The sequence below is a fragment of the Diadema setosum genome, chromosome 5 (genome assembly GCF_964275005.1).
Source record: "Diadema setosum chromosome 5, eeDiaSeto1, whole genome shotgun sequence".
In the NCBI taxonomy this organism is placed as follows: Eukaryota; Metazoa; Echinodermata; class Echinoidea; order Diadematoida; family Diadematidae; genus Diadema; species Diadema setosum.
The window spans coordinates 22,593,963-22,882,320 of record NC_092689.1 but is presented as its reverse complement, the minus strand read 5'-3'; the positions used below and the strand labels follow the sequence as shown (position 1 = coordinate 22,882,320).

General features: G+C 39.0%; 3 protein-coding genes, 1 long non-coding RNA gene and 1 other non-coding gene across 5 annotated transcripts; 2 read left to right on the top strand and 3 right to left on the bottom strand.

Annotated features, from left to right (window-relative positions):
• Positions 1-26,832: 26,832 nt before the first annotated feature.
• LOC140228746 (uncharacterized) lies at positions 26,833-27,750 on the bottom strand. The gene has a single exon (XM_072309025.1). It carries the CDS (start codon positions 27,748-27,750, stop codon positions 27,070-27,072), a length of 681 nt encoding a protein of 226 aa, XP_072165126.1. The 3' UTR covers positions 26,833-27,069.
• A 17,785-nt stretch (positions 27,751-45,535) lies between these two features.
• Positions 45,536-262,756, top strand: LOC140228789 (tryptophan 5-hydroxylase 1-like). Its single transcript, XM_072309063.1, has 15 exons — positions 45,536-45,619; positions 101,117-101,233; positions 162,703-162,889; positions 174,627-174,634; positions 178,583-178,681; positions 180,003-180,070; positions 181,065-181,115; positions 232,461-232,559; positions 233,718-233,764; positions 252,507-252,642; positions 253,190-253,259; positions 256,336-256,392; positions 257,163-257,258; positions 261,516-261,649; positions 262,582-262,756. Exons 1-15 carry the CDS (start codon positions 45,536-45,538, stop codon positions 262,754-262,756), a joined length of 1,428 nt encoding a protein of 475 aa, XP_072165164.1.
• Positions 65,234-69,636, bottom strand: LOC140229205 (uncharacterized). The gene is made up of 6 exons (XM_072309474.1): positions 69,520-69,636; positions 68,959-69,071; positions 68,103-68,219; positions 67,523-67,636; positions 66,666-66,778; positions 65,234-66,163 (listed from the first exon to the last, which is right to left on the bottom strand). Exons 3-6 carry the CDS (start codon positions 68,176-68,178, stop codon positions 66,092-66,094), a joined length of 375 nt encoding a protein of 124 aa, XP_072165575.1. The 5' UTR covers positions 68,179-68,219; positions 68,959-69,071; positions 69,520-69,636; the 3' UTR covers positions 65,234-66,091.
• On the bottom strand, positions 89,945-92,859 carry LOC140228384 (uncharacterized). The gene is made up of 4 exons (XR_011901238.1): positions 92,522-92,859; positions 91,553-91,693; positions 90,985-91,090; positions 89,945-90,067 (listed from the first exon to the last, which is right to left on the bottom strand). It is a non-coding gene; the product is annotated as an uncharacterized lncRNA (long non-coding RNA).
• On the top strand, positions 242,029-242,101 carry Trnas-gga (transfer RNA serine (anticodon GGA)). The gene has a single exon. It is a non-coding gene; the product is annotated as a tRNA-Ser (tRNA).
• Positions 262,757-288,358: the final 25,602 nt, after the last annotated feature.

Sequence of the window (288,358 nt, the reverse complement as noted above, 5' to 3'; positions counted from 1 at the left end):
AAGAGTTCTGTGGGTTACTTGTACTTGTACAGTGCCTCCGCTCGCGCCGATTCGATTCGTACACGTGTGCATCAGTGAGTGATTTGCTTGCCGTGGTAGACCTGCATCCAACAAGTCCATGTACGTACATTGTACTATGTAAACGAGTGAGAGTGCGAAAAACGAGACAATACAAAACAAAAATTTGAAAGTTATGGAATAGGCTGGTACATGTGCATGTACATGTATCAGAGAGTTCTGAAATAACATGATCGCATAATCTAATGACACCTGAATGGAATGAAATACATTGGAAAATCATGCTTGCCATTTTTCTCATTTTAAAATTAATACATTGTATCAAAAGTAATGTATTTGTCTTTCAGACCCCCCTCACTCTCTTATTTCCAAAACGTCTCTCTTCTCCCGTCTCTCCATACATCATAGTATTTGTTCCAAATACAAGCTCTCTCCATCTCTCTTGACTCCCTCTAATATCACATGATTTCTGTTTCTAAGACCCCTTCTATATATAAATATACATTGTATGTACATGTATTAATGTTATTTCTCAGACCCCAACCCCCCTCTGTTATATCTGTTGCTATAATAAAGGCCCTACATCTATCTTCATACTGATGGTATATTATTTTGTTTCTCAAACCTGCCCCGCTCTTTTCTTCATACTAGTTTCAAAGACTCACTCTGCATATTCATTTTCCGACCTCTCTCGACCCCTTCCTTTTTCAAATTCATAACTCGTGTATTCCTTGCTGAGGCTTGCCCGATCACTGCTTGAATTAGCCTATATATATCATACAATTTATTTGTTTCTCATACTCTCTCTGTCCCTCCCCCTTCTCTCTTTCTGATTCTTAAACTTTACAATGTTTGTTTACAAGACCACTTTCTACTCTCTATATACATTGATCAGTTTGTCTAGAAACATGTACGGTCACATGTATGAAGGAAAATTACACCACTATTGCATGAAGTCATTATGCACTTTATTCACTTCTTTATATTCAAGCACTTTTTTTTCATGAAGGTACAGATGTAATCTGATCCTCCAATATCCAAGAAGTACTGTAATACAAACTAGAAGTATCACCTAATGTGATTAATATATACCCCCAACTAGATACTGAGGCAGTTAGCTCAACTAGCAATGATTACTTTGTATGCTTTTCCTGGAAAAAAAATACCATGACAATGTATTATCGAATAAAATTAACAGTACAGTAATGTGTTATTTTGCTCACTCACAATAATGTGCCATATCTCAAGTCATGTGCTCAAAACATGAGTGAGTAAAGTAAATAAATCAGCAATTTCTATGATTTTCATGAAAATAATATTACCATGGCAACACAATGTTTGACATTAAGAAAAAATGAAGTTTGCAAAACTAAAGCTGTCACATGTGCCAAATTTCAAGTCAGATGCTCAAAAGCTGAGGGAGTTAGGTGAATTCACAATATCATTGTATGATTTTCTTTCAAAATAATATATATGCTGTCACCATGTTAGAGCTCACTAATGTCAACAATAATCGACCGCTAATGTCATAACAACCACTAATGTGGTTGTCGCATCTTCAAGCTATATGCTTATTTGACGATCCCAGTCTTCTGAATTTACACTCCCAATACATGTGCCATAATTCAGTCAGATCATTTGATTTTCTTTATTCCGAGTGGTTCCCAATCGATGTGTTCTCTTAGTCTTTTCTTTCATGTGTACACGTATATCTCAGTTTTATATTCGGATGTCTGCATGTTCCATTGTCTCTAAACAAAAAGAAATGACTGTATTTCATTTTTATAATATCATGATCGATGCAGAAGATCTCACAATAAACTCATTTGAATTTGGATCGTGCAATATCATAACAACCTCTAATGTCATAACACGTCGACGACAAAATGTCGTAATGACCACTAATGTCATAACATGTCGACGACAAATGTCAAAATCGGATTAACAACAAATGTCATAGCTAACACGTCGACGACTAATGTCAAAATTCCCATTTTTGCTGCAAATGTCACAACACGTGGACCACAAATGTCAACATTTCAAAATTTACTGCAAATGTCTTAACGCGTCACAGGGGAGAATCCAGGAATTCCGTAAAGGGGAGGCGCCTTTACAAAAGTAACCCCTCCTTCGTTTTCTTTCTCTTTTTTTTTTCTTTTAAACAAAAGAAATAAAACGAAAACAAAAATAAGGGGGATGGGGTTGCGCCAGCCTTTTATTTTGAAAGGTGTCTCCCCTTTACGGAATTCCTGGATCCGCCCCTGAAATGCAAGCAATGAGTTTTGACAATATTGTGGATGATGCAATCGCGAATCGAGAGGGAGCGCATCCCCCTCTGGTGCCCCTTTCTATTCTTGTTAAAACAACAGAAGTAAAAACAAAACAAAAAATGGGGGCGGGGGAGGGGGGGGTGCGCCAGCTTGTACTTTTGTAGAGGGGCGGCGCGGCGCCCCCCTCCGTCTCTTATATTTTTGTTATAACAAAAAGAAATAAAATGAAATAAAATGAAGCTGGTTGCGCCAGCTTTTGATTTTGTATAAGGCGCCTCCCCTTTATGGAATTCCTGGATCTTCCCCTGTGACACGTTATGACATTTGCAGTAATTTTGGAAATTTTGATATTACTGGTCGAGGTGTTATGACATTTGTGGTTAATCCGATTTTGACATTTGTGGTTAACGCAATCGCGGATCGAGAGGGGGTGCTTCCCTCTCTTGTGCCCCCTCTCTATATTTGTTAAAACAACAGAAATAAAAAGAAGAAAAGGGGGGGTTCACGCCAGTCTTTGATTTTGTAAAGGCGGCACGCCGCCTTTACGGAATTCCTGGATCCTCCCCTATGACGCGTTATGACATTTGCAGTAAATTTGAACAATTTGACATTTGTGGTCGACGAGTTATGACATTTTGTGATTAATTCGATTTTAAATTTTGTCGTCAACGTGTTATGATGATATTATAGTGGTTGTTATGACATTACACGATCCAGATTCAAATGAATTTATTAAAATTTTCTGCATCGATCATGATATCAAAAAAATGAAATACAGTCATTTCTTTTTGTTTACAAGAGAATGAAACATGCAGTGTGTACATCCGAATCTAGTCTTAAAGTTATTAAATGTGGCGTCCCTCAGGGTAGTATATTAGGACCTTTACTTTTCATCATATTACATAAATGATTTTTGTAGATCATCCGACATACTTTCTTTTATACGTTTTGCCGATGATTCAAATATTTTCTTCTCCCACCAAAATCCAATCACTCTATAATTCCGAATTAAAAAAAGTGACTCAATGGATAAGAGCCAACAAATTATTACTGAATCTTCAGAAAACTATAACTATATGTTATTCAGTAAGTCTATAGAAGTTTTACCCACAGATATCATCTTTTATGACGTTCACTTAGAGCATGTATCTCATATAAAGTTTCTCGGTATTACAGTGGACGATAAACTTTCGTGGAAGCCTCATATTATTAATATTAGTAAAATAATTTCGCGTAATATTGGTATTATTAATAGACTTAAATCTCATATCCCGTTGTCTTCTTTGCTGACGTTGTATTTTTCATTAATATTACCTTATTTAAATTATGGAATCTTAGCATGGGGTATAGTGCCCATCAAACTTTATTAGATAGATTATTGTTATTACAAAAAAAGGCACTTCGTATTATTTGTGGCGTTTCTCCACGTTCCCATGCAGATCCATTATTTGTTAGATATAAGATGTAAAAAATCAAAGATTTGTTTTTCTTACAGCTGGGTCAGTTTACGTTTAATTATAACACAAATGCACTTTCCAGCATTTTTGATTCAATGTTTCCCCGAAATCAACATTTTCATAATTATCCCACCAGGCGATCAAATGAGTTTCATTTACCCCTTCTGAGAACATTATTGGCTCAAAATACATTTATATACACTGGCCCTAGATTTTGGAATTCTTTAAGTTGTGATATAAAAAATTCTTTATCTTTGAATTCGTTTCAGCGTAAGTTAAAATATTTTTTGTTGAACTCATATTAAGATATACACGATTCATTACTTAGCTGGTCTTTACAGCCTAGGGGTTCATCGTCAATCATTGATTTCATCATTGTGTATTTTTTATATTATCTTATTTGTATACACTTTGCTCGGCTGACTGAGCTGAAACACCTCAATTCCCTCTTACGATCCCGATGTTTAGCGTGTTGGCTTTTCCTTTCATTTCCTTTTTCTTTCTCTCCTCCGTTTCCATTATTCTTTTGTGTTTTATTACTGTCATGGTATACCCTACTGTATAAAGTCATGTAATGTCGTTGTGTTTCTATTGTCTTGTCTATTGTCCTGTCTTGTTCTCTCCTGTCTTTGTAAAAAAAAAAAAAAAAAAAAAAAAAAAAAAAAAAAAAAGTTTAATGTATTGACAAGAATCCTTTGAGTGGTTCACAATTTACAAGCATGCTTTTCAGTGAACCTCTCAGTTCTTTCTTTTTTCCCCTCCAAACATAACTTTGTATTTTGCCGGTGTGCATGTATAATTTCCTATTTGTTAACCATTATCTACCATGTAAAGTCGAATACATGCCTATGTTATATCTTCTGATTCATTTCGTGTTATGTTTGACGAAAAAGAAAGAAGGAATGAAATAAATGAAATGAAATGAAAATGAAATGAAATGAATATAAAATTGAGATATACGTGTATCGACAGATTAAAGAAAAGAGTATGAGAGAACGCGTCGATAGGGAACCACTCGGAATAAAGAAAATCACTGGCTGAATTAACGGAGTGTACGAAATGCAGAAGACTGTCGTCAAGTAAGCATATAGCTTGAAGATACGGCAGTCACATTAGTGGTTGTTATGACTCTACTGGTCGATTATTGTTGACATTAGTGGGCTCTACACATGGTGACAGCATATTTTGGATGAAAATCTTATGCAATGATATTGTGAACTCACAACTCCCTCGGATTTGGAGCATTTGACTTGAAATTTGGCACATGTGACAGCTATGACATATAGTTGTGCAAACTTCATTTTTTCTTAATGTCAAACATTGTGTTGACATGGTAACAGTATGCTTAATGAAAATCATAGAAATTGCTGATTTACTGACTTTACTCACTCAAGTTTTGAGCACTTGACTTGAGATATGGAACATTTGACTATCAGTGAGCATAGTATAACACATTATTGTTAATTTTATTCAACGTTGAACAATACATTGTCATAGTATTTTTTTTAAAGAAAAGCATATATACAAAGTGATCATTGCCTGTTGAGCTAACTGCCTCAGTGTTTAATTTTGGGGATATTAATCACATTGAGTGATAGTTCTAGTTTGTATCACAATACTTCTTGGATATTGGAGGATCCGATTACATCTGTAGTATACCTTAATGGAAAAAAGTGCTTGAACATAAAGAAGTGAATAAAGTGCATAATGACTTCATGCAACAGTGGTGTAATTTTCCTAGATAACATGTGACTGTACATGTTTCTAGACAAACTGATCAATGTAAGAGAGTAGAAAGTGGTCTTGTAAACAAACATTGTAAAGTTTAAGAATCAGAAAGAGAGAATGGGAGAGACAGAGAGAGTATGAGAAACAAATAAATTGTATGATATATATAGGCTAATTCAAGCAGTGATCGAGCAAGGAATACACGAGTCATGCATTTGAAAAAGGAGGGGGTCCGAGAGAGGTCGGAAAATGAATATGCAGAGTGAGTCTTTGAAACTAGTATGAAGAAAAGAGGGACAGGTTTGAGAAACAAAATAATATACCATTAGTATGAAGATAGATTTGGGGGCCTTTAATAGCAACAGATATAACAGGGGGTTGGGGTCTGAGAAATAAAGTTAATACATGTACATACAATGTATATATAGAGGGGTCTTAGAAACAGATATCATGTGATATGAGAGGGAGTCAAGAGAGATGGAGAGAGCTTGTATTTGGAACAAATACTATGATGTATGGAGAGACGGGAGATGAGAGACGTTTTGGAAAGAAGAGAGTGAGGGGGGTCTGAAAGACAAATACAGTATACTTTTGATACAATGTATTAATTTTAAAATGAGAAAAAGGCAAACATTTTCCAATGTATGATGTTTGCTCCATTCAGGTGTCATTAGATTTAAGCGATCATGTTATTTCACAACTCTCTGATACATGTACATGCATATGTACCAGCTGTAGCCTATTCCATAACTTTCAACTACTCTCCCTTCAAGCTTTCCATCCATGCTCTTCTTCTCCACTCCTTTTCCCTTCAATCTTTCCTGTCAATATCTAAATTATCAATCAACGGAGATGGAAAAGTGTTACATTATATACTTACATTCTGTTAGATTACTCGTCATGTGTAGGCCTATTGTGTCGTTATGCGTTTCAATATCGGGGGGGGGGTAGGATTGGCTTCACCTTCAGTCCCCCCCCCCCCACATAATATTATCAGTAAACGCAAACGTGTAGGCCTACAATTTACAAAGGCGAAAAATGACCATCTAAATGTAATTCTTTGGGAGTATGCTCAGCGCCCCTATACCATCCCTTTAAAAATCACTCCAACCTGTATATGTATGTGAATATAAATGAATATATATATATATATATATATATATATATATATATATATATATATATAAAATATTCGGTCAGTGTAGCCCATTATATACACCCCTATCATACACCAATAATTGGTCTTCCATGGAATGTACCCTCATTTGATGAGATATCACAGAATATTCATTGCTTTTTTATCTCTTTCCTTAATATGATTCTCTCTCTCTCCCCCTCTCCTCCTGGTCGGATTTTTTGCTTTGTATTGTTTTCTTTTTCGCACTCTCACTCGTTTACATACGTACATGTACTACAATTTGTACTTGGATGCAGGTCTACCACGGCGAGCAAAACTTTCACAGCGCGTACACACACGCACTGATGAACGTGTACGAATCGCGAGCGGAGGGTTCAGTGCTCACAGAACTCAACCAACAACCCTAGTGGAGTAAGCATAGACGCATCACGAGCGGTTTCATTGAATTAGATTGCGAAAAGCCACAGGCTTGCGTGTAAATAAAAAATACGCCGCCCGCACGCAAGCTCCACTCCGAATTCATATACAAATCTGCCAAACAAACTCATCAAATTCAAAGCTGCTGATAAAATCAATATCAATGTTTATGCCAGCAACAGCTTACTAGGTATCCCTCCCCACGCGCAGCTAAAAAACACATACGCAAAAAGCTGACACATTCTTCCATCACACACACACACACACACACGCACACGCACAAACGGACACTAAATCATCATGTGCACGCGAACATACACACTTCCTTGAAACCTCACCATGACTTTTTACGTGGCATGTTTGCATGGATGTAGCCATGTAAGTTATGTGTTAGTATTTCAATGATTATGTCCAGAACGATATTACCCAGCAAAATGTGCTTCGAGGGCGGGCGACAATCCGTGTAGGGGGCGACAATCCGTGCCGTCAACGCCCGTCACGGATTGTCGCCCCGAGCAGGAGGCGACAATCCGTGTAGGGGCGACAATCCGTGTCGCAATAACCCCTTTGACTTGGCCACTCAGCTAGACGCTACCCTATCGGCGGTCCTCTCAGCTCCTCGGCCTTCACTAGTCCCTGCTACCGCGCAGACTCCTGCCTTGACCCGTGATGCCCGAGCTCAAGCGACGGCGAGCATCAAATGGAGATTGAGCTCCGTACCAAAATTCGGATAATAACTGTCAAAGTTCAGTTTATATCGACAGCTGGAGCTCGCATCTCACCGACGTGGAAAACCCCCAGAAGAACGACTGCTGCCTAAGCGGAGATCTATGCTGGATGTCTGATTAAAGTGTTTCTCCCCGATCCTCCACATTACTCAGCTTTTTAATAACTCCCCTAGCCATAGAGATTAACACTAAAGTCCCTTACACTCCCATACACTTGCTTTTTCATGCCTTTCCTACACTAAAGAAATCATCCAATCAGCATGCTTAAACATAACCCTATTGAAACTCTACGCAATACGTCTAGCCATCGTCTAGACTGCTGTTACAAAACATCTCTACTCATGAACTTGTGGACAATAATACTACAACCAGCACCCTAGTGACACTGACATAGCTGAGTCTCGACTGAGCTCGAGAACATTCCTAGCCACCACCTGGATGGGAGCTATTACATAACACCTCTATTCACTCAATTTCTATAGTCTGAGTTAATACATAATATCACAAACCGGGCATGCTGTTGCCATGCTATTTCTTTAACTTTGGCTTTGTCTCATTTCATGTGACTGCCCTGTCTGAATTCGACTGATCTAGACATGATGTTACTATGCCAGTTTATTCTTTTACTTTTACTTTGTCTCATTTAATGTAAATTTCCAGACAGTCAGTCTCTTGCAGTTTGACCTAGTGGCTTCCTAGGACAACTTTAAAACTCTAAATCTTTACAAATTCAAACAAATTCGCTTTCACTTCACTGGCAAAATCAAAGATAAATTTCTCTCCTGACACAACCCAAAGTGGAATTAAAAAGCACATTATGACTTCGACCAACATTTTCATTTTGAAAAGGCCTATTGTTTAAAAAGTATGCATAACATCTGTTTAATAGGGAAGCACATTGTACCTGAAGAAATTCCTGGGAATTACATAACAATTTAAAAAGGTCATTTGCTAACTTGCATAGGAAATGTACACAATATACTTTGTATAACCTTAAGCGCAACTTTTTTTCTCATGCATTTTGGCATAAAATGCATTTTCCACACCAATAATGATATCTGGTGGCAATGATATCCCATTCATGTTATGAGTAATAAAATTCTCTATCCATTCCCGTTTGAATTATGAAAATCGGTAAAATACTTTTTGAGATGTATCCAAAAGTGCTAGGGGGAACTTACTTTTTTTGTTGAGTGTAGATATATATATATATATATTGTATTTGTAATGCTTCTTCATTTATATGGAAAAAATCACGCACTGACTTTCCTGTAATGTTTTTATTGAGTTTTTTTTTTAAATTAAAATGCATCGAATTAAATAGAATTGAATTGAATTGAACCGAGAAAGATAAAGCTAAGTTATTATTATAAAGACATTATTGAATGAAATTTCATGTTTGACTGTGGCGGATCCAGGGATGCCCTGATCGGGGGGGGGGGTGAGGGAGAGGAAGGGGGATTTGAAGTCTCAGAGTCCCGAAACTCTGGAATCTTTTATCTTTTCCTGCTGAACCGAAAAAAAGGATAGACGTAAGTTAGTGCTATAAAGACATTAATGAATGAAATTTTATGTTCGTTTGTCGGATCCAGGGGTGTCCTGATCGGGGGGAAGAGGGGGAGAAGGGGGAGGATTTCCCCACTTTCAGCATCTTCTTGAAAAATCTATGACGGATTTTCACTACACTTGACGGATAGCATGCTTATGGTGATAGTTATGATCTTAAGTTGTTAAAATGAGCCTCCCCCCCCCCCCAACAAAAAAAAAAAGAAAAAGAAAAAAAGTTGAAGTTTGACGGTCCCTAACTTGGGATTTTTCTAATCTTTTTCTGTCGAACCTAAAAAGATTGAGCTAAGTTAGAAATATGGAGACATATTTACATAAAATGTGGCAGCAAGCATCCCTAGAGTTATAGAATCCCATTTCATCAAAAAATACCAATGGATGGTTCCCGAAGCAGTATAACTGTAGATTAAATAAGTAACAGCGTACGTGCATGGCGCGTGCGTTGTGTGTGCGTGCGTGTGTGTGTGTGTGTGTGTGCGTGTATATCCGTTTGTGAGTTGTTGGTTTTTTTTTTTTTCCTGTAAACAAGCTCTTGAATTTGGTTCCTTAACCCCTCCCCTTTCCCGCTCCTCTTCACACCCCCTGGACTTAGTGACCCTTCGAACAAAATAGGATTGTATTACCCTAAGGATGCTATCTGTCATGTTTATCAAATATGAAATTTCAGTCAGTAATGTCTTCAAAGAACTAGCTTAGCTCTATCCTTTTCGGTTATACAAAAATCCAGAGTTTACGGACGGAGAGGTTTCCACTCCTCTCCCCCCCCCCCCTCCCCTTCGGCGGTTGAGGAAGGGGAGCCATTTTAAGAAATTAAGATTATATCACCATAAAGATGTTTTTTGCCAAGTTTGGTGAAAATCCGTCATAAATTTTTCAAGAAGATGCAGAAAATGTGGGAAATTCTCCTTCCTCTCACTCCCCCTCCCCCACCCCCCCCCCCCCGCGATCAGGGAATCCCTGGATCCGCCAAAATCAAGCATTCAATTTCAGTCATTAGTGTCTTCATAGCACTAACTTAGCCCTATCCTCTTAGGTTCGACAAAAGAAAATTTAAAAAAAATCCAGAATGTAGGGGCTCTAAGGCTTCATCCCCCCCCCCCCCCTTCGTCGGTTTGGGAGGGACTTATTTACTCAAATTAAGATAATGTCACCATAATGATGCTATTTCTATATGCCAAGTTTCTTGAAAATCTGTTGTGGGGTTTACATAAAAATGAAAACGGTGATAGTCCGTGGGCCGAGCCTCTTTTTCGTTCAGGTACGTTGACATGTTCACATTATACAGGGTGGCCCACAAAGAACGGAAAACTAAGATCTTTAATTCCAGCAATATTGTTGCAAATATGTCATTATTTTGCATACTATTAGAAAGGCCATACTTTTTGCAATAGAATGACACAAAGTTCTTTAATTTTGGTTAATGCGTTATGATTTTAGGACCATTTTTGTAAACCCTTGCAATTTTCAAAATGTGATCATTATGAACTCTCAGAGACACCGAAACCAGCGAGAAATCGGCCAAAACCAGTAGCGTTCACAATGTGCGGAATGTGGGACAGACGGTTTGATTCTCATTGTCCATTACCATTATGAATGAGACGACCTGTTGGGCTCATAGAGATGCTAACTTTAGCTGGAAAATAGCGAAGTTTATTCAAAGGCATGACTGGCAGTTACCTGAGTTCGTGAGTGGCTTACAGGTCACGGGTAATCGTTCTGTAATTACAGCACATATTTTCTTATGTGTAGACCTATATGTAATGAAAATTTTTGACATTGTACAATACCGTGTAAAGCCATGTATTTGTATATATACAATGTTGAGGGTTGCTGAAAAGCAATGCCATACAGAGAATAAACAAATCAAATCAAATCAAACATGTATAACACCCATTTCGTTTTGCAGTGCATGTGGTTAGTGATGCTGAAAAGTCCGATAAAACACAAAATATCACAATTTCAAGAAATCTTATTTCCGACAGTAACCAGTAGTAACGATATGCAGTATGCTTTGTCATATCGTCCATTCGAAAAGGGAATGGATCAAAGTAAACTACAGCTGTTTATTATGAAGCATAAATTGTAAAGATTATTGACAGAGGATATAACAGTATAAGGGGAGGAAAGGTGGAAGATGAGATGAAAGAAAACTATAACATGACAAGGGGAGGCAAAGTGGGAGAGTGTGACTAGATAAAATGAAAAATAATTAGAGACAGAGAGACATAACTGAAAGGATGAAAATCAGCAATATCACAACTCTGTGTAGACTTTCTGTTTATCTCACTTAGCTCTTTGATCTTCATGTGTGGCATGACACATCTTTTCCCGTATTGTGGACCACAATCTTAATTGCGATCTTTATCTGATAATCTAAATGCTAATGAATTTAGTATTCGTGAATAAGGCTCTCATTGAGAGGGGGGGGGGGCGATAGTGTACCTTTCTTTCGAATTTCCGATTTCTTTTGTTTAATCCCTAAACCACTATTCTTTGAAAGGCTAAAATCATCTTTCACCAAAAGTGTATTGCCCAAGCAATCTCTTGAGAAATGGCGTACGTTCGTTGCAGGCCCGGTAATGGATGTTGACGCTGTTTTCGACGTGTCTTCTTGCATTCACTATTCAGCATTTTGGGGCTTTTTTTTTCGCCCCAGCGAGCCGTGCCGCGCCGGGCCCGCGACACGACTGTTTTCTTGATGTATAAGCGCTTGTATTCACTCAGTGTGTGGAAATGTGCTTATCGAGTCTTACAATATGAAGACTCCACCCACACCCCACATACACTTTTATTTTCTCTTTCTATCCCCCTCTCTTCCTCTCTCCTTCTTCCTCTCTCTCCCTCTCTCTCTCTCTTTCTCTTATTGTCTGTCTTTCAGTCGCTTGCTCTCGACAGACACACAAAGACGATATCTGTACTCCAGTGAGGGGAAATTATATGAAAAAAAAATAGATTTACGTTTTTCTTCTTTTCCCTTCCCATTTTCAAGTCATCGTTTGACGCCGTTTTCATTAGTGTGTGACACTAATGAAGCATAATATTCGAGCTTTACAGACGCCAAGCACAGATTCGCAGAAACGAGTGGTTGATGATTGGTAATATGCGACAATCATGACAATACACGCGGATTAAACTTCAGTGGAAATCTTCAGGGGAAAAAAAAAGCAGGCATAAATTGCTTGATTCCCTGTAGATCCCTTAAATCCAGCTCTCCCCCAGTGGAGCTTGGGCAACTCCGAGAGTGTGACTTCATCTAATCAATGGCGATTCAACAATCTGCCTTTATCCTCGCCCACATGCGGAGACGTACCAAAGTGTGTTTGTCCGCCTTCTGAATTAACGAACTAATGGTGTCCATTTTGAGATGTGCCTGGGGTATAAAGGACGAAACAAATTATCTAGCGTCGCTACTTAGATGATCGGAATAGTACCCGCTCGGAACGGCTACAGTGGCAACAGCTACACTCGCTGAAACTCGCAGCGTCTCGGTAAGTTTAACTATTATGGTCAACATTTAAGTTATCACAGGTAAAACAGGAAAGCATTTACCATTTTCGAAGCTCTCCCTGTCCGCATGGGTAATTACAGGCTCAATTTAGCGGATGTTTGAAGACTACAGCCCGATTAAAATAAAACAAGATTTCGTCTTTCCCTTTTTTGACAATTACAAGTTTCTGTCAGATACTGTTACACTGTTGGGCGTTGATAGCCAAATCTACAAGTGATCCAATCTTTCTCATAAGATCATATTTATGTGAAGGACTCTATAATTGAATACATTTTGTGCAACATGTCTCATCGCAAGGCTGTAGAGGCCCGAGTTTCATTGTATATGTTTAATTGTACTAAGACTCTGCTTCACGGGTACTATTCATTTACATGTTCACATACATTTGCAATCACATCAAAAGGATGCAAACACTTCTGATAGAAGACTTGAGACTTGTTTTTGAAATAATCGTGACTGGATGGGTTTAAACCATTTGATACTTTGTCATCCCAGATGTGACTTCTTTGATGATAATGAAATCAACAACTGTCGAGTGCGACCAAGATTTAATGAGATGACTGAATGTGCAATGATTCCTGTGTCCGTTTTTTTTTTTTTTTTAATAAACCGTCACTTTTTGATTAAAAGGATTCGTATAAATTTGGTTGAGACCTAATTTCAGGTTTCTAACATTCTTTGGTGAGATAATGAGAAACCTCTTATAAAATATGAAAGAGCATGTAATTCAATGAGGAATTCAACGTTTATTTGATGAAAATTGGTTTTGAAATGGCTGAGATATCCAAAACAGAGCGATTTTCATAAAATATGGGATCCACCTTTTATTACGATCGCTTTGTTTTACTTTGTTCCTTTATTTATGTTTCAGTCATTCCAAACCCAATTTTCATCAAATAAACTTTGAATTCGTCTTAAAATGGTATGCTCTGTACTATTTCATCAGTGTTTTCTTAGTATCTCGCAAAAAGTTAAAAACCCAATGTTCATCTCCACCAATACTGTACCATCCCTTTAAGGTATGGCAATGTCAGCCCACAGTTCCAGTGTATGTAAATTATTATGTACGTCATCAGCTACAAAACTTTGTTGCTTTGTGCAATTATTTGACTTGGTTGACTATTGAGGAGACAGTGCAAGTCCACGTGACTTATCGATAAGATCTCACACCTTCTTTCCTCATTGCAATCGAGTCATCTCTCACAGTTACAACAAACAGAGCAAAACACAGCAGCTTGGATTATCATAAATTATATTGTTGCTTTTATTAGTATTTCATATCATGCCGGTTTGAAGTCAAATTATATTTGCAACTGTGCTGGATACTTTTTAATGTTTTAAAAAAATGTTTCTGTCATGTCTGTGATACTGTGATAAAAACAGTGATTAAAAGAGCTTAAGTTGCAATTTCAGCTATTTTATAGTGAAAATCGCTAAATTACTTCAGGCATATGATATAGGTTTTCCCGGTCAATTGCATACTTGTGTCACTCCAATTCATGGATGTGCATTCAAATTCACACAGCGCACGCACTTCGGGTATTCAAATTCAGAATTCGAGCGACCAATTTCATTTATGGGAGCTATATTTCGTTTCCGTCAAATCAAATTCACGCATGGGCGTTCAATTTCCAAATGCGAGCTTTGCATTTCCTACACGTGTATTCAAATTCACGCGATAGTCCCGTTGAGCTTGTTTGGGGCGTTCAACTTCATTTTCAGGTGATCAGTTTCCTACTTCTTCCAATCAATTTAGTGACGAAAATGGAATCGATTTTTGAAGAAGGGGTAATTGGGTGAGGATGGGGAAAGAAAGGAGTATACACAACCAAGAAAGGCTTGCATATAATTATGATTGTTTAAAGGCTCTATATTGTTCTGTGTCCATACATTCTTTGTTTTTCATATCAAGAAATTTTAAATTGTAAGGTAATCAGCAGTGCATCCAAAGAACACAACGACAATTTTAACATATCCTCGATGCGTTCTCTGCATGCACTAAAAAAGTAAAATAAAAGATAAACAACACGAAAGACGTATACGATGTTCATGTTATCAGCTTCAATAGGCGAAATTGTTTCTCTCGAAGTTGTCAATCTGCATGCCTTGCCTATACTCGTTTGTATACAGTGCCTAATGTGACTTTATCGAGAGCGCGGTGGTTTTAGAGCATATCAAAGTCGGCTCACGAGCATATTCGCAGCTCTGACGTGGTAGCAACGCGTAAAGCGTAACTCAAGCGGACCCATCGCCCATGTAAATGTCCACTTTTACAGTATTACGCAACAGAATCGACGATGTACGAAAGAAATAATGTACTACAGACTACAGGGAGGTGAAAAAATGGGAAAAGCGTATACAATAATTATTTCCTTTCTCAATCAGCAGTATGAATATTCTCTGTTTATTAAACTATTTGTGCTTTATTTACCATTGCTCCTCAATGCAAATAGTATAAGTAGCAATCATGCCAAATATCTTCATAAAATTGGCTCATTGTCCGGTACTTAAGTATACAGCATTTTGCCCTTTAAATTTAATGGATGACTGAACCAACAGTGGAATTTCACATCAGTTCTATTAAAATGGTGTTGTTCTAGAATGATAAGATGTAGGGGTGAAATCATATTCTGCACAACCATGTTGGTTTGACACTGGCTGCTGACTGAAAAAATTCAATCATCTAACCCAATTTATGTCCTGATCACTTGAGATCGTAGCATAAGCTCGGTATTAACGTATCACAGTCGCTCCGATCGTATCACTATTTTGCAAGGTCTTGATAAGCGTACGAATATTTCTATACGGTCGGTTTGATCACAGAAGCAGCACTTCTCGTCGGCTTGGAAAATCGGCAAAAACGCAGAGTCGTACTATCATCGGAGCACTATCGCGTAGGTTGAGCGTAGAGAAGCCGTAGTGTAATCGCCTTGCAGGCCAAAAATGGAGATGGAGATGGATTGTGCCACGATTTGTGAATTTTTCACAGATTGCCATCGTCGCCATGATCGCTTTACTAGTGAGATGGTGTACCGTATATGCCTGACACAGAACCTGTTTGAGCTTTGTTATGTTAAAAAGAAAACGTATCCATGACAATAATGTTGTTGGATTTACACACATAGTTTACAGCTTTCTTCGATGAGTGTGTATATTTCCTTCACTTTTAATTCTGAGGAGAAATCAGCAAACATAACTCGCATACATGCTGATACAATCAATATGCTGCTGAATGAGATGTCCAAGCGACAAAACAACGTCACCCAATAACTGTTAGGCAAACTGTAGTGTGTCCAAGCTTTGTGAAATTAGTTCCATGAGGAGCTTCGAAATAATTCTTTTATCGTTAATGGACGGACATAATTTCACTCTTTCAATCGTGGTTTTTAGCGACAATGGCTGTCTTTCATCAAAGTGGATCTAACAGTGTGAGAGGCCATACGTACTCCTGGAAAAGTTGGCGGAAAGGAAGTGCCAACTAATGAGCACATTCCCTCAGGAGCTTACCGCTGATTTTGTCGGGCCCATTGCTTTCCTTGCATGGTTTCATCCATGTTTCATCTGAAGAGCTTTACGACGCCTTCCTTAACGATCACAACAGGGTGACTATCGGCCTGGAGGAGTGTATCAAGTTGCTGACACAAGTCATCATCACAATCATTCTCAAGGCGACAAAAGAAATATCATTTAGCTCATATGCTAACTTACAGCGGTTAGCTGACGTGTAGGAAAAGCAGCTCCATTTTTTTTTTTAGGTAACAAGTAATCTTCTGCGTATAATTCCAAACATCCGTGGGGTTATTTGTTTTAAAAACAACTTTGCAGCTTTTCTCTTTATGTAAATGTACCTCTAGCTATTTCCTTTTTCACTTCAATCTTTGTAAATCTTTATCGTTCAGGGGCCGCGGAACGTTTTTCAGTTTGGGGGGGCTGTGAGACCGGGGGGGGGGGGGAGGGTGTCAAGGTCAAGCCCCAAGCGCCCGCCCCCCCCCCCCCCCCCCCCCCCCCGCTTAGAAGAATCTAAGGGCGGAATCTTTGGAAATTGAAATTCATGGGTGATTTTTTTTTTCGATTTTTTTTTTTTACGATTTTTTTTTTTAAGAGCCAAAAATGTGGGGGGGCTGCAGCCCCCCAGCCCCCCCCCCCCCCCCCGCTTCCGCGGCCCCTGTCGTTATATGTTTTTTGTTTTGTTTTAACTCATTTGTTTACCATGGTTTGATATTACAGTAGATTTGGATGCCACGATGAAGCTTTTCACAGAAAAGAATGTAATAGTGTATAATATCAGTGACCTCATTCATATCATCGGACCTTTTTAAAAGACTATATCCCGGACAGTGGGATCAAAACAGACTTGGAAATTTTGGATTGCTGTGTCACTCCAGATTTTGATTTCTTTCATGTCAACTTTCATTCTCTTCATTTTTTAAGGAGGTATTTTGACCTAAATGAATAACATTGTGATCTGAATTTCCGATTCAATTTTGGATGACAGATTTATAAGAATCTGGGACTGAGCAGAGGCATTGATGGAGATTATTATTCAGTTGTGTAGGTTTATTAATGCACTTTTCAAAGTTTGTTAAGGTATGCTCCAGCTTGCAATGATTGATAATACGAATTTGGGCTAGTCTGGGGAAGCTGTATCTGTCATGAACAACACTCTGCACAGTATCTGCTGCTGCACTTGCATCAACATCAAGAGCTAGGCCTACACGTTATGTGGCATGCAACTGGTTAAATTCTCTCGGCAAGTGAGAAGGTCTTAAGGATTCATAGAGAAGCTCAAGTAGATCGTATAAATCCACACTCATACTGTCATTTGATCTGGACAACACAAGGAGCAATGCTACTGAAAGCAATAAGCCTAAAGTAAAGGCGGACTACATCCGCTCGGTGTTTGCATGTTCGGTGCGTTACAAATGAAAGGCTTGCAACGAACAGTCACGTATCACGTTCACATGTCACGTTTTGTGACTGTTCGTGAAAAAGGTCATCCAAATCTACGAAGTGTTTGGTTACAAGACGTAACAATTCGTAAACATACTATACGCGATCCACGAAGGATCACGTATGTTGGCGCTAGCGTTCAATTCAATTCAATTCAATTCTTATTTCCGCTTACTGGATGGAACACCTTGTGGAGCCGGGAAATGTGCAAACGCCGGGAAATGTGCAAACACCAGGAAATGTGCAAACGTCTCGCCGGGAATTGTGCAAACGCCGGGAAATGTGCAAACGCCGGGAAATGTGCAAATGTCTCGCCGGGAAATGTGCAAATTTCATCAACGGGATATGTGCAAACATGACGCCGGGAAATGTGCAAAAGTTCAATTTTGCCAGGAAATGTGCAAACGTCGCCGGGAAATGTGCAAACCATTTACTTTATTAATACTGTGTATAAAAATGGTAGATAAACACCACGTCAGAACTGCGCATGAACCTCCACCTTTAATATTTTCTTAATAAGATCCTTGACTGATTTTCAACAAAATTGGCAGGTAGCACCATTGTGGCAATGGGATCTCAGTTTGTTTAGATTAGTCATACCCCCCCCCAAAAAAAAAAAGGGGGGGGGGGACCTCAACGTTCCAAACTACGGTTTTATCAAAATTTTCTTATAGTATATAACCAAATAAAACAGAGTTTGGTTGGTGCTATAAAGACATTGATGACAGTAGTTCAAGTTTAATGGCAAATTCAGGGATGCAGGGCATGAGGCCATGGGAGGGGGAGGCTTCAACTCCCCTCCCTAGTCCCCTTTCGTGGAGGGGGGGGGGAGTTGAAGCTTAAGATTCCTAATCTCTGGAATTTTTAATCTTCTTCTGTCAAACCGAAAAAGATAGAACTATGTTAATGCTATGCAGACAGTATTCGTATTATGCAGACAGATCCAGGGGTGCCCTGATAGGGGGGTGTGAGGGGGAGGAGGGGGATCTTCCACATTTTCTGTATGTTCTTGAAAAATCTTAACGGGTTTTCACCTAACTTGATTTTGATTTGTTAAAATGATCCCCCCCCCCCCCCCCCCGCCGAAGAGGAGGGGTGGGGGGGGGGGGAGGGGGAAGTTAAAGCCTCAGAGTCCCTAAACTCTGATTTTTTTTTTTTGAATCTCCTGTAGAACCGAAAAAATAGATTTAAGTTAGTGCTATGAAGACATTAATGACTGAAATCTCATGTTTGATTATGGCGGGTGCAGGCTGGGATACCCAGATAGGGGGTGGGTCGGTTGAGGGGGAGGAGGGAGATTTTCCAAATTTTCTCCATCTTCTTAAGAAAAAGAATATCTATGACGAATTTTCACCGCCCCAACCCCAAAGGTGGAAGGAGGTGAACCCCCCCCCCCAACCATCTCAGCCCCTCGAAAACGGCCGAGACGAGGGGGTGGGGTCGTTCGGATGGAATTCAGAATTTCAGGTATTTCTTGGAAACCCTACGCATGACAAAAGGAATATGCCTACATATTTGAAGAAATTTTCTGTACAACTAAGAGTAATAGAACACAATTTTATCACATTTTTTGGGAGGTTGGCCTACTTTGATGAAATTTCACGCCTGCTTATAACGTGGTGGCTACCCTCGTCTTAGCCCTCGCTTTGGGGAAAGGGAACAAATTGGACTTGTTGCCCCTTCGAACAAAGTAGGATTCTATTACCCTGGAGATGCTAACTCCGACAATTGGTGAAAATCCGTCGAAGATTTCTCAAACAGATGCGGAAAATGTGGAAAATCCCCCTCCTTCCCCTCACTCTAAACCCCCCCCCCCCCATAAGGATAACCCTCGATCCGCCACAATTAAACATGAAATTTCAGTTATCAATTTCTTCTTAGAACTAACTTAGCTCTATCTTTTTTTTTTTGTTCCACAGAAGAAGATAAAATTCCACAATTTAGGGACTCTGAGGCTTCATCCCCCCCCCCCTTCAGCGGTGTATGTGTGTGTGGGGGGGGGGGAGCTCATTCCCCCCCCCCCCCGTATCACCGTAAAGATGCTCTCTGCCAAGTTTGGTGATAATCTGTCATGAGATTTATCGAGAAGATGCTGAAAATGTGGACAATCTCCCTCCTCTGCGTCACACCCCCCCCCCAAAAAAAAAATAAAAAAAAAATCAGGGCACCCCTGGATCCGCTAAGATTTGCGAAGAACAGGAAAAAAAAGGTTTAAACACCATGATTAGCTTGTTTTAGACACAAAAGAAGTAATAAGAAAGGAAAAAATAACAACAAGGCCTTAAATAACGACATGAAGAGAAACAAGGGCATGTGAGAGTGAACTTGAAATACGTATGAAAATCGGTATTGCTGATATATTTTGACTGTGGATTGATGAGTGAAAAAAGGGTTAGTATACTCTATCCGGTTACGATTCATACATTCAAAATTATTTTGAATATTCATGTAGTTTTTTTTTAATGTATCAAGGGGAATATATAAAGAAACCTGTCGAACTACATTGTTCCACAGAGAAGCACCTTTATATATACAAAAAATATTTTGCCAATATGTTTTATTGCGTATAATGTTTAATTGCATGTCACCCGATCGCTTTGATCTGCGAATTTGCAAACGAGCTAATTTCAATGAGGAGTGTGTTTTATGTTGATTGTTTTGTATCTGATATGTAACATTTTATTTTTGTTGTCATCAGGGTTTTCCTAGACAATTCTGGTGCATCCTTGGTGTACGATTTGTTATAATTATTTTCTCGTATTTTATTTCAATGCTGTTCTACTACCCTGTGCCACCATTATGTACACGGGTGCAGGCACCTATTCTACATGCTTTACTTTAGTGGAGACTGATCCCTGTGTAGATAGGCTCTTGTATTAAGTGCTTAATTTGACTCTTATATTTGTGCCATCATCAATGGAGGTGATTACCAAGCAGCTTTTCATCCATTCCTGTGAGCCGACACAAATTCCTGTGTAGACAGACTCATGTATTCAGTGTGTACTGACTCTTATACTTGAGCAATCAATGGAGGAGATTACCAAGCTGCTTTACATCCTTCCCTGTGAGCCGACACAAATTCCTGTGTAGACAGACTCTTGTATTCAGTACACACTTGCACTTGAGCAATCATCAATGGAGGGGGTTTGCAGGTGGCTTTTCATCTGTTGTGCAGTTCTGTCACAATTCATTTCATCCGCAGAGGATCAGTTCATTCAGCCCCTGGACCTCTTCAAATGCCTGAATACCACCAAACAGGACTCGTGGAAATACCATGGTTATCCAATCGCGTACTGATACAGTAACCACCATGCATGTTTCCAGCTTTCTATCTTGATATGTGGGGACATACAGCTGAATCCTGGCCCTACTCAGCCGGACTATCACCAACGTGACAATGTAAGCCTATAAGTGTGCATCATGAGCCTGATCCACCCCATCATGTAAGATATGATGTTCGCGCACTACGCGACCTTAACAAAGGTACCGACCAATTTCTTCATCAAGATGTCTGGCAAAGGGTCTGTGAGCTCGGCATCAGACGACGTTGTCGTACACATCGTGGTCGCAGAGCTCACAAACCACATTTTTCATCTCGTGTTGTAACAGACCATCGGACAAGATCTACAGTAAGTGACAAATCCTCTGTAACTCCTATTGGTATTTGGAATGCTCGCCTCCTGAGCAACAAGTCTGCATACATATGTGATCTAGTGGTAGATGTCAAGCTCGATATTCTCGTTATAACTGAGACTTGGTTAACTGGCACACAAAGAGAGTGCAGAGCGCCGATTGATTAAGTCTGGTCTTTGCATTGACAGAGAGCTGTATCGGCGAGAGTGTGAGTCCTACTACAGCCATCTTGCCGACGCCAAGTCAAGGCACCTACGACGGGAGATTGCTGCCGCGGACACCAAATAACTTTTCAACATCATCAAGAGATTCACAATTGCACATCCGGATTCTGCTCTTCCTGATCATACTTCAAATCCTGTACTGGCTAATCGGTTTGCTGAGTTTTTCGACAAGATTAGTACCATTGCATCTTCGTTCCCAGTGTCTGATGAAATCCCTTTCTCTAATTCCTCTCACGTAAATGTAAACACTGAGTGTGTATTTTCTGAGTTTGTCTTAATCACCGAGTCGCAAATGAAACGTCTCATCAATTCTCTTCCGTCCAAGTCATGTTCTCTAGATCCTCTTCCCAAATGGCTACTAAAAGAGTGTCTAGATGAATTTCTTCCTGCAATAACTCACATTCTGAACCTCTCGTTTGTCATCAGGCGTAGTTCTTGAACACTCAAAAGGTTGCTCATATTGCCCTTTTTGAAGAAACCTAGTTTAGACCGTAATGATTTGAATAATTTTCGCCCCATTGCTAATATTTCTTTTCTTTTGAGAAAGTGGTTGATCATCTTGATAAACACGTACCAATTGTTTCCTAGTAATCAGTCTGAATACAGGCACTTCCACTCCACGGAAACCGCCTTATGGAAGATACCCAATGACCTCCTCTTAGCAGTAGAAAAAGGCCACGAAGCTGCTCTCCTGCTTTTAGATTATTTTGCTGCGTTTGACACTATTAATCATGTGATTCTCCTTAACAGATTAGAGACTAACTTTGGTATTACGGGAACAGTATTGAAATAGATTGCATCTTACTTACACGACCGCCACCAGATGATAACTGTTAACGGCGCATTTTCCCAGTCGTTCCCTCTCACACATGGTGTCTCCCAGGGGTCTGCGGTTGGTCTTTTACTATTTCTTCTATACACAGCCCCTCTGTCTTCGGTAATCAACTCTCATGAAGATATTCTGCATGTTATGTATGTCGACGATACTCAAATTTACATAATCATACAACCAAATGGCTGCTGTTCGTTATTCTGAAGGTTCGCTATTCCGAAGGTTCGTTATTCCGAAGGTTCGTTAATCCGAAACACACAAATTCCCTATACCTAGGGGTTTGTTAATCCGAAAATGAAAAAGGGTTCGTGAATCCGAACATTTGTGGCGTTATTCCGAAGGTTCGGTATTCCAAAGGTTCGGTATTCCGAAGGTTCGTTAATCCAAAAATGAAATAGGATTCGCTATTCCGAAGGCTCGATAATCCGAAAATGAAATAGGGTTCGTTATTCCGAAGGTTCGTTGATCCGAAAATGAAATGGGGTCCGTTATTCCGAAGGTTCGTTATTCCGAAGATTTTTTTTTAATCCGAAAATGAAGTAAGGTTCGTTATTCCGAAGGTTCGTTATTCCGAGGATTCGTTATTCCGAAGATTTTTTTTAATCCGAAAATGAAGTAAGGTTCGTTATTCCGAAGGTTTGTTAATCCGAAAATGAAATAAGGTCCGTTATGCCGAAGGTTCGTTATTAATCCGAAAATAAAATAAGGCTCATTAATCAGAAAATGAGGTACGTAACTCCGAAAATGGAATAAACTCATTGTAATGACAAAAAACGTTGTCGCGATTTAAAAAAAAAAAAAAAATGCTATGATATTACGCAATGAAAACTGATATTGTCTCTGGGGAGGATGATACGCGTGTTTATTTTCAGGTAAAGCACGTCGTATTGCGTGAAGAAGTGGTGTAGATGAATAATCTTGATTTTAATTCAATCTGAACAAATATTTACCCGAGCGATTGAACTTAGAGCGTAGGGGACCGTGTGGTTTTTCTATAGCTTACCTTCAGACACCCTCACAATTTTAATGATATTAACAGTAACGACAATGAGATCAATACAGAGAATGATTAATACGTATGGACAAGACTAAAAGTAACATTGATAGTAGTAATGGCAATAAGAATCGATGGTAACAATGGTGATAACGCATAGCGACTGTAATTATTACTAGATTCATAGCGAAAAGTGTCGTATACCGGTATCAGCATTTCATATTAACCTGATAATGAAACGACCTGCGGCAGAAACAGGAAGAACTGGCAGGGGAAAAGGGGGCGATGAAGCATTCTTTTCAATGAAAGAAAGAAACACATTCCTTTGGAACGCTAAAACAGGAGAACCTTATTTAACTTCTCATTGAATTCATGCAAAAATAATTTCTGACAAAGAGTGTGATCGGCAGAACAAGTTCCATTGAATTCCACTCTTCATAAGAGATTCAGAGTTTTTGATGGCTGTAATAACAAAAGAGCGTAGATAGCAGTTAGTATCCTGGGCTTAAACCGAATGCAAACATGGCTCTGTAACTTTTTTAGAATCCTGCGAAAGTAATATGACTATTGTGTCATGGCAAAGGTTGTCATAATGGAGTGCTAACGCAATTTTCTTTACTTCATGACAGCCAGAAATGATACATAACACTGGCTTACATTTTGTCAGTTACCATAACGACATGAATTCCATGTGTTACCATGTCACACACAAAAAAAAGTGGATAACTGCATTTAACTTCTTGAATTCATGCAAAAATAATTTCTTACCCAGTGTGTGATCGGTAGGACAATTTCGATAACATTTAACTCTTCACAGTGAAGCTTATTAAAAGAGATGTTACGTTTGAAATCTGCTTGTTGAGTATATTTAATTGTTTATTTCCTTGAAAGCTTTTATTTTTCATTCCACGCATATGTGTGATTTTTTTTTCTGCTTGAGACATGTTAAAATTGCCGAATATGATAATCATTTCAAATTATTAATGTATTATCCTGACGATGAAGAGGAGAAGAAGGAGGGGGAGGGGGCAAGCTCATCCTCCGGAGGAGAAGATACCTCTACTTTCATCAATAGTATACATGTACAATGAAATTACAAATTACGACGGCATTTTACGTTGCTGATAGAAGTTTATGTGGAATTGCATGTGTTTGTGTGTGCCTGTTTACATGTGTGTTTGTATGTGTGTGTGTGCGTGTGTGTTTGTCTGTCCAAAGATAGTATGAGCATGTAGGCATCCCCTTTCAAAGTGAACATGCCTCTCCTGAATTGTTATGATGATGATGAATTCTAGACTACTGATAAACGTAAGGCTATAAGACGCAGATAATGGGCGTGATGACGGATGAGATGGGAATTAAATAATGATTCCAATATGCACTTTACCTCCACACACACACTCACACATAATGCTCACACGTATCAACGCACGCATGAGACAGTATATTAATGACAACGCCGTATTATATCACTACAAGAAATTTACTTTATTTTCGAAATTAAGAGCCTTATTTTATTTTCGGATCTGCGAACCTTATTTCATTTTCGGATTAACGAACATTCGGAATAACGAACCTTATTTATTTTCGGATTAACGAACATTCGGAATAACGAACCTTATTTCATGTTCGGATTAACGAACCTTCGGAATAACGAACCTTATTTCATTTTCGGATTAATGAACGTTCGGAATAACAAACCCTTTTTCATTTTCGGATTAACGAACCTTCGAAATAACGAATCTTCGGAACAACGAACCTTCGGAATAACGAACCTTCGGAATAAAAAAAAAAAAAACCTTTGGAATAACGAGCTGTAACTCAACCAAATATCCAAGTCGAAACCCTCTGCAGACTTAGTAGTTGTGTTGATGATATCAAGCATTGGTCTCGAGATAATTATTTGAAATTGAATTGCGTCAAATCAGAATTTTTATATGTTCATTCTCAGTTCAGGCGGGGTAGTTCTCTCACAGAGTTTTCCCTTGAAGATAGTACTATCCCCATCTCTCAGTCCATCAGAGATCTCGGAGTTATTGTAGATAAGCATCTGAACTTTCAACAACACATTAAGAACTCATGTCATTCTGCTGATTGGGGTATTTGTAAAATTGGCAAAATCCGTAAATTATTTGATCAGTCTTCCACTGAATGTCTCATTCACGCATTTGTTTCTTCTCATCTTGACTACTGCAATTTCCTTCTTGTTGGTCTCCCTGCTTCGAGTATTACACCACTTCAAAGAATTCAAAATACAGCTGCTAGGCTTGTGACCCTTACAAAAAGATCTGACCACATTTCTCCAGTTCTCCAATCCCTCCACTGGCTCCCCATACTTCAGCGTAAACTATCACCTTTAGAATCCTCCTTAATGTTTACAAGATATGTAATAATCTTGCCCCACCTAATCTTAAAGACTTAATTTCCTACCGCTCCTCCACTTCAACCCGTTCTCTCCGTTCTTCCTCCACTCTCCAATTATCACGTACCTGTACCTGCACCTGTACCCGTTATAGTGATGGGGCTTTTTCTGTTATCTCCCCTATCTCTTTGGAATAAACTCCCTCTGTATATTCGTAATGCTAAAAATGTTAATAAGTTTAAGTTATTGTTAAAAACTTATCTGTTTACTCAATCTTATTTTTTTTTTTTGTTGCTGCTGTCGATATAACATATGAACATAATGCTGTACTTTACCTCTATATTATACTTTTTTTTCCGGATTGATGCGCTTAGAAACATCAGTATTAAGCGCTATATAAATGTTATTCATTATCATTATCATGAAAGCCGGACTGGCAGTTGGTGAATATATCATTCTGTATGAAATAATTTTGTACCTGGTTATAAACAATTTTCTCCATTATCTTTCCAATAACGAAGATTACTGACATTGGCCGGTAATTGCCCAAAGTGCTATTGTTACCACCTTTAAATATGGGAGTCACTCGAGCTATTTTCCACTGATCTGGTAAAATGCTTTCATCTAGAAAACGATTTATAACATCGCTAAGAGGTGACGCAATAATATGTGCTATGGAAGGGATAACTTTGGCTGGTACACCATCGGGTCCAGTCGCATTATCACATGGCAGAGCGATCAAATATCTCATGACATCAGTCACTGCCACGGTATTAAAAACCAAATTTGATGTTACTTTTTCAAAATGATCAACTGCATTAGATTCATGACTTTTGTTCTGAACACCAGTACCAATGTTTATGAAGAATTCATTGAAAGCATTGACTCTTTGCTGTGGGTAGGCACATTTATTCTGGATCTGGATGAATATGCTTAAAAACTCTGAATAGAGTATCACTCAGCACTGTGGTGTGATGTGCAGCTAATAACAACGGAGGTGATGCTGGAGCGCTTCTTTAAATGTGTCGAATTTATGAATCCGCTTTATATTACTCGGTAGATTATTCCAATCCTTCGCTGTTCTTCTTCTTCTTCTTCTGATTAAGTCTGCCTCCTTCAATAGACTGAAGATTCTTGCAGACTGGTGCTATTTACATCATAATACAATTTATTTACAGATATTTACAAGCACATAGAAAATTTGACGAAAATAACTAGCCACTGTGATCAACCGTTAGACGGTTTCAAAATGAACCCACAGATGGCGCTGAAACAATTTCTGACGACAGGGAATTCCAGTTCCTTACAGTTCTTGGGAAGAACGAATGGGGATGCGATTCAGTTCTCGAATATGGTACCTGATAGGAGTGTGGTTGCGAGGCTCTCGTCAACTGAGTAGCCTGTTTGATAATATAGTCCTGTGCTGAAAGAGGAGTAAGATTATTGTGTATTTTGTACATCATAATTAGCCTGTCATTTTCTCTGCGCTGTTCCAGAGTAGTCCAATCAAGTTCCTGTAGCATTCTGGTGACACTCGAGGTGTTATGGTAGCGATTTAAAGTGAATCGCGCAGCTCTTCTCTGGACCATTTCCACTTGGTGGATTAGGTTCTTGGTAGATGGGTCCCAAACTGTGGAAGCATACTCAATAACTGGTCGAACCAACGTTTTGTAAGCTGTGGCTTTAATATCAGAAGATTTTATGCGAAGATTGCGTCTTAGAAACGAAAGCACGTTATTGGCTTCATTGACAGTATTGTTGATGTGTTGGGTCCACTTCAAATCAGAAGTGGTGGTTACACCTAAGTACTTCATGGATTCAACAGATTCAAGAGGGGCGTTATGTAGATGATACACGTGTTGCACCTTTCTTCTTTTCCTGGATATTGTCAAAACCTTACACTTATCTGTGTTCAAATCCATCATCCATTTTTTCGCCCAGTTACCAATTTTGTTTAAGTCCTCTTGAAGATTTTGCGTATGATTTTGATTGTCGATGGTCATATAGGAAATTGCATCATCGGCAAAAAGGTGAACCTTTGACGCGAGACCATCAGTCAAGTCATTGATGTAAAGCAGAAAGAGGCAAGGCCCAAGAACCGACCTTTGAGGCACTCCAGATCCTACCGCTATTGGAGAAGATTTAATACCATCCAAAACGACCCTCTGACTTCTTCCATTAAGAAAACTTTGAATCCATTTCAGATTTTTTCCCCTGATACCGTAGTAGTCCAGTTCACGTAAAAGCCGCTCATGTCCAACCTTGTCAAAAGCTTTTAAGAAATCCATGATTATAACATCTGTTTGACGCCCTGCATCCAAGTTCCTGTGTAAGTCGCTTGTGAAACCAAGTAATTGTTGTTCACATGACATGTTCTTACGGAAGCCACAATGGAAGCCTATTATGGAAGAAGGAGTTGGCGAGAGCAGTTGAAGAACCGTGTGAAGTAGAATAATTATCAGGATGATAACTTCGGGTTGTCATAACTCTCGGTGCTTGAGCGGGGCTGATATAATCCTCGAGCTTTAAATCAATGTTACCGTGCTTTATTTTATGAAATATTGATAGCTTTAAAAGCTTGCGTCGTTCTGGGAGTGAATGAAGTTTGAGATCCTTTATCATTCCGGAGACAGAAGACTGCCACTTGTAATCATTACAGATGAATCTGGCTGCTCTATTTTGTACTGCTTGAATCTTAGAGATGTTACGTTGAATGAAGGGGTCCCACACTGTACAGCAATACTCCAAGTGGGGACGCACTAGACTTTTATATGCTTGTAGTTTAACATTTCTCGGTGCATTATGTAGATTACGACGAAGAAAGCCAATCTTGCTGCTTGCTCTGGCTGTGGTTGTATCAATATGTCTACTTAGTATTCCATTTTAAGTTGTCTGATAAGACAACTCCTAGGTATTTGTGACTGGACACTGATTCTAACTGGTGACCGGATAATGTGTACGTGTGATGAATGGGTCGAGACTTCCTTGTGAAGCGCATAACGTTGCATTTGTCCGGCTTGTATTTCATTTGCCATCTTTTTCCCCAAGTCTCTAAGGTACATAGATCTTGTTGAAGTATGACACAATCTTTATGTGTCTTAATGGGACGGTAAACTACACGATCGTCTGCGAATAAGCAGACGTTGGATGAAACTTGATCAGGGAGATTATTGATATATGATAAGAAAAGCAATGGACCCAGAACAGTGCCTTGGGGCACTCCTGAAGAAACATGAACAGGTCTTGAGGATGACCCTTGGACTACGACTGTTTGTTCCCTTTCTGTGAGAAAGTGTGAAATTCATGAAAGTAGTGAGCCCTGGATTCCAAGATGCTTGAGGCGATGAAGGAGCCTCTGATGTGGTACAGTATCAAACGCTTTCGCAAAGTCTAACACAACAGCGTCAACTTGCTTAATGGTTTCGACAGAGGAGAAAATATGAATTGTTGTGATCAGTTGGGACTCACACGACCGTCTGGATCTGAATCCATGTTGTGTGTTACTGAGGATATTGTTATCCTTTAGATGGTTCATAATGTGGCGATAAATAGTATGTTCCAAGACTTTGCAGCAGATGGATGTGAGGGATACCGGCCTGTAGTTGGCTGGGTCGGATCTGCTGCCCTTCTTATACAGAGCATTTATGTTGGCTTGTCTCCAATCTCGGGGTAGTGTGCCAGTCCGAAGACTTTGTGTAAATATGACTTGCAATATAGGTGCTACTTGTACAGCACATGACTTGAGGAATTTAGGAGAAATGCCGTCTGGGCCTGAGGCTTTATTTACATCTAAATTCTTGAGAAGTTTTATAATACCTTCTGTAGAAATAATCAAATCTGATATTATTGGAATTTGTCTCTGTCCCATAAGAGGAACATTGGTCAAATCTTCTTTAGTGAAAACTGATTGATATTGATCACTTAAGGCTTCAGCTTTTTCACGAGCTGTATGGATTAATTTTCCCTTGGAATATAGAGCCGATATACCATTTGTGTCACGCCTCTTTTGCTCAATAAATGACCAAAATTTCTTGGGGCTGGAAGTGAGTGAGTCAAAAACTGTTGTTCCTAAATAGTATTGTTCAGCTCTTCGAAGTTTTTTTTTTTTTTTGGACTCGCTTACGAAGCTGCCTATAACGGCACCAGTTCCGTTGAGATCCATCCGTTTTGGCACTATAAAATGCCCTATTTCTCTTTCTAATTAATCGCTTGAGGGTTCCATTTATCCAAGGAAGATTAAATCGAGTACTCTTATACCTTGAAGGAACATTTGAATCGACACTGCTATGAATAGCTTCCTTAAACACGTTCCAATTCTCCTCTACTGTCTTATGTGAATGATTAGCCTGGAAAACTTTGTAGAAATTTTCCATATCCTTTTGGAGGTTAGATGTATCTGCTTTGTGCCATAGATAAATCTTTCTACGTTTTGCTTTATAGAGAACTGGGCGTAAAGAAACTTCTGCTATCATATTAAAATGATCAGATATTCCTGCTTTTGTTACGATTGGTGCAAAACAGCCAGGGTTTGTTACGAGAAGTAGGTCCAAGATATTTCTGAAATTGCCTGATCTCGTCTTCTGGTTATGATTGGGTTCATAAGCCAATTGAGTGAATGAAAAATCGTGGATTAAATCGAGAAGCTCTGTGGTGAGTTCCTGGGAGTACACGCAGTGGTGTTCAGGCTTTCTACACAGATTGGACCAATCAATGTCTGGGACATTAAAATCACCTCCTACCCATACTATGGAGTCTTTACTGAAATCAAACCTAGACAAAGATTCCCTGAGTTTCTTAATAGGATCTGAACCCTTACTCGGTGGGCGATAAAAACACCCGATGTGGATTTGTTTGGAGTTCACCATCTGCAGTGAAATTCATATCAGTTCACAATCTACATCCAATAACATGATACTATTTATAGGCCGACTATTCTTCTTATTTGGCCTTAGATACTTCAGCGAGTTCCATATTTCTTTGAAACTGAGTTAATCTTCTTTTAATATTCTTTTGTTCTGACCCTCCGCTAATGCGCACCTGTACCCGTTACAGTGATGGGGCTTTTTCTGTTATCTCCCCCATCTCTTTGGTATAATCTCCATCTCAATATTCGTAATGCTGAAAATGTTAATAAGTTTAAGTTATTGTTGAAAACTTATCTGTTTACTCAATCTTATTTTTTTTTTCTGTTGCTGCTGTCGTTATAACATATGAACATAATGCTGTACTTTACCTTTACCTTTTTTTTCCGGATTGATGCGCTTAGAAACATCAGTATAAGCGCTATATAAATGTTATTCATTGTCGTTATCATGAAATCCGGACTGGCAGTTGGTGAATATATCATTCTGTATTAAATAATTTTGTACCTGGTTATAAACAATTTTCTCCATTATCTTTCCAATAACGAAGATTACCGACATTGGCCGGTAATTACCCAAAATGGTATTGTCACCACCTTTAAATATGGGAGTCACTCGAGCTATTTTCCACTGATCTGGTAAAATGCCTTCATCAAGAAAATATACTAATGATGCACAGGATAGAGTGTGTTAGTGAAGGTGCGGCGCGCTCGAGAGTATTGACAATGGTGCGACATGCACGAGGCGCAGCCGAGTGCATGTTTGCAACCGTTGTCAATACTCGAGAGTGCGCCGCACCTTCACTAACGCCACGAAATAATCCTGTGCATCATTTGTTTTATAAAATGGGTCGAAAACTAACAGCATTATTCACGTACCTTTGTGGGTCAATACCAGTCAGCTACATGTAGCACTCGCTCAAAAGTCAAGATGTCCGAAGATGTTCGTCCCAAACATTTACGCACGTCGCACTCGGAAATCCCGCACATAAGTACTGTACGTACGTATAAGAGTATACGTACGCCACGTACTGTTAAGCACAAGAAAGGCCGCCGGCTGTTGTGGCAGCCCGCGGCCCGAACTAGAAGTTGTTTACAGGATTGACAGCGCGTATAGTAGCGCGTGACGCACTTGTAACAACTGATTGAGTGCGCATTGCTAGTGTAAACATTGTGACGTGCGTCAGGCCACGGAGGTGGAAGAGAGACTCTTCTTAGTGCATACCTGAAGAAATTAATGCACGCACACGTGACTCATTTCAGCGCTTCCAATTGGCTACATTCTTGAACCCATTTTATAACGATTTATAACATCACTAAGAGGGGATGCAATAATATGTGCTATGGAAGGGATAACTTTAGCTGGTACACCATCGGGTCCAGTCGCATTATCACATGGCAGAGCGATCAAATATCTCATGACATCAGTCACTGCCACGGTATTAAAAACCAAATTTGATGTTACTTTTTCAAAATGATCAACTGCATTAGATTCATGACTTTTGTTCTGAACACCAGTACCAATGTTTATGAAGAATTCATTGAAAGCACTGACTCTTTGCTGTGGGTAGGCACATTTATTAACATGATACTATTTACAGGCCGACTATTCTTCTTATTTGGCCTTAAATACTTCAGCGAGTTCCATATTTCTTTGAAACTGAGTTAACCTTCTTTTAATATTCTTTTGTTCTGACCCTCCTCTAATGCGCGGGTGCATGCTTATCAATGAATTCTGTCAATGCCATTTGCTTCCTGTGGGCAATTACTTTCATGCACAGAGTTCCAACAAATATCACCTACATCACTTATGAATGTTTAAGGCCTAACCAATCTAAAATCTCGATTAATTTTATATCGATGATTGTCTTGGGAAACGCTGGTTGTTTTACAAATAATACCATATAATATTGTGTAATCGTCTGACAGTGATATTTCAATGACTCCGCTAGAAGAGCATTTATCCGGAAAATTAGTAAATATCAAATTTACTGCAGTAACGGTGGTCGTAGTCACCCTGGTATGTTGCGAAATTAACTGTGAACATTAAAAGAATCCATTATATCAAATAATCTGGTAGTTTGCCATGACTTTGTAATACTCAATGCATCACAATTCATATCTCGAAATAGAAAATAATCTACATTCAAATTATCTATGCTGTTAATAACAACTTCAAAATCATTGAATACCTCGGCGTTAAAATTGGGAGGGCCGTACCAATTGATGACAAAAATAGGTTTGTTCTTACTTTGCTTAATTTCGATAATAATCATTTCCAGGTCTGTATTATGCTGAATAAGATCTCGCTTAATGACAAAATTGATCTTTATGTAAGTAGCTACATCCCGCCATGGCGATTTCTATCAAGCCTCAGTAGACAATAACCGGGGACAATACTTTCAGTAAGTTCACCATCATCTATGTCCGCGGACAGATGAGTCTCGCTGAGGGTCAGTATATCAATATTTGTTTGTAATATGAAATTTCATCAAAATACTTCAAAAGTGACACAGGGTTTAGGAGGGCTATCGCGAAACACTTCATATCTTTAAATTTACATTCATTTTTTTTTTCTATCCCATAGGTCTACTTATGAAAGAATCAATGTTTACCCCTTTAGGTCTGGAGTGCACTGGTGAACTGTGTGTGTCATGGGCCGATGCGCACCCTCTGGTTTTTGTAATGTTGGGTACATCAAGAGATTCAAGAGGCGGTAATTGATCCCACAAGCAGTTGCCACATATCCAATCAGCATTTGATGCGAAAAAAAAAAATCTGATGACATGTTAGGACATTTTAGATGGCCCAAGTTATCACAGTACACGCGTCTCATAACGTGTTGATTATTATTTTATCGATTTTCTACAAAACACACATGGAAATTTTACGGGCATGCCTTTTAAAACAAACGAATACAATAACTACAAAATAACCATTCAAATGTGAAAAAAAAGACAGATTATATGATAATTTTACTAGGCAATCAGACTTTTTTGGAGGCGAAAATCAAAGGTACGAAATCAGCACATGGATACAAATCATGAAAGTTTTAGACATGAAAGGTCAGATGCGTTACGAATCATTCTGTTTATAGTTCTATGGTATGTCGCCTTAACCTTCGCAATCACTCTACCACCGCTTGTCCAAGCAGTTTCCACTTTCGGGTGTTTTTGTACATTGCTAAGGCATGGACCTACTACACATGGACTAGAAACGAAGGTCTTTCTTTGATCCCATCATCACCACCGCTACCTGATTATGTGCATCTTGATGAGACGTTTATGGAAACGTGCATCGCACTGACAAAAACCGTTTCTCATTGCAGTCTTATTTTGATGAGGTGCCTTTTCAGACTCAACTGCCTTTGTATAAACACCAATGAAAGGGAGCAGCAAACCCGAAACATGACAGTTTTCCTGTTACAAAATTAAGATGACTGAAGTGGACACTTGTGGACAAGCCTGTAACATGGCTTAGTGATAGGACATATATTGTACATGTCATCTACGGTTACTGTCCATGTGTACTCCGGAACAATGTGCGAAAAATGGGAAAAAATTAGATTACAAATCACAACCAACCTGCCAAAATAATTGAATACCTGAATATAAGAACAACCCAAGTCCATTAGAGAAAATTTAGAAAAAAATAGAAATAAATAAATAACTTCCTACTGCTTTTAGTGTTTTCAGTTATTGGGAGATTACTCATACAAATTTGAATGTAAAACAGTCACTTGAATGAACAATAGCCAAATTTGGACTTGAGTCGTTCTTATATTCAGGTATTCAATTGCTTTCTCTTGTAAAGTACGCGCATTTCGCAAATGAAAATAACTTGAGCGATAATTTCCCAATGTACACTGCAATGTACAATGTCACAGACAATGTCGTCTGTGTATTCCTTCGTACTTTCGGCGATACCGAAGAATTGAAGACAATTTCTTCTCGAGTATTTCTCGAGCTCATCCGAGGAGTGATGAAGATTGCCGAGTTCGCTCTGTTGCCTGTCAACAATACTCATCAAATTCGTTATCTCCTGCGCCATAGATTTGTTCTCGCGTTCTAAATCCATGAGCTTGCATTGCTGCTCATCTCATTTGAGAATTCCTTTTGGCCTGTGTCTTCAATGGTTGCATGAATAGAATGAAGCAAATCCTTCGTCTCTGCCTTAAAGCGCGCAAACATCTCCTCTATCAGCCTTTTGGTTGATTCGTCCGTCGCCATTTTGGAATTGGAGTTCCCGAAAGTATAGTATCATGCAAATACAGAACTTTGTGAAGCAGTACAGGATACAGCTACACCACAGTGCTAATAAAAACTGAGTTTTCAAATGGATCATGCAGTAGATACTCAAACTAGTGCTGAAAGTATAACTTTATTCAGGAATTTGTCTTCGGGGGTCGGCAGTTTACAAAAGGAGCATCAGTTTCCAAAATTACCAGATAGTTGGGATGTAGCAAAATTGCAGATAAAGTATATGTGTATAACATATACAGATTTCAGTATGAGGTGGCAAATTATGACATGTCTCTCAGAAGCAGGAGCAGAAGGCTGATGTCGCAATAAAGCCGGAACGCCAATGTCAAAGTTTCACATGTAGTACATTATACTCACAATGTCACTGCGTTTTTGGAGCTATGACCTTGTAAGTGCATGTGTGACCAGCGGGACTCCTCAGCAGGCGATGGCACATTCATTCGTGTTGCCCTCCTTGACAAAAACGTCGCAAACTTCACGTTATTTGCAACTCTAAGTTCTTCATGACTTCACATTTGTTCTTTCCTGGCAAAATAGTTATCACATATTTGGGTCGTGATTTCTATGTAGAGCCGACATTTTTCTTAGCAGAGAAACTTAGGACGTCCCCTCCATGACCTCATGTGTGTCATGATATGTTATATCGTTAAAAACGATATTGTGAATTGTCATTGAGAAGAGACTAAGGGAAAAAAGTGGTTCCAGCAATATTTGACTTACGGATCAGGCACAGTAACGCACATCTAGTGCACATTATGCTCGTATTTCAGTAGCAGCGTTGACAGTGGCAGACGGAGTGAACTAGAAATGGCGACTGGTATGCCTCCGCCATAATACATGAATCTCCTAATAGGTCTATAGTACGCTTTAAAATGTGTGATGACAGTTTAACATAATTGGTAAAATATTGAAATGACGAATTTGTCACAAATGTGTTGAATGTTCACTTTCCTTGAACTAGATTTAATTGGATGAATGGCTATATTGTCTACGAGTGCAGGTAATTGGGGATTTGAGGACTTTTAACCTGACTACTGACCCTTTAAAAAGTTAATGCATTGAGTAATTTTCAATTTATGGAGAAAAAAGTGTAATTTAAGTATCTAATAGTAAAATGGTAGCATTTTGACCTGGCTTTGACCCTTGACCTTTGACCCTATGACCCTAAAATTCCCAAAAGAATTACTGTCAGGTAGAACATGCATAAATATGTACTAAGTTTCATGATGATACCTTGAGTCACTTTCGAGATATGGAGGAAGAAGGGAAATTAAGCACTTTCACTTGACCTTTTTACCTTTGACCTTTCGGCAAGAAACTTCGCAGAAAATCTCTGTTGGGTAATACATGTATATATTAAGCTTGAACAAAAATGCTGCAGGCATTGCATAAATATGAGGGAAAATACTGAAATTTTGAGTTGACCTTTGACCTTTGACCCATGACCCCAAATACCCTAGATAACCACTGCCAGTCAGTACATGCATATGTACTAAGTTGCATGAAGATACATTGAACCATTTGCAAGATATGGAGAAATTTAACAATAATATCTTAATATTTTCACTGGACCTTTGACCTTTAACGTTATGACCCGGAAATCTCTCTGGAGAATCTTTATTTTGTAGTACATGTACACACTTAGTTTTAAGAAAATACCTTAAAGACAGCCAATCCCTTTTGCATGCAAATTTTTGAAAAATTGGTGAGAACACTTAGGTATTGAAGAAAACACTATTTGGAAACCTGTAAATTTTGAACTCAATTGGGTCTTTATTTGTTTAGTTAAATTGACCGTTAAGATTTGAATAATTTTTGCGAACTTCGCAAAAAGTACAAATCTAAATACTAGTTTAGTTTTACAGACCTGTGTGATGCACTTAGTTGTACATGTAGTTCATGTAAGTGGTGTGTTATTTGCCATTGATAATAAAGTAAGAGAAGCTAGTGAATTCAAATGACCTCCAAACATGCGCAAACTCACCTTAGTTATTCAGTAACCTGAATACTTGCATCTGAGCGAGATTCAAGTCCAGTAGAAATGGAATTTTCACCATTTTGTCATTTATCTACTTCTAGGAATAATCTCGATCGCAGCTACTCGTTCAGCGATAACTGCGTTGCACAGGAGCAGACAGCGCAGCACGATATACAAAACACACGACAGCACAGCAGCGAGCACCGCGATTGATCTGAATGTAGCTATCTCACAGTGACCACGGCAAGTTCTTCTATGGTGTCTTTAAAATGAAAATACCATTTCCACCTTGGCTGATTACAAGGAAAAAACAAATTTTAGCTTTTCAACGACATCATCGAAAAAGCCGCTGTCTCACTACATTTAGACCAATTCGTAATTGTGCTTGTGCACCGAGCAGCAATTCCAGCGATAGCAATCAAGATTTTCCAACGATTTTCTGACACTTGTAACCGCTAAAAGTGGACTTGGATTTGGAGACTCAGATGGAAGTATTTTAGGTTACTGAAAAACCAGGGTGAGTTTGTGGTTGTTTGGAGGTCGTTTGACAAACAGGTGCGAAAGTACACTAGCGCCGTGTACAACCACAGGTCACTGTGAGATAGCTACATTCAGATCAACCGCGGTGCTCGCTGCTGTGCAGCCGTGTGTTTTGTACATCGTGCTGCAGCTGTGCCTAGTACACAGAATACGTTACGGTGAGCGTTTGGTGCAACGGCTAACAACCTTCAAATATCACAGAAATGTTATAGATTTACAATAGTCTTGTCATTCTGGTGGAATATATCACGTTCTGTGCTATTTGGGAAGGAATGCAAAAGGGACGGGCTATCTTTAATGCATTGCAGATATTTGGGGGAAATAGTGAAAATTTTGAGCATTTGAGCTTGACCTTTTGACCTTTGACAATTTGTGCCGTCAGCCCTCTGCACAAATTGTCACCAGACGACAAATTGTGCAGGGGCGACAATTTGTGCCGTCAGCTCCATGCACAATTTGACGCCTGTTTCAGGGGGTGACAATTTGTGCCGGGGCGACAATTTGTGTTGCAACATGGGGGATAGTGACACAAATACTGCTACCAATACTTACTTCTTCTGCTGCTGCTGCTGTGGTGCCTGTTTATGGGGGGGGGGGGTATGGTATGACACAATCTACACTGACATGTACATACTAGTGAGGTCTGAGTCTAACACCTCCCTGCACATAATAATAGACATATCTTGACAAGCGTTTACACTGTCAGACACAACGGTAGGTTAAACACACTCTCATAAACGCAATTACAAACACATACATCAAAAAAAACATGTGTTATGAAGAAATATCTCGGTCATCATGGCCCACGGTTTACTTTCGTCCTAGCATACCCATCTGGGTGGCTAGGGGGTTAGCGGAACACGGAACTTGCCATCACCAGACTTTTATATCTTGGTCACCAAGAGGGGGTTGCAAAGTGTCATCTGAGTGTTACTAATTATATAATATTGGATGGCCTTGAGATTAATACAAGGAAATATTGGACGAGCTATGCACAAATATTGGACGAGTCGAAGACGAGTCCAATATTTTGCTTAGCGAGTCCTATATTTCCTTGTATTAATCGAAAATAGGACATCTAATATTATCATTATTATCCTACGGAAGATTTTAGCAAAGAATATTTTCACTTACCCTTTCTGTTTCAGAGTGCTGTATGGTCTCCTACTTAGCTACTGTACTTGATCCTGACATGGGGTATGGTACACTCTTCAGTGTTAGTTAATCTACTTCATTCCCTGATAAAACAGTGATCTATGTATCCATGGTAGCAGTCATGTTACTGTTAGGCCGAGATCTAGCTAATTTACACCAGAATTAGATGTTCTTGTATCCGAGATCTGAGACACAATTCACGCCACATCTTCCGTAGATCGTGAAGGATCGAATTACTCGTACACTGTACTGTAGTCCTATGGCCTACTGTACTTTATAGTATACACATAACGTAACATGCATGCAAATGCAAGCGGCGGTGGCCGGCTACATGTATTTGTATATCGCGCGCGGGCTATCTAGCAGTAGCGCTGAGCTGATCAATCGTCGTCTTTGTTTTCATCAAACCTAAATTTAATTTCCTGGTATGAAAGTGATATTTTGAAAAATTGTATGCAAAACAATTTCAACTAATTGATATATGAAATTTGTTTGTATAAACACAGAATTTTAGAAAAAAGATGTTTTAGTTAACTCGTGATTGACCAATCACAGACGTTTTTACTTCATATTTCATGTCATCTCGTATATATCTCAGCCAATCACGGTGCAGTTTATAAAAAACTGTGGGGAATCCCCAAAGAGATTTTCCCCAGTGGGGAGGAGAAAAATCTCTTTGGGAATCCCCCTCTTGCCGTCCAATATTTTAAATATTGGTCACCTCGGCAAAAAAATATTGGTCGAGTTCAACCAACTTTCTAAGTGGGTCGGAAGTTATGATGTTCGTCGACAAAATAACACTTGTATTTGGCCTCTAAAAATCATCTGTATGGATAATAATTCTGAATGTCTTTAAGGGTCACATGATATTGTGTATGGTATGCTTTTTTTTTCAAAAGTAGTGTTAATTGTAAATAGGGCCTACACTTATTGGAGTACAATGTGCCTCTCTTTGATAATTGGCCATGCTTGTTTATAGTAGACTGTCAGCTATCTTATGATAACGATAATAACAGAATTCTAAATATACCAAACTAGTATAGACTCTATAGTATACCCGTACTCGCATTCTCACTTCAAATCCCAGTCAATATTCAATATTCAATATTCAATATTCAACTTTATTTTCACTTCCATCAAATAAACAAAGAAATTATATACATTGCCTATGTACAGGATAATTGTAATACTTGCAGAACATAATTTGACAAGGTACATAAATATGAAAATGAGAAGTAGATGCGATTACATCTTTGTTAATATATACATAAAGCGTATAATACAAGTCAACTAAGGATGAGGATGGAAGTGGAGGGTCCCACTAAGAAGCAGAGCTTGTACGATATGGGACCCTCAGAAAATACACAAAACAGCAATATAAAACAAAATAAACGAACCGATGTCAACTGACATCAAGATGATTGGGAAGGGAAAAAGAAAGAAAAGGAAAAAGTCTACGCCTGGCACGCTAGGTTTCTGCATACACGCTGCATATCGGTGTAGGTGATCGTGAGCGTGAATCCTTGCCGATAATAATGTCACACACACACACACACATACACTCTGCGTAATGTACGTTCTATTGCGATGACATCATGACTAATCTCTGTAACAAGTACTTGCGATTTTAAAAATCTTTATTACACTTTCTCTTCACGTTTTGGTAAACGCTAATATTCCTGATTTTCCAAAATGGAAAACAACGAAGGGTAGGCCTTAATACCCTTCGTGAATTATGGTTACCTGTTTCACAGAAAAATTGCTAAGCGTGAACGTGACACGTGATACGTCATATGTGACTGTTCTTCGCAAGCCCAAATGAAAAGTGAGGAGGTGCGACGTATGCTACCGCGACACGTCCTGGAGGCTGGAGGGGGCGGAGGAGAACGCAAAATACTGACCACAGGTGTCCCACTGAATAAACGCACTTGTCTCGATCAGATGTTTTCTTCTCACGTGCAGAGATAAAACTACTGATCGGAGGTTTTTCTTTGCTCGTGGAAAGTAAATACTACTGACCAGAGGTTTCTAACTCTACGCGATCAAAGGAAAACCCCTGATCAGAAGTTTTAACTGTGCACGCACAGCTCGATACAGCTGATCAGTAGTTTTATCTCTGCGCGTAGTGGAGGGTAAATAAGGGCATAAAATGGGCTGTTTGTTTCAGATTCTTTTAAAAGCACCAAATTCGGCACGCAGGTCCCTTGTATCATACTTTTTCGATTTTTGGTGGGCGCCAAGACTTAAAACCCCTGGGGCGGCCATATTGGTGAAATCCAATATGGCCGCCATCCAGGTTAAAGGTCAACTGCAGTAGAAAATTGAAACTGCTTATAATAATAATAATAATAATAGCTGGTTTTTATATAGCGCATTTCACACTTGTTAAGTATCTCAATGCGCTTTACAGACTATTTTAGTAATAATTCCGCTGTGGACGGGTTTTAAAGGTTAGTGAATATTTTTCTAATGATGATATCGTTTCTGCAATTCAAGTGACCTCTCAACGTCACTTTCAAGGTCAATTTAGGGTCAAATCAGGCATTTGGGTCATACCATTTTGCCCTATTTGTCTTCTAAACATTGAAGAAGCTATCTTGGATAAATAAAACGATCAGGTTTGAGTTTCTTCAGTTTGTCTCCCTCTACAAATGAAAATTTGTTAAGATCGCAACTGCTGATCTGTAAATTAACAAACATGCCGGGAAAAAGGAACCAGTGGGACTCGAACCTGTCATCTACTGCTTTCCGGGCAGCGACACTACCACCAGGCTGTCCCTGGTTGCCGGCAGTGACACGATGAACATGGAACAAATACCCAAGCTCCGAGATTCCGACATTGTTATGTTAAGTAATCCAAGGCGGACAAGGCATAGGATAAATGAAAGAAAGATATTATTCAGAGGGGTGAAGGCTCAGGTTTGAGTTTCTTCTTCTTCTAAAACGATGTTATCATTATCACTGTCCATAATGTCTTCCCGAAATGTATGATGCTGTACACCAACAGTTCGTTTTCATAATAAACTGTTGGTGTACAGTATGATAAGTTTTGGGAGGAATTTTTCTGTTCTTCCGCTCTTGATATTGTTTGACCAAGGCGTGGGCTACGAATTGCCTCATATAATCCTGTATGTATATACGTACACTATGTTTGTCTCTTCATTTCTTTGAATTGTGTGTAGAAAGTTAAAGGGAAGCAGTCCCGAGATTTTCACTGTAATGGTAATTAAGAAGAGTAAAAAACATAACCTTTCACCAGTTTATATGCGTAGAAATGAAAAACTGTCTCCGTACGCGAATTTTGAAAAATAATTCCTGCAAGCGATCGTGTAAGAGCCGGCAAAAAGATGGTACGTCATGCATGCCCTACTCACCAAGTTGACAGCCGTGCCTCTAAAAACCAATTTAAGTGTTGAAATGATTAGTTGCAATTTTATCATATAATATGAAAGTTTGTGGTTTTATTATTTCAAACAAAATATTTCAAGCTTAGATATGTATAATTCATGAAAAATTAATATTGTTAACATAAATTTATATGTATTTTTAAACCAAATAAATTATACCATGAACTTGACATCAAATAGGCACGGTCCTTTTCTAGCTTCCGTCCGTGTTGCATACTTCTTAGCGTAGAAACCACTCTCGCGCGCGAATTCTTACAATACTATTAATGTACACAGTACTCCGTCTAGCTGATTTTGCCGAAGATAACCTGTGTATGAGAGAGTCGAATTCTTCAAAGAAAATATTGTTTGTATCTCAGTATTTCTGTAAGTAGTCAGATATCGCCTTTCCTCGAAAAAAAAAAAAAAAAAACTTTGACGTGAGCCGGGAAGGGTAAACACAGGGGGTCATAGGGATATGATTTCGCTCCACTTTGCCGTGCATGTCCAGTCGGCACTGGCAGCAGCTAGCTCAGTGGCACTGTACTGCAGTCCAACCCCGGCTGCAGCCCCACGGTAAATGAAACATAGCTAGCCACTTTTCTTACCTCTCTACGCTTTTTTCCCTCGGTTCTCTTCGAAATCGATGCTCGAGGTGTTTCTGTTTTATAACTCACGTGAGCAAATGGTCGGGATTGCATCTGGCTTCAGGAGTTTTCTCGGTTTATAACCGAGGGCCACACAGCCTGCCGGTCCACGTAAAAACATCGCTTCTTAAATGGTCCACGCACAGGTAGGTCACAACACGATATCGAGATTTTGTAGGCCCTAAGTTTCTTATGTTCTGCATCGTTGTACCAAGATTTCCCATCTATACAGCTCACCTTTCACGATACTTTTGTGGGTCTGGGACGGAAAAAAGGATTTTCCTGGGAAATTTTCTGCACGATTCGAGCAAAACTACTGATGTAAGATAGCCTGACCAGATGGCGCTGAATGCGGTCGCCCCTATAGTGTACTAGCAGGCCTGTAGCTGTGTAGAATCGTTTCTACCTACAATCTGTACGTACTAGAACATGCATGAGCGGCGACAGGGCTGCAGCTGCGCTTGTGATAGACTGGAAAAGTGTGAAGGGCAAACCGCGTACGGGGTATCTACCGTAGATCTAGTTGTACCGTCCACACGTGTACTGTGCGAATATAATACACAATACATACACACACACACACACACACACACACACAACGTAGAAACAATGTCAAATACTACTAGTAGTAGCCACCGACGTCTTCATGCATCCGGTTAACTAGGGAGCGTACGGATAACGAGCAGAACACGGCTGGGAAGAGTTGTGCCTCGGTGACGTCTGACTCTCCGCCAGGACTTGCTCATTAGCATATTCACCATGCTGATTCACACTTTTTCAACCAAAATTTACGAGCTTATTTGGTGATTTGAAAGTTTGTTTTCGGTGAAAGTAGTTCATTGGAGGTACCAACAACAACATATTTTTTTTAAATTTCGTGAGGACTGCCTCCTTTTAATTTGAGGTGGGTACCATAATAACTGGATTTTATGTACAGAATATATTTAAGTGATAGCTATGAACAAACTACACATCGCCAGCAACTGAGGCAATATCCGTGGACATCCCAGAGTCATCGTTAAGAAAATTCACTGATGAATTGGATAAAATGAATCTGGGAGTTAAATCCTCAGGTATGTTGAGTTACAAGAGGGACAAGGAAATTAAAGTGGTCCTGCTGAACATCGATAAGCTTTTCATTTTCTCTCAGTGATTGCACATGAGTGTGTTAAGCAACATTCAACGGCGTCTTCATGAGGACATTTCAGAACATGATTTAATTTATCGCTGTTTACAATATGTGCAGTATGACGTCACATCCACATACGTCCTTAAAAAAGATGTTTTATCGACGTTGCCTCTCTTGATACAGAGGCACTAATGAGTCCAAGACGGTGTTGGAATAATATCGACAAGACCGTCTTTAAAATTTTTTAAGGTTACTGTGGACAAGTAAGACCTACAATGCGAGTTCTAGATCATCCACTATTTATAATATTATTTCGCTATTGACAGCAAATTGTCCAACGAATGCCAATGTAATGAAATTACTTTCTAAAGTCAAATTAAATTAAGATGGAAGTAAGGATATACGATTTGAGAGGCTTCATACGAGATTCCTTAAGCCCATATCTTGCAGTTGAATGCCAGATATGTTTGCTAACAACAATCATCAATCATCTCTCGCGGGGGCAGTATTGGTAAATTCTTCTATGGAATTAGGCATGCCTCATTTAATTTCTGTCATGGCGCGAGTTTGATCTCGATGGTCCACATGACGGTACTCTCTGCAATCAAACTTTGTCCTTCCAAACTCATTGTTGATTCCCGACTATAGGGAAAAGAGCATAAGAAAAAAAAAATAAATCATTGTATTTTTTGTGACTACCCGTGTTTTGGGTTTTTTTTTTTTTTGTTTCAAATATACAGTATAATCCGTTGGATAGAGTTTGTAAAGGATTGACGAAAAGTGCTCGATGATATAAAGCAGAGTCTGAAGATCACATCAACGTGCAACCACCGGTAGCAGACAAGGCACTCAACCACAGGTACGACTATATGTGACCGTGCACCTCAAAACGAACATAAAGTCGCACACACTGATTTTGCGTGAGGACTGAAAATAAGTGAAATGGGTCAACCTAGCCGAACTTGACTTTTTCATATTTTCTGAAAGAGCGGGTCTTCTTTTACATTATGCTAAATTTTTTCATCATAAAACGGGCAGGAAAGCGTGTTTTTTTAGCAGTTTATTTCGAACAGTTTTGGTAGAATAGTGTGATTAGGTGTGTCTTTAGAATCCCTTTTTCATTTCTGAAAAACCTTGTCCACACTCTTCAATTTCAACTCTAATAACTTTTGAAAGGATAGTGCTACTGCTTTGAAAGTTTGCATTGATTATTGACAGAATGTGTTAGTGAGGCATGCTCAATTTCATTTTAATCTGATAATCCCTTCATTGTTGTTACCCTGGTGGTTTACTTGCTGTTTTTGTCCCATTCATCGCATAGCAAGCACGGTTTGGTAAAGATTAAGCGCTTGAATACACACTGTACTTCAGAGCCTCTTTTCTCAGTTCACACTTTTCCTGAGTTTGTGCTTTCTTTGCAATATTTAGATAGGTTAGGAGAGTCCATTTGATTTGAGTTATACATCATTTTAAAGCTTAAAGTCTGCTCTTTCAGAATATGGTCTTAACTAAAAATTCATGTCTGGCGACTTTTTGTTTGTTTTGAGGTGCAGTGTCACATATATATATGAGAGTACAATGTCTGGAGTTTTCTTGCAGTTTCATCATATACTATTTGAAAATTCTCGTCTTTATATTTCTTTTTCTTTCAGGGAAGCTGCAAAGCAACTTGACTTCTTTGTCTTCGTGAAAATTCACTGCGAAGAAAAAGCAGCCTTTTAAAGAAGCCCCGATCCAATGTGTGATTCGAAAATGTCCTTCCGCAGGAAAGAAATCAGGAAGGAAGAGCAGAAGCGTTTACTAAAGATGAATAGAGCAAATAGCTTCGACGTGTTGGTAAGGAAGATATTTTTTCTCCTTTTAATTATTTCATTGTGAAAGATCAATGAGGAGAAAGTGATAAAAAAGAAAATGAAATCAGACATTGAACTGCTATTATACGCAAGTTAGATAAGTAACACATCAGCAAAACAATTTAGATGGAAAACCTATAATTTCGGATGAATAGATACAATGTAAGTTTTTGAGCTACTATTTCACAGATCTTAGAATATATTTTCACATCGTATGTGACTGCACAAATAACATTTGATCTGTGGTCAAAACAGGCAATGTCGTAGAATGAATAATAATGCAGTAATTCGATGGCGTTCTATGAAAGAATGTTTTTGTGACGCTTTGAGGTAGTCATTTGGAAAAAAAATGTCATGTGTTGTTTTTAGTGCTACGGTTACACTTTGTGACAGTCAAGGCATAGGAAAAAGTAATCTTAGCCTTAAAAATATATAATATGCAATATTAAAATGACTGTGATTTAGCCTTTAACTTGAAGTTCTTAAACTAGGCATCAGATACATATAAACGTAATAGGGAGCACAGTGTAATAAGATAACTATACCGTTAGAGTAATAACACAGTCATTATGTTCAACGGAAGTCACGCAACAGCTATGAAGCAAATTTTTTTCAGGGTAAATGTTGTTGATGAATTTGGAGATTTCAACATTATCCTCTTCTAAATTCAATTTAAACATTCTAGCGGCCAAATGAGGGTCTGATCCAAAAATTCAAGCGACCGCGACGGGACCAAATTTGATACAGTTTTTTTGCTCACAATAAGAAATGTTAACATGTTAACAGCAGCCATATATCCATACATATGTGTCAAGCTTACATGAAAGCATGAAAGTGCACTATAAACAAGGCAGACATTTGTTTTGTTTCCTTGGCAACAACAAATTTCACTGGCGCGACGGGACGGAATGAAAAAATCACTGGTTTTTATGAAAACAATTCAAAGGAGAATTCTATCAAAGTTGATGAGCCTGACTTACCACGCCATGTGGTGTTTGTTTGCTCCTGTTCCCTACATTACTCCAACAAAAGAGCTAACATATAAATATAATATATTCTGTTTTTAAGTAACTTCCTCAAAAGGTGTCGAACGATATGCACCATGTACAAAACCAATGGGAAATTCTCAACATGGACTTAGTTACCCACTTTTCGACCACTTAAACTGCGGAAGCAAAATAGCGTGCATGATTCGAACGCCTGCGCTGCGATCATCGTTCGAACGCCTGTGCTCATTGTTCGACCACATCCGTGCTTCGACATTCGCGACGTACCGCGCCGTGCGCTCGCCCTGCCTATGAATGGAGTAGCGCGCGTGCCACGCACGGGCGAAACTGTATACATCGCACTATGAGAGCGCGGTACTCCCATGTACAGTGCTCTACGCTGTGCGAGAGATTGAACGCATACATAACACGTTGCGATCGAACCATAGCGATACCGCAAATTCTGGCATGGTTGGCATGCAAAATATCAATATCGCGTAAACGCTTAAGTTATCTCAGAAACTGCTGCCATCGTGGCTGTAGGTGTACGCGCTGTACAGATTCAATGCAGATAAACGACTAGTAACTTCACTGTTCGAAAGTTGGAATGAATCAAGTCCATATGTGTTGCTATACAACTTTACTTACCCGTTACTTAGCCGTTGAACTGCTTATGCGAGCTGACCCGGCAGGGTCGCGACAATGATTTCGGGGGTCCGGCGACGTGGCCCACTGTTGTGCTCTTCGGAATACGTGTGGAGGTAGTTGCGTAGTTTGAATTTCGCACTTGATTTGCGCCATTTTTTTATTCATGAATTTCAGTGGATTTTTATTCGTAAGAGTGGTCTATTCATGGAAACGTTCGAATCAAGCGTAACTTGCTTTACTTCCTATATACGAACATGTTCAGAAAATGCTCACACTGATTTGTAAGTTTTAGCAAGCTTTTGGATTCAGTTGTCGCATGATCTGTTATTTCACATACAGGGCAAGCCACCATGTGACAGTGTGCCAGCATTGTATGATTTACAAATACAACGAACTATGAGATAAGTGCAATGTTTCCCACACAGAAATATACAAATTTCGGCTAACTCGCTCGTACTAATTTAGAGTATTTTTTCAAGTCCTCAGTTTGTTGGTATAAGGCCGTCACTATATCTTGATTAGAATTGTAAGATTTAATAACCAAAAAATGACAAGAATTCCATGTTTTGTAAGCTGAAATGCACAAAATTTTCGGCTCGCTCGCTGCGCTCGCTCGCCCAAATTTATTACATTTAAATCACCATCAAAAGACCCCTTTTAAGTGCTTGAAAAAGCAAATCATGTGGACTTTTTTTTAAGTCCCTACCGAGATGGGGTTGGGGTTGAACGATTTTTCAACAATTAGGGGCGCAATTGTCGCGCTTGCCCCGTGCGCCGTTTTCCCTAGATACGCCAGTGCTTCCATTGCTGACGTACGAACGGAAAATAGCGAGTCTCTACGACGTAACATTCTAGAAAAGGTGTCGATGCTTAATGGTATGTGCAAAAAGAAATAATGATAATAAAAATGATGTTATCTCCGAAAAAGTCACGAAGATAGAGGGAAACTTTGAAAGCCTAGACACTAGAATATCTGACCTTGAACATGGAGTGTCATATATGGAGACAGAAATGGGAGAAATCAAGCAAGATCTTAGGGAACTTCACAAAGTAAAGGTCGACCTTGAGTATGTAAATGAGTTACGCAGGAGTGCTGTTGACCTTGTCAACCGCAGCAAGCAAAACAACGTCATAATACACGGGATTTCAGAAGGGGGAGAATCTTCGCACGGATCGCAGGATTAAGTAACCCATGCCCGCGACTTCTTAGCCACTCATCTGAAAAAAAAAAAATGCATTAGGTGGAGATTGAGCGCGCCCATCGCACACCACGTGTACAACGCCCTAATGGGAACAAAGGTAGCCCGCTCGAGACCACACCCCATCCACATCAAGCTGCTGCGTTTCACTGATCGCGAAGCGATTCTGAAGCGATGTTCTGTTCTGAAAGGTGTCACCATTCGCGGATCCAAAGTGGGCATGAGCGACGATGGGCGGTGAGTTGGGCGGATGGCGGATGGCGGATGGCGGATGACGATGGGCGGATGGGACGATGGGCGGTGAGTTGGCTCAGTCGGTAGCGCGTCTGCCTCACGATCACGCGGCCCGGGTTCGAACCCGAGTCTGGACTGAGCAATGTTGTGTGTAAACATACCGTCCCCTCTAGCAAGAGGCAAAACACTCTGTCCCTCGGATAGGACATAAAATGGAGGTCCCGTGTATGAGAGAGTCACAGCTCATGCACGTAAAAGATCCCGCTTCATTCATTCATCGCAAAGAGCAGGGTGTCTAACCCGGTGAAGTGGTCCCACCCCACATCCAACTGGACCCCATGGAAGACCAGCTTATTGTAGCTGAATATGGGCTATCCAGCCATCTTCACAGATGGAAAATGAACAACAACAACAACAACAACAACGATGTACACAAAGACACACGAATGGAACACAAGCAGCTCATGGTCAGTCAAAGTGAAAAAGCTCACGGAGAAAAACAAGTTCGCTTTCATCCCGAACTCGGTACCAAGACTTATAAAGTACAAAGATGGCCCTAAAGACTCCCCCGATTCTCTGAAAACACTGAGATTGTCTGATCTTCATAAAGTGTAGGTCGTTAAGTGCATAGAATGATTTTCTTTGGAGGTAGCTACTCTGTCCATACGTCTATTATAGTGTATGTTTGAAATTGAAGATAAAATGGCTATCATAGGGATGTTACTATCATATACGACACATTATATAGATCTTTTACCCGAGGTAACAGAGTCAAATAATGTGAGTTATCATATTTCAAGCTGTTTTAGAAGGCCAAAATACTCAAATAACGAGCTCCTTTTCGCACGCCATGGAAATGTATGCTGGCGGAAAAACGAAAATCGTAAATCAGCAAATCAGCAATTAGCAACGAAGTGTCGCCGGAGGCATTATGTTTTCGGGTTTTCCGTCCGTCCTTCCGTCCGTAATCAATTTTGTGGACAGCGTATGTAAAAAACCGTTAAAGTTATCATAATGAAACTTGGCGTGTATATGTATGAGTGGGCGAAGTTGTGCCTATAAACTTTTGGGCGCACATGCTCAAGATCAAAGGTCAAAAGGTCAAGGTCAAATGCTCAAAATTTCACTATTTCCCCTATATCTATGCAATGCCTGGAGGTATTTTCTTGAAACCTGGTGTATACATGAACTACCAAATAAAGATTCCCCAGAGAGAGTTTTGGGTCATGAAGTCAAAGGTCAAGGGTAAAAGGTCAAGTGAAAATGTTAACATATTATACCATACCTGATAAATGTAAAACTTAGCATTACACTGATGAAAGGAGTTTTTGAGCTATTGAATTTGTGAGACCAGCTGCGTCAAGTAGAACAGATTTCATGCACCTGCCTGTTTATAAAATGTCTAATTCAACGTATCTATGCAGATCTTAAACAAGCTTCTTACATTTTCAGTATTCTGTGTCAGAGATTCACATTTATAATACTTGGAAGATCAATGTGAACTAAGCTTCCATACGTACAAATGTAGTTTAAAGATATTCGTCATTGTATCTTTTCAGAATGGGGTGGAGGCTGTATTATGAGCGCACTACATTTATCACAAGTGTATGCATATTCCATATATTCGATTATTGAGTGATACGGTCACAGCAGCAGTCTTACCATGACGCTCGTTTATAGTGGATTAAAGTTGTTGCAAATCTGTCGTTAAAACAACTGTCTGTTTATCGTTTGAGTCCGGTCCACTATTACTACAACTTACACAATGCAAAAGAGGGTCACGAGCGACAGTGTTACCAACTATTTATTTATTTTTTTTCTTCATGATAACATTGTACTCTTAATGGAACTCCCTCCCGCCATGAAGCAAAAACAAAACAAGAACGATTTATGGTTTCAAGTTTAGGCCTTTCATAATGACATCGTGCTAAGTTTCATATCATTTTCCCACTTCTAGGGAGAACATGATACTGAACAAATCTCGACATATCTCGTATCGAAAGATAAGACGAATGAAACGATAACGTATTCAAACTAATTGTCACAAAATGCATGCAGTTTAACACCAGCATATTTACAATTAATTTCACGTACATCTTTGTGATATCTTTAAGAATATGAGACAGGAACAATTAAATACGGTATATATATATATATATATATTATACATATATCCTGATAGCAGGCCCATAGTTTGGGATTAATGACCTCAGATCATACTAGGTCTTATCAATGAGCATCCTGGTTACAAGGTCTACATCTACCTCAGATCTGGTATAGATCTAGACACAGTTTTTTGTGGTCAGAATCTTTATGTTTATCTATCTACTGTAGATTTTATAAATAAATTCTTGCATAGTTTAGAGAAGTACACTGGTAGGTACACGTAACTATTAGTTTTACAGTGGTAGGATCTAGACCAAGTGGTATCTATTATTCATACACACGTTGGAAGTATTGAGAAGAACTTGGATGACCACCTACACTAGCTTTGTCTTTGACTGCCATAGGGCCTACACTTTGTCAAATGCCTACAACATATTTCTGGATATGTCTAAAGTTAAGGATTACCGGTACCAAGAAGAAATCCTAAAGCTACACTATCCGCACCAGTTTTGTTAAATGATCAATATGCTGGTACCAACAATCCCCAGACCTGAGTTACACTGTCTGAGGAACCATTTGTACCATTATTATCCAGGGTACAGTTATTTTGGCCTACTGTGGCTTTCCAGTGGGGCTGGACACGGTTAGGTCAGGGCCTGAAGTGCAGCCACAGTCAGACTCTGATCACTGACTGTTGTCATGTCATCATGAAATTGATTTGCTAAGATTTGTTGCCTGTTGTCTCCTAACACTAGTGTTAATAGTAATACTTCTAGTTCTACTACCGGTACTACTCCTATACCAGCATTGAAGTACGGGCCTATAGATAGGCCCAGATTTGATAGTGTAGGCATAATTAAAGACTCTTATTCTTAAATTTCTACTACACCCAACCGTTATACCGTTATACCATTGGCATTTAACTGGAAGTTAAACTAGATTCGTTGATCTAGAACCCCTAGGTAGGCCTGGAATTAAAGACTCTTATTCTTAAATGGTAAAACGGTTAGGTGTAGTAGAAATTTCTACTACAGTCCCTACACCTAACCGTTATACCATTTAAGAATAAGAGTCTCTAATTCTCCCTCTAGGCCTAACGTTACACATTCTATATTCTATCCTAGACCGCCAGGCCTAGGGGTTCTACACTTCTAGATCAACGAATCTAGCTTAACTTAAAGTTTCTCAGTCCCTGCTCTAAACCACGATTTCAGACATTCTATAGATTTATTCTAGACTCTCTAGATAGTACTAGTACTTGACAAATATTGGTTGTCGAACTGTAACTCTCATTTCAAATGTAAAACAGTGTCTGACAGTGACACGCAGATTTTCCGTGACATGCTAGGGTCAACAAGCAGATTTATGTATGTGTGGGACTAAGATGCCTAGTCCTTAAACAACGATCATAAACATAGCGATTGAGGACAAAATGAATATTTGTACCTTTTCTGAATACTATCAGGGTACATTATATAAGTCCTAAAGGCATTTACAAACAAATTTATGAGAGGAAAAACTACGAAATCTACATTTTCCTTCGATTACTTACGGAAGGGACTTGATTTCGTCAGTTCGTCAACTTCTTACATGCAATTCACTCCATGCATAAACAAAAGCCGGCGAAGCGACGAACACGCTTTTCGTCAGTTCGTCAACTCTCGATATGCCAAGGTCAGGATTTTTTACATTTACATTTTCTCATTTTTCTCAAAAAATATGAGTTTTCATGGCACGAAATTTTGATAGTTGTTAGAGTACCTCAAAAGCAATCTTTTAATGACAAAAACTCAAAATCGAAAATCTGACCAAAATTTGGGTTTTTGTCACTTCGCCGTATTAGCGACGTTATAATACAATGTTAAGATTCAATGGTATTGAAAACGAAAGAGAAGAGTTTATCCACATTAATAACCATGATATTTATCATAGCCAGGAAGCAGACGCAGTTGCTGAAAGGCTAAATTCTACCACAATGTCACTTGAATACTGTATCGATGAAGCTTTTGAAACAATTTTACCACCTTCTTTTTACCAAACTGAAAAACACGTTTGTGAAAATCAAAATGCGAATGATGATTTTTCCCCTTTTCACTTAAATATCCGTAGCATTAACAAAAATTTTGATCAGTTGAATTTACTCTAAAATAACATAAACAAAAAATTTTCTGTTGTCGGACTTACTGAGACATGGACCTCTCACGATTGCAACGGCATGTTTGTTCTTCCTGGCTATCATAGTCCAATTACAAATAGCAGGCTGAATAGGACAGGTGGCGGTGTATATATCTCCTCTAATTTTGAATATAAGCTTAAACCAGAGCTTACTGTTATGAGTGAAGCTTTAGAGACTCTATTCGCTGAATTGGTTATTCCCGGCCACAAAAATATTGTAATTTGAATTATATATAGACCTTCACTGAAGTCTGTATTAATGAATTACAGGATATTCTCTCGAGCCCTTTATGGAATAACAAAACGTTGTTTCTAATGGGAGATTTTAACGTAAACCTCCTACAATTTGGAGAAACTTTTCATGTGAATACTTTCTTGAATACTTGTATCTCATTTGCTTTGTTCCCACTCATTAATAAGCCAACCAGAATAACTGATACCACCTCAACCTTGATAGATAATATCTTTACAAATTTACAGCTGCTTCCAGCGGCAGGGATTCTAGTAAATGACATATCAAATCACTTTCCTATATTTGCTAGTTTATCTCTAAAGATTAAACGGTATGAATATTATGCAAAGAATATGTACGAAGTTTCAGCCCTGAGAATGAACAGAAATTTATGGAGAATGGAGAATTATTTCTGGTGCAACATCACGTTCTCACACTAATGAATTCTTCTTTGAAAATAAATTTCTAAAAGTACAGGATATATATCTTATGAATCTAGCATCCATTATTATACAGCTCGAAGAATTCTGAATTTGTTATGAATGAACAAGTGTACAATTACTACACTCGGCAGTCTTCTTCTTACCACCTGCCATCCATTAGAACCAACTTTAAACACAATACACTTGCTTTCGCTGGACCAAAATATTGGAATTCTCTAGCCTATTCTCTTCAACAAACCACAAACCTCAAAACATTCAAATACAAATTAAAACTAAGTCTTCTGAGTAAATATGTTACGATGTAACTAGTTTTTATAATCCTATACCACATATCTGGACACTTTTACCCTATAAGGTAATCTTATATCAATTTTTACATTTTATATTATTCATGTGGAATTCCTATTCTTTTTAATTCCACTGATTATTTTTTTTCTCTCTCTTTCTTTCTTTCTTACTTTCTTTTCTTCCCCCTCTCTCCCCCCTTCGGTTCTCACTTTATTTCCTCTATTTCTCTCGTTCTCTCCTTCTCTCCCTCTCTTTCTCATTCATGTTTACTAACTTTAAGATGTAGATATGTACAAGTTATGTAAATATGTTTCAGGAGTGTGTATATATGTTATATTCTCAATTACTCTGTACATAATTATGAATATTACTCGTCATGGTGACCTGCAAATTTTACAAGCAATGCTTTAGTTGGGTCACCTCATTTCCATTTGTATAAGCACCCTATATTCTGTCAATACATGCTGATATACTGTAATATTATGTGTCAATATGTAAACAACAATGCAATGTAAAAATGGAAATGAAACGAATAAATTCAATTCAATTCATACTCCACATCGTGACAAGTTAGATCTAACATTAGTGGACTTTGCTAAAACTGTATACTAGTAGCTTGGCCAACTTGTACACAATGAACGGACTCGACTCGCACAGGCCTACTCTCTGTGTACACATGGAACGTATGTTATGCGATCGAGAACTGTCAATTGTCATCATGATTTCTAAGTGCGGGCTGTGTGAGCCTGATGTTGACTGTTTCGGTACTTTAGAGGTAAGTTGCAATGTAGTAGACTTTGAGAACATTGAGATGACTTAGATCTATGAATGACTCCAAAATATAGTCAGATCATCGTCTCTAAATTAGCAAATATATGAGCAAAGTCTGATTAAGTTTATCCAATTATACAAACTGTTCTCAAGTTATGAGCACAGATTGCATTTCTTTGATTGCTATTTAAAAAGAGACAAAAATGTAATTTAATCTAACAAATCCACTATTTCTCAGGCTATTTGTGTTAGGCTCTAGAGGTCTAGTTCTTCAAAACGTCTATTTATCTAGACTATCATTATCTACGGTCTTGGTCATGGAAATTACATTGATGTAAGCCTAAAAGTAACACAATTATTTAGCCACACGTGCAATGATATTGATGGAAATGGGCAAGTTTGCTACGGGCTTTGAGCTTGATGATTCTCTATTCGAAGCTGATCCGAAGTAAAGTGAAAGTTGGAGATCAGGCCGGCTTTGAAGAGCGAAACCAGAAGTAGGCCTGTATGCAAGTCGAGTCCGTTCATTGTGTACAAGTTGGCCAAGCTATACAGATTTAGCAAAGTCCACTAACGTTAGATCTAACTTGTCATAATGTGGAGTATTCTAGATCTAGCGTAGTAACAGGTATAGGATTGACAAATAAGTCATTCATAGATCTAAGTCATCTCTACCAAAGCAGTCAACATCAGGTTCTCACAGCCCGCATTTAGAAATCATGATGACAATTGACACTTCTCGATCGCATAATATACGTTCCATGTGTACACAGAGAGTATGCCTGAGCGAGTCGAGTCCGTTCATTGTGTACAAGTTGGCCAAGCTACTAGTATACGGTTTTAGCAAAGTCCACTAACGTTAGATCTAACTTGTCACAATGTTGAGTATTGAATTGAATTGAATTTATTCGTTTCATTTCCATTTTTACATTGCATTGTTGTTTACATATTGACACATAATATTACAGTATATCAGCATGTATTGACAAGTTGGCCAAGCTATACAGTTTTAGCGAAGGCCACGCGCTTCCGCACTTCAGTCTTTCAGCTCAACTTATGAACAATTCATGTCCCATAGCGTTTCCATGTACGGAAAAAATATTCGCACGGCGGCCACACCACAGCGGTCGATTCGAAGAGTTTTGAACAGCACTGTGTTTTGGAAGGAAGATGTGAGATGTGTGCAAGAAAAGAAAACATGATATTTCTCGGATTAATTCATAAAATCGGTGAGGTAAACCTGGATTAGGGATAAATTAGGCTTGGACATTCCACAAGAGTTGATTCAGTGAGGATGAAATGCCCTCTTAAGGCTGCCTAATCTTCTGGTTGATTTCTGCGCAAACATCAACATTCACGCACGGCTTGCAAAATACTGTATTTCGCAGCAAAGATGGTTTAGAGCGGATTGCCACTGGGTTGTCAGTCGTACTTCGTTCAACGACTGACGCCATCTAAAAGGGAGCCGAAATCGTAGCTGTTTCTCGGTCAGGAAAGCCAAAAGAATACAGCTTTTTTGTTCTTTTTTGTACCTTCGATTATCTAAAATGCCATATTGACATAGTTCATGCTCTTAGCTTTCTATTGATGTATGATTTGCCGTATTTCAGAAATTTTAACATGTAGTCGGTTTACCATGGCCTTACGCAAAAGTTCTGGTCAAAAAGTTTAGTGAATTTTATCAATCTTTGCACAAACACTCACACACGCACGCACTAATAAAGGTCTTATAAATTTCAGGGAATGAGGGAGGGCAACTGACGTGGTAGCCTTAGCAATACCCTTTCCCATTACTTATATCTTCATCATGCCACTATCAGGATACCCTGAACAATAACACACTTTTATTGGTTTATAGATGGTAGTGTTAATCTTGTCAGTCTCGATAGCCTTCTTTGACTAGTGTCGGTCTGGTGAGCCTTTTTTTGCTTAGTATCGAACTCCTGGGCTGTATAACTCGTGGGAGTGTCGAAATCGTGGGCTGTATGACTTAGTGAGTGTATGACAATGTGGGCTGTAAAACTTGCGGGCACTGTATGACTAGTTTGTGCCGGTCTCGTGACGTACACCTGTTTAAATAGCACAACTACAATCTACGACACGGGGGCAGACCAAAAAAAAAAAAAAATGTAAAGTGAAATCCCCAAATATCAATTTGGAAAGGGAGACGAGAATGCAAGAGCAAATCAAGATTTCATTTCTCAGTGACGCTTGAAAAATTCGTTACATTTACAATAATAGAATAGGTGACTGAGTATAACATGAATGACGAGCAGTCATGAATGACTGGACAGATGGAATTTAGGCATAGCTACAATAATAGGCTAATGGGGTGCAAATATTTTACTTGCAGAGAACTAGGATTAGGTACCTAGAAGTAAAAAATAAATAAACGACATTACTAAATTACTGACATATTTGTCCTTGAGCTCTCTAGAAGTGCTCGAACTGTGCCTCAAGTTTTTCACAATATTCACGGGACATACAGCACCACTGATGTGATCATTTTTCGACATGGAAAAGTCGAAGCTCGGGCTCTGCAAAATGTTCGTAATTCCTACTTTGAAGGTTACAATGCTCCACATCATCACCGCAGGCTTGGCCACAGGTTGACGATGTGGTTCATCACTTGTTTTAAAGCTGTAGAATTGATGACCTTCTTTCGGGGAAAATATCCAGAGACCTTTTCGAAATCAAGGCAAGCATCATTGAGTAGCACACTTAGCTGCCTGCCATGTCATGTGTCTGCTAGGTCATTGCTGCCAGTGAAATGTGCAGCCTGTGACCAATGTCTACTTGTGAGCTATTATTATTGAATCTTTCGTGGATATTTGACAATCATCTTGTGATTTCTCTGTCCCCCCCCCCCCCCCCAGGTCAGGTGGTCATCCATAACGCATGCGCGTTCCCGATTTTTCGGGAAAGGGGTATTTTTTCGTGGCTCAGCTCGGGGAAAATGTCCCAAAATTTCTTAAAATAGGGGGTATTTATCATTTCCCCCCCCCCCGAAATATTTCTAATTAGGGGTAGTTTAAAAATCTTTTCCATACAATCCTGAAATAGCTAGCTCCCCCCCCCCCAAAAAAAAAAAAAAAAAAAAAAGTCTGAAACGGGGGTTCAGGTTTTGCTGTAAAGCATGCCGGGCTGTTGAACCCACAAATGTAGAAAGCGCCCACTAATCAAGCAACAAATTCTTACATCAACCACAAATGTAGAAAATTTCTTAGACAAATTTTGCATTAGTGGTTGATGGATGTATTTCTACATTTGAATATTAGGCGTTTATGTTGACCCTTATTTCGGCTGAAGTACCCCCTGTATAGATGCGGCCAGTTCATTTTTTTTTTCTGAAGAGTTTTTTTTTTCTACTTTTTTTAACTTTGGGTGCGACGCCGTTCCTTGCCTGTAAAACACCTGTATTTTACTCGTAGAATTCCCGTAGATGACACACGCTTCCGACGCATAGGCATAGATCCACGGGCAAACTACGTACTTCAAGCGGGTCAACTGCTGTGACTTGCGGCACCTGCGGACCTCCTAATGGTGTTCTGCGTGCGCACCTCCGGGCTACTACGGGCGAGATACGTTCTCGGTATGTACTGTCAGGTGCGGGCCAACTGCGGGGAGCTCCGGGCAGCAAAAAATTTTCCCCGCAAGTCAACCCAGAAGGCTTTCCCGGACACGTATGGTTGGCCATCGCCGCAAAAACGCGTGCCAACATCATACGCGTGCATGTCAGAACGCACGCATGGTTAATTCGTAACGTGTGTTGCGACACGGATTGTCGCCCCTACACGGATTGTCGCCCCCGGCTCGGGGTGACAATCCTTGACGGAGCTGGCGTCACGGATTGTCGCCCCTGTCACGGATTGTCGTCTGGCGACAATCCGTGACGAGGGCTTGCGGCAAGAATTGTCGTCCGCCCTCGAAGCACATTTTGCTGGGTATAATATCGTTCTGGACATAACACATAACACATAACTACAGCCATGCAAACATGCCATGTAAAAAGTCATGGTGAGGTTTCAAGGAAGTGTGTATGTGCGCGCTCACATGATAATTTAGTGTCCGTTTGTGCGTGTGTGTCTGTGTGTGGGTGTGTGTGTGGGTGTGATGGAAGAATGTGTTTATTATGTCAGCTTTTTGCGTATGTGTTTTTTAGCTGCGCGTGGGGAGGGATACCTAGTAAGCTGTTGCTGGCATAAACGTTGATATTGATTTTATCAGCAGCTTTGACTTTGATGAGTTTGTTTGGCGGATTTGTATATGAATTCGGAGAGGTGCTTGCGTGAGGGCGGATGCTGCTTTTCTGCATACGGTCCATTATGTCTTATGTTTCAACATTGGGAAGTCGTTTTATCAGGAAGGAAGGTGGTATCGGTTCGGCTGTGTGTGTGTGTATGTGGGGAGGGGGTTACATTTCGTTATTGCAAAAGTTCGTTATTCTGAAGGCTCTTTAGTCCGAAGGTTCTTTATTCCGAAGGTTTGTTATTCCGAATTTCATTTTTGGATCAACGAACCTTCGGAATAACGCCACAAACGTTCGGATTAACGAACCCTTTTTCATTTATGGATTAACGAACCTCTAGGTATAGGAAATTGTGTGTTTCGGATTAATGAACCTTCGGAAAAAAACGAACCTTCGGAATAACGAACCTTCTTGTGTGCGTGTGTGTGTGTGGGTGGGTGTGTGTATGTATGTGGGTTGGTGAATGTGGGTGTGGGATGATTTAGGTTTTGGTTAATCAGGGGTTGGTGGGTTGGGGATTGGATTTGAAGAAGTTATAGTTATAGTTATAAATGGTATGACAGATATTGGTAGGATTTAATATTTAGGATAGATGTAGGCCCTAGATTTGTTTCGGTTGGGGGGGGGGGTGGTCGGGTTTTTTTATGACTGATTTCATTCTAGATTTGTATAATGTATTTGGGTTTTTTTTATGTATATGCCCTTGTAAGTAAGAAGGTTTTACATGATCCAAACCAATATGTTCAAGGGATATAGGTTTGGTAGGGCCCTACATGTCAAAACTTTCTCGTGAAGAAATTGTTAGTAGGGTTGGTCTATAATCGAGTTATCTATGTTGAAGTGAGATTATTTGTAGTATAGATTGACAAATGGAATTGTAACTTTTTTGTTCATGTTACACCCAGAATGGGTGGATTTATGAATGATTTGAATGAATGATTTATTTGCATTATGAGGATTCGTTTGAGTGTTTGTTGGTGTTTGTTTGTATTACGTATGTATTAGCGGTGTCCATATGGCAGTTCGTTTGTGCTAAAATCAACTAACGATTGACAAATTATTTACGGCGTGTAGAAATTATTCGCTCATGCATAAAGCATGCCAAACTTATTCTGGGACAAAGAATAGTGGTATGGACGTTGTAGTTAAGACTGATGGAAGAATATGACTGCAGTGAAAAAATGAACAAAGACAGATAACATTTACGAAGGGTACCTCCCTCGTATGTATTTTCTCTCGGTCTCTCTCTCGTCTAGCCCGCGTCACCGCTGAAATTGACACACCCATACTATTTTTAGATCAACGCTGGTGTGACCTCTTTAAAGTTTGAACACGTGCTCATACACGCTGAAGGCATTTTCATTGCCACAGTAGCGCCTGCAGCAGTTTCAGATTAACGAACCTTCGGAATAACTAACCTTCGAAATAACGAACAGCACCCGAATAGAACACCCCTCCATTTCCAAAATACAAAATAAAAAAATGTAATACACATTCCATGGAGTGTAAAGTGGTTAAGACTTTATAGAAATACAGTCTTTCTCATTTTATATAGTTTATCGCTGCCCCACATCGTCCCCGGCCAGAAAAGTAAATGAAATGATGTAACCCCAATCCCTACCCAAAATGTGATTCGAATAACATACATTCAGAGAGTGCAAGAAAAATAAGTTCAGCACCATAGGTCAACGATGTCATCTGTATATGGGTACCACGTAAAATGACCATTTTGTGGGAGAAATTTCATAACTCGACCATGCATCGGTTCTGCCACTCCATCACTCTGACTGTGTTGCAGTATTCCTTCAGATACAATGCGCTGCAGCTTAGCAACACGGGTGGTGTAGTTTACCATTAGTCTCTATTCCTATGGGAGATGAAAATGGAAAACGCCAAAGGACGCACTTGTCCGCAGCATCCGTAACTCCCCGTATATGTCCGTAAGCGATCGTAAGTGTTGTGATACGTTAACTTGCGGATAATTTCGGATACTTACAGTGGACGGGAATAAACGCAAATGGACGGGAGGTAAACTTATTTGCGGATAGTCTGCGTCCAAGCTACGGATCGTTACGTTCAGTTACGGATAGTTACGTTTAATTACGTTTGATTACGGTTATTTGCGTAAGTCTGCCTCCATGGAGTTCCTCTGCGAAATTTTGAACATTTCAAAAATTTCGCAGGCTTGGCGGCGTCATTTTGCGTTTCTTTACGGATTAGTTACGGACAGTTACGCCTACATACGACCCTGCGGATGCCTGCGTCCACGCTGCGTCCCCCTGCGTCCACTTATCCGTATCTATACAGCGGCGGATGTAACCCATCGTAAGGCACTGTGTGACTGGGGCATTACGTAGACACACGAACGCGCTCACACACAACACACATGTACGTAGGGCCTACGTAGCCCACGAACACCAAACCCCTCAGATACTCATGCAGGCACAAAACTGCGCCCACAAACACGCACCATCACATACCATTTGATATACACATACGCCACTATATAATACCACATACACACGTACGCATACAGGCACACGTATATACACAGACAAACAAACCACTACCACTATACAACCACCACAATGCACAGTTTCTACATATTGTATCATTATACTCCAAACACACACACACACACACACAACTATACGGAAACTCATACACAAGTCAAATCATACACAGCACATACCATGCAGCTCACAACAAACACGCACGCACACACACACACACATACGCATAACTTACCAGTCATACCCATCCCATCAAAGCTTAACACCGGAGCAACCACCCCGAGCCCGGGGAGACAATCTTTGTCGGGGCGACAATCCTTGTCGCAACAAATTTTTTGCCATCATAGATTGTCGCCATCGAGGTCAAAAATTGGGAACTGCTCAAGCGTCACGGATTGTCGCCAGACGACAAACCGTGACGGGGGCGACAATCCGTGACGCCAACTCCGTCAAGGATTGTCGCCCCGAGCCGGGGGCGACAATCCGTGTCGCAACAAACGTGGGCATGGTTTTGTCATGTAACGTATGCATGGATATTTGCTATTGTACTTCTATAAAATTCTTAACGTATGCATGCGTTTGTCAGGATCTGCCCCCCCCCCCCCAAGGAAAAACGCAGTATCTACATCCAGCTCTATTTCTAAACAACCGAGATATTCACCATTTTATATTTTTGCCAAAGCCCCTGGAAAATATACTCTTTTGAAAAATTCCTTCATTGTGGAATTTTAGTCTATCTAGCTACCAATTTTCCTGGAAAATATCATTTTGTGTTTTTGTTTTGTTTTTAAGTTATTGATGAAAATGTAGATACTTTGGGGAAACCCCACGCAATTGACTGATTTCCCCAAGGAAAAACGCAGTATCTACAATGGAACGAATTTCCCCAAGGAAAAACGCAGTATCTACAGCGGAATGACTAGGATTAATCTTCTGCCATAATTATGTATGCATGTATACATCATTGTTCAAGTATTCATGATGCACCATCCTCAACCTCTGGCCCTGGGGGATGCATCCTCCTCCCCCCCCCCCCCCCCCATTTATGCCCTGATTACAGAGCAGGCTTCATAAGATTATTAAATAACTGATCGTTCTTGGAACGTTTTGCTTACATTCCCAGACCGATCTTGCTGTAACATTAGGCCTACGTGTTTAATATGAAGCTTGCCAGGGCTGTAATGTGATGCTACATGGCCTAGCCGCTAACTAGCATCTAGAATACTAGATCTAGATCTGTACAGTCTAGGCTACAGTCTGTCTAGACCAAAATAAATCTAAATCGGATGTCTGGACCTAGTTTTTATATCGTTTATTCTAGGATGGATACGTAGCAGGCTACACGAGTCTACCGCCTCAGGCTATACATGCACGATACTCACAGAAAAAAAAAAAATAGCCTAACGTTAGAACTGCAGAAGGTTTAGTCTAAGCCCTACAAGAGCCAGGACTCTCCACGTACGGGCCTCTGTGTAATCTGTAAAATCGTGCCTGCCTAGTAAGTTGGCCATGAACTTGGGCGCGATCTTCCCTACGGCGCGATCTACACGCGAAGAGCATTCATACGTCATTGAAAAACTGCCTGTGTCATTCCCACTAGGCAGGAGGGATGATGCGTGTACACTCGTGCTAATATGCACTTACTTGACTCAATGCAGCACTAGTTTATGTGAATTTCATGAAAAGAAATAATAAACTGAGCAGGAATTATGAAAAAAAATATTGTTTCTGTGTATTTCATCCATAAATCCTCTTCATTTCAAGCCATCTGTAATCACATCTTACCCACTTGCGAATAGACGTGTCCACAGTGTCCTCGAGCCCCCAGAGATAGCTCTGGAACATTCCATTCAATGACGGGGTTTTTACTTTGCAACGTTACCTAATAACGCTCATGTAAGCAAGTTCTTGCTATGGCTAATCTATTTTGTAATGTATCATAATCTATCTATGCTGAGATAACCTAATTCAAATTTGCAGAGACATAGAAAAAGATTTGTTTTACAATCGTGATACGTTCAACTACTCATTTACCCTGTGCTGAAATCCGCATGTCTGCTCCGCACATGTTATCGCTATCGCTCAAACTTCGATCGCGATGGCTTGTGTGTATGTGTGACGACGTGTGTGGAGAAGCATGGGGCTGAAAAAACACGCAGCTAGCTCCACGTGGTGTGGCAAAAAAAAAAAAAAAAAAAAAAAATCGGACGTTCGAAGTCGTACATTCAAGAGCTAAAACAGACAAATCGTCGGCGACCATCCGAACCGTCGTATCTGTCAGCGGTGTGCGAGAACACGTTTTCGAGAAAAACGCGTTTGAAGTTTGGGGGTCCTTTGAAGTCTAGTGTAAAGAAATTTCTTGCTTTTATTCCCGATCTTTTTATATGAAAAGAAAGGCAAATTCCAGACGATTCGTATAATATATGTATTTAAAATCATGTATGAATAAAACTAATGCTACGTTCACAAAAAGAAAGGCATCCGCACAGGAAGAGTCGAAAAACAGGTATACGACGGTTCGGAGATCGCACTCTCAGTACGCGCGGTCATCCGAACTGACGTATCGGGGTGATACGTCAGTTTGCTGAACGCGCGTACCGAAAGTGCGATCTCCGAACCGACGTATCCTATTCTTATAACACGCGCGTCTATGCGATATGCATGGTTACGTGGTATTTATCTGTAAAACGAGTGATTTCGTGCATATTTTTGTGTGAATGCAACTACAACTGTATTCTGTGTCATAATTTCATAAGATGTAGTACAAATACGTCCAAGGTCTAGTTTTGGCATGCATGATGAAACACTGGTAGGGGAGGGGGAGGTTCCTCTGCAGTTTTTTGTTTGTTTGTTTTGTTTTGTTTTGTTTTTTGACATGAATTACGCTTCAGGCGTCAGACGAGAGTTCCTTTGATGTAAAAAACAAACAAACAGATAGACAAACAAACAAACAATCAAAAAACCCACTCCATGTTTAGGACACATTATCTTTGATCAGTTTGTATCTAATTTGTATCACGCAAAAAGTGGTTATACATGTATTGTGAAAGAGGTGGGGCCTATGAAATTATTGCTTTTTCATTGCATCATGCCTCTTCTTTTTCCTCTCATTTCATCTTCTCATTGCTCTCCTCCACCTCTTCTCTTTCCCTTGCAACGCTTTAACCCTCTCTCCTACTCTCCAATACTGTAAACAAAAGCCAAAATCACACATCAAAGCCTTGCTATTCTTTGTGATAATTCATGCCGCAATCATGACTGTAATGACCTAACTTTCATTCTTTCTAAGCTGCCATGATGAATACTGTACATTTTAACCCATGAATAAAGATTTTCTTTTACAGCTCACATGCATGGCAGACATAATTCATGATCATTCAGTTGGGTAAAACTCAATTATCAGCTTGCTCATCAGAAATAACAAGCAAAAAATTTACTTAGCCACACCACTGTCTCACATTATTGTTTTATATACGTTCAGGAATCTGAAACAGATGCAAATTAATTTTCTACGCAGAAACATCCACACACACAAACATGGATTGTACTTGTTCACACAAATAATAAAAGGTGTATTGTCCTGCAGACCCCTACAGACTTAAATGATATTCAAGTACATGTAGTACTATGAATATCATTTCAGTTCCAATTATATATGCTGACATTTTAGTGTGCATGATATTATGATTTCCTCACGATATGAGATCACAGTACATAGAAGAGAAAAACAAAACAAAACAAAGAAAGTGAGTCTTGAGACAAGGCTGCATTAAAATGCAGCAATATTTATTTCAAAATCAATCCATATCTCACATCCAAAAAGAAAAGAAAAGGAATGAACATGTCCTTAACTATAATGGTAAAATTTCATTAAAAATTTTTGAATTTACAGAATGATCAAGATGTCTGTGGTAAAATAAATATTGATTTAAATTCATTGATAATGAACATGTCCTTTAATACAATGGTTACATTTCCTCAAGATTTTTAAATGTACAAATCAAAATGTCTTTGGTTAAAGAGATATTGATCTAAATCAATTGTTAAACCGATTTTAACATGAAAAAAATTGTACACAATACAGTTTATATTGAAAAACATTCTGAAACATTCATCAGATGGAAATGGCTTAAAGCAGAAGGCCAACTTCCTCCTAATATTAGTGAATCTCTAATAACTCAGGTCTTAGGGCTAAAAAAAAAGGACATTGTATGATTTGAGTTGTTATTACGTGCATGTTTGTAATTGTACTTTCATTTCGATATAACAGTAATATCTACGCAACGGTCCTACAGAAATCAAATCACATTTGGAAGGAGGAATAAAGCTGTTACATGTACATCTTTCACATGAAAAAATATGACAATTATTGTTAAAGAAATATCAAAGCTTTTATGATATCATAGAATATTTAATAGCTATAGAATAGACAAATCATAACATGGCGAATTGTGGTGGGGAGATAGTGCGGAGTGATAAATTATCAAAAATTTGAATACATAGACTAAATTGCTTTTGCATGCACAAACAACTGTAGGCACCATAGGCAAGCAATAATTGGTGAGAAGTTGGTCAGAGCTGACATTTTGCTGGGATGGATCTGATGGTGCTTCATTGTTCAATTCTGGTACAAAGTGTGTATTGGTATCTCTTGAATGCGGTCCATGTTCTTGGTGATGCCAACTGGAAATGAAGAAAACAAAAAGGAAAACAAGATACATACGGTGCATAAATATTACATTTGTTTTATCATATTTATTAAAAGACTGAATTTATCATTTCTTTGAAAGGACAAGATGTCATCCAGCTTACAACTCATGGTGGATCCATGCGTGGACATATGGGGTGTAAGATGCCCTCATTGTTTTTGTTTTTTTAAACAAAAAATCAACAGAAAAAACTGGAGGACGTGCATGTCGTCCCCCCCCCCCCCATACACACACACACACTTTACAGAATTCCTGGACCCACCCCTGACAACTGCAAAAAAAAAAAATAATGGTACATTTTAGACAGGATGCTACATTCTATGCTCGTGTATAGTTGATATCATCCTTTTTATTTGTCATTATATGACAGCAATAGCATCATTTATTCCGGATTACTAATGGTTATTCCAACAAGATTGAGTCAGCAATATCTGGTTGGATTTCCCGATTAGATTAAGTGCTTTACAAACACTCACCAGTGAGAAGTTGGTCAGAGATGACATTCTGCCGGATGGATCTGACGGTGCTTCATTGTTCAATGCTAGCATTGGTATCTCTTGAATGCAGTCCATGTCCTTGGTGATGCCAACTGGAAATGAAGAAACAAAAAGAAAAACAAATACACATGGTGCACAAACATTTTATTTGTTTCCATCATATTTATTGAAAGATTGACTTTATAATTTCTTTTACTAAGATTAACCTTTTTATAGCACAATTTTCAGGTAGCCCTTTGTAAATGTCCACAAACAAGAGGTTTTTTTTTTTTGCCCAGCAGAGATTGGACAGATTGTTGATCTGCATCAATGCAAAAGCAGTCAAACGGTACTTGCATCCTCATTTGAAAATTGCTCATAGATTATCACTCTGCTTGGAAGGTCCAGGTACAATTGGCAGACAAGCTACATTCTCCAGTTGTGTGTTAGCCATTTGCTACAATATGACAAGAAGGATAACATGTCATCCAGATTGCAACCAGTGGTTAATTCATGTGGGGCACATCGGGTATAAGATACCCTTTATTTTTGTCTTTTTTTAACAAAAGGAATAAACAGAAAAACTGGAGGACATGCGTGTGGTCCCCCCCCCCCCCAACTTTCACAGAATTCCTGGACCCACCCCTGACAACTGCAAAAAACACTGGTACATGGTAGCCGGGATGCTACATTCTTTGCTTGTGTGTAGTTTATGTCATCCTTTTTAATTGCTATTAAAGTGTATAAGACAGCAATAGCATCATTTAATCTTAATTACTAATGGATATTCCAACAAGATTAATGCAGCAATATCTGGTTGGATTTCCCAACAAGATTAATGCTTTACAAACACTCACCAGTGAGAAGTTGGTAGGGGCTGACATTTTGCTGGGATGGATCTGATGGTGCTTCGTTGTTCAGTTCTGGTATTGGTATCTCGTGAATGCAGTCCATGTCCTTGGTGATGCCAACTGGAAATGAAGGAAACAAAAAGAAAAAGAAAATACACATGGTGCATAAATATTACATTTTTAAAAATCATATTTATTGAAAGATTGACTTTATCATTTCTTTGTCATCCAGATTACAATCTATGGTGGATCAATGCGGGGACACATGGGGTTTAAGATGCCCTTTTTTTTTTAAACAAAAAAATTAACAGAGAAATACTGGAGGACGTGCGTGTGGTCCCCCCCCCCCCCCCCAATTTGCAGAATTCCTGGACCCACCCCTGACAACTGCAAAAATACTGGTACATGGTAGCCAGGATGCTACATTCTATGCTTGTGTATATAGTTGATGTTATTCTTTTTATTTGCTATTGTATGGCAACAATAGCATCATTTAATCCGGATTACTAATTGATATTCCAACAAGATTGATTCAGCAATATCTGGTTGGGTTTTCCAACAAGGTTAAGGCGGTACTAACACTCACCAGTGAGAAGTTGGTCAGAGGTGACATTTTGCTGGGGTGAATCTGACGGTGCTCCTTCATTGTTCAATACCAGCATTGGTATCTCAGGAAGGCAGCTGATGTCTTTTTTGATGCCAACTGTAAAGGAGGAAAACAAAATATACATAGCCTATGTTTATTTTATTGTTTCTATCAGATTTTGTTTTAAAGATTGAATTTATTTTTTTTTTAATATTAAGATTAACCTTTTAATACCACAATTTTCAGAAAGCCCTATTTCAATGTCCACAAACAAGAGGGGTTTTTTTTGCCCATAGGCAGAGATCGGACAGACTGGTGATCTGCATTAATGTGAAAGTAGTCAAACGGCACATGCATCCTCATTTGAGAATTGCTCATAGATTAATTATCACTCTGCTTGGAAGGTCCAGGTACAATTGGCAGACAAGCTACATTCTCCAGTTGTGTGTTAGCCATTTGCTATGACAAGAAGGATAACATGTCATCCAGATTGCAACCAGTGGTTGATTCATGTGGGGCACATCAGGTGTACGATACCCTTTATTTTTGTCTTTTTTTTTAAACAAAAGAAATGAACAGAAACACTGGAGGACATGCGTGTGGTCCCCCCCCCCCCAACTTCACAGAATTCCTGGACCCACCCCTGACAACTGCAAAAAAACACTGGTACATCGTAGCCAGGATACTACACGCTTTGCTTGTGTGTAGTTTATGTCATCCTTTTTAATTGCTACTAAAGTGTATAAGACAGCAATAGCATCATTTAATCTTAATTACTAATGGATATTCCAACAAGATTAATGCAGCTATATCTGGTTGGGTTTCCCAACAAGATTTAGGCTTTACAAACACTCACCAGTGAGAAGTTGGTCAGAGCTGACATTTTGCTGGGATGATCTGTTGGTGCTTCGTTGTTCAATTCTGGTATTGGTATCTCGTGAATGCAGTCCATGTCCTTGGTGATGCCAACTGGAAATGAAGAAAACAAAAAGAAAAAGAAAATACACATGGTGCATAAATATTGTATTTAAAAAAAAAATCATATTTATTGAAAGATTGACTTTATCATTTCTTTGTCATCCAGATTACAACCCATGGTGGATCCGCGCAGGGACACTCTTTTAAAACAAAAAATAAACAGAGAAAAACTGGAGGATGTGTGTGTGGTCCCCCCCACCCCACCCCCCCCCCCCCCAATTTACAGAATTCCTTGACCCACCCCTGACAACTGCAAAAAATACTGGTACATGGTAGCCAGGATGCTACATTCTTTGCTTGTGTATAGTTGATGTCATTTGCTATTATATGACAGCAATAGCATAATTTAATCCGGATTACTAATTGATATTCCAACAAGATTGATTGAACCATATCTGCTTGGGTTTCTGAACAAGATTAAGGCTTTACAAACACTCACCAGTGAGAAGTTGGTCAGAGCTGACATTCTGCTGGGATGGATCTAACGGTGCTCCTTCACTGTTCAATACTAGCATTGCTATCTCTAGAATGCAGCTGATGTCCTTTTTTATGCCAACTGTAAATGAGGAAAACAAAATATACATAGTGCATATATTTTTCACTGTTACTATCATATTTTTTTTAAAGTTGAATTTATTTTTTTTTATTAAGATTAACCTGTTAATACCACATTTTTCAGACAGCCCTATGTAAATGTCCACAAACAAGAGTTTTTATTTTTGCCCATCAGCAGAGATCGAACAGACTGGTGATCTGCATTAAATGCAAAAGCAGTCAAGCGGTACATGCATCCTCTTTCCACAGTCAATTGCATGTGCTTATGAAGAATACAAAAACATCATTGGAAGTGAGGCACAAAAATAGCATTTGCTGATAGGCTTACAAACTCTTTTGTTACGTATAGGGCATCCGAATGGGGTCAGCAAGTCAACATTTTTTAAACTCAGCCTTGCTGGCTACACACATAAATCTTCAGTTTTGAGCAAAACAAGGGCAATATGAAATTGGAAAAAGTAACTAACACAAAATACAAGCAGATGTGACACAGAAAAAGAAAAGATACTGATAGAAGGTCTGATCTGTTCATCAATGTTTTTTTTTTTTTTTTTTGTAGGCATAACACAAATAAACATGAATTAAGGCTACACAAGTACACGCTCATGTCTTTATTTTGAAAACATGGTATACCAGGTTGTGCTGTATGTGAGTTGACACCATGAAAACCTAATATAGCAGGCACTACTTAAATGCATTCATACAGTATGGAGTAAGCTACTTCTAACATTGCAGCACAGTTATGAAGTTATTAGAGGCATTGAATAAACACACACACTGTCTACTGTCCATACCGGTACTTTTTACTACAAGTATGTATTCATTTGTGTGCGCACAATCTTACCTAATTTCGCCAGGTAAATGTTGTCATCATCGTCATAATCAGAAGTATCATCTTCGTCACTGCTGTCTGCGGTGCTTGTGTTTCCATCATCGCTACTGCTTTCAGAATTCTCTCCCCCATACACAGCAGTAACTGTGCCTTTCCACAGTTTCCTGTGCCATCGCATTGACACACGAACTCCAAGTCGTGGGAAGCATGCCCTTCCTGAATTTCAGCTGATCAACAGCTACGGTATTCCTTGTACCATCTTTGTCCCATGGACTTCAACATCTGTTGGTTTCCCTGAGGACAAAGACCTGTAACAAACAAAAACAAAAACATTCACTACAAGTGTATCAAAAAAATATTTTTAATTTTAGCAGAAATGTTTTACCTCAAGCCTATCTAGTGGTCTATTTTTACATTGATCATAAAAATGCAAAAGCACAATTCAACTCATATTATAAACGGATAGAGGGCGAAGATTCCCTGTGCTTATGGTACTGCAAAACTACTCTCTAGAATGTGTGGGCACGTATAGCCTAGCTAGGCTAGATCTGACAATTGGAACATTGCATTTAGATCTCAATTTATATATTTTAATTGTAGTGGAACATCAGCGTATTACTATTAGATATCACAGGAGGGGCTAACTCAAGCACTGCCCTCTGGCCTGTTAACACACTAAAGCCTTCATTGCAGTGATTTCAATATTATGGAGACTTGGCACTCACAGCGACATAAAAATGCATGCAATAAAAATTCATACTCAGTACCCGTACAAAGCATAAATTTGCAGTTGGCTAGATCTCTGAATAACACACATGTATTTTTGGGCCAGCATAATTTAATCCTACTCCTATAGAGTCCTAGGAATCCTAGTATCAGATAAATTTACAGACGTTGGTAAAATCATTCATTTTAATTTTACTATAGCCAGTATAGGCCCTATCACTAGATCCTTGGCTTACATTGGCAAATTCACATGAGATACATTACACTCAGATTTGGGTGTTTTTCTTTGTGTGTGTTTGCAAGCTTGGGGCTCAATCGGCCATAGATATGTAAGTAAGTAGAACCTATCATCAGAACTCTAGGGCCCTACACTCAATGATGAACCAGCGATTAGCGGCTCTAAATTGTTGGCTGTGACTACGTAACTTGTTATGTTAGACTCGTCTTAGTAATCTCGTACTTTTTGTGGTAGGCCTAATTCCCAAACAACTCACCCTGAAGTGTTAACAGTTTGGCATTGCCCACACCCACTACGTATGAGGTCCATATATGGACCATAAGCACATAAAGCCGACTCAACGAGATCATTGTGAACGTTGTTTTCTAGACTATCAAAAGGGTCTATGATTTTTAAAACCCTAGGCCTACTGCTACTAGATTATCCCCTTGTACCCACATATTTATCCATACACAGGACTACACCCAACAACACGACGAAATATTTTGGAAAACCCACGACAATCTGCGTATCTATCTTGACAAGTGACAATTTTACGGATAGAACTTGCTTGGGTCTGTTCATTTTATTTGAAATTGCATGATTTCATAGCTACTCATTATAAAACTCACCGGTCCTGGGGAGGGTCCGTTTGACGCTCCATCGTCTGCTTCTGCCAGTTCTGGCTGACCCCGGCGATACGACACCTTCTCTGAACGCGACTCGAAGTTTCGCGGCCACCCGAACCGACGTATAGCGATACGTCGGTTCGGATGAACGCCTTCAGCCAATTCGCGTTCAGGCAAAATGACGTATATCAAATTTCTCTGTTAAAAACACAAAATCCGGTTTCAAAATTTTGTGAGTAGAAAGAGTGTGTGCTGGGCTTTCTTAAAACGGCAAAATCTGAAATTCGAAAAATTCACCAAATTTTGACATATACGACGGTTCGGATGGTCGTCGACGAAATAGCGAATTCAAAGTCCACTGAAAAGGTCTTGACACTGTAATGCATGTTCCAAAATCATGTCTGGCTTAGTTTTGGGAGAATTTTCTACACGCACGAGATCAGGAATGAGATCGGTGAACTGGCTACAACGTGTGTACTGTGCGCGGTGAACATGCACTGTGACTGGCTTGCACATGGCAGCGCAGCTAGCTAGGTGAGAGTGCGGCAAGAACGCTAGGAATGCACCCGAGATGCGGTGTGCTGCAAATTCTTGGGGTGAAATTAGACTTCCTTGTTCAGCCCGTCTAGTATTTATATTTTTTAAAATAATTCTAATTCTTCATAAAATCACGATAAAAAGACTTCAGATATTCATACATATTTTAGAAGCGTAATATGAAATATTTTGGCCTTTTTTTCAGTCCAAGAAAAAAAATTAATAGTTTGAATAAAAAAATAATAATAAATAATCGTTCTTGACTCAAGTCTAATTTCCTGCGCCTTCTTGCAGTTATCCCGCAGTTGCCCATGGATACGATGTATATATAATCAGTTGTTTACGGAGTCGTACCAGTGTACCACCCTACTGCTCTTGTTCAAATTGAGAGGATTGATATTTTATCGGTGGCATTTATAGTTTTATAACCTCATCCAATAAAAAAAAAGACAAATTCAAACATCAAATGGTGTGACAGTTTATGTTAGAATTCCCTATCAATATCAACTTGTTGCTAGGATAGTTTTCAGATTTCACTTGCTTCATTATCGAAGCTGTTTGACATTTGAAAGATCTGCTCCATAAGAAATCACCTTTCATTTGTTATTTATTTTCACAAACAAGTATTTTGGTCACTTATATATTTGAAGAGTTTGTTTGCAAAAACCGATAAGTCCATATTTGCCAAATGGAGATATTTGCGATTAAAGGTCAAGAAAAATAAAGAGAATAATAAGAAAATTTTTGCTTCTTTTGACCATAACTTCAAAAATATACCTTAATATGTAGTGACCAATACATCATTTAAAAGGTATTATTTTGTACTTTATGACAGAGATCGTACTTCAAAAATGGACTTATCGGTTTTTGCAAACAAACCCTTCATTTTTAATTATTATTTCAATGTCATGATATTTCATGATGGTATGTGTTCTGTCTTTACATGGCAAGATGGGATTTTTTTTTTCCATCCAGGGTCAATGAAGAAAGTGACAGGAAGGAAACCAAAAGGATAGGGAGGAAATGAAAAGGATAGAATAAAACACCTGATCAGCAGGTTCTTTATTACAATGGTGAATGCAGTACATCAGAATTTTAGTACAGTTCTAAATAATTTATCAGTTGAAAAATGAGCAAAGAAAATGAATTTCGTCGAGTTCTAAATGAAAACTAAACTAGCATCGCCATTTTAGGCCTAGAATCTAGATCTAATATTTACTACAGAATAGACCTGATGCAAACTTGTTGTCAAGCTTTTGGTTGAGTTTCTTCAGAGACACGAATTTTGGGTTTGTAGCACTAGATACCCGAGTGAATAAGAAAAAGGAAAAAATTATAAATAATGCAGGTCTCTAGACCACTCCCGTGCACGAGCGAGCATCAGCCCCGTTTCTTGACTCGAAATAAATTGCATCTTGCCATCACCTCCACCACAGCAAAACCGTGAATATCACTCCCATCATAGTCACTCTCAGCTCACAAAACACATCAGCAAACGATACAGACATCGCAGACCCAGCTAACTAGCTCTAAACATAGTTGTAACTACGCTACGTTGGACATAAAAATGAAACGGAGGTGAAAAACTAGTAATGAATACACGAAGATCATCAACGATGGCATTTTACCGTAGAAAAAATACACAGAACATCTTGCACTGCAAAAAGAATCGAGGTAAAAAACTACGATGAGGAAATCTAGGGTGAAAACACGATGCTTGGAAGACGAACGATGAAGACACTTTACGGTAAAAATGCTTACACGGAAACAAACGAGTGGGTATCACACAAACTACGATGTTCTCTCACACACGTAGATAAGCTACATCGTGTTCAATCCAAAAACTCAACAAACACTAGGACAAAAACTCACCTCTAAATTGTTGCAAACGAGATAGTCACTGAGAAAAATGAACAAAACACTCTCAGAAGTACGATTGTACTCTGAGAATAAAAGATATAGAATGATACGAAAGCAAAAGAGAGAAAAGAGAGAGAAATGGACGGGAAACCTAGAGAAGTTACCCACACTCACTAACGTAAATGATGGAATTCAACACACACATACACGTACGTATGTACACACCGTACACACAAATATATCGTCAAGCACTCTATGAGGAGATCGATATCACCGATACCGCGCGTAAGGAATCACTGCAGTTGCTGGGGCAACAAAGATACATGCGCGCTGTAAACATGAATATTGATTAGTTTCTCAGCAGGCTCGAACCCCTGGCAGGTGTTTTGGCCAATAAGAGACATTCTAAAATAGGTTTCTTTGCATAAATTATTTTTCTGAGTCCCAGTAAGGATCTCTGTGATTGGCTAAAATTATTCTACAGCTCCTGGCCAAGCCTGAGGTCTGGGGACGCCCTCTTTTGGTCATAAATAATGCATCCCACGTTTTTTGTGGGATGAGACGTGGATGGGTTAATTAGAAAAAAAAAATACATCTAGAACCAGTCTAGATTGAAGTGACATCCGCTCTTCAGGCCTATTCCTTCTGGATTGAACCTAAGTTTATTATGTCATGTAAATTTGTAATGTAGCCTAACTTTTTTTACTTGTAAGTTATAGCATGCAGCATGGGATCATGCATGCATTTTACGCAACCCAGTCTCACTAGGGTCTAGACACTGTCTAGATCCGATAAGAATTAAAATACCACTTATTCTTAACTGTCTCTATTTTGTTCATTTACCGTGGGTACCTATTTTTCACATAATCTATTGTCAACTATGTAATTTTAAGACAGTAGGCCTATGGTATGGAGTAGATAATTGAACATTGACACTTCACTAGACTTAGGATTCTAAAAAGTGGTTAAGTTTTAACCGTTAGTTTTAGACTTCTTACTACAGGCCTGCCCGAGAGTAGGCCTATTCTAGTCCTACACTAGATCTTTCTTTAGACTTTCGGAATACGGACCCTGAAAGTTCTGATTAATGTTAAGTCTAACGTTAGAAAAGAGACGCAAGACTCAAACGTTACTGTCTAGACAAGTCTAAGACTTAGACTTAGATCTAAGGGAGGGTGTAACATGTTACATAACCTGATGTTTACTCGTAGTATCCGATACAACACAAATAGATCTATTGCTTTTCGACGAAACTTTCGGATTCGGAGCCTGAGGAATTTTGACAAGGGTCTAGGCCTAACAAAGTTACTTCACAACAAGTTAATATTGAAATAGTACGGAAGATGTTCATCATTGAGGTAGAATATGAAAGAATAAAGCTGATCGTTTATCACACGAAGCGAAGTAAACACAAATGTATGCATTTGTGTTTACCTCGCTTTGTGTGACAAACATGCATTTGGGTTTACTTTGCTTTGTGTGACAAACAATCAGCTTTATTCTTTCAATATTGAAATAGTTTTGAATAACTTACTCATTATCTGCAGATAAATTTTTCTTGAGGGCTAGGCTCACGAGTAATTTTCCCCACGACAACATTTTGTTTTATTCCAAGTACACACTCCCACTGTCATGCTGACCAGCCGGGCCCTGTGCTGACTGCTGCACAGCATGCTCAGTGCAGCTAGCTGCAAGCTGTCAGTGTTGTGTTGTATTGTTTAATGTGCACTCGGTTAGTCTTAATCACACACTGTGTTTTATATTATTATCACGATCTCATCAAAATGTTTACTAATCAGTATTGTTTCGGGTAGATATTTTGAACATTATGTCTTATTATTGAGCAAGTATATCTAAAGAAAGTAATTCACGTTCAAATTGCCGAACAACCGGCAAAGTATTCACATATATAAATAACAGTGTCTGGTAATTAAGACTAGCTTTGTAGATACTGCGTTTTTCCTTGGGGAAATATTCATCATGTAGATACTGCGTTTTTCCTTGGGGAAAGTGCAAGTTTAGTGTAAATACTGCGTTTGGCAGTTACGGAAAAGTGGCTTTCTAAACATTTTTTCAAAAATCTGAATATGTCATATGAAGAAGGATTGCCCATTGACTATATTTATGCAAAAAAGTGAAAATCGCCAAAAATGTTAGATACTGCGTTTTTCCTTGGGGGGCAGCATTACGTACGCGTGGTTTTCTCATCACATGTGCATGGATTCGGAGAAAAATGGCATACCCACAGACAGAACCAAGTGTACACGTAATAACTGTACGATGCATACGTAATGACAGAACCACGCGTGTGTTGTGACTGAACCATGCGTACGTAATGACTCAACGATGCGTACTTAGTGATGATATGTGTATTTTCTGTAGCTTTTAGTATCTCGTACAACCAATGAGAATGCAATTTTAAGATAACATATCGGTTCGGTTAAGTTTAAGTATCATTCGGATTTTATTCTGTTTCCTGCGTTGAACGTATTTCAAATGAAGTGCAGTATGTTTTTTATTTTATTTTTCAAGAACAGTAAGGCTTACAATCAGTACATTCAAAAAAGTAAAATTTCATATACAGCATTCTGATGACAGAATGGAAAGGTATGTTGACTTGAACAAGGCAGGATAAAGGAATAAACGGTGATCTAACTGATTTATGGTAGGACGATTTTGGCGGGACTAGAATGCAAGAAGCTGTCGTTAGGCAAATGACTTGAAGAGACGACAACCTGAAGAAAAGGTCAATATGTGCATATATATATATACAGTATGTCCCAAAAAAAAATTACAACGGGGCCCTCCGCAATGATATCTTTAAGAATAGTGAATCAATCTAAATACAAATTCAGGGTATGAAACTATAACTCATTGCCCACATCTTACAGAAAACCCCATTCGATTTGCTTCAGTGGTCAAAGAGAAATACGGAACTTTGTAGAGGATGTCGGGAATCTCTTCTGTCCAAGTTCTGTCTATTGTTCACACACAAGATCATCGAAATGCTAAACTCGGAAGAATCTGATTCATAACATGCTTTACAACAATCCACATTTCTCTGTGACCGCTTAACCAAATCGAATGCGGATTTCTGCGAAATAGAGCTAAAATGTTATATTTCAAGACCCTGAAGTAGCATTTGAAAAATTTAATCATATTGGGCATTATCAATGCGAAAATCGTATTGTAATTTTTTTGGGGACATACTGCAGAAATTCGCCCCAAAAAATTACAATCAGACTTTCGAATTGATAACACCTATTATGATCAACCTGTGTACGTACGTCTACTTCAGAGTCTTAAGGTATAACATCTTAGCTCTATTTTGCAGAAAACCCCATTCAATTTGGTTAAGCGGTCACAGAGAAATGTGGATTGTTGTAAAGCATGTCATGAATCGGATTCTTCCGAGTTTAGCATTTCGATGATCTTGTGTGTGAACAATAGACAGAACTTGGACAGAAGAGATTCCCGATATCCTCCATAAAATTCCGTATTTCTCTTTGACCACTGAAGCAAATCGAATGGGGTTTTCTGTAAGATGTGGGCAATGAGTTAAAGTCTCATACCCTGAATTTTTATTAAGATTGATTCACTATTTTCAAAGATATCATTGCGGAAGGCCGCGTTGTAATTTTTTTGGGACATACTGTATATATATATATATATATATATATATATATATAATTTTATATATATATATAATTATATATATGTAAGTACAAAGCAAAAGGGAAGCCAGGGTATCCGATATTCTGGAGTTGCATTGCAGTGACAATATAAAAAGGGGATGCAGTGAGTGCAGTGAGTGCAGTGAGTGCTGGTGCTGTGTAGGTAAACTTCTTTCTAGAATGTGGAATAAAGAATTGTATGACTGCGTGCGCTTTATATCAAGCGCACATTTCATAGGACATGCCTTTTTCCGTGACTATAGGCGTGAAGTTTGCTGAATGATTTGATGTTGGATAGATTCATTGAATGTTACCCAAAATACCAAATGCATGAAGCATTTGATGAATGAGATAATCAAGAGTTGACTAATCCTTACAGTTTAAAAAGCTTTTTCATGGTGGCTTTGAAAGGGAAAACAGTGTTTGTGTGATTTCATTTGTTCCGGCAGGGATTTCCATAACGGGTGTAGTCACGAGACCGACAACCACGAGTCATACAGCCCACGAGTTATACAGCCCACGAGCCATACAACTCACAAGTCATACAGCACACTAGTTATACAGCCCACGCGTTCGACACTAAGTAAATAAAGCCCACAGTTCGACATCAAGTAAAATAAGCCCACGAGTTATACGTGAGTTCGACAATACGCACAAAAGGCTCATGAGACCGACACTACGCTCACAAAGACCATGAGACTGACACTACGCTTTAAAGACTCACGAGACCAACACTAGGCAAACAAAGCTCAAGAGACCGACACTAGGCAAAGAAGGCCCACGAGACCGACAAGATGAAGAGCGCCACCTATAGACCAATTAATTGTATAGGGTGTCCAGTTAATGCCATTAGGAAGATATGAAACATTGAAGTGGAGAATTACTAGGGTGTTACCCCGTCAGTTGCCCTCCCTCACCCCATTAAATTTTCAAGATCTTTAATTGTGCTTGCGTGTGTGAGTGTTTGTGAAAAAATAAACAACATTCAGTAAAAGTGTGATCAGATCTATCCACATCAATTCAAATAATGCCAACACACTCTCGTTTTCCTAGCCACAAAACACGATACAATTACTTAGAAAAAAATAAAGTGATGTGGACATTCAGGTCAACCTACTAGAAAAATACCCAGCTGTGAAATGAAATTTACAAGGAAATATTTCAGAAAATGGTCAATGCTGCAGCACACACCTGCTTTACATAATCTGGAGGGGGCGTAAAATTCATCTGCGAAGGTGTTAGTTTAGTATAAATTCACAGAAAATAACGTAATCGTCTAAAGATAGCTGGATTCAGAAAAAGAAGATGCATCCATGAAAACAATCGTATTTCATGAAAAATGTACCGTTTTGAGGAAAATAATTTAACAAACACAAGCTACAAATCGAGGTGAATCGCTGCGATATATAATGTTTTCATCCATTGAATGTCACACATTATAATTACAGAGATAAGATAATTGAACTGTAAAACGTCTTAGCAGGCGGGTAGGATATGTATAATAAGGCCTACTTATCTGGTGAAACGAGAAAGAAAAGGAGGAAACAGTATACATCCTGTCTGTCTTCTGGCTGAAAATTGGGAAATCCTATCAAAAATAGAACGATGGCATCATCAAAGATCTAAAATTGAACCATACACAGTTTTTGTCATCTCTTATTTATTTGTTTTTGGGGGGGTGTCCAATGAAGTGTGCAGTTTTATCCATTAAAAAGGGTTTCTGGGAGGACACTAATAGGTCTTACTATAGCTCAGTTGGTAGAGCATCGGGCCAGCAATCCGAAGGTCTCGATTTCGAATTCCGAAGGAATCCCATTTTATTTGCTCAATTTATCACTTAAGCATTTAAAATCCTAAGATATTCAAATAATTTTCTTCATAACAAAGTGTTTATATGTAAGTATTAATTACAGGACATACAAATATGTATGAAAATGTAGAAGAGGAGAATTAAGATATATTCAGGGCATAGATGGGTATAGAATATTCTCCGAAATGTAAGATATCATAACACAATTGACACTGAAAATATTCCAAATAGTAATCTCATTGAAATAGACATTAAGCATCAGAATATCGTTTTGGGTCTACTACTGCATTGTTTTGTGGTGATTTTTGAAGCACTGTAAGTTGTCCTACACAATGAAATACTCACCATAAAACCCTACAGCAGCATCCAGATTGGCGTTGCCTTGTTGAAGTATGTCTTGGTAATGTGTGGACTGACATTGCTCGTCCTACTTCATGTTGATACTCTGGCGGCCCAAGTATATCTATAGGCCTACTTCTAGAGCTAAAAGATTTGACCTTCAACAATGGTTGTAATAAAAATTATGATAAAGGACATCTATATTGCCAGCTGCTACAATAATATACTTTACTACATATACAAAGTAATAATCATGACATGCATAATTATAATTCAAACATATTCAAAAGATGAGTTTTTAACCTGGTCTTTTACTCATTAACTGTAGCTGCCTACTTTACAAACAGAGGGAGATTATTCCATAACTTTAGTGCATCATACAAGATGTCACCAATGGTATACTTTTGATGTCCCTGATTGATATTTCAATAGTGTCTGATCCCGTGAACTTTGGAGATTGTACACAACTCCAGCAGAGTAGCAAATGACAGATCGCAACCCCTCCCCAATCAACAAAAAAAAATGGTGATGAATTATTTGCAGTTGTTGATTTCGTGATAACATCATCCTCGAAACTTTTTTCGTAATTAAGATTTTGCGCTAGTTGATTTTATGACAAAATAACTTGCACTTGCCGATTTCATGACGAAATAATTCGCAGTTGATGTTTTCGGGACGAAATTATTTGCGCTAGCTGATTTCGTGACGAAATGACTTGCGCTAGTTGATTTCCTGACTAAATTGAGTGCACTATTAGTTTATTAATTCAGTGACAAAATGATTTGCAGTATAATATTTAGTGATGTAATAAAGGGCAGCACCTTGTATCATGCCGAAATCACTTGCAGTAGTTAATTTTGTACCGAAATAATTGATTTCGTGATAAAATTTACCTATGGTGGTGCACCTTGCTCCCCATAGATATAGTTTCGCGAGCACCGCAGTCCATATCATCTGCGTATATCAGATAGCATCACGTCAGGCCAGTGACTTATTGCCTGATAGCAGTATTAAATCTTTGTCCAGTCTACAATAATACTGCAATTGATGCCAGTATGATAACAATGGAATTGAGGTGGAGATAGCTACAGCTTGTACAAGTTTAGGACTAGCTGTTTGTCCAAAATCTTAGACTTTTGCATTGTTATTTTCTGGGGCCTCTTACACAAATTCGTCTTTTTGACTGGGCTATTATGGATAACTTGGATCGCCTCCCCCACAGACGAATCAAGAATGACAAAGATTCTAAGAAATATGAGAAAGAGGTTCGATACTCTTCGCATTACAAACTCTATTCAGATATAACTGATCCCAGTTAGGAAGTAACAGCTCATTCAAAACAAAGGTCAAGGCTGAGAAATCCTAATCATATCATAACTCTAATGTAGATTTTTGAGCTGATTTCTTAAGGGACAGTATCCATGAAGTATGCAAAAAATAATAATGCTTTAGCCACTCTATCATAGACTTCAGTCTAACATGAAGTAATAGTTTTAAAGACCGTTTACACTGCCTCTGTGTGCTGTCAACATTTCAAAGGAATCTTAATAAGGAGGAGTTATTTAAGATCTTTGTTTACGTGTGCTTTGTATACATCTGTACCGATGTAATGTGTAGTATGCAAAAACTAATAATGCTTTAGCCACTCTATCATAGACCTCAGTCTAACATGAAGTAATAGTTTTAAAGACCGTTTACTCTGCCTCTGTGTGCTGTCAACATTTCAAAGGAATCTTAACAAGGAGGAGTTATTTAAGATCTTTGTTATACGTGTGCTTTATATACATCTGTACCGATGTAATGTGTAGTATGCAAAAACTAATAATGCTTTAGCCACTCTATCATAGACTTCAGTCTAACATGAAGTAATAGTTTTAAAGACCGTTTACACTACACTGCCTCTGTGTGCTGTCAACATTTCAAAGGAATCTTAATGAGGAGTTATTTAAGATCTTTGTTATACGTGTGCTTTGTATACATCTGTACAGATGTAATGTGTAGTATGCAAAAACTAATAATGCTTTAGCCACTCTATCATAGACTTCAGTCTAACATGAAGTAATAGTTTTAAAGACCGTTTACACTACACTGCCTCTGTGTGCTGTCAACATTTCAAAGGAATCTTAATGAGGAGTTATTTAAGATCTTTGTTATACGTGTGCTTTGTATACATCTGTACCGATGTAATGTGTATGCATGCAAACAAAACAAATTTTCCAGAAATGGACGATAAAATCGAATTGAATTTAATTGAATTGAAGGTGGAAAAATTATCAAAACACATTATGCACTCTTTCATAGTCATTTATTGCGTCTTACAGAAGTTGGTCAACCTATTGATCCATCCATCTTTCAATTCCTTGTGTCTCACTGATTGCACGTGTTGGAAATGATTAATCGTAAATACTTCATTTGCTGACATAATTGAAATAAATTCATAATTCATATACTTTAAGGGGATGACAAGAGAAGAAAAGAGTTTTAAATTTCAGATTATTTTAACTAGCATGTAACGAATGTTTGATGCTTGAGCTGAAAGATAATTCTTTTCACTTGGGGAAAACAAAGCCTTATAACCTAGAGTCATTTCATGTATGACTAAGGAGTAGATGCTGAAAAACTCTCATTCCATTTCTAACAGTGTAATTTATATTGGTTAAGTTTGGTTTCGACTATTCACCAAACAGTTTTGTTTCCATTCTACACTTGGGCGAACCTACTATTTACCAAACAAAAACGACCTTGTGTTTTGCTATTCAATGCATTCCTGAAACTTTAATGCTTTATAGTCACACACACACACACACACACACACAACCTGACTTATATAACTTTCATGAGCCCTTTCATGTGAGATAGAATATCTATTTTGATATAACTTTTACATGAGGCCTTTCATGTGAGATACAATATCTATTTGTGCGAGTTACTAACAAGATAGTGACTACAGCCTCACGCAGGTTGAAACTAACTATACATTTATTCACACTGTTGATTGCCTTTGCAGTTTACTAAATTATTTTTCCAACCTTTGGAGGAGGGGGTTTACTGTAGCCTCTCCCTCTCCCAGTAATTCAAATGAGTGAAAATATTTCATATCATAACACATGTTAAATGATATCTATAGATACCGTGAAATCTAACATATATATGCATATATATATATAATACACTTCCATGCTTCTATTTTACTAGATAAAGTAGACAAGTATACAGAGTTGGGAGATAGCCAGCTCGCAGAATACATCATTTACAAATATCCCATAACTATATAAAAAACAGCACCGCCTTTACAGAGAAGTGGATATAATTCCTATTCCACGCACTTAGCGCTGCTTCTGACGCATGGAGACACGACATCTGCTCCTCCGACAATGTTATTGCTCCGCTCACATTTTCTTCGAAAATACGACATTTGATCCGCCAATGATGAATTCTCAGTTGAATTCCAAGTGCTTTTAAAATCATAATGTTCGCTTTTCATAAAGTCTCCTTAAATCTGTGTTAGTCTGACGACATAAGATATCATTTAGAGATTACTCGAGTCATAAGCCATTGATTCATTTTAATGTTGCATTGGTTATGTTATCCGAAAACGCAGAGATAATGATAAGATGCTGATGTTCAGGTAGGTCCCAAGTAAAAAAATCCATGAAATAAAAAATCCTTAAATCTTCCGATCTCTTTTCTTATTGTATTTGTTTAAGTCTTAAATTTCCTGCCATGATGAATTTCTTATGCCATGGTGAGATGGCCACTGTAATTCAACTGCAATCAGTAAGACCTTTTAGGGTCAAATTCATCTACGTTACTCACCGAGAATTGTTTCTCACGAATCCCAATATTGCAACAACTAAACTTTGCAAAATAATCATTAAAAAATCATTCGTAGAATAGCTTCCTAGACATTTCGTCGCTGCTCCCACACGAAGAGAGTTCATGAAGTAGCCACATGTCTTGTTTATATTCTATTTGGAACACGAGGATCCGCGTGAGGTACATTCTTTTGTTTAACTGACTCCCTCTTGCCCCAAGTTTGGCACTTTGCCGTTTATTGCCATGTTAGCGTTCACTTTCACTAACTATCTGGTTATCAGTTACTAAGACTATGCTACCTTAAGAGAGGTAGATATGTTGGTTGCTACATCAGCACATAGTGCTGGTTTGTTGCAGTATAAGGTGTTTTGTTTCTGCTGTTGTTCTCATTCACGGGGAGGAAAAAGATACCAAAAGAGTGACAGAAGAGAAAAGAAAGGCTGAAACGCGTTTTCAGCAAACCGAATTTGACACTAGCATTGTAGTAATTAGCAATGCTATCGCTAAAAAAAAAAAAAAAAAGAATACGTCCTTTACCAAACATTAAAGGGATTGTATAGTTTTGGTTGAAACTTACCATCCGGTTTCTATTTTTTTTTTTTTTTTTTTTAATGAGATAGTGAGAAACCTCTTATGAAATATGAATTGAAAATGAATTACGAAAAATATGAAAGAGCATGTAATTCTAAGAGGGGCTCAACATTTATTTGATGAAAACTGGTTTTGACATAGCTGAGATATCTAAAACAGAGCGATCCTACTAAAAGGCAGAACCCATCTTTCATTAGGATCGCTTTGTTTTACCTTGTTTTTTGGATGTCACAGCCATTGCAAAACCGATTTTTATCTAATAAACTTCGAATTCGGCTTCGAATGGTATGCTCTGTACTATTTCACAGGTAGTTTGTAGGTATCTGGCAAATAGTTTTTAAAAACCCATCTCCACCAGTATGACCATCCCTTTAACAAGCACTGTAATCAGATCATAATTCGGGCTAAACACCTCAAATTACCAATACTTCGATGATTGCGAGACACAAAAATGATAGCGCAAAGTGAGATGGCAAACCTCCTTCAAAATACTGTAGCAAAACGAGCGAATTGAAGACAGGCCTTTTGAAAAAAAAAAATATCACAACGCAACACTTGAGAGAAAAGCTTTACCTTGAAATGTAAAAGGAGAGGATGAAGTGACGTCAAATGAGATAAATAATTCTACCAAAAGATGTGTAAGAAACGGCATGCACGTAGGGAGACAACATGGGCGTCGTTCCGAGCCAACTAGACAGTACTGGAGTCAATGTAGGGGCCAATATATATTTTTTTTTTTTGGTCATTGCCAGCCTTCGAAAGTCGCACAGGCTTTGAAATAGCTTGTGAGCGGAGGGGCGATGGGGTCCAATAACATGCTGCCCTGCCAGTGGCAGCTTTCCCGGCTGTTTCTCCGCTTTACATACTACTAACCAATATCATTATACATGTAGTACAATAAAAATAAGTATGTCTTACAGTTTCTCTTAAAAGATTTTGTTGATGTACACAGCCGTAAGTGTGCTGGTAAATTATTCAACAGGTTGGGGGCCACAAAAACCAAAACGAGCCTCTGCTCTTTTTGAAACAACTCTTCACAGTGTCTTCACTAGAGGGCAGTCTGTAACGATAATTATAGTAATGATAATTACGATAATTACGATAGCAATGATAATAAAGATCATCATCATATTTATAATTTGATGAAAAGAATTAAATCACAATAATCATAGTTCATTAACATAACAAAAATAGTAATGATGACTACTTTCATAACTAGAATAGAAATTTGTCAAGACTGATAAATTAGGTGATCCGTTCTATCCGTGATTGGAGACGATTAGCCATGCATTTTTTTAGATGTCCATCAAAGAACAGGAAATTGAATATGGTATCTTGCGAACGATAAACTACAGGTTGTGCCTACACAAGAGACGTATTGCAAAAATATATCTGTGTTGACGCTTAAGTTTCAATTTCAATCAAACTTTGGATGTAAGGAAAACAACTACTCAAAGAGCAAAACGGCATATTTATGACAGCTCAAAGTATCAGCTACAACACTTCGAAATCTGGAAGAAATTCACAGAAAGATAAATGAACTACTACTCAATGAACACAGTCATGTTAACTGGCATTGAAAATTGGTTGGTCAAAGAGATAACACGCAAGTTGGTCAAATTTCACAAGGGTAACTTCAAGCAATTTTGTTTTCGCGATGATGTCGCCATATCATCGGATAACAGTGATTACCTTTCGATAGAGAATATAATAAGCTGCAGCATACCGAAATTTGGATACCATTTGATGAAGGATAAGAGAGGTACGCTCGAATGAATTTGAAATCTGCTAACGTCATCTTAAAGATTCAAATTTTTCATTTCATGCAGGAATTTGATTACTTTGAATTATTTTGCAAGACTTATAGACCCATTAGCTGGCATTTCCCACTCATCCGCCTTCAGACTATGTAAAAAATATGTTGGGGTCCTTGTCCATCCTAACGAGCAAAGATGGATATGAAATACTAACTTTTTATCCGGACATTTGGGTTGTCATAAATTATGTTATCCTAGCCCTTGAAGCTGTATGTCCAATGTATCTGCATACATAGTGACATGATTCACGATAAGGAAACTTTACGTAATTGTAGAACTGATTTTTTTTTTCTCCTTTCTTATGTCAGTCTTGTTCTTCAACTAAATACGTGTTTTATAGCACAATTCTGTTTACCAATCACTTAAAAATTATTTTATTGGGTATGTGGGCTAGTTTAAAACTTGGCAATGAATTACGCAATGTAACGTTGCTGTTCATAGAACTAGATGGCTTTTCGCCCCCAAACCGTCGTACATACATTGTATTGGTTTTTCCGACGGTCAATTCTATGAAGTCTTCTATTTAATTGTTTACTTTAAATTCCCGCCACTCATAAGTAACAGCCGTCAAGCTGTTAAAGCTGTTAGCCGTGATCTACACACATTAAAAAAAAAAAAACGATTATTGTAATTTACGAGTTGGCGGGTCATTGCACCACTCCTCTCTGCTTCGCTCCAATGCTGTTTATTCGTTCTGAAACGTGCAACAATTCGTCGGTGATACGGCGAACCGACAAAAACCGACGCGCAGCGCAAAAACACAATTCCGAGATAATCGCATTTGAAAAAAATGGGTAGCATCAATGCACTAATTTCATACCTTCTCCCCATCAAACTGATGAGATGTTTGGAAAGTGGTGAGAGTAAGAGTTGTGCTTTCAGAAAATGTTGTTTTCACAGAGAAACAAAGGCTAATGTTAATGAGAACAATGTGGAAACAAGGAACGTCAGTTCGTCGAATTCCCCCTTTTTGCGATGTCCATAGCACTCCGTGTATTAGGGTGAGTACGACGAAGTGACACAAACCGCATTTCGTCACTTCGCCGAATCTCGGCGCGTAGGCGCAACGCGTGTAAGTCAATGGGAATGATGATATTTGTCACTTATTACATGGTTCGGCCCATGCTCTAAAAATGTAAATGTTCTTTTGTCATGCCTGAAGTTTTAGACCAGGAACCAGGCCAAAACAACAAAATAATATAGACGTAATTTGTTGTTTTTCCCCTCGTTCTGTGGATTTCCATGGTTCATTGACAAATCAACTTGTGTTCATGTTGATATATTATGTACATGTACCTATGTCCTCTCTATTCTTCACCTTTTTCACATCATTTGGTTCTTAAGAAAAAAAAAACTTCAACATGAAAAGTAACAATTAAAAAAAACATTTTAGTGTTCATTAGGTAAGTGTTTTTTCATCATTTCTAGCATTTTCTGGTGTGATTCCGCCTTACACATTGGAGCTCTATGACTTTCGGTCTATTTAATGTTTCAGTATATCTTTTCCTGTATCCTTCTATATCAGATGTGTCGTCTCTATTTAAAAGCGTAAATGGGGGGGGGGACCACCTCACCAGACACTGTCCTTTAGTGAGAACGATACATGAAGGAAATTTAAGGAGGGGCTCCTAGGAAAATACGTACATGCCGCCTTTGTCTCTCTCACACAACTCTCAGCTAGCAAATAAACTTATCATCACCGTTTTGCATCATGTCATATTTAGTTATATTGCAGAATTTATTTTTTTTTGTGATTTTGCAAGTGAACTTTCAAAACAGTAGGAAGTACACTTCTAATCAAAATATAAAACTCAAGGAAACATTCAGACATAGACAAGAACACACACACACACACACACACACATACAATTTCTCCCTCATACATACACAAATACAAAAGAGCATTTTGTCACCCAATAACTTACGAGTTGAAAATCACTTTAGATTTATTATATTACAGGAGTACAGTGATTAGTAAGCTATTCTTAATTCTTCTTTTCAAATCCTACAAGCATTGCTTTTAGTAGGTTCCTCATATTTACACATCATTATAATACATGTCCTTATGCGTTTGTGAAATTATGTCTAAAATTGAATGTTGTGTTATACCTATTTTACTCTGAAATCAAATGGAATATGAAACCTGAATATGGAATGTGGAATATGGAACTTGAATTTAAAAAAAAAAAGCAAATGAAATTGCACAGATAAATAAAATTTACTAACTGGGTTACATAAAGTTTGCTGTCACACGCCTGGAAGTAGAAATATTAAAAATGCATGGCAACATGACAATGGATGGCTAACATATCTTTCATAATCATTAGAAATATTTTTCATAGTGTATCAAGCAAATCAAGAACGCAGCTGAACTGCCAGCAAATCTATCATGGCAGAGATTTACTCGCATATACTGACATGTGTTCCAGTTCACACTCATTGCACTCTGAGGTTCTCTGTATCAATGTAACAATGATGATAATAATAATAGTAATAATGAAAATGATGATGATAATAATAATGATAAACCATAGTAATGATGATATAATGATAAAATCAAGCTCAAAGAGATTTGCATTTGTCCATTTTAAAATGCCTCCTTTCACTTATGAATCTGTTTGACTTTCCTGGTGCTATGATTAACCCCTATACTATTTATTTTTTTCTGTTTTGTTTTTGCTTTATTTTGTTTTGTTTACTTTGCTTTTTTTTCAAAGGGGATTTGTCTTTTTTCTGGTTTGGTTGATATATGGCAGAGCATTTATACCATCGCCTATGGACTCATCTATGACAAAACTCTGAGTGAAGTTCAGGGGTTAGACCGCAACAGTCTGGTTGTAGCTCACTGCCTAACACTGCAATTGTTACCCTACATTAAAAAAAAAATCCTCAAACATGGATTTTTAGTTAAATAGTACATTCTGCATAAGCAGACTCTCAGCCTTTAATGGTCTATAACTCAATTGAAATTGATTCTTCTAACCTATTTGAATGTTGGAAAGAAATACACACTCTGGAAAAGTATACTGAAAAATGGGCTCTAAAGTATCCCGTCTACTTAAGAGATTAAAATTACCAGTACCATGAAAGAGACAAAAGTATAATGGAAAGCTCCATAGCAACAGTAGTGAAGGGATTATCAGATAAAGCTGATAATATTAATGTGAACACAAATTAAAGAATCAGTCAAAAAATAAACAGTCAACATGTTTTATAAATTTAGCATTAAACATGTTATTTGTAGCATACACATGGAATTTGAAATTCATTATTATGTGTTTGAACTACACCACACAACAATAGACTTTTTCTTATTTTTTCACATAATAGCCTAAAAGACTTGATATTGAACTTATTTGAATTTGAACTTACATGTACTTGATAGACATAGTATTTCAGAATTTTTTTTTGTGTTGGAAGATTTTGTCATAATGATCTATTAAGAAATCACTATGAAATCTGCATTCACGACTGTCATCACAGTGCAAGCAAAAAACAAAAAAAAAAATCATGGCAGCCAAAACCATCATATCTTGCACTCAACTTGTCTGCATCACCCTCAGCAAGGTCCATGCCTTGAGAATCTATGTTTAAAAGAAGAGAAAGGAAGAAAGAAAACGAAAGAAAAAAGCGAAATAAGAAAAATACAGAAATGCAATTAACATTGGTGACATCCTGAAATTTTATGACACTCAAATAACATTTACTGTGCCTCATACAGAATGGTAAAAGTAGGTAGGGTTTCGATTGAATGAATACACACACAACTAGCACAGATATGCAGAGCTGCTTTTCAGTGCTCAGTGATATGTAAACAACAGTTATAAATCAAGCAACAACAAAAAAAAAATGTCTAGATTTTCATACACGAGACTTGCAGTTTCATTCTGATAACAAAAAAAAATCTTTCTCTAAAGGCATGACCCACATGCAATCTGGGAATGTGATTACAAATAAAGACACTCCTTTGACAGAAATTTACGTTCATGTCAGCAAACACTAAATCGATTTTTTTGTTGTTGTTGTTTAGCTTTGTAACTTACGTCGTGTAAATTGGAGGTTCCGAGATAAAAATGAAATATGATTCAACAGGTTATGCAACAAGTCAGCTGCATTGCTATGCCAATGCATTTATCAATTCCATTTATTGATAGCAATACTGAAGCCCCAATTACGAACTACACAGACTTCAGCATAAAAACAACATCCAAGTGGGGTCTATAAATGTACTAGTTTCTTCATTACTTCTTTATAGAACAGTCCACATAAGAGGTGAAATAGCTAGAATATGAAAGAATGAATTCCCTGCATCTCATAAGCCATCACCAAAAATTGGTTGATTTCAATCTTTATTGAAGTTGTTTATTTAGGGAAAGTCTTAATACTTTCAGATTTAATTATTTGAGAAAAGCATGCCTTTGTTCTTTTATAGATGGATGTCAATATACAGTTTCTAGTCCATTGCTTGTTTTAAGAGCTAAAAAAAAAAGATTGAACTTACCAAATGAAGACAGTGGAATATCCATGTCTGGGACTTTTCCATTTGCACCTTGACCCTAGTCCTTCACTCTGAAATGGATGAAGTTCACATGTTTTCTGGTCCTTGACTGTTTGGAGTTTATTCAAATACAAGAACAGCTAAGATTATACAAACAAAACACAGAGTGCCTGACATGGCATGATTAGAAAGTATGTTAGAGATGGGTGTATTTCTAGCTTTCACTGTAACTAGCAATAACATTAAACTGAAAAGCCCCACAGGCCACAACTGATGTTGAAAGATTGAATGATTTACTAGTATGAAGTGACAAGCTGTAATAAGGAGTTTTTACAGTTTGAAATGATTAACTCTGCAGAATATTGGGGGTTTTTTTTCAACATTGTAATAGCAGGAAGTTGTTTCGATATAAGAAATGGGGGTTGTAATCACAAACAATCACAGTACATCACATCACAAGTTTGTTTTAGGAGCTATGAAATAATTACTGAACATACCAAATAAAGACAGCATGACGTCCATCCAAAAGTCACTTGACCATTTGATGAACACCTTGCTCTCCTGCCCTTACCTCTGAATTGGATGGAGTGTATCAGTCTGATTCTTGGCTGGGTGAAGTTCAGCTGCAGTCGATGCCATACACCTGGATGAGACTCAGCTGCAGCCTGTCTCTCTACAGCTGAATGAAGTTCTACCATTGTCTGGTCCTTGACTGTTTAAAGTTCATTCAAATGCAAGGAGAGTTATATTTTTGGGTCTATATCATAATACAGATTAAAAGCATACACATGTATTGCAGTTTGCAGGGTGATTGAAGCATGTTGGAGATGCTTTTGGGCAGTCTCCATCAAAGAATCTATTTGCAACCAAAAATGAACTGAGGAAATGCATAGTTGTGAAGAGGAGGTGTACTAGTTTAAAATCATAGATAATGCAGGGTATTCCTGTTTGCAGCCTTGTAAGAGCATGAAAATATTTCAGTACTGAATTAAGGAAATTTAACAGTACACTATTGTGCGTACTTTATAACTCAATTTTGTTTCTAGTACATGTGCTAGGAAACAATCATTGACGATATCAAATGAAAACAGAGAAATACTTGTCAGTGTAATTGTCATCTGATGACTGATTGCTTTCAGCATTTTTTCTTTTTATGACAACTTTCCATCCTGATCCTCTTGACCCTACAGTATTTGCACCTTCCCCCTCCCACAGGCCTAAATTGACTTCTTTAAATGAAGACAAGTGGGTCCACCCAGTTTCATGATATTAATCTTTTTGGTTTGATCAGTATGTCAAGTTAAAAAAAATGCATACAATTCCTAGAAGTGTCACTTTTGATTACAACATTATGACTACCAAAAAAAAAGAATGCTTATTTTCAATTATCCAGTTTGACATAACAACAACCATTGTTTCTTTTTAACTTCTCCTGACTGTGACTATGCAACTAAGAATTCAGAGACAATGTTGTAATTGCAGTTTTAGAAAATACACTTAATGCTGTATAGTAGTTAAAAGTTTAAACTAAAACACTTGCATTTTGCTCTAGATGAATCTTGACGAGCTCGATGGACTTCCATAGAAGTCTAGCTCTTGTGGGGACGTACTCAGCAGCTTGGTTCTGGGCCGGCTAAAGTTCAGCGGTCTGACTCTGGGCTTTGTAGCAAGGTTCAGAAGTCTGGTTGTAACACTGCAATCAATGATGTGAATACAAAATGTGACCCTGCACCTCAAAACAAACAAAAAGTCGCCAGACATGAATTTTTAGTTAAGACCATATTTTGAAAGAGCAGACTTTAAGCTTTAAAATTATGTATAACTCAAATCAAATGGACTCTCCTAACCTATCTAAATATTGGAAAGAAAGCACAAACCCACTAAAAGTGTGAACTGAGAAAAGAGGCTCCGAAGTACAGTGTCTCTTCAAGCGCTTAATCTTTACCAAACTGTGCTGGCTGTGCGATGAATGGGACAAAAAACAGGTAGTAAACCACCAGAGTAACAACAATAAAGGGATTATCAGATTAAACTGAAATTAAGCATGTCTCATTAACACATTCTTTCCATAATTAATGCCAACTTTCAAAGCAGTAGCGCTATCTTTTCAAAAGTTATTAGTGTTAAAAGTGAAGAGTGTGGACAAGGTTTTTCAGAAATGAAAAATGGATTCTAAAGACACACCTAATCACACTATTCTACCAAAAATGTTCGAGATAAACTGCTAAAAAACACACTTTCCTGCACGTTTTACGATACCAAATTTTAGTATAATGTAAAAGAAGACCCGCTCTTTCAGAAAATATGAAAAAGTCAAGTTCCGCTAGGTTGACCTATTTCACTTATTTTCAGTCCTCATGCAAAATCAGTGTGTGCGACTTTATGTTCGTTTTGAGGTGCACAGTCACAAATAAAAAGTGTGCATCACAGCTCTTGGTTGAGTATATATGTTACATATATATATTACATGTTATTTCTGGCATCTGCATCAAATTTGAAATCTGTTAACATGATTATGCACTACACATGTACACAGACCTTGTTTTTTGTTTTGAAGCTTTTGATTATTGAACAAAAAGACAATTCATTTGTGTTGTCTCATTCCAACATGTAGGCCCATAGTTTGGGATTAATGACCTCAGATTATACTAGGTCTTATCAATGAGCATCCTGGTTACAAGGTCTACATCTACCTCAGATCTGTATCTATAAATATAGATCTAGACACAGTTTTTTGTGGACAGAATCTTTATGTTTATCTATCTACTGTAGATTTTATAAATAAATTCTTGCATAGTTTAGAGAAGTACACTAGTAGGTACACATAACTATTAGTTTTACAGTGGTAGGATCTAGACCAAGTGGTATCTGTTATTCATACACACGTTGGAAGTATTGAGAAGAACTTGGATGACCACCTACACTAGCTTTGTCTTTGACTGCCATAGGGCCTACTTTTTGTCAAATGCCTACACAATATTTTTGGATATGTCTTAAGTTAAGGATTACCGGTACCAAGAAGAAATCCTAAAGCTACACTATCCGCACCAGTTTTGTTAAACAATGATCAATATGCTGGTACCAACAGTCCCCAGGCCTGAGTTACACTGTCTGAGGAACCATTTGTATCATTATTATCCAGGGTACATATTGGCCTACTGTGGCTTTCAAGTGGGGCTGGACACGGTTAGGTCAGGGCCTGAAGGGCAGCCACAGTCAGACTCTGATCACTGACTGTTGTCATGTCATCATGAAATTGATTTGCTAAGATTTGTTGCCTGTTGTCTCCTAATACTAGTGTTAATAGTAATACTTCTAGTTCTATTACCGGTACTACTCCTATACCAGCATTGAAGTACGGGCCTATAGATAGGCCTAGATTTGATAGTGTAGGCCTAATTAAAGACTCTTATTCTTAAATTTCTACTACACCCAACCGTTATACCGTTATACCATTGGTATTTAACTGGAAGTTAAACTAGTTTCGTTGATCTAGAACCCCTAGGTAGGTCTAGGATAGACTATAGTGTAGGCCTAGAATTAAAGACTCTTATATTCTTAAATGGTAAAACGGTTAGGTGTAGTAGAAATTTCTACTACAGTCCCTACACCTAACCGTTATACCATTTAAGAATAAGAGTCTCTAATTCTCCCTCTAGGCCTAACGTTACACAGTCTATATTCTATCCTAGACCGCCAGGCCTAGGGGTTCTACACTTCTAGATCAACGAATCTAGCTTAACTTAAAGTTTCTCAGTCCCTGCTCTAAACCACGATTTCAGACATTCTATAGATTTATTCTAGACACTCTAGATAGTACTAGTACTTGACAAATATTGGTTGTCGAACTGTAACTCTCATTTCAAATGTAAAACAGTGTCTGACAGTGACACGCAGATTTTCCGTGACATGCTAGGGTCAACAAGCAGATTTATGTATGTGTGGGACTAAGATGCCTAGTCCTTAAACAACGATCATAAACATAGCGATTGAGGACAAAATGAATATTTGTACCTTTTCTGAATACTATCAGGGTACATTATATAAGTCCTAAAGGCATTTACAAACAAATTTATGAGAGGAAAAACTACGAAATCTACATTTTCCTTCGATTACTTACGGAAGGGACTTGATTTCGTCAGTTCGTCAACTTCTTACATGCAATTCACTCCATGCATAAACAAAAGCCGGCGAAGCGACGAACACGCTTTTCGTCAGTTCGTCAACTCTCGATATGCCAAGGTCAGGATTTTTTACATTTACATTTTCTCATTTTTCTCAAAAAATATGAGTTTTCATGGCACGAAATTTTGATAGTTGTTAGAGTACCTCAAAAGCAATCTTTTAATGACAAAAACTCAAAATCGAAAATCTGACCAAAATAATTTGGGTTTTTGTCACTTCGCCGTATCAGCGACGAATTGACGTGAACATTATGAATAGTCTTTTACGTCATAATCCTCTGAGTTTTGCCACTCCCGCTTTAAGATTGAAAAGCTTGTAATTTGAAGGCAATTATTATTATTTTTTTTTTTTTGGTGGTAACATTACCATGTTAAAAATGGGGACACATGTCATCGTAATATTATGTAACACAACATTGCTGTTTGATAGCAAACAGGTTGTTTGGCCTGCCCCTTGTCTTTTACTGTTCTATTTTTTTATTTGCTACTCTGAAACACGTGGTCGTTGATACGAAACATTTTGTCACCTTTATCATGTTACGTTTTACAGGCCAGTTTGGTTTGGGGCATAATTTATGTACATCCTGACCGCAGTAGAAAAGCTTATCAGCCATTCACAAATCTATTTGAAAAGTAAGAGTCAACGTGTACAACATATTTGATACGGTATCTCTTGGCAACGAAGTCTTACGTTACACACCATCGTCGTTCACAGTCGGTTGGTCGTTGCCCTACTTGCCCCATTAACTGTTACATATTATTTATTGTATAAAGCCCTTCACTGTGCACATGAACTCTCAATGCCTTGCAAGTCACAAATTGTGTTCTACTAACTTTTGAAGCTGTAGGTCCAATGTGTTTGCATATATAGCGACATGATTCACGATAAGGAAATCTTATGTAATAGTAGAACAGGGTTTTTTTTTATGCCACTCTTGTCAAACAAATAAATGCGCGTTTTATACAGAACAATTCTGTTTATTAGCCACTCAAAAATTATTCTATTAAGTGTGTGGGCTACTTTAAAACTTGGCAATTAATCACGCTATATAACATAGCTATCATAGAAGTTAATGGTCTTCGCCCCAACCGTCCTGCATACACTGTTTTGCTTTTTCCGACGGTCACATCCCTTGAAGTTTTTTTTTTTTATCTGATTGCTTTATTTTCATTTCCCGCCACTCACAAATAATAGCCTCCAAGTTGTTAAAGCTGTTGGCTATACATCCACACACATTATAAAGACGTTCATTGTAATTTACGTAAGAATAGACTCAATGATTTGGAGTTGAAGGGTCATTGCTCCACTCCCCTCATTAATTTCAATGCTGTTTATTCGATCTGAAACGTGTAACAATTGGCGTGAACACCATAAATAGTCTTCTGAGTTTTGCCACCCCTGCTCTAAGACCGAAAAGTTTGTAATTCAAAGGTGAATTTTGTTCATTTTAACATTGCTATTGTGTGTTTAAATGGGGACACGTGTCATCGTAATATTATATAACACAACATTGCTGTTTGATAGCCAACAGGTTGTTTAGCCTGCCCCCTGGCTTTTGCTGTTATTTTTTTTTTTCTTTTGTTACTCTGAAACACATGGTCACTGATACGAAACTTTTATCATCTTCGTCATGTCACGTGCTACAGGCCAGTTTGGTTTGAGGCATATTATGTACATAACATCCTGGCCTCAGTAGAAAAGCTTATCAATGACACTCGCTATTCACAAATCTATTTGAAAAGTGAGAGTCAACATGCACAACATATCAGTCAGTCCGCAGCACGTATGCTAATGAGCCGATCCGGCAAGATTTATTCAGCACTCTCGTTGACGATCTTTGCGTTCGAAAACTGTCTCGTCGTGCGAGATTTTGCGAGACTTTGATAGGGCTATGGTTTTCACAGTGTAGCGACTTGTACATACATTCGTCATGGCTACAAGTCACGGTAAATTGTTTTCCAGACTTTGATCTTTATTTTGATACTAAATTTGCCTATAACATCGGATCTTATCATGACTATATAATCAATTGAATTTGCGTAAATTTTACCTGCTTTTCACGGAAGATTTTGTCATCTAATGTTCTTTTTTGGTTCCTGACCGGATTAAGAAACTGCTGTTTCTGATTTTGGCTTTTTCGTAGAGAGGAAACTTAGATACTCATCATATATTGGAGTCAAGGAGACGCAAGCATGATTTATACTAGTTTTTCCGTTTTGAAATGTCTGTAAAATTCACTCCTAAGCCAGAAGTATGCTCCGCACAAAGTGTACAGTGGTTTCGAAAGAGCTCTCTCATTGGACAGTGCGTGCGTTCAGCGCTTGAACTACACGCGTGCCAAGAAACCGCAAGTGGCATGAAACCGTTATGTAGCAGCGTAATGACGTAATGCAAGCGCTGAGTGCAGGCGCTGTCCAATGAGAGAGCTTACTCTTGAGATTGCACGGTTTCAAGCTGATCAGCACTGACATCGATGTATACTTTACTGGTTCCTGACCGGATTAAGCAACAAATTGTCAAGATATTTACATGGATACAAAGATTAGGAGATGGACTACCAAATAAAGCATTTTCATTGAGACGCAAGGTGAATTTGGTATTTTTTGACGTCTTGAAAGTGTACTGCACGAATTACTTTTTTCATCATTTTTCAAGCTCAAATTACGCTATGATATTTTTCATTTACAATAGTTTGGGTAACATGTGACGATAGTTTACATATTTTCCTTGAATTTGATACCAAATTTGTGAACATAAGGTGTATTTTTGTAGCCGAAAGCCCAAGGACAAAATCCCCTTACGCAGCTCATTACGTATGCAAGCCTAAAGCGGGCTTGCATACGAGTTGAATAAATAAGAGCGAATTATCGGGTGCTGCGGACTGACTGATATTTCATACGATATCTCTTGGCAACGAAGTCTTACGTAACACAGCATCGTTGTACATATAGTCGGCTGGTCGTTGCCTTATAAGCTGCCCAGTTCAGATTTTTGCACATGTGTTTCTGTGGGCCGCAAAGTTGCACCCTTTTAGAGGGTGCTCACCTCTTATGAGGTGTTCGACTGGTATTTATCCCGAGGTAAACACACGGGGCTTCCAATTTTTTTCTTATACCAAGTTGCCTCTCAGTTTGCCGTATTTTAGTTTGTCTTTTTGTTCTTGCTTTCCATGAGGGGAATAACAAAGTAGAGATTGTTATACTTTCCGAAATGTATGGCTGATTATTGCGTTTCTCTTAGGCTACTGCCGCCCGCCAGATGTACCCCATCATGCCCCCCCCCCCTTCTAGGATTTCTGTGACGTAGGAGACCGGAGGTGTTTAGTGTTTCTTGATTGCGAGATATATATGTGTATATATATATATATATATATATATATAAATTTTTGATATGTGCGAAGAATAATACAGTGATTTGAATGATTTCTTTTTCCTGCCAAGCAATTATGACATATGTATATCGGTAAATAGCTGATTGTTTATAATTGGGTTTTTTTTTCTTGTCAGTGGGAGATCTGTCCACTTCCACTGTCCACTGCCTAGTACGTGTAGCACACGTCTTAGTTTGTTAAAGAAGTTCATGATAGGTATTGTATATATTTTTTGCTGTGTTTTCGTTCTTTGTTTGATATGTGTTATTGTAAAATCATTCCGTCTTCACTTCTCTCTCGAATTTTCTCCCCTCTTTCTGCCTTTGTCCTAATAGTGTTCTGGACCAATGAGTTTCCATTCTTCCTTATTCATACTTACCTAATTCACAACATTTTGGTGCATTCCAATACACAATATGAATTTCGATCACCAGTATATGCGACCAAAATGTTGTAAATCATTCGAGTGATTATTATACAATAGAAGAATTCAATAAAACGTTTTGTTTTTTACATGATCAGAGATATTCAGATATTTCAAACGATGCAAATAAAAATTGTTCGAATTGTTTGAGTTTAATTCACATAAATGCGAGAAGTCTTAATAAAAATTTTGATTCTGTAGAGTTACTGCTGTCATCCATAAAAAATCATCCTTTTTCAATTATAGGAATAACAGAAACCTGGCTTAACGCAAATTCACCTCCTTTATTTAGCATTCCACATTATCAGTGTTTGCGTTTGGATCGCCGTCACGGGAAGGGGGCGGTGTTGCGCTCTATGTTCATACTCAGTATGATTTTAAATTAAGAACAGCTTTACAGATAGAGAAGAGTGAATCCTTATTTATTGAAATACTACAAAAACATAAAAAGAATATTGTTCTAGGAATAATATATAGACCACCTGGTAATTCTGCAGATAATTTTTTGGATAAATTTGAATTACGTTTGGATAATATAACACGTGGAAATAAGTATGTTTATTTGATGGGTGATTATAATATTGACTTACTGAAAAAGAATGCAAATACCTCACAAAAATTTGTTGGCATCCTTAATTCGTATGCTCTTTTTCCCCACATCTCCAGAGCAACTCGCATTTCGACAACATCACAAACTCCCCTTGACGATATATTTTTAGATATACCTCATGACACTTGTTCCAATGGAATTTTGTATTAGGACATTTCAGACCATTTACCGATATTCACTATTATTGACCAGCTACATTTTACGCCGCCTATACCCCAACTTAACAAAATGTATACGAAAGAAACTCCCATGAATATTGAATCATTAATTTATGAATTGATAAATGAAGACTGGTCAGAGGTGTTTCTTCAGTTCAATACTGACAGGGCCTATGAAATATTCATATCTAGGTTAAAGGGATCGTACAGTTTTGGTTGAGACTTAACTTCAGGTTTTTATCATTATTTGGTGAGATAGTGAGAAACCTCTAATGAAATATGAAAGAGCATGTAATTCCAAGAGGGATCCAATGTTTATTTGATAAAAATTGTTTTGAAATGGCCGAGATATCCAAAACAGAACGATCTTAATAAAGTGTGGGACCGACATTTTATTATAATTGTTTTGTTTTATTTTGTTTCTGGATGTTTCAGCTATTCCAAACCCGATTTTTATCAAATAAACTTTGAATTCCTCTTAAAATGGTATGCTCTGTACTATTTCACGTTTTTTCTTGGTATCTCGCAAAAAAAAAGTTAAAGCCCAATTTTCATCTCCACCAATACTGTACCACCCCTTTAACGGATTTATATGAGAGAATTGTACCGTTAGCCCTCACAAAAACAAATAGAAAAAATAGAAAACCTTGGGTAACCAAACGTATAATACAATCATTCTCGCCCGTGATCTTTGGTCTCACCAAAAAACAAAAATAAACAAACAAGCACCAATAAAAGCACCTATGAATTCATTGAGAATTTATTCGTCGGCAGAGTCGGCGGAGCACTTGCCGGCAGAACAAATGTGATGTCTTCGAAGAAATATGTCGACGGAGCAAATGTCGGCAGAGCATTTTTCGTGCAGCAGTTTTCTCAATTTTCGGAGAATTATCGACGGAACATATGTCATGACACCGTGACGCGTACCCTGTACAAGTGTAAGCCCAGATAAAAATCGTGCAGAACAAGTTAGACTCTACCTAACAGTAAATGCGTAATTTCTAGGTGAATCCCCTAGGGACATGATTAAAACAGACAAGTGCCCGAGGCATATGTCACCCGAAAAATATTTGTTAATAGATGAAAAGCTCCACTTCGATACGTATTAGGAAAACCGGAAATCGTTGGTTTAAAACCTCTCAAATTTCTGGATAAGATACCCACCTTGGGCCGGCAGACGGGCCCATTGTTATGTAAACGGGGTCCTCGTCTCATTGACCATATTCGGAAAACAAGAGTCATGTATGCTGGTCCGGGATATGTCTCCGGGCAATATACTGAAAAACTATTCTATTCAGGCCAAAAATCTCACTTGACATAACACTGAAAAAATTAACATCGTCTCAACAATCAGTAGAATTAACACCTAACCATTTTCGTAATTTCAGGATCGTCGTGCTGTTGTGCGACGCATGTCATCGTGGGACGTGGTAACTAACGCCCCCATGGTTCTCTTCATCAAAAATGAGCTGAGTGGTCTGGCAAAAGTACTGAGGATGTTTAAGGTTTGTCTTCTTTCAACGCTTATGTGAACATTCATTTTGTAACTCATAGAGTATGATATAATTGTGAGGCGATAAAGCAAAAACAAAAAATATATATACCACATGCATACCACGCAAGCGAAAAAAAAGCAACACAGAAGAAAACTGACAGAATTTCAAAGAAGAAAGAGTGGTATAGAACGAGGTAGGGGAAAAATGCTAAGAGACATTATGATGAGAACCTGGAAAAAGAGCTGCCAAATGGGAGCCTAGTAGCAGGATATGGTGGAGTAAAGTAAATTCCTTATCAAGGAAGAACACCAATGTAGATGTACCAGACCTAAAGGGACAAGACCAGGGCCCCGTTGCTAGAATCTCATGCAGAGTTTAAACGCAATTTCACATCAAACGCAAGTATCGCCCGCAAATTGCTTTTGATACCTGCGTTCCGTTGCTAGAAGAAACCTGCGTTTGATCGCAATTTGCGTTTGATTCCCATAAATCATTGTTGACGAGGATAGTCTGAAAATTAGCCGAAATAAATCCCTGGAAACAGCAAGTGCATCGCCTATGCATGTTTGTTTTGTTTGTTTGTTTGTTTGTTTGTTTGTTTGTTTTTGTCATATTAAGTAATAGTCGATATGGTTTCCGACAAAAATTTTCTACATCTTTAGCCTTAATTGATTTAACAAATCAGATTGTTGATGCCTTTGAACATGATATGTACACGTTGGGAGTGTTCATTGACTTGTCAAAGGCTTTCGATACTCTCAACCATGATATTCTGCTTTCTAAGTTACATCATTATGGTTTTCGAGGTACTGCCCACAGCTGGTTTTCTAGTTATCTTAAAGATCGTTATCATATAATTCTGTTGTTTCACAACTTAGTAAAGTTATATGTGGTGTTCCTCAGGGTTCACTCCTTGGCCCACTTCTTTTTATATTATATATAAATGATATAGATACTGTTTCTGATAAGCTTTCTTTTATATTATACGCTGACGATACAAATATTTTTTCATGTGGTATAAACCTGGATATTTTGTGCAATGAAGTCAATAGCGAACTTCAAAACGTATGTGATTGGTTTCAAGCTAACAGGTTATCTTTGAATAGTAAAAAATGTAACTACATTCTTTTTAATAATAGGAAAAAAGTTGATGTTAGAAATGTTAATATTTACCTAAATAATGATGCAATCCCTAAAGTTGATAAAACACATTTTTTGGGTGTATTTATTGACTCCAAGTTATCTTGGAAATTTCATATTGCAGAAGTTGAACGAAAAGTGTCTAAAAATACTGGTATTATTCGTAAATTTGCATATTTTTTGCCTGTTAACATACAACGTATGCTTTATTGCACACTTATCCTACCTTACCTGACGTATTGTAATATTGTCTGGGGAAATACATTTGAATCAAATCTGAAACGATTACAGGTACATGTATATCAAAATCATATCATTAGATATTTATGTAATGTACGAAATATAGGTCCTGGTGGTGCTCGAACTGATACATTGTTTAATGAGTTAAAGTTACTGCGTTTAAAAGATATCAATACACTCCAATTGGGTTTATTTATGTATAAGTGTGCAAATAATCGTTTTCCTGATCATCTATGTAGCTTATTTGAAGTAAACTCGGAATATCATAAGTGTGAAACCAGATCAGCTTCACTAATACACATTCCAAAGCATAAAAAAGTCTCCTTCCAACACACAGTGCGTTTTTCTGGTCCCAAGGTCTGGAATAATCTCCCAGCTCATTTAAAATCTATATCTTCTTTTAGTCTATTTAAATGCCACTATAAATCGTCTTTCTTTCTGGAATGACGGAGTTGCGGTCAAGTCTGCTCTCTCAGGGCCTGGCAGTGCCTGGTGTTGAGTCATTTTAGTAGCCCGTGCATTATCATCGGGCGAATCCACTTTGCACACACCAATATATTGTCTGAATATTGTGTTGAACAGGCCTCGTGTGAGCTTTCAGGTTGCTAAGAACAACTTTTGTTCAAATGACATGTATAAGATTTAATATATCAGTAAAGTGGTTTATTTATGATTCAGTAGGTACTGCAAGAGTGCATCTCAGTCATTGTTTTGTTACAACTATGCAGATGTCTCATATTACTTGTAGTAAATATTCAATGTTTAACTCTGATATATGCAACCTCTGCTACTGGCCGTAGGTTGTCACATATTTTTATACTTAAATGTCGCCTCTCTGGTAGACTGCAATATCTCTCTTTGAGGAATATCTTATTCCAACAGTGCCATGTCCATTTACGATTTAGTTGGAACCAGTGCATCTCATCCATTATCTTGTTTACATCTGGTTTCATATTATTGACAGTTACTAAATATGCAATGGATAATTCAGATACAGTAAACCTCGGATAAGTCGACGTCGAGTGAGTCGGAAATCACTTAACTCGAAGCTAAATAAAAAGTCCTGATTTTTTTCCCTATATATTTTCTCTAAGAAATATATGCATAAGCTGAAGTGCGAGAGTCGAATTTCGGCTGTGTCGAAGTTAAACAGTCGGTCCTTTTTGTATTAAAAAAAAACACTTTACATTGTATTTACATTACTTGAGCCATAGAAGATTTGTCTGGCATTCTCATTACATTAGAGGAGTGCCGTATTGCTCTGCATGTATGTCGAATACGTACATATGTACACTATACACACAATATATTGATCCATACAATTGTCCATTTACAATTGTCCATTTACACAACACATCTATACTTTACCCATGTATGTCAAGCCAGAACTTCTTGTTCAAGCCAATCGCTGTTTCATTAGTGACAAGCCAAGTGGGCGGAGCTTATTTGTGCGTAACTGCGATGGAGGTGGGATGGGCCTGGGAGAGTGTTTTGTCTCGGGGTTGGCGGTAGTCTAGCTTCTGGACTCTTTTTACTCGTAGGGGTGATTCAGTGTACGCGACAAGCCGTATGAGGGCGTGACACCCGAGGATTGCGATACGCCGAGAACTGCGATACCCGAGAAAAAAGAGTCCAGTAAAATACTTTCGCCGGATCGAGCAGGGTCAAGAGTTCACGCTAGAGTGGTCATGAATATTCATGACTCGCAGTCAATCGGACAGTTTTACTAGTTAATGAGAATACCAGCTGATCGCATGCCCGCTGGTAGTGTGTGGTAGTGCTGCCCACCTCCACTACACTCATACAGCATTGTCCACCAAAATAGGGGGTTTTGTTCTGAAGCCCACTAACTTGTACTTCGATCGCCAGCTCATACTGCATTATGTAGGCCTACGTGCTTTCTTTATGCATGATGAGAGACAAGCTGCCCATTCCATGATTTCATGAAGTCATCATATAAAAGTCTTTACATAAAATCAAGGAAATTCCACAGATTCTCATAATTATGTAGCTATATTATGTATACAAGAGAAGTAAAGTCTGTGTGTCTTATGAGAGAGAAGTCTTTTCATGAAACGTAGCCTCCATCCAAATAGGGGAGCTGTATACCACGATTTTATAGTACGATGAAAAAAATCATGTTTCATTGGACATTATAGGCTTATTGCAGATTACAGACTTTATTTTAGATTGATTCCTCCGAGAATAACAGAATGACATCAGTAAAAGGGTCAATCCCACTATATCCGCTAAAATATGTGATCTTCATATACATGACTTTTGATCAATATTCCAATAGATTTAAGGGATCCCGTGTCACAGAAGTCATATTTTTGGTAAAGCAACTCTAGCAAAGATATTAAAAACCACACCCCCCTCCCCCCCCCCCCCCCAAAAAAAAGAAAAGAAATAATAATAATACTATTATTATCATTACAAAATATCGAATGTAGGAACCAGATTCAAATAGTCGATCGTGCCAAAATAGATTTCTGTCTTTGAAAGCCTGATTGTAGATAGGAATAAAAAAATTGTCATGATCAACAAAGGCAAGTGAAATTCATTGGATTGCGCCTGCGGGTAGAATAACGAAGAGGTTCGTGTTTTTGTTATTGTTTTTTTTTTTATAGATCGAGTCAAATACAGACGGATTTCACTGACGAATTCCATAAGGTATTTTAAGATTCAACGAAACATACGTGATACCCTGCTATGAAATTTCTCCTCAAGGATTATGAGAGCCTTATATAGCTCAACTGCAAGGAACTACTCCCATATCTCACTATAGAACACATTAAAGTAACTTTATTATCTCATTTCCATGGAAAAGCGCAGGTGGGAAATGTATACGTTACGAAAACTCACTCCCTGGCCAACATAACTCGCAGGATTCATCCAATTATAAACTTATACAAACGCTCTGAGGGAATTTATTCATAGTAACAACTTTCATAGTCAAACTACTTCATCTAAACGTAAAAGCAACATTATTCCTTGCGTCCTTTTTACCAAAACACTTGTGGCTTGCCTTTAAAACAGATTATGCTGATAGTGCTATATTCGTGAGGAATATGGTGCTGGTTAAAAGCTATGTCTGTTATTCCGAAGGTTCGTTTATTCGAAAATAAACTATTGCTCACTATTTTTTTTTCTGATAATGAAATAACGTTCATTACCCGAAACTTAAAAGAAGGGTTTGTAGTTATGTACTTGTAAATAACACACTTAACCATCACAACAATACCCGCTGTTATGTTCACACGGCATGTGCTGATACGTGGCGATAACAATATGTCAATTCTTTTAATTTTATTAACTGAATGGATTTTGAAGTAACAGGAGGGTTACACACATCTATTTTCCCTGAAAAGGTGTTAGTGCTAACCTATAGCAGTAAAGCAAAACAAAGCAAAAGGAAACAAACTTGTAATGGTATACATTAAGCCGTGTTGATCGAAGGATGATAATACAACATGACATTGTAATGATGAGAAGGAGAATGCTTCACAGACGCAGATACACAGTGACTCAAATTGTCTTATGACTTTGAAAGCGAACACTTCTTTTTAATGGGTGCTCACCAATGTGAATGCAGGACGGAATACAGGTCATTCTCATTGATACACACACACACAAAAAAGGGGGGGGGGGGGCAAAATTGAATAAGATGCGACTAGCAAATTACCTCCCGCAAAACCATACTGTTGAAAAGACATGCATTTTACTTCTCTTTTTTAATGGGAGTGGACTTTCTCTTGTCTGTATGGTTGAAGATCACCTATTGGAAAGCAACTTACCCGGAAGTAAATAGTTTAGCAAATATTTACACATCACAGATGATATAACTTTCGAACCCAGCTATTAGTAAAATTGCATTTATATGCATTGAACATCTGTATAAAAATTGATGATGCGCAGTGTGGGGCACGACATATTGCAATTTGTCTTAACGGTAACGTACTATTTTGTTTCATTGGAAATACCAGATATTTCTCCTTTAATCATGCTGTTAATGAACATCTTTAATTATCGTCCAACAATGAAGGATTAAAAATCTAGGGCAGCTAGATAAACTTTATAGGAGTCCATACCATGTTGTTATCATGTAATATGTATTGTTCTGAGGAGTGAACCCCGGAGACTGTGGTATCATAAAGTTTAAATGAATAAGTAATGAATTTATTTTGCACTCGTGGATACGATATATTCATTAGCAAGTGTCTGATTTATATGCCCTTCAGCATGGTGTTGTGGAGTTTACCTGTTATATCAAGGAGGCTCTCTCGCCTTCTCGATGATTATAGTTTACCTCCTGATTGTTACATGGCATCATCATTATAATGCAAGGTGAATATCAGAATTGTATGATATCCGCTGCCCTCCGGGATTGGTAAATGCTGATTCTGGAGTCAGAAATTTTTTATTTCTGGTTACAGTTTGTTTTTCTAAAGGTTCATTTTCAGGGTTTATTAGTACGATGGTTCGGTAATCCAAAACAAAATAATACTAAAGGATTGGTCTTCCGAATGTTCGTTTGTATAGCCCCTAAAAGAAAAATAAAGAAAAAAAAAGTTTGCAATACCGAAGGTTCGTTAATTTAAAACGATATTGGTTAGTAATTCCGAATGTTTGTTAAAAGTATGCAATTTTTCCATTTGTGGATTTACGAACCTTGTTTCATTTGTTTGTTTGTTTGTTTGATGTTTGCTTGTTTTGTTTTGTTTTGTTTGGTTTGGTGTTTGTTTTTTTTTTTGGGGGGGGGGAGCTATCAAACCTTCAAAATAATAAAGTTTCTCTTATTTTCAGATTAACGAACCTTCGGGAAAACAATGCCTATTCAATTTTTGGATACATAGCGTGTATAAGGTTTGCCACGTAAATTCTCCATTAAACATGTGATATCTTTATCTTCCTTTGGTAAATTAGGTCTGAAGAAAATACCAGCTTATTTTTTTTTTTAAATCAAAACTGATAAAATACTATTCCTTGTGAAGCTCAGCGCGGTAAACCTTTGTATGCTCGCGTAATCAAAGCGTGTTTTGTATTCTAACCTGTTATATTTCATAACACATAAAGCTTTGATGGCTATTCATCGATGAAATCACTTATTACTAGTAATTTCATCGTCAGAGCCACACTCAGAAAGATTTGTGATGTTTTTATTTGAAATTGCGTGGTATTTAGGCCCTATGCTGATAGTATTGTGGTTGTGTTGTCAATTATTGTTCTCCAGATATATATAGAAATCCAATTGTAAACCTACTTTACGTTTATACTTGGCTAAAAAAAAGGGGGGATTCCAGAAGTTCAAGGCTTCATCTTATAGGATTGGCCCACAAGTACAACATACAGTCGACTGCAGTCGTAGTATACCCAGTCAATTTGCATATAATATCAATTTGATATTTAGAATCAGTGCCTCGATTTTCGAAGTGTATCATACCAGGGAGGTGGAAGAGTCCACCTCCCTGATCATACACTTCACTCGGACACAGTGCAGCCGACTGAAATACCTCTCTCTTACAAAATCCTGTTGCACAAACAAGATCACAAAATCAAAAACATTTCTGTAATTATGATACGAGCAGTCATGGCTACTTGGGCCCTATTTTTTGTACAAAGTTGGAAAAAAAAAAACATTAGAGAGAAACCACAGAGATAAACGATCGTAGATCGCCATTCGTTTTTAGGTCCATGGCCAAACTAAACACTCATACTGGGTAAGGTACATAATTATGCAATGCATGCATGCAGTACTCCATCCGCCCATATGGTGAGACCATGGTGAGACCAAGGACAGATCTGCAGGGTGTTGGGAGAAAGGTACTGAACTGTGTAATACCTAGAACAGTCGATGACTAGTCTAATCCAATTTCAGCAGTAAATTCAGCATTATGTGTTCGTATTAGGCCTACTATGAAGAAAAAGGTACTGTATCTTTTCTTCAGAAGAATTGAATACTCTGAAACCAATTTGTGATCTATATGGATCTACATGTCATTAATATAGATCACATACGAAATCAGATAGATGCGAATTCCATTTACTGAGACTGGCTAAACAGACTACTACCATACTCGGTGGGCGGGACCTGTCAGAGCGAATGATTTATCGCGTTCGGTCAAAATCCGATCGGAGCTGAAACTTTCTTCCCGGACCCTTAGTCGTTGGGCGCGCAGTCTCCCTATTATCGCAATCAGAAAATTTGCGCCCTCTCTTGGTTTATCGCACCAAGGAAAAGGGGACGGAGCCCAGACTAGGTTGGCGGAGATGGGGGCACGAGGCTGGAGGGTGTCCGCCAGTGGTGGCTACCTGTGTTGCACCGTGGACATAACACATGCACACACATACACACACACACACACACACACACACATACAACACACACAACACATACACACACACACACACACACACAGGTCAAGTGGGCGGAGCTTGTTTGTGCATAACCGGCTGGCTGTATAGTTTGGGTACCGGGTCTGGGAGAGTGTTTTGTTTCAGGGTTGGCAAGGATGAAAGCACGCAGCTGAAAGAATGTCTGCCAGCAGTGGCTACCTATGTTGCACTATAGACATAGCACATGCACACACACACACACACACATACAAATGCATGCAAATGTACTATGCATGTACATATTCTGTGAGTCAAAAAAAAAAGGAAAAAAAATCGACTCTCGCGTAAGTCGTATTTTTTTTTCTTTTTTTTCTTCTTCTTCTTTTTTCAGTCCCGAGCGCTTCGACTCGTGCGAGGTTTGCTGTGTATGCAACATTTGCCATAGCATGTAGCTTGTCAATGTCACATTTTCATACTCATTGTTACCTCTCTGTACAACTCCCTTTGAGGAATATTTCACTGCAATGTTGCCATGGGAACTATTATCATATTTTTGTTGTTTGTTTTTGTATGTTTGTGTTTGTGATGTAATGTATTTTGTAAGGCAGCTCACCACAAGCTTTGCTTTTTTGTGGTACTGCCTTCCTGTACAATAATTTCATGCATGTGATTTCCTACATGGAAAAAAGGATGGAAAATAAATGTTATACAAACTTGAAACTTGAACTTGATGTGGGCTCGGCTCGCACATATATAACACTTTGTATAACGATTTTAATATCGCTGCTATTTTCATAGTATGGTTTTCAAAAGAAGACAAACACGTATGGTATCGAAGATGATATAGTAAATAAGCATTCTAGATAAATTCTTAAACTAGAACCTCGATGATTTTCCTCTTTGTTGAACTTGGTATGTTACTTAGGAAATTTCATGCCTCATGCAGATGTCCCCATTTTTGGCTACTAATTGCGATCCTGAGCGAGAAATTATGACTAATATTCAGCAAAAATGGGAGTCGTCGAATGGCCTACTTTCATCGAGAATATCGGTCTGATTTTGATGACTTCACAAATGGCCTGTGCTCTCAACAACAGCATAAAGTGCGCCCTAGGCAGCACAAGTGCACTCTTCTTAGCGCTCCTGATTTGCAGTCTATTTTCACCACTTTTGTCCATTTTTCAGAGTTGTGATTCAGTGGATTTTGTGTGTAGATGCTATTTTCATGACAAGGATTATGTTTGAGGGATTTGCAGGTCACCAAAGAGCAACTCGAGTAAGCTGTTTTTAATAATGTTCGTTGCGTGAATATCCTTGGTGTTTGTCCTTGGTGTTGTTTTTTTAGTACCTGTTGTACCCAATGCATGAACGATATACGAGGCATTTATGTCAGGACACTGTACAGCAATGGCCTTGCTCATAAAATTTCACCGCAGGCATTCCACAAATGTGGACGAAACATGCCTAAAACAAAAATACCAAATGATAAGTTCTTGAAGGGTATATTGCTAAATCAACTAAACGCGGTTATCGGGATGTGTAAATAAGCAGAGACAGATTCAAACAATTGTGACAGAAAGAGTGACGGCCATTAAAAATCGTGACGGCGATTGTAACCCGCGCCAGTCGAGCTGTCCAACAATGCCAACCTGGTTTCCATAGCAACCTCTCCTTCAGTGTACTGACATAAAACCAGTTACCGTTTTTGTTATTGTGCAATCCTCGGTCATACAAAATAAAAACGAAAAACTGAGCGTCCTCCTCAGTAACGACAGCATTGGCGTTGCCACAGTAACGGAATCTTGGTGCACGGCTGACCAACCTGCTAGTGCTCACTGCATCCCTGGATATGATCTGTTCTCCAGACCCCGACCTGATCACCGGAGAGGCGGTGTGGCTGTACACGTGAGGCAAGAGCTGAATGGGGTGATGCTAGAAGACGTCAAGGTTCCTGATGGTATGGAAACATTATGGATCGCTCTCCGTCCACATGGGCTTCATCGCTCTTCCTCCATAATAGTTATTGGAGGAGTGTACTACCCACGTACCCGTATCCCAATTGCCGCTTCGCTCCTTGATCATATTGAATCTACAATTGACGTTATCCTAACCAAACAGCCCGATACTGCGGTCTTCATCATGAGTGATCGTAATCATCTAAACCTCAGCGGAGTCATGTCCAACGCGTTCGTCCAGGTTGTTGAACAACCCACTCGCGATGATGTCATCCTTGATAAGATATTCACAAACAGAGCTAGCAGTTATCTACCGGCAGAGGTCATTACATTCATATGACTCTGCGACCCCGATTGTGTCCTACTCTTGCCAACTGCCGAAACCCAGCAGAGCAACACCACGCGAAAACGCCGCGTGCGTCCCATGCCAGATAGCAGCATTCGTCAGTACGTAACTTGGATCAGAGGTATACGATGCAGATTGGATACAAAATAAGTGCTCAGCATTCTATCAAACAATCAATGAATAAGGTCAGTGAAAATGCATAGTGACGACAAATTGTGGATCACTCCTCATATCCAGTACTTGATTGCTAAAAGACAGAGAGCATTCAGAGAGAAGCGCGAGCTCCTATGGAGACATCTGAGAAACAAATTGATACGAGAAATTCGAAAAGTGAAGAAAAACAATTACACCAATAGAGTGTAAAGGTTGAAGAACTTTTCTAATGGTGAATGGTTCAGACATATCAGGGCCCCGTTTTATCAAAAGATAAAATTAACCCCAAGTCAAGATAATCTATGATTAAACTCTCAAATCAACTGTAAGTCCACTGAATCTATGATTAACTTCCAAATCAACTTCAAGTCCGTTTTATCAAGAGACCCAGAGTTGAAGTCCACTTTAACTTCCTTCCAAATCAACTTCAAGTTTTCTCAACCGCTCCAAATCCATGGTAACTTTATAGCTGATAAAATATTAACTTTAAGTAGAGACAGTCTAGGTAGACTCAATTGTAAGGCAATTTACAGAAGAAAGATGACTGTCACACTTTCCTAGTCTAGTTGGGGTCTTGTCACAAATGTTCGTCTGTCAACTGCTCACTTTCTCTAACATTTAGCTGCGTTTCTTTCATGTAATTATGGTCTTTTCCTTGCATGAAATTCACGATCGGCACGCATTGCTTACGCGACTGCTGCACGCAAACACCCTAAACAGCAGTCTCAATCCTACCCTGCGAGCCCGGCGCCTCGGCCCGCCCATCCGCCCATCAAGCCATCACCAGCAAGGGCAAGTAACCGAGTAACTGGAACCGCGTCTGTGTGCAATGCATATCTTGCCAAAGAACCCATATGCGAGGAAACCATTGATTTCTGACGTGCGTAGGCCTACGTAGAGCTAGTTTGTCAATAGATACTAATTAAGAGTTTAGTAGGCGTACATCTATACAGAAAATAAAGAGTTTAATTCTATAGCACCGAGTACGACAGTAAGATCTAACCAGTGAATAGGCCTAACGAGTAACGTTAGGCCTAAGTAACGTTACAGCGAGTCGTTTGTACTTACCGTATAATACTGCAGACTAGAGCGTCTCCTAGGTCTAGAATTTCGACATGTAGACTGCGCCGTAGAGGTAAAAACAAGCTACTTGTACTGTAGTCACCACACTCTCACAAGTTTCCATAATCCTACACGTAAACACACAAGACTTGAAACAATGCATACACGACCTTCACCCAAGACAGTCAGTTACTGTACGTTTATATCCATGTCAATGAGTACTGTTATAACATTAGATTTACTGAGATCCTACGTAGTGTGCGGGATCCAAAGAGGTTCTATGTAATAGAGTAAGCGCTCACCATTCAGTGCGTACACTTTGCGCGCGCACACGAAAGAGGTCGACTACCAGAAGCCCGAACCCGGAAGTGCCTATAGTAATACACGTAAAGTACAGCTTCGAAGATGGGGTTGGGTTGGAAAAATCATTCTAATTTTAAGGAAAATCAATATTTGTCCATATACCTCCGGGTTTTATAAGTTAGATACATTCTCAACACAGTATACGTGTTTCGATGAAAAAAGAACTTGCTCTATTGTGTCAAATATGTTCCTTAAAGGTACTAGCCCACATTTGCAAACCCACAAAAAATCAAAACTGCATAAAACAGGTCCGATATGACTTCAAGTACAAGTTATAACAGTAACATACCTCACCTGTTGCTCTTTGTCTATACCATTCGATAAAAGAGAGAAAATCATCGTTTTAAAATCAATTTTCAAACCGGGTCAACCCGACCCAAAATCGAATTGCGAGCGCGGGCTAGCTACGTACATTAACTTACACATGTATCGCATGCATGTAGTGCGCGCGTGGACCGGAGCTAGCGAGCGTTTTTATAGGCATGCATACGGTGCATTTTCATTTATTTTTATGAAAGTAATGGACTAATTGGAACGAAATTTTGCACAGGTGTTACTGCAATCATACCCAAACTCCATGCAAACTATGAGACCAATTGCTGCAGGTTTACAAATGTGGGCTAATACCTTTAACATGAAGCCAAAATTGCCAAACAGGCATTCATTCATTCATACTACATAGATTGCAGAAAGGTACAGTGTAATATATAATCTTTGGTATGGGAGTACTGATTTCACATAATATACGTCACTTAGAAACATCAGACACACATACAACACACACTCCTACATGCATACAGCACACACTCCCACACACACCCACAACAAACACACACACACTCACAACAAACACACACATACGCACACACACGTACACACCAAACCACTTTTTTTTTCAAATTCCAACACACATACACACACACAACACACACAGCGTGTTTTGTATGTGTGTGTGTGTGTTGGAATTTGAAAAAAAAAATGGTTTGGTGTGTACATGTGTGTGCGTATGGGTGTGTGAGTGTGTGTTTGCTGTGGGTATGTGGGTGTGTGTGGGAATGTGCGTTGTATGTGTGTGGGAATGTGTGTTGTATGTGTGTCTGATGTTTCTAAGTGACATATTAATATAGGTTTTCCCGGCCAATTTCGCACTTTTTTCAGTCAAATTCCTAATTGCTGCATTCAATTTAGCACAATTTAGCCTAGATGGCATAATCGGTATTTCAGTTTTATAATCTTTTCATTCATTAATAAATAAATTCATTTTGGAGCATTCAATTTACCTTTAACATCATTCGAATTAGCACTTTTTCAGTTCAAATTCGTAAAACAAGCACCATTTTGCAAATCGTTCATTCAATTTAGCAGGATATAGTCACGTGATCGCGTATACGCTGTGCTCGTTCATTCGAATTCATTCGAATTCATTCTTGGGCATCCAATTTCGCATTTACTGCAGTCAATTTAGCAGACACGTTTATGATTTTATTCTTTTTTTTTCGTTTTCATTCATCATAGGTATTGTTTGCAAGCATCATAGCATTTCATGTTCTCGTATTCATTCTTTATATTGATATCACCCTCGCAACAGTACTTTCAAAATAGATGTATGTGTTTATAATGTTCGATAGCATTATTTCATTCACAGATACATTAATCTTAAGTTTGTTTTGACATTAGTTGGGGGAAGGAAGTTTCAATTTACATCGTGATTATTTCTATCATCTGCATGTTTTATTATTTTCATTTGGTGGGTGCTATATTGCGTTAATCATCATTAGGAACAAAGTTCTTGGATCAGCTCTAGCCATCAATTTGTCAAGGTTAATACCCTCAAATGCTTCTATGATTCTTTCCCTGTCTTCTTGAGAGATACTCCTGTATCTAACTCGTGCTGCCATGACTGGACATAAGAAAGTAAAGTGAATCTATGGTACTGGTGCATGTATAGTTCTGATGAAGAGGGGTGTTACAGAACAACAAACTTGGATGAAATAAAAACTCACATTTAAATACGTATAAATCACGGTTCTCACCTTTTCAAAATAGAAATAACATTACGCCAATTTGAATGAACATGTTTGGAATTTGACTGCCCATACGCGAAATTGAATGACTGAAATACCATTTTCCGCCAGTGCTGTCGAATTTGAATGACTGAAGAGCACGTGCCAATTTGAATGCCCGTTTTACGAATTCGAAAGGCACATGTGCGAATTTCATTGATCGAAATGCTAAATTGAACGAACAAGTTGCAATTTTGAAAGACAGAATGTGCAGTGACGAGGATTTTCGCTAAATTGAATGAACCTTTTATCAAATGGACTGACAAAAGTGCGAAATCGGCCGGGAAAACCTATATTATATTGTGTGAAATCAGTACTCCCATCTTTACGGTACGCGCGTACGCAGATTTTCGTTGAGCTCGAGATAATCATTATGCGCTAGATCTATCGACCTAAGAATGTTCTTCAATACAACGCAAAACGGCGTATTTTGCGGTTCTGTGGCAAACATACTTCTAATTCAGCTGCTGTAGCGCTAATAATACTGCGTCGCACTAGCAGACAGTACGCTTCCGTGGCCGTGGCAAACAATCAGGTACATACGTGTTTTTGTAGTTTGTACTTTTGCTTTATGTATTGTATTGTTTTTAAGCAGACAGTAACGGAAACCAGCCTCGTCCTGTGTTTTTTGTTTTGACTAAATCAATAATTAAGTCATTGTGAACAGCTATAAGTATATCGTCGGTGGTTTCACGAACCGACGCTATTTCGATTTTGGTCAAAATTTTCAAAATCGAGATATTGGTACCAAATGAAAGTGCTTTCAAAACTCTACCAAATCCCAAAATTTCAGATCCCAAAATTAATTATTCTTAATTTTATTAAAGAAAGAAAAAAACGACGGTACCCGAAATATCGAGAAATTGAGAAAAAGGGGTTTCACGAACCGACGCAATAAAGATACGCCGGTTCGTAAAACCCGAATATCTAGGGCGAAGAGCAATGCGGGTTTTACGAACCGTCGCAGTTGCATTATTTTGAGCTTTGTTCAACTTACTGGCCTAGAATTTAAGGTTTTTGCCCTAATCCAGATCTCAGAGTGAGAACCAAACCTTCTGAAAGATGAATGACGGCCTAAGCCAGCCCACTGTCCACGAGTGAAGTGAATGGTATACAGATAGTGAATGGTCACGAGTGCAATGGTGCGAGATTTCGCACTCGGTGAAAGATAGAGGCGCTCTATTCAACGAGGCGAAGCCGAGTTGAATAGTGCGCCTCATCTTTCACCGAGTGCGAAATCTCGTTCCATTGCACGAGTAAAGACCATACACTATTTGATTTATACAACGTCCAAGTAGATCTTTTTGGTCTAAGTAGGCCTAAAAGTCTATACATGTATGAAAAATGTAGCCATACTTACATGTGGATCCACTGCGATTCTCTTTCTGGCTTGTGCAATCAGTGTAGATACAGGTCACAGCTATACTAGCGCTCATACACGTACACTACAGGGCCGGCGCACTGTTTTCAAAAGTGTGGGGGCCCACTTCCGCGTTTCATGAGCTAACAAGCAAAAAAAAAAAAAAAAAAAAAAGGTCCTCAGCACATCTCTACCCGTACACTTCCGGGTTTCTTCAGCTAACAAGCAAAAAGAAAAAAAAAGGGTCCTCAGCTCATTCTCTCCCCTCCCATTGTAATGCCTCTTACGCACTTCCGGGTTGAAAAAAGTGTGGGGGCCCAAAGTGATGACACCTTATGTATTCCTTTGTATGGTGCACAAAAAGTGTGGGGGCCCGAGCCCCCACGGCCCCCACGGCTGCGCCGCCCCTGCACTAGCACTACGTAGGCCTACGTACGCGCATGCATGTACCGCACACGTACACTGCGCTAGCTGCATGTGATCCTCAATATGCAACACACAGTACACGCAGTACCGTACAATTTCTCGAACCGTGGAATAGAACGAAAAAATCGAACCAAGTTGCACGCAAAAATAGAACCAAAATTGCACGGCGCGTTGAATGGAGTACTTATTGAATATCACGTCACCAACAATCCTCCAATCAAATTACAAGGATCTACTTGGACGTTGTATAATAAGCTATAATCCTATTAAAATCATGCTCAAAATAACAGTTTCAGTTGGACTACCATAACCATTAATTGCGGTAGAGTGTAGTCCCATGTATTCAATCGCGTGATGCTTATGAAGCCTAGTCTGTAAACGCCATCCAATTTCAAATTAGATCCCAAATCATATTATTTATAGTTTCTTTTCAACTTATGTCGTTACTTCTGAGACTACTGAGTACTGTAGTCGTAATGTCTGTGTGCAAGACATGCAAGATGTCAAAGTCTCGAAGACACTCATGGCTAAGCCTTGACTTGTTGAGGTGAAAATGAAATCATGAGATTGACAAAGTAAGTAGGCCTACTAAACTTTAAAAAAAAATAAAAAGTCTAAAAGTAAAACTCAAAGGAAGAGTAAAGAATAAAGTTAGACATGTTAGACTTTAACTTTCAAGTCTAACTATTAAGTCTAAGTTAAGACCAGTTACTAGCGCCTTAAAACTAAGATCAGCTGAAGTCTAAGACCAAGTCAAATTAACACAGTTAGAGTCTATAGTCTAGCTCTAACGGTTAGATCTATACATCTAGACTTATCTAGTGGTAAGAGTAGGTAGAGTCCACCCATTTTCCCCCCAATTTTTACTGGTCCATTCCTGAAAAAGTTACTGGTCAGTGTCCAACAGTGATTTTTCCTGGTCAGGGACCGTCGGACCAGTGCCAGTGTGCAGCGTTGGTGTAGATGTCATCTATGACAGTATGTGGTCTAGTGATACTACCTAAACACTACGAGTACTCTACAGGGTAGGTGGCTTTCCTGTACAGTGCAGTATTATAGTATACTTGTGAATTCAGCCCTAGTACCGTACTGTGTGTAGATATGTCTAATGTTAGTTCGAGTGGAGTACATAAGGACAGCGGTGGGGCTTTTTTCCCTAAAACTTGTAAATGCGGCCCAACCAAATGGCTTTTACATATTTACGCGTGATTGATAGTGATACAGTGGTGCTGTCGATTTCCACAGCAGCCATACATAATCTTTTGTCCTTTCTTCTTTCCTTTTTTCCCTTTGTTCTTTCACCCTATTTATTCTTGGAATCGAAGGACTTCCTAAGAAATGTTCCTCGACTGATTTAACCAGGACTCTTGAGTCCTGGTAAACCTAACCTAACCGAGTAACCGTTAACGTTTGTTAGGCCTAACATAACAGTAACACTGACTTAGCCCTGTATTGACTTTGTCTTTGGCCTACTTACTGAGATGGCGAGTCTAACTCTTTAACGTTGGTCTAAACGTAGTCGTTAGATCTGTCAGTGTCAGTGTCACCGATTATGGTGCCATCTCTAACGTGTTTAACAAGTTGATGTTAGTTATCTATGCCAACTTACTGATTTAGTAACAGTGGTACTGTCTTCCTGTTGGACATCGCCGAAATATCATCCGTGACGTGTTAATTTCGTGTCACGAAGACAAAATTTGCCAAGATCTAATAGTAGTAGATGTCTAGATCTAGATGTAGTCTAGATCTAAGTAATATAAAATCTGTGTAATTTAAAAGTGAAAGGTCTAGACTTCACTTACCGGTAGTCTATAATTAGACCAGACATTCATGAGGCAAAGGACTATTTAGTAGATCTATTCTTATTCTATTTTAACGTCAATTCCTGCTAACTCGCCACGTGTTATTCCTAAGGCCAAGGACTTCCGGGTTAGTGATTTTTTTTTTCATGAATACCAAACAGCAGACGTGTTTTATTTGTATTCTTGCACAGACTTCATGAAAATATGTGCAGTATCAAAGAAATATGATGCACATGACAATGCCACTGTTTTATAGGTGAATGGTTAATACATTTAAAAGCTAAATGATAATGTAGAGTCTAGGTCTAATTAAGATGTTACAGTCTCTGATAAGAAACAGGTTTGATTGTCGTAGACTGTTTCCCAAATGGTGTAGTAATATTCAGCTATTTCAATGCAATGCCTTGTTTACAAGTACATGTAGATTTATATTCATGTGAATGATACATTGTAATTCAATTTCTACATGAGACTTACTAAGTGCTAAACATAATATCTTGCATCATTAAAATGTGTAAATGACGAGACAATTTGAATATGCATCAAAGACGAACAGCAGTATTTTTTGACATTCTTTGATCCTGCATAGGCCTACCATTTTGTTTTATGTTTAATATAAATAGAGCAAAATAATTTCAACTTCAGTTTTCTTGGCTGATTTTTTTTTCTTCTCAAAATTAAAGTTGTATCTTGTACCATGATGTTTGATTTTAATCAAAAGTTCTTGATTTCTTTCTTTTCTTTCAGATGACTGGTGCCATGTAGTAGCGAAGAATTGGACTGTCTCAGAAAAAAAAAGGAAAAGTACAGGGTCGTGTACATCATCAACGGATGTGAATACAATGGTAATGTAGAGTCTAGGTCTAATTAAGATGTTAAAGTCTCTGATGATAAACAAGTTTGATTGTCGTAGACTGTTTCCCAAATGCAGTTCGTAATATTCAGCTTTTTCAAAGCAATGCCTTGTTTACAAGGACATGTAGATTTATTCATGTGAATAATGATTTAATTTCTACATGAGACTTACTAAGTGCTAGACATAAGATCTTGCATCATTAAAATGTGTAAATGACGAGACAATTTGAATATGCATCAAAGACGAACAGCAGTATTTTTTGACATTCTTTGATCCTGCATAGGCCTACCATTTTGTTTTATGTTTAATATAAATAGAGCAAAATAATTTCAACTTCAGTTTTCTTGGCTGATTTTTTTTTCTTCTCAAAATTAAAGTTGTATCTTGTACCATGATGTTTGATTTTAATCAAAAGTTCTTGATTTCTTTCTTTTCTTTCAGATGACTGGTGCCATGTAGTAGCGAAGAATTGGACTGTCTCAGAAAAAAAAAGGAAAAGTACAGGGTCGTGTACATCATCAACGGATGTGAATACAATGGTAATGTAGAGTCTAGGTCTAATTAAGATGATAAAGTCTCTGATGATAAACAAGTTTGATTGTCGTAGACTGTTTCCCAAATGCAGTTAGTAATATTCAGCTTTTTCAAAGCAATGCCTTGTTTACAAGGACATGTAGATTTATTCATGTGAATAATGATTTAATTTCTACATGAGACTTACTAAGTGCTAGACATAAGATCTTGCATCATTAAAATGTGTAAATGACGAGACAATTTGAATATGCATCAAAGACGAACAGCAGTATTTTTTGACATTCTTTGATCCTGTATAGACCTACCATTTTGTTTTATGTTTAATGTAAATAGAGCAAAATAATTTCAACTTCAGTTTTCTTGGCTGATTTTTTTTTTCTTCTCAAAATTAAAGTTGTATCTTGTACCATGATGTTTGATTTTAATCAAAAGTTCTTGATTTCTTTCTTTTCTTTCAGATGACTGGTGCCATGTAGTAGCGAAGAACTGGACTGTCTCAGAAAAAAAAAGGAAAAGTACAGGGTCGTGTACATCATCAACGGATGTGAATACAATGGTAATGTAGAGTCTAGGTCTAATTAAGATGTTAAAGTCTGTGATGATAAACAAGTTTGATTGTCGTAGACTGTTTCCCAAATGCAGTTAGTAATATTCAGCTTTTTCAAAGCAATGCCTTTTTTTACAAGGACATGTAGATTTATTCATGTGAATAATGATTTAATTTCTACATGAGACTTACTAAGTGCTAGACATAAGATCTTGCATCATTAAAATATGTAAAAGGCGAGACAATTTGAATATGCATCAAAGACGAACAGCAGTATTTTTTGACATTCTTTGATCCTGTATACCATTTTGTTTTATGCTTAATATAAATAGAGCAAAATAATTTCAACTACAGTTTAGTTGGCTGATCTCTTTTTCTCAAAATGAAAGTTGTATCTTGTATCATGATGTTTGATTTTAATCGAAAGTTCTTAATTTCTGTCTTTTCTTTCAGATGACTGATGCCATGCAGTAGCGAAGAGCTGGACTGTTTCAGAGAAGAACAAAAAGTACAGCATCGTGCTTATCATCAAGGAATGTGAATACAATGGCTTATGAAAGAAGACAATCTACAGATAGGATAGAAGGGAGAAATTGGGATGAAGGGCGACAACATAAGGACGGTATATCTACAGTAAAATGTGATTGTAAAGTGGAAACATGAAAGGAGATTCTAAGATTGAAGGTGAAAACAATGCATTCCATTCTGTGATGTCGTAATTACAATTTTGCTACACTTTAATAACACTACAGAGAGACATTTATATCAAGGCAAGCTTCATGTGGATATGGAATGTTAGATTTTTTTAAAGTGTTTATTGGTATGTATTTCATTTCAAGGTTTTGTGTGGTAATCATAACCTTGTGATACATCTTGATAGATTTCTAAGTGCACATCTGGATTACTAGACCAGCGTCATAACCACTAGACCACCGGAGTGCCCTAGCACTACCTTTACACATGAATAATTAAATATAGAAGGGCTTGGGGGCGCTTCGAAATTTACTGCTCTTATTGAATATGTACATGTCATTTGCAACTCAACTAAAGATGATTAAACACACTGAAATTCTTTAATTTCTTTAATCTTTTTCTTTAATAACTTGGGATGTACACTTTATACACTGTATCGGTTTACATTTCGCCTACTACAGTATATGGAAGTCTTTACTTCGAGACGTTTGTTTTTAACCAAAAAAAAAAAAATAAGAGTCCTTTAAAGGTGCTGTATAACAGTGGCGTTTTTTTTTTTGTTGGTTTTTTTTTTTTTTTTAGTGGGGGGAGGGGAGTCAAATTAGCCTTGTCCCCTCTACACCGTCTTTTTTTTTTCCTTTAGCTGCATTTTTTTAGTCATCACAAGAAAATTCGTCTGCATCCACCCCGTAGTTTTGCTGATGACATTTCTTTTTTATTATTTTAGCCACACACAATTTTGGCCGAATTTCCCCACCCCTCTTGTGAATTTGCTAGTACAATGTACTAAAACACATTCTCAGAATGTGTTTATAGTACTGGTGGATTAAGGATTCACAGGGGGGGGGGGGGGTTGGCCAAAATTTCTCTTTTCTCATATGTAACAAGCCTACGGGGCGAAAGGCTGATATTATGGGCTTTCTACACACATTTTTAGATGCTAATTATTGGTTAACATGAGCACGATCATTTATGTTGTCATTAATTTGTTTCCTTTTCATATAGGTATGACTTCTATTAGAGACTTAATTGGCTTGGCACTCCTTACATCGACCTATTTTAGACACCCATTTCCTTCTCTCTCTCTCTTGCATTTTCTCTACTGTCCTGTGAATAGTGTAACTACATGTAAATGCAGTACCTCTCCTCTTTTGTATGATATACATCAAGTTTCCATCTGAGCATATGGCTGTTGCAGCACTCTCAAGCTTCATGCATATGCAGCAACATCTTTGTGTGTTCATATACATAGTTATGCTTGATATATTAATTTGAGAATGTTATTCTTTCTCTTGTATATGTTCCATCCGCACTCTATAGATGTAAATGTACATTGTAAGATTTGGTGTGCATGTTCGAACTGTGTTCCTGTTTTTGTGAGCACACAAGAACTGATATAATAATGAACTTGAATTACACATATTCTTGAATCTTGATTCCATCTCCATTTGCCATTAGATATTTATTGATTTATGGAGCTCTTCCACAATTGTTATCCTTCCCATTGTCATTTACTCATCTCTGAATAATTCAAATTTGATATTTTATTGAGGACCTATGTTTCTTCGATTTCATAATGTACCTCTTCAATATATTGCTGCAAAAGGCATAATAAAACATGACCATTATTACATATTTAAAATGAAGCTTGAAATTCTGATAGTGTTGATATTTATGTATTTTTAGGAATTTATCAGTTTCGAAGAGTGCATGCAGGATGAGTTTTATGTTTTTATATGATCAAGTGCAGCTGTCATAGAATCTGTTGAGCAGAAAAGAGAAAGATGGAAAATGAGGAATTATGAGTGAATTCGCATGCAAGCCAAATGACAATAATGACACCGATAAAAATTGTGACAAAGTAAAAGTCACAAATATGTGGAATAATAAGAAATAAAGAAATTAATAGATTATTTCAGAGAAAGAAATAACAGAGTGCATGAGTATGAAAGATGAGTAAATGCAAGTAATTATTACTGACTGGCACGTCTTTTTCCCAATATTTAGCGGTATCCTTCATCTTGGAACAAGCATTCATAATTATTATGAAAGAAGTGAACTGAATTTGAATTAAAAATAATGTGAAAAAAAAGTAAGTTAAAAAAGTTAAAAAAAACAGTAAAAAGTAAAAAAATATGAAACACAGTATACCGAGTACATATATTACCAAATGATAGATGTCCACATGCAAAAGTGTTAAATAATATCCACAAAAGGGGGGGGGGCAAAGAAATCTTTGGAACGATCAACGACAGCTCTCAATAACAATACTAAATGAAGATGAAAACAATGACAACACGCTTTTTAGAACAATTAAGAGAAACTGGCTTGTATTATCATCTTAATTATCACTAAATGTATTATAATCATCACAACAATCATTACATGACAATTAATTTCAATTAATAAGGTTATTGTTGATAAGCAGGTATAGCCCTAATAGTATTTGTATGTAAACACATACGAAAAAGAAATAGCGACGGTTCGTAAATACACGCGTATTGCACGTTACCTATTGTACAGGCCCTACAGCGCGGGTCTCACGAACCGGCGTATCTGCTAAATACAACTTACGTCGGTTCGTGAGACCCGCGCTTAAGTACATAACCTATGGTGCGCGCAAGAAACGATGGATTTACGAACCGACGCAGTGAGTTTGAAGACAGAAATATCGTAATTTTTTTGAATTCACACTAAAATTACACTATGGATAGGAAGAACAACTTCCACTCTCATCACCCTGTCAAAATTTTCACACACAAGACAGGAAAAGTCATTGAAAACGTTGTCTAAAACTTGTGAGATCTTTAAACGCGATTTTCTCAGAATTGCATTTTCGCTCAAAAACGAAATAGCGTCGGTTCGTGAAACCACCGACGATATATAATCGACTGTTAAGTCTCTTCGTAAAACGGAAACTTACAGCTGATTTAAAGTTTTGACTAAATCAATAATTAAGTCATTGTGATCAGCTATAACTATAATTGACTATTAAGTCTCTTCGTAAAACGGAAACTTCCAGCTGATTTAAAGTTATAGCTGACTTTAAGTTGGTTAAAGTCAGCTATAACTTTAAATCAGCTGTAAGTTTCCGTTTTACGAAGAGACTTAATAGTCGATTATATATAGTTATAGCTGTTCACAATGACTTAATTATCGATTTAGTCAAAACAAAAAAACACAGGACGAGGCTGGTTTCCGTTACTGTCTGCTTAAAAACAATACAATACATAAAGCAAAACAAACAACAAAAACACGTATGTACATGATTGTTTGCCACGGCCACGGCGTAGTCTGCTAGTGCCATGCAGTATTACTGTATTAGCGCTACAGCCGCTGAATAACTCTAGTAGAAGTACGTGTATGTTTGCAACAGAACCGCAAACTACGCCGTTTTGCGTTGTATTGAAGAAAGTACTAGTAGGTCGATAGATCTAGCACATCCCGAGCTCAACGAAAATCTGCGTACGCGCGTGTAAAGATCCCGTGGATCTCTAAACCTAACGTTATTATAACAGTATTCATTTATGGATATAAACGTAGGCCCTACAGTAACTTACTGTCCAAGGTGAAGGTCGTGTATGCATTGTTTCAAGTCTTGTGTGTTTACGTGAAGGATTATGGAAACTTGTGAGAGTGTGGTGACTACAGTAGCTTGTTTTTACCTCGACTACGGCACAGATCGGCTTTGTATAAAGAATAGATCGCGAGTCTACATGTCGAAATTCTAGACCTAGTAGACGCTCTAGTCTGCAGTGTTACGGTAAGTACAAACCACTCGCTGTAACGTTACTTAGGCCTAACGTTAGGCCTATTCACTGGTTAGATCTTACTGTCGTACTCGGTGCTATAGAATTAAACTCTTTATTTTCTGCATAGGCCTACTAAACTCTTAATTAGTATCTATTGACGAACTAGCTCTACATATAGGCCTACGCAAGTCAGAAATCACTGGTTTCTTCGCATATTCTTTGGCAAGATAGCATTGCACACAGACGCGGTTCCAGTTACTCGGTTACTTGCCCTTGCTGGCGATGGCTTGATTGGCGGGCCGAGGCGCCGGGCGCGCAGGGTGGGATTGAGACTGCTGTCTAGGGTGTTTGCGTGCAGCAGTCGCGTAAGCAATGCATGCCGATCGTGAATTTCATGCAAGGAAAAGACCATAACTAGATGAAAGAAACGTATAAACTAAATGTTAGAGAAAGTGAGCAGTTGACAGACGAACATTTGTGACAAGACCCCAGCTAGACTAGGAAAGTGTGACAGTCATCTTTTTTCTGTAAATTGCCTTACAATCGAGTCTACCTAGACTGTCTCTACTGAAAGTTAATATTTTATCAACTATAAAGTTACCATGGATTTGGAGCGGTTGAGAAAACTTGAAGTTGATTTGGAAGGAAGTTAAAGCGGATTTCAACTCTGGGTCTCTTGATAAAACGGACTTGAAGTTGATTTGGAAGTTAATCATAGATTAAGTGGACTTGGAGTTGATTTGAGAGGTTAATCATAAATTATCTTGACTTAGAGTTAATTTTATCTTTTGATAAAACGAGGCCCTGGTCACTATCTGGAAATACCCCCAAGGTGAACATCACTCTTCCTGATATTGCCCCCAGCGATCATAAAACTATGGGTGACGCTATATGTCGGCACTTCGAATCAATCGGTGGTGACCTTCCTGTGATTGAAAAACCGCGCTTGCCCGCGTACTTACCATCACCGCCATCGCTCCATGCAGAACTGCATGAAGTCTTCACACAACTCAGCCATGTCAAACAGCGGAAGTCGTGTGGCCCTGACGGGATTTCTGCTAAGTTCATCCGGCTGTTCGCCTATGACCTCTCTCGTCCCATCGGCCTCACAGACCAATGGCTAAGGTGGGAGAACGCATTGTGGTTTGTGATACATTACTTATGTTGCGCCACAACTAGATCCAACAAAGTATGGGAACCTGAAGGGGGTGTCTACTACACACTGTCTTGTCAACGGCTTGAACACCTTGCACAAACATGCGGACACTACTGGTTCCCTTTCGACTCTCCTGCTAACTGACTTCTCTAAAGCTTTCGACCACGTTGACCACACTATCGCCGTTGGAAGACTGATTGATATGGGAGTGGTTCCGTCATACGTAGCCAGGATCGCAGATTTTTGTGTATCAGACAACAGCAAGTAAAGTACCAGAGCACTCTCTCTTACCCATTTGTCCACACGTCAGGAGTCCCGCAGGTACAAAGTTAGGACCACAAAAACATAAATTTGGTAGACCAGTGGTCGCGAGAGCAAAATGTCCCCCACCCTGAAAACGATTCCATGTCCCTGTAACCCCTTACTTTGAAAAGCGTAGCGCCCCCATGATATGTGCTTTGCAGCCTTAATCAACGACGTCTTCAACAATGGCGAGGTGCCTACTGGCGCCTACTCATACCCGACACTACAAAGCCGCGGACGACCTAACGGTGGTCGAATGTCACAAGATCAACAGTCAATCTTCACTTCTTGAAAAACTCGAGGAACTACAACAATGTGTACTATCTCTTTCTTTTTCTAATGTGCTCAGAGTCTACAACAAAAGGCAATAAACTTTTCTTAAAGTGTTCTGTTGTTTTGATCTTTTTTTCTTTCTTGGACATCTCTTTTTCATTTTGTGTGGAGTGTCTAAGCTAAAAGGTGAAGCAAATAGTTTTTGACATTAATCTTCAAAGTCATGGTACTGAAAGATGCATGAATAAATAAAGTTGCTTGATGCATCATTTGAAAGACCATAATTCAAAGCTGAATATAAATATGTGTTTTCCACAGTACGCTTGATAGCTTCCGCACATTATGTCATAATATGTGTTGCTAGCACATGCGCAGTTCGTGCACTCTTAATTATTCATGCGCTCGACCTTGTTACGCGCATCCATGGTTACGCGTAGCGTCAGAAGATTTTGAAATGACAGTAATCCTCAGAGCTTGCTGTGTGATCAGCATGTTATCTTGTGAATAAAACCACAATCCATGAACTTTATCAAAACTATGACTTGCAAATCTTTGAACTGAGTAACGCCTGTTCGACAGCCCCAGTTAAGAGCTTCTTGTGTGATCAGCATGTTACCTTGTGAATAAAACCATAATCCATGAACGTTATCCAAACTATGACAGGCTAATATGTGAACTGAGTAACGCTTGTTACAGCAAGCTGTTCTTCTTAAGTGCCGTCTTCAGTCCGAAGTTTGGCGACTATGGACCTCCACTCTGTTCTGTTCATGGCCGCCTTACTACATGCGGCCACACTCTTTCCTGTCCACTCCTTTATGTTGTTACACCACAAACTGCGCTGCCGTCCTCTGCATCTTCTGCCTTCTATAATCCGTTCCAGTACACCTTTTTGGATGTTCTGATGCCAAAATATCTGAGTTTTCTTGATTTAATGTCTTTCATCAAGGTTTTTGTGACATTCAGATGATCTAGAACATACTGATTTGTTTTCCTGTCTGTCCATGATATACGGCCCAGGCGTCTGAATATCCACATCTCGAATGCCGCCAGCCTTTTCATATCATCCAAGTACAATGTCCATGTCTCACAACAGTAGAGGAGAGTTGAATGCGCGTAACATTTCACTTATCTGAGCTTGGTTGCGGTAGATATCTTCCTTGATGTTAACAGTTTACTCATCTGTGTAAACTTAGTTTTAGTCATTCCAATTCTTCTCCTAATTCCTCCACCATTCATCCCATCTTCATAAACATTTTGTCCTAAATATGTGAATTCACTGACTTGTTCCGGGAGAGTGTTGCTGATAGAGATGTTTACCCTTGGTATTTCCACCTTTCGAGATATTACCATCGTTTTGGTCTTTTGCACATTCATGTCCAAGCCAAATGCCTTACTTTGGAGGTATATGACATCAACAATTGTTTGCAGATCTTGTTCATTATCAGCTAGCAACACAGTATCATCCGCATATCTCAGATTATTTATCATTACTCCACTAACGTTAATGCCAGGCATGCCTTCAATGCTTTTGAAAATGCATTCTGTATATAGATTAAACAAACTAGGTGACATGATGCATCCCTGACGAACACCTCGTTTGATTTTTGCATAATCGGAAAATTCATTGTCAATCCTGACGCATGCCCTTTTATTCCAGTACAGGTTTGCAGTCACTCTCAGATCCTTACTGTCCATCCCGGTTTTGCGGAGACACTCGAAAACTTTCTGGTGCTGGACTCTATCAAATGCCTTAGCATAATCAATGAAGCATACATACAGGTCTTTTCCCTTTTCCAAGCACTTCTCTGTAATGATGCGCATAGAAAATATGGCATCGCGTGTCCCAGACCCCGACTTGAAGCCAAATTGGGTTTCTCCAGAGTTCTCACTGAGCAGAAACTGATTCCTCTTCAGAATGATCTTGAGTAGGATCTTCAGCAAGCTGTTATACAGCCTTTGATTTTAGGTTTCTGGGTTTTTTTCTGGGACACACTGCATCAGCGCGACTCTCTAGCGCGCTCCCTTTGCTGACTGCTTGAACAGCCGCTGCCGGGAAGTTGGCCTGCTGGACAATACCCTCACTCGTGTACACACCACATACCAGACTGCTGTCAGACGGCTGTGATTTCAGAAGCAGCTTGATTTACCGTCATCGAGCGTCACTACTTTTAGAATGGATTTTGAAGAAGTTTGAAAACGTTTCGCAAAAGTAAACAGTTTGAATATTTTTAGGGCAATATCAATTTCTGACAACAGGTTTTTGTTTGTCTGATTTCAGATTGTGCAAGCAGCGTACGCCGCAAAGCTGACGGAGAGTGACAGTAAATTGATAAAGCTACGACACGCAATTCGTCATCGATATCAGCAGATCGCGATTACCGATTCGGTTCAAATTTGCATTATTATTTACAAATATTAGGCTTTTAAGTACTTTATGTAATTTGGAGCAATTTGCTTACTTTGAATATGAGTTATCAACATGGATGCAAAAGCATATTAGCGATGAGTCACGTGCGCATAGGCCGGTGTGTAAATATGTAAGCCACTTGTGGTGTACAGTCATGAGATCATCTGGCAAAATTCGACCACGAAAGCATTTAGACGGGTGCGCAGAACGAGGGATAACACTCTTTTAAAAAGCACTCTTTTACAACGAATTATTTGTCAAAACTGATTGACAAATTGCCCTACATCGACGTAAATAAGCACTGAATTGATCAGTGTTTTAGTAGTAGCCATGATGAAAAATCTTGGGCGTACATACTCGAGCAGGATGCGAACCTACGACCTCCTGATCACCGGACAGGCGTCATCTCCACTAGACCTGCTCGAGTATGTACGCCCAAGATTTTTTCTTTTTTTATCATGGCTACTACTAAAACACTGATCAATTCAGTGCTTATTTATGTCGATGTAGGGCAATTTGTCAATCAGTTTCAATGAAAACATCTCGACGGAAGAATTTCATAAATTTGAATTATTTGTCACATATTTCAAGGAGCTAGAGGCAGACTTCGCAAACGGTCACGTCATGTTACCGAGCCCATGAATGTGATTGAAGAACGGGGATGTAAATCCGGGAGAAGATGCATCCCCCCCCCCCCCCCGAAAGTAAATTTCAAAAAGGAAGAAGAAAGAATGTGTTTTGTATTAATCTCGGCATATCGCATGACGTTCGCATTCCCGCCTAGTGAGTACTTAACAGAGCTTTACAGTATTATATCTTGTAGGATGTGTTTACATAATTTTCTCAAGCGCTTGCTGACTTCACTAGATTGCAAATAGTAACATCGACGTTTAAAGCATGATTCAGATGCTGTGAAAACATAAAATACCTTACCTATACCTGCCGTGACACGCGCCAATCGGGAGCATCTACAAATTACGTACGAAAGAAGAAACAAAAACAAAAATGGGCAATGTTGCCCCCTCCACATGGAAATTGTGAGGGCAAACATATCATTCCCCCTCCCTTCCCTGTAATTCTCGGGATGAGGATAAAAAGGCCTTTTTTTATGGAAAATTGTCCAATTATTCCAGCAGAAAAATGCACCAGATCGTTGAATCCTAAAAATGCAAAAGCTCCATCGCACAGTCCCTTTCGCACGGTCCACTTTATGCATTGTTCTTTTTTATCAAAAAGCGTGCAATCGATGTTTCATTTTTAAAATGCAAAAAAATCCCTTATATGGAAGGGTGATATCCTTTTCCAGTCAACGCTTCCGCGGCTACGTTCCCATGCATAGATTTAGTACACTTTTGATTGGCAATTTCGCCAAAACTCCCTCTTGCTGGAGAGGTTAGGATAAAATGACTATGAATTATTTAGTAGTTCAAGATTGACAATTCTCCAATTATAACACAAAAGTATGCACAAGACATCCCCCCCCCCCCCCCGCTCAGGCGGTCAACCATACACATATATCCTCGTTCCGTTCCAGATTCTCAGAGATACCACCTTGAGGGATGGAAATCGGTCAGAATTCTGACCATCCTATCACTGGCTATTGGAAGGGAAGCCATCAAAATTACGCTGTATCACATGTTTTTGGAAGGGAAGATAGCAAAATATTACTCGCTAAATGAAGAAGAGCGATGCAATTGATCAGAATCATTCGCAAGTTCCCAATATTAAAATCGTGCCATTGACTTCTGTTCCATCTTATAAAAATCAGACGATTAGAATGTATAAGTATGTGTATGTGTATGTGTATGTTGGGCTGAAAACGGAAGTATTAAAATCGCTTGATTTCTGTGGATAGCTATAAATCATTTTTACTTTTTTTCTGTGTGACTGTTTTTGTTTTCAACCAGACCATTTAATTTGTCATGAATGCGTATATCTGCGCTAAGCCACTCGCTTTCACTCAGTCGCTGTTGCTCGCATTCACTGGTTGCCACTCGTTTCCGCTCGTAAGCAATTTTCCCTTGCGCTTGCTTGCAATAGTTAAAAAGATAAACTAGCAAGCGACTAGCGCAGGCCTTTGCGTTCATCTGCGTACACAGTGACCACGTTTCATTACGCTTTATTCCGCTTTATTATTATGTAATTGTGTAACACGTACACCGCATTCTTGATATTAATAACGAAATTAATCTTGACGAAACTATGATAAGGTATTATAGTTTTACGCAACTATGATACTGAAAACGAGCACAAATAATATTGCAAATGAAACATTTCTTTTAGCCCATTTGAACAAACGAAGTCTTAATAGAAATTTTGATAAGCTGCGTTCATTTTTAGAAAACCCTGACAAAAAAATCATGTCCTGTTATAGGACTGACAGAAACGTGGTTGAATTCCAGTATTAGTCATTTATTTTCTTTGCCCGGCTTTGAATATGGAAACAGAAAAAGAACAGGGTGGGTGGTGGAGTTGGTTTGTATATATTTCGAATTAGTTTGATTTTGTATCCGCGAAGAATTGAATAGAATAACCGTTGCAGTTGAATCGCTTTTTTGGGGGGTTGATTAACGTAAACGGAAAAATTTAGTGGTAGGTATTTACAGACCCCCTAGATCCAATTTGATTTTTTTTTTTTACAAACAGAGTTTAATGCAAAATTATATTTTTGAATGAGATTTTTTTTCGTTTTGTTTTCTGGGAGGGGGGTATAACAAGAACCCTCGGCTATTTCAAGACCCTAGATATAGGATTTGACTTTTACCAATGATGTAACTTTCATGCTCAGTGCATATTCTGCGCATTCATAGATTCATAGGGAGGCGCTCAAAGTTGTAATTCGGAAACAAATCTGACCACCGCTCTGAATTACATCATTGGTCACATGTCTTAGAATCGACAGGTCAATGATAACGTATATTCCTCTCTTGAACCAGAAGAGATATTTAAAGCTGAGTTAAGTGCTATGGGTTAGTAGATTGGTGACTGTAGTTTCTGCTTGGTTCATGGCAGATCCAGGGGTGGGTTTAGGGATTGGGGTTCAGATTGGTGCCTAATTTTTGCATGTTCATCCTTTTCTGTGAAATGCATGGCCAGATTTTCATCAAACTTGACTGATGTTATCGCTAGAGTGTAGAAAATATATTTGTACAGATTTGCAATATTCTTCACTTGGAGTTCCCAAGGGCTCAATACCCCGTTTTTTGTTTTTGTTTTTGTGTTGTTGTTGTTTTTTTTTTTGGGGGGGGGAAGGGTTAGGGATGGGAAGGGAGAATAAACAGTAAATGAATTTTCACGAATCTTTTTTATAACCGCAAGTGATGAGCTAAGTGAGCACAAAGCAGTTTGGTGGCTGCAGTTTTAAGTCTGTTCTGGCGGGTAGGCCCTTGGGGTGGACTCGGCACATTTTCTTCTTTTTCTTAAAGACATGCGTTCAAATTTGTCACCAGAATTGGCAATCATTATCAATTGGGGAATAATATAATTACAAGGACACTAGAACGCCCTGTTAAAGACCGTTCGTAGGTCTAAATAGGCCTACATTAGTGGGTGCACTGTCAAGGTTGTTTATGTAGATCAAGGGGTTACCAAAATACAAGACGAAATTTGTTTGATCCTTGACTCCACTTTAGACAGCCGAGATGGCATCTGATTAGAAAGTTGCTTTTTCACGAAACGATCCATATGCCATGGGCTAAATGGTTCCAAAATAAGGGAGTGATAGGGCATGTAATTACCAAGATACAGGACAAAGTAGTCTTGACCCTCAACCCTATATACCTCGCACAGCCTGGATGGCATCTGAGTCAAAAGTCGTTGTTTTATGAAATGATCCAGGCAACATGGTCCATTTATGTACAAAATCTGGCCTCGATTGAGCATTTAGTGAGCAAGATACAAAATAAAGAATATTTGACCTTTGAACCTCATTTGCACAGCCAAAATGCCGTCCGACCAAAGCGTTGTTATTTCACAAAGTGATCCATCTGTTGACGCCCATGTGGGTGCAAAACATGGCGGTGAAACCATATACATTAATGAGGTTACAGAATGAAGTATATTTGACCTTTGACCCCACTTAACAGAGCCAAGATTGCATCTGAGCAAAAAGTTGTTATTTTGTGAAATGATTCTTGCAACATGGTCCTTACGTGTGCAAAATGTCTGAAAGATAGGACGTGTATTTACCAAGATACAGGATTAAACACTTTTGACCTTTGACGCTAATTTCCCTACCCAAGATGGTGTCGGAGGAAGTAGTTGTTATCTTATGAAATAATGTTCGGTTGATAGGATTTGTTCTTGATCTATTGCACAGAAAGTGGTAGAAAGAAAGAAAAATAAAGAAAAAGTTAAGGTATTGTATAGAAATTTGAAGGAGAAGCATAAAAGGATCAGAAAAAGATAAAGTTAGGAAGGGAGAATAAGACTTACTAAACAAAAGAAAAAATGTAAGGGTTTTAAAAAAGCAAAAAAAAATGGCTGGGGTGAGCCTCGAACACAGGACCTTTACATTAACAGTCCAATGCGCTATCCACTGACCTTTTTCATCCTCATAGGCTCTGTGTATTAAGCAAAATGACGCTACATCGAAGCCAAGTGCCAATTTCAATCAAGTTTATCGACGTGGTCTTGACGTCGTATGAAAAAACGGAGGAACACCTACGATGACCCAAGGTCTCAGCTATAACATATCAAAATCTGGGAGAAATTTACCGAAGGTTAAGTGAGCTAGTGCTCGAAAAAGACAGTCATGTCAATTTTCATTTCCAGAAAAACTGCACTCCAATAGAGATAACACGTAAACTGGTCAATTTGACAAGGTTACTTTCAATCCGTTTTATGAAACGTACTGAAAGAGCATTCAATAAGCTACAGCATACTGAAATCTGGGTGAAAATTGGTCAAGGATGAGTGAAATACGCTCGAGTAAACTTGAAATTTGATGACGTCATTTTGAAAATTTCCTTTTTTTATTTCATTAAGAAATTTGAAACCTTTTTATCATTTTGCCAGCATCGGCCACCAGTGAAATGTAATGTACAATTCACCAGCTTTCAGAATATGTAAAGAAAATGGGAGGTCACCGTCCATCCTGAAGAGTTAAATCGGATTTAAAATTAGCGGTTTTTTGGTACATATGAACTGTGTATCGCCATTGACGCGCGTGCGGAATTTCAAATTTGACGGGCCCGTGTGACGTCATATTCAGTCGCATTTACTTGAAACTTGGAAGAATTATTCCTTGACATTTTAGACATCCGATCCATGTGAAAAATACGGGGAATTTCTATTGCATACGAGCTGTGCGTGCGTATATAAGCGCTCGCAAACGCGTCCGTCTAATTTTTTCAATTTGTTGAAAAATGCTCCAAATTACCTGAAACGTGTGCTAAATAATTTTGAGCTCGATTGGAGCATGTGAATATTTCAACGCGCGCGTACGCGTGCGTTTTAAGTGTAGAGATGAATTTTGTGAATATGAGTAGAAAGCGCTAACGTGAGCTATATGAGACGTAAATTTCATTGAGAAATTCCATTCCATTAATGAGATATATATAAGTATATATAAGTTTGAAATTGATAGAGTTTTTCGAGTTAACCATTGCACAACATTTGGGGAGAAATAAAGAAGAAGAACAACAACAAAGAATCCGTACAGAAACAGAAAGTGATCCGAGAGGATACTCGGATCACCTACTCAATCGCTCCCGCGACTCGGTACAATCTGAGAAAAAGGCGGGAAAAGTATTATCTCTTCAAAGATACCGTAGAAGAACTTGCTCTGATCGCTATGAGATAGCTACATTCAGATCAAAGAGGTTATGATAGAGTGCGCGCTCGCATATAGAAGCGGGGCCAATTGAACGACCCGCCGCCATTAGCAAAGAGGTTGAGAAGTCGAGCATTCGCGAAGGTACCACAAGTAATACCTATCACTCTCACTTGTGGTGACAGGATTAACTTTGTTTAGGAACCCAAAATGTCTCAAGTACTATGATGAGGCACTTTTGTGCTTATCGTCAGTAAATGATTACCTACTGGCTAATAAACCGATGCCACAAACAGCAACATCTAATACCCCTTTTCCGCTGAGGGAAATCTTCCCCGGGTGCACCCGGGGGCACCCAGGTAACCCCGCAGTGTGAAAGGAAACTCGGTTGAAACCTAGGGGAAGCTTAGGTGAAACACCGATTAAATTTTGGGCAATTTTTACCCTAGAAGCGTCCTGGGTAAACACCGATAGTTCAACGGGAAACCACCGGTGCTTCACCGAGGAACGCCCAACGTGAAAGGTCGTCTCGGTGAAACACCGGGCGAAATATGCAGATTACGTCCAAGGTCATGTTTTGTTTCCTGTCATGCACACTTTTTTCGCTAGGTTTGCTTCGCGAACGAAGATACACCGGCATTGTATTGGATCGTGTTGTATTGTACGCATGCCGCATACAAATAAGTGCTGCGCAAAACTGAGATTAGTACTTGACTTGCCGTGTCGTTTGTCCTGTTGAATGTTGCAGTTGAATTAACTATTTTGGAGTTAAGTTCTGTGAGAGGTAAAGAATTACGAGTACGAACCACTAGTAAAGTATCACGTTCAAATGTCGCGCCATATTACACACTTCCGCTGGAATCGGCCGCGGTGCGAGCAAAAACACGTCTAGGGGAAAGTTGCAAACAAAATTCACCGAGAGCATTGTCGTAGGTGTGAAAAACCGGCACTGAAAATTTCAACGGAGGTTCCCCGGTGAATTCACCGGGGAATCCAACGGCGGTTCACCGAGAGTGGCAGCGGGAAAGGGGTATAGACTGAATCGAACATATATAGCTGTCCATATGTGTACAATGCACTAATTATATGCAATCAACTTTAAAGCCTCCAAGGTGATAGTGTACTGTATCCAATAGTGTTTTTGCAGTCCTTCCTGCTGTCTGTGCCTTGAGTTGTGCATGGTCTGGACTCAAGACATGCATTGTGTGTGTGTGTGTGTGTGTGTGTGTGTGCGCGCGCGCGCGCGTGTTGAAATTGAAAAACAAAAAAGTGTGTGTGTGTGTTGTGTGTGTGTGTGTGTGTGTGTTGGAATTTTTAAAAATGTGGTTTGGTGTGTACGTGTGTGTGCGTATGTGTGTGTTTGTTGTGAGTGTGTGTGTTTGTTGTGGGTCCAGGGTGTGCGGGTGTGTGTGAGAGTGTGTATTGTATGTGTGTGGGAGTGTGTGTTGTATGTGTGTCTGATGTTTCTAAGTGACATATTATATAATGTGAAATCAGTACTCCATACCAAAGAGTATACACTGTACCTTTCTGCAATCTTTATTGAAGTACAGTTTGCATGAATGCATGTTTGGCATTTCTGGCTTCATGTTAAGGCACATATTTGACACATTAGAGCAAGTCCTTTTTTCAGCAAAACACGTATACTGTGTTGAGAATGTATCTCTCCTATAAAATCCGGAGGCATATGGACAAATACTGATTTTCCTTAAAATTAGAATGATTTTTCCAACCCAACCCCATCTTCGAAGCTGTACTTTACGTGTATTACTATAGGCACTTCCGGGTTCAGGTTTCTGGTAGTCGACCTCTTTCGTGCGCGCGCGCCATTGTTCAATTGGCCCCGTTTTCATTTGTACGCACTGACTGGTGAGCGCTTACTCTATTACATTGCAACTACTTCAAAATTAGACTCACTCACTAAATCCAACCACTGTAACTGAGGTTAAGAATATGATTATGAAGTCTCCAAATAAGTCATGTGAATTAGACCCTTTTTGTACGGATCTGATAAAAAAAAAAAAAAAATGTGTATCAGTGACTGCCCCTGCCATTACGAGCATAATAAATGGCAGTTTTGCAGCAGGTGTTGTGCCAAATGAATTGAAAACAGCGGTGATATGTCCAACCCTCAAAAGACCTCATTTAGATAAGAACATGTTAAACAATTACCGGCCAATTTCAAACCTGCCATTTGTTAGCAAAGTTATGGAACGTGTTTCCTTTTCACGCCTACGAGACTACTTGCAGGAGAATGATTTTCTTGGTAGCCACCAATCAGCGTATCGCCCTGATCATAGTGTAGAGACATTACTTACTGACCTAACTGATCAATGTTTGAGACAGATAGATGCTGGGAATATCACTGCAGTTGTTTTACTTGATATGTCGGCAGCTTTTGATACTGTGGACCATTCCATTCTCACCCAGACTCTCAGATCTGCTGGTGTCACAGGACTTGCATTAGAGTGGTTTCAATCTTACCTTACCAGCCGTTCACAATATGTTAGGATCAATGATAGTAACTCTGATCCGGCTGCACTTACTTGCGGTGTCCCGCAAGGGTCTGTAGGTGGACCACTTCTATTCTCTCTATATCTTTCAAGGATTAGACACATTTTTGAAAGACACGACATTCAGTATTACTGTTATGCAGATGATATTCAAACATTTGTATCTTTTTCACCAACGAGGACTGAACTCTCTGAAACTGTAAAACGATTAGAATTATGTATTGATGATGTTAAGGCATGGATGGGCGCTAGTGTACTTTCGCACCTGTTTGTCAAATGATCTCCGAACATGCGCAAACCCACTCTGAATATCCAACAGCCTCTAATATTTGCATCTGAGTTAGGTTCAAGGCCAGCAGAAAAGGAATTTTCACCGTTTTGACACTTTTACACTTGTCCGATTACTATGTCGACCACAGCTAGTTCGTTCTTCGACAAGTGCGTTGCACAGGAGCAGACAGCGCAGCACCCTACATGTGTACACACATTCACGGCAGCGAGCGCCGCAATTGATCTGAATCAAAGAGGTTTTATATAATAATAATAATAGTGACACTCTTATAAAGCGCTCATTTCTACCTAAAAAAGATACTCAAGGCGCTATACATAGAACAGAGTACATAATTATTGTGTCACGTTACAACAGCATCACAGAAAATGATAAGACAATAAACCAACAAACAATATATACGTACACAATACATACAGGTATACAATTGTCAATTTAAATTGAAAATGTAGGTCTTGAGATTCTTTTTGAAACCATCAATGGAAGATGCTTCTCTAAGAGATTTTGGTAGGCCATTCCATAGTTTTGGGCCCATATATGAAAAAGCCCGATCCCCCCAATTATGCTTGATTCGAGGTACCTGTGATTTTAGCAAGTTTGATGAACGGAGATTACGTGGTGGTTGGTGAAGATGAAGAGTATTTTGAAAGTAGACAGGGGCAAATTTGTGCAATGTACGGTAAGCAAGAAGAAGAATCTTGAACTTAATACGTTTTTCTACAGGAAGCCAGTGTAAGGACCGAAGTATTGAGGTAGTATGCACAGTTTTCTTCGTGAAAGTAAGTAATCTAGCGGCACAATTCTGAATACGTTGCAGTTTACGGAGTTCTTTTTGTGGAAGGCTGCAAAACAGAGAATTGCAGAAATCTAGACGAGACGAAATAAGAGCATGCATCAGTTTTTCTGCTGCTGATCTAGTTGAATATCTCCGAATTGAGCCCAGGTTACGCAAATGAAATCTTACAGATTAGGATACATATGAAATGAGGTCTTTGAATGTCAGATTTGCATCATAAACAACACCAAGATTACGAACTTTGTTCGAAGGCTTAATATTACTATTGCCAATTCTAACATAACATGTATCAGAATTCACTTTAGACAACATCTATTTGGATCCTATCAGAATAAATTTTGACTTACTGTCATTAAATTTGAGACCATTTCTTTCCATCCATGGGGCTTTGTTAAGAATAGATCGTGAGTCTACATGTCGGAATTCTAAACCTAGTACTTACATTTGGTTTAGATCTATTAGATCTAGTCTAGTCGTACTCGATGTACTCGTCACTATACGTGCTCTATTACAGAACTAAACTCTTTACTTTTTCTATAGGCCTACTAAACAATTAGCATCTATTAACAAACTAGCTCTACGTAGACCGACGTGCAGAAGGTCTTTTAATGTTTTGAGATATTTATTAATGTCCTGTATAAACGGAAAATTCCTCAATATCTTCTTATAAATGGCGAAATCGGGAGATTGAACCCAGAGTGAAAAGCAATAATTCTTATCTTCAAATTCAATTCAGCTGAGCAAATTTCAAATCAAATCCAAAACGACAGTCACAATGGAGTTTTATAGGCCTACTGAGATATTCCGATATGTCCTGTATGTGGAATTTTACGCATACTGACCAAAAAAAAAGACATCGACATGATACTGCAATAACGTATCTACGAACACAAAGATACGACTAAGAATTTCACTATGCCAAATAGTTATAAATTAATGGCTCCAAAGACGTGACGTTACTTCATTTTGGCTCTCAATAGAGTACATATTGTAACCTGCTGGTATTTGGTGTTTAAACCCTTTTGGTATTTTCATGAATCTCGCCTCGTATTCCTATCAAACTTGTCGCATATTGTGTTTACATCATCAAAAATGACTGCATCCATGACCCCTATAGTAGATATCACTGCGTGCGTGATTTCAAAAGCATTCTGCGTGATTGTACGGTCAGTGCTCACCCGTTAATTGGGAACCGCTTTAGCGGGAACCCTGCGCTAAGTGCAACAAACCTTGATGTAACAAAGTTTTTACGTGTTATTTTCACCGCTTAATAAGAACCATGGACCATTTTGTCCGGTTAAATCTGGATGAAACACTTTCATTATTCGTCATTCATGTCTACAAGTATAAATAAAACCTGAAAAAATAATTGTATGAATTTTATTTCCTTACCAGAAGGATTATTGTCTAACCAGTTTCTAATTGATTATGCAGTCTGCAATCTAAGCATATACCATTAGGCAGTGAGATGTAGCGCATTTTCTCGAGCGTCATCAGCTTCTACTCTTGCACTTACATTGTATCACCCCTTCAGTGCGATACGGAGTCACCTTCCCCGCGTGCGGATCATACTCTCCTCGTTCATACATAGCATGCATGCAGTATGTGTGTTTATGTGTGACGGCATAACAAGCGGACATGAATATGAGAACAACTACCAGCACCCGTGGAAATCCACGGGTCTGAGGACCTCATATTTTTTATGCCTCCGCCAACGAAGTGGCCGGAGGCATTATGTTTTCGGATCGTACGTCCGTCCCGTTTTGTTTTTGTCGATATCTCAAGAACCGTGTGGTGGTTTTGCATCAAACTTGGTATGAGGGTATATCCTGGGGGGATGATACTTTGTTTGGATTTTAGGGTCACGGGGTCAAAGGTCAAAGGTCACAGGTTATTTTGTGAAAAAAGGTTGAAATTTCATGTTATTCTCCATATCTCGTAAATGGTTTAAGGTATCTTCATGGAACTTAGTATATATGCATGTACCGATGGGCAGTGATTACTAGTATCTAGGGAAGTTGGGGATCATGGGTCAAAGGTCAAGGTCAACTCCTCAAAATATCACTACTTTCCTTATATTTATGCAATGCCTGAAGGATTTTTTTAACTTGATGTATGCATGTATAATCCAATATATATTCTGTGGGAAGTTTCTTGCCAAAAGGTTAAAGGTCAAAAGGTCAAAGGTCAAGTGAAAGTGCTAAATTGCACTTCTTCCTCCATATCTCAAAAGTAAATCAAGGTATTATCATGAAACTTACATATTTATGCATGTTCTACCTAACAGTGATTCTCTTTGGAACTGTGAGGTCAAAGGTCAAAGGCCAGGTTTAGATAATACTATTTTACCATTTGATACTGAAATTATACTTTTTCTCAATACCTTGAAAATTACTCAATGCATAAACTTATAAAAGGGTCAAAAGTCAAGTAAAAATCATCAGTTCCTCCAAATACCTGCACTCTGACGTTTTAATCATTCATCCAATTGAACCTAGTTCTACGAAAGTGAACATTCAGCACATTTGTGGCAAACCTGTCATTTTAATATTTTGCCAATTGTATGAAACTGTCATCACACATTGTCAAGACATTGTACTATATAATAGACCTATTAGGAGAACCATGCATTATGGCGGAGGCATACACCAGTCGCCGTAGCGACATTTCTAGTTTAATTCATGAGATATTCTTTCGCTGCGTTTTTGGTACCGGTAGTTAAAAAGAAAGAACTTTACTATTTTCTCCTTCCTTCGTGTGCACTCTCTTCTACCCATGACCATCCCCTCCTAATACCTGAGCTGAGGAGCCGGTCCATGGCATGGGACTTTGAAATAGCCCCGCTTTCTTTTGTCACAGATCAACTTGGGTTTTGAGCACCCGTGGAAATTCGACGGTTGTCTTCTTGCTCCCCCCCCCCCAAAAAAAAAAACTCTCTCAGACACTTCCAGCACCAACATAATACCCGTGGTAATCCATGGATTGTTTTCTTGACCCCCCCCCCCCCGCCAGACACACTTTAAGCTACAAAATAATCAATAATAATAAAAAAAAGTGAAAAAAATGTTCCCCATTTATATCCTTATGACTTCCCGGGTTTCTTGCCCAAGATTCTTCCCATCAGCACGGGGGGGGGGGGGGGGGTTGCCATTGATATTTGCCCTGCATAATTATCTCCCCCTCCCCCATGCACCCTTAGTTTCCCCACCCGTTGAAAAAAAAAATACGTGAACCCTTTTTTGGCCCCCACGCACACACATATTTTCTCTTCGTTAGAAAGCTGAAAAGAGGCGTATGTCATGAATATTTCTTTTACCACATTTTCATTTTTTTTTTAAATCCACCCAACGAAATTCCCATTTAAGTGGGTTGTCGTCCGTTCCTAATGTTGGTACACTTGACTGATGGATAATTTTACATACATAGCCACACACATACACACCTTTTCGGTTCATCAAAAAGATGCAAATTGGTTATATCATCATTTATATTTCTTTTCCCACGTGTTTATTTGAAAAGCAAAACTGAGTTTTTCTACCCATCTGTGCCCCTTCAACCCAATGACAATCCTATCTATTGTTGGTTGTTCCTGAAATGCATTTGATGGATCATTCAACGGTTTTCCTCCCTCTCTCTCTTTCTCTCTCTCTCTTTCTTTCTGATGTTCTTTCAATCCCACTCGAGAACATGATTCTGTATATATAGACGAAATCGAACCTTTCATAGAACCACCCGTTCACGTGACTCGAAATTTTGTTGTATTTGTTTTACTTCAATTATTTCGTATTTGTTTTCATTAAAATTGTGATTTTGCGTTTGCTTTTTTTTTTCTTTAGAATTGTGACTGAAAACACATACACTAACTATTCCACTGCTCAGTTGTACAGGATATAAATAGTACGTGTGTGAGAGAGAGAGAGAGAGAGAGAAGGGGGAGGAAGAAAGAGGCAAATTTCTAGAGAATGTTTTCTTTCCTCTTTCTCTGTCTTTCTTTCTGATAATATTTTTCCCCTTTCAAGAACATAGATGTGTCTGCATCGAAGAAATAAGGCCTTTCAGAGAATCACATGTTCTTCTGACTGGGCTAGTTGTTATTTCTGGGGTTTTTTTTACTTCATATTTCTACTTTTTCTACTTCTTTATTTTATTACTTCCATCGTTTGTTTTGTTTTGTCATTTTTCTTTCTTTTTTTTTTGGTGAAAAATAGGGTCGAGAGGGTTTGGATGTGCAGTGAAAAAAACAACAACAAAAGAGACCAAAATTACTCTGTAGGGAGGAATAAAAGGGAAGGGAAGGGAAAAAAAGCTAATTCGTCCATGGCCGACATGTGATCATGGAGGCGTCTCACACCTCCCCCGTGTACATATTCATACAATGTTACTGTATACAGTATCCATCGCGAGCACGCAGGTGAATCGCCGAGTAAAATCTCGAAGTCTCAGATCATGTACACAGACAGTGTAATGACCAACACCATGAATTTAGAACATGCCCGTCACTACAACATCCTTATATATTCAGTGAGGAATTCTGCTGATTTAATTGTTTCAAATTTGATAGAATACCAATAGTGGGGGGGGGGCGCAAGGGATTTTTGTTTCAATTTTTTTCCAAAAGCACCAAAATTAGGCACACATGTAGCCCAAACCATAATTACTATTTCGATTTTTCATGGGCGCCAAGAAGGGCGCCCTCTGGGGCGGCCGCGAATATTTTTTTCGTACATGGAAACGCTACAGGACATGAATTATTCATAAGTTGAGCTGAAATTTTGAAGTGCGCAAGCGCGTGGACTTCACAATTCTATAGCTCGGCCAATTTGTACACGAATGAACGGACTCGCATACTGTACATACAGTGTACATTACATACAGTACATACGATTCGCAGTTTTTATGAGCGCCCTTCGTAACCCCGCTGGTAAATATGCGGGGAGCAGACGGCATCGTAATTGTCAGCGCAGCCAGGGCAGCCGGCGTGGCGAGCATGAGCGAGCATGCAGGGTTCGAAGAAAGTGCAGTCGATTGCTGGAAGCAGGTACATACGCAGCTCGCGTGAAATGAACAACTTTACAAGCTACAACCTAAACAATAGCCATAGGCTTGGAATTGATGCCACATTACCACTATTCGTACATGCATAAATGGTCAAATAAGAGTTCTTCCGAAATCTTTCGCACGCCTTTTTTTTTTTTTTTTTTGTCGATCGGGTACTCGTATTCGTAAATAAACCGCTACCACATAACAGTAGGCCTACTTCGTAGTTGGCTATGAAGCGAATGTGCATTCACAATCGACTTCTCAGTGATGCCAGTGACTCGAGCATCGCGAGTGCACTTTCGAAATACAACGATAAGATCATGACCAATCCACATGTAAACTAATAATCGTAGATCGAACTTCAGTAGAGTCTAGTTCTACGTTTTCAAACCAATTAGTCAATTAGAAGTTATATGTGAGCGTGATTGTATCTAATGTACAGAGTGCTACGTGTGTGCAATTAAAATGAGACGTGTGTTGGATCGCAAGCGACAGTGGAGTTTCCTGCAGCAGTAGATATTACGCACCTCGTGAGTGCAGTGACATGTTTACGCACGAACGTATACATGCGCAACCATTGTGCGCAACACACACACACACACACACTCATACACAGGTACTAGTAGCTAGCAGCATCATGTGCATGTGGCGTAAGTCCATGCACATGCGCATTACAGTCTTTCAGCTCAACTTATGAATAATTCATGTCCTGTAGCGTTTCCATGTACGAAAAAATATTCGCGGGGCGGCCATATTGGCAAAATCCAATATGGCCGCCATATAGGTTTAAAGGTCACTTGCATTTGAAAACATAAAATGGTGACAATCATTTAAAAAGTCAGGTTAAGAGGTTTTCTGGGTCAAGGAATTCGAATTTGAAGTTTTTTATGGTCTGAAGTCAATTTCTCCTTATAAGGTCACCTTAAGGTCATTTAGGGGTCAAGCTATTGTATTCATAACAGTTTATTGAAAAAATGGCTTGCCCATGGTCAATATTCCAGGAATGCTAGCCTTAGAAATAGAATCGCATTTGTCGACGACTGAAAAAAGGCGTATGTCTTGTGAAGGGCGCCCTCCGGGGCGGCATATTTGCAAAATGCAATATGGCTGCCACCTACGTTTAAAGGCCAGTATAACAATAAAAAAAACCTTTGAAGTGTTACAATAATTTGAAAAGTCAGCTTTAGAGGTTATATGGGTCAAGAAATTCGATTCTGAAGTTGTTTTTGTGGTCTGATGTCAACTTTTCCTTATAAAGTCTCCCTAAGGGTCATTTGGGGTCGAACCATTATATTCACAATAGGTAAATTAGAAAATGGCTTGCCTATAGTCAATATAGGAGGAATGCCAGCCCTGCTAATATAATTGCAGCTGTTGAGGGCTGTGGGAGAGGGAGAGGTGGCCTTTCTCACGAGTAATATCAATATATCTGTTTTCGTGTTAAGATTATATTCAAACACTAGGTATACACTCATGAATTATAATAAGAACCCCTTTCTGAGAGTAATTAGGTTTAAGGGATCTTACTCAGATCCTTTTTTTCACAATTAAATTTGAAGACTTGGTAACCCTTCAGTTTCATTTTTAATGATTACTTACGGTAATTTTTTTCTGCATCATTTCAATTATGGCCTGTTATGATATGGCTACACAAGCTTTTAAGTGAGGTTCTGTCTAAAACTATGGAATATCATAGTTCATGTCACAATCATTCCATTAATTATTTTTACATTACAGGCGCTAAGAGGAAATGTCCTCACCGACTGGTCATATTTGCGGAATTCAATATATTTGCATTTGCTTTAATGACAGCCAAAAGAGATAGTTAGAATTATGGGTAATGCCTTTTCAAAGAGTTTTCAAGATTTGATTATTGGATTATTATTTTCATCTTCATCTGCAAGGAATGCAATAAAAACATACATATATGAGAAAAAGAATCCTATTGCTACCTAATTTTTATTAATAGTTTAGCAATAAGGGGGGGGGCTACTCTCTATATTACCAGCGTCCTTGACGTTGCCACTAAAAGGAGAGGTGTTTTTATTTCTCTGTTGCAGTTCAGGGATCCTCAATCACAATAGATATTCATAATTCAGATTTAAATTGAATGGAATAATTATGGATGAAAAAAGAAAAAAATGTGTTTAAGAGAGTTTTTAGTACATCAGGTTGGCATCAATTTGCTATTTTCGAACTTGTGTAAGAAAGTTCGATTCTAAAGTTCTTATAGGAAATTTTATGTGCCTCCACAGCTAAATATGCCGTTCAGAGAACATGACGGTCCTGGTGACGCCATGTAAGGAACAAGCATATTTCACAGGTGCCACAGTGACACCATTAACTCTTTATGTGCCACGTTCGCACGCCCGACTCAGTCGACGGCGTGCCAACTTCGCATATTCTGCTCAAACGCACAAACCCGCCCAAACCGATCGATAAATCGCCAAATGCCACAGTATAAGGTAAGCGTTTCTCGCGATTCCGTTCCTCTCATATATAGCTTGCAATTTATGTTGTGATTGACTAGCAGGTGGTGCTCCCTACTTGATTTTCGTATAAATTACAAGTTTCTGTTACTTTTTTGTGTGCAAAAGTCATGCCTTTACAGCAATGTAGCTACTTGTCATTTGAAAGAAAAAGACTCATAGATATTTCATACAATTTACGCCAAAGTAAAGCTTGGCATTTTCTCTACAACTTCGCTCACTACATGTGCAACTTCACAAGTATCTACATAAGTTACATAGATTTGAAAACCAGAATGTTTTCTCAAATCAGGGATACGTTGGTGTTTCCTTCTGACCTCTCAGAATAATGTGGCACACAGGAAGTTTCCACCATGGCACATAAAGAGTTAACAGGGTACAGATTAGATATGCTATAGTACAAACTTCTAGTGTCTATTAAGATTCTATTCAAAGTGCTTGGACGCAAAATGGTATGATATCACAAGACTTTATAAGTTGGTATCTCGTTGGTCTGAAGACTATAGGTTGCAACTCTATTCTCCGCAACATCTCTACGACGCACGTCTCCTGGAGATGAGCCCAATCTCCAGGATTCGCAGGAGAATCGAACATTTTCGATTTTTGCAGAGACTATTTCCGTCTTCCAGCTTGTGTCCGAGACGTCTCTGCGAAGTCTCCATCACTGTGGCCATGTCGTGGGGACTAAATTTGTCTGCAACATCTTCGAGATGTCCCCGCATCTTGTGGAGACCATATTAACATAATGGCGACGAAAGGGAGAAGTCGCTGAGAAAAGACGTCTCTGATTTAGGTCCCTGCGACTGCAAAAGCCGTGCCAACATCCCCGTGACTTCCAAGCAAATAAGTTGTCCCTTTGTTTGAAGACGTCTTGGACGTCGCCCTGGAAATCGCGTTAGTTGTGACAGCGAAAATAATTTCTTCGAGACGCTGGCATTGCGACAATGTCTCCTCCCGTCAGATAGGCCCTCAATCCCCCCCCCCCACACACACACACACACTTTAAGTTTGCAGCTAAATCAAACTGCTGACCATGGCTTGTCTGACACCTGCTCTTCATTGTGCATTTTCGCCTTCATTCATTCATTCATTCATTCATTCATTCATTCATTCATTTCATTATTTTTTTCCATTTCCATGTTTTCCACCTCCCAATGCATGCCTTAAAACAGCTGTGGTGCAGAAGAATGAAATTTGGTACTGAAGCATTGCGGAGAGTGGCTGATAGTACTAGTAATTGCCATGTACCTGTGCCATCTTTCCTCCAACTCCACTCCCTGAAGTCAGGGATCACATCATGACGCATGCTGTCATGATTCCAGTAGAAACTCACTTGCAGCAGCACTCATCTTCGAAATTAGCGCCGCTTGAGTAGATAGGGTGGTTTCTGATTATCTGCTCCCACGTTATGACCTGATGATGCCTACCCTCGTTGACGCTGGCTGCCCCATAAACCTTGTTGCTCATCAGTCCTTGCTGGACATGAGCACGATTATTATAGTAGTTAATGTGTCAGTGAGCTCTGGTTTGCTGACCCATACTACTTAGGCATTTTGCATGCCACATCAAAGCAAGTCTGAAGTAATGTCGCACCCTGTCAGTGCCTGATGTTGGGCTCTGGAAGAGAGATATGCTGTACACGAAAGAGCTGAAAAGGCCTTTATCTTTTCAATACCACGACCCACCCGTAACTCCCTTAGATCAAAGGGATTAAAAAAAAGCACACTACCGAAAATGTGATGTTATGCTCATCCGTGCGATTGTATACTGTTTTCAGAAAATGCTTTCAGAAAACATTATGTCATCCTTTGTAAGGATATCTTTGCGTAGATCGCATCTAATTTGTTGGAAAGCTGAAGGGTTGTAGGATCACAATTCCTGTTGGATATTTCCGTCTCGAATCAGGTACTCAGGATGAGTTGTCCGTCCCATTTATTCTTGGATATCTGTGCGCTGATAAATGAGGGCAGTTCTTTATTTTTCAATCTTAGTTTTCAGGAAGCCGCGACGTTCTTCCAATCATAATTTGAGATTTGAGTGGTGCCATCACCATCTCTTGTCAGAGGACTGCAGAGTGTTGCTGCGCAAAAAAATGTAAAGATTATTTTCTTCAATGTCAGTATCCCATACAACATCAATAGGTGTTCAGTTTCCCTAGTCATTTGTGCTTTCAGTAAAGAAACGGTTTCGTTTGATAAAAAGAGAATAAAAAAGATAAGAAAAAACCTTCAGCTGAATTGTCTTCACCTAGTCTGATAAGATACTGCCATTAAAGGACTTTAATGATCGAATTTAGTTAACTGCCCCTAGAATACTGGTCTGACCTGGATTGAGGAGCTCGATTCCCTGGAAGCTTCGGCCATTGCTTCCTTCACTGAAGAAGCAGACGCTGTCTTGTCAAGGGAGAGCAGGCATACATCAATTTCAGCAGGAGGAGAATCATATCGCTTGCCAGCTGGAAAGTTATATAATCGACCATGAATGGTGACGAGGTGGCGCAGTCGGTAGCGTATGGCTTGCGGTCTAAAGACTTCCGGCGCAGGTTCGAATCCCACTTATCTCAAGTCTAGCTGAGCAATGGTGTGTGTTGTCATACCATCCCCTCTAGTAGAGGCACAACACTTTGCACCTCATCACTTGGATATAAAATGTGGAAGTCCCTTGTGTGAAAGAATCACAAACCCAGACACATGAAAAGATCCCGAATCGGCATTCCGTTATCGGAAAACTCAAGGTGCATAAACCGGTAAAATGGTCCACCCCAAGTACATACAACTGACCAGCTAATGCATACGGGCTATCCAGCTATCTCGTCAGAAGGAAAAACAAAGACAAAATAAGATTAGGCGTGTTGGAATTGGATGGCAGCCGTATAGGATGGCGGCCGTATTTAAGCATGTATACATATATATATATATATATATATATATATATATATATATATATATATATATATATATTGAAACAAAGAAAGGAAAAACTGACCAGAAACAATTGATAAATAGGGAAAATTATGAGCAAAGAAAATGAGAAAGGAAAACGAAACCGATGGAAGCCCGTTTTCTGTGCTGAAAGATTTCGATGTGTGTATACATATTTTGAATATATTTTTTTTTCATTTATTTGTCATAATCATTATTGATATGTAGGGGGATGGAACCGCTCTTGGCCCTAATTGACCATTGAAGGAGTATGGAAGAGATGACAAATGGGACAAAATAGGGGTACCAGTGAATTGCAGTTGAATGCTCACAGACGCCATTTCGAAAATGCACAAAATGCCTGAGTTGACCCTTATTTGACCTTGAAAGTGACCTTGAGAGGTGATAGTGACCTTGAATTGCAGAAATGATATTTAGAATCACATTCTCTTACACCGTAAAATCTTCCACATGGGATTCATAACATTAATCAACCTGTTCAATTTGTAACTGCAGTTGACCTTTAACCCAGATGGCGGCCATATTGGATTTCACCAATATGGCGGCCCCAAGGGTTTTTAGTCTTGGCGCCCATCAAAAATCGAAAGAGTATGGTACAAGGGACCTATGAGCCAAATTTGGTGCTTTTGGAAGAATCTGAACCAAACAACCCATTTTGAGCCCTTAAGTCCCCAACTACAACGCTTAAAGCTGGCATCTCACTGAACGTTTGCGAATTTGATATTCGCCAACTTTTCTGACGAATGTTTACGAAAAATCGAGGTTCGCTTCTGCCATTAGCGACAGTTAGCGATGTTTAGCGACAATTAGCAACACTTGAGCGAATGTTTGCGAAAGTGTTTGCGAAACACAGGTGGCGACTATTAGCGACTGTTAGCAAATGTTGGTGACAATTTTGCAAATGTTAGCGACAGTTTTGCAAATATTAGCAACTGTTTGCAAATCCCTTGCGACAATTTTCGAATGTTTTGGGACCTGGAAAAGTACCAGGCGATTATGTATAGTCACACCCATAAAACGAACGTACAGCCTTCAACCGTTTTCAGATCTCTTGTGACCACCGTTCAAGATGGATTTCCAGAATATGGAAGTGAATTTTTGCCAAGAAGAGGCTCAACGTGCTGCTATCCTTGAAGAGCTGCTTTGTCTGGCTGCACGTCATCGAGGTACACGGTGACGCGTGGAATGTCACGAAGAAGAATTTCCATCACTCGCTGGAAGATTTCCGGTGCTGAAGCTACTCCAAACGGTAGCCGGTTGAAACGATACAGGACTTTGTGTGTATTTATCACCACATATTTTCGCGATTCCTCGTCAAGCACGATTTGATTGTAGGCCTGGGACAGATCCAATTTCGAAAATTTCTGTCCCCCACTCAATGATGCGAACAAATCTTCAATTTTTGGTATTGGATGTCTATCCAACTTTGACGCACGATTCACTGTTTGTTTGAAATCATCGTTCAAGACGGATTTCCAGAATATGGAAATGAATTTCTGCCAAGAAAAGGTTCAACGTGCTGCTATCCTTGAAGAGCTGCTTTGCCTGGCTGCTGCTACACCTATCGTGCAACTTAAGAGAAAGAAGATGATTTAAATGATTGAGTCATTTCTTTATTCAAGAAAATGTTTATACATAACCAGGTCAATTATCTCTTTAGATAATTGCAGGTACACATTGAACATACAACACAAATAACATCCATGGGATTAATGCGCCAGTATCAACAATAATATTTAACACTAACAATCATTATAACATTTATATCAATTCTTTAGAATATATATATATATATGTCGGACGTTTATAGAAACTTCACACTCCGGACGGACCAATAATCGGTCAATGTTCTGCTTTTTTTCTGATTTCGTTTTGTACAAAATCAAAAACTTCATTTACTTTCCCATTGAAAAAAAAAGAAATATCCCTGGTCCTAAAAACTGTAATGGGCCTTCTTTCGGTGTAATCTAATTCCAGATTACATATACAAATATAGAATATTACACATATACAATACTAATTAACAAACATTTTGCATACAATAGCGAAAAACCCATGAACTGAGAAAGGGAGTTGAATTCTAATAAAATATGTATCTTTATATACTTTTTGATTATTTTGGTGATGACATTTAATCGTCTGGATAAAAGGTATTGATGACATTTTGTCCGTCCGTCGAGGTCATAACCATGCTTACATTGAAAAATTACAAGAAAGGAAGAAGAAAAGAAAGACTGATTGGGCCAGAGAGTGGTTGTTTGCAGCAATTACATGATAGAGATATCTTCAAAAAGTGCTTCAAAAACTTTCTTAGAGTGGAACCTTGCCTGTTTCAGGAGCTTTTAAATAGGAACCATAATTATGGTTACTTGTTCGCTAGCAGTGGCGAATCAAATAAAAATATTAGCGACACCGTATTACGACCGTTTGCGAATTCTTACGAGTGTTTTGCGAATGTTTGCAACTGTTAGCGAAAATACAAATTCGCAAGGAAATTTTGAAAATGTTCAAAATTTCTTTGCGACAAAAAAAAAACTGCTTGCGACAATAAAAACTGTTTGCGAACTTTCTTGCAACTGTTAGCGAACCCTTTGCAACCCTTTACGAACCCTGGCGAAATCCCAAATTCGCTACGTTCGCAAACGTTCGCCGCTCAGTGAGATACGTCGAGTACCCCCTTTAGATTCGCAATGTATGTCCAGTACACAGCAACATTCTAACCTGCTGACCCAGACTGCTCGTTCCCCATACAGTACACCGAGCAGTCGGGCCTACTGGGTACACGAATGGACTCACGTCCCTTGTCTGTTCTGATTATGCAGCGGCGTGTTCATTATTGCAATCCCTTTTCATGAAAGGCAAACGCCATTGGCACGGACATGTCCTAGTAAAATGGATATAATAGCCATACAGCAGTCTGTGTACAATGACATCTGATCAGTGGCGTATCTGGGGAAAACGGCGCCCGGGGCAAGCACGAAAATTGCGCCCCTAATTTCTGAAAAAGTGTTCAACCCCATCCCCATCCCGGTAGGGACTAGGGTAAGTCCACATGATGCTTTTTCAAGCACTTAAAAGGGATCTTTTGAGGGTGATTTAAATGTAATGAATTTTGATAGATTTTGGCGAGCGAGCGCAGCGAGCGAGCCGAAAAAATTTTGTATTTCAGCTTACAAATATGGAATTCTTGTAATTTTTTGCTTACCAAATCTTACAATTCTAATCAAGATATAGTGACGGCCTTATAGATAACGATTTATACCCAAAAACTGAGGACTTTAAAAAATACTCTTAAATTAGTGCGCGCGAGTGAGCTGAAATTTGTATATGTCCTCGTCATCATCACGTGTTGTTCTTATCTTTTTTTTATAAATTTTGGCGAGCGAGAGCAGCGAGCGAGCGAAAAATTTTTGTATTTCAGCTTACAAAACATGGAATTCTTGTAATTTTTTTGCTTATTAAATCTCACAATTATAGTGACGACCTTATAGATAACGTTTTATACCAACAGACTGAGGACTTGAAAAAATACTCTAAATTAGTACGAGCGAGTGAGCCGAAATTTGTATGTTTCTGCGTCATCATTACGTTTTGTTATTATCTTGTTTGATTTGGGGCTTTTTTGCGCCCCCCCCCCCCCCCTGTTGGCGCCTTCTTTTGATCCAATTGGCGATCGCTTCAGAACGAAAGAAATTGCAGCCGCTGCTCCGTGAAACATTTTGCGTGCTAGATATAAAATGACATGTGTGAACACAATAGACACTGTCATTTTGTCATCATCACGTTTTGATCTTACCTTCTTTTTTATATAAATTCTGGCGAGCGAGCGCAGCGAGCGAGCCGAAAATTTTTGTATTTCAGCTCACAGATCATGGAATTTTTGTGTGAACACAATAAACATTGTCATTTTGTCCGCGTCATCATCATGTTTGTTTTTATCCTGTTTGATTTGGTTTTCTGCCCCCCCCCCCCCACACACACACACCATTCTCCCTCCCCCTTTCCGGGCGAGTTTTTTTTTTTTTTTTCATTTCTTTTTCTTCTTCTTCTTCTTCTTCTTCTTCTTTTTTTTTTCTTCTTCTTCGTGTTTTTTTTTTTCCTTTTTTTCTTCTTCTTCTTCGTTTTTTTTTTCTTTTTTTTTTGCGCCCCCAAGGAGTGGCGCCCGGGGCACGTGCCCCCCTTGCCCCCCCGTAGATACGCCACTGCATCTGATGTGAGAGTAAACTCAATGACTCACCTGAGGTGCTGAGGATCCTGCAGTTGTGCGAAAATACCATGAAATACGGCATTCGTAGCTTCCCGTGCACCGAGAACGTATCATATGCAATGCAACACAAGCTCAATGCATACAGGCAACTCTCCGCGATAATGGGATCAAAATCTCTTTGCCCGTACCAATAGTGCTGGTATATATCCATTTGTCTCCACGAGCGATCAGGTGGGCGAGAGAGAGAGAGAAAAGCCGAATGCCCACTGTGCGACCACAGTTACACATCTATTTTGTTACGAAAGCAGTCATTTCGTAACATAATCATTTCATTCCGAAATGTTGTCATTTCGTTAGGAAATGACAACATTTCGAAAATGACCGATTCGTAACAAGATGGACCATGCGACATTTGGCGCCCCATAGAGCTCGCACTTTTTCATTCTCTCAACGTCGACACGGAGGGGGGGGGGGGGTGGACGAAACCCGGTCGATCGTAGTCTGGGCTCCGTCCCCTTTTCCCTGGTGCGATAAACCAAGAGAGGGTGCAAATTTTCTGATTGCGATAATCGAGAGACTGCGCGCCCAACTGTCTTTTTCTTTCCTCGGGTATCGCAGTTCTCGGCTTATCGCAATCCTCGAGTGTCACGCCCTCATACGGCTTGTCGCGTACACTAAATCACCGCTACGAGTAAAAAGAGTCCAGAAGCTAGACTAGGTCGACCGAATAGAAGACACCCTCCAGCTGCCGACGGCACCGGTCTCGGCTTGGGAGGAGATAGCTCGACAAAAAAAAAAAAAAAAAAAAAAAAAAAAAAAATCACGGGAAGGCATGAGGCCGGTGCTCTCGCGATTAACTTATAATACATGTAGATGTGTTCGTACGATCGTCAAAATCAGTGTCGTCGTAATGTGCATGATGTTAACGTGTTATAATAGCGTGTAGAAGTTAGCATAGCCGCCTCTTTCTACGCATTAATAGGGTAGGCATAGTGACTTGATGCAACTTAAACTATAATAAATATTGTAAAAGGGTTATTTTATGGATCAAATGAATGAAGGTTTGTTCCGATGATGCATTTGCCAAACGTATGGGGTGTGTAGAGCCCACTAATGTCAAAATCGACCACTAATGTCAAAACAACCACTAATGTCATAACACGTCTAAGACTTAATGTCATAACAACCACTAATGTCATAACACGTCGACGACAAATGTCATAACAACCACTAATGTCATAACACGTCGACGACAAATGTCATAATGACCACTAATGTCATAACACGTCGACGACAAATGTCAAAATCGGATTAACCACTAATGTCATAACACGTCGACGACAAATGTCAAAATTTCCATTTTTACTGCAAATGTCATAACACGTCCACGACAAATGTCAAAATCGGACTAACCACTAATGTCATAACACATCGACGACTAGTTAATGTCAAAATTTCCAAATTTTACTGCAAATGTCATAACGCGTCACAGGGGCATATCCAGGAATTCCGTCAAGGGGAGGCGCCTTTACAAAATCAAAGGCTGGCGAGACTCTCCCCCCCCCCCATTTTCTTATTGTTATTTCTGTTGCGTTAACAAAATATAGAGAGAGGGCACCAGTCGAGGGGGATGCGCCCCCTCTCGATCCGCGATTGCGTCAACCGCAAATGTCAAAATTGGGTTAATCACAAATGTCATAACACGTCGACCACAAATAATGTCATGACGCGTCACTGGGGCGGATCCAGGAATTCCGTAAAGGGGAAGTGCCTTTACAAACTCAAAGGCCAGCAAAACCCCTCCCCCTTTCTTTTTCTTTTTTCTTTCTTTTGTTTTAACAAAAACAGAGACGAGGAGGGGCCGCAGCGCCCCCTCTAGATCCGCCACTGCGTCAACCACAAGTCAATGTGAAAACCCATCATTTGCATTACAGAGACGGATCCAGAAATTCCGTAAAGGGAGGCTCCTTTACAAAGTCAAAGGCTTCCACACCACCTCCCCATTTTTTTGTTTTTATTTATGTTGTTAAAAAAATAGAAGGGGGGCACCATAAGGGGATGCGTGCCCTCTCCATCTATGATTGTGTTAACCACAAATGTCAAAACTCATTGCTTGCATTACTGGGGCGGATCCAGGAATTCCGTAAAGGGGAGGCGCCTTTACAATACAAAATTAAAGCTGCCGTACCCCCTTCCCATTTTCCCCTTTTTAGTTTTATTGTTTTAACTGAAAGAGAGAGAGAGAGAGAGAGAGAGAGAGAGAAGGGGGGCACCAGAGAGGATGCGCCCCCTTCTCGATCCGCGATTGCGTCAACCACAAATGTCAAAATTCATTGCTTGTAATACAGGGGCGGATCCAGGAATTGCGTAAAGGGGGGGGGGCACCTTTACATAATTAAAGCCTGGCGCATCCCCCCATCTTTTTGTTATTATTTATGTTGTTTTGAAGGGAAAAAAAAAGAGAGGGGGCACGAGAGGGGGATGCGCCCGTCTCGATCCGCGATTACGTCAACCACAAATGTCAAAACTCATTGCTTGCATTACAGGGGCGGATTCAGGATTTCCGTATAGGGGAGGCGCCTTTACAAAATTAAAGCTGCAGCACCCCACCCCATATTTCCCCTTTTTAGTTTTATTGTTTTAACCACAAGTATTGCTTGTAATACAGGGGCGGATCCAGGAATTGCGTAAAGGGGGGGCACCTTAACTATAAAGAGTGGCACATCCCCATCTTTTTGTTATTATTTATGTTGTTTTGAAGAATTTTTTCTTTTTATTCATGTTGTTTTTTAAGGGGGGGGGCACCAGAGGGGGGATGCGCCGTCTCGATCCGCGATTGCGTCAACCACAAAATGTCAGAACTCATTGCTTGCATTACAGGGGCGGATCCAGGAATTCCGTAAAGGGGAGGCGCCTTTACAAAATTAAAACCTGCCGCACGCCCTATTTTTTTTTTTCATTTTTTCATTTCATTTGTGCTGTTTTTACAACAACAACAACAACAACAAAATGGCTACCCCACCCCTATTTTTTCTTTTTATTTCTGTTGTTTTAACAACAACAAAAAAAGAAAGAAAGGGGGCACCAGAGAGGTATGAGTCCCCTCTCGATCCGCGATTGCGTCAACCACAAATGTCAAAACTCATTGCTTGCATTACAGGGGCGGGTCCAGGAATTCCGCAAAGACGTCTTTTCAAAATGAAAGGCTGGCGTAACCCCCCCCCCCCCTCAACTTATTTATTTCTTCTTATTTTTACGGAATTCCTGGACCCGCCGCCGCGGCCCCTGTAATGCAAGCAATGAATTTTGACATTTGTCGTTGACGCAATCGCGTATCGAGAGGGGGAGCATCCCCCTCTGGTGCCCCCTATCTATTTTTGTTGTTAAAACAACAGAAATGACATGAAGAAAAAAAAATAGGGGGGAGCGGCATGTTTAAATTTTGTAAAGGCGACTCCCCTTTACGGAATTCCTGGATCCGCCCCTGTAATGCAAGCAATGAGTTTTGACATTGTGGTTGAGGCAATTATGGGGGATCGAGACGGGCGCATCCCCCTCTGTTTTTTCTTCAAAACAACATAAATAATAACAAGAAGATGGGGGTGCGCCAGGCTTTTATTATGTAAAGGTGCCCCCACCCCCCCCCCCCCCTTTACATAATTCCTGGATCCGCCCATGTTTTACAAGCAATGAGTTTTGACATCTGTGGTTGACGCAATCGCGGATCGAGAAGGGGGCGCATCCGCTCTGGTGCCCCCCCCCCTTCTCTCTCTCTCTCTCTCTCTCTCTCTTTCAGTTAAAACAATAAAACTAAAAAGGGGAAAATGGGGAGGGGGTGCGGCAGCTTTAATTTTGTAAAGGCGCCTCCCCTTTACAGAATTCCTGGATCCAGGAATTATGACATTTGTGGTTGAGGCAATCATGGATCGTGAGGAGGCGCATCCCTCTCATGTGCCCCCTTTCTTAAAAAAAAAAAAAAAAAAAAAAAAAAAAAAAAAAAAAAAAAAAAAACCAACATAAATAAAAAGAAAAAAAATCTTCAAAACAACATGAATAATAACAAAAAGATGGGGGGATGCGCCAGGCTTTAGTAAAGGTGCCCCCCTTTACGTAATTCCTGGATCCGCCCCTGTATTACAAGCAGTGAGTTTTGACACTTGTGGTTTGCGCAATCGCGGATCGAGAAGGGGGCGCATCCCCCTCTGGTGCCCCCCTCTCTCTCTTTAGTTTAAACAATAAAACTAAAAAGGGAAAAATGGGGTGGGGTGCGGCAGCTTTAATTTTGTAAAGGCGCCTCCCCTTTACGGAATTCCTGGATCCGCCCCTGTAATACAAGCAATTAGTTTTGACATTTGTGGTTAACGCAATCGCGGATCGAGACGGGCGCATCCCCCTCTGGTGCTCCCTCTCTTTATTTTCTTCAAAACAACATAAATAATAACAAAAAGATGGGGGGATGCACGAGGCTTAATGTAAAGGTGCCCCCCCCCCCTTTACATAATTCCTGGATCCGCCCCTGTATTACAAGCAATGAGTTTTGACATTTGTGGTTGACGCAATCGCGGATCAAAAAGGGGGCGCATCCCCCTCTAGTACCCCTCTCTCTCTCTCTCTCTCTCTCTCTCTCTATCTCTCTCTCTCTTTAGTTTAAACGATTAAAACTGAAAAGGGAAAAATGGGGGGAGGGTTGCGGCAGCTTTTATTTTATAAAAGCGCCTCCCCTTTACGGAATTCCTGGATCCGGTCCTGTAATGCAAGCAATGAGTTTTGACATTGGTTAACGCAATCATGGATGGAGAGGGCACGCATTCCTCTATGGTGCCCCCCTTCTATTTTTTTAACAACATGAATAAAAAGAAAAAAATGGGGAGGGAATGTGGAAGCCTTTGACTTTGTAAAAGCTCCTCCCTTTTACGGAATTCCTGGATCCGCTTCTGTAATGCAAATGAAGGGTTTTGACATTAACTTGTGGTTGACGCAGTGGCGGATCTAGAGGGGGCGCGGCGGCCCCTCCCCGTCTCTGTTTTTGTTAAAACAAAAGAAAGAAAAAAGAAAAAGAAAGAGAAGGGGTTTCGCTGGCCTTTGAGTTTGTAAAGGCACTTCCCCTTTACGGAATTCCTGGATCCGCCCCTGTGACGCGTTATGACATTTGTGGTCGACGTGTTATGACATTTGTGATTAACCCAATTTTGACATTTGCGGTTGACGCAATCGCGGATCGAGAGAGGCGCATCCCCCTCTGGTGCCCCCTGTCTATATTTTGTTAACGCAACAGAAATAGAAATAAGAAAATGGGGGGGGGGGTCTCGCCAGCCTTTGATTTTGTAAAGGCGCCTCCCTTTTACGGAATTCCAGGATCCGCCTCTGTAATGCAAATGATGGGTTTTGACATTAACTTGTGGTTGACGCAGTGGCGGATCTAGAGGGGGCGCTGCGGCCCCTCCCCGTCTCCCTTTTTGTTAAACAAAAGAAATAAAGAAGAAAAAGAAAAAGAAAGGGGAGGGGTTTCGCTGGCCTTTGAGTCTGTAAAGGCACTTCCCCTTTACGGAATTCCTGGATCCGCCCCAGTGACGCGTTTTGACATTAATGTGGTCGACGTGTTATGACATTTGTGGTTAACCCAATTTTGACATTTGCGGTTGACGCAATCGGGGATCGAGAGGGGCGCATCCCCCTCTGGTGCTCCCTGTCTATATTTTGTTAACGCAACAGAAATGTAAATAAGAAAATGGGGGGGGGGGAGGGTCTCGCCAGCCTTTGATTTTGTAAAGGCGCCTCCCCTTGACGGAATTCCTGGATATGCCCCTGTGACGCGTTATGACATTTGCAGTAAAATTTGGAGATTTTGACATTTGTCGTCGACGTGTTATGACATTAGTGGTTAATCCGATTTTGACATTTGTCGTGGACGTGTTATGACATTTGCAGTAAAAATGGAAATTTTGACATTTGTCGTCGACGTGTTATGACATTAGTGGTTAATCCGATTTTGACATTTGTCGTCGACGTGTTATGACATTAGTGGTCATTATGACATTTGTCGTCGACGTGTTATGACAATAGTGGTTGTTATGACATTTGTCGTCGACGCGTTATGACATTAGTGGTTGTTTTGACATTAGTGGTCGATTTTGACATTAGTGGGCTCTACAGGGTGTCTTTCCTTATCGCCGTTTCGTGTCTTCGTGTCGTAGAGTGCATGAACTTGTTGCTGTAGTTTTCGGCGGGTTTGATAAGTGTGCATGGTTTAGTGTAATGCCCACACACTGGGCTTCATGTTGTGTGGTTTTCACGGGCCGATATCGGCCAGCGCTTGAGCGGGAGCACCGCTTAAACGGGAGCAAAACTTGTCTCCCAACCCCTTCCGATTACGCGGTGAGCACTGCTAGACTATTAGCTGTTACCTTATTTCAAGTTGTCGTTTTTTTGCTTGTATTTTTTCGGGGGGTACTCGGGTTTCTTTTTGTTTTTGTTAACTGCGCGTTGTTACTTGTCATATTATTTACAGGCCCTTATATTTATTATGTAGGCCTATATATGTTATAGAGAAAGATATAATATATATATATATATATATATATATATCTTCATTTATTTATTCAATTTCACCATATTCCGGGAAAATGAAACATACAAGTATAACAATGTCCAAATCGTGTCTTCAACAACGTCTTCAAGATCATCAATATAAACCAATGACCAATCTCAGTGTTCATAGATTAAGACGAGTAATGCTGGGTAATATCAGTAATCTTCTCTTCATCACGATCACATTGAGATGGGCATGTCTTTTCCACTGATTGTTACTGTTCAAAACTTATGCATGTAAAGAAAACAGTATAATCTTGCAATTTTTCAACCACATCTGAAATCTTGCAGGGTTCAGTGCTGGCACACCTATATCGTACCATAGCCAAGATATCTGGTACAGCTGGTTTCACAGCAAGTTTAAACTGGGATTAAAGAACCACAATACGCGTTCTTTTGTCAGAGTAGAGTTGGGTCTACATTTTGCCATTCTTATAGAGACGAAAACCTGAAATAATTCCGTACAAAAATGGTAATGTTTTGATGGTGCCAGAGAGGCATAACAGCTGCAAAGTTTTCACTGAATTACGTGGTGATGGTAAGCAAACAGCGAACGACTAATGTGCACAAGGAGGAACATCATGTGTGGAAAAGAAAATGATATATTGTGGCAAGGGCCAGAATGCGCGACAAAACCCTGAGTGCACCTATCTGGTCAATACTCATGAGCGTCATGAATAATATGAATATCATTTGTAGAAAACTTTAGCTTTTAGGGAGGGACAAGGATTTATCGTATGGGAGCTGGAGGAGCTTGATTAGAAGAGATCAAAACAAAATGAACCAAAGAAGCCTGATTTTGGCGGTTTCCCAATTCAACAAAATCCTCTTGTTTAACAATCTCCACATAAGAGTATAACTTTGTCAAGTACTATGATATAAACAAAAATATCTTTCTCATGTCGAGAGTGATCTATGGAGCACAAAACTGTGGAGCACAAAACACTCAAGGATGTAAGAGTTGCATCATCCAGATTCGGATTCAGTATTTTCGGAATAGGGTAAATCCTTCAATTGCTTTCAAATTTTGCCATTTAGAAGAAAATAGGCGGGAATTTCAGTTTTTGGCCGCCATTTTGGCCGCCATTTTGGAAGCGCTCTTCAATATCTCGAAACCCTCAATGCTGCAAGAGTTCCATGATCAAGATTCGGATTCAGCACCCTTGAAATAGGGTAGAATCATCAACTCTTTTCAATTTTTCACCATTTCGAAGGAGAGGGGGGAATTTCCGTTTTTTGCGGCCATTTTGGTGGCGATCTTGAATACTTCAAAACCCTCAAGGATGCAAGAGTTGCATCATGCAGATTCGGGTTGCCCTTTGAGAAATGGCTGTGGAGGGTAATTGCCTCAGGGGGATTGTCCTACGGGTATATATATCCTCGTGGTAGTTATCTGAAGAGTAGTTGTCAAGGGGGTATTTGTCCAAATCTCGATAACAGGCGCTTGCAACTGCAAAATCTTGGTTATACACTCACGTCACGTTTTGATAAGTGCAACTATTCATGTTTCACTGACGAAGAAAACAATAAATGTTAAACCCAACACTTCATAAATTCAATAGAGTCACCTGTTTTATGAGACAGCGCAAAATATAAACGTGATACGTGACCCATGAAACGTATCTATTTGTTGCAAACCACCTTCTATATCATTTTGGCATTAATTAATTTATTTTGTGTGTGTGCGTGTGTGGGTGTACTTATGAACCGCTGACATCAAAGCTGACTCGAGAGACAGCATCTTGATACAAGTGAATGCAATGATCTTTCCAACTTTTCCTCTTTTCCACAAAGTGTCGCCGGAGGCGTGTTTTCGGGTTTTCTGTCCATATGTAATCAATTTTGTGGAGGACATACCTTGAAACCGTTTGAGGTATCCACATAAGAATTTTAATATGTACGTATAAAGGTAGTTGTATCTAGAGGTAGTTGTATCTTAACTTCTAACAAAGATGTTGTGGGCCTCTGGTCATTTCTTTTCACATTGTTCGCACTGATTGAAGCTAATGCTTTGTTTTGATATAGTAACTTCTCCTTTTTTTCTGTTTTATTAATTGTGTTTTTTCTTGTCATGCCGGTCAAATTTGCTTCGTATTTGTTTACGCAGGGACGTCAAAATGCTGAATAATTGATAATAATGATAATAATAAGTAGCCATTATTATAGTGTCAGAGATGTCTGCATACTATCTCTGCACACTATGGAATGTGTTGTTCACTCTGTGAAATATTAATTAAAGGTAGTCACATTGTGCAATGCAATCCACACGATGGTCAGTAACACAGGGTGGTCACTCTGTGAAATACACTTCACATGGTGACCACACTGTCAAATATTTTTCACAGAGTGGCCACATTTTGAAATCATCACATTGTAATTGAATATATCACACTGTGAAATGAAATCGAACTTCACAGGGTGGTTTGCCACTATGTGGTAAACCACCCTTTGGAAGTGTCCACACTATGAACACATTGTATTCACAGAGTCGACTATATGAAAACACTTTGAACACACTGTGGGACATTGTTTTCTTTCCAGTATTGATAATATGCGTGTATTGCCAGACATTGATTCTCTTTGGACATTTTTGATGACGAGGTCAAAGTTCAACGGTAAAAGGTCACCGTTAAATACTACAATTGCACCATCTTACGCTGAAATTACACTATTTTCTCAAGACCTTGTAAATGATTCAATTCATATAGTTACTGTGTGCTTAAACTTGGTACAAGAATATATATAAGCATTACTGCACAATCATTGTGAGAGAAGAGTTTTGGCCATTGGGTCAGAGTTCAATAGAAATTGCTCCAATTTCACACATTTTGTACGTGTTAAAAGTGGCTTTAAGAATTGTAATGAAAATTTATGTATAACTACTAAATAACAATTATTTACCAGTCATGTTATATTGTGGTCTCACATTGGGAATATCTATTGTAGACCTTTTGGGAGAACTATGCGATATGATGGAGGCATACCATTTGCACTAGCAACATTTCCAGTTTATTTCTTCTCCCTCCTCCTCATCTTGTTTCGTCGCCATAATAACCTGCCTGATATCATACTAGGACAATGACATTCGGGTTCTTCATATCGAGTCACGACAATCGAAGCAGCAGGGAACTGACCTCGAGATCTTTGTTGACGCTGAAGGAAAGAAAGGACTCCTAAAGAATTTGATGATGTCGATGAGAGAAGCGCATCTCCTCTCCGAAAGCAACATCAGCATCAACATGACCGAAGGCAGCAATTACGGTAAGACAGAAAAGCAACAGAATCAACATTGTACAGAAAAGGATAGATATATCTGGACAGATAGTTGTTGAGGCATTGTAAACCAACACATAGCTAACTGCTCATGCAATGTATTATTTGGTAGAGTGAACGATTTTATGCAGAAATGACCTAATATCGAGTACAACTTACAGCGTCCATAACACACATGACCTGTCCATTTCTACTGAAAACAACACGTTGGGGATTCTAAAAAATGTAAACATTGATAATGGCAAAATCTAGGGAAGACTGTTTCAACCAGGCCAGGAAAACCAAAGAAATGCTGTCATGTACAATCGCTGAAAGTATAATGAATGGTTTGCAGATTATTTTTTTATGCTTACGACCAAGACAATGAGAATTAATTTAAATTACAAATATTACTACCATCACCTGTTTCTTTCAGAAAGATCAAATTAAAATGCAAGAAGATGCAAAAAAAATATTCTTAGTCTTTCTTTGATGGACCTAAAGCAGTCACAATCTTTTTAGATTATCTTTTGGTTAAGAATAAGGAAAAGTCAACCAAATGATGTTAACCGAAGTGCTAATTTGGCTGCATTCAAATCTGCAATTAATATGTCATATAAAGGTCTAAAATTAAAAGACTTGTATTGCTTACGTTCTTGCAATTGAAGTTCCCATATTCATTTTAATGTAAGATTTTGATATAATTTTCTTTAAATATGCTCAAAACATAAATTTGACAATTAGGTTATACGCTATATAGGTTATCACCTATTGTGTTTGTAAAGGAATCTTCCTTTCGTTCTTTTTAGGTGATACACTGACAGCGTATCAGCCATTGTGTGTGTCAAAATCTTCCTTTATTTTTAGGTGATATGCTATTAGTTCATCACCTATTGTGTTTGTCTAAATGTTTCTTTGTTTCTTTGTTTTCATTCCTATCTCTTTCTGTTGTATTTTGTGGATCGTGTATCTCAAAAGTCCTTTAGTCAATTACCGTGCAATTTTATACAGTCATGTTTTAACTACAGTACCGCGTGCGTCGTTATCGATATACAGTGCAAAATATGCCCAAAATTGTTCATCCTAAATCCATTATAGCTCGATAGGATGAAAGGAAACCTAAACCCCATGAGTTATCTATGTCATCTGATGGGTCGATGATGCTGGCAAAATGATTCAAACTCATCAAATTCCTGAATGAAAAAAAAAGAAAAAAGAAAATATAGAAATGACATCAGATATTTGAATGTATTTGGGCATATTTCATTTATCTTTGACCAGTTTTTATCCAGATATCAGTATGTTGTGGCTTATCTAATTGTCCACCGAAGTTCTAACTACAGTATTTCAACAAGATGACGTCATTACGATAATCTTTTATAGTTTACCATGAACAAGTCGACCATGTTACTTGTTATCCCTATGGCGGTCCAGTTTTTTGTTTGTTTGTTTGTTTGTTTGTTTTCTGTTTTTGTACAGTATAGCTCAGTAATCCTTGTACGGTTTCCTCCCACCTTTTAATATATTGTAGCTGACACTATAAGTTATCGGAATAAGCCCCTGTTTTTCTATTAAATGTCAGGATCACACCTAGAATTTTGCTTGAATGAGATACTTATGCTTCGACTATAGGAGCTGTTGTGCAATACATAATGTATAGCTGGTATAGCTTAAGAATAAGAGGCCCTTTCTTCCCCATATTTTCTACGCTTGTAAACTAAGTCAGGAGCTTCAATTTCTGGAAAAAAAAAACAACTTTTTGATCAGATGCCATGTTGGATATGTAGATTAGGGTAAAAGTAAAAAATACTGTATTCTATATCTTGGAAACTATATGATCAATCGCCCCCATATTGTGCACACGTAAAAACCATGATATCTGGATCATTTCATAAAATAATGAATTCTTGGTCAGATGCGATCTTGACTGGGTCAACTTGGGTAAAAGGTCAAGAATAATTATTTCTATATTGTAGAAAAAATAGGGTGTGTCTTTGGAAATACATGCCTTGTGTCCGCATATTTTGGATACATGTAGACCATGTTATCTGGATCATTTGATAAAATAGCCACGTCTTGATGAGACACCATCTTGAATATACAAATTAGGGTCAAAGTCTAAATCTCTTTAATCGGTTTCTCGGAAAGTATAGGCTCTATTTCTCCCATTTGTTGCACATGTATATAACTTGTTACTTGAATCATCTTATATATATATACGTATATAGCGACTTTTCTCTCGGTCAAGTAGATGTTACCCGCTCTATATATCTGCACGTTCAAACTGGTGGACAGGAGTGTTGGAAGAAGTTGTCAACCCAATGTTTGCCGGTGGGAAGTAAGCATGCTGCACGCAGATACTGCTCTATCTGCTCGAATGTCTTTGGACCAGTTGATTCGCTTCAAGAGTGCAGCCGATACTCCACGAATGGCTTCTATGGCTTTTACCCAGGACTTCCCATTGAAGATACCTGTCAGCCCTCCATATGTCACAGACACATACACATCTAATGCCAAACCTTTCATTACCTTCGCAATGTATCCAATGAATGACTGTATAGTATACATCCCACAAGGATGGATGATTACATTATGGAACTTACACAGTATCTTGCCCTTGGCTCAAGCTGTTGAGCAAATGAGTGTCCTTCTGTTGACATGTTGAGCACACACGTCAATATAGCTGATGTCGGTACGCTTGTCTCTAGGCACTGAAGGGGGCATCACCCTCTTAGGTCTAGCATAGTCCTGAAGAGGAATAGCCCTGCTATTGCCAACAGACTTGGACTGTTTAGTTGTGAGTCGAGGGAATTTGAGAGTACTGATCCGAGGCTGCGTGCTGCAGGTTTTGATGATCCCGGCAGGGTGCATCTGAAATTCTGTTGCCATGGCATGTGTCTCACGACAGTTTATTTACAGTTTATTTTATTTCGACACGGTCACTCACTTCAGCCAAAGGCTGTTCTTCAGTGACTCAGTGAAGTGGTAAAAACAAATCAAAGTAACATAATACAACATTTTATACTTAGTATACATAACATAAGAAAAAGAAGCAAACACAATAATCATACACTGTGAAATCAAGGCCATATTCATTAAGAAATAACAGACTATGATACAAATTATCGAATTCATTTTAGTAGACACAAATACTAAAAAAAGAAAATACTTCCATTCATACTGAAATAATTCCATTAGATTACTTACGCATTAAAAAGAAAAATATGTATACTGTCACAAATGTACACACAAGTAGTTATGTACATGTATCAAGGCTGTATGCATGGTTGTTTTCATGTGTATGTACACAGGTGGACCAGAATAATGGAGAACATTCTATATGATATAGATACAGGCTGACCAGATCAGTGGAGAATTTTCTACGTGGTATAAAATGTACCTACAGTACATGCATGCATGTGACAGGAAATACATTATAGCTAACTCAATCTAGAATGATTTCACCCATTCCAGAAAATTCTAGGAAGTGCTGGCTGAGTGAGGCACTGCCCTTGTAGCCCAATGTGATTGGTAGTTAATTTTGGCAATGATGTTATGCACATATTAGGCAGTGAGTCATCCAGGATTCCTGGAATTTGGACTTGCTAGTATGTTCAGGTATGTAGCCCCAGGTTGGAGAAAATTACAGAATGTACTAGAAAGGGGTGAATGGATAGTATATAAGCTGGAGAAATTCTGCAGTAGGCAGAGTACCCAACACCTCTGCTCTGAGAGTTACGTCACTTCTGGCTCTGAAGCGACTTGTTATAGTCAGTCCTGTGTTACCTGCTGGCCTGCTATACAAACTGTGTTTGTGGAGATAAGGCCTGGGAGACATTTTGCCTGCAGAGAATTAATTTGCCTACGTTGGAGATAGACTCCATATTTTAGTGTCAACGGACATTGTTACGGCAAAGCTGTGACGGACTGGATTCCTAGCTGGACATTATAAAGTGAATCATCATTCAACGCATCAACTGGACGTGGTCGTCATAACGTCTGGATTTTACACGTTTCGCTGTGAACATCATACCGTGGGCATCTATCGTGGATTTTACCCCAGATTTATACTGTGGATTAATGCAACCTGTGCCTTCGGAGTTACGTCGGAGGAATCATTCATCGGTGCGTCAAGGATCATTCATCGGTGCATCGAACATCGTATCTGAACATTTTCAAAGGACTACTTGATAACATAATATGTAAGTGATTCTATTACCGATTTGTAACTGTTTCTATTGATCATTATTGTACTGATGTGAAAACCGATTACGAGTCTGTACCCACCATATCACTGTTAATAAACCGCCTGAACATTAGTTGATTGTTTCTTTTGTGCGATCATTCTCAGAGTGATTTTGGTCGTAACAATACATATTCATGTGATAAATGGAAAAAAAATCAAAAATCAAAAGTGGGACCATTAAAACATAAGACTTATTACACACACACACACACACACACACATAACATAAAACTGCAAATAAATTACCTTAAAAGCCTATATGTTTAATATAAAAAGGCACTTTATTCAACATCGCTCGACAGACTGTTCCATATTTGGGCACCACTATATGAAAAACTACGTTTGTTTGTTTTTTAATTGGTGGTTAGTTTGGGTACACCTAACTGTAGGCTTGTCTTCCTCAAACCATATAGATATTGTCTATACATGAATAATCAATTTATATGTGAAGGCAAGTTTTTGTTTACAATCATATACATAATACATAACAACTGTTTATTGCGTCTATCCGAAAGACGATCAATGCTATCATTACACATTGTTTGAATCAACTGACATAGGGCTTCACTTGGAAATTTCCAGTCAACCCGCATAACCACCCTGAGTGCTCTAAATGTTATTTTCTGTAGTTTTTCACAATATGTTTTTGCCATGTTCCCCCGTATAACACTACAATAATCCATCTGATTCAGAATAATAGTTTTATAGAATATCATTGCCATTTGCTGCGTGATGACGGGCCTAATTCTTTTCAGTAAACGCAAACTCTTGTGCAGTTTTTCTACAAGCATTCAACATGTCTTGTCTAGTCTAAGTACTGGTCAATGTGTACACCAAGGTATCTGATATTCGTGACCCGATTAATGACCGTATCCTTAATCTTTACACAAGGAACTGAAATACACTAATCAGTAAATCAGTAAAAAAAAAATCACATTTTGGGGGCATTTAGTGCCAACTTATTTCTACACAGCCATTCATTTATTCTGTCTATGTCTCATTTAGAACTGTCACCAATCTATCAACAATGTTGTTTCAAGAGTAATAGAGGCATGTGTTATCTGCGTAGAGAGATACCATACTATTCCTTACGCACAAAGGTAAGTCCTTTACATACAAAATGAACAGTAAGGGACATAAATTCGAACCCTGGGGGATTCCACACTTTATTGTCTGGGGTCTAGATTGGACCCCATTGACAACTGTGCACTGGTTGCAATCTGTCAGGTAACTTCAGAACCATTCAACCACTGAATAAGACAGGACATACGGACGCGTCTTACGTAATAGAGTAGGATGGTCTACTGTGTCGAATGCCTTCTTTAAATCTAATGCTACTACACCTACAAACATTCCTTGGTAACGTTTGTTGAGCCAGTATTCACTTACATTAATTAAGGCCGACATTGTTGAGTGTTTGGATCTATACCTGATTGATGCACTGTCAGAAGTCCTTTCTCTTGAAGATATTTGTATAATGGGTCAATATAAGTTTTTCCATAATTTTTGCTATCACTGGTAAAATAGATATTGGTCTGTAATTGTTAACCTGCCATCTTTGGCCTGCACTTTTCTATATGGGCGTGCCGCGAGACCGTTTCCATACCAACGGAACCTTATTTTGGTGCATCGACAGATTAAAACATAAGTGAGAGGTTTACAAATATACTCAGCAATAAATTTATGGATAACTACAGGTACATTGTCCAGACCACAGGCCTTTTCAGTAGCAAATATGAAATATGTATTAAAGTATTCAGCTATTTCTTCTTTATCCAACGTTTACCCATATTTTGTTTTCACTTGTGTTATTCTACCAATTTCACATTTCTTCGGGATAAGAAAGTTCATCGATTTCCACTCCTTGTCAGATTGACCATTACTTTTTATGATACGTATTATTGGTAACATACTCTCTCTCTTTGCTCTACGAGCTCTACTTTGCTCTATTTCAGCTGTAACCTTGTTTCGTAAACACTTCCATTTTTTCCAGTCAGCAGGTGAACTTGATTTTTTGGCCAAACGGCCATTTAGAGTTTATACCACCAAGTCAAAGTTGTCGTGCCAGCCAAATACAAGTCCACCGTCAGATTAAAACCCATCATCCGATGTATGGTAACAGCTTTACCACGGACATACTTTGCTGCCGATTTGCGTAATCGCAGCACCTCATCATACGACACGATGTTTCCATGTTGGAGTAAAATTTGAATGAGATCACTGCTACCAAACTTGTATTGCAGTTTGACACCCAATTCAAGTTTTCTTTTGTTACGTCTATTGGTTATGCAATACTCTATGGACTGTGATAAACTCAGCGCTGCTTTTGTGACTTTCACCATTTGATATGAGCTTTGAGATGAATCCAAGCAATGTACGACTAATTTGTTCTGTCGTTGTGGCATGAGTGAAAGCACGAAGGTCATAGTCTTTGTTCTTGTTGGGAATTCAACATGCCTCCGTTGAGATCTTTTTCACCAAGGCATCCTCTTTTTCCGCGTCCACATATTCTGCTTTAGAAATCTTCAGAATTTTATATACATACTCACGGAATCCACCAATGGATGCACAATCTTAATATTAAGGACTACCACATCATCACCGAGATAATATATGAGCTTGATGAACATTTGCTTTATGCCAAATTGACGATTAAAAGCCACTTACTTATCATGAAGTGCAATAGATGTCCAAGCACAGTGCTTTCGAGTGGTATACATGTCATCAACAAGAGGCATGCATGGCTTCATCATCGATCACTGGGGTCTGGTCACTACGAGCAGGATTTTTTTTTTTCTGAAGTCATCATAACAGCAAATATGATGCTGCGCCTCGGCTGCTGATAAATCATGTAACCCATGGCAACGCACAACAACTTCCATATTCCACGTATGTTCCAGACATCATTACGATCTTCACAATATTGCAAGACAATAGAATTAAAACAGAAATTAGAAAGGGTGCATCTCTCATTCCCTTTCTTTCGCACTGTACTACCTTATCCCATCTATCAGGATGTTTGGGATTTGTAGGTTCACAAGCTTTCACACAAAAGAGACACTGTTTCTCAAAATCATACTCTCTTGTTTGTGACCTTATTCTACCAACTGGAGCGTCATCACTGTCTCTAGATTCATCTGTTTTCTTATTAGTTCTTAGCCAACCTATTTTCTGATATGAACCTTTCAAGTATATGGGCAGAAACAGTTATTATGAAGTTCAATAGATGCCTGCTCTCCTTGAGAGTCCAAAACAGCTTGTATTTTGCAACAGGTATCATCGTCATTCCTCTCTATCACACACTCAATGACCGCCAAAGCTCAAAGTTTGAATGTCTTCAGTGGGTCGCGCTTGCTGCAGGTTGAGAGGAGACAGTCTCCGTCATGAATCTCTGTAACAGCCATCATAATTCCTAAAATATAAAGGAAAATGAAACAAACCATATTCGTACCGAATTTGATGTTTCTTCATTCATCCAGAAAGATGTTAATTTATTTTTTTTTAATACAGGAATGGATTCTATGTAACTCCAACCTTATCAGATGGGCCCCAAGCAGAAGCCACTGCACTGAAACACGTCAGGAGCACAACAAAACTAATTTCGGCAGATACCTCAGTTCAAAGTTTATTTAACCGTCCATCTCGAAACATTAATCGGGCACTTTAGTTTCTGAAAAATACGGAAAACATTTTTTCATTGAAATGATAATTCGAAGTCTACCAACAAAGTATGGATGAACGCATATAAACATTGATAAGAACACCAGAAATGGATCATAGCCCAAACCCTAAGAGAGTGATGCATGGTAAACATCATTCTAAGGTGAGCGGGTCATGCTGAAATCGGGCAACCAACTTAGGTCTGACTTGACCTCAAAACCTGGAGAAATGATACAAGGAATGAATTCTTTATACTAAGAACCCCTTACATGAGCTCTTACTCATATGTGTAGGGCAAGGCTTCAAGAAGTCACTTTTTCAGGATGACGACTTGCGACCATCTTAGATTTGACCTGAAGATGACCTTATATTGTAAAATTGATAACGGAAATAAATTCTACAGACCCAAACACCCCTAAAAAGAGGTACATGTATTATTTATCATTCCGGGGGTTCAGAAAGTTGATTTTTCAAGATGGCGTCTGGCGGCCGTTTTGGATATTATGCAAATAGCAAAATTGCCATAAGTTGCCGTTTGGGTAACCAAGCTGATTTTGGTCTAGGACTTCGTGGGACCACGAATGAAGAAAAAAAAAACTCCATAGGAAAGAACATCTCTAGATTGGTGTATTCAACTTGTGGGACAGTCAAATCAACCATAGACCAGATAAATTGATTCATCTTACAAGATGACGACTTTTTAATCAAAATTTTGTAGTATTGTTGGTCTTTTGTGTTTTTTGCGGCGTGTCACATAACTCGTCCCAGTGACGAGTTCAAGTGTAGTTAATTTGTGATCCGCTTAGGGCGTATCACCAAATGTGTATGCACGGATTTTTCCCCTCTTTTTTACGTGATACGCTGTTAGCGTACCACCTATTGTGTCCTTATGGGATCTTTCTTTCTTATTTATTAGGTGATATGCCGTTCACCTATTGTACGTAATATTATGTATTCATTTTTCTTCTTTCAAATTTTATGAGCGCAGTATCTCAACAATGACATGACCAATTAACGTTAAATTTTGAGTCATTATATAACTTGTCAACATCTCGATACAGAAATCTTTTTCACAACGTCAACTCATCTGTAAGGTAATCATTATAATCACTTTCACGTGATGTTAAATGATCGATCATATCTTCATATTTAAACTAAATGTCATATTTTACCATTTTCACTGGTCTTAAAGTTTAGGGGTCGCTTGTTCTTTTCGCACAGTGCATATCAGTCAGGCTATCATGACGCGCGCCTATACGCCCGCTTCAAAATTTTATAATGCTCAAAATCATTTCCGGACCGATTTTCTACACGTTTCGTACAATTCTAAGCGTTTCAAACATTTCCGCGCGCACAGCGCGTACGCAACATGGAAATTATGCACTCTCTTTTTTGCTTGACTTGAATTCCTGATAATTTTAGTGGCAACATCCATTGATTTTTGGTCAATTTTGACCAATAACAAGGTAAAACGCGTGCGCCGAAGTCAAAATTCCGCGCTCTTCTCAATGTGCAAATGAGGTGAAGAAACATGCCTTTGTTTAATTCGTCACATAGAGATCTATGGCACCCTGTTTCCATATCATATTTCAAAGGATATAGATTGTCAATAACATTCGGAGTATCCATATTTAAGACCAATTAGATGTCGTGATGTCATCATCTGACATCGAACAAAGTAGAATTGAATTTCGTTTTTCCAATTTATGCATTGATTTGACAACGTTCTGGAAGCTGTTTATCAGTTGATTTTTTCCCCATTTTCTCAGAAACTTAAGTACATATATGTTGTAGTTGTTGTTTAAAAGGAAAAACCCGAAAGGAATCCGGACGATTCTTAATTTATCTTTCACTTATACGCTTACGTTCCACGCATTTTCGTCGGGGAGACGTTTAGCTAGATGGTTAAGAACTCAGTATCTGTTTGAACATGCGCGTGCAAATTCAAACCCGACAGGACAGTAATTCTTTTTCTTTTATTTTTTTTTTCCAATCGAGCAAATTCCACTGTCATCCATGTTGAAATCATATTGTCAAGTAAACGTACCCTCATGCACGCACACGCAATTTCCTTTCTTTTGTATCGGAGGCTGCATTGCTTCGACTGCTGCAAAAAATTTACAGGCTTGTATTAGAGCTTGCCCAACTGAGCATATTTGATAATGACGGCAAGATTAGACATAGCCATCTTGGTTTCCCAAATAAGGGTCAAAGTTAATATTTGAAAAGGACAATGTTAAAGTTAAGATGACCCTTATAAAACACTTTGTCATGTTTCTTTCTTTTTTTCGAGTCGAAGACCTCTTATTAAATATACAGATAGCTTGTAAAATCGACTCACTCCCAAACGCACACACACGCGTAAGCGATTTCCTCTTTGTTTTTACGTTGAGTTGAAATTGAGGTATGGCTACAAAAGGGTGACATTGCTCTTGAATTATTAACGCCATGAATAATGCTGTTTCGATTGCTAACTGTCCCTTTTTAAGATGTTTCGATGGCAATCGACTAGTTCGCCTATTTGATTACCCCAAGCGTTTCATCTAACTCGTCCCAAAGGGATGAGTTTCATGTCTCGTTTTTCTTTCTTTCTGACTGATTTCATGAACATAATATCTCAACAAAGACTTGATTAATAACATGAAATTTTCTATGATCTTATCTCATATCAATAGCTAGACAAAGGAACTTTTTTATCATGTTAAATTACATGTGACGTCATCTAAGCGCCATTTTGTGATTATGAGATGATATCAAATTATTGATCATATCTTTATGACTAATTTTAGGTATGTATACATTTCAAGTCACGTGTGATTTTACAGCATAATACTTATTAGTAGGGTTGACATTTTGAAGCATGGAGGTGCGCGTTTAAATTCTTAAATGCTCAAAATCACTTCCCGACCAATTTTCTAGTTCAAATATTTCACGCGTTTTGACGCATAGATCGCGTAAGCAACCTGGCAAGGCGCTTTCTTTCACTTGATTTGGATTCCTGATACAACCAGTAATAATATTCTTTTATTTTCCGTTCATCTTGATCAATAACAAGGTAAAGTTAAAATTCCGCTTGCGCGTCTATGTGCGTAATATCATTAGATTCCGGCAGAACGATTTTATTTTTCCGTTGAGCTACACTTAGATGTCCTTCATGTTGAAATCATTTTATCGAGTATACACACCAACACGTACACACACGCAATTTCCCCTTTGTTTTGTATCGGAGGTTGGAATGCTACGATTGCTGTAAAATTTTGTGGACCCGTAGAGTTTGACCAACTGATTACATTATATATAAAGGCAAGTTGATAGATAGCCATCTTGAATATGCAAATTTGGGTCAAATTTCATATTTCAAAAGGCATATATTAAGGCCAAGATTGCGCTTAGAAAACTCAGAATCCTCTTAAATTTTGTTCGTGTCAAAGGCATCTTGCGTGGTCATGGAACGGAGAATTAATTAACGGAACTTAACAAATTCAGTTTGTTGCTCAAAAAATTCAGTGGCATTTAATGTGGTACTATGGGGTAGTTTTTTTTTTCTTCTTTTTAAGGAAATATTGAGCTCGTAATGTTGTGTACGAAGCTTATGGGATAATTTTGTTATCGCCAAATTACAATTCTACTAGCTTAACATCGATTGTCAAGAGTAGATATGGTATATCGTCATCTATGAACTCCGAGTTAGAAATGAAAAATAAAACAGTCTGAAAAGAATTTGCGAACTGATTGTGGCCGAAGTGATATTTTTCTATCTTCAAACATTTCCTAAGAAACCTATGGTTAGTCCATGGATAGATGAAGATGTGCAGTAACCGACGCTGGTTCTAACGTAAGCTACCTGGGTATACTATATTGTTTTTCTTTTGTCTTTTTTTTTTGGTAGTTGAGTTTAACTTTCGATAATTATGAGTGCGTTCAAATTAAGAATGTCTTGTCAATTATCCACATCCGAAGGCACGCACAGACAGTTTCTCTTTGATTTGTACTTAAGGATTAATTGTTCCGGGATTGTTTATTTATTTATTTATTTGTTTTGTTTCAGTAGGGTAGCTCTGTCAGTGGCTAAACACTGTTATTCTCAGAGGCCCTACACATACAATACCGTACATCACAAAATACATACATTGTAGACACATCAAAAAAAAATAATTACGATACACTTACAACATGGCCAGATAGTGGAGTATTGCGGAGGTAGAAAAATACATAAATAACTTATCTTTAACATTGCAATTCACTGAGAAGTGATATGATGGGATGTAATTGAGAATGATTGAAAAGAAAATAAGTGTCAAAGTTACAGCACGTTATATTGCATAATCCATAATTCCTCAGTTCACATCATATTACATATAATCATACATTTATCAAAAAGATATAAAATATATCATTCTCAGAAACAAACAACACATACATTCATACACTTTTACAATTATACTATGGTAGGGCCTTTAAAAACAGGCAAGCTGAATAAACACAAATAACCTGCTCACAATACCATTCTTTCATTCATAATAGCTGAGATAACATAACATATGAGAGAAAAAAATCCTGTTTCAACCTTAATCAGTATGATATCTGATGATATAGAATTCATTATATCCACCTAAATATGATATTTTTTAAGAAAATAAGGAAGTATACAGAAATGCCGTCATACAAAAAAAAATACATTTCATATAGGCATTCTTAACAGAAAAAAAAATCATATGATTATCATTAACTATACGTTACTGGATGTCATTTGATAAACCTGGGTTATGTAACAGACATCATAACACTAAGAATCACAGATGAAGAAAAAATCTAAATTCTCTCAATGTTACATCTGCAGTCGTAATCACTATCACATTCTATATCTCACTCTTAATGATAACACAGTTTTAATCCGAAAAAATACTAATACAAAATATAATATTTATCATTTCGACTTAAATGACACAATATTCCTATTTCTCTTGTCTTTTAAATCAGAGAGACATGCGTTTAACTACAAAACATTTGCCACACAAAATAATCACACATGAAAGAATGAAATAAAAAGAAACAAAGTCAGATAATGAACAATTTGGTGTCAAATAAACCAACAACCCAAATATTTTGCTCATTCTCAAATTTATCTCACTATCTCCTCCAGTACAGATTAGTAAAAATTTGTTTTGAGGATGCCTGTTTAATATGATTTCTGAGTTGGTTCCAGATTAAGGCTGCTTCATGGGAGAATCTCCGTTTTCCCATCTGTGTCCGGGTTTTTGGCAAGATCAGACCCATATTAACTGCACTTCTAGTTCTGTGACTGTGTGATGAATGAGACTGGACAAACATGTTTGATAAGTAGCACGGTGATTCAATACTTAGAGCATGGTATACCATTTTGCATTTGTGAAACTTCCACCTTTCTTCAATGTGTACCCATATACTCTAATTTAATATTGCCTGAGTCGGAGTTCGAACATCAGCTCCTGTAATAAAGCTCCTGTAATAACTCTAACCATCTTTTTATGCTGTTTGATGATTACATCTTTCGTATTTTGTGTACAATTTGACGAGGCATTGCAACAGTATTCAAAGAGGGGCATAATGAGTGAATTCGCAAGAAGTTTCAAACTACTTCGTGGTAGGTATTTTTTAATGCGGCAGAGTCGAGCAATTCTTGCGCCAATCTTGCTGGTATTTTGAATGTGTTCCTTCCATGTGAGCGATGGGTCTAACCAGACTCCAAGATATTTGAAAGTGTCAACCTGGGAAAGCTGATGTTCATTTACACTGATGCAGATACGGTGAGACACTTTTGACAAATTATGTGAAGAACCAAATATCATGTACTGGGTTTTTTGTAAGTTCAGGGCCAGTTTATTCACTGTCACCCAGTCATGTACAGATCGCAAATGAGGCAGTATAGAACAGATTATCATGCTGAACTCAACCTGAGTTACACGGTAAGCGTTCAATTTGATATATCTTTCTTCTTGTCAATCAGTCAATGGTGATCGAATAACATAATATGATATGACACGATGCACCGGTAGCTTACAAAGGGAAGTAAATGCACGATGCGATCAGTAGTACATGAGTGCCGCCGTTGATTTCCGCTCAATAATAATCCTCCTTTAAAGGATTTTCTACGCCTATTGGCATAAAGAAAGTTGGATGTCAAACATTCTTTTTCCTCACCCCTTCAAACCAAGGTTTGAAGTTGACGATCACGGGCGACCAGTATCTGTTCCGTGATACCCCATGCGTATCATTTCTCTGTTTTCTGTCTTTTTTTTCAGTTGAGCTAAACTCCGATATCGTTCATATTGAAAACATGTTGTCAAGTAAACACACCCGCCCGCACGCACACGCAATTTCTTTCTATCTCGTATCGTAGGTTGCATCGCTTCTACTGCTGTAAAATTTTGTATTGTCGTAGAGCTTGCCAAACTGATGATATTATATAATGAAATCGAGGTTATACATAGTCATCTCGGTTATGCAAATAACAGTCAATTTCATATTTGAAAAGGCTAATTCTCAGCTCAAGATGACCCTTAAAACATTTTACTGTCATGCTTCCTTTTTCTTCTGTCAAAGACCTCTTGGTGTACATATGTAGTAAAAAAGGCATGTACAATTGACTTACTCCCACACGCACACACACGTACGCGATTTCTCTTTGTTTCACGTTACAGGAACAATTTGTCGAAACGTATCTTAATTCTGTAGGTCAATGCAACGTTGACATATCTAGACAAAACTTCCAGTCGATATAGTTCTTCCTTGTTCATGGAAATGGGAGTCGAAATTGAGGTATACAACACCATTCATTTCTAAAAGTACTGCTTTGATTTTTAACTGTCCACTTTTAAGAGGTGTCGTAAACGGGCGACCGGTATCTGATCACCCCCCGCGTATCAGCTAACTCGTTTTAAAGTGACGAGTTTCATATCTCGTCTTAATGTTTTACCTTAGTTTGCTACTTATTTACGAATGTATCGTAGAATTTAACTTTAATTATTACATGCTCTTTCCCCATTTATTGTTTTAGTGTGTGTAAAATGATATGCAAACTGTGTATTTTTTTCTTTCTTTTTTATCAGTCCATTGGCTCAAATGAAGAACAGCCTTAAGTTGAAGGAATGAAATAAAAGAAATTCAAACTCATAAGGTCGTGATGTTATTAACTCTTTATGTGCCATGGTGGAAACCCCCTGTGTGCCACGTTATTCTGAGACACGAAGGCAGTCATGCTTTGAGAAAGAATTCTGCTTTTCCAAATTGTATAACTTCTACGAATTTCTGTTAGTGTTGACATAATAGTAAGCAAAGTTAAAGAGGAGCCAAACTTTGCTTCGATATAAATTGAATGACAAATCTATTTTCAATTTGTCTTTTGAATGACCAGTTGTTACATTACTTTAAAGGCATGACTTTTGCACATAAAACCGTGACAGAAACTTACAATGTACACGCAAATCTAGTCGGGAACACCGCTTGATAGTCAATCACCACATAGAATGCAAGACGTATGTGAGAGGAACAAAAGCGCGAGAAACGCTTTCATTGTTCCGCGGGATTAGCGATTTATCGATCGGTTTTGGCGGCTTTGTGTGTTGAGCAGAATATGCGAAGTTGGCACGCCGTCGACTGAGTCGGACGTGCGAACGTGGCACATAATGAGTTAATTGATCAGATTCCATTGGAAATACTTTATGTGTCAAATAGTACAATCGAGGAAAATTATTGTATTCTAGCTATATATAAGTAAAGCACGACGTACTTTACTTATGTGTTTTTCAGACGCCAAGGAGAACAAAATGCCTGACTTTCCAAGAAAAATCGCCGATTTAGACAATTCTGCAAAAAGGGTTTTGACGTATGGCGCGGAGCTTGATGCTGATCATCCGGTAAGATTTTTCCTAATATGTGTTTTGATTTAAACCTTACATAATAGTCATAGTAGTCTTGTTCTCCACCACACACGCCCATATATACACGGGTGCACGTCACGAGGCCGTCACCTACGAGTAATACAGCCCACGAGTCATACAGCCAACAAGTCATGCAGCCCACTACTTATACAGCCCACGTAAAAAAAAGAGTAATAAACAATGTTCAGTAAACGCTTGCATCAGATCTTTCCACATTAATTTCTAAAAATGTCAAAATACCCTCGTTTTCATGTTAAATCTTTGACCTGTTTTCTATAGTCTTACCCCCCCCCCCAAAAAAAAAAAACTCCCTACGATCATGATTATTATAGTCTTGTAGGATCATCGAAAAAAAATGTGACCGCTAGAAGGATTTTACAGAGTTAAAGTTGAATACCACACCTTACCCTTCTGTGGGCATTATAACAGTATGCTGGGTTGATTGGGGGAAAAAATAAGTTTTACAATCTCTTGCTCGATAGCGTGAGGAAATTGTGCCCGCCAGTATTCAATAATGTCCCCTTCATGGAACACCCTGTACAGGTACCCTTTTGTAATTGACATGTAGATGGCGCTGTTCATCCTGTCGGTTTCGTGAGCCTTCTTTGCATAGTGTCGGTCTCGTGGGCTTTCTTTCCATAGTGTCGGTGCCTAGCTTGCTTTGCCTTTTGTCGGTCTCGTGGGCTTTCTTTGCCAAGCGTCGGTTTCGTGCGCCTCTTTTGTGTACCGTCGCTCTCGTGAGCCTTTTTTTTTTGCGTAGTCTCGGTCTCCTGATTCTTTTTCTGCGTAGTGTCGAACTCATGCGCTGTATGACTCGTGAGCCGTATAACTCGTGGGCTGTATGACTCATGGACCTGTTTTTTTTTTTTATGTCTGTCTCGGAGACCGTATTAACTCGTGATTGTCAGTCTCATGAGATGACCGCATTATACATACCTAAAGATGCGTACAAATGGAAATTGGTGGACACATTCGGATTCTTTGCATGATCAAGAATAAAGACAAGGACTGGAACGGATCTCCTCTTCCTGCTTTTCCAACTTGTGTCATAGAAACGCTGTGACCATCACTGGATAAATTTGCCTTTATAGTAAAGCAATGAGTGATTTCCACATTTCATCTAAACATCTATCGATGAAAACTAATGAGGCGGGGTGTTCAAACTGACAAGAGCCATGGAAGAACGAACCGCTGAGTTCTAAAGTAACATCACTCTGATTAATGCTTTGAAAAGGGACGCTTTATTTTGACATTGACTAATGTTGTCTTTCTCTTCCACCTACCATTTTGCTATCAGGGCTTTACAGATAATGAATACAGACAAAGGAGGAAGTACTTTGCTGACATCGCCTACAACTACAAACAGTAAGCAAGTTGATCACCTGCGCTATGGCACGATAAGGAACAATGTCACTTCAGCCACAAAGGACAAGGAATGTTGATGCTGATCGTTTATCATACATTACAAAAGACATCATATCATGTGCATAGTTCATGATAAGACTAATTCTTCTTTCAGCTTCACTTCCTTTTCTATTCTTGTTTTTTTCCTCTATTTTCTAGTGTGAGAATAGAAAAATGATTTGCACGCTGAATAAGTACATTGTAATCGTATTTCCTATGTTATATAGATCCGAAATTTATCAAAGGCTTTTTAATACATACAAAACACATGTGAAAACTCTCTATTCTACATTTGTTTCCAAGTCCATAAATACATCTGCTGATCCATGTGGAATTATGGTACATCATAAAAAAAGAAGTATATGAGGAACGTATGGCCCTTTTGGACTTCATTTAATAAATGCTTTGATCACTCACTTAACAGGGCATCAATTTCCCATCTGATTATAATTCAACGGCACACGTAACCGAGACATCTCTACATTAGAGGTATTGTAGGCGTATACAGAGCTTTATACAAAGAAAAGAATTATCTTCCTGTGGCAATCAGCCATTTCAAAACTCGGGTAAAAAATTTCTGAACACGGATACTTCCTACTTTAACTCTCCTTTGATATCACTTTGGATGACCCTGCTATAACCTTTTCCATTACGAAAAGTACACGTATTTACTTCGAATTTCATTATTAGTGGTATCTGTTTACGTGAATTGCTTACTAACCACTCATTGTGTATATCCTTGACAGAGAGAGAGAGAAAAAATAGTAAACACAAACGTGAAAAGTGTCCGCAGGTTTGACGTACAGTGTAAAATGTAAGTTACTACAGGTGAGCGTGCTATTCCTCAACGTGATGACAGTTGAGTTGCATACAACTTATGCTCATAATTTGTGTTAGGCATTTTATCTTCATTGACCATTTTTTTTTTTTTTTTGGCATTGTCTTTTTCATGCAGCGGTCATCCTATACAACGTGTGCAGTATACGGAGGAAGAGACAAAAACTTGGTATGAAAACAGTACACTCACTAAGACCTTCATCTGCCATTCGTCACTTTGAAGTGATCTCAAATATGTGTTCACAAGGTCAGCTATGTGAAAACGCTCGAATTTAACAGTGTGAAGATGATTTTCCACTGTGGTGTGTTTTTTTACCGAGTGTTTATATATTAATGCTCTGTTTCACACTGTGAATTGATGATTCACAATGTGTTCACAATGAAAAAAAAAAACACTTGAATTTAACAAGATAGAGAGACCTCAAAATGTGTTCACAATTTGTTCACACTGTGTTTCACATTCTGTTTCACACTGTGGGACATTGTGTTCTTTCAGGAAGGGTTCTCATTCTGTTTCATATCCTTTTCGATGGTTACCATATATAGAAGATGATGCTAATGATAATTCGCAAGTAACATTAATCTTTCCTCCGTTAAGTTTTCATGAAATATGATATATGTCATTCCCCTCATTATATACGCACTACAACCAATTGGACCCTCATCAAAATACCGTAACATTATAAGGGGAAAAATACGCAAAAATTTGACGACAGTATGTCTGCATGTTTGATAACTTCTTTGTAAATATGTGTCATCTCCTAGGCCATGCATGACGAGCACACATTAGAGACCATTCGACCACTTTTCAAGTTTCACAGGGGTCATTTGGGGGTCTGTGGAATAGTTTTGTTTCTGGCAAATGTTAAAGTGGTGTTGTTTTATCAGCTAACGTTTGACCCAATTACACCTATTTATACCCCCGCATACACGAAGTGTATAAGAGGGTATATAGGAATCAGCGTGTGGTCGGTCGGGCGGTCCGTTGCAAACCTTGCGTCGCAAACTCTTCTTCCAGTTTTGAAGTAATTTTGATGACATGGAGGTGTAGATGCGCAAGACATTTTTTTTTTTTTGTGATTGTCAGTGAAAGCGTTGCCATGGTATTCAACCCATAATTGTTCCATAACCTTGTGGAGTGAACTATTTCCACAGTATTGAATCAATTTATTTCAAATTTGGTATCTATTATGATTTATAGGTGTAGTTATGCAAGACACACTTTTTGTTTGCACCCGACAAGGCGTTGCCATGGTAACACCATATTTTCTTGAAAATACTGTGGATTGAACTACTTCCATAATTTTGAAGCTATTGAACTCAAATTTGGTGTACATGATGAAATTGAGGTGTAGATGTGCAAGACATGTTTGCTATGTTTTTGGAGTAAGCGCTGCATGGTAACTACAATTTCCCCTAAACCTTGTGGAGTGAACTACTTCCACAGTATTGGAGCATTTTATTTCAAATTTGGTATGTATAATGATCTACAGGTGTAGTTATGCAAGACACACTTTGTGTTTGTACCCGACAAGGCGTTGCCATGGTAACAGTATATTTTCTTGAAAATCTTGCTGAGTGAACTACTTCCACAAATGTGAAGCAGTCAAACTCTGATTGTCTGTGTATGTGTGTGTGTGTGCAGTACCTTGTGATTACGGGGGGGGGGGGGATGGCAAGGTTCATTGTTAACACCAGCCCCATCCTCCGTTTGATGGGAGACTACTCCGGCAACTCTTTCTCCGGAGTAGTCTCCCATCAAACGGAGGATGGAGCTGGTGTTAGGCTACGGTCACAACTCAGAGCGGCGACCGACCGATTTGTAGCCTGCTCGGAGGGAGCAAATGAAGATGAAAATATTCTTCGTGTATTATTTTGTTCTCTCATAACGTGGGTGAAGAAATATTAAAGAAAAAAATCCCACGGGTGCCTTGATACTTAAAAAAACCCAATAACTATGATCCTCCCCAAAAAAAAAATATCAATAATAATAATAATAATAACAATAACAATAATAATAATTATAAGAATGATGATATGGTAATAATAATAATAATGGTGATGCACAGTGTGAAGCAGATAAACGGATGGTTCTATGATCTATCAAACCAAGTTTTTGGTGATAAAAACATAAAGGAGGGAGCAATGAAGACAAAAATATTTCATTCTTCTATCATAACGTGGGAAAAGAAATGAAAAAAAAAATTGGAGGCCTTAACAGACCAGCCGTTGATTCCTGCATGGAGGCAAGAGCAGGGGGTGATAAATATCAAATTCATAGTGTCAAGGGTATCTCCCCGTTCCGACGTGAAGAATCTGTGGGCAGAACTTTCGGAGAATCTCATAAGCGTTTTTGGTAATTTTTCCCTGAATGTTTCTTGGCTTTTGTTTGTTTGTTGTTGTTGTTGTTGTTGTGGTTTTGCGGGGATCGAAATGTGTGTGTGTGTGGGGGGGTGGTCATGGGTAGAAGAAAGCATGTACACAAGTAACGAAAGAACCAGAAAACTTTTCTTTTTATTTCATCAATAAAAATGTGCAAAATCATATATAATTATGAGGAAAAAAATAAAACCCCTCAGACCCGTGGATTTCCACGGGTGCTGCTATTATCTATATATATAATACGCGAAGTTGTTGTTGTCGCGGCCTTATGTATTTCCTGTTTTATTCCGGCGTTGCTGGATTGTCTATCTCCTCCCGAGCCGTCGGCTCCGGGCAGCTGCGACCGGTGCCGTCGGCCGCGGGAGAGTATCCTGCATCGAATGACGTGATTTTCGTCCCCTCTCAGCCTCCGTGTCGACGTCGAGGACGAAAAAGAAAAGTTAATTAGATAGATGCATAATGCATTTTTGTGCGTGACGAAAGAGCCGAGCGTTTTAATAGTCACCAATCCTGCGCTGGACTCCTACTTTCTCGATAGTGCGTCTTTTAGCTTGCAGAGACAGTGGGATACTAAAGATGATGGGTGCAGCGAAATCTCTGACATCTTCCGGCGGACACGCACGCTCGCACTCAATGTACTCTCGGGTAGGTACGGTATGCCAGTGTGTGGCCTTCGCCTGTGTATGTATTGACGATGGTTACACGAAACACTATCTGCTTTCGCGTGATATTGACTCTCATATAGTATAATACACGGCGCGGTCATACAAGGGCATTTACGTACAGTGACGTTCGCCATTGGCATTGGCGTGCCCTAATGAAAACAACGAATGCTGTTATTTTATTTTATTTTGCACAACTGCAGGATACTATGCAGCTCAGGTACGTCATTTAGTTTGCTCTCAAGTCGGGTATCATTGTACTCAGAGTGTTCAGGACGGCTAGATATCCACTTAAATTTTGTCCTTGCCGATCGTATCCTTCCACATCAGATCACACGCGCCGCTGTCCATTCGTTTACTGTAGAGCTGCTGTAAACATGAATATTCATAAGATGAGCGGACGTAGAGGAAACCCTCGCTTTGCCGTCAACCTTTTTTTTTTTTAATTTCCAAGTGGAAATAAAATGGGAAATTTCTATGGTCCATCACACCAAGTTTTGGTGATAAAAATAAAAAAGAGGGAGCAAATGAAGACAAAAATATTCTTCTTTCTCCCATAACGTGGGAAAAGAGTTAAAGAAAAAATACGAGGCCCTGAGATCCATGGATTCCAACAGGTCCTACTTATTAAACCTAATGACTATAATATGATCTCCCCTCCACAAATAATAGTGGAGATTATAGTGGTAATATAATAATAATAATAATAATAACTGACAATAATAATAATAATAATAATAATAATAATGGTAATAACAATAATAATAAAGTAATCATAATATAAATGATATTCATAATAATAATAATAATAACAATAATGATAATAATGATGATAAAATGTACCTGTGTCTGAAGCAGATAAACGGGTGGTTCTATGATCTATCAAACCAAGGTTTGGTGATAAAAACAAAAAGAAGAGAGTGAATGAAGACGAAAATATTGTATTTCTCTCAGCACAATAGCAACAAAAACACAACTGGGGTAGTCCTGCTCAGCACAAGATTACGTATGTTAGTGCAGTGAAGCAGTTTTGGACAGTTTGCGCAGGACTGTCTTCAGAAAAGCTTTTCATCAAGAGCAGAAAAATGGGGGAAAGAGATTTTTACAATTCTTAACAAATTAACATTTCCACCTCCCTATGTTGATTACCCCTACATTATGACTCTACTCTCTCCTGTCCCTAAATGATGCCTCGCTCGGGTGACTACATTTGACTACATTTGTTTGACCAATATTGCAATTTTATGTAGCATTGAATCCTTGAATTTTACCTTGAAAATTATAAACTATTTTGTTCATTCCGTAGATTTTATTATAATCTCGACATACTTAATTTCGCATGTGTTTCGTCATCTTTCGTAAATAGTATGTTGTACTAAACACTTATATTATTTCTTTGGAACCTACATCCTACAAGCATTGCTTTTTAGTAGGTTCCTCATATTTACACATCATTATATTATATGTCCATATACATTTGCGAAATTATGTCTAAAATTGACTGTTGCGTTAAACATAATTCTACTTCGAAATCAAATGGAATATGTAACCTGAATATGAAATGTGGAATATGGAACATGATTAAGATAAAAAATAATAATAAAAATCTTAGTAATAATAAAAGTGATAATAACAATAACAATAATACACTGAAATAATGATAATAAGAGAATAGGCCTATGCAAATGAATGGGGAGGGGTGCTATGATCCATAATTAAGAGTGGGCGGAAGAGGCGCAATCAGGTACTGGATTGTTTTAATGTTTAAACTGAAATATCAATGATAACGAAGCTGTTTGAAATAAGTAACCTTGAGAGTAACCTTGACATGACGGACAAAAAGATTCACTATCCTTGACCGATAAACTTTTTTCCTTAATTCCCTTGAGTCATCCCCATGACAGTGAATTATATGAAATAATAATGAAACCGAATGACTATGATCTCCCCTCCCTCAAAATAATAACAATGATAATAATAATAATCATAATCATAATCATAATCATAATCAATGATTATAATGATAATATAAACAATAAACAGTATCAATGAGATAAACGGGCGGTTCTAGATCCATCAACCCAAGTTTTGATTATGAAAACAGAAATGAGGGAGCAAATGAAGACGAAAATATTCTTTGTGTATTTCTTCTGTCATAACGTGGTTGAAGAAATATTAAAGAAAGAATACGAAGCCCTGAGACCCGTAGATTTCCACCGGTTTCTTATACTTATAAAACCTAATGACTGTGATCACAATAATAATATAACAGTAGGGGCATAATAAGAATAATAATATGATAATAATAATGATGATGTTTAGTGTGAAGCAGATAAACGGATGGTTCTATGATATATCAAACCAAGTTTTGGTGATTAAAAACAAAAAGGAGGGAGCAATTGAAGACGAAAATGTTACATTTTTCTCTCATAACGTGGGAAAAGAAATAGGAATGAAAAAAAAAATAAAAAAGCGATGCCTTGAGACCAGCCGTGGATTCCCTCGGGTGCCTGCATGGATGCAAGAGCAGGGGGTATAATTAATATCAAAGTCATAGTGTCCATAGTATCTCCCCGTTCAGACGGGAAGAATCTGTGGGCAGAACTTTCGGAGAATCTCATAAGCGTTTTTTTGTGATTTTTCCCTGAATGTTTGTTTGTTTGATGTTTGTTTGTTTGTTCTGCGAGGGTGAAAATGTGTGTGTGTGTGGGGGGGGGGGGATGGTGGTCATGGGTAGAAGAGAGCACAAGTAACGAAAGAATGAGAAAACTTTTCTTTTTATTTCATCAATAAAAATGTGCAAAATCGTATATATGAGAAAAATATAACCCCTCAGACCCGTGGATTTCCACGGGCGCTGCTATCTATACATATAATACGCGAAGTTGTTGTTGTTGTCGCGGCCTTATGTATTTCCTGTTTTATTCCGGCGTTGCTGGATTGTCTATCTCCTCCCGAGCCGTCGGCTCCGGGCAGCTGCGACCGGTGCCGTCGGCCGCAGGAGAGTATCCTTCATCGAATGGCGCGGGTTTCGTCCCCTCTCCGCCTCCGTGTCGACGTCGAGGCCGAAAAAGAAAAATTAATTAGATAGATGCATAATGCATTTTTGTGCGTGACGAAAGAGCCGAGCGTTTTAATAGTCACCAATCCTGCGCTGGACTCCTGCTTTCTCGATAGTGCATCTTTTAGCTTGCAGAGACAGTGGGATACTAAAGATGATGGGGTGCAGCGAAGTCTCTGACATCTTCCGGCGGACAGGCACGCACGCACACAATGTACTCTCGGGTGGATACGGTATGCCAGTGTGTGGCCTGCGCCTGTGTATGTATTGACGATGGTTTACACGAAACACTATCTGCCTGCGCGTGATATGGACTCTCATATGGTATAATACACGGCGCGGTCATACAAGGGCATTTACGTACAGTGACGTTCGCCATTGGCATTGGCGTGCCCTAATGAAAACAACGAATGCTGTTATTTTATTGTATTTTGCACAACTGCAGGGTACTATGCAGCTCAGGTACGTCATTTAGTTTACTCTCAAGTCGGGTATCATTGTACTCAGACTGTTTAGGACGGCTAACTATCCACTTAAATTTTGTCCTTGCTGATCATATCCTTCCATATCAGATTACACGCGCCGCTGTCCATTCGTTTACTGCAGAGCTGCTGTAAACATGAATATTCATGACGAGCGGACGCGGGGGAAACCCTCACTTTGCTGACCGCCAATTTTTGAAGTTACAAGTGGACATCAAATGTGTGGTTCTATGGTGTATCAAACCAAGTTTTGGTGATAAAAATAAAAAAGAGGGAGCAAATGACGACAAAAATATTCTTCTTCCAGTCTCCCATAACGTAGGAAAAGAAATGTTAAAGAAAAAATACGAGGCCCTGAGACCCATGGATTCCCACGGGTGCCTACTTATTAAACGTAATGACTATGATCTCCCCCTTCCCAAATATAACAATGATGATTATAATGATAATATAATAATAATAATGATAATAGTAATAATGATAATAATAATAGTGATACTTGTAATACTAATAATAACAATATTGATGATAATAATGGTGATAATGTACAGTCTAAAGCAGAAGAAGAAGGACATTAATGATTATGATAATAATGATAATAAAAATGTACAGTCTGGCGAAGCAGATAAACGGGTGGTTCTATGATCCATATCAAACCAAGATTTGGTGATAAAAACAGAAAAAAGAGAGCAAACGAAGACGAAAATATTTTATTTCTCTCAGCACAATAGTAACAAAAACACTAGGGGGTCTATATATGAAGTAGTCCTACTCAGCACAAGAATACGTATGTTAGTGCAGTGAAGCAGTTTTGGACAGTTTGCGCAGGACTGTCTTCAGCAAAGCTTTTAATCAATAGCAGAAAAATGGGGGAAACAGATTTTTACAATTCTTAACAAATTAACATTTCCGCCTCCCTTGGTTGATCATCCCTTTATTATGACTCTACTCTCTCCTCTCCCCTAAATATTAATAATAATGTTAGTAATAATAATGATAATAATAATGATAATAACAATAAAAATAATACACTGAAATAATGATAATAATACAATAGGCCAATGCAAATACATGGGGAGGGGGTGCTATGATCCATAACTTAAGAGTGGGCGGAAGAGACACAAACAGGTACTGGATTGTTTTGATGTTTAAAATGAAATATCAATGATGAAGCTATTTGAAACGTCTATCAGTCGTAGAGTAACCTTGACATGACGGAATAAAAGATATTCACTATCCTTGACCGATGAACTTTTTTCCTTAATTCCCTTGATTCATCCCCATGTCAATGAATAATATAAAATAATAATAAAACCGAATGACTATGATCTCCCCTCCCACAAAACAATAACAATAACAATAACAATAATAATAATAATGATAATGATAATGCTAATTATTATAATAATAAAAACAATGAACAGTATCAATGAGATAAACGGGTGGCTCTAGAGCCATCAAACCAATTTTTGATTATGAAAACAGAAATGAGGGAACAAATGAAGACGAAAATATTCTTTGTGTATTTCTTCTCTCATAACGTGGTTGAAAAAAATATCAAAGGAAAAAAACGAAGCCCTGAGACCCGTAGATTCCCACGGGTGCGTAATACTTATAAAACCTAATGAATTTGATCCCTTCCACAAATAACAATAATGATTATAATAGCAATTCAACAATAGGGGCCTAATGAGAATAATAACATGATAATAATAATGATGATGTATAGTCTGAAGCAGATAAACGGATGGTTCTATGATATATCAAAAAATTGTTGATTAAAAACAAAAAGGAGGGAGCAATTGAAAGCGATCAAAAATATTATATTTTTCTCTCATAACGTGTGAAAAGAAATAGGAATAAAAAAAAAATGCTAGGCGTTGAGACCAGCCGTGGATTCCCTCGGGTGCCTGCATGGATGCAAGAGCAGGGGGTATAATTAATATCAAAGTCATAGTGTCAATAGTATCTCCCCATTCCGACGGGAAGAATCTGTGGGCAGAACTTCCGGAGAATCTCATTAGCGTTTTTGGTAATTTTCCCTGAATGTTTGTTTTTAGGTTTTGTTTTGTTTTTATTTTTCTGTTCTGCGGGGATGGAAATGTGTGTGTGTGTGGGGGGTGGTCATGGGTAGAAGCGATCGAGCACAAGTAACGAAAGAATGAGAAAAATTTTCTTTTTATTTCATCAATAAAAATGTGCAGAATCGTATCTATGAGAAAAAAAAAAAAAAAAAACCCTCAGACCCGTGGATTTCCACGGGTGCTGCTAGTATATTAGAATTGTCTAAGGCGACACGAGGGGTCCGCCATAGGCTTTGCTCGCGTTTTTTTGTGCGGCTATCTCCTCCGAAGCCGCCGGCTCCGGGCCCCCGAGATCGGTGCCGTCGGCAGCGGGAGGGTCTTCACTATTTCCCGTTCGGGTTTCGTCCGCGCTCCTCCTCCGTGTCGACGTCGAGAGCGGTATAAAAAACAAAGAAAAACAAAAGACAAACAACAACATGCAGCGTTTGCGGGCGCGTTCGTGCGCTGGACTGCACAGAACTGTATACAAGCTGTGGTGGCAGTGGGCATTCTTGCTCGCCGAGCTGATCGTTCGCGAAGACTTTGATACACGCACTACGGGTACGGGCAATATATCGCGGAGAGTGGTGGTATGTATGCATTGACCCTGTCGCTGTGTTGCATTGCATATCATGATGCGTTGTCGGTACACGGGAAGCTACGAATGTCGTATTTTATTTCCAAAACTGCAGGATCCTCTGCAGCTCAGTTACGTCATTCAGTTTACTCTCAGGTCGGGTATCATTGTACTCAGACCGTTTAGCAGTGATGTCGACGGCTAAATATCCACTTCAACTTTGTCCCTGCCGATCGTGCCTTTCCATATCAGATTACAGGCCTGCGCCTGTGTATGTCTTGACGATGGTTACACGAAACACACTATCTGGGTGCACGTGATATGGGCTCTCATATGGTAATACACGGCTCGGTCATACAAGGGCATTTACGTACAGTTCGCCATTGGCGTGCCCAAATGAAAACAGCGAATGCTGTTATTTTATTGTATTTTGCACAACTTGAGGATACTTTGCAGCTCAGGTACGTCATTTAGTTTGCTCTCAAGTCGGGTATCATTGTACTCAGAGTGTTCAGGACGGCTAGATATCCACTTAAATTTTGTCCTTGCCGATCGTACCCTTCCATATCAGAGTACACGCGCCGCTGTTCATTCGTTTACTGCATGGCTGCTGTAAACATGAATATTCATGAGACGAGCGGACGCGGGGGAAACCCTCGCTTTGCTGACCGCCAATTTTTGAAGTTATTGTGGACATCAAATGTGTGGTTCTATGGTGCATCAAACCAAGTTTTGGTGATAAAAATAAAAAAGAGGGAGCAAATGACGACAAAAATATTCTTCTTCCAGTCTCCCATAACGTGGGAAAAGAAATATTAAAGAAAAAATACGAGGCCCTGAGACCCATGGATTCCCACAGGTGCCTACTTATTAAACCTAATGACTATGATCTCCCCCTTCCCAAATATAACAATGATGATTATAATGATAATATAATAATGATAATAATAATAATAATAATAGTGATAGTTATAATACTAATAATAACAATATTGATAATAATAATGATGATAATGTACAGTCTGAAGCAGAAGAAGAAGGACATTAGTGATTATGATAATAATGATAATAAAAATGTACAGTCTAGCGAAGCAGATAAACGGATGGTTCTATGATCCATATCAAACCAAGGTTTTGTGATAAAAACAGAAAGAAGAGAGCAACCGAAGACGAAAATATTTTATTTCGCTCAGCACAATAGTAACAAAAACACTAGGGGTCTATATATGAAGTAGTCCTACTCAGCACATGAATACGTATGTTGGTGCAGTGAAGCAGTTTTGGACAGTTTGCGCAGGACTGTTTTCAGAAAAGCTTTTTATCAATAGCAGAAAAATGGGGGAAATAGATTTTTACAATTCTTAACAAATTAACATTTCCGTCTCTCTTAGTTGATCATCCCTTTGTTATGACTCTACTCTCTCCTCTCCCCTAAATAATAACAATAATGTTAGTAATAATAATAATAATAATAATGATAATAGCAATAACAATAATACACTGAAATAATGATAATAATACAATAGGCCAATGCAAATGAATGGAGAGGGGGTTGCATGATCCATAACTTTAGAGTGGGTGGAAGAGACGCAAACAGGTACTGGATTGTTTTGATGTTTGAAATGAAATATCAATGATAATGAAGCTATTTGAAACGTTTATCAGTCGTAGAGTAACCTTGACATGACGGAATAAAAGATATTCACTATCCTTGACCGATAAACTTTTTTCCTTAATTCCCTTGATTCATCCCCATGTCAATGAATAATATAAAATAATAAAACCGAATGACTATGATCTCCACTCCCGCAAAATAACAATAACAATAAAAATAATAATAGTAATGATATTGCTAATTATTATGATAATGAAAACAATGAACAGTATCAATGAGATAAACGGGTGGCTCTAGATCCATCAAACCAAGTTTTGATTATGAAAACAGAAATGAGGGAGCAAATGAAGACGAAAATATTCTTTGTGTATTTCTTCTCTCATAACGTGATTGAAAAAATATCAAACGAAAAATACGAAGCCCTGAGACCCGTAGATTCCCACGGGTGCCTAATACTTATAAAACGTAATGATTATGATCCCCTCCACAAATAACAATAATAATTATAACAGCAATATAACAATAGGGGCCTAATGAGAAAAACAATATGATAATAATAATGATGTATAGTCTGAAGCAGATAAACGGATGGTTCTATGATCTATCAAACCAAGTTTTGGTGATTAAAAACAAAAAGGAGGGAGCAATTGAAGGCGATCAAAAATATTATATTTTTCTCTCATAACGTGGGAAAAGAAATAGGAATGAAAAAAAATGCTAGACCTTGAGACCAGCCGTGGATTCCCTCGGGTGAATGCATGGATGCAAGAGCAGGAGATATAATTAATATCAAAGTCATAGTGTCAATAGTATCTCCCCATTCCGACGGGAAGTATCTGTGGACAAAACTTCCGAAGAATCTCATAAGCGTTTTTGATAAATTTTTCCCTGAATGTTTGTTTTCTTTTTGTTTTGTTTTTTGTTTTTTTATTTTTCTGTTCTGCGAGGGTGGAAATGTGTGTGTGTTTTGTTTTTTTTGTTTTTTTTTGGGGGGGGGGCGGTGGCCATGGGTAGAAGAGATCGAGCACAAGTAACGAAAGAATGAGAAAAATTTTCTTTTTATTTCATCAATAAAAATGTGCAAAATCGTATCTATGAGAAAAAAAAACCCCTCAAACCCGTGGATTTCCACGGGTGCTGCTATCTATATTATAATCGTGTAAGGATTGGCCCCATGCCTTCCCGTGCTTTATTTTGTGCGGCTATCTCCTCCGAAGCCGCCGGCTCCGGGCCCCCGAGACCGGTGCCGTCGGCAGCGGGAGGGTCTCTTCTATTTCCCGTTCGGGTTTCGTCCGCGCTCCTCCTCCGTGTCGACGTCGAGAGCGGTACAAAAAACACAGCAAAACAAAAGACAAACACCGACATGCAGCGTTTGCGCGATGGTATCCCGCGTCAGTGCGTGGCGAAAGCTCCATCATCGTTCTTGCGGACACACACACACGCACACGATGTATACGGGTTATATACAGTTCGCGCCAGATCGCAGGCTCAGGTCGCACACACAGAACTCTATACAATCTGTGGTAGCAAAGTGGACATTCTCGCTCGCCCAGCCAGCTGATCGTTCGCGGAGACATGATACACGCACTAAGGGGGTACGGTACGGGCAATATATGGCGAAGAGTTTTGGTGTGTATGCATTGAGCCTGTCGCTGTGTTGCATTGCATATCATGATGCGTTCTCGGTACACGGGAAGCTATACGAATGCCGTACTTTATTTCGCGAAACTATGTACAGGATCCTGTGCAGCTAAACTACGTCATTAAATTTACTCTTAAGTCGGGTATTATTGTACTCAGACTGTTTAGCAGTGATCTCGACGGCTAAATATCCACTTAAATTTTGTCCTTGCCGATCGTGCCCTTCCATATCAGATATACAGGCCTGTGCCTGTGTATGTATTGACGATGGTTACACGAAACACTATCTCCGTGCGGGCTCTCATATGGTAATACACGGTGCGGTCATACAAGGGCATTTACGTACAGTTCGCCATTGGCGTGCCGAAATGAAAACAACGAATGCTGTTATTTTATTTCATTTTGCAGGATACTATGCAGCTCAGGTACGTCATTTACTTTACTCTCAAGTCGGGTATCATTGTAGTCAGACTGTTTGGGATGGCTAAATATCAACTTAAATTTTGTCCTTGCCGATCGTGCCCTTCTATTTCAGATTACACGCGCCGCTGTCCATTCGTTTACTGCATGACTGCTGTAAACATGAATATTCATAAGATATGTGCGGACGAGGGGGAAAACCTCGCTTTGCCGACCGCCTATTTTTGAAGTTACAAGTGGAAATAATATGGGTGGTTCTATAATCCGTCAAACCAAGTTTTGGTGATAAAAATAAAAGAAGAGGGAGCAAATAAAGACAAAAATATTCTTCTTTCTCCCATAACAGAAAGGGCTCATGTAATTTTTTTTCCAACGGGCGTCGAGACTGAGGGTAAATGGCATGGAGTAGGGGAGATATGCAGGGCAAAATGTCAATGGGCAAAGAAGACAACCCTCCCTCAAATTTCCACGGGTGCTGATGCTAAGTTGATCTGTGATAGCAGCAAGCGGGGTTATTTTAAAGTCCTATTCCATGGACCGGCTCCTCAGCTCAGGTGTTAGGAGGGGATGGCAATAGCTCAAGTGACGGGCATTTCCTAAAATCGTTGTGTTGGCCATTAACATTTTTTTGTTTGTTTTTTTTTTACTGTTGTACATGTCATGACACCCGCGAGAATTGACTCGATGACTCGCTTGCATGGACTAGATATACGCTCCTAAAACTTGGAAAAAAGGCATGGGGATAGAGCTGTATATGTCGGTTGTGTAAATGGAATGTGACGATGAAGGAAAAAGTGTCTTGAAACGTTAAAATAAATTCCAAGAAAATAACGCTCTCTGGAAATTTGCCTATAGCTCTCGATCCCTTCCTCACTATCTCCCTCAATTTTTTCTCTTTGTATTGGTAGAACTGAGCAGTGGAATTATCGCGAGCCAGAAAAACAACAGCAACAACAATAACACTATAGAATTTCATGACTTAGGCCTACTCGGCACAAGATCACGTATACGTGATTGCAGTGAATCGGTTTTGGACAGTTTACACAGGATTGTCTAAAGAAAACTCTTCCGTCAAGAGTAGAGCAACTTTTACCTGATGGAACGATGATATTTACAATCCTTACCGAATTAACAAATTCCCCTTTGATTCATTGTTAAATATATGTATATATAACAAACTCTAAATGGCACTACCCCCCCCCCCCTCCATGATAAAAAGTCTTCTGGGCGGAAGAGGCACTATATAACGGGTCGATTTTTTCAATGTTTAAGATACGTTTAAGAATAAATGTATCAAAAGCTATTTGAACCTCTTAAGTGAAGAGTACCTCTTACATGAATGAAAAAAATATTCACAATCCTTATCTTTTTTCCTTCCCAGTTTTTTCCCTTTATAAATGCGTCCAAACACCCAATGACTATGATCTCCCCCTCCCCAAATAAAAATAATAACAGATAACAATAAAGGTGATTTATATTTAATGATATTAATCACAATAACAATAAGTGAGATAATGATGATAATGAACAGTGTGAAGCAGAAACATGGATGATTCTATGATCCATCACACAAAGTTGGGTGGAAAAAACAAGCAAAAAGGAGGGAGCAAACGAAGGCGAAAATATTTGATTTGTTCTATTCTAATGCGCAGGAAAAGAAATATCAATGAAAAAACAAAACAAAACAAATACACACTGTACAAGGCCCTGAGAGCCGTGGATTTCCACAGGTGCCTGCGATGGAGGCACGTGCGCGGGGATGGGGGTGGGTAATTTCAAAGTAAAAATCTCCTCATTTCGAAAGGAAGAATCTTTTGGCAGAATTTTCTGGGAATGTTATAAAAATGCATTTTTAGTAATTTCCCCCGAATTTTCAAGTTGTTTTTGGTTTTGTTTATTTTATGCGGGGGTGGATATTGTGTGTGTGTGTGTGCGTGCATATTGAGCGGGGAAGTGAGGGAAAACAAGACAATACCGTTGGATTTCAACGGGTGCTGCTAACCTCTCCAAACTCAAGTTCTGTGATAAATAAAGCGATTACCTGGCGGGTAGACGAGAGTAGCACACTTTCATGAAGGAATGGGAAAGTGTTTGATTTATTTCATCATTAAAAATGTGGAAAACAAATAAAAGCCCTCTGACCCGTGGATTTCCACGGGTGCTGCTAGTCTATAACAGTAAAAGGCGAAGTTGTTGTTGTTGTCAGGGCCTTATGTATTTCCTGTTTTATTCCGGCGTTGCTGGTTTGTCTATCTCCTCCCGAGCCGTCGGCTCCGGGCCCCCGAGACCGGTGCCGTCGGCAGCGGGAGGGTCTCCTACGTGCCTTGGACCGGGTTTCTTCCGCGCTCCGCCTCCGTGTCGACGTCGAGGACGACAAAGAGAATTTAATTAGAAGATGCATAATGCATTTTTGTGCGTGACGTCAGAGCCGAGCGTTTTAATATTCACCGATCCTGCGCTGGACTCCTGCCTTTCTCGATCGTCCATCTTTTAGCTTGCAGGATACTATGCAGCTCAGGTACGTCATTTAGTTTATTCTTAAGTCGGGTATCATTGTACTCAGACTGTTCAGGACGGCCAAATATCTACTTAAATTTTGTCCTTGCCGATCGTACCCTTCCATATCAGAGTGCACGCGCCGCTGTTCATTCGTTTACTGCATGGCTGCTGTAAACATGAATATTCATGAGACGAGCGGACGCGGGGGAAACCCTCGCTTTGCTGACCGCCAATTTTTGAAGTTACAAGTGGACATCAAATGTGTGGTTCTATGGTGCATCAAACCAAGTTTTGGTGATAAAAATAAAAAAGAGGGAGCAAATGACGACAAAAATGTTCTTCTTTCTCCCATAACGTGGGAAAAGAAATATTAAAGACAAAATACGAGGCCCTGAGACCCATGGATTCCCACGGGTGCCTACTTATTAAACCTAATGACTATGATCTCCCCCTCCCCAAATATGACAATGATGATTATAATGATAATATAATAATAATAATAATAATAATAATAATAATAATAATGATAATAATAATAGTGATAGTTATAATACTAATGATAACAATAATGATGATAATGTACAGCCTGAAGCAGAAGAAGAAGGACATTATAAAATGATTATGATAAGAATGATAATAAAAATGTACAGTCTGAAGCAGAAAAACGGGTGGTTCTATGATTCATCAAACCAAGGTTTGGTGATAAAAACAAAAAGAAGAGAGCAAACGAAGACGAAAACATTTTATTTCTCTCAGCACAATAGTAACAAAAACACTAGGGGTCTATATATGAAGTAGTCCTACTCAGCACAAGATTACGTAATATAAGTGCAGGGAAGCAGTTTTGGACAGTTTGCGCAGGACTGTCTTCAGAAATGCTTTTTATCAAGAGCAGAAAAATGGGGGAAACAGATTTTTACAATTCTTAACAAATTAACATTTCCGCCTCCCTTGGTTGATCATCCCTACATTATGACTCTACTCTCTCCTCTCCCCTAAATAATAATAGTAATGTTAGTAATGATAATAATGATAATAACAATAACAATAATACACTGAAATACTGATGATAATACAATAGGCCAATGCAAATAAATGGGGAGGGGGTGCTATGATCCATTACTTAAGAGTGGGCGGAAGAGACACAAACAGGTACTGGATTGTTTTGATGTTTAAAATGAAATAGCAATGATAATGAAGCAATTTGAAACGTCTATCAGTCATAGAGAAACCTTGACAAGACTGAAAAAAAGATATTCACTATCCTTGACCGATAAACATTTTTCCTTAATTCCCTTGATTCATCCCCATGTCAATGAATAATATAACATAATAATAAGACTGAATGACTATGATCTCCCCTCACACAAAATAACAATAACAATAACAATAATAATAATAATAATAATAATGATAATGCTATTTATTATGATAATAAAAACAATGAACAGTATCAATGAGATAAATGGATGATCTAGATCCACTAAACCAAGTTTTGATTATGAAAACAGAAATGAGGGAGCAAATGAAGACGAAAATATTCTTTGTGTATTTCTTCTCTCATAACGTGGTTGAAGAAATATTAAAGGAAAAATACGAAGCCCTGAGACCCGTGGATTCCCACAGGTGCGTAATACTTATAAAACCTAATGACTGTGATCCCCCTCCCCAAATAACAATAATGATTATAATAGCAATATAACAATAGGGGCCTAATGAGAATAATAATATGATAATAATAATGATGATGTATAGTCTGAAGCAGATGAACGGATGGTTCTATGATCTATCAAACCAAGTTTTGGTGATTAAAAACAAAAAGGAGGGAGCAATTGAAGACGATCAAAAATATTATATTTTTCTCTCATAATTGGGAAAAGAAATAGGAATGAAAAAAAATGCTAGGCCTTAAGACCAGCCGTGGATTCCCTTGGGTGCCTGTATGGATGCAAGAGCAGGGGGTATAATTAATATCAAAGTCATAGTGTCAATAGTATCTCCCCATTCCGACAGAATAATCCGTGGGCAGATCTTCCGGAGAATCTCATAAGCGTTTTGGTAATTTTTCCCTAAATGTTTGTTTTGGGGTTTTGTTTTGTTTTGCTTTTTCTTTTTTTTTTGTTCTGCGGGTGTGGAAATGTGTGTGTGTGTGTGGTGGGGGGTGTTGGTCATGGGTATAGAAGAGATCGAGCACAAGTAACGAAAGAATGAGAAAAAAATTCTTTTTATTTCATCAATAAAAATGTACAAAATCGTATCTATGAGAAAAAAAAAAATAAAACCCCTCAGACCCGTGGATTTCCACGGGTGCTGCTAGTCTTATACAGTAAAAGGCGAAGTTGTTGTTGTTGTCGGGGCCTTATGTATTTCCTGTTTTATTCCGGCGTTGCTGGTTTGTCTATCTCCTCCCGAGCCGTCGGCTCCGGGCCCCGGAGACCGGTGCCGTCGGCAGCGGGAGGGTCTCCTACGTGCCTTGGACCGGGTTTCGTCCGCGCTCCGCCTCCGTGTCGACCTCGAGGACGACAAAGAGAAATCAATTAGATAGATGCATAATGCATTTTTGTGCGTGACGTCAGAGCCGAGCGTTTTAATATTCACCGATCCTGCGCTGGACTCCTGCCTTTCTCGATCGTCCATCTTTTAGCTTGCAGAGACAGTGAGGATACTAAATTCAAAAGGATGATGGCGTGCAGCGAAATCTCTGTCATATTCCTGCGGACACGCACGCAGGCACACAACTCTCGGGTACGGTATGCCAGTGTGTGGCCTGCGCCTGTGTATGTATTGACGATGGTTACACGAAACACTATCTGCGTGCGCGTGATATGGACATTCGTGGTATAATACACGGCGCGGTCATTGTTAGTACAGGCGCGGTGGAGCACCCCAATTATCTCGCAGAAATCCATCGGCAGCCGAGCCTCATTTGCATAAAGTAAACAACATGTACTCGCGTAGTTGAGAAAAAGTAAACAACTTCTCAAGCTAATAACAATTTAAGGAAACCTATTTTTGGATTAAAATTGAGTTAGTTTGAATTTGAAAACATGTCCGAATATTCACATATAACATATCAAAGGATTTGACAATGATAAAATGTGAAATTTTAGCGAAAACCTGGCGAGCAAAATTACCAAAAATACCGAAAATCATCCTAAGATTCACGAAGTGTGATTGCGGAACAAAAGCGCCATTCGGACAAAGTACACCGACATTTATTTATCTGCTTGCATTTTAAATGTCATACCGTAATATTCCCGGCCATGGTTGTGTCGGAAAAAAACCAGAAGGTGATGTCAAAAATGACACGAACGCTAAGCGTACAGGTCGGTCCCATGTATATGTAATCGCGTTACTGTAGCGTTGCATGTCACAGCACACACAACGCATTGCTGCATGCAGCGTGCGCGGCAGCAGCTCAGCAGTCACCGCCGTGCGACACTTGGCCACTGCACTTTTATTTGATTGAATAAATGTAATTTCTTACCTTCTACGAAGGAGATATTTTAACAGAAACAAAAACACGAGAAAGTAGAAGTATGCAGACTGAACTGAGCTGACATGTTAATCTAAAAACTGAGAACTGTGTTCTAAGACAATATAGATCTAAATGCAAAAAAATCTACTCCTGTGTCACATTACATGGCATGTGTGAGGAAGAAGAAAATTTGGCCTAGGGAAGGGGGAGGGGGAGGAGGAAAAGCTATTTGTTCATAAATATTCGATGACACAGAAAATCCAATCTTTATCATTTTTTTTTTATTTATATGATTATTATTTAAATTATTATTTTTTTTTTTATTACCTTCTACTGGGTGGATGGCATAGTTGGACGAAAGCAGATGGGGGGCCAGTTTATGTAAATCTGAATTATTTTCAGCGGCCATGTTCTTTATTGATGTACATGCAGGTAGGCATTAATTTTGTGTGTGTGTGTGTGTGTTTATCACTATCATGTGTGTGGTACTGTCTTTCTTCCTATGTACATTGTTTTAAAGTGTTTTTATGTATTAAGTACTAGTAATTTTTGCTACAATTATGTGTATGCACCTTCTTCCAACAAATCCTTCCATATTTCCTCTCAGATGTTGTCCATATTTACAAAATCATGTGTCATCCTCAGGGCTGCCAACTCTCACTCATTGAGAGTGAGACTCACTCATTTTGGTCCTTTCTCACTCTAAAACTTTATTTCATTTGCATGCATTTCTATTGATCTCACTCATTTTGACTCCGAAATTATAGCATTGGCCTATGGGAGTCTCACTCTCAAGTAGTTTCCAATGTTGGCAGCCCTGCATCCTTCTCACACATTCCAATAGCAGCATCATTTTCCTCAATGATTGCCTCTTCCAACTCGGTGCACATCAATCGTACAGAAACGCATAAACAGAAGTATGCATCCCACTGAAGCTACGGTCACAGAAGTCCTTACGAACACTGTAAAAATGACCGATTTGTACAGCCCCAAATGGACAAAAATCTTTGTACGGCATTTGCAGGGATATCTGTGACCGTAGCTTTAATTCCGAAGAGAAGTAATATTAGATTCTAATTCACAAGTTAACAGAGGGATGATCTGCATGATTGAGTGCTTTGATTTCTACTTGAATTTTATTATAATTTAGAGTTTAAATGTTAGTGTTACTTAAATACGGTGTTATTCATTCAGCTTTGCTGGCCATGGTCATTGCTGAATTCATAACTAGGAATAGAAAATGTCATAACAAACACATTCCTGCTTATGATTTTTATGAAGAAGTTAATCGCATGTGCTACCAAAATCGCAAAAACAACGCGCAAAATCACAAGCTTCACACCCGGGCCTCACACATTCACAAACACAATCACAGGCTCCGCTCAGCTTTCTACCAACTGCTAAGGTCCACCGCCCGGGCCGGCCTGGCCGGGCCGAACCTCGAGCTCGGCCTCGACAGAGACGCGCCGCAGAGTCCGATCAAAACCACATCATGTCAGACCGTTACATTGTTATGATTATTTTACTCATTTAAACGAAACATTAAGATGTTTGTAAGAAATACAACATTCAAATATGATTATCACGAATGAAATATTTCATCAAACTTCCTACTTACCAAATCACACAGCACGAGAATCCCAGCTAGCAAAATTGACTGCGGCCGCACAGCGTCATGATCACATGCAAACCAACAACAACGCACGAAATCCTGAATCTCACGTATCCACGCACGCATCCCCATGTTACGGGAAAAGAAATGACGTCATTTTCAAATGTTTCGCTGACTACAATTTTCTATTCCAAACCCTGTAGAAACAAGTTGATTTCTCAAAAAGTATTGGTGGAATCAAGCGAAAACTTTCACCATACATGGATTGAGGCCTGATGAACTTATGTTGCCAATTTCGGACACATTGGAGCCCGGCCATGGTCCAGTCGAAAAAAAACAGAGAGCATGTTTTGCGAGAGGTGATTTTCAAAAAGCTTTAATATCTCAAGTTCTAGTGCAGCAAATTTCATAATTTTTTCATCAAAAGGAAGATTTTTAAAAACTTAGATAGTGTGGGAAGTTTGAGTTTACTAGCGGCACGCATAGCGCCACAAAGAGAAGGTAAAGATTTGACTTTTTAATGCACTCAGTTTCGGGCAGCCGTGGATGCCCGTTGGAAATTCAAATAGAACGGGGCGATAATGAGATGCAAATTGGGGTGCTCCACCGCGCCTGAGTACAAGCAAGGGTATTTACGTACAGCGACGTTCGCCATTGGCGTGCTCAAATGAAAACAACGAATGCTGTTATTTTATTGTATTTTGCACAACTGCAGGATACTATGCAGCTCAGGTACGTCATTTAGTTTACTCTCAAGTCGGGTATCATTGTACTCAGACTGTTCAGGATGGCTAAATATCTTCTCAAATTTTGTCCTTGCCGATCGTACCCTTCCATATCAGAGTACACGCGCCGCTGTTCGTTCGTTTACTGCGTGGCTGCTGTAAACATGAATATTCATGAGACGAGCGGACGCGGGGGAAACCCTCGCTTTGCTGACCGCCAATTTTTGAAGTTACAAGTGGACATCAAATGTGTGGTTCTATGGTGCATCAAACCAAGTTTTGGTGATAAAAAGAAAAAAAGAGGAAGCAAATGACAAAAATATTCTTCTTTCTCCCATAACGTGGGAAAAGAATTATTAAAGAAAAAATACGAGGCCCTGAGACCTATGGATTCCCACGGGTGCCTACTTATTAAACCTAATGACTATGATCTCCCCCTCCCCAAATATGACAATGATGATTATAATGATAATATAATAATAATGATAATAATAATAATGATAACAATAATAGTGATAGTTATAATACTAATAATAACAATAATGATGATAATGTACAACCTGAAGCAGAAGAAGGACATTAATGATTATGATAATAATGATCATAAAAATGTACACCAAGTTTTGGTGATCAAAAACAAAAAGGAGGGAGCAATTGAAGACAATCAAAAATATTATATTTTTCTCCCATAACGTGGGAAAAGAAATAGGAATGAAAAAAAAAAAGCTAGGCCTTGAGAGCAGCCGTGGATTCCCTCGGGTGCCTGCATGGATGCAAGAGCAGGGGGTATAATTAATATCAAAGTCATAGTGTCAATAGTATCTCCCCATTTCGACGGGAAGAATCTGTGGGCAGAACTTCCGGAGAATCTCATAAGCGTTTTTGGTAATTTTTCCCTGAATGTTTGTTTTTGTGTTTTGTTTTGTTTTTTGTTTGTTTGTTTTTTTTTTTTTTTTTGTTCTGCGGGGGTGGGAATGTGTGTGTGTGTGTGTGTGTGTGTGTGTGTGGTGGGGGGTGGTGGTCATGGGTAGAAGAGATCGAGCACAAGTAACGAAAGAATGAGAAAAATTTTCTTTTTATTTCATCAATAAAAATGTGCAAAATCGTATCTATGAGAAAAAAAAATTGAAACCCCTCAAACCCGTGGATTTCCACGGGTGCTGCTAGTATATTATAATTGTCTAAGGCGACGCGGGGGGTCCGCCATAGGTTTTGCAAGCGTTTTTTTTTTTTTTTTTTTTTTGTGCGGCTATCTCCTCCGAAGCCGCCGGCTCCGGGCCCCCGAGACCGGTGCCGTCGGCAGCGGGAGGGTCTCTTCTATTTCCCGTTCGGGTTTCGTCCGCGCTCCTCCTCCGTGTCGACGTCGAGAGCGGTACAAAAAACAAAGACAAACAAAAGACAAACAACAACATGCAGCGTAATTGCGCGCGCGTTTGCAAGCTGGGCTGGCGAAAGCTCTATCATCGTTCTTGGGCACACATACACGTACACGATGTATACGGGTTATATACAGCTCGCGCCAGCTCGCAGGCTCAGGTCGCACACACACAACTCTATACAATCTGTGGTAGCCGACAGTAGGCATTCTCGCTCGCCCAGCCAGCTGATCGTTCGCGGAGACATGATACACGCACTATGGTTACCGGGCGCAGGTACGGGCAATATATCGCAGAGAATGTGTATGCATTGAGCCTGTCGTAGTGTCGCTGTGTTGCATTGCATATCATGATGCGTTCTCGGTACACGGGAAGCTACGAATGCCGTATTTTATGGTTATCGTTACACGAAACACACTATCTGCGTGCACGTGATATGGGCTCTCATATGGTAAAAAACGGCTCGGTCATACAAGGGCATTTACGTACAGTTCGCCATTGGCGTGGCCAAATGAAAACAGCGAATGCTGTTATGTACAATTGTATTTTGCACAACTACAGGATACTATGCAGCTCAGGTACGTCATTTAGTTTTCTCTCACGTCGGGTATCATTGTAGTCAGACTGTTTAGGACGGCTAAATATCCACTTAAATTTTCATCCTTGCCGATCGTGCCCTTCCATTTCAGATTACACGCGCCGCTGTCCATTCGTTTATTGCATGGCTGCTGTAAACATGAATATTCATAAGACACGTGCGAACGTAAGGGAAAACCTCGCTTTGTCGACCGCCTATTTTGAAGTTACAAGTGGAAATTAAATGGGTGGTTCTATGGTTCTATAGTTCGTCAAACCAAGTTTTGGTGATTGAAATAAAAAAAGAGGGAGCAAATGAAGACAAAAATATTTTTCTTTTTCCCATAACGTGGGAAAAAAAGTATTAAAGAAAAAATACGAGGCCCTGAGACCCATGGATTCCCACGGGCGCCTACGTACTTATTAAAACCTCATGACTAACTCCCTCTCCCCAAATAATAATGATAATGTAATAATAATAATAATAATAATAATAATAATAATAATAATAATAATAATAATAAAATAATAATAATAATTATATAATAATGATAACAATATCATAATTATTGATAGTAATAATATAATGATCGTAATAATAATAATAATAAAAGTGTACAGTCTGAAGCAGATAAACGGGTGGTTCTTTGATCTATCAAACCAAGCTTCCTTTTTTGTAAGCAAAAGGAGGGATCGAGCAAATGAAGACGAAAATATTTTATTTTCTGTCAGCACAATAACAACAAAAACACTAGGGGGTCTATGAAGTAGCACAATATTACGCATGTTAGTGCAGTGGAGTGTTTTTTTGTTTTTTTTTTACAGTTTGCGCATGATTTTCTTCAGAAAAGCTTTTTATCAAGAGCAGAAAAATGGGGAAAACTTATTTTTACAATTCTTAACAAATTAACACTTCCGCCTCCTTTGGTTCATTCCTATATTATGACTCTACTCTCGATCTCTTCTCCCCTAAATAGTTGTTATGTTATAGTAATAATAATAATAATAACAATAATAAAAACAATAATATAAATGAACAGTAAAAATGAGATAAACGGGTGGTTCTATGATCCATCAAACCCAGTTTTGATGATAAGAACAGTAATGAGGGAGCAAAAGAAGATGAAAATATTTTTCGTGTATTATTTGTTCTCTCATAACGTGGGTGAAGAAATATTAAAGAAAAAATCCCACGGGTGCCTTGATACTTAAAAAAAGCTAATGACTATGATCCCCCCAAATATCAATAATAATAATAATAATAATAATAATGACAGTAATAATAATTATAAGAATGATGATATGATGATAATAATAATAATGGTGATGCACAGTTTGAAGCAGATAAACGCATGGTTCTATGATCTATCAAACCAAGTTTTTGGTGATAAAAACATATAGGAGGGAGCAAATGAAGACAAAAATATTTCATTCTTCTATCATAACGTGGGAAAAGAAATAAAAATAAAAAAATGGGAGGCCTTAACAGACCAGCCGTTGATTCCTGCATGGAGGCAAGAGCAGGGGGTGATAAATATCAAAGTCATAGTGTCAAGGGTATCTCCCCGTTCAGACGTGAAGAATCTGTAGGCAGAACTTTCGGAGAATCTCATAAGCGTTTTTGGTAATTTTTCCCTGATTGTTTGTTGGCTTTTGTTTGTTGTTGTTGTTGTTGTTGTTTTTTGGTGTGTTTTTTTTGCGGGGATCGAAATGTGTGAGTGGGGGGCGGGTGGTCATGGATAGAAGAGAGCGGGTGCTGTTCGTTATTCCGAAGGTTCGCTATTCCGAAGGTTCGTTATTCCGAAGGGTCGTTAATCCGAAACCCACAAATTCCCTATACCTAGAGGTTCGTTAATCCGAAAATGAAAAAGGGTTCGTTAATCCGAACATTTGTGGCGTTATTCCGAAGGTTCGTTATTCCGAAGATTCGTTAGTCCGAAAATGAAATTCGGAACAATGAACCTTCGGAATAACGAATCTTCGGACTAAAGAGCCTTCGGAATAACGAGCTATAACCGAAGAGAGCATGTGCACAAGTAACGAAATAAACCAGAAAACTTTTCTTTTTATTTCATAAATAAAAACGTGCAAAATCGTATATAATTATGAGGAAAAAAATAAAACCCCTCAGACCCGTGGATTTCCATGGGTGCTGCTATCTATATTATAATCGTGTAAGGATTGGCCCCATGCCTTCCCGTGCTTTATTTTGTGCGGCTATCTCCTCCGAAGCCGCCGGCTCCGGGTCCCAGAGACCGCGGTGCCGTCGGCAGCGGGAGGGTCTCTTCTATTTCCCGTTCGGGTTTCATCCGCGCTCCTCCTCCGTGTCGACGTCGAGAGCAGTACAAAAAACAAAGACAAACAAAAGACAAACACCGACATGCAGCGTTTGCGCGCTGGTATCCCGCGTCAGTGCGTGGCGAAAGCTCTATCATCGTTCTTGGACACACGCACACGATGTATACGGGTTATATACAGCTCGCGCCAGCTCGCAGGCTCAGGTCGCACACACAGAACTCTATACAATCTGTGGTAGCCGACAGTCAAGTAGGCATTCTCGCTCGCCCAGCCAGCTGATCGTTCGCGGAGACATGATACACGCACTATGGGTACCGGGCAGGTACGGGCAATATATCGCAGAGAGATATGTGTATGCATTGAGCCTCTCGCTGTGTTGCATTGCATATCATGATGCGTTCTCGGTACACGGAAAGCTACGAATGCCGTATTTTATTCCAAAACTGCAGGATCCTCTGCAGCTCAGTTACGTCATTCAGTTTACTCTCAGGTCGGGTATCATTGTACTCAGACCGTTTAGCAGTGATGTCGACGGCTAAATGTCCACTTAAATTTTGTCCTGGCCGATCGTGCCTTTCCATATAAGATTACAGCCCTGCGCCTGTGTTATGTATTGACGATGGTTATCGTTACACGAAACACACCATCTGCGTGCACGTGATATGGGCTCTCATATGGTAAAACACGGCTCGGTCATAATAATAATAATAATAATTGATATGATTTATATAGCGCCAAATCCACTCTGCAGAGTGCTCTACGCGCGGAAGGAAGAGAAAGTGAAGGAGATAAAGGACATTCAAATATCAAGTACATGTAATGAGTAGTCATACAAGGGCATTTACGTACAGTTCGCCATTGGCGTGGCCAAATGAAACAGCGAATGCTGTTATGTACAATTGTATTTTGCTCAACTACAGGATACTATGCAGCTCAGGTACGTCATTTAGTTTTCTCTCACGTCGGCGGGTATCATTGTAGTCAGACTGGTTAGGACGGCTAAATATCCACTTAAATTTTCATCCTTGCCGATCGTGCCCTTCCATTTCAGATTACACGCGCCGCTGTCCATTCGTTTATTGCATGGCTGCTGTAAACATGAATATTCATAAGACACGTGCGGACGTAAGGGAAAACTTCGCTTTGCCGACCGCCTATTTTGAAGTTACAAGTGGAAATTAAATGGGTGGTTCTATAGTCCGTCAAACCAAGTTTTGGTGATAGAAATAAAAAAGAGGGAGCAAATGAAGACAAAAATATTCTTCTTTTTCCCATAACGTGGGAAAAGAAGTATTAAAGAAAAAATACCAGGCCCTGAGACCCATGGATTCCCACGGGTGCCTAATTCTTATTAAAGCCTCATGACTAACTCCCTCTCCCCAAATAACAATGATAATGTAGTAATAATAATAATGATAATAAAATAATAATATGATGATAATAATGATTAAAATATCATTATTATTGATAATAATAATATAATGATCGTAATAATGATAATAATAATAATAATAATAAAAGTGTACAGTCTGAAGCAGATAAACGGGTGGTTCTTTGATCTATCAAACCAAGCTTCTTTTTTTGTAAGCAAAAGGAGGGAGCAAATGAAGACGAAAATATTTTATTTTCTGTCAGCACAATAACAACAAAAACACTAGGGGGTCTATGAAGTAGCACAATATTACGTATGTTAGTGCAGTGAAGTAGTTTTTGTTTTGTTTTATTACAGTTTGCGCATGATCTTCTTCAGAAAAGCTTTTTATCAAGAAAACTTATTTTTACAATTCTTAACAAATTAACACTTCCGCCTCCTTTGGTTCATTCCTATATTATGACTCTACTCTCGATCTCTTCTCCCCTAAATAATTGTTATGTTATAGTAATAATAATAATAACAATAATCTAAATGAACAGTAAAAAAGATAAACGGGTGGTTCTATGATCCATCAAACCCAGTTTGGATGATAAAAACAGAAATGAGGGAGCAAAAGAAGATGAAAATATTTTTCGTGTATTATTTGTTCTCTCATAACGTGGGTGAAGAAATATTAAAGAAAAAATCCCACGGATGCCTTGATACTTAAAAAAAGCTAATGACTATGATCCCCCCAAATATCAATAATAATAATAATAATAATAATGACAGTAATAATAATTATAAGAATGATAATATGATGATAATAATAATAATGGTGATGCACAGTTTGAAGCAGATAAACGCATGGTTCTATGATCTATCAAACCAAGTTTTTGGTGATAAAAACATATAGGAGGGAGCAAATGAAGACAAAAATATTTCATTCTTCTATCATAACGTGGGAAAAGAAATACAATAAAAAATGGGAGGCCTTAACAGACCAGCCGTTGATTCCTGCATGGAGGCAAGAGCAGGGGGTGATAAATATCAAAGTCATAGTGTCAAGGGTATCTCCCCGTTCCGACGTGAAGAATCTGTAGGCAGAACTTTCGGAGAATCTCATAAGTGTTTTTGGTAATTTTTCCCTGAATGTTTGTTGGCTTTTGTTTGTTGTTGTTGTTGTTGTTTTGTTTTGGTTTTTTTTTTTGCGGGGATCGAAATGTGTGTGTGAGGGGCGGGTGGTCATGGGTAGAAGAGAGCATGTGCACAAGTAACGAAAGAAACAGAAAACTTTTCTTTTTATTTCATCAATAAAAATGTGCAAAATCGTATATAATTATGAGGAAAAAAAACAAAACCCCTCAGACCCGTGCATTTCCACGGGTCCTGCTAGTATATTATAATCGCGTAAGGATGGCCCCATGCCTTCCCGTGCTTTTTTTTTTTTTTTTTGTGCGGCTATCTCCTCCGAAGCCGCCGGCTCCGGGACCCCGAGACCGGTGCCGTCGGCAGTGGCAGGGTCTCTTCTATTAAGTCGGCCGGGTCTCGTCTGCGCTCCTCCTCCGTGTCGACGTCGAGAGCGGTACAAAAAAACAAAGAAAAACGAAAGACAAACACCGACATGCAGCGTTTGCGCGCTGGTATCCCGCGTCAGTGCGTGGCGAAAGCTCTATCATCGTTCTTGGACGCACACACACGCACACGATGTATACGGGTTATATACAGCTCGCGCCAGCTCGCAGGCTCAGGTCGCACACACAGAACTCTATACAATCTGTGGTAGCACAGTGGACATTCTCGCTCGCCGGCTCCAAGCTGATCGTTCGCGGAGACATGATACACGCACTATGGGTACGGGCAATATATCGCGAAGAGTTTTGATGTGTATGCATTGAGCCTGTCGATGTGTTGCATTGCATATCATGATGCGTTTTCGGTACACGGGAAGTTACGAATGCCGTATTTTATTTCGCGAAACTATGTACAGGATCCTGTGCAGCTAAACTACGTCATTCAGTTTACTCTTAAGTCGGGTATTATTGTACTCAGCACTGTTTAGCAGTGATCTCGACGGCTTAATATCCACTTAAATGTTGTCCTTGCCGATCGGGCCCTTCCATATCAGATATACAGGCCTGCGCCTGTGTATGTATTCACGATGGTTCCACCAGCAGGGAGTTGGAAGAGAGACACGAAACACTATCTGCGTGTTCTCATGGGCTCTCATAATACACGGCGCGGTCATAAGGGCATTTACGTACAGTTCGCCATTGGCGTGCCCAAATGAAAACAAGGAATGCTGTTATTTTATTGTATTTTGCACAACTACAGGATACTATGCAGCTCAGGTACGTCATTTAGTTTGCTCTCACGTCGGGCATAGACTGTTTAGGGCGGCTAAATATCCACTTAAATTTTCATCCTTGCCGATCGTGCCCTTCCATTTCAGATTACACCCGCCGCTGTCCATTCGTTTATTGCATGGCTGCTGTAAACATGAATATTCATGAGACACGTGCGGACATAAAGGAGAACCTCGCTTTGTCGACCGCCTATTTTGAAGTTACGAGTGGAAATTAAATGGGTGGTTCTATAGTCCGTCAAACCAAGTTTTGGTGATAACAATAAAAAAGAGGGAGCAAATGAAGACAAAAATATTCGTCTTTTTCCCATAACGTGGGAAAAAAAATATTTACGAAAAAATACGAGGCCCTGATACCCATGGATACCCACGGATGCCTACTTATTAAACCTTTAATGACTATCATATCCCCTCCAAAAATAATATTTATTAAATGATGATACAATAATAGTATTCATATAATAATGATAATGTACAGTCTGAAGCAGATAAACGGGCGAGGATATGTAAACATATTGTCGTGGTTTTTTTTTTTTTAACGACGTGGTAAAATGAATATTATTCATGACATACGCCACTTTTCAGCTTTTTCATGAAGAGAAAAGATGTGTGTACGTTGGGGCCAGATAGGGCTCATGTATATTTTTTTTTTCAACGGGCGTCGAGACTGAGGGCGAATGGCATGGGGAAGGGGGAGATATGGCAAAATGTCAATCACACCCTCCCCCCGTGCTTCGACGGGAAGAATCTTTGGGCAAAGAAGACAATCCTCGAATTTCCACGGGTGCTGCTAAGTTGATCTGTGATAACAGCAAGCGAGGCGATTTCCCATTCCATGGACCGGCTCCTCAGCTCAGGTGTTAGGAGGGGATGGCCATGGGTAGAAGAGGTGCAAAAGAAGAAAGGAGCTAGAAAATAGTAAAGTTCTTTCTTTTTGACTACTAAAAACGCGACGAAAATAATATGAATAAATTCAAAAAGATATGAGGCCCTCAGACCCGTGGATTTCCAAGGGTGCTGCTAGTATATAGTAATTGTCTAAGGCGACGCGGGGGGTCCGCCATAGGTGCCGTCGGCAGCGGGAGGGTCTCTTCTATTCCCAGGTCGAAATTCCCATAGAAACCAGTAGAAACCAGTAGAGACCTTCTACTGGTTTTTAATGGTTTCCGGACTTGAGTGGTTTCTATGGGAATTTCCAGAGGGTTCCAGTAGGATTCCCATAGAGACCAATAGATTCAACTGGTCAAAAGACCAGAACAAACCAATAAAAACCAGTAGAGTCTACTGGTTTTCAAATGGAGTGTTAAATTTAAAGTTAGACCAGTAGAATCCAGAAGAAATCAGTACTGTTTAATGGTTTCAAGTGGAGAGGGAAACCTGTAGAGAACAGTACAAACCAGAAGAGTCGACTGGTTTCAAAACTGGGTTGAAAAAAGACAAGTCAGACCAGTAGAAACCAATACAAACCAGCATTTTTTAAAATACATGTTAAGATATTACTTGTCAACCAGTAAAAACCAACAGGTACCCGTGCAGCCTACTGGTTTGAAGATGGCTTTAAAATAAGGGAAAACCAGTATGAACCAGTATAAACCAGTCACTTTTCTGCATGTATAAACAAGAATTAAGTCAAACCAGTAGAAACCAACAGGTACCAGTAGTAATGGCTTGAAGAGGGTCATACAATTGTGATGAAGTAATGACCAGCATAAACCAATAGGAACCAGAATATTCTACTGGCTTAAAATGGGGGTGTCGAAATATCAAGTCAAACCAGTGGTAACCAGTACAAACCAGTCAATCTCCTATACATGTAGAAACAAATAAGTCAAACCAGTAGAAACCAACAGGTACCTGTAGAAGTCTACTGGTTTGAAGAGGGTTGTAGAAGTGTGAAGTTATACCAGTAGAAACCGACAGAAACCAGCAGAATCCACTGGCTTTAAAATGGGGTGTCAAAATATAAAGTCAAACCAGCGGAAACCAGTACAAACCAGTCAATCTCCTATACATGTAAAACAAATAAGTCAAACCAGTAGAAACCAACAGGTACCTGTAGATAGTCTACTGGTTTGAAGAGGGTTGTAGAAGTGTGAAGTTATACCAGTAGAAACCGACAGAAACCAGCAGAATCCACTGGCTTTAAAATGGGGTGTCAAAATATCAAGTCAAACCAGTGGTAACCAGTACAAACCAGTCAATCTCCTATACATGGAAAAACAAATAAGTCAAACCAGTAGAAACCAACAGGTACCTGTAGATAGTCTACTGGTTTGAAGAGGATTAGTAGAAGTGTGAAGTTATACCAGTAGAAACTGACAGAAACCAGTAGATTCCACTGGCTTGAAATGGGCTGTCGAAATATCATGTCAAACCAGTGGTAACCAGTACAAACCAGTCATCTCCTATACATGTAAAAACAAACAAGTCAAACCAGTAGAAACCAACAGGTACCTGTAGATAGTCTACTGGTTTGAAGAGAGTTGTAGAAGTGTGGAGTTATACCAGTAGAAACCGACAGAAACCAGTAGATTCCACTGGCTTGAAATGGGATGTAAAAATATCAAGTCAAACCAGCGGAAACCAACGAGTACCTGTAGAGTCTACTGGTTTGAAGAGGGTTGTAAAATTGTGAAGTAATACCATTAGAAACCGACAGAAATCAGTAGATTCTACTGGTTTAAAATGGGGTGTCAAAATACTTCTAACAAGTCAAACCAGTAGAAACCAACCGAGTGCCTGCAGAAACCAATAGAAACCGGTGGATTCTACTGGAAGTTGTCAAACAACAGAACGTCGTTACAATGAACAACTTTTACGGAAAATTTTGTTAATTTTGTTATCATGGGGATATTAACAATTGCAAAAAAAAAAATATATAAGTCATATATTTTGAAATAAAATTATACTTACGTAATTGTTATAACCTAATTGTCTTTAAACTCGTTAATCATGCTCATCAATGAATCCCTGGGACTCAAACGGCAACATGACGTCATATTCTACCGCGCAGCTAGCCGTTATGCAAACGAGCTACTTTTGGCGGGCAGCGCAATCCGCCGTCCGCTCCCCGGCCCTGCGCTGGCTGGCTGGCCGGCCGACCGCCACCGCATTCATATTTGAGCTGTACGTCGTACTGTGCTGTCGTACACACATCAACGCACCCATCGCAATCCGTTCAACTCTGTCATCCAGCAGCCAATTATACCGAGAAAACCCATTTGTGCATTTGTGTTTCGGAATGAGAATCTTCAATGAGCTCAGGAAATCTAAGGTTTAGTTAGCGGTAAACATTGACGTTTTATTTCATTTGAGAGTGACTTTGATGTCGAGTTTGCTTCCAGGCCGTATTCAACCATAGCTGATCATACTAGATGACGATCGGAATCGAAGCCGTGCGTTTGAACGCTACGTTTTTTTCGGTGTACTAGTACGGCAACGCCCTACGGTATGTTTCAGAAATGTCGTACACCATACTACATGTATGTTCAAACGATTTGAAATGTGCGAGCTAGTGACATCGTGAAAATTGACGAAACAATCCACTGTGAATCCAAACTGTATCTGGTACTACCGTTGTGGTGGTGGTACGTGTCGGAGACTGACAATGCCCGATAATGGACTGTGAGACACTGGAACAGCTACAGCCACCAGTACGCAGTAGGTTCACTGATGTGCATAGCCATGCTGTACTCGATCGTCTGCAGTGCAAGTGTATGAGGAACCCGACTGAGACAAGCCGAGCACCAGTGTTGGCCAGTTAGAAGGTTAGTGAGTGTTTTGCCTTAGACCTCTTGTTAGCCTAGATTTAAAGTATTATTAACGCTAACTACAAAGTTAGATTTAAGTTAGCTCTTTATATCACTCAATATCAGTTTGTGTGCCATGATGGAAACATTCTGTTTGCCACATTAGACACCAACAAAATAGTGATGATTTGAGAATACATGTACATTCATTTTTTCTCATCTACATGTATTTAACTTGTAGATTTATGTTGAATCGTATTTTGGACATGCAGTGAGCAAAGTTGTAGAAAAAAATGCCAAGCTTTGCTTATTTCATGTGTGTTTGTAAATTGTATGACAAATCTGTGACCATTTAAGCGTACAAAAAGCCAGTATACAATTCATAACAACAGTTCGTAGGGAACACCGCTTGCTAGTCAATCACCAAGTAAAATACAGGCTATACCGGTTACCCGGTACATTGTAAGTGAGAGAAATGGAATTGCCAGAAACACTGTCTACCCTGTGCTAGTGATTTATCGATCGGTGGGTGCGGGTTTGTGCATTGAGTAGAATATGTGAAGTTAACTATAACATGCCCTTGACAGAGTCAGGCGTGCAAACGTAACATATGTTGTACATATGTATAAAGAGTTCAAACTGAAACACTAGTTGACCTATGTAATGATACGATTGTTGAATGTTGATCTCCAATGAAGAAGAAAAATGTGCTGATTTTATTAAACAAATGTTCTCAATTTGGCAAGATTTACGTAGTACAATATATCACTTTAACATCAAATATTGAAAATTGATTGATTACTCGAAGTTCTCTTTCTGTTTGTTTTGTCTGTAAGTACTAGGAGACGATGAAGACTAGAAGAAGCCAGCTAAGGTCGACTTGCGGAGCTCTGTTATGCCACGTACCTGGTATTTTGACTGCCACGAGTGGGCCCTACATCTTCCCTTGCCTTCAGAGAATGATGACCTCACTGAGAGTTTGGGCCTTCAGCATTTTGAAATCGTCATACAAGCACCAGATGGGCCCAACCAGGGAGGCCTGGCCAAATATTTGCTGTTACAAAAAGTGTATGTTGTCAGCTTGTCACTTCAGGAAAATTTCAAGATATTTTCACATTAGTGAAAGAATTATGTGAGCGAAAGAAATGTAAAACTGAGAGAACCATCATATTCAGCCAGACTCATCATCATCAGTGCAGAGATTGTTAGCGATAATGTACTTTAAAGATTGACTGGAGGAAAAGGAGTGTCACTATGTCCTGTGTTATTCCATCACTGGTGACAGCGTAAATGAGGAAATACTTGTACAGTACCGTAATGTACAATGTACAAGTTTAGTACATACATGTATGTCAAAACCAGATGACTGGGCTTGGGTGATCTTCTGTGCTACAGTGTATCTTTACATTCATGATGGGTACAAGTATAAACTGCAAGAAAGTCAGCATATACTTAGTTCATGTACAGTATTTTGATTTTGCACAAGAGAGTTGCTGTGCTGGTAGAGGAGGGGAAGATTCCTGCGCTGTACTGATGGCAAAGGTATAGCTGTACTTGCTATCGGATAAAAAGACTTATGGATGTGAGCCTGAAGTGCAAAACCTTCCGCGTCCATGCTGTGTTGTTTGTGCTCAAAGTTGTGTCATTGAATCATGCAACGGTGTACACTTTTTTTTTCTTTTTTATTTTAAATGGTCAAATGGGTAATGTTCAGTTTGATGCATTTTCTTTCTTTAAAAAAAAAATGAAATTAGTGTAACCTTGCAACTTACAGACCTGCCAGTTTGCAAATGATAATGGATGATTTTATCAGGTCCCAGGTGAAGACTCTTGACTTATTGTGAAAAATCTATGACTACTATTAGACATTGATTAAACCTCACAGATTGTGCATACCACTTTCCAGCTGACAGAACAAGGACCTATTATAAAAAGAAACTAGCCCAACCAAATGCTGTGTGCAGCAAAGGGACAGGGCTGTGTATATTTACAATATAGTAAGAAAGGTGATATACACTCAAACAAGGTAATTACAGGTGAATCGTATTTTGGTCCTTGACATAATGAGGTTCTCATGTTTTTAAAAGGCTATTAACTAACATAAAATGAGCTGCCAAGCATGCGTGATCATTTTGGTAATTGAAATCTATTCTGTAAACTTACATTCAGATGTGAGTATGAATTTGTTTATTTGTTTATTTTCCTCTTCTTTTTTTTTTTTACTCATTGCCTCTTACCTACAATATCCAATCCCATTTTGGTGCCGCTTTTTTTAGCACTATCTATGATCGATGCTGTTTGTGTTATCTGTGTATGTACAGTAGATGTATGTACTTGGATGATGCCAGCAAGACAGCATGGTTTATTTTACATACATAATTATGAACATCTATTCTTTGCCAACCACCAATGCTGTATTTTGTTTTGTCAAGTGAAGGTTTGTTTGTCATGCCATCAGTTTAATATCTTTATTATTAAGTTTGTTTGTGTACGTATGAGTTTTGCATCCTTTCAGATGAACATTTTCTATGATTAGGGTAATCATCTTTATGTTATCGCTTTAACAAACAAATGGGGCATATGGAAAGTGCTCAATGACGGGAATGTAAACCTTGTATTTTTGATGTAATACAAATTTACATGTTTTTGGCTTTTTTTTTTTTCAAATACCTGTCGAGGCCTTATTTGTCTTTCAAAAAAATAAATTCCTGTCACATAATCAGTTGAACGAAATTGTTAACTGAAATAAAAATTCTTTGGCTTGGCAAAACAACATGGTGAAAAAAAAAAGTAATCTGAATAATGAATACAAATGTAATGTACTCATGTAATATGATTATCATCCGTTGACCTGTAATAAAATTTCCTCAACTTAAGACTGTATTTACTCCAGACTTACAGTGTGTGATAGAAGTCTCATGTTTTGATCAATGTATGCATACAAATGCAGTGTGAATTTGTGTGGCATGTGTTGTGTACATGTGTGCATTCTTAATTTTGAACATTCAGGTATGTCTCGTTCAGTCGAAAATTGGTTAGTACTGTACATTAGTTGATCATCTGGTGGCACCATTACAAATAGGTTTTTTGTTTGTTTGTTTGTTTGTTTGTTTGTTTGTTTTTTTTGCTGATTTGAAGAAGAATTTGTACTACTAGCACACATCCATTATAATGGACATGGTTCTATGGAAACTTTTTTGCAATGTATCAAAAAAGTAAAAAATCACGTCCTTAAATTATTATCTGTATTTACAACTGTACTACTAGTGTACATTTACAATGTTCTTTCTTGCATTGTTGAGCGGTAACAACATTTTAATGTAACAAAAAGAAAACTGTCGGTCCTGAAGATGTCGTTATAATGGGAGTCACTTGAAGTGCAAGTTCTTCTTCCAAATGCATTGGTACATGCTGTTACTGGTTCAGTAGGAATTTCTTATGGTTTCTACTGGGGCCAGTACAACATCTACTGGTATTCTGTTGGTTTCTTCTGGTTTCAGTAAGGCATCTACTGGTATTCTTCTGGTTCCAGTAGAAATTCCTACTGGTTTCTACTGGTTCCAGTAAGAAATCCTGCTGGTTTCTACTGGTTCCAGAAGAAATCCTGCTGGTTTCTACTGGTTCCAGAAAGAAATCCTGCTGGTTTCTACTGGTTCCAGTAGGAAATCATGCTGGTTTCTACTGGTTCCAGTAAGAAATTCAGCTGGTTTCTACTGGTTCCAGAAAGAAATCCTGCTGGTTTCTACTGGTTCCAGTAAGAAATCCTGCTGGTTTCTACTGGTTCCAGTAAGAAATCCTGCTGGTTTCTACTGGTTTTCTACTGGTTTTGTTAAGATTTCTACTGGTTTTGTTGAGATTTCTACTGGTTCCAGTAAGAAATCCTGCTGGTTTCTACTGGTTTTCTACTGGTTTTGTTAAGATTTCTACTGGTTTTGTTGAGATTTCTACTGGTTCCAGTAAGAAATCCTGCTGGTTTCTACTGGTTTTCTACTGGTTTTGTTAAGATTTCTACTGGTTTTGTTGAGATCTCTACTGGTTTTGTTGAGATTTTTACTGGTTCCAGTAAAAAAAATCCTGCTGGTTTCTACTGGTTTTCTACTGGTTTTGTTAAGATTTCTACTGGTTTTGTTGAGATTTCTACTGGTTTCAGTGAGAGTTTTCATTGGTCTCCACTGGATTCTATTGGTTTAAATCAAGCACTTCTACTGGTTTCTACTGGTTCCAATAAGAATTCTTACTGGTCTGCTACTGGTTCCAGTACAAATTTCCTACTGGTTTTCTACTGGTTTTATTTCACTTTCCATATTGAAACCAGTAGAAAATCGGTCTCCACTGAACCCGTACAAACCAGTAGAATTCTACTGGTTTTAGCTCTACTGGTTTCTATGGGAATTTCGACCTGGGTTTCCCGTTCGGGTTTCGTCCGCGCTCCTCCTCCGTGTCGACGTCGAGAGCGGTATACAAAACAAAGACAAACAAAAGACAAACAACAACATGCAGCGTTTGCGGGCGCGTTTGTGCGCTGGATTCCCGCTTCAGTGGCGAAAGCTCTATCATCGTTCTTGGACACACACACACGCACACGATGTATACGGGTTATATACAGCTCGCGCCAGCTCGCAAGCTCGGGTCGCACACACAGTGGTAGCACTGCGGGCATTCTCGCTCACCCAGCCGATCGTTCGCGTAGACATGATACACGCACTATGGGTATCGGGTACGGGCAATATATCGCGAGAGAGAGATGTGTATGCATTGAGCCTGTCGCTGTGTTGAATTGCGTATCATGATGCGTTGTCGGTACACGGGAAGCTACGAATGCCGTATTCTATTTCCAAAACTGCAGGATCCTCTGCAGCTCAACTACGTCATTCAGTTTCCTCTCAAGTCGGGTATCATTGTACTCAGACCGTTTAGCAGTGATGTCGACGGCTAAATATCCACTTAAATTTTGTCCTTGCCGATCGTGCCTTTCCATATCAGATTACAGGCCTGCGCCTGTGTATGTATTGACGATGTTTACACGAAACACACTATCTGCGTGCCCGTACGTGATATGGGCTCTCATATGGTAATACACGGCTCGGTCATACAAGGGCATTTACGTACAGTTCGCCATTGGCGTGCCCAAATGAAAACAGCGAATGCTGTTATTTTATTGTATTTTGCACAACTACAGGATACTATGCAGCTCAGGTACGTCATTTAGTTTGCTCTCACGTCGGGTATCATTGTAGTCAGACTGTTTAGGACGGCTAAATATCCACTTAAATTTTTATCCTTGCCGATCATGCCCTTCCATTTCAGATTACACACGCCGCTGTCCATTCGTCATAGCTGTTGTAAACATGAATATTCATAAGACATGTGCGGACGTAGAGGAAAACCTCGCTTTGCCGACCGCCTATTTTTGAAATTAGCGTACAAGTGGAAATAAAATGGGTGGTTCTCTATGGTCCATCAAACCAAGTTTTGGTGATCAAAATATAACAGAGGGAGCAAATGAAGACAAAAATATTTTTCTTTCCCCCCATAACGTGGGAAAAGAAATATTAAAGAAAAATACGAGGCCCTGAGACCCATGGATTCCAACGGGTGCCTACTTATTAACATAATGACTTCGGACATGTGTCATGGACGAGTGAACTTTTTTTTTCCTTCCCTTCCCTAGAATAATCATTTTTCCCTATAGTATACTTTTGTTCTCTTTTTTTTTGTGTGTGTGTTGTTGTTTTTTATGCACATCCAGACCCTCTCGATCCTATTCCTCCACATAAAGGGGGTAAAACAGAAAAAAATGACAATACAAACAAAACACGAAAATAAGTAAAATAAGGAAATAGAAAAAAAAATTATTTGAAGTCAAAAACAAAAAACAGCAAAAATTCGAGTCAGATTGTCAGGTCATTTTCTGAAAGGCCTTATTTCGTTGATGCAGACACGTGTTCTCGTAAGGGGGAGAAAAACGATGCTATCAATTAAAAAAAGACAAAGAGAAAGAGGACAGAAAAAATTCTCTGGAAATTTATCGAGCTCTCCCTTCCTCTCCCTCTCTCACCCTCTCTCACACTCTTATTTATATCCTGTACAACTGAGTAGTGGAATACTTAGCGTACTTCCAGTGACAATTCTATAAACACAAAACACCACATTTTTTTATGAAAACAAACAAACATGAAATATATAAAACATGAAGTAAGAAAATACCACAAAAGTCCGAGTCACATGAATGGGTGGTTTAATGAAAAGTCTGACTTTGTCTATATAGACACAATACATGTTCTCGAGAGGAAATTAAAGAACATCAGAATGAGAGAGAGAGAGAGAGAAGGGGGAACAATGAATGATCCATCAAGTGCATTTCAGGAACAAGTCATAACCCTCAGATGAGATTGACATCGGGTTGAAGGAGCACAGATGGGTTTTTCAAATAAAAACGTCGGAAAAGGGATATAAATGATGATATAACCCATTTGCATCTTTTTATTGAACCGAAAAGGTGTGTGTGTGTGTGTGTGTTATTATGTGTGTGTAATGATCGATCAAACAGGTGTGTCAACATTAGGAACGGACGACAACTTATTAGATGGGATTGCGTTTGGAGGGAAAATAATTTCTTTCATGAAAATGTGGTAAAAGAAGTATGAATCATGATATACAATGTAAGCTTCTTTCAAGTTTACGAATGAAGAGAAAAGATGTGTGTCTGTGGGGGCCAGAGAGGACTCATGTATAAAAAAAAAAAAAAACATAAACAAACACGAAGTTCTTTCGCTTCAACTAATAAAACGGGGCGAAAGAAATATATATAAATCTAAAAATATGGGGCCCTCAGACCCGTGGATTTCCACGGGTGCTGCTAGTATATTAAAATCGCGTAAGGATCGCCCCCATGCCTTCCCGTGCTTTTTTGAGCGGCTATCTCCTCCTCCGTGTCGACGTCGAGAGCGGCACAAAAACCAAAGAAAAACAAAAGACAAACAACAACATGCAGCGTTTGCGCGCTGGACTCCCGCTTCAGTGGCGAAAGCTCTATCATCGTTCTTGGACACACACACACGCACACGACGTCTACGGGTTATATACAGCTCGCGCCAGCTCGCAGGCTCAGGTCGCACACACAGAACTCTATACAATCTGTGGTACATAGCACAGTGGGCATTCTCGCTCGCCCAGCTGATCGTTCGCGGAGACATGATACACGCACTGTGGGCACCGGGTACTGCCAGGCAATATATCGCAGAGAGATATGTGTATGCATTGAGCCTGTCGCTGTGTTGCATTGCATAATATTATCATGATGCGTTCTCGGTACACGGGAAGCTACGAATGCCGTATTTTATTTCCAAAACTGCTACGTCATTCAGATTACTCTCAAGTCGGGTATCATTGTACTCAGACCGCGTTTAGCAGTGATGTCGACCGCTAAATATCCACTTAAATTTTGTCCTTGCCGATCGTGCCTTTCCATATCAGATTACAGGCCTGCACCTGTGTATGTATTTACACGAAACACACTATCTGCGTGCACGTGATATGGGCTCTCATATGGTAATACACGGCTCGGTCATACAAGGACATTTACGTACAGTTCGCCATTTTATTTCCGTGCCCAAATGAAAACAGCGAATGCTGTTATTTTATTGTATTTTGCAGAACTACAGGATACTATGCAGCTAAGGTACGTCATTTAGTTTGCGCTCACGTCGGGTATCATTGTAGTCAGACTGTTTAGGACGGCTAAATATCCACTTTAATTTTTATCCTTGCCGATCGTGCCCTTCCATTTCAGATTACACGCGCCGCTGTCCATTCGTTTATTGCATAGCTGCTGTAAACATGAATATTCATAAGACACGTGCGGACGTAGGGGAAAACCTCGCTTTGTCGACCGCCTATTTTTGAAGTTACAAGTGGAAATTAAATGGGTGGTTCTATAGTCCGTCAAACCAAGTTTTGGTGATGAAAATAAAAAAGAGGGAGCAAATGACGACAAAAATAATTCTTCTTTTTCCCATAACGTGGGAAAAGAAATATTAAAGAAAAAATACGAGGCCCTGAGACTCATGGATACCCACGGATGCCTATTTATTAAACCTATAATGACTATATCATCTCCCCTCCCAAAATAATACTTGTTAAATGATGATACAATGATAGTATTCATATAATAATGATAATAATGATAATGTACAGTCTGAAGCAGATAAACGGGCGAGGATATGTAAACATATTGTCGTTGTGTGGGTTTTTTTTTTTTTTAAATGACGTGGTAAAATGAATATTATTCATGACATACGACACTTTTCAGCATTTTCATGAAGATAAAAGATGTGTGTTGGCCAGATAGGGCTCATGTATTTTTTTTTTTTCAACGGGCGTCGAGACTGAGGGCGAATGGCATGGGGAAGGGGGAGACATGCAGGGCAATTGTCAATGGCGCACCCCCCCCCCCCGTGCTTTGGGCAAAGAAGACAATCCTCTAATTTCCACGGGTGCTGCTAAGTTGATCTTTGATCTGTGATAACAGCAAGCGGGGCGATTTTAAAGTCCCATTCCATGGACCGGCTCCTCAGCTCAGGTGTTAAAAGGGGATGGCCATGGGCAGAAGAGGGTGCAAAAGAAGAAAGGAGAAAATAGTAAAGTTCTTTCTTTTTGACTACTAAAAACGCGGCGACAATAATATGAATAAATTCAAAAAAAAAAATATGAGGCCCTCAGACCCGTGGATTTCCACGGGTGCTGATATATATATATATATATATTCTATCAGCACCCGTGGAAATCCACGGGTCTGAGGGCCTTCCTTTTTTTTTTTTTTCGTATTTGATTTTCCACATTTTATTGATGAAATAAATTAAATGATTTCTCATTCCTTCGTTAAATTGTGCTCTCTTCTACCCATGACCATCCTTCCCAGAAATCTAATATTAATAGGTGCCGAGATCCGGTCCACGGGTTGTGATCTTCCCGCCGCTTGCTTTCATTATAAAACTTGAGTTTCGAGAGGTTAGCAGCACCCATTGAAGTCCAACTGTTGTCTTGTCCCTCACCTACTCCTACCCCTACACACACACATACACACACACACACACACACACACACACACACACAGATTTTCACCCCGCAGAAAAAAAAACAAAAACAAAAAAAAACAAAAATCAATTATCTCAGAGTCGCGGCGGCCCAGAGCCGACGCCTTCGGAGGAGATAGACAATCCAGCAACGCCGAACTAAAATAGCGAATACATAAGGCCGACCCCCCCCCCCCCGAATTATTTTATAACATACATTGTATATAAATATATATGGGTGAGAATTTTGAACGAAGTACAATTGCCAATTTTCACACCTTATGGCACTCTTTCCCTTAGTACACAACGAGGATGATCTACGAAACCAGTTTCTTTCATGACATTTCAAAGTCTGGCAAATTTCCTTTCATTATTGGACGAGCCTCCGAGAAAAAAAGAACGTTGGTGATGATTAAAGAATTATCGAGTGGGGCACCATCTTGCTTTGATGGCGCAGGTGCATCTTATCTTTGACTCTCTAGCCGAGGAGCTACGTGCCATGTTTGGAGCGAACTGGGGCTTGTCTGCAGTTTTTGGGCCATACGGATTCACCGAAAACCAAGCAAATAATGAACATTTTCTCTGAAAGTCCACCTCCTACTCTCTCTCTCTCTCGCTCTGAGGAATATGTATGTTTAAAAGGTGTCAAATTTCTAATAATTTTGCATTGAAAATACATTTTCACAATTTTGAAAGAGTTCCGAAGGCTACGTACTCTTTATCGATTAATTATCCGTCCTGGAACATGACTTCAGTTGTAGAACGAACGTCCATGACAATTTTAGCAAACGTTGGTGAGCGTCGTAAACAATCCGACCAATAGGGATAATTTGTCTCAAAAGTGTCCTTTATTTTTTTCAAACTTTCGGCTCAAATAGCGAAAAGTAAAGTTTTACAAAATAAACAATGAGCTTAGAGCAGCAGTTTCAGAATGTCTAATGTGATCATGATGAACAAATAGCTTAAAAATTTATTTGCTATTTTACGGTTGTATTCCCTCAAATTATATCAATACAGCTAAATTCTGAACACCAAGTTTAAGGAAACTGGAAGCTTGCGTAATCTGTAATTTCTATGCATTTCCATGCAATCTGCATTGTTATGGGTTCTGAAAGTTTCGCTCACGGACGTTCGGTCCGAGAAAAGGAATATCTGATAACTACAATTACATCAACGTACGATACTTAATGTTACTTGAAAATATTATTCAATTACTGAGTCTCTCATACCCAAAAGTGAATAACGTTCAGCATTCGATCTACCTATAATAACAAAAGCAAAACGTTTTGCTCACGGATGTTCGCTGGTAGAAGTCCATGGATTACATAGTAGGAGATAGAGGAACAGTGCCACTTGTTAGTGACAGATGTTCCTAATGTATATCTTTTGAGTAAGGTAGCTGCCATCTCAAACAGGACACATCCATTTTTAGTCTCCATCACGGACGTTCGTTGTAATTACCATATGTGACCGTGCATCACAAAACGAACTAAAAGTCGCACACACTGATTTTGTGTGAGGACTGAAAATAGGTGAAATGGGTCAACCTTTTGAGTTTTTCATATTTTCTGAAAGGGCAAGTCTTCCTCTACATTATGCTAAAGTTTTGGATCATAAAACGGTCAGGAAAGTGTGTTTTTTAGCAGATTATCTGAAACATTTTTTTTTGTAGAATAGTGTGATTAGGTGTGTCTCTAGAGTCCCCTTTCCATTTCTTAAAAACCTTGTACACACTCCTCACTTTCAACTCTAATAACTTTTGAAAGAATAATGCTACTGCTTTGAAAGTTGGCATTAATTATAGACAGAATGTGTTGATAAGGCATTTTCAATTTCTCTTTCATCTGATAATCCCTTCATTGTTGTTATTCCGGTGGCTTACATTCTGTTTTTTGTCCCATTCATCGCACAGCCAGCACGGCTTGGTAAAGATTTATCGCTTGAATAGACACTGTACTTCAGAGCCTCTTTTCTCAGTTCACACTTTTCCCGAGTGTGTGCTTTCCTTCCAATATTTAGATAGGTTAGGAGGGTCCATTTGATTTGAGATATACATCATTTTAAAGCTGAAAGTCTGCTCTTTCAAAAGTCGCTCTTAACTAAAATTTCATGGCTGGCGACTTTCTGTTCGTTTTGTAATGCAGGGTCACATATATTCTATGCCTTTATACACTCTTATTTTTACCTTCACAACGATTTTTCTCTCATTCCTTATGTAGCCTGAACATGCCGCGACCAAAAAGAAAAAAAAATAAATCTAAAAAGTGCTACGCAGTTACATTCGGAATACATTGAAAGGAAAAGGATGATATGACGGAAGAAGCCGGTAATGTACATGTGGCAAGAAGAAGCGTAAAAGTTTAAAAAGAACGTGAAAACAGTTGAGTGAATATCAGAAGAAACGGAGAAGGAATCGAGCTCCAACGCGTATAGAAAAGAACTGCCAGTGCAGTCCCGTTATGCCGAATTTTTCTGGACTGGAGGGGCTGTTTGTTTCTTTTTATTCATCAAAATTTCGTCATAAGAGAACAAAAATAATGCAGTGAACAATTATTGTATGATGAATACACGCTAACCCTGCGTTCATCATTACATGGTGTTTGTTTTTATACTCATCAATGAAAGGCAATGTTAATTTGCAATTCTATATCATACATCTTTTTTTTATTTTACATTTGAGAGACAGAGACATCGTCAAGTTGTTAGTGCTTTTGTGCTTACTTCGAAAGCACGTTTAAAAAGTGATGATTTATTAATAAGTTTAAGGTCGCAATTTGATACGTTCGCTATTCCAAATATTCGTTATTCCGGATGTCCGTTATTCCCTGGATTCATTATTCCAAAGGTCCGTTATTCCGAGAATGAAAAAGAAGAAGGTTCGTAATAAATTCAGGAGGTTCCTTGTTCCGAGGTTCTTATTCCGAAAGTTTGTTTATACGAAAATTAAATATCAAGCTTAGGTTCTCTATTCTGAAGGTCCGTTCTTCTAAAAGTGGAATGGGCCCGATATTCGTTTAGGTGAAAACGATATGAGCTTTTTAAATCTGGAGGACTTGGTTGTTAATTTGTTTCTCCACATTTGGATTAACGAACCTTATTTCGAGTTCCAATTATTAAACTTTTCGATTAACTTGCGGAGATTCCTATCATTTACAGAATAACAAAGCTTCATGATTATGACAAACCGTGTGAATAACGAGCCTTCGAAATAACGCGCTGCAAAATGTTCTTTATAAGGAACCATATTGTGTAGTTTCGAAGTCATAAAACATCAATCTAAGTTAAATAGACTTTGTGTGTTTTGTTATGACGAAACTTCGGAGTAACAAACCTTATATCATTTCTGACTAGTATAATAACACAAATTCTCCTCGATGACAGTGTGTAAGGAGCAAACGCAAAGGGATTTCTACTTTAACACACTGAAACGTGAAGCGTTTGCCCTCCGCAGCTACAAAACTTCGTATTTCGATAACGGAGCACATTTCTTTTGTTTTTCTTTGTCAGTTCTTTCTCATTTTCAGCTGTGATTTTGTTCGTTGTAAGCAAATTTTGCATTGTAGACTTAATATAACAAATTTAGGACCTGAAATTTTGATAACAACATAATGTCAAGGACGTGCACTGTATCGCGATTACATGGGAGCGTTAATTTTTTGAAATCAGTCAACTCTTAATGCGATCTTGTTTTATGTCTTTTTTTCATACGGACTTGGGTTAATAACCGATCTTTAGTTAAGACATCTAGACTTATAAAAGATCATGTCAAAAACACCATCCATTTTGTGTGTGTGTGTGTGTGTGTGTGTGTGATGGTATAATGAAAGGGTATAATGAAAGCGTATAATGAAAGCAATGTGTGGGGAAAATACCTTTTTGAATTTTCAGAGGTTACCGATGGCCTGCTTACAACTGACAAGACATGACATTTCATTTGATTCTTTTAACCTGGAGTGTAAATTTACACAATGGTAGTCGCTTTAATTAACGAGTTACTGTAACTGATTTGCTTGATGGAACATATTAGTGACAAGGCGTAATGTTTTATCAGAAGGACTACGTCACTGAGTTTACACGTACGTTCGTACGTCTATCTCTACGAGAGATAGAAAAACTGTTTTCTTTGATTCCTGAGCATGAAAAGAGAAACAAGCTTTTACAATTGAGAATTGGTAATAATTATTTAGGATCTTGCAGAGGAGTTTGTTCTCGACATGAAATCGCTGTTTGTTGTCAATAGAGTGCGTTTCCAACTCCACAGAACTGCATTGTTCAATATCTTGTTTGTTCCGAACGTCCGTGAGCTTTATGCGAACCTCCGTGATGAAAACTATGCTATGTTTGGTTATAGAGACTGCCTAGATCAGATACATCATAAAAAAGCATCTTATTATTTCGAAGTAAGGATTATAGTGTGGGATGGTGAAATAAGAAGTCGAAATATTGAGTTTCAGTAAAATACGCGTAATTTGGAGAAGTGTTTAGCGAAAGAGTAATATTTCAACAGAAACAAATTTTGTTAAATATTCAGTCGTCTACCATTACGTACAGGTTAAAGGTACAAGCTCAACATTTTGCCAATACATACGCATATCCCTTAAGATATTTCATTACCATTCGGAACTAAATCAGATCGTTATCCCTCGGATAGGACATGAAATGGAGGTCCCGTTTAGCAACAACTTATGCAGGTAAAAGATCCCGTTTCATTCATTAATCGCAAAGAGCAGGGTGTTTAACCCTATGAAGTGGTCCCACCTCACATCCAACTGGACCCCATGGAAGACCAGCTTAACGTAGCTGAATATGGGCTATCCAGCCATCTTCTCAGATGGAAAATGAACAAACAAACAAGCTATGTTAAATGGTATTCAAATGTATGTGCAGTAGTATTCCTTCTGAACAGGCTTAACTTCCGCGGTGAATAAAAACTTGTTCCTGTGGGTTTTGGAAGATCCTGGTATATTTGGGTTCAATTAAAGCTTGATTTATACTTTTTTCAGGTAAGATACACGATTTTGAGTAATTCCTTTTTGAATTTGGTGCTGTTTTGGCTCAATTGTACATCGTTCAAAATTCTTACCCATGTATATATATATATATATATATATATATATATATATATACATATATGTATGTATTTCACACATGAGGTTCCCCGTGCACAGTAGTCGGCACTGTTTGCTACCATCATCCTTAAATTCAGTGAAAAGTTTACAGCTGTTATGCCTCTCTGGCACCATCAAAATATTAGCTTTTTGTGCGGAGAGACTTCAGGTTTTCGTCTCTATAAAAATGGCAAAATCTAAATCCAACTCCACCCTGCAGACAAACGAACGCATATTGCAATTGAATTTGTACTTGCTGTGAAACCAGCTCTTTACCGGATATCTTGGAGATGGTAGGATATAGGTGTGCCAGCAATGGACCCTGTAATACTACAGATGCGACAGAATGATTGCAAGATTGTACTGTTTTCTCTATATGCAGAGGTTTTGAACACTAACAATCCACTCAAATTGGTTAACTGGTATATATTGGTGGTCTTGATGGCATTGGTGAAGACACGAGTTGGGTATTTTTATACTTATGTTTCTTTTATTTGGGCAATATGCTGTAATATATGTGTATGTTTATATATATATATATATATATATATATATATATATATATATATATAAAACACATGTATATATATATATTACGAGTGGATGTAAAAATCACAGGAAACGCGCCGTCAACAAAAAAACGGATAAACAAACAACAACATAAGGTAACAGTTGATAGTCCAGTAATTACGAGAGTCATAATCACGCAGAATGCTTTTGAAATTATCCTTATATTGATATTTACTATAGTGGTCATGGATGCAGCCATTTCTTATGACGTAATCAGAATATGCGACAAATTTCATTAGAATACAAAGCGAGATTCATAAGCTCACCAGACAATTTGCAACACCAAATACCCGCAAGCCACAATATTTACTCCATTGATGGTCGAAATGGAATAACGTCACATCTTTGGAGTCAGAGTATGGCGACCACAACGTAGTATTCTATAACTTTTTGGCATAATGAAATTTTCAGTCGTATCTTTTTGTTCGTATATCATAAGCTCAATATAATATTTTTTTTTCAGTACATGAAAAATTCCAAACGAGGCATATCGGAATATCTCAGTATATTATACTATTGTGACAGTCATTTTGGATGCCGTTAATGTTTGGCTGACATCACAAATTCGATCAACTGAATTTAATTTGAAAATATGAATTATTGCTTTTCACCATGGGTATAATCCCAATAGCACAATATTTCACCATTTATATGAAAATATCTAAAAAATTTCCATTTATATATGACATTTGTCAAAATCTCAAAACTTTCAAAACAATCAGCACCCTCAAAATGGGAAAGACCATCAATTTATTTTCAATTTTTCACCATTAAGAAAGAAATATTAATATTGGAATTTCAATTTTTGACAGTCATTTTGGCGGTCATCTCGAACATCTAAAAAATCCTAAAGAATGAAAAAAAAAAGTTGCATCAATCAGATTAGGAGTCAGCATCCTCCAAATAGGGTAAAACCACCAATTGTTTTCAATTTTACACCATTTAGAAGGAAAGAGGGTCCAACCTGGGTATTTTCGTTTTTGGCGATCATTTTGGCGGTCATCTTGAATACCTCCAAACCCCATAGGATGCAAAAGTTGTATTCTGCAGAGTCGGGGTTCAGCATCCTCGAAATAGGGTAAAATCATCAATTGCTTTAAATTTTACCCTCTAGAGAAAACTAAACTGGAATTTCCATTTTCAATTCTACACCATTTAGAAGGAAATATAGGCCTACATGGCCATTTTACGGGCCATTCTTAACATCTCAATATCTTAAAGGATGCAAGGGTTGTATCCTGCAGATTTTAATTTACCAACCTCGAAATACGGTAAAACCATCAAGCGTTCTCAATTTTACCCTTAAGAAGGAAACTAAAAGGGCAATTTCTGTTTTTGGCGGCCATCTTACATATTTCAAAACCCTTTGATAAGGGTGCAAGAGTTGCATCATCCAGATTCGGATTCAGCACCCTCGAAATAGGGTAAAACCATCAATTGTTTTCAATTTTTCACCATTAAGAAGGAAATACGTGGAAATTTCCCTTTTATTTGGCGACCATTGTGGCGGCCATCTTAAATATCTCAAAATCCGTAAGGATGTAAAACTTGCATCATGCAGATTCAGATTCAGCACCCTCGAAATAGGGTTAACCATCAATCGTTTTCAATTTTTCACCATTCAGAAGAAAATATGTGGAAATTTCCGTTTTATTTGGCGGCCATTTTGGCGGCCATCTTGAATATCTCAGAACCCTCAAGGATGCAAGAGTTGCATCATCCACATTGGGATTCAGCACTAATTGACGGTGCGATAAAGTGTTTCAATTAGCACGCATCACCTAGGCCTACTGTGACTAGGAAGTAACAAAGAAAAATGTACAAAATGTATTAATTTACATTTAAGTGATCCTTTTGGAAGTTGATAACTGTTATGATTAAACATGAAGTGCCCAAGTTCAAATGCATTTTTTTTTCTTTTTTAATTTGCATCATCCACATTTGGATTTAGCACTACCGAAATAGGGTAAAACCATTAAAAGATATTAAATGAACGGTAAAACAAGGTTCAGCCTCTGGCACCCAGACTACCCTGGACTTATGTTCATACAAGTGTTCATACACTATCATGTACTACTGCATATATTTGAAACACACGCCGTACTGATACAAATGTATTACGCTGCAAACAAGTCATAGCTTATCTTCATGGATGCGTGTTCTACTCGTACAAAATAGATTCGTATATCCTGTTTTCGAAACATCTCTATTACGTATGCTACATATTTTCTTGGTACCTTCTTGTGGAACCACCCCTTCCCCATCCATAAATCCATCCATTAATGCAAAACGAATCACTGGATTTGTTTCCTCGAAGGTCAAATTCGTCATTATGATTTGTATAAGAGCGAATCAATGAACTTTCTTGACCCCAATGACACGGACCGAACATTTTTTAGTAGTATAGTGCCAAAAAAAATAGATGAAAACATGAATAAATCATGTTATAAAACATTACAATAATAATACAAACTGTGATAAAAACGTGAAAACTGACAGGTACGATAAAGTGCTTTAATTAGCACGCACCACCCAGGCCAACATGAAGTCCCCAAGTTCAAATGCGTTTTTTTTTTTCTTTTTCAGAATTTAAAGGTAAAAAACAAAGCATCGGTATTTGATTCGAAGACGAGGACATAAACTGAGCGGTTTTTTTTTTTTTTGGGGGGGGGGGTTCTGCTGTAGAAGGAGTTTATCTAACAACATGTGATAAGTATCACCCCATACTAAAATTCCATGGTTCAAATATGGCAGTATTTAACTTGAAATAGCATCATCCATGCAGACGAAGAAAAACAGTATAATAATCTATTTCTTTCGCGTATATTGCGCGAAATAATATATGACACTTATATGACAGTTTATTGTCAACACAAACACTAAAAAAATGATAGAAGAAACTACTTCGAGCGGTACTTCGAAATGGCACAATGTTGAAAGAAAGGCTATCTATGGAATTACTAAAAAAAACATACATTGTCTTTGTAATATTTTTTGATAAATTATTTGTGTAAATCCATTGTACACTTCATTATTCACCAGAGATATATTCATCTTCAAGTATAATTGGGTACTGAAAATGTCAAAAATGGTAGAGTTCTGGGCAAGATGGGATAAATGGTTTGAAATAGATCAAAATGCTTACGGATGGACTCATTGAAATCAAAAGCACCTCCCAGAATTGTGACAAGACACACATACACACACACACACACACACACTAATTTCCAGGAACACCGCAACAATTAAAACAGACCTTAACAACGATAATACGATTTACCGTCAAATCAATTTCCATAATCAAGTTGTGATTATAAAAAAAAAAAATACATGGTCACTCGCTCATAAATTTTTGAAAAGAGCCATTCACTGCACAAATTCAAATTCACCATGCTTTGTCATGAACTCATCAGACAATCAGCAATTTCTATACCGGATAAATTTTCATGTCAAGAAAAGTGCAAATTTTATGTCCTCTACAAAAGTAGGTGATACTCACTCAAGCGTAACGCGTTTTCGAACTTTTTGTTTTATGATAGAGAATTTCAGTATCGCCTATAGATATTAAATGGTGTAGGCAGCTTTCTTATTTTCCAACACGAAGTGGTGCAATGAGGTGCATTAGCCACCTTATACGTATAATTCTTTCATATTCATTGGATGCACTTAATCCAACTACAAAGAACAAATGTATTTTGGTGTTTGAAAAATGAAGCTCTCAGACTTTGTCCAAGTACGTACTGCTTTTCAGTGCCCCAGTCTTACACCAAATGCGTCAGACTTGCTCGATAGGTCTCTGTTACTATGATTTCCCTCCCACCCTGCAGGGGTCGAGTGTTCCACGAGCTCAGTAGACTGTATCCTTCTTACGCGTGCCAAGAATACCTGCGGAATTTCAACGTGCTTAGACGTGACTGTGGATACAGGTGAAGAGACATGATTCTGTCCATTAGAATAATGAACGAATATTTGACGGCAATTTCTAGCTATGCGTGTAATAAAGAAGTTAAAGCATTTAGAATTGTATCAAACTTTCGAGCTGAGACAAATCAAACCCATCTTTTGTTTTGAGACCATCATGACGTCAATGATGTTCTACTCCTCTAAACAAATAACAAAACAGCAATGACAACTTGCTAAGTATTAGAATTAGTCTCCATCTTGCATCACTTAAGACTTTCGTGTTGTTTTGGGGTCATCCCACGAGACCGACACCCACGAGTCATATGGCTCACGAGACCGACATTCATGAGTCACACAGCCCACGAGTTATAGAGCTCGAGAGGCATACAGCCCATGAGTTTGACACTAGGCAAATAAAACCCACGAGTTCGACAACAAGCTAAAAGACTCACGAGACCAACACTACGCAAAGAAGGCTTACGAGACCGACACTACGCAAAAGGGGCTCAAGAGACCGACACTGCATAAGAGAGGCTATCGAGACTGACACTACGCAAATAAGGCCTACGAGACCGACAGAATGAACAGGATCATCTATAGGTCAACTGCAAGTGTTTATCTGTACAGTGTGTTGCATAAATGGCATAAAAGGGGAGAATAAAACGAACAATGTATGGCTTCAAGTTAGGTCTTCATAATGATATTGTCCTAATTTAGATAGGCTTTCCCCATTTCTAGCTAGAGATACAAGATGTAAGAATTTCCCCTTTTTTCATCTCTCCACTAGATATCCTACCCGACTCACAAGAAGTTTTAGAATTTGTCTCTGTAATTATAATGTATGATAATGTATGTACATGATCATTTTGAAAACGGTAAATTTTTTACAGAATAAATGACTCATGGATGTCGGTCTCGTTACGTGCACCCATTGTTTTGATATCCCTTTTATTTATGATTACTAGTCACGTTAGGTTTGCTGCTGCCAAGGCAACTATCACCTCTCACGTAACAATCCAGCTTCTGCGTGAACAGTTCAGATACTAGACATGGACTCGTTAGAAATTTAACTTGTCTCTTTGTGCAAGTAAAATTGTACTAGTTTACGTCATAATACCCGTATCTCTTTCCTAATCATGCACCGGTCTCAAACAATCATTTTATTCTCCTTCCTCCATTAGAGAAGACAACATACCGCAGCTGGAAGACGTTTCGAGATTCCTCAAAGGTATGGGCACTCAACAAATCTGTTTCTAATTCATGGCACTTGGTTGACATGTAAACACTTTTGCCCTCCCCCCCCCCCCCCCCCCGGTCGGGCAATGTATGTTACGAATATTAAAAAAAAAAAAAAAATGTATCATTGCAAAACAAATAATGTGTAATGTATAAAGAATGGAGGCACCCACTGAAAAGACAATTCTTCTTATATATTTGCCCTCTAAAGAAGAAGACATCACTCGACAGTCCAAGCAAGTACCCTGTGAGGGATAAACCTGAAATACCCTCTCAGGGCTATTCAGCGGCTCAACGAAGCGTTGCGATCGTTATCTCTATTCTCATTGCCGGTCGTTCCGATTTATGACTAGAAATTCTGCGGATTTTGCTGGCTCGTGCGAGCGCTGCACGCTCGCCATGAGCTGGGTGGCCCTGTACACCCACATGCAGGCCGGACAAGTCGCAGCGTCACATACCAGCCGGGGAGATACCACACACAGTCTTCACATCCACCAAGTATTGTAAAGTAACTCGCGCTAAGATGGATTGCAACAATTTGCACAAATCCAAACCAATTTAAACTACACTAAGTACACGTCGTTGCAGGATGATATAAACACAAAAAATAAACAAAATACACAGTTCCCCCACACTCATGTACGCACACAAGCACAAGCACCCACAGCAATCACAAGGGTGTCAACAACATCAAAAGCAAAAACAAAACGAAAACTGGCATCATTCAGAAAGTGTTGAATTCGAGTATCTTATATGTTATCAAGATACAGTTGTGACTTGTTTCTTGAGAAGAACGTATAACTATTTTTTTTTCTTTTCAAATCATTTCATGATGTATCAATTATTAAATCTGTATTTAATAGTCACATCTTGTGTCATCTGCAGTGTGGATATTAGTATAATATACGCATCTATAATATAAGAGTAAGAACATCTTCTATAGACGATCGAACGCAATTTCAAAACCCAGTTTTGGCAACTGAATGGATTTCGTTCTCCTACCTGCCCGTGGCCGGTACACTTGCCGAACTGTAAAGACGAAGGTATCACACATCTCCTCAACTGGAACTACAGCTGTATTTTCAGTTATGATTCTCTCACAGTCCCAAGTAGATATAACACAAAACGCCATCTTAGTCTTCATAAAATGTTATCGATGCAGTCATGGCGGCGTATATTCCATAATTCAGGGAGGTGGAAAGAGAATTGAATAATTATGCCTAGTTAGTGCACAGGGATAGACTGTACCATGCTAATGTAAGGTCTCAGTGGCAGCTGACTGGTATCGAGGAAAACCCACTAAGGAATTAAGATTAAAAAAAAACAACATCACTCCCCCACCCCACCGAAGAACCCTGGCTGGTATGTGTACGTAACTTTCCACAGCAGACACTCTGCCGAGCGAGACTCTGCCGAGCGAGACTGCCTTTTCAATGTCACAGCACTTTCCCAACGACGCAGGGACGTGATCAGTTCACATTTGATTTTTCTGATAAACTGCGTTGATACCATCTTTTAATGTCCCCTGAAGTTCATACTATAAAGATGTAAGCATCGATTTCATTCTACATAATTCATTTCCAAAATTTACAGTTGTGATTACATGTACATTACATCAAATGTGAGATGAGTGAGGTTCCTTCGTACAGCAGCGAACAGCGGCAACCAAGCAAGCAACGCGAGCCAGAGAGCAATACGATAACCATTCCACGTGGGCTAACAGCACGGAGGCACGCGGTGTGTGCGCGTTTTTCTCTGTTTCAGTAGCGATAGCCTGACAAAATTCAGACCGGATTGAATGAGACTAAGTGGACAAAATTTTCGAATATGTTGTGCTATGACAGAGAGCGTGTGAATTTTGCTCCCCGCGGATTATCCTGCAAAAGAGTCTATGAAAGGAAAGACTAATAATCTTCACTCTGAGGGAAAAGGAGCGCAATCCGCGGGGAGCAAAATACACCGTGTGTGTTTAAACACACGCATGTCGAAGCGGTTTTGTCGGTTCCCATAGACTTTACACGTGAAGGCGATTCGCTTGGCACTGAGCCAGGTTCGGCGAGCTCGCTCGGTTCTCCCGTTTTATCCTCTATAGGGTATTTCGGCGTTATCCTTCACAGGGTAGTTGCCTGGACTGCTCGAGAAGGGTTCGAGACAACTGTTCAAGACAACGGAAGAGACAAGTAAATACAATGAGGCAGCTACATGCACATGCAGAAGTATAATGAGAAATAGTTGTGCAGCGGGAAGGGAAATAGAGGAAATTTTGTACTTGTATTATATCATTTCTAATGCCTAATTCGGATTTCATAAAGAGCACAACACAGCTCAAGGAATTCTCTTGAGTCGTCAAACCCATAGACCAATTTTATCATACAATGGGAGTTTTCCTGGACTTCTCCAGGCCTTCGTAACCACTGATCATGAAATACTCATTTATCAATTGTGTCACAATGGTATCCATGGGAAGGCCTTGGAATGGTTCAGGAGCTACCTCACTGATCACAAACAATTTGTTTCTTTGTGTGGTCAAAGCTCCAGAAATAAATTGTCAAATGCGGTGTTCCTCAAAGCAGTCTACTGGAAGCTTTTTTTTGTTTGTTTGTTTATAACGTATATAAATGATATTTTTTTTAAGTTTCTAATGTTTTATCTCTTTGTTGTTTGCACATAACTCAAACGTTTCTTTTTCACATCTAGATCCCCGGATCTCCGGACAGACGTCATAATTAATAACTAATGATAATAATAATAATTACGCAGTACCCACTGCATGTTATGAGGATTACCCAGGTCGAAAAACCAGTTGAAACCAGTAGAAACCAGTAAGCATTTTTAACTGGTCTTTACTGGTTTTAACTGGTCTTAACTGGTTTCAACTGGTACCAGTTGAAATCAGAAGGTAACTCCAAATTTCCAGTAACAAAATAAGCAATTCTAACTGAAACCAGTTGATACCAATTGAAGATGTACTGGTACCAGTTGATACCAGTTTAATCATACTGGTACCAGTTTATACCAGTTGAAGTTGCACTGCTTACAAGTTGAAACCAGTACAAGTCTACTGGTACCAGTTGTAGTCTTACTGGTACCAGTTTATAGCAGTTGAAGTTGCACTGCTTACCAGTTGAAACCAGTACAAGTCTACTGGTACCAGTTGAAGTCTTACTGGTACCAGTTTATACCAGTTGAAGTTGCACTGCTTACCAGTTGAAACCAGTACAAGTCTACTGGTACCAGTTGAAATCTTACTGGTACCAGTTTATGCCAATTGAAGTTGCACTGCTTACCAGTTGAAACCAGCAAGTCTACTGGTACCAGTTTATGCCAATTGAAGTTGCACTGCTTACCAGTTGAAACCAGTACAAGTCTACTGGTACCAGTTGAAATCTTACTGGTACCAGTTTATACCAGTTGAAGTTGCACTGCTTACCAGTTGAAACCAGTACAAGTCTACTGGTGCCAGCTGAAGTCTTACTGGTACCAGTTTATATACCAGTTGAAGTTGCACTGCTTACCAGTTGAAACCAGCACAAGTCTACTGGTACCAGTTGAAGTCTTAATGGTACCAGTTTTATACCAGTTGAAGTTGCACTGCTTACCAGTTGAAACCAATACAAGTCTACTGGTACCAGTTTATATACCAGTTCATATCTCATTGTATACCAGTTTTCAATTAGTTCACCAATTGAAACTGAATTAAAAGGTTAACAAAACTTAGTTAAAACATTACATTAAAGAGTAAACAAAACACAATTAAACAAAACATTTGATGTGATTGAACTTGGACTCTTAATGACTTCAACTAAATGAAACTGGAACCAATTAAGATCAGTTGACACTTCAACTGACAGACTGTATTTTGACCAGTTTGTGTGTGTGATTGTGTGTGTGTGTGTGTGTGTGTGTGCGTGTGTGCGCACGTGTGTGTGTTTCGGTGTGTGTGCAAATTAGTTTACACAATTTGATACCCATGTAACAGACTGGACTTGCTTATAACTTCATTCCATATTAACACCCACTAAATCATTGAAATTCTAATACCAGTTGATACCAGTTGGTTTCTATTGGTTTTTACTGGTTCTTTTGCTCGTGAATATTCATAATCTTGTGTCATCTGCAGTGTGGATATTAGTATAATATACGCATCTATAATATAAGAGTAAGAACATCTTCTATAGACGATCGAACGCAATTTCAAAACCCAGTTTTGGCAACTGAATGGATTTCGTTCTCCTACCTGCCCGTGGCCGGTACACTTGCCGAACTGTAAAGACGAAGGTATCACACATCTCCTCAACTGGAACTACAGCTGTATTTTCAGTTATGATTCTCTCACAGTCCCAAGTAGATATAACACAAAACGCCATCTTAGTCTTCATAAAATGTTATCGATGCAGTCATGGCGGCGTATATTCCATAATTCAGGGAGGTGGAAAGAGAATTGAATAATTATGCCTAGTTAGTGCACAGGGATAGACTGTACCATGCTAATGTAAGGTCTCAGTGGCAGCTGACTGGTATCGAGGAAAACCCACTAAGGAATTAAGATTAAAAAAAAACAACATCACTCCCCCACCCCACCGAAGAACCCTGGCTGGTATGTGTACGTAACTTTCCACAGCAGACACTCTGCCGAGCGAGACTCTGCCGAGCGAGACTGCCTTTTCAATGTCACAGCACTTTCCCAACGACGCAGGGACGTGATCAGTTCACATTTGATTTTTCTGATAAACTGCGTTGATACCATCTTTTAATGTCCCCTGAAGTTCATACTATAAAGATGTAAGCATCGATTTCATTCTACATAATTCATTTCCAAAATTTACAGTTGTGATTACATGTACATTACATCAAATGTGAGATGAGTGAGGTTCCTTCGTACAGCAGCGAACAGCGGCAACCAAGCAAGCAACGCGAGCCAGAGAGCAATACGATAACCATTCCACGTGGGCTAACAGCACGGAGGCACGCGGTGTGTGCGCGTTTTTCTCTGTTTCAGTAGCGATAGCCTGACAAAATTCAGACCGGATTGAATGAGACTAAGTGGACAAAATTTTCGAATATGTTGTGCTATGACAGAGAGCGTGTGAATTTTGCTCCCCGCGGATTATCCTGCAAAAGAGTCTATGAAAGGAAAGACTAATAATCTTCACTCTGAGGGAAAAGGAGCGCAATCCGCGGGGAGCAAAATACACCGTGTGTGTTTAAACACACGCATGTCGAAGCGGTTTTGTCGGTTCCCATAGACTTTACACGTGAAGGCGATTCGCTTGGCACTGAGCCAGGTTCGGCGAGCTCGCTCGGTTCTCCCGTTTTATCCTCTATAGGGTATTTCGGCGTTATCCTTCACAGGGTAGTTGCCTGGACTGCTCGAGAAGGGTTCGAGACAACTGTTCAAGACAACGGAAGAGACAAGTAAATACAATGAGGCAGCTACATGCACATGCAGAAGTATAATGAGAAATAGTTGTGCAGCGGGAAGGGAAATAGAGGAAATTTTGTACTTGTATTATATCATTTCTAATGCCTAATTCGGATTTCATAAAGAGCACAACACAGCTCAAGGAATTCTCTTGAGTCGTCAAACCCATAGACCAATTTTATCATACAATGGGAGTTTTCCTGGACTTCTCCAGGCCTTCGTAACCACTGATCATGAAATACTCATTTATCAATTGTGTCACAATGGTATCCATGGGAAGGCCTTGGAATGGTTCAGGAGCTACCTCACTGATCACAAACAATTTGTTTCTTTGTGTGGTCAAAGCTCCAGAAATAAATTGTCAAATGCGGTGTTCCTCAAAGCAGTCTACTGGAAGCTTTTTTTTGTTTGTTTGTTTATAACGTATATAAATGATATTTTTTTTAAGTTTCTAATGTTTTATCTCTTTGTTGTTTGCACATAACTCAAACGTTTCTTTTTCACATCTAGATCCCCGGATCTCCGGACAGACGTCATAATTAATAACTAATGATAATAATAATAATTACGCAGTACCCACTGCATGTTATGAGGATTACCCAGGTCGAAAAACCAGTTGAAACCAGTAGAAACCAGTAAGCATTTTTAACTGGTCTTTACTGGTTTTAACTGGTCTTAACTGGTTTCAACTGGTACCAGTTGAAATCAGAAGGTAACTCCAAATTTCCAGTAACAAAATAAGCAATTCTAACTGAAACCAGTTGATACCAATTGAAGATGTACTGGTACCAGTTGATACCAGTTTAATCATACTGGTACCAGTTTATACCAGTTGAAGTTGCACTGCTTACAAGTTGAAACCAGTACAAGTCTACTGGTACCAGTTGTAGTCTTACTGGTACCAGTTTATAGCAGTTGAAGTTGCACTGCTTACCAGTTGAAACCAGTACAAGTCTACTGGTACCAGTTGAAGTCTTACTGGTACCAGTTTATACCAGTTGAAGTTGCACTGCTTACCAGTTGAAACCAGTACAAGTCTACTGGTACCAGTTGAAATCTTACTGGTACCAGTTTATGCCAATTGAAGTTGCACTGCTTACCAGTTGAAACCAGCAAGTCTACTGGTACCAGTTTATGCCAATTGAAGTTGCACTGCTTACCAGTTGAAACCAGTACAAGTCTACTGGTACCAGTTGAAATCTTACTGGTACCAGTTTATACCAGTTGAAGTTGCACTGCTTACCAGTTGAAACCAGTACAAGTCTACTGGTGCCAGCTGAAGTCTTACTGGTACCAGTTTATATACCAGTTGAAGTTGCACTGCTTACCAGTTGAAACCAGCACAAGTCTACTGGTACCAGTTGAAGTCTTAATGGTACCAGTTTTATACCAGTTGAAGTTGCACTGCTTACCAGTTGAAACCAATACAAGTCTACTGGTACCAGTTTATATACCAGTTCATATCTCATTGTATACCAGTTTTCAATTAGTTCACCAATTGAAACTGAATTAAAAGGTTAACAAAACTTAGTTAAAACATTACATTAAAGAGTAAACAAAACACAATTAAACAAAACATTTGATGTGATTGAACTTGGACTCTTAATGACTTCAACTAAATGAAACTGGAACCAATTAAGATCAGTTGACACTTCAACTGACAGACTGTATTTTGACCAGTTTGTGTGTGTGATTGTGTGTGTGTGTGTGTGTGTGTGTGCGTGTGTGCGCACGTGTGTGTGTTTCGGTGTGTGTGCAAATTAGTTTACACAATTTGATACCCATGTAACAGACTGGACTTGCTTATAACTTCATTCCATATTAACACCCACTAAATCATTGAAATTCTAATACCAGTTGATACCAGTTGGTTTCTATTGGTTTTTACTGGTTCTTTTGCTCGTGAATATTCATAAGCTATTCAAATTATCTTCGTGAAAATGAGAAAATATTGTTAGATTTATCTTTTTTTATGATTTGAATAAACATAGAAATGTCTGAAATGCATTAGAAATTTATCTAATGTTATTGCCGTGATATTCACAATTTCAACTTGTATCTCTGATGAGGTATTTTCATATTTTTATAATAAAAGTTTGATCTACTTGGTAACCATGTCTTAAATCATTACAGCAATATAGCCCTATATATATGAATGAAATGTCCCTGGTACTAACTAGGTCTAGGATGTATGCTAAGCCTAAATGTAGTGGTAGGTATAGGATTTAAGACTAGCTGTAGGATTATGTTAGGTTAGATATTAACAATGTCCTGACATACACCAAACACCCATACACCAAATAATTCAACACCGAATTAATTTTGTCAACTGGATCCCAGTTGATTCCAGTTGATACCAGTTGACAACTGGTACCAGTTGATTCCAGTTGGACGAATACCAGTTGATACCAGTTGAATGAATACCAGTTGATACCAGTTGATTTCTAGTCACTCATTCCAATTTCCATATTGAAACCAGTTGCCTTAACTGGGAATCAACTGGTACCAGTACCAGTTGCCAACTGGTTTTTCGACCTGGGTAGAACCAACACTTGCTGTCGGGCGGAAGCGCGGTGATCTAGTGGAGATGACGCCTGTCCGGAGATCAGCAGGTCGTAGGTTTGAATCCTGCTCGAGTATGTACGCCCATAATATTTATCATGGCTACTACTAGAACACTGATCAGTTCAGTGCTTATTTACGTCGATGTAGGGCAATTTGTCAATCAGTTGCAATGAAAAAAATCTCGACGGAAGAATTTCATGGAAATTGAATAATTACGCAGAACTCGCTGCATGCTATGAGGATAGAACCAACACTTGCTGTCGGGCGGAAGCTCGGTGGTCTAGTGGAGATGACGCCTGTCCGGAGATCAGGAGGTCGTAGGTTCGAATCCTGCTCGAGTATGCACGCCCATGATTTCTTTTTAATATAGGTTTTCCCGACCAATTTCGCACTTTTTTCAGTCCAATTAATAATTTGTGCATTCAATTTAGCACAATTTAGCCTAGATGGCATGTTCGGTATTTCAATTTTATAATCTTTTCATTCAAATTCATTTTGGAGCATTCAAATTACCTTTGACATCATTCGAATCAGCACTTTTCCAGTTCAAATTCGTAAGACAAGCACCATTTCGCAAATCGTTCATTTGATTTAGCATGATATAGTCACGTGATCACGTATACGCTGCGCTCGTTCATTCAAATTCATTTTTGGGCATCCAATTTCGCATTTACTGCAGTCAATTTAGCAGACATGTTAATGCTTTTATTCCTTTTTTCGTTTTTCATTCATCATAGGTATTGTTTGCAAACATCTTAACATTTCATATTTTCGTATTCATTCTTTATTCTGATATCGCCTTTGCAACAGTACTTTCAATATATATATATGTATGTGTTTTAATGTTCGATAGCATTATTTCATTCACAGATACATTAATCTTAAGTTTGTTTTGACATTGATTGGGAGAAGGAGGTTTCAATTTACATCGTGATTATTTCTTTCATCTGCATGTTTCATTATTTTCATTTGGTGGGTGGTATATTGCGTTAATCATCATTAAGAATAAAGTTCTTGGATCAGCTCTAGCCATCAATTTGTCCTCAAATGCTTCTATGATTCTTTCCCTGTCTTTTTGAGAGATACGCCTGTATCTAACTCGTACTGCCATGACTGACGTAAGAAAGTGAAGTGAATCTATGGTACTGGTACATGTATAGTTCTGATAACATGTATAAAAGAAGAGGGGCGTTACAGAACAACAAACTTTTCTATACTTAACAGTGTGAGGATGAAACAAAAATTCACATTTAAAGACGTGTAAATCACGGTTCTGACCTTTTCTAAATAAAAATAACATTACGCCAATTTGAATGAACATGTTTGAAATTTGACTGCCCATACGCGAAATTGAATGACTGAAATACCATTCTCCGCCAGTGCTGGCGAATTTGAATGACTGAAGAGAACGTGCAAATTTGAATGCCCGTTTTACGAATTCGAAAGGCACATGTGCGAATTTCATTGATCGAAATGCTAAATTGAATGAACAAGTTGCAATTTTGAATGACAGAATGTGCAGTGACGAGGATTTTCGCTAAATTGAATGAACATTTTATCAAATGGACTGACAAAAGTGCGAAATTGGCCTGGAAAACCTATATCATGGCTACTACTAAAACACTGATCAATTCACTGCTTATTTAAGTCGATGTAGGGCAATTTGTCAATCAGTTGCAAAGAGCTGTTCATTGCTGAGCAGGAAGGCATGTTCAGACTTGAATTTAATCTGCTAGGTGGAGGAACTTGGCTATCAAGATGCTGAAATGGAAACTTTAAGACTGAATTCCCTCAACTCTTCACTGGATTGGGAAAGCTGAAGATAGCATACCACATCACATTGGCTCCAAATGCCAAACTAATGTGTTTGTATACAGCCAGGAAAGTTACTCACTCGCTTCTTACTCAAGGTGAAGAAGGAACTAGATTCCATGTTGAAGCAAGGTGTCAGCTCAAAAGTGACTGAGCCAACAAAGTGGTGTTCAGGGATGGTTCCAGTACTCAGTTCAGTGTCCCAATGTTCAGTTAAAATTTGTGTTGACCTCACATCACTGAACAAAGCAGTTGAACGATAAATTCATCCAATGTCTTCAGTTCATGAAAGCCTTGCAAAAATTTGAAAGAGTGAAATATCATATCATCTTCACCAGAAATCTTCCAAAGAACAATGTCCAACATCCTCGAAGGGCTTGATGGAGTGATTTGTCACATGCATGATGCGATAATCCATGGTGCAGCGCAAACAGAACATGGCATCAGAGTTTGAGCTGTCCTTCAACGTCTGCAGGAAGCAGGAAGTACACTAAATTATGTGTGAATTTTCACAACAGAGATTGAGGTTCCCGGGGCACTTCATAGACAAGACTGTTTTCAGAGTTGATCCAAACAAAGCAAGAGTCAGTCGTGACTTTGCAGCTCCAAGGACCGTGACAGAATTGCAGAGATTCCTGAGAATGGTAAACCAGGTAGGGAAATCCTTCCTGAACTATTTACCATCAGTAAACCACTAAGTTGGTTTCTACAAAGAGATAGTGTGTGAAAGTGACAGTTGTTTTGGGAGAAGCGCAACATAAATCTTTCAATCACATCAAAGAGATGCTGGTCTCGACAGATGTCTTAACTCCCAACAGTCATTGCAGCAGATGCCTCCTGTATCGGAATGGGTGCAATCACGCGTATCAAGTATCAAGGAAACGTAGACCGGTGTGCTGTGCATCTCGATCACTTACAGAGACTGACCAGTGGTTTGCAGTGATCGAAAAGGAAGCACTGGCAGCTACATGGGCATGCGAAATATTCTCCGAGTATATCTTTGGTCTTCACTTCAAAGCAGAAACTGACCACAGTGATTGGTCAGACTTCTGAACTCGAAAGAACTTGCCAAAATGCCTCCATGACTCCAACGCTTCAGAATGAGAATAATAAGATTTTACTCAAAGGTAGTTATGTTCCTGTAAAAAAAAACAGACTACAGCTGACACCTTGTCACGAGTAGTGAGGCCAGAAAGGAGTGATATTAGTGTCATAGAGGAGGTCGAATCATATGCGTCAAAATCAACCATCAACCTACCAGTAACAGTGCGAAGACTAGATAAGAACATCTGAGGATCACAAAATGCAGAGCCAGAGCCAGATAATCAGTGTGGTGGTCAGGTCTGTCAAAATCATTAGAGGAAATGATCTCAAGCTGTATGACCTGTGCTCTCCATCAACAAGAAGTCCACGAGCCTTTGATGACCTCGTCCTTTCCTCCAAGACCATGGAAACGTCTTGGAATGGACTTGTTCGAACACGAAGGGAAACATTCCTGATAATAGTTGCCTACTACTCGAGGTGGATTGAGGTCAAACAACTACAAGGTTAAACAACAACAGTGATTTCTTCGCTGAAGAGATCTTGTCAGTCCACGGGATTCTGGACCCTTGTAGTATCAGACAATGGTCCAAAACTTGCCAATTAGAACTTCAGAAAGTTTGCTGAAGAGTATGGATTTTTCTATACTACCCATTCTCCAAGATAACCGCAAGCAAATAGTGAAGCAGAAAGAAGAGTTCACATTGTGATAGCATAGCCGAAGGAGAACGGTGACACCTTTAGCCCTTCTCTGCTATCGAGTGTCTCCATTTCAAAACGGGCTTGCTCTTTGTGAACTTCCCATGGGATGTTATTGAAGACCCAGGTTCTTATGAGCTTGCCACACATGCTGCTGCCACGAACACAACAGCAGGAGACGTGGAATCTGTGAGAGAGCAGGAGGAGAAGTAGTGGTCAGATCAGATGATGACCTACAACAGACGTCATGACTCACGTGAGCTTCCAGAGCTACAGCCAGGAGATTCGATTTGGATCCGCGATCAGTCTCGCAATGGGAAAATCACCCAGCAAGAGCAACAACAAAGATCCTACCATGTTCAGCCAGAGCATGGTACAATACGTCGTATTCGCCAGGCGCTGATTTCCGTCCAGGACGAAGCAGCCTACCCAGCAGCCTACCCAGCAGCCAAACCTGAGCCGGCGTTCCGTGAAACTTGTCGGTAACTGACAACTGTTTTAAGCTACTGAATCCTTTCATCTAATTTTCAGAGAGCAAATTTGTCATTGAAAATCACTGACAAAAATTTATGAAGTACCCCCCCCCTCCCCCACCCGTCGGTGCAGATATTTTGTAATCATTGGCTGACTTTCCTTTCAGGGCTTTCCAAATGTTCGTGACATAATGAAAGCGTACAAATGACGCACTTTTGGAGCCATCAATCAAATTTTCGTCTTTAATTATGTGCTTTTACGCAAGATGTCGATCCAGTATTACAGAAATAAATAACAAATGTATGAATAAGCAACTTTGGCTAAGCTGCACAATATCCCGTCGTGGCCCAATATGCTTAGGGGCTTGCACATCCGTGCGTTAGCAACCAAGGGTAGGATAGTGTAGAGTGATAAAGTATTGCGACCGTCCTCAGCGTTATGACGATTTGTTCTGCACAGTTCCGCATCTGGAAAGTTGGTGGATTCAAAATTAGTCAAGAGCACAGGCAGAATTCACTGCTCTGCTGATGTCCTTCATTTCCTCTATTCTATATCCCTCACTCTTTATGAATTGTTTGATTTATTCTTCTAATAGTAAACATATTTCTTCTTTTGTCTCGATGTGCATTTTTTGTCTCGCTCGCGTAACAGAAGCGAGAGAAAGGCTTCTCTAATCTGCAATCACGGTCGCCAATAATTCGGTATAGTTTTTTACATCTCCGAGCTATGAACACCAAATTCACACCACAGGTAAATCACCTAAAGGTGGCTGTCAATTTCGGATATTGGTCTGTCCGACGAGGTCAAATATCAAAAAAGTACAGGAACTTAATTTACTTGATAAGCGATGTATTTTGGTACTCTCAAAAGCTTTGAAGTATGACAACCAACTTAACATCACATGTGCATCACCTAAAGATGCCGGTCAAATTTGATTACGGCTCAGAGGTCTGACAATGGCAATGTACCATGTACTTTAATACCCTGATAGTACTGTACTCTCAATATGTCATTGTAGAATGTGGGAGGACAGGATTGTCCCCTCCATCAGCACCACTCAATGAGGACGCGGCGCATGCCCCGCGGTCACTATGGCGGCCTGGCCAAAGGCGCGTGTTGTTGATCAGCATGGTAACCGCGCGCCTTATTGGCATCATAACGCAAAATTGTTATTGCTTGCTTATGATTTAATTCATTGTTGGATTGACTCGTATAGAATCCGGACGTTCATTTCAAAGCACTCCCGCTTATAACGGATTTCGTCATACAATACGACGAACTGACTCTTTCATAGGTAACGCACGCTAATCATAACGGATCGGCTAGCGAGGCGTCGTGGATGGTGTAATTTGCTCATGTAGGAGACATCTTGTCACGCACGAGTTTGTGCAGCACAACGGTGCTGTGTTGGTTTTCGCTCGTTAGTTTTCCTTCTTTGAATATATTTTAATGTTCACTCTGTCTTTAATCATCTTGATAAATAAGCAATAATTTGAAATTTAAAACATTGTTTCCGAGTTCTTCCTTTTCACCTTCTCTTCAAGCGTTTTGAGCCAGGGATTGTTGATGTAAGTGTATGTAGTAGAGTAATGTGCGTATTCAGTCTGTCACATAATTTTGGTGCCGAAACCCGGGAAGATTAGGCAAAGGAAGACTCATTCGAAATTGCGAGATTGCTATTATACTCTAAATTTGTAGGAAGTTAAAACTGTCATTTTGTATAAGTTACATTGTAAATAAAAAAAACCAACACATGTACCCAACGATGGATCTCACGAGCACCCCACCTCCACGCGATGTCAGAACGCCAGAGGCCATACCTCCTCAGCGGGAACGGAGGACGATGTCTGACCTGAGCCCGATTCGGCCGGTCGTGACTCCACTGTAGATGGCTGGATTCGATCCCATCCCGGAACCACCCGTAAATCCGATTCATTGTGTAACGTCATATCAATTTAAGAATGTCCCTATTTTCTCTGGTAAAGATAAGCAGGGCCCAAGGATTAAGGATTGGGTGAGGGACTTGAGACATCTTCTGCAGATCAAGGGATCGGCGACGCATGAGATCATGTTCAACGAAATCGTCAGACATACATGTGGGAGAGCAAGGGATCTTGTCTTCAACCTGGAGAGAAGGAATGGCTGTATCCCAGCGCCAGAGGAAATCTTCAGTGAATTACTTGAAGAATATGGTGAGTCACATCTGGCAGTATCTCCCATGGCTGCTTTTTATGCCCGGATGCAGCATCCAAACGAAACACCTAGTGAATACGCAATCGCTTTGGAGGCGCTGCTGTGGAAGACGCGTTCAGACAGGACACTCTGCACCCAATTCATTTGCGGGCTGCGGGACCGAGCCGTAAAAGAAAGATTAGCTCCGATGCGACCAAGGGACATGCTCTTCAAGGAGTTGAGACGAGAGCTCCACCTAATCGCCGAGGAGACTCGACAAACGGAAGTGGGCCTGTTTAGACACGATGTCAAACCCAAGCCCAAGGAAGAACCAGACAGAATGCAGGACTTCCTCGAATCTATGCGATGCCAACTGGCCCAAATACAGCACGCACAGCAACAACAGCTGGAAACCATCCACCGACTAGTTGATGGCCATGGACAACTAGGGAACCGGTTGGGAGCTCTTGAAGGATTTGTGACTGCCCCAACTCTGCCAGCTCCAGGTATGCCCGCTCCAGGAATGCCAGCCCCAGGTATGTCGGCTCCACACATGCAGTCGAACACACAGGACACAAGACGGGAGCCGCCAACCTGCTATACGTATGGTCAGATTGGGCACATATCGAGATGTCCAACACGCTCCAACTCCATGCTGAAACATGTTAGCCCAACCAACGAAAAAGAATCAACAAACGGACCAGAAATGACAAATGAACTAATTGGCCCTGTCAATTGTACCTGTATTCCTGTCAGCGGCAAGAATTGTTCGGCACTGCTTGACACAGGATCCCAAGTCACGACAATATCATCTGATTTTGTTGAAGCCCACCCAGTCCTGAGCAAACACACAATTCAGCCTGCGGATATCACAGTCGAAGGTGCTGGTGGACAGTCTGTACCATTTCTGGGCACTTTGAATATTGACATAGAAGTTGACGAATTAGGAATAACACTTAAATGTGTTCCGGCTTTGGTTGTTCCTAAGAAACATGGTGACAACAAAATACCTTGCCTTCTGGGGACTAATGTTCTCCGCGCATCCAGAGTCAAGCTTCATAAGAAACATGGTAGATGCTTCATGATGAAGATAAAAGCTGCTTCAACCTGGTTTCTTGCTTGTCAGTCACTCAACGACGACGGATTGGATTTGGCTGACAAAGATGGTTCATTTGGAATTCTCCGCTATGTGGGAAAGAAACCTATGTCAATACCGCCAGGACATCAACAGATGGTCACAGTGCAAGCTCAAAAGATTGTCGGTGAGCGAACCCTAGTAGGACTAGTTGAAGATTACTCTCCGTACCATCACATAAACGTTGACGCAAGTCTGTCAGTGGTAGAAAAGAGAAAAGTCTCCATTTCCGTCATCAACCGTACAAATGATGCTGTTGTGTTGAGGAAAAATACACCTGTTGCAAAACTCGCAGTCGCCAATCTTGTAGACGATGCAAGATTGGACGAACAATGTGAAGTATTTGCCAATCAGGATGTTCCTCCCAAGCGCAACAATATTGGACCAGTGACAGGAATTGAACTGCCGAAAACTGAATTGACTGAAATGGAAAGACAAGACTTTGAGAATCTATTGATTGAGAACAAAGGTGTCTTTTCCACAGGATCAAAGGACTTTGGAAGAACGGACACGATTACACATGACATACCCCTGGTAGATGAAACGCCGTTCCGAATACCTTATAGGCAGATAAGTCAAAACGACTACAAGGAAGTGAAGGAGCATATACAGGAATTGCAAGACGCTGGAGTAATACGCCCAAGCAAGAGTCCATTTGCATCGCCTATAGTCATTGTCCGGAAAAAGGATGGAAAAATCCGGATGTGTGTTGACTACCGCAAACTGAACTCTCGCACCGTGCGTGATGCCTATCCGATACCAAGGATCGAGGAATCACTGGATGCTCTGGGTAAGGCTAAATACTTCTCCAGTCTTGACCTCATGTCGGGGTATATTCCTTGGTATATTCCTTGAAGTTCTCATCTATCTGGATGATATCATCATCTTCAGTGAGACCATAGACGAGCACATCTCGGCTACGTCGTGTATTTGCCCGCCTTCGGGAACATGGCCTCAAGCTCAAACCAAGCAAGTGTCATTTGCTGATGAAGGAGGTCCTGTACCTAGGACATGTCGTCTCCAAAGATGGTATCAAGACTGATCCAGACAAGATTGAAGTTGTAAAGACATGGCCAGTACCCAAGACAGCCAAAGAAGTGCGCAGCTTCTTAGGATTTACAGGATATTACCGCCGCTTCATTGAGAAGTATACTACTGTGGCAAAACCTCTATTCGAGCTGCTTGGTGGGAAGGGGAGTGCCAAGAAATCACCACCCAAACCATTTGTGTGGACAGACGAATGCCAAAAGGCCTTTGACGTGCTCAAGAGGAAACTCACTTCAGCGCCAGTCCTTGCATACCCAGACTTCACGAAACCCTTCATCCTTCAGACGGATGCTTCACTTGATGGATTTGGAGCAGTTCTCGTCCAAGAACAGGAAGACAAGGAGAGGGTAATCGCATATGCAAGTAGGAGTCTTCAAAAAGGTGAACGGCGCTACCCTGCTCATAAACTCGAATTCAAGGCATTGCACTGGGCTACTACTGTGAAATTCCGGGACTATGTGTGTGGCCAACGTGTCATAGCTGTAGCAGACAATAACCCGCTGACTTATGTTCTGAAGTCTGCCAAGCTCGATGCTCATGGTCAACGATGGGTCAACGACCTTGCTCAGTGTGACCTGGATATTGTATATCGCCCTGGGAAAACGAATGACAATGCAGACAGTCTTTCGAGAATCCAACGCCGTGAGGTCCAACGCCTGCTGGATCAAGCATCCAGAGAAGAACCCAAAGCAAGGATTAACACTGTCCAAGCCACTAGTGATGATGATTATCTTCCATGCTGTCTGGAACTGACCTTGCAGAAGCTCAATCTAAGGATGTGGCAATTGTTAAGAGTCATCGAGTTAATCACGAAGGGACACAAACCGACCAGGAGACAAGCTGGAAGAGAGTCCAACCATGTCCGGAAACTTCTAGGTAGATGGAATCATCTCGCCCTAGTCAAAGGAGTGCTGCACTATCAACCTAGCAAGAAGGAAGGTATTGAGACTGTGTCAGTCATCCCGAAGTGCTGTCCTACAAAGTGTACATGACCAGATGGCCCACATGGGATATGAACGAACTCTAGACCTAACACGAAGACACTGCTACTGGGTAGGGATGGCCTCAGATGTGAAGAGACATGTCCACCATTGCAAGAGATGCACCCTCAGGAAGGTAGCAGAACCTCAAGGTAAGACCAAGCTTACCAGCATAAAGACCTCTCGTCCACTAGAGTTAGTGTGTCTAGACTTTCTGAGCCTCGAAACTTCTGGAAAGGGTATTGATAATGCTCTGGTCATAACAGACCATTTACGCGTCACGCCCAAGCCTTTCCAACTCGGGACCAGACGGCACTAACCGTGGCAAGGACCCTCTTCAGGAAGTACATAGTACACTACGGTATCCCAGAGAGGATTCACTCGGATCAAGGAAAGAGCTTCGAGGCAGAGATCATCAAAGAGCTGTGCAAACTCCTTGGGATGGAAAAGTCGAGAACGACACCATACCATCCACAAGGAAATGGTATGACGGAGCGCTTCAACAGCACACTCCTGAACATGCTAGGGACTCTTCAGCCTTCCATGAAGAACAACTGGGCAGAACACGTGGAAAATTGGCACCATTCATATTGCTCACCGACACACTATTGTTTATAGCAATTTTTGCTCCAAGTACGTTTTGAAAGCTTTAATTTCCATCAACTATATGTTGTATTTATTCTCTAAAACTTTGTTATCATACGTGTCCCAAAACAGAACAAAAAAGTAATCAGCAGGTGTCAAAAATTCAACGAAGTGTGCTGTGAGTCGTTTGATGTGATATGTGTCCTGGTTGCGTTGCCTGGCAACATCTGTCAATCAATGCGGAAACAGCAGCGATGTACTTTGCCAGTGTAAAGTACTCTTGCTATGTACTCTATATTACAGCTGAGTGCAAAAGGGCTGTATGCTAACAAATTTTTCATGTTTTACTCATCATTTGCATGTATGAGATGTTTTTCTTCTGCTAATTTATTCATTTCTTCAAATATTCCCCCAAACGATAGTAATCAACAGGTATCAAGAGTACAAAGGAGTGCGCTGTGATGATGTGATCTGCATCCAAGTCACGGTTGCCGAGCAACATCTTACACTCAACGCAAGAACAGTGACATACATACATGAGCAATGTAATAGTACTAATTTATACTAATTTATTTGCCGCTTCTTCAGATCTTTATAATATACCCCTGCATGGAACTTGTGTCAAGTTACCCAACCAAATAAAAATTGCGATATGCAGGTGAGAAATCGCTTGGCGTATATTGATAGATACATACATGTGATAGATTAATGTTAAAGTAGAAACGAACATTTATCAAATGTATGTGTCTATTGATATACATTATAATGACAAGATACATTATATTTGTCTCACTTCCCTCAGAACGAACGGGATTCCAACTAAGGCCAGTGGCAGGCTATTTGAGTTCCAGAGATTTTTTGGCTGGTCTTGCGTTTCGACTTTTTCACTGCACCCAGTACATCCGTCATTCTTCCGACCCACTGTACACACCAGAACCGTAAGAAGCTTCTGAATTAATAAAGCAACGCACACTGTCGATAAATTTACTGAACGAATTTAATACGCTTAACTATAGTTATGGTGCTAGAGAGGTCTATTCATGAAAAACTCTGCTGCGGGAGGGAATTATATTCCAAGGTTTTTCATGGTTTTCTATGATAATTTTCTGTTGTTCAGTCGATTTTGTCTCGAAGGTCCACTCACCATTGCTTTCAGTGACCTGGCGAGATGAATTATGAATGTCATAGGTATATTTGCGATATCTACCAATATTCGAATGATTTATTTCATTGCAAACATTTCATATAACGCTAAGATCCACAGAACTAATTTTAAATCCGTGATGCTATGTCAGTACCCAACTGGATTCGATAAAAAACTTACATTTCAACAACAAATCATCACAATCTTTATAGCCCTTTGTGCCCACCGTGAGGTCTTGCATGTTCATTGTGGTGACAGAGGCCACGGAGAAGGTATAACCAAACCATTTCGGCTATTTGATAGTATGAACATTGATGCCTTCTGTTCCCTCACACTTACAGCGACTGCTGCCATGAGCTTCTTGGACACATACCACTGCTGGCCGACAAGAGCTTCGCTCAGTTCTCTCAGGTAAGATTATTGTAAGAACAAGAAACAAATGAAGATGTGATGTGCATATTCCTGTTACTAGCTGGACAAAAAGAGAGTTGAAATTTGTGTAACCCTGCATGGGTTCGCTCAGTTTCTCAGGTAAGATTATTGTAAGAACAAGAAACAAATGAAGATGTGATGTGCTTATTCCTGTTACTACATTGTAGCTGGACAAAAAGAGAGTTGAAATTTGTGTAACCTTGCGTGGGTTTATCTACAGGTCGCTTTGTTCTTGTTTGAAATGTTATTAGATTAAGAAAATCATTTAGATACGACATGACCGCAGACAAGCGAAAAGTTATCAAAATGTAGATATTCCTGTCAAATAGTATCTAAATAGAATTGTTCTTGTACTTGCAAAATAACCCAAACTTTGCTTTCTTTACAACAGGAAATTGGACTTGCCTGTCAAAAAGTATCTATATAGAATTAGGTGATCCGAGTATCCTCTCGGATCACCTTCTGTATCTGTACGGATTCTTTCTTCTTCTTCTTCTTCTTTCTCCTCAAAAGTTGTGGACAGGTTAGCTCAGAAAGTGCTCCTCTTATGAATGTCAAAATTATACCATACATGTATCATCTCCCAAAGACGGCAATCGAACTAAAATCAAAGTGATCAGTCGACCGTGACGTCACTATGACGTCATTATATGAAAACACATTCTCATTCATATCTCATTAATAGAATGGAATTTTTCAATGAAATTTACATCACATATATTTCAAATTATGTGCATTCTACTCATGTTGTCAAAATTCACATTTTTGTTAAAACGTGCGCGTACGCGCGCGTTGAAATATTTGTATGCTCAAATCGAGCTCAAATTTTTTTGCACACGTTTCAGACCATTTGAAACATTTTTTGAAAAATTGAAAAAATTTGACGGACGCGTACGCGCGCGCGCATATACGCACGCACAGCTCATATGCAACAGAAATTTCCCGTTTTTTTTACACTTATCGGATGCCTGAAATGTCAAGGAATATTTCTACCAAGTTTCAAGTCAATCCGACTCAATATGACGTCATACGGGCCCGTCAAAGTTGAAATTCCGCGCGCGCGTTAATGGCGATATACAGTGCAACAATGCAAAAAAACCGCCAATTTTAAATCCGATTTTACTCGTCAGGATGGACGGTGACCCCCATTTTCTTTACATATTCTAAAAGCTGATGAGTTGCACATGTTATTTAATGGGTTGGCGATGCTGGAAAAATGAATAAAAGATATCAAATTTCTTAATAAAGTAAAAAAAGTAAATTTTCAAAATGACGTCACCAAATTTTAAGTTCCCTCAAGCGTATCTCACTTATTCTTTTGTCGATTTTCATCCAAATTTCAATATGTTGTAGCTTATTAAATGGTATTTCAGTCATATATAACAAGATTTTGATTGGATGACGTCATCACCTCGTAAAAAAGGGATTGAATGTAACATTGTCAAATTTGACCAGTTTACGTGTTATCTCTATGGGAGTGCAGTTTTCTGGAAATGAAAACTGACATGACTATCTTTATCGAGCACTAGCTCACTTATGCTTCGGTGAATTTCTCCCAGATTTTAGTATGTTGTAGCTGAGACTTTGGGCTATCGTTAATGTGCTTTTCGTTTTTTTCATACGGAGTCGGCATCACGTCCAAAAACTTGATTGAAATTAAAGCTTATCTTCGATGCATTGAAATAATTCTTTCTTTCTGCAACTTTCTTTGCAATAACTCAAGAAAAACATATCCTATCACCATCATATTTTGCACATGTATAGTTCATGTCACGTACATTATTTCACAAAATAACAACTACTTGATCAGACACCATCTTGGGTATGTAAATTAGGGTCAAAGGTCATAAATGTTTCATCCTGTATCTTGGTGAATACATGTCCTATCTTTCCCATATTTTGCACACGTAAAGACCATGTTACAAGAATCATTTCTCAAAATAATCGTTTTTGGCTCAGAGGCCATCTTGTCTGTGCAAAGTGGGGCAAAGGTCATATGTACTTCTTCCTGTATCTTCGTTATGACGTGTTATCTCTATGGGAGGAAATTTTTCTAGATGTGAAAATTGACATGATTGTCTTTATCGACGACTACTTCACTTACCCTTCGGTGAATTTCTTCCAGATTTTAGTATGTTGTAGCCAATTTTATACTCTTTAAGTTGTGTTATTCAAAGTTTTAATCGGATGATGTCTTCACCTCGTGAAAATGGATAAAATGTAACCTTGTCAAATTTAACCGGTTTACGTGTTATCTCTATGGGAGGGAATTTTTCTGGAAATGAAAATTGACATGACGGTCTTTATCGAGCAATAGCTCACTTACTCTTCGGTGAATTTCTCCCAGATTTGAATATGTTGTAGCTGAGACTTTGGGCTATCGTGAATGTTGTCTCAATTTTTTCATACGACGCCGAGATCACGTCAAAAAACTTGGTTGAAATCAAACTTATCTTCGATGTATTGAGATATTTCTTTCTTTCTGCAACTTTCTTTGCAATAACTCAAGAAAAACAGCCCCTATCATCCCCAAATTTTGCACATGTTTAGTTCATGTGACGTACATTATTTCATAAAATAACAGCTACTTGATCAGACATCATCTTGGGTATGTAAATTAGGGTCAAAGGTCATAAATGTTTCAACCTGTATCTTGGTGAATACATGTCCTATCTTTCCCATATTTTGCACACGCAAAGACCATGTTACAAGAATCATTTCACAAAATAACCACTTTTTGCTCAGATGCCATCTTGGCTGTGCAAAGTTGGGTCAATGGTCAAATATACTTCATTCTGTATCTTCGTTATAGTGTATAACGAATTTGGTACCAAAGATGGCAGGTCTGACTCTCTTTTCTAAATGAGAATCCAAGTATCACACGGCCAATGTCTCTAAACACAGATGAAACCTATATGGTCATGCCTATTGCGATCAGGACTCGAATCATTGATTAAAAAAAATCGGATCAGCTAATTTGTCAGTCTTGACAAATTCCGAGTCTAGTTGTTTTTGTACTTGCAAAATACCCCAAACTTTGCTTTCTTTACAACAGGAAATTGGACTTGCCTCTCTAGGAGCAAGTGACGACGAAATACACAAACTCGCAACGGTAAGCACCAGACCCTCCGGTGATACCTCAAGGCACAACACAGGATCAGCGTGTTTTTCTGTCTGATATTTGCTTCAAAGTCTTATATTATTATAAACACTATAAAAATACAAGAGTGGTGCTTCTTTTTTCACTGCCTCACTAACGACTTCAACTTTTACTTTCATCTTTCATTTTTTTGGGTCTTATCTAAAGTTTTTTCTTTCTTCCCCGCACATCAATGATACCACGTTTGTGAGTGTATGGATTGTCTACCAGATGATGATAAATTAGCAATCAAAACGTCCACATTAGTAGGCATATTTATTAGCATGTTACTTTGGATAGGTAAAAGAAAAATAATCTAATATCATTAGCAAGGAAATGTACCAAAAAGTAGAGAAATACAAAGAAAATACCTATAAACATCAGAATTACAAAACGATCCATAAATAGGTTTAAAGACTTGCAAAAATCATTCTTTCTCTTGAATGACATTGAGAGACACTTTCTAAGCCGGATTTTTAGATTGAAAAAGAAACAGCGTTTGAAATCCTATCAACACCTAAACCAAACATGAACAAAATGCAATATCAATAGAAGCAATTTTTTTTTCTTTCTTATACATCTATGTACGTATACCTTCCAATTTTCTTCAGCGCGGAGCAAACCTGGAGCAAATTCTATTTGTATCTGTAATAGTTGTATTACTATTCACAAAACTTCACCCAAATCAAAATGTAGTTGTTACACCCCACTCAGATCTCGGTGTATTCCCCCCCCCCCCCCAGTGTTACTTCTTCACAGTGGAGTTCGGTTTGTGTATGCAGAACGGACAAACCAGAGCTTACGGGGCAGGTCTCTTGTCTTCGATTGGTGAACTAAAGGTGAGCTGACGGCAAGAGTCTCGCTCCCATATAACGGGGGCCACTGTACAAGTAATATACACATACACACATGCTTGGATTGATGCGTATTGTGAGGGTGGGGTCATCATAAAGGGTATTTATAGGATTTGATAGAGAGAAATCAAGTCCTACATTATGCTGAGAAAGATTGTAGACAAAAATTAGGTGATTGTGACCGTCACAACGATTGTCATGTCTGTTTAAAGAAAGCATAGGTATCCTGCAGTAAGGAGAGGATCGGTGTCGAGGGTCTTCGATGAATACATGTGTATCAAAGTTTAATTTTGAGACACCATAGGGTAATTTTATGGTTAACTGTCACTATGTAAACACTTATCGTGAGCAAAATGATTCATCATTCAGATTAATATTCTTGTAAGTTCATTGACAGGAGAGGTTTCCCTGAAACCCTTCACACTATTTGTAACGTACTAATATGAACTGAAACAAAAGCCGAAAACAACATGCTAACATTTGTTTGTACAGTGACGTGCAGAGGTCCGAGGTTTTGTGGGATACGACGTCATGGTTTTTATGCCGAGTCGACTTTTCAAACTTACCTAGGAAAAGAGAGAAACTTGTTTAAATTCGCTGGTTAAGGTGTTTTATTCAGGGAAGAAATTCCACTGAGATTCCAATTAGAAGCTTACGACACAGCTTGAATTGTGCTTGATCAGCATTAAAATAATGTCGCATTGAGTTATCCCGTGTATGCTCATAAGAGTCATGATTGAATAATGAGATTAAAAATGGTATCAGAGACTTCTATCGGGGTCTATTACAATATGGTGTGAGTTACGGAAGTGTTGTGGCTCAGTAGATAGAGGAGCCATTGTTAAATCGGTGGATAAGTCAACGGACTGTTAGCCCGAAGTCCATGACTCGGAATCCCTAGATGTAGTGGATGTGCCCCTGGGCAGGGCACTTAAATACCTTCATTGCCTATAGTGGTACCTGTGAGGGGACTTCAAGCCATCGGGCTAGTGATTACATGTTTACAAGCATTTACTAATTTCTTTTGAGCCAGGTTTTAAACAAATTAAAAAAAAATAGAAATACGAATGATAAACAAGGACATAACAGTGTATTCTTGAAGGTTGATATATCAATGTTTCCCTTTACATACCCTTTACATTATGAAGAGTGTGAAGTATATTTGAAGGGGTCGGTGCATTATAGTGCTAACCCACACAATGTTCATTTTGAGATAATCGCTTTTGAAAGTTTGAAAAAATCCATAAATCAGGTTAATGACTCGAGAAGGCCAATTTTTTCGTATATGAACCTTTACATACTCAAGATTGAATAGTGTCTTGGGGAAATTTACTACACTGATATTTTGGTGGATTCAAGAAGATTTTTGAAGTCACATTTTGAATTTGTGGCTTAGCACTTTATTGCAGCCAAATCCGTCTTGTATACAAATACTCTTTATTTTTTGAAAACTCACAAAATATCAATATCTCTTCGCTAAAAATGGAAAATTAATCTAATATTTGAGTTTCTCTCCTATGTGACGTGAAATTAAAATAAGATATACTTGTTTTTATCTGTCTGTATTGTATAATCTGTGTGAATTATGAAGACAAACTTTGCATATATTTCAAACGCACACACGCGCACAGAATCAATCATATACGCATAAAGACATCTTGAAATGTGGATATTAAACAATTTCAGCAATTCAAGTTTTAAAAGACAAAGCATTCAGTGTCATACAAAATAATAATATGATCTGTTGGGGGGGGGGGGTTATATCTCATTGGGGATTTTACATTTTCCATGTACCTGAAAGCAGGGAAAGAGTCCCTTCTTCAGCATTATGCATATAACGCATTTTAAATTTAGAGTATCTAGATCAGAGAAAATAAAGTAAAATGGTTCATATCAGCATTATTCCAGAGATTGTCATGTATTTTGTTAAGGGGAATGAAATACCATAAAGTAGACATTAAGGCCTTGTTTAGCTATATTGGTTTTCTTGTTTAGGGTATCAAAATCACCAATAGTACTCTAAAATCCTTCTTTGTATGACAACGAATTTACCCCCAAAAAAAAGTGTTGTTATGAGAATTATGGCTGTACATGCCTCAATCCTCTTCATGTTCGTTGGTAAATGCAGGCTGTGTGAAATTATGCGGGAAAGTTCTTATCACAAAATGAATGACTAACTCTTAATGGCCAAAAATCTATGAAAAGAACATTTTTAAAAATTGGGAAAAAAATCTCTTTGGAAGCCTGAACAGTTATAGATTTCGCATATTCGGACAGACCGTACATGCTGAAATACAATGTGCCGAATAAGACCAAAATAGTCTACGTATTATACCAAGTTGGTGTATTTATACACATACATTTTACCCCATATGCACGTTTTCAGACTACATTTGGATCATGAAGATCATTTAGGAACAAGAAAAAAATGTTCTCATGTCAAAGCTGTTACGGTGACAAAAACATACACGAAAAAGTGAAAAATCTATATGCTTTCAAAAGTTTTATCAATCACAAATCTCCAAATTGATTTGAAGGAAACTTTCTTTTTTGTAAATTAATCTTGAAAACAACCCTGTGGAAAAAAAAAGACTCTGAAATTTGTAATAGAATACAGCAAATACATTTTCTTTCCAACATGGAGACTTCTTCATAAAAGTGCATGATAAATACAGAGTTTAAAGGGTAAATTCAGTAGTGGAAAAAAGGGAGCTATTGACTCACAATTAAATTACATTAAAAAACACTGTACTATCAGCATTGATGCTTTAAATTCCGCTTTGATTGCTTTCAACGTTTATTGATTTAAATTGAGAAACCGTATAGGTATCAACTGTGAATTTTATACGACAGCGTTAGATTTGAAAAATAATTTTTGCAGTTATATCATAAATGTAACATCCTTTCAAAGGATGTTAAATATGTAAGTATCATGTCTCGGTTATGTAAGAAACTACAAGGAAGCACAGCTGTATTGACAGCGGCATTTTTTTTTTTTTTGGAAAATTTGAGGTAATTTAATCGATATTAAAAATGCATTTTGTTTTCATCCATATTCTACTTACTATAGCTAATCCCCCTAAACATGGCTGTGAAAGCATAGCAAAAATTGTGCTTTATTCAAAAGAAGTTACAAATTAATCAATGACAATTTCAAATGTTGTTTCACTAGTGATCTAACTCTGTAAGAATTACTAACAGATAAGGCACATGTCCAAACATCCAGCTATCCGTACATTTTTTTTTTTTACCCATATGAACGTTTTGAGATCACACTTGCATCGGGAAAAAAAATCATAAATTTAGAGACAATACACTTATTACAATAAGCCATTTCGATGAAAAAACACACATAACAAATGAAGATTTATATTTTGAATATATTTCATCAGTTATTTAACTACTGATTAATTTTGAGGAAGCTTTCCTTTTGAAGCGAATTGTCAGCATGAATAAAGTGCTAACCCACTAATGAAACTTTAAGGTGCTGGGACAGACCATGAATGTTGATTAATTTTCTTTTAGGTCATAATGCACAATGCTAAAATACTCCTAAAACCAGTGATTGTGGCATTTTCCTGATAAGTTCAAAAAATATAAAAAACTGGCGAAAAATGTCATGATCAGTAAAATTGGCATGAAAATAGTGCTAACCCCAACAGTACAAAAATTAACAAAAAATACTCATTAAATGCTTAAAATTTCATTAATGTTTATCTAATCTCCATTTTCATAACTGGCAGAAGAGTACAAGTTATGTTATGAATCAGAATCACTCATTTTTGTAGATGAAAAAGTTTCCTCACTGTTCAGATTTAGATGTTTTTATGACACCCTTCTGTCTGCTACCATGGAGGTCGCCATCTTGAAAAGTGTGGCTTAGCATTATATTCCTGCCTATAAGATGTGATTAATTTTCGGGGCAAAAAAATGCCTGCATTAAAAACCCATTTATTGCTTAAATTTCAAGATGACATTTTTAGGGATTATAGAGCAGTGATTCAGGATGGTGTAAATGCATGTAACTCATTTTTCACCAAAGTGTGGGTTAACACTATAATGCACCGACCCCTTCATTTGTTTAGCTCTGTGCTGATGTAGACTTTGGTTTGTTTGTTTTCTTTAACTCTCATTTCCAAAACAAGTCGGTATGTAAGATGTTTTATGTTTTCGCTAGTTCACACTTCATAACTTAAATCAAACCATGGCTAGATTAATCATCCTTGGTGTTATATTCCATAGCATGCCCTCTCCCCCAACGCCAGGGTGCTGCCATTTCATCCTGACGTTACATCCAAACAAAAGTGCTTGATTACCACGTATCAAGATGTCTACTTCATATCGAAGAGCTTCGAGGAAGCAAAGCAGCATATGAGGTGAGATTACCGGTTTACAATATGACCTGTTTTCCCTTTGCTTGCTGGGTCGTCAACTGCTTTCCTGATGTTATGTTCGTTGTTTTCATATATTATGTATACTCGTGTACTAAAAAAGAACTACCATGCAAATTAAGTCAAGTACAGTTCTGTAGTTGGAGGGAGGGGACTGAATGGGCAATCGTCTCCACTCTTACAAAGTTCACAAACGCTTGGTTTGTGGAAAATGGCACCTTCCTGATAAAGTTTCCATGAGGGTGACTCTTTTTAGTCAACGATAATGAAGTAATAAGTGGGTAAATGTCTTGTTTTGTTCATGTTGAGGAGGTGGGGGTCAGTGATGTATTAATGTTCTTTCCATTAGTCAAAACAGAACTCACCATGCAAACAGCATCGACTTTTCCGCAGCGATACATGAAATCAAAGACGATTCTTCACTCATCTCAGTAAAAGTTTCTGCAAGGACAGTTCCTGTGGTTTCTTGAATAATGGAAGAATCACTAGTTTCATATTCATGAAATTCTTTCGTCGAGATGGTTTTATTGTAAGTGATTGACAAATTGTCCTACATCAACGTAAATATTTACGTCGATGTAGAGCAATTTGTCAATCAGTTGCAACCACGAGTTTATACATCTATTTCACATGTGTTTCGCTATCTATTACATCTTCAGAGTGACCGTACACGCCGTAATGGGAAGGGTCTATGTAATAATCATCAATTATGATGAAAACATTGGACGATGTACAAATTACATCTTTATATAGATGTGTATATTTTAAGTGGTACCCCACCAAGTGTTCTCAGCTTTATTGATAATTATATATATATATATATATATATATGTATATATATATATATATATATATACATATATATATATGTATGTATATGTATACTTCACTTCGTTGCTTGACCTCATTTTCAACAGGGAATTTGCAGCCACCATTAAGCGTCCATTCGAAGTACGCTATGACCCTTACACATCGAGTGTCCAGGTCCTGAACTCTCCCCGCGACGTGTGCAATGTCATCAATTCCGTTAGAGACGAACTCATGGTCCTCACCCATGTTCTAACCAAGCTACAAAGCAGATTTGACAAGTAGATCGAAAAGCGGTTTGATCTTCGAGGGATGGGCTTTAGATTCCTGGCAAATATGGACGATGACAAGAATTTATTCATGTTCTAGATATTGATACCAGAAAGTACAATGTAACCATAAGAAGTACTTTTAGAGTCAGATTAATCTGAGATTTTATACAGGTTTACCATCTTTACACTAATTTAACTTGGTAGCGAATAGGAGGACGTCAGAGGAAGCTCTATCATAAATTCAATAGCTCAAGATGGAAAAAAGTCACAACAGTCATTTCGTATACAGTGATGAAATTTATCATAAACCAGGAAAATTCCATGACGTACCTCAGTCGGTGGTTTCGTGCATTCCGACAAAGAGGCGAAATTTGTCTTGAAAATCTTTTCAATAAAGGGACGTACTGTAAAACTTGGTATCGAGTCATTGCGACATACTTAAGCATAAAGTTACATTCGACATTTTGATAAGATTATTGTGGGTATGTATTACAATAATTTAGAGTACATCAGATGACAGAATTCTCGAATTTTTCAGTGGGATTATTTATCAAATACAAAATGAGGAATGACAAAATACATCCTCTTAATTAATGTGACAAGTTTCATTATTTATGATACGTATGATAAGCATGCCAAATACATATCCATGTGGTAAAACAAACGTATCATCACACGTAGCAGTTCTGCTGCTGAAAATTCCTCCTCATGTATTGAAAAAAAAAAAGAGAAATCCATTATCTTGAACAGGCAATTGCTTCATCCAAACACTAAAATACTTCTTACTTTTCTGAGTTCTCGGGAGAAATTATCAAAGCAGTGATGGTGTGACTTATGCTGCGTGAAAAAAACAAATCTGTTTTAATTTTACCAAGTAAACAAAACAAAGAAATAGAAAGTATATCAAGGGTGCTACTGTATAAAGTGCAACCGTGCATGCAGAGTATTTAGGCAGATTTAAAGTTCCAAACATAACTTCAAAATATAGTTGGATGAAGTTCAGATTAGTGCAATGATAAAGTCAGATAGAAATGCGTACGTTTCTGCCCAGATAAATTGTTTTTCTCTTTACATAAGATAAAGTGATGTTTGCGTTCCCAATATGATCTAATTTAATTCTAAGGGATATTTCATTAGGAATACAGCCTGTCTAAGGCAACCCGAGTAAAACAATGCTTTGCTAGGGTTTTCGACACCGTTTTGTCTCACCAGCCAAGCATCTTATCTGCACAGTTAATCCCTTGTACAAACATTGACCTTAACAGAAGAAGGTACTCCTTTGAATCCATACGACCGATGTAATTGGCAATGGGTCTGGAATTTAGACTACCCTTATCCAGAAAACGGTGTCCAATAATCCCCAAACCCGAGTCGGGAAAGATTTTAGACGTGCAACTCCTCCAATTCGGGTTTGAGGATTATTTCAGCACCAGTTTGTAGATGTGTAGTCTACATCAAAGACACTCTTATACATTTGCGGCAGTGGAAATGCATTTCTGATGACCAAATTACCTCTTGTTGCATGATTGTGATGTGGGCATTCGTAATATTGTGTTAATTTTCTACCAAACACAGGCGGCAGGATTTTTTTTTTTTATTACATATTCAAGAAAGTGCAATATTTATTTGTGCATAAAAAATACTGTCTCTGCAAGAGTACTTCACAGCTCTTTACCACTCTAGTCTAGGGATGATTCAACACTGTTTTAGGGGATTACAATGTCTAAAACCTAAATTGTATAAAGATATCATATTCTGGGAGGTGGGGGAGTCTCTTCCCAGCTCCCTGGCATGTAGAAATGGCAGAGAGAATACTCATGACAACATATCAACAGCAATGTGCGGCAAAGCACACTGATGTGTGCGTGCAAATATCTTTTCTGTAATATTTGGCGCACGGGGGAAAAAAACTGAAACCACTGTCATTTCTGACCCAAGTAAAATCCATAGTTCAACAGTACGCAGTCCGATGTTTTTGTGCTGCATGAAACAGTTGAAGCACATTGCAGGGTTCGTCTCTCGCCCACTCACACCACCCTGTGGACCGAAACCGAACCCTGTCTCCGTTGAACATGACACCGCTGATTGGCTGAACGTGCACTGACCAGTAGTAGAGTACGCATGCGCAGGAGGATAATCTAGCTGTGTACGTCCAGCATTTTCTCCTTAATTTGGTTGTCTTTTTGCCCTGATTTTCACCTAACTGCTAATTGCGCAAACACGAAACTTCGCAGGTAGTGAGTCTGGTGTATACAGACTAGCAATATGTTAATAAAATGCATATTCATCCTGGCGCAGACTTGTGTCGGGGAAATTATCGTAACCCTTTTCCACGGTCGACTGAAACAGAAAAATACACGAAATCTCAAAAGATAAATCAGCATTGTCGCCCAAAAATCATATGAAGGATGACATCTCCATATTAGATATATGTGTGAAGTTTCAAGGGATTTGGTGATAAAATAAGGGAGATATGAGGAGGTGAACTTTCGAGAGTTTTCCCCCTCTTCGCACAGTGCTTCGATGACCGGTAAAATCAAAATTCAAACGCTTTGGCCTCTTATCAGTAAATTAATTGCACCGTATCGCCGGGCATATACTGTGAGACATAGGAGCTACTATTCCCTACAACAGTAATTCTATAGTCCAGTCAAAATATGAAATGACCCCCAACTAATTGCAACAGAAATTATTCTGCTTGCATTTGACCTGGAATAGCTACTAAAATAGCATATTAAGAGTTCCCTAAAATTCGAGTGGTGGATCAATGTCTAATTTGCATAAATTCAAAATGGCCGCCATACAACCTATTTATTCCTATATCTCGGGACATATAACCCGCAGAAAGTAAATTCTGGTGTCTAAACCTATGTTTTTTAGGTCAAGGAATACAATTATGATATCTTTAGTAACTTCCCAGCATCCCTACATATAGTTTTTGCATAATGATATTTGCATATAACCACATGCAAAATGGCCGCCGTATGCATGTGCAAGCCTGTATTTCCGTATATTTCATCTGTAAATGGCCCCTTATTGTCCGAGGTCTTAATTCTACTGCTGAGAATCACTGATATAGAATATGTTCCACACAGAGAATAATTAGCTATAAGATACTAAAAAAATGAATTTATTTTTCCATAAATAAATTCAAATTATTACCGCGAATATACTTTCAGATATATACGAATACAAACTGCAGAACGTTATTGTACTGTAATGTCTACATCCAAGATTTCAAGGGCAAAAATTGATATAATACCATTTACAACCTCAATGATTATCCTTACACCTAGTTTCATATTCTTGCATTGATTAAAAGTTGTATTACTCATATTTATATTTTCTTGAGATAAAGCCTCAGAATACTGAACAATTGTGAGTAGCATCAAATGGAACAGATTCTATTTAACTTTAATCTCAACTTAGCTTCCAAGGTGTGCTCAATAGGTACACAAATATTAAAGTCTCAAATTATGTGGTAGGAATTGTTAAACTTATTTCATGATTGCATGATCATATACATGTATCATATATGTATTTTGCCATCATGTTAAATGCTTATACTTGTGTCTATGATGCAATACTTCTATTTCTTTCTCTCTTTTTTTTTTTGGTCAAGGGGGGGGGGCACGTCATCAAGATCATGATTATCCATGAGTTGTATTACTCATATTTATATTTTCTTGAGATAAAGCCTCAGAATACTGAACAATTGTGAGTAGCATCAAATGGAACAGATTCTATTTAACTTTAATCTCAACTTAGCTTCCAAGGTGTGCTCAATAGGTACACAAATATTAAAGTCTCAAATTATGTGGTAGGAATTGTTAAACTTATTTCATGATTGCATGATCATATACATGTATCATATATGTATTTTGCCATCATGTTAAATGCTTATACTTGTGTCTATGATGCAATACTTCTATTTCTTTCTCTCTTTTTTTTGTCAAGGGGGGCGGGCACGTCATCAAGATCATGATTATCCATGAGTTACTCTTCAAAAGTTTCATGAGTGTGGAAATTTGTATCATAGAGGATGTTCTTGTCATATTAGGGTACTTTGTCATTCACAGACTTTCTGAGTAAAAGACCCAGGTATTTCAAGTTCACCTTCCATGCATTCTTGCAGACTTTTACTAGGGAGAAAGGAAATTGGAAGAATTTGGGAACCTCTCGGGACGTATCTGGAAGCCTTTGGGGTCTTCCAGGGCCCAGGGAGGCTTGATGTCCATATATTCCTGACACTGGTGATAAAACCTACTTACCTAAGTTTGTTGACAATTTGACCATGTGTTTTCAAAAAAAAAGATACGAAATCAAAAGTGGCCAACAATATTTTGCTCCCAGCCCCAAGGTGGCCGCGTCTAGATCGGATTTTAGGTGCTTTGGGGCATCCTGTGGTCTGCGCGGGTAGGGGGGGGGATGGTACCCATTTTAAAAATACTGTACCAGCCAAGATTGGTAGCAAATTGAATGCACTATTTGTGAAGATGATGAAAGTGTGAAAATTTGTCCCTATTTGGCACTAGCCCCATGGTGTTCACCCTGGATCCGCCATGAACAATCTTGAAAGTATGTTAATACACTCACCAATGCATTTGCTCGATGTCCTCCTGGTTATATAAAAGTGCAGCGACTCTAAATTCAGAGGGGGACATGGTGCCCACACGAACAAACAAAAAAAAAGATGAAAATGCGAAAGCAAACTTAAAACTTTGCAGTCGCCAAGATATTCAATTTTGTACTATATACCAAGTTCTATCACACCTGGTTCTATTTTTTTTTCTGGGATTTTTTTTTTTTTTTTGATGATTAAATTCCTTAATTTCGGGGTTCTGGGACCTTTTGGACATGGTGTGACACGTGTCTATTTGAACAACTTGATACATCCTTGGGATGCTACTCGCCAAGTTTGTTGAGAATCTCTCATTGCATGGAGTTTTTAAAGAGAATCTGAAAATGATTTTTGAAAAATGCATGCATGACTGACGACGGACGCCAGACGATAAATGATGGCTATTTGCAATATTAGTTCGCTGTCTTGAGCCTTTGGCTAAGATGACTGTAAAATCTCGTGATTCAAAGTTACTTGATTTCAAGAAAAATTTTCTTCCATTTCCAGTACATCATGTTCATTTTCCGGCTTGCAATAATGCACTTGTAATGTGATTTCTAAACATATAGATCAATGATAAAAGTGTGAAATGAGTAAACTCACTTACACGCAAAGTATTCCATGCTTTTACTATAGATTCTGAACTAGGGTAATGTGATTTTCAGTTAATTGATTAAAAGCAAACAGGATCTCGGCTTCATTTCATACAGACGTAAAGAAGGGTCATAAGTCTCACGTTTGTAAACTGTATCGACGTTTTTAAAGAATGCTCCTTATTCCTATAATTGTCACCAATTAGAAAAGCATCATCTGACTTTTCACATATCTTAGACATACAAGATTACAAGTGCCTGATTTCTAATGGCCACCTGCAACTACAATGCCAATTGATGCAGCTACAGCCCGTCTTGCAGTTGCATCAAACTTCCTTCAGCAGGAGTTCCTTAATAGCTGCAGCTTTGTCTGTAGAAATCAGAACATACACTGACATATCTTTAATTAAACATCCTCCTCAAATCGTCCCAATTCCAATGATTGTATGTCATTTCCCTTCCACTGTTTAACTTGAAGAAAAGCTGCTGCTGCTGAAGTGGAGGGAAGGGACCTTTTGGAAGTGTTGGGGACGGAAAATAATATGTAGTTTGTTCATATCTGGCTTCAGACTGCTTTTTCGCCAGATATATTGAATTCAATTGAATTGTAATTTGAATAGATTTATAAAATGTAAATTTAAGAAGAGATTTAGCGACTTATTCCTGCGTGTACTACATTAATGATTCTTAGCAGTAGAATTAAGACCACAGACAACAAGGGGCAATTACAGATGAAATATACGGAGATACAGGCTTGCACAGACATAACAATGGCGGCCATTTTGCATGTGATTATATGCAAATATATGCAAAAACCTATAGGGATGCTTGAAAGTTACTAAAGATATCATAATTGTATTCCTTGACCTAAAAAAACATAGGTTTAGACACCAGAATTTACTTTCTGCGGATTTTATGTCCCGAGATGTAGGCATAAATAGGTTGTATGGCGGCCATTTTGATTTTATGCAAATGAAACACTGATCCACCAGTCGAATTTTACGGAACTTTTAATATGTTATTTTAATAGCTCTTTCAAGTCAAATGCAAGTAGAATCGTTTCTGTTGCGGGAGTGGATTAACTCACTTTTTGCCGTATTTTGACTGGACTATTCTATTATCGGGAGATATCAATCCTAATCCTGGGCCCCTCGATAGAAGGTATACACTTACTGAATTACATCCACCTATTGCAGGCCGAACTTATTAATGCAACACCTTGTGATTGTTAGGACCTTGTTGCGGCAGAAATTGCCGCCCCTGCACAAATCGTCGCCTCTGCATAATTTGTAGCCTGGCGACAAATTGTGCTGCTCGTGCACTTCGCAGATTTTAGGTCAATGGCGATAATTTGTGCAGGTAAAATGAAATGTAGCTGCACAAATTGTCGTCGGACCATTGTCTTCAAAGAAGATAATGCTCAGACGCACCAGGGAGGTCTCTTCCCAACTCCCTGGATGCACTACGAATTGTGTTGTTGGGGTGATTGTACCTGTATTATGCTTGGGTGGGGTGGGTATGACTAGTAAATGTGATGTGCATGTATGTGTGGGGGGGGGAGGCTGCATGGTATGTGTTGTGTATGGCGTGTAGGTGCGTATTAAGTGACGTGTGTGATTGGAGTATAATACATATAATATGGGTGGAATCTGTGTGCATGTGTGGTGGTTGTATAGTGGTAGTGGTTTGTTTGTCTGTACGTGTGTATACGTGTGAGTGTGTGCGTACGTGCGTCTGTGTGTGTTTGTGTTTGGATGTTTGTGCGCGTGTGTGTTTGTGTGTATTTGGTGTGTATGTGTGTAGTGTGTATGGTGTGTATCATATAAGTATCGTGGCTTTTCTGTACGGGTGTACGGTATATGTGGTGTGTATGTGTAGGGGTTCACATGGCCTGTCGTGTGTATTTGTGCGTGTTTGGTGGAGTTTGTGTGTTGTTGGTGATGGTGGTGGTTCTCTCTCTCTCTCTCTTTGTGCACGTGTATGTACATGTGTGTGTACATGTATGTATGTATAGATGTATGTGTATGGATGTGTGTATGCAAATATGTATGTATATATGTATGTCTTTTTATTTGTGTGGTGGTTTTTTTTTAGCCCACCGAAGGTGATGGGAGAGTAAGGGATCATCTGGGACGTCTGTCCGCTAGGCCGACCGTCCGTCGTCACTCCGTAACGTTACAAAAACTTGAAATACTCTGTACCCAGGGCTTCAATTTTAATCAAACTTGGAGGGAAGGGCGGTTATACAAAGTTTCAAATTTTACCAACAGTGGAAGTCACCTCAAAGTCAAAGGTCACATGCAGGGGTCAATGTTAAGCTTTTACGGCGCATTTCTATTACGGCTCATAACTTTTGATCCGTTGGTCACACACACACACATATACACACACCCATTTCCCTCACACTCACCCATCATCCACCCACTCCACACACACATACTCACACATTCACACCCATCCCTCAAACCCACACCCCATCCATCCACTCATCTCCTCTTCACGGCGCATCCCACACATACTACATACATACACACACACTCACTTACAAAGTGACCATCGCTATATCGACCTGACCTTTTGCCGAGTTCAAATCAACAACTAGAAAAACCTTATGTATAATCACAAAGGCACCTGTAGAGCTATATACATTATTTTCAGTATGAAATGAGTCATATGAATCTCCCATGAGTAACCAGTATATTAAAGGGATCGTATAGTTTTGGTTGAGACCTAATTTCAGGTTTCTAACATTTTTGGTAAGATAATGAGAAACTTCTTATGAAATATGAAAGAGCATGTAATTCCATAAGGAATTCAACATTTATTTGATGAAAATTGATTTTGAAATGACTGAGCTATCCAAAATAAAAGCGATTCTAATAAAGTGTGGGACCTACATTTTATTACGATCGCTTTGTTTTACTTTGTTTTTGGATGTTTCAGTCATTGCAAACCCCATTTTCATCAAATAAACTTTGAATTCCTCTTAAAATGGTATGCTCTGTACTATTTCGTAAGTGTTTTCTTGGCATCTCGCCAAAAGTTAAAAGCCCCAGTTCTCATCTCCACCAATACTGTACCATCCCTTTAGCGTGAGTTTTACATGGCTTGTTTGTATGGATGTATAGCCATGTAAGTTATGTGTTGGAATTGCCTATGTCAAGAATGATATTACCCCCTGTGGGGTCCACTGTCAAAATCGACCTACTACTACTACTACTACTACTACTACTACTACTAATTCGAGGGCATGTATTAGCTTCAGCCTATGCCAACTGGGGTTCCATAAACAAAGTTGCACCTCCAAACCTGTCTATCTAACATGACTGACCTTGGTTCGCTAATACTATCAAGGCCTGCGTCCTTCTTCAGTACACTGATGAAAGTTGCCCTACTTCTCCCTCTTTTTGCAATTCCCTGTTTAGGCTCCCAGAGTACGAGGGAATGTGCAGATAGCTGAGGGTGTCGCGCACAGTGTCCCGTTAATCGCATCCAAACATTAAAATCGACCACTAATGTCATGACAACCACTAATGTCATGACAACCACTTATGTCATAACACGTCGGCAGCAAATGTCATAACGACCACTAATGTCATAACACATCGACGACAAATGTCAAAATCGGATTAACCACAAATGCCATAACACGTCGACGACAAATGTCAAAATTTCCATTTTTACTGCAAATGTCATAACACGTGGACAACCAATGTCAAAATCGGATAAATCACAAATGTCATAACACGTCGACCACATATGTCAAAATGTTTTAAGTTTACTGCAAATGTCATAACGCGTCACAGGGAAGGATCCAGAAATTCCTTAAAGGGGAGGCGCCTTTACAAAATCAAAGACAACCCTCCCCCCCCCCCCATTTTCGTATTTCTGTCGTTTTAAAAAAATATGGAGAGGGGGCACCAGAGGGGGATGCGCCCCCTCTCGATCCGCGCGATTGCGTCAACCACAAATGTCAAAATCGGATTAACCACAAATGTCATAACACGTCGACCACAAACGTCAAAATTTCAAAATTTACTGCAAATGTCATAGCGCGTCACAGGGGCGGATCCAGGAATTCCGTTAAGGGGAGGCGCCTTTACAAAATCAAAACTGGCGCAACCCCCTCCCGTTTTTGTTTTTTTTTTGTGGGTTTTTTTTTTTCGTTTTTGTTTTTGGTTTTGTTTTTCATTTTATATCTTTTGTTTTAACAAAAATAGAGACGGGGAGGGGGCGCCGCGCCACCCTCTAGATCCACGACTGCGTCAACCAGTCAACAAGTTAATGTCAAAACCTATTGCTTGTATTACTGGGGCAGATCCAGGAATTCCGTAAAGGGGAGGCGCCTTTACAAAATTAAACGCTGCCACACCCCCCTCATTGCGTCAACCACAAATGTCAAAACTCATTGCTTGCATTACGGCGGCGGATCCAGTAAAATTAAATTCAAAGGCTGCCACACCCACCCCAAATTCTTTTTTCTTTTTGATTCTATTGTTTTAACAAAAAAGAATAGAATGTGGCACCAGAGAAGGATGCGCCCCCTCTCGATCCATGATTGCGTCAACCACAAAATGTCAAAACTCATTGCTTGCATTACAGGGGCGGATCCAGGAATTTTGTAAAGAGTGGGGGGCACCTTAACAAAATTAAAGCCTTGCGCATCCGCCTTTTTTTTTCTTTTTTATATCGTTTGTTAAAAAAAAATAGAGAGGGGGCACCAGAGGGGAGTGCGCCCCCTATGGATCCGCGACTGCATCAACCACAAATGTCAAAACTCATTCCTTGCATTACAAGGGCGGATTAAAAAATTCCGTGAAGGGGAGGCCTCTTTACAAAATTAAAGGCTGGGGCATCTCCTCCCCCATTTTTTCCTTTATATTTTTTGTTTTAAAAAAAAATAGAAAGGGGGCACCAAAGACGGATGCTTCCACTCTCGATCCGTGATTGTGTCAACCACAAATGTCAAAACTCATAGCTTGCATTACAGGGGCGGGTCAAGGAATTCCGTAAAGGGGAGGCGCCTTTTCAAAATGAAAGGCTGGCGCAACTCCCTTCCCCCTTATTTTTTCTCTTTATTTCTTTTGTTTAAACGAAAAGAAAATAAAGAGAAAAATGGGGGTGCGGCAGTCTTTAATTTAATTTTGTTAAGGCACCTCCCCTTTACAGAATTCTGGATTCGCCCCTGGAATGCAGGTAATGGGTTTTGCCATTGACTTGTGGTTGATGCAGTCGCGGATCTAGAGGGGGCGCGGCGCCCCCTCCCCGTCTCTATTAAAACACAAGAAATAAAATGAAAAAAGGAGGGGGGTGCCCAAGCCTTTGATTTTGTAGAGGCGCCTCCCCTTCACAGAATTCCTTGATCCGCCCCCGTGACGCGATATGACAGTAAATGCAGTAAATTTGGAAATTTTAACATCTTGTGGTGGTCGTGTTATGACATTTGTGGTTAATCCGACTTTGATATTTGTAGCTGACGCAAACGCGGATCGAGAGGGGGCGCATCCCCCTCTGGTGCCCCCTTTCTTTTTCTTTTTCTTTTTGTTAAAACAGCAGAAATAACATTTTAAAAAATGGGGGTGTGATAGCTTTAATTTTGTAAAGGCGCCTCCCCTTTAAGGAATTCCTGTATCCATCCGTGTAATGCAAACAATGGGTTTTGACATTAACTTGTGGTTGACGCAGTCGCGGATCTAGAGGGGGCGCGGCGCCCTTCCCCGTCTCTATTTTTGTTAAAACAAAAGAAATAGAATGAAAAAAGGGGAGGGGTTGCGCCAGTCTTTGATTTTGTAAAGGCGCCTCCCCTTTACGGAATTCCTGGATCCGCTCCTGTGACGCGTTATGACATATGCAGTAAATTTTGAAATTTTGACAATTGTGGTCGACGTGTTATGACATTTGTGGTTAATCCGATTTTGACATTTGTGGTTGATGCAATCGCGGATCGAGATGGGGCGCATCCCCCCCCCCCCCCCGTGCCCCTCTCGAGAGGGGACGCATCCGTTTATGGTGCCCCCTCCCTTTCAATCTTTTTTTAAACAACAAATAAAAAGAAAAAAATAGGGGGTGAGGCATCCTTTGATTTTGTAAAAGCGCGTCCCCTTTAAGGAATTCCTGGATCCGCCCCTATAATGCAAGCAATGAGTTTTGACATTTATGGTTGACGCAATCATGGATCGAGAGGGGGCGCATCCTTCTCTGGTGCCCCATTCTATTTTTTTTTTTTTTTTTGGTAGAACAATAGAATTAAAAAGAAAAAAATTAGGGGTGGGTGTGGTAGCCTTTAAATTTGTAAAGGCGACTCCCTTTTACGGAATTCCTGGATCCGCCGCTGTAATGCAAGCAATGAGTTTTGACATTTGTGGTTGACGCAATCACGGATCGAGAGGGGGCGCATCCCTCTCTGGTGCCCCCTTCTATTTTTTTTTTTTTGTTAAAACAAAAGAAATAAGAAAATGTGGGGGGGAGGAAGTCGTGCCAGCCTTTGATTTTGTAAAGACGCCTCCCCTTTACGGAATTCCTTGATCCGCCCCTGTGACGCGTTCTGACATTTGCAGTAAATATGGACATTTTGGCATTTGTGGTCGACGTGTTATGACATTAGTGGTCATTATGACATTTGTCGTCGACGTGTTATGACATTAGTGGTCGTTATGACATTTGTCGTCGACGTGTTATGACAGTAGTGGTTGTTATGACATTTGTGGGCTCTACACCCCCCCCCCCCAAAAAAAAACAAACAAACAAACAAACAAACAAACAAACAAACAAACAAAAAATAAAATGAAATAAAATAAAATAAAATAAAATAATTAAAATTAAAAAAATAAAAAAAATAAAAAAATAAAAAGTAAAATGTGCTTCGAGAGCGGGACGACAATTTGTGCGGTCAGCCCTCTGCACAAATTGTCGCCAGGCGACAAATTGTGTAGGGGCGACAATTTGTGCCCTCAGCTCCCTGGACATATGGTGTAAACTGGATGATAATATTTTTGGTACAATAAAGGATCGCGACAATACAAGGAAAAGGTATAAAAAGATCAAATAGGCACATGATTTGCCGGCAGACAAATCCTCCTGCTCCTGGTACACTTAATACCACAGCAAAGCAGTGAGCAATGTCGTGAGAAACGATTATGAATATATTCATATATGAAATAATGTCTCGATTGATCTTCTGCATGATGAATGCCAGATCACTGAGAAATGAACCTGCTTATTTCATTGATTTCGCAATTGAGAATGATCTTCATTTCATTGGTGTATGAAAAACATGGCTGTCGCCTGATGACGTTGCTACGGTTGGCCTTCTTACTCCAAGTGGATTTTTATTCCGATATGTTCCACGTAAGCACAAGAGAGGTGGTGGTGTTGCAGTGCTCATCCGGAGCAATCTGGAACATGAAATCATCAGCTCTTCAGGCAACTATAACACCTTTGTGTTGATCCAGACTGAAATTCTGCAAAAGACAAGGAATGTTCACCTAATGATTAGACCTCCTAATCCTCGATGAATTTTTTACTCTTCTGGATGAACAACTTGCACGGAGTAGTAAGTGACCTCATAGTATCAGGTGATCAGATGAACTTGCCTTCGCCAAACATCAAGAAATTCACTGAACTGATAGCTAGCCATAATCTTCAGCAGCATATACAAGAAGTCACCCATTCTCGAGGGCACATATTTTATTTGCTCATGACTAGACAAGATGATGTGAAAACTGTCCAAAATATCAAGGTCTGTGAGGGAATCTGCGCAGCCAAAATTTGTGAAATCAACGTAGAAGAAGCTATAAGCACAAGGGTATATAAGTGGACCACTTATGTTCTCTCTGAATCTTTTAAGGATTATGCACATTTTGAAAGACATCACATTCAGTATCACTGTTATGCAGATGATATACAAATATTTGTGCCTATTACACCAACTAGGATCAGAAGTCAGAAGTGATACTGATAGGATCCAAACAGATGTTGTCCAGAGTGAATTCTGACATGCTATGTTAGAATTTGCAATAGTAATATTAAAGGGGATGGCTAGTAGCCGATCAGTGGGAATCAGTGAGAATGCTGAGGGATAATTGTTCCAATCCTTGTGGGATTCATTTAAGAGTACATTATATATCTACTGTTGTGTGAAAATTATTTGCTTCAGAGCGGTCTCATATTCAAGTAATGTGCAGATTAATGCCCCGTCACTGACCAGGCACGCTAACGTGGAAACATTAAAGTGCACATTACTTGAATATGAGACCATTCTGAAGCAAATAATTTTCACACAACAGTAGATATATAATGTACTCTTAAATGAATCCCACAAGGATTGGAACAATCATCCCCCAGCATTCCCACTGATCAGTTACTAGCCATCCCCTTTAAGCCTTCGAATAAAGTTGGTGTTGTATTTGATGCAAATCTTACATACAAAGACCATATTACATATGTATCCTAATCTGTAAGATTTCATTTGCGTAACCTGAGTTCAATTCGGAGATATTTAACTAAATCAGCAACAGAAAAACTGATGCTTGCTCTTATTTTGTCTCGTCTAGATTTCTGCAATTCTGTGTTTAGCAGCCTTCCACAAAAAGAACTCAACTACAATGTCTTCAGAATTGTGCCGCTGGATTACTTACTTTTACGAAGAAAAATACACATACTACCCCAATACTTCGGTCCCTACACTGGCTCCCCGTACAAAAACGTATTAACTTCAAGATTCTTCTTCTTGTTTACCGTACATTGCACAAATTTACCCTTGTCTACTTTCAAAATACTCATCTTCACCAACCACTACGAGATCTCCGCTCATCGAACTCACACAAATTATAGGTACCTCGAATCAAGCATAGTTGGGGGATCGTGCTTTCTTACACATGGGACCAAAACTTTAGAATAGCCTTCTAAAATTTCTTCGACAAGCACCTTTAATTGCAGACCTATCGAACTCACACAAATTATAGGTACCTCGAATCAAGCATAGTTGGGGGATCGTGCTTTCTTACACATGGGACCAAAACTTTAGAATAGCCTTCTAAAATTTCTTCGACAAGCACCTTTAATTGATGGTCAAAGAACCTCAAGACCTACCTTTTCAATTCAAATCGACAATTGTTTACCTGTATGCGTATATATACGTATATTTTTTGTGTGTTTATCATGTTTATTGTTCCTATATCTTGTGTGATACTCTGTTGTAACGTGATACATTATGTACTCTATGTTCTACAGCGCCATGAGTATCTCTTTGGGTAGAATGAGTGCTTTATAAGAGTTTCTTTATTATTACTATTGTCATTATTATTATTGTTGTTATTGTTATTATTATAAATATTAACTAGCACTCAAGAATTACAATTCAAATATGAATATTTCCTTATAAATGGTGAAAAATGAAAATAAATTGATGGTGTTGCCCTATTTCAGTTTTGCTTAATCTGAATATGGTTGACGCAACTTTTGCATTCTCTAGAGTTTTCAGATATTCAAGATGACCACCAAAATGACCCCCAAACTTAAAAATCCATTATGAGTGTCTCCTTTTGGATGTTGAAAATAAATAATTGATGGTGTTACCGTATCCTAGGGGGAATCCGAATCTGGTTGATGTAACTTGCATGCTTGAGGGCTTAGGGTAGGACTGATCGAGCAATTTTGTCAAAAGGTTGCTGTTAACATCCTTTCTCGAAGAAATGAAAGCTTGGCCCTATGCGAACACTATATGAATAATGATTCTATTCACGTTAAATAGATATAAGAGCTGGCTTACAAAAAATGGCCATCAATATGGCTGTCACTATCTGATTATTTTCCCTATATTAGCTAGTTACATTGTTTGACACGTGATTTTTTTTTTAAATTAATCACCGACGACTGAGCAACAGATCTTTATTTTTAATAAAACCCTTCTTCCATTCTGATTGAACAGTAATGACTGTTAGTATGACCATCATTCTTTAGATGTGGAATATTTTGCCGAGTGGAAATTTAAATGAGTTTTGTGCTCCATAAGACTATCTCGAAATGAGAAAGATATTAGTCCACTCTCATGCCGAGATTGTGGATTTCGCTGATTTGGTACACCGCCAAAATATATCTTCTTTGGTTCAGTTTGTTTTGATTAAGCTCCTCCATTTCCGGTACCATAAGTTATTGTCCTTCCCCAAAAGCTAAAGTATTCAACAGATGACATCAATGTTATTCTTTACGCTCATGAGTATCGAGCAGATAGATGCACTCAGGGCTTTGCCGCGCGTTATGGCCCTTGCCACAATATCAATTTTTGTTCACACATGAGGTTTGTCGTTGTACACCATTGGTCCGCCGTTTGCTTACCATCATCCCTTAATTCAATGAAAACTTTGCAGCTGTTATGCCTCTCTACCACCGTCAAAATATTAGCCATTTTTGTGCAGAAAGATTTCAGGTTGACGTCAGTATGAATCATAATAATAATAACTAGAGAAGCACTCTGAGAGCGCAGACTTCCGCCAAGCATGCAGCTCATTTCCACCACTGATCTTGTTATTCCATAGAGATTTCAGTGATTTCTATCCATACGCACATATAGCATTGTCTGCTGAGGAAGTCGCCCGATTTAGTTCATTGACCCTACCTGCCAAAATATCAAAAATCCTTCATAAATTCCCCACAAATTCTTGGATCACTACCAAAATTTAATCATCTGTTACTTGTATCATTTTGAACCTTTCCTGCAAGTTTCATTTAAATCCGTTAACCACTTTTTGAGTTATTTTGCACAAGGACAGACAAACACACAAACACACAAACCAACGGTAACGAAAACATAACCTCCTTCCTTGGCGGAGGTGATAATGATAATGAATATTAAATGAGTTAGTCAAATACCGGTTACTGATTGGCTAAACACAGTCAGGTGATGGAGGAACGTTCGTTATGTTCGCCCATGGGAGAACATTTTTGTAATATTCTCCCATGGGAAAACATTTTCACGTAACAAATGACAGAAGGACCCGAGCACAGTGAATTTGGCTCTGAGCGAGCGACCGAGTGCGTTGTGCTGGTGGTTGACGTTGACGTATTTGACTAACCCATATAATATAACAGATGATGACTTTCGTTGTCGGGAACATGTAACAAACGTTCCACCCTCAAGGTTTGAAATGCTATTTCGGGAGGCTATAAGTCCCTCGACTTCGTCTCGGGACTTATAACCTCCCTCAATAGCATTTCAAACCCTTCGGGTGGAACATTCGGTATGTTCCCTTCCCCGCCAGTCATCCTCTATATATTGTGGCTACTTGTAATAGCGCACAGGTCCACCTTTTAGTGCTCATGGCGCTTCAAGAATGAAAAGATAGATATACATGCATGTACATGTTCAAACATGTCAACAAAGAAAAAAATGGCAAAAACAAACCAACAACAGGTATATACCAAATAAAGAGCACAACATATATCAAATACAAGATACAATATTGTTCCGAAAATTAATGACAGCAATTACAGTCCTCATTGTGAGAGAAACAGAAAACGTTTTAAGTTTGGATTTGAATGTCTCTTTAAATGACAATTGCCTTAACTGAATAGGTAACTTATTCCACAACTTTGGTCCCATAAAGGAGAAAGCACGATCGCCCCATGCATGTTTTACTCTGGGTGTTTGGAGTAACAATGCATCCTATAATGAACGTAGACGTCGTGTCGGATTGTATTTCTTAACAGAATTATTTAGGTATACGGGGGAAAAGAATGAACTGAATGATATACTAACAACTGAATCTTGAAAATAATCTTTTTTTTTTCTACAGGTAAGCAATGTAAGGAACGGAGAATTGGTGATATGGAATCAAACTTATTGTCAAAAGTTAACAACCGGGCATCCGAATTTTGCAACCGTTGAACTTTTGTGAGATTTTTTTTTTTTTTTGAGATTTGATCTTTTTTGGGAGATTACACAACAACGAATTCGAAAAATCCAATCGAGAAGAAATCAAAGCATGAATAAGTATCTCAGCTGCAGATTTAGACAAATATTTCGTTATGAAACTTATATTACGCAACTGATATCGAACATTCCCCTGAATTTGAGTTACATTACTTCGAAATGACATTTCCTTATCAAATATAACACCTAAATTACGGGCTGTTTTCGACGGAGTAATTCAAGTGCTACCGATGTTGACATGACATGATTGGTAATCAATTTTACTTAACATACGCTTTGAACCTAATAACAAAAACTCAGATTTATCATCATTCAGTTTAAGGCCATAAGATGCAAGCCAGGTTTTCAGGTCTTGCAAACATGCTTCAAGTTTTGCAATGGCGGATGACAATGAAGACACAGTGGGTTTAAAAGACAAAGTTGTAAAGTTGTATATCATCCGCATAACAGTGATAACCAATACAATGCTTGCGAAATATTTTACTGATTGGTTGCATATACAGAGAAAAAAAGCAGCGAGCCTCCAACAGAACCCTGGGGTACACCAAACTTTGTCATAGTTTTACAAGAGGTAGAATCACCAATTCTGACATAATGAGATCGTTCACATAAGTAGGATATAAACTAATCAAGGACGGTTCCTTTGATGCCCAAATATCTCAACCTTTGAATCAGATTAGCACGATTGACTGTGTCAAAAGCTGAGCTCATATCAACCACGATAAGAGCAGTGATGTTACCACTATCCAATTATCTGAACACATTATCTGTTCAGTTGACTAACAGCATTTCTACACTATGACCAGGCTTTTAAGCAGATTGAAATGAATCAAACAATTCATTATCTTGCAGATATGTTGTCAATTGTGAGAAAACAACCTTCTCAGGCAATTTACTCGGATAGGGTTAATTTGAAATTGAGTGGTAATTTTTGAGACACTCCTGATATAAGCCTGCTTTTTTCAAAGTCGGATGAATAACTGCTTTTTTACACCCCTGTGGAACTACACCTAATCTCGGGCTAGCATTTATGATTCTTGTAATAACGGGTGCTAAAACTCTGCTACACTTCTTAACCAAATCTGTTGGGATTGGATCAAGTTCACACGATTTGTTTGGTAAGCTTTTTTCATAAACATCGCAAAATTTAAACCCAACATTACTCTGCTCACAAACGAACGCATTTTGTAGTTCTTTAATCCCAGTTTGAATTTGCTGTAAAAGCAGCTGCATCGGAAATCTTGGGGAGGATGTTATATAGGTTTGCCAGCAATGAACCCTGCGAGTGAATAATTGTAATATTACACAGTTTGGAACACTGAAAATCAGTGGACAAGACATGCCCATTTCAATCATAATGTGATAGTGATGAAAAGAGGTCTACTTAATTTACCCAGAATTAAATGGCTTAATCCCGAACACTCATATTGGTTAATTAGTTAATTTGATATGATGTAATATATATATATATATATATATATATAGTGCTCACCCGTTAATCGGGAACCGCTTTAACGGGAACCCCGCTTATGTGCAACAAAACTTGATGCAACATAATTTTCACGTATTATTTCCATCGCTTAATCGGAACCATGAACCACTTTATCGGGACAAATCTGGCTGAAACACTTCCATTGTCCATGTATTAATTGTTATGTGATGTGATGCTCGCGAATATTCAGAGACGCCATGTCAAGGCCGACAATCATGACACGCTTGACAACAGTAGCTCTTAAGATTCAGCCATGTGTATTGTGTAGTGTATATCGATCAGTGATATCGGTCGGTCATATCGATAACAATTGTGATATCGTAACATCCCCCTTTCTCTGAAAACAATAGTCACACAAACACCATTGTGAGCACATTACTATGGGGTTACAGACTCTGCGGTGAGTTTCTTAAACTTACGTTTCAAACACATTTGACCTTGGTATCCAGGACGATACAACTATGTCGTTAACATTTCTACTTTGGTAATTACATCTGTGTAGTTCCAACGTTGACTCATGCATTAACATATGTGATGGAACTGCCTCGAAATAGGAGTATGACTGTATATAACCCTAGAGTTGCTTTTGCCTAATATTCTGTCTGTTTTCGTTTATACCAACACCAATCAATGTATTACATTACAAACCATACGCATGTCCTGCTATTGTCATATGAGGAAAACGTTTGAACAACACTGTGAACCTTTAACTTCAGGCTAGTATCACAACTATAAATAGGATTTATAATCAGCATTTAAGCAACACAACACTTTGACCTTTCATTCAACACTTTTGGCCTTGAACTCATGTCCAACTTTAACACTGTTCACGGTATGATTTCTACCAACAATTTCTAACTCTTCGCATTGTTCGTGGTATGATTTCTACATGTAACTTCTCCCCTTTCACACATAAATTTGAATGAATTGTATCTTGTACACTGGTCAAGCCTTTACCATATCATGCAAACAATTAAAATGATTAACAACAACTATAACGGCTTTGCTTGACTCTTATCTGCCTCTGTTTCTCATGAGTATTCAGTTGTGTTGGTATCTGATTGGTTTACAGATCTTGCGACCGTACCTACTGACCATGGGAGTGGTACTTGAGGTTGTGTTCTGACTGTGATTGTTGCCTTTGTTCTGTGTGTCTGTATGAGGGTGATCTCGATGACCCTGAGGGGTCTCCACTACAGACTTGCTGTCGTCAGCAAAATGTACACACTTTCTGGGTGTACGACCTTGGTTCGTCACACACCTGTGTGACCTTGGCAGGTATCCAGGTGTGTTCCTGAGGGTGTAGAACGCGAACTTGCTGTCCTACATGTAGAGGTGGGAGCTCATCTCCTGCATGCTTGTCATGCGTTACCTTCAACTTTGACTGCTTTTCAAGAAGGCATTCTGTAGTTGATGAATCTCCCGTGAGGTGATGGCTCGGAAGGCTGGTTCTGATCGGTCTGCCAAACATGAGTTCAGCTGGTGACTTCATTACGGAGTCGATCGGTGTTGCTCGGAGCAGTCGAAGCGGACGGGTGCAATTAACTCGCTTTTTTCATTTTGAAGTGACCTCGCGTTCCTCTTGAATGAACACGTTTTGCACGAAAACCGCTAGGAAAGTGTTGCAGCAAAACTGCTGTAACTTTATTATTAATTCATGTTTTTTGATAATCCAAACAGTTATGAAAAGTAAAAACCGAATCTTAACCTGCCATTATGTTACCTTGTTTAAATAACGACGATAAAATGGAGCAGAACGTCACTCTCAAAACGGAAAATAATTGTTAGAAATCGTTGCTAAAATTTCACATTATGACTTCGTGAACAACAAAAAACTTTCAAGTATGTTACTAAGTGTGTATTTCTTTACGGAACTCTAAAATATCACATTCGAGAAGTCATGCGTCCGGATATGTCTGGAAATAATCGAAAAAGGTGCACTTTCTACCTTCGTTCCGAGCACGAAATTTCATAGTCATTCGCACACGGGAAGACAGGGTACAGTCCCACGTACCCACATCTTTGTGGCGCTCATATCACCTGTACTCTGATCGTAACTCGTACCGGAAATTCGTAGTTGTTATTGTTACTTACTAGTGCTGTAAAATCTGCGTAAAGTCCGAATAATCCAATGTCATGAATTTACAAGTGGTATCATAGCTGGTAGATATTCACATTTTTGCTTCTTTCTTTTTAATAGGCCAGGGCCCCGTTTTATCAAAAGATAAATTTAACGTTAAGTGAAGATAATCTATGATTAACCTCTCATATTAACTCTAAGTCCACTTAATCTATGATTAACTTCCAAATCCACTTGAAGTCCGTTTTATCAAGACACCCAGAGTTGAAATCAACTCCAACTTCCTCCCAAATCAATTATAAGTTTTCTCAACCGCTCCAAATCCATGATAACTTTACAGTTGATAAGATATCAACTCTAAGTAGAGACAGTTAGGTAGACTCAATTGTAAGGCAATTTACAGAAGATGACTGTCACACTTTCCTAGTCTAGCTGGGGTCTTGTCATAAATGTTTGTCTGTTAAGTGCTCACTTTCTCTAACATTTAGTTGCGTTTCTTTCATGTAATTATGGTCTTTTCCTTGCATGAAATTCACGATCGGCACGCATTGCTTACGCGACTGCTGCACGCAAACACCCTAGACAGCAGTCTCAATCCCAGCCTGCGCGCCCAGTGCCTCGGCCCGCCAATCAAGCCATCACCAGCAAGGGCAATTTAAAGTACGGGTAACCGAGTACTAGTAAATGGAACCGCGTCTGTGTGCAATGCATATCTTGCCACAGAACCCATTAAATGCGAGGAAATCAGTGTCTGGATCTGACGTGCGTAGGCCTACGTAGAGCTAGTTCGTCAATAGCTAAGAGTTCAGTAGGCCTATACAGAAAATAAAGAGTTTAATTCAATAGCACCGAGTAGGCCTACGACAGTAACTTAAGATCTAACCAGTGAATAGGCCTAACTAACGTTTAATAGGTCTAAGACGTAAGTAACGTTACACAGCGAGTCGTTTGTACTTACCGTATTCACTGCATGACTAGCGGCGTCTACTAGGTCTAGAATTTCGACATGTAGACTCGCGATCTATTCTTTACAACGCCGATCTGCGCCGTAGAGGTAAAAACAAGCTACTGTAGTCATCACACTCTCACAAGTTTCCATAATCCTACACGTAAACGCACAAGCCTTGAAACAATATAGGCCTAGGCCTACACGACCTTCACCTTGTACAGTGCAGTTACTGTACGTTTTTTTATATCCGTGTCAATGAATACTGCGACTGAGATCTTACGAAATGCAGTGTGCGGGATCTTCACGGTACAGGCGTACGCAGATTTTCGTTGAGCTCGAGATGTGCTAGATCTATCGACCTACTTTTCGTCAATACAACGCAAAACAACTGCATATTTTGCGGTTCTGTTGCAAACATACTGCTACTAGAGTAATTCAGCGGCTGTAGCGCTACACTACGGCGCACCAGCAGATTACGCTTCCGTTGCTTTGTTATGTGATTTTGTTGTTTGTTTTGCTTTATGTATTGCATTGTTTTTAAGCAGACAGTACCGGAAACCAGCCTCGTCCTGTGTTTTTTGTTTTGACTAAATCAATAATTAAGTCATGGTGATGAGCTATAACTATAATCGACTATTAAGTCTCTTCGTAAAACGGAAACTTACAGTTGATTTAAAGTTATAGCGGACTTCAAGTTGGATAAAGTTAGCGTTGATTTCAAAATCAACGCTAACTTTATCTTGATAAAACAGGGCCCAGTTTTGATAAAGTAAGTGCTTGTTTATGAGGTGGCGAAGTCCCCTGCAGCACATGCTGCCATTATCGACACCCCGCGACCCAGTCTCATGCATGTATGTACAGTGTACTAGGCATGTAGGCATCCGCCGCAGCAGCCACCTCGCATCGCACAGTACGCATCGACCAGTCAGCTCGCTGGATCGAAGCAGCATGGGAAAGTCCATTCATTGCGCAAGCGCAAATCAGTTTTTCTTAGAATATGACGTCATTATTCTCGTTTGCTGCTCCCGCACAATTTGAGATTTCTGACAAAACACCTCATTTGTTTTCACTTGTAACTTCAAAAATATGTCTTCGGCAAAGCGAACAGCACTCTGCTAACGTCCGCCCATGTCTTATGAATATGTATGTTAAGTTTCATGAATATTTAGCAGTGCGACCAGATGTCTCTGGAAATAATCGGAGGGTAGTTTTCCGAGACAGCGAAACATAAAATGTTGAATAACTTAAAAAGTACTCAATCGTTTCTCGTGATTTTTCGTATGTGGATAGAAATTATTTTTTTGCATTGATACTGAAAGTTTGAGCGATTTTGATTAATGTATAGCGGAGATATGAGAAGGCGAAATTTGGGTGAAAATGAGAACGGCGGATTCGCACTGCCTCGATGACGGTTGAAAATTCAAAACGTTTCGTCGGTTTCGGGGGAGTTAATTATAGTCGTCCGCTGCGACTGGGAGATGCAACATCGCTATTCGTGTGTCCTGACAAGTCCTCGCGCATTTCTGCAAAGTTGACTTTACAGTACGAACCATCCGTTCCGCTAGGCTGTTGGAACGTGGATAGTGGGGTGACGAGGTCGTGTGTGTGATGGACCACTTCTTGCACATTTCCTGGAAAGGTCTGCTGGTAAATTGTGTACCATTGTCGGACACAATTTCGGCTGGTGGACCCAACAAACTACAGAGTACACTCATCACACGTGCTACAGCTGCACTGGACGTTTCCTTCAGCTTGTAGATCACCGGGTACTTGGAGTAGTAGTCTGTAACAAGGAGGTATTCCTCCCTCCGGAAGGTGAATAGGTCCGCTCCAAGCTTGGTCCATGACGATAGTGGTACATCATGTGGGATTAGCGGCTCTTTTTGGAGTCTAGCCTAGAATTCCTAACATGCTCCACAATCCTTCGTGATCCATTCGATATCCTTGTTGATCCCTGGCCAGAAGACCGTTTCACGGGCAAGCCGTCTCGTCATCTCTATGCCCATCTGGCCAATGTGAAGTTGTCCTAGAATATCTTCTCTCAAGGCTTATGGGATGACAACTTGTCTGCCTTTGAAGCTCCCGTAGGATGTGGTCACTTGCTGTCTCCTTTTGGAGCTGTTCCCTCCTGCTCTAACCAAAGGAAATGAGGCCGAAGTCGTGTAGGTCTTCGACTTCTGTGCAGATTGTTTCTACTCTGACGTCCACTGGTATGTCCTGTACTTCATGTGGGTTTGGAAGCCTGCTGAGGGTGTCGGACAATACCATCTGTCACCCAGGTTTGTACTTCACAGTGCAGTTGTACCCCTGAATCTTTATCAACAACCTCTGAAGCCGGGGCGGTGCGCTTGTGATTGGCTTTCGCCAGATCATTTCCAGTGGCTTGTGGTCTGTCTCGACCGTGAATTCCTTTCAGAAGAGGTAGGTGTGGAATCGGCTGATTCCGAAGGCAAGTGCGAGCGTCTCTCGCTCTATGTTCGAGTAATTCGTCCTCAGTAATGGCATCTTTGAGTGCTTCAAAAGCATGATCGTGGTTGATGTCCCACAGGAATGGGGTGTCCACCCTTAACAACTCTCGGAGAGGCGCTGCTTTGTCGGAGAAGTTCGGGATGTACGCTGCCAGGTATGTGAACAGTCCAAGACATCTCTGGACGTCCTCTTTGTCTTTTGGTGTTGGCATTGATTTGATTGCTTCCACCTTCGTCGGATCCGGCCGGATGCCACTCCTCGTGTAGAGTGATCCGAAGAAGCTGATCCTGTCTTTCTTTATCGAACACTTGGCACTATTGAAAACTAGGCCTTCCTGTTGGGCTTTCTCCATCAGGAGCCGTAGATTCTTGTCGTGTTCTTCCTCTGTGCGACCAACTACCACGACATCATCAGCGATGCATACGCATCCGGGTAATGCCATCGATGATTCTGTCCATGTGTTGTTGGAAGATGTCCTGACTAATACATAGTCCAAGAGGTAACGTCTGGAAACAGTATCTCCCAAAGGTGTTCGGAACGTTGTCAATTCCTGGCTCTTATCTGCTAGGTGGACAGACCAGTAACCAGACTTAGCGTCAAGTTTGGAGAAGTACCTTGCTCCTTCAAATGTCGGATTGACTTCCTCCAGTGTTGGTACTTTGTGCGGACAACGTTTGAGTGCGTTGTTGAGTCGTCTAGGGCCAAGGCACAAACGAATTGACCCATCTTTCTTGACTGTCGTCGTCATGGAACTGCACCAGTCAGTGTGATGTTCAATCTCGCGGATTACACCGTTTTGCTCCATGGTTTGTAGTTCTGCCTTGATCTTGTTTCGTAAATGTACGTTACACTTTCTCGATGGATCAATTGATGGCTGTGCATCATGCTCCAGGTGCAATGATGCTGTTCCTCTGAAGTTCCCAATCCTGTCAAATTGTGCAGAATATGGTACCTTCAGGTCGTCTACGTTTCTGATGACGTGTGACGGTGTCTGGCACTGCAACTCGTGTATCGTCACAATTGCCATGCCATGGCAGCCTGGCAAGCCTAAGATGGATGGACCCTGTACGTCAACAACATAGAACGTCTGAGTGTTCCAATCAGTTCTCTTATATCGGCACATAAGGTCAATCGTGCCGACACAGTCGATCTGGCTGCCGTTGTATGCAGTGAGTCTCGTCTGTGTATCTTGTAATACAGATCTCCATCTGTTGCCATACATGTTCTTGGCGATCCGCAGAGGTAGGGTGTTGCCACTTGCCCCAGTTTGAGGACATGTTGGCCTGCTTTCTGAGGGCAAACAATATCAACTTCCACAAAGACTTCTGTCCTAGCTGTGTTGTATGTGACCTGCGGTTTGTTCATGTCAATCATATCAAACCTTTCTGTTTCTGCGGTTGCCTCATGGTGAGTATCGTCATACCTGGCTCCATGTACAGTAATCTCATCAACATGATCTTTTCCTCTGTTCCTGGACTTGGA

Excerpts from the sequence above, each read along its gene's own strand:
- LOC140229205 (XM_072309474.1), bottom strand. The coding sequence starts at position 68,178 with ATGCTGGTATTGAACAATGAAGGAGCACCGTCAGATTCACCCCAGCAA. Across the intron at positions 67,637-68,102 it reads CTCTGACCAACTTCTCACTG|TTGGCATCACCAAGGACATG; the intron begins GTGAGTGTTAGT and ends CTTCATTTCCAG. Across the intron at positions 66,779-67,522 it reads CCCCTACCAACTTCTCACTG|TTGGCATCACCAAGGACATG; the intron begins GTGAGTGTTTGT and ends CTTCATTTCCAG.
- LOC140228789 (XM_072309063.1), top strand. The coding sequence starts at position 45,536 with ATGTCCTTCCGCAGGAAAGAAATCAGGAAGGAAGAGCAGAAGCGTTTA. Across the intron at positions 181,116-232,460 it reads GAGGAAGAGACAAAAACTTG|GGGTCGAGTGTTCCACGAGC; the intron begins GTATGAAAACAG and ends CCCACCCTGCAG. Across the intron at positions 257,259-261,515 it reads CTTCGATTGGTGAACTAAAG|CATGCCCTCTCCCCCAACGC; the intron begins GTGAGCTGACGG and ends TATATTCCATAG.
- LOC140228746 (XM_072309025.1), bottom strand. The coding sequence starts at position 27,750 with ATGATGGATTTGAACACAGATAAGTGTAAGGTTTTGACAATATCCAGG.